Source organism: Apiospora phragmitis (genome assembly GCF_038363925.1).
Source record: "Apiospora phragmitis strain CBS 135458 chromosome Unknown utg000007l:1.0-2108841.0:1.0-2111359.0, whole genome shotgun sequence".
Classification (NCBI taxonomy): Eukaryota; Fungi; Ascomycota; class Sordariomycetes; order Amphisphaeriales; family Apiosporaceae; genus Apiospora; species Apiospora phragmitis.
In genome coordinates this window covers 1,468,459-1,739,246 of record NW_027117405.1, presented here as the reverse complement: position 1 = coordinate 1,739,246, position 270,788 = coordinate 1,468,459, and the positions used below count along the sequence as shown (strand labels likewise).

At 52.9% G+C, this 270,788-nt stretch overlaps 84 protein-coding genes across 84 annotated transcripts; 50 read left to right on the top strand and 34 right to left on the bottom strand.

Annotated features, from left to right (window-relative positions):
- Window positions 1-5,761: 5,761 nt before the first annotated feature.
- On the top strand, window positions 5,762-7,978 carry PG994_007485 (COM1 regulatory protein; the record flags this gene model as incomplete). The annotated part of the gene is made up of 4 exons (XM_066858894.1): window positions 5,762-5,935; window positions 6,166-6,955; window positions 7,030-7,724; window positions 7,772-7,978. The coding sequence occupies 4 exons, from the start codon at window positions 5,762-5,764 to the stop codon at window positions 7,976-7,978; spliced, it is 1,866 nt and encodes a 621-aa protein (XP_066715836.1).
- A 4,945-nt stretch (window positions 7,979-12,923) lies between these two features.
- PG994_007484 (uncharacterized protein) lies at window positions 12,924-13,760 on the top strand (the record flags this gene model as incomplete). Its single annotated transcript, XM_066858893.1, has 1 exon — window positions 12,924-13,760. The coding sequence occupies one exon, from the start codon at window positions 12,924-12,926 to the stop codon at window positions 13,758-13,760; it is 837 nt and encodes a 278-aa protein (XP_066715835.1).
- A 1,113-nt stretch (window positions 13,761-14,873) lies between these two features.
- Window positions 14,874-16,027, top strand: PG994_007483 (uncharacterized protein; the record flags this gene model as incomplete). Its single annotated transcript, XM_066858892.1, has 2 exons — window positions 14,874-15,605; window positions 15,671-16,027. The coding sequence occupies 2 exons, from the start codon at window positions 14,874-14,876 to the stop codon at window positions 16,025-16,027; spliced, it is 1,089 nt and encodes a 362-aa protein (XP_066715834.1).
- Window positions 16,028-17,308: 1,281 nt separating this feature from the next.
- PG994_007482 (uncharacterized protein) lies at window positions 17,309-18,044 on the top strand (the record flags this gene model as incomplete). Its single annotated transcript, XM_066858891.1, has 3 exons — window positions 17,309-17,614; window positions 17,662-17,850; window positions 18,012-18,044. The coding sequence occupies 3 exons, from the start codon at window positions 17,309-17,311 to the stop codon at window positions 18,042-18,044; spliced, it is 528 nt and encodes a 175-aa protein (XP_066715833.1).
- Window positions 18,045-22,267: 4,223 nt separating this feature from the next.
- On the top strand, window positions 22,268-22,758 carry PG994_007481 (uncharacterized protein; the record flags this gene model as incomplete). Its single annotated transcript, XM_066858890.1, has 2 exons — window positions 22,268-22,270; window positions 22,348-22,758. 2 exons carry the CDS (start codon window positions 22,268-22,270, stop codon window positions 22,756-22,758), a joined length of 414 nt encoding a protein of 137 aa, XP_066715832.1.
- Window positions 22,759-25,126: 2,368 nt separating this feature from the next.
- On the bottom strand, window positions 25,127-25,489 carry PG994_007480 (uncharacterized protein; the record flags this gene model as incomplete). The annotated part of the gene is made up of 1 exon (XM_066858889.1): window positions 25,127-25,489. One exon carries the CDS (start codon window positions 25,487-25,489, stop codon window positions 25,127-25,129), a length of 363 nt encoding a protein of 120 aa, XP_066715831.1.
- A 186-nt stretch (window positions 25,490-25,675) lies between these two features.
- On the top strand, window positions 25,676-26,012 carry PG994_007479 (uncharacterized protein; the record flags this gene model as incomplete). The annotated part of the gene is made up of 2 exons (XM_066858888.1): window positions 25,676-25,686; window positions 25,754-26,012. The coding sequence occupies 2 exons, from the start codon at window positions 25,676-25,678 to the stop codon at window positions 26,010-26,012; spliced, it is 270 nt and encodes an 89-aa protein (XP_066715830.1).
- A 676-nt stretch (window positions 26,013-26,688) lies between these two features.
- PG994_007478 (uncharacterized protein) lies at window positions 26,689-29,194 on the bottom strand (the record flags this gene model as incomplete). The annotated part of the gene is made up of 7 exons (XM_066858887.1): window positions 26,689-27,724; window positions 27,786-28,179; window positions 28,233-28,398; window positions 28,448-28,594; window positions 28,647-28,745; window positions 28,803-29,016; window positions 29,073-29,194. The coding sequence occupies 7 exons, from the start codon at window positions 29,192-29,194 to the stop codon at window positions 26,689-26,691; spliced, it is 2,178 nt and encodes a 725-aa protein (XP_066715829.1).
- A 4,180-nt stretch (window positions 29,195-33,374) lies between these two features.
- PG994_007477 (DNA-directed RNA polymerases I/II/III subunit 10) lies at window positions 33,375-33,761 on the bottom strand (the record flags this gene model as incomplete). The annotated part of the gene is made up of 3 exons (XM_066858886.1): window positions 33,375-33,426; window positions 33,526-33,612; window positions 33,667-33,761. The coding sequence occupies 3 exons, from the start codon at window positions 33,759-33,761 to the stop codon at window positions 33,375-33,377; spliced, it is 234 nt and encodes a 77-aa protein (XP_066715828.1).
- Window positions 33,762-34,394: 633 nt separating this feature from the next.
- Window positions 34,395-37,363, top strand: PG994_007476 (sporulation protein; the record flags this gene model as incomplete). The annotated part of the gene is made up of 6 exons (XM_066858885.1): window positions 34,395-34,415; window positions 34,489-34,775; window positions 34,828-35,342; window positions 35,390-35,623; window positions 35,675-36,665; window positions 36,808-37,363. Coding segments are annotated over 6 exons (2,604 nt in total), but the record flags the coding sequence as incomplete, so codon positions are not given.
- Window positions 37,364-38,226: 863 nt separating this feature from the next.
- Window positions 38,227-39,584, top strand: PG994_007475 (Clavaminate synthase-like protein; the record flags this gene model as incomplete). Its single annotated transcript, XM_066858884.1, has 3 exons — window positions 38,227-38,426; window positions 38,475-38,493; window positions 38,550-39,584. The coding sequence occupies 3 exons, from the start codon at window positions 38,227-38,229 to the stop codon at window positions 39,582-39,584; spliced, it is 1,254 nt and encodes a 417-aa protein (XP_066715826.1).
- A 407-nt stretch (window positions 39,585-39,991) lies between these two features.
- PG994_007474 (uncharacterized protein) lies at window positions 39,992-40,385 on the bottom strand (the record flags this gene model as incomplete). The annotated part of the gene is made up of 3 exons (XM_066858883.1): window positions 39,992-40,082; window positions 40,163-40,233; window positions 40,311-40,385. Coding segments are annotated over 3 exons (237 nt in total), but the record flags the coding sequence as incomplete, so codon positions are not given.
- Window positions 40,386-40,936: 551 nt separating this feature from the next.
- PG994_007473 (uncharacterized protein) lies at window positions 40,937-41,828 on the top strand (the record flags this gene model as incomplete). Its single annotated transcript, XM_066858882.1, has 3 exons — window positions 40,937-41,042; window positions 41,096-41,228; window positions 41,285-41,828. The coding sequence occupies 3 exons, from the start codon at window positions 40,937-40,939 to the stop codon at window positions 41,826-41,828; spliced, it is 783 nt and encodes a 260-aa protein (XP_066715824.1).
- A 1,351-nt stretch (window positions 41,829-43,179) lies between these two features.
- Window positions 43,180-44,579, top strand: PG994_007472 (aquaporin-like protein; the record flags this gene model as incomplete). The annotated part of the gene is made up of 2 exons (XM_066858881.1): window positions 43,180-43,874; window positions 43,976-44,579. 2 exons carry the CDS (start codon window positions 43,180-43,182, stop codon window positions 44,577-44,579), a joined length of 1,299 nt encoding a protein of 432 aa, XP_066715823.1.
- Window positions 44,580-46,725: 2,146 nt separating this feature from the next.
- PG994_007471 (uncharacterized protein) lies at window positions 46,726-47,400 on the top strand (the record flags this gene model as incomplete). The annotated part of the gene is made up of 2 exons (XM_066858880.1): window positions 46,726-46,979; window positions 47,034-47,400. 2 exons carry the CDS (start codon window positions 46,726-46,728, stop codon window positions 47,398-47,400), a joined length of 621 nt encoding a protein of 206 aa, XP_066715822.1.
- Window positions 47,401-48,149: 749 nt separating this feature from the next.
- PG994_007470 (uncharacterized protein) lies at window positions 48,150-49,179 on the top strand (the record flags this gene model as incomplete). The annotated part of the gene is made up of 2 exons (XM_066858879.1): window positions 48,150-48,199; window positions 48,471-49,179. The coding sequence occupies 2 exons, from the start codon at window positions 48,150-48,152 to the stop codon at window positions 49,177-49,179; spliced, it is 759 nt and encodes a 252-aa protein (XP_066715821.1).
- A 775-nt stretch (window positions 49,180-49,954) lies between these two features.
- Window positions 49,955-50,749, bottom strand: PG994_007469 (uncharacterized protein; the record flags this gene model as incomplete). The annotated part of the gene is made up of 3 exons (XM_066858878.1): window positions 49,955-50,330; window positions 50,417-50,569; window positions 50,643-50,749. The coding sequence occupies 3 exons, from the start codon at window positions 50,747-50,749 to the stop codon at window positions 49,955-49,957; spliced, it is 636 nt and encodes a 211-aa protein (XP_066715820.1).
- A 1,000-nt stretch (window positions 50,750-51,749) lies between these two features.
- PG994_007468 (uncharacterized protein) lies at window positions 51,750-52,450 on the bottom strand (the record flags this gene model as incomplete). The annotated part of the gene is made up of 3 exons (XM_066858877.1): window positions 51,750-51,874; window positions 51,921-51,980; window positions 52,072-52,450. 3 exons carry the CDS (start codon window positions 52,448-52,450, stop codon window positions 51,750-51,752), a joined length of 564 nt encoding a protein of 187 aa, XP_066715819.1.
- Window positions 52,451-53,859: 1,409 nt separating this feature from the next.
- Window positions 53,860-56,234, bottom strand: PG994_007467 (uncharacterized protein; the record flags this gene model as incomplete). The annotated part of the gene is made up of 3 exons (XM_066858876.1): window positions 53,860-54,418; window positions 54,641-55,916; window positions 55,979-56,234. 3 exons carry the CDS (start codon window positions 56,232-56,234, stop codon window positions 53,860-53,862), a joined length of 2,091 nt encoding a protein of 696 aa, XP_066715818.1.
- A 5,083-nt stretch (window positions 56,235-61,317) lies between these two features.
- Window positions 61,318-62,477, top strand: PG994_007466 (uncharacterized protein; the record flags this gene model as incomplete). The annotated part of the gene is made up of 3 exons (XM_066858875.1): window positions 61,318-61,425; window positions 61,685-61,873; window positions 61,911-62,477. The coding sequence occupies 3 exons, from the start codon at window positions 61,318-61,320 to the stop codon at window positions 62,475-62,477; spliced, it is 864 nt and encodes a 287-aa protein (XP_066715817.1).
- A 615-nt stretch (window positions 62,478-63,092) lies between these two features.
- PG994_007465 (uncharacterized protein) lies at window positions 63,093-64,293 on the bottom strand (the record flags this gene model as incomplete). Its single annotated transcript, XM_066858874.1, is given in 6 exon segments — window positions 63,093-63,199; window positions 63,332-63,476; window positions 63,512-63,733; window positions 63,751-63,873; window positions 63,981-64,181; window positions 64,246-64,293. The coding sequence occupies 6 exon segments, from the start codon at window positions 64,291-64,293 to the stop codon at window positions 63,093-63,095; spliced, it is 846 nt and encodes a 281-aa protein (XP_066715816.1).
- A 1,878-nt stretch (window positions 64,294-66,171) lies between these two features.
- PG994_007464 (uncharacterized protein) lies at window positions 66,172-67,332 on the bottom strand (the record flags this gene model as incomplete). Its single annotated transcript, XM_066858873.1, has 2 exons — window positions 66,172-67,049; window positions 67,113-67,332. The coding sequence occupies 2 exons, from the start codon at window positions 67,330-67,332 to the stop codon at window positions 66,172-66,174; spliced, it is 1,098 nt and encodes a 365-aa protein (XP_066715815.1).
- Window positions 67,333-68,862: 1,530 nt separating this feature from the next.
- On the bottom strand, window positions 68,863-69,571 carry PG994_007463 (uncharacterized protein; the record flags this gene model as incomplete). The annotated part of the gene is made up of 2 exons (XM_066858872.1): window positions 68,863-69,105; window positions 69,347-69,571. 2 exons carry the CDS (start codon window positions 69,569-69,571, stop codon window positions 68,863-68,865), a joined length of 468 nt encoding a protein of 155 aa, XP_066715814.1.
- A 2,094-nt stretch (window positions 69,572-71,665) lies between these two features.
- On the top strand, window positions 71,666-72,814 carry PG994_007462 (GroES-like protein; the record flags this gene model as incomplete). Its single annotated transcript, XM_066858871.1, has 3 exons — window positions 71,666-71,838; window positions 71,885-72,163; window positions 72,220-72,814. The coding sequence occupies 3 exons, from the start codon at window positions 71,666-71,668 to the stop codon at window positions 72,812-72,814; spliced, it is 1,047 nt and encodes a 348-aa protein (XP_066715813.1).
- Window positions 72,815-73,531: 717 nt separating this feature from the next.
- Window positions 73,532-74,349, top strand: PG994_007461 (uncharacterized protein; the record flags this gene model as incomplete). Its single annotated transcript, XM_066858870.1, has 3 exons — window positions 73,532-73,845; window positions 73,952-74,035; window positions 74,091-74,349. The coding sequence occupies 3 exons, from the start codon at window positions 73,532-73,534 to the stop codon at window positions 74,347-74,349; spliced, it is 657 nt and encodes a 218-aa protein (XP_066715812.1).
- Window positions 74,350-76,306: 1,957 nt separating this feature from the next.
- PG994_007460 (uncharacterized protein) lies at window positions 76,307-78,086 on the top strand (the record flags this gene model as incomplete). Its single annotated transcript, XM_066858869.1, has 3 exons — window positions 76,307-76,426; window positions 76,997-77,949; window positions 78,002-78,086. The coding sequence occupies 3 exons, from the start codon at window positions 76,307-76,309 to the stop codon at window positions 78,084-78,086; spliced, it is 1,158 nt and encodes a 385-aa protein (XP_066715811.1).
- Window positions 78,087-79,717: 1,631 nt separating this feature from the next.
- Window positions 79,718-80,080, top strand: PG994_007459 (uncharacterized protein; the record flags this gene model as incomplete). Its single annotated transcript, XM_066858868.1, has 1 exon — window positions 79,718-80,080. The coding sequence occupies one exon, from the start codon at window positions 79,718-79,720 to the stop codon at window positions 80,078-80,080; it is 363 nt and encodes a 120-aa protein (XP_066715810.1).
- An 8,484-nt stretch (window positions 80,081-88,564) lies between these two features.
- PG994_007458 (methyltransferase LaeA) lies at window positions 88,565-89,854 on the top strand (the record flags this gene model as incomplete). Its single annotated transcript, XM_066858867.1, has 7 exons — window positions 88,565-88,593; window positions 88,654-88,738; window positions 88,796-88,974; window positions 89,036-89,095; window positions 89,144-89,287; window positions 89,342-89,764; window positions 89,827-89,854. 7 exons carry the CDS (start codon window positions 88,565-88,567, stop codon window positions 89,852-89,854), a joined length of 948 nt encoding a protein of 315 aa, XP_066715809.1.
- A 4,212-nt stretch (window positions 89,855-94,066) lies between these two features.
- PG994_007457 (WD40-repeat-containing domain protein) lies at window positions 94,067-95,937 on the bottom strand (the record flags this gene model as incomplete). Its single annotated transcript, XM_066858866.1, has 3 exons — window positions 94,067-94,191; window positions 94,252-95,530; window positions 95,587-95,937. 3 exons carry the CDS (start codon window positions 95,935-95,937, stop codon window positions 94,067-94,069), a joined length of 1,755 nt encoding a protein of 584 aa, XP_066715808.1.
- Window positions 95,938-96,865: 928 nt separating this feature from the next.
- On the top strand, window positions 96,866-99,227 carry PG994_007456 (kelch repeat protein; the record flags this gene model as incomplete). Its single annotated transcript, XM_066858865.1, has 5 exons — window positions 96,866-97,331; window positions 97,387-97,587; window positions 97,644-97,674; window positions 97,716-98,729; window positions 98,771-99,227. 5 exons carry the CDS (start codon window positions 96,866-96,868, stop codon window positions 99,225-99,227), a joined length of 2,169 nt encoding a protein of 722 aa, XP_066715807.1.
- Window positions 99,228-102,323: 3,096 nt separating this feature from the next.
- PG994_007455 (uncharacterized protein) lies at window positions 102,324-104,654 on the bottom strand (the record flags this gene model as incomplete). The annotated part of the gene is made up of 4 exons (XM_066858864.1): window positions 102,324-102,509; window positions 102,573-102,753; window positions 102,830-103,879; window positions 103,996-104,654. The coding sequence occupies 4 exons, from the start codon at window positions 104,652-104,654 to the stop codon at window positions 102,324-102,326; spliced, it is 2,076 nt and encodes a 691-aa protein (XP_066715806.1).
- Window positions 104,655-112,243: 7,589 nt separating this feature from the next.
- Window positions 112,244-112,963, top strand: PG994_007454 (uncharacterized protein; the record flags this gene model as incomplete). Its single annotated transcript, XM_066858863.1, has 1 exon — window positions 112,244-112,963. The coding sequence occupies one exon, from the start codon at window positions 112,244-112,246 to the stop codon at window positions 112,961-112,963; it is 720 nt and encodes a 239-aa protein (XP_066715805.1).
- Window positions 112,964-115,035: 2,072 nt separating this feature from the next.
- PG994_007453 (kelch domain-containing protein) lies at window positions 115,036-116,552 on the bottom strand (the record flags this gene model as incomplete). Its single annotated transcript, XM_066858862.1, has 2 exons — window positions 115,036-116,380; window positions 116,440-116,552. 2 exons carry the CDS (start codon window positions 116,550-116,552, stop codon window positions 115,036-115,038), a joined length of 1,458 nt encoding a protein of 485 aa, XP_066715804.1.
- A 1,859-nt stretch (window positions 116,553-118,411) lies between these two features.
- Window positions 118,412-119,674, top strand: PG994_007452 (tRNA-dihydrouridine synthase 3; the record flags this gene model as incomplete). Its single annotated transcript, XM_066858861.1, has 2 exons — window positions 118,412-118,614; window positions 118,681-119,674. 2 exons carry the CDS (start codon window positions 118,412-118,414, stop codon window positions 119,672-119,674), a joined length of 1,197 nt encoding a protein of 398 aa, XP_066715803.1.
- Window positions 119,675-119,875: 201 nt separating this feature from the next.
- PG994_007451 (tRNA-dihydrouridine synthase 3) lies at window positions 119,876-120,778 on the top strand (the record flags this gene model as incomplete). Its single annotated transcript, XM_066858860.1, has 2 exons — window positions 119,876-120,627; window positions 120,685-120,778. The coding sequence occupies 2 exons, from the start codon at window positions 119,876-119,878 to the stop codon at window positions 120,776-120,778; spliced, it is 846 nt and encodes a 281-aa protein (XP_066715802.1).
- Window positions 120,779-120,898: 120 nt separating this feature from the next.
- Window positions 120,899-122,548, bottom strand: PG994_007450 (uncharacterized protein; the record flags this gene model as incomplete). The annotated part of the gene is made up of 1 exon (XM_066858859.1): window positions 120,899-122,548. The coding sequence occupies one exon, from the start codon at window positions 122,546-122,548 to the stop codon at window positions 120,899-120,901; it is 1,650 nt and encodes a 549-aa protein (XP_066715801.1).
- Window positions 122,549-123,644: 1,096 nt separating this feature from the next.
- PG994_007449 (uncharacterized protein) lies at window positions 123,645-125,049 on the top strand (the record flags this gene model as incomplete). Its single annotated transcript, XM_066858858.1, has 2 exons — window positions 123,645-123,840; window positions 123,896-125,049. The coding sequence occupies 2 exons, from the start codon at window positions 123,645-123,647 to the stop codon at window positions 125,047-125,049; spliced, it is 1,350 nt and encodes a 449-aa protein (XP_066715800.1).
- Window positions 125,050-125,957: 908 nt separating this feature from the next.
- On the top strand, window positions 125,958-127,217 carry PG994_007448 (uracil DNA glycosylase; the record flags this gene model as incomplete). The annotated part of the gene is made up of 2 exons (XM_066858857.1): window positions 125,958-126,328; window positions 126,431-127,217. 2 exons carry the CDS (start codon window positions 125,958-125,960, stop codon window positions 127,215-127,217), a joined length of 1,158 nt encoding a protein of 385 aa, XP_066715799.1.
- Window positions 127,218-133,170: 5,953 nt separating this feature from the next.
- Window positions 133,171-136,435, top strand: PG994_007447 (morphogenesis-related protein MSB1; the record flags this gene model as incomplete). Its single annotated transcript, XM_066858856.1, has 3 exons — window positions 133,171-133,369; window positions 133,455-136,271; window positions 136,326-136,435. The coding sequence occupies 3 exons, from the start codon at window positions 133,171-133,173 to the stop codon at window positions 136,433-136,435; spliced, it is 3,126 nt and encodes a 1,041-aa protein (XP_066715798.1).
- Window positions 136,436-137,889: 1,454 nt separating this feature from the next.
- On the bottom strand, window positions 137,890-139,838 carry PG994_007446 (MADS-box MEF2 type transcription factor; the record flags this gene model as incomplete). Its single annotated transcript, XM_066858855.1, has 3 exons — window positions 137,890-139,500; window positions 139,567-139,723; window positions 139,783-139,838. The coding sequence occupies 3 exons, from the start codon at window positions 139,836-139,838 to the stop codon at window positions 137,890-137,892; spliced, it is 1,824 nt and encodes a 607-aa protein (XP_066715797.1).
- A 6,366-nt stretch (window positions 139,839-146,204) lies between these two features.
- On the bottom strand, window positions 146,205-149,518 carry PG994_007445 (transcription initiation factor TFIID subunit 1; the record flags this gene model as incomplete). The annotated part of the gene is made up of 2 exons (XM_066858854.1): window positions 146,205-147,075; window positions 147,213-149,518. 2 exons carry the CDS (start codon window positions 149,516-149,518, stop codon window positions 146,205-146,207), a joined length of 3,177 nt encoding a protein of 1,058 aa, XP_066715796.1.
- Window positions 149,519-150,988: 1,470 nt separating this feature from the next.
- On the top strand, window positions 150,989-152,731 carry PG994_007444 (uncharacterized protein; the record flags this gene model as incomplete). Its single annotated transcript, XM_066858853.1, is given in 4 exon segments — window positions 150,989-151,159; window positions 151,410-151,544; window positions 151,617-152,040; window positions 152,055-152,731. The coding sequence occupies 4 exon segments, from the start codon at window positions 150,989-150,991 to the stop codon at window positions 152,729-152,731; spliced, it is 1,407 nt and encodes a 468-aa protein (XP_066715795.1).
- A 398-nt stretch (window positions 152,732-153,129) lies between these two features.
- PG994_007443 (actin 4) lies at window positions 153,130-154,697 on the bottom strand (the record flags this gene model as incomplete). The annotated part of the gene is made up of 3 exons (XM_066858852.1): window positions 153,130-153,810; window positions 153,867-154,576; window positions 154,646-154,697. The coding sequence occupies 3 exons, from the start codon at window positions 154,695-154,697 to the stop codon at window positions 153,130-153,132; spliced, it is 1,443 nt and encodes a 480-aa protein (XP_066715794.1).
- A 585-nt stretch (window positions 154,698-155,282) lies between these two features.
- PG994_007442 (PIG-P-domain-containing protein) lies at window positions 155,283-156,041 on the top strand (the record flags this gene model as incomplete). Its single annotated transcript, XM_066858851.1, has 1 exon — window positions 155,283-156,041. One exon carries the CDS (start codon window positions 155,283-155,285, stop codon window positions 156,039-156,041), a length of 759 nt encoding a protein of 252 aa, XP_066715793.1.
- Window positions 156,042-156,465: 424 nt separating this feature from the next.
- Window positions 156,466-158,444, bottom strand: PG994_007441 (mysoin heavy chain; the record flags this gene model as incomplete). Its single annotated transcript, XM_066858850.1, has 2 exons — window positions 156,466-158,262; window positions 158,331-158,444. 2 exons carry the CDS (start codon window positions 158,442-158,444, stop codon window positions 156,466-156,468), a joined length of 1,911 nt encoding a protein of 636 aa, XP_066715792.1.
- Window positions 158,445-159,183: 739 nt separating this feature from the next.
- On the bottom strand, window positions 159,184-160,035 carry PG994_007440 (uncharacterized protein; the record flags this gene model as incomplete). The annotated part of the gene is made up of 4 exons (XM_066858849.1): window positions 159,184-159,540; window positions 159,600-159,818; window positions 159,884-159,903; window positions 159,960-160,035. 4 exons carry the CDS (start codon window positions 160,033-160,035, stop codon window positions 159,184-159,186), a joined length of 672 nt encoding a protein of 223 aa, XP_066715791.1.
- A 1,146-nt stretch (window positions 160,036-161,181) lies between these two features.
- Window positions 161,182-163,357, top strand: PG994_007439 (uncharacterized protein; the record flags this gene model as incomplete). The annotated part of the gene is made up of 2 exons (XM_066858848.1): window positions 161,182-163,116; window positions 163,187-163,357. 2 exons carry the CDS (start codon window positions 161,182-161,184, stop codon window positions 163,355-163,357), a joined length of 2,106 nt encoding a protein of 701 aa, XP_066715790.1.
- A 1,334-nt stretch (window positions 163,358-164,691) lies between these two features.
- On the top strand, window positions 164,692-165,768 carry PG994_007438 (uncharacterized protein; the record flags this gene model as incomplete). Its single annotated transcript, XM_066858847.1, has 1 exon — window positions 164,692-165,768. The coding sequence occupies one exon, from the start codon at window positions 164,692-164,694 to the stop codon at window positions 165,766-165,768; it is 1,077 nt and encodes a 358-aa protein (XP_066715789.1).
- A 164-nt stretch (window positions 165,769-165,932) lies between these two features.
- Window positions 165,933-167,096, top strand: PG994_007437 (uncharacterized protein; the record flags this gene model as incomplete). The annotated part of the gene is made up of 1 exon (XM_066858846.1): window positions 165,933-167,096. One exon carries the CDS (start codon window positions 165,933-165,935, stop codon window positions 167,094-167,096), a length of 1,164 nt encoding a protein of 387 aa, XP_066715788.1.
- A 41-nt stretch (window positions 167,097-167,137) lies between these two features.
- PG994_007436 (uncharacterized protein) lies at window positions 167,138-168,439 on the top strand (the record flags this gene model as incomplete). Its single annotated transcript, XM_066858845.1, has 1 exon — window positions 167,138-168,439. One exon carries the CDS (start codon window positions 167,138-167,140, stop codon window positions 168,437-168,439), a length of 1,302 nt encoding a protein of 433 aa, XP_066715787.1.
- Window positions 168,440-170,106: 1,667 nt separating this feature from the next.
- Window positions 170,107-172,399, top strand: PG994_007435 (uncharacterized protein; the record flags this gene model as incomplete). Its single annotated transcript, XM_066858844.1, has 2 exons — window positions 170,107-170,474; window positions 170,623-172,399. 2 exons carry the CDS (start codon window positions 170,107-170,109, stop codon window positions 172,397-172,399), a joined length of 2,145 nt encoding a protein of 714 aa, XP_066715786.1.
- A 215-nt stretch (window positions 172,400-172,614) lies between these two features.
- PG994_007434 (uncharacterized protein) lies at window positions 172,615-176,707 on the bottom strand (the record flags this gene model as incomplete). The annotated part of the gene is made up of 4 exons (XM_066858843.1): window positions 172,615-175,538; window positions 175,615-176,289; window positions 176,351-176,434; window positions 176,497-176,707. The coding sequence occupies 4 exons, from the start codon at window positions 176,705-176,707 to the stop codon at window positions 172,615-172,617; spliced, it is 3,894 nt and encodes a 1,297-aa protein (XP_066715785.1).
- A 976-nt stretch (window positions 176,708-177,683) lies between these two features.
- Window positions 177,684-179,393, top strand: PG994_007433 (uncharacterized protein; the record flags this gene model as incomplete). Its single annotated transcript, XM_066858842.1, has 3 exons — window positions 177,684-178,550; window positions 178,624-179,196; window positions 179,229-179,393. The coding sequence occupies 3 exons, from the start codon at window positions 177,684-177,686 to the stop codon at window positions 179,391-179,393; spliced, it is 1,605 nt and encodes a 534-aa protein (XP_066715784.1).
- Window positions 179,394-180,976: 1,583 nt separating this feature from the next.
- PG994_007432 (uncharacterized protein) lies at window positions 180,977-181,784 on the top strand (the record flags this gene model as incomplete). The annotated part of the gene is made up of 2 exons (XM_066858841.1): window positions 180,977-181,090; window positions 181,575-181,784. The coding sequence occupies 2 exons, from the start codon at window positions 180,977-180,979 to the stop codon at window positions 181,782-181,784; spliced, it is 324 nt and encodes a 107-aa protein (XP_066715783.1).
- A 720-nt stretch (window positions 181,785-182,504) lies between these two features.
- PG994_007431 (Protein sel-1-like protein 2) lies at window positions 182,505-185,208 on the bottom strand (the record flags this gene model as incomplete). Its single annotated transcript, XM_066858840.1, has 4 exons — window positions 182,505-182,830; window positions 182,937-184,892; window positions 184,949-185,098; window positions 185,181-185,208. 4 exons carry the CDS (start codon window positions 185,206-185,208, stop codon window positions 182,505-182,507), a joined length of 2,460 nt encoding a protein of 819 aa, XP_066715782.1.
- Window positions 185,209-185,820: 612 nt separating this feature from the next.
- On the top strand, window positions 185,821-187,046 carry PG994_007430 (WD domain-containing protein; the record flags this gene model as incomplete). Its single annotated transcript, XM_066858839.1, has 5 exons — window positions 185,821-186,127; window positions 186,187-186,286; window positions 186,339-186,405; window positions 186,464-186,804; window positions 186,857-187,046. 5 exons carry the CDS (start codon window positions 185,821-185,823, stop codon window positions 187,044-187,046), a joined length of 1,005 nt encoding a protein of 334 aa, XP_066715781.1.
- Window positions 187,047-187,085: 39 nt separating this feature from the next.
- PG994_007429 (uncharacterized protein) lies at window positions 187,086-187,956 on the bottom strand (the record flags this gene model as incomplete). Its single annotated transcript, XM_066858838.1, has 2 exons — window positions 187,086-187,518; window positions 187,583-187,956. 2 exons carry the CDS (start codon window positions 187,954-187,956, stop codon window positions 187,086-187,088), a joined length of 807 nt encoding a protein of 268 aa, XP_066715780.1.
- Window positions 187,957-188,411: 455 nt separating this feature from the next.
- PG994_007428 (uncharacterized protein) lies at window positions 188,412-189,610 on the top strand (the record flags this gene model as incomplete). The annotated part of the gene is made up of 3 exons (XM_066858837.1): window positions 188,412-188,460; window positions 188,522-188,674; window positions 188,733-189,610. The coding sequence occupies 3 exons, from the start codon at window positions 188,412-188,414 to the stop codon at window positions 189,608-189,610; spliced, it is 1,080 nt and encodes a 359-aa protein (XP_066715779.1).
- A 618-nt stretch (window positions 189,611-190,228) lies between these two features.
- Window positions 190,229-190,888, top strand: PG994_007427 (thioredoxin-like protein; the record flags this gene model as incomplete). Its single annotated transcript, XM_066858836.1, has 1 exon — window positions 190,229-190,888. One exon carries the CDS (start codon window positions 190,229-190,231, stop codon window positions 190,886-190,888), a length of 660 nt encoding a protein of 219 aa, XP_066715778.1.
- Window positions 190,889-191,196: 308 nt separating this feature from the next.
- Window positions 191,197-192,140, top strand: PG994_007426 (uncharacterized protein; the record flags this gene model as incomplete). Its single annotated transcript, XM_066858835.1, has 3 exons — window positions 191,197-191,279; window positions 191,545-191,663; window positions 191,734-192,140. The coding sequence occupies 3 exons, from the start codon at window positions 191,197-191,199 to the stop codon at window positions 192,138-192,140; spliced, it is 609 nt and encodes a 202-aa protein (XP_066715777.1).
- Window positions 192,141-192,928: 788 nt separating this feature from the next.
- On the top strand, window positions 192,929-194,592 carry PG994_007425 (folylpolyglutamate synthase; the record flags this gene model as incomplete). Its single annotated transcript, XM_066858834.1, has 2 exons — window positions 192,929-193,392; window positions 193,434-194,592. 2 exons carry the CDS (start codon window positions 192,929-192,931, stop codon window positions 194,590-194,592), a joined length of 1,623 nt encoding a protein of 540 aa, XP_066715776.1.
- Window positions 194,593-195,027: 435 nt separating this feature from the next.
- PG994_007424 (uncharacterized protein) lies at window positions 195,028-196,669 on the bottom strand (the record flags this gene model as incomplete). Its single annotated transcript, XM_066858833.1, has 2 exons — window positions 195,028-196,559; window positions 196,612-196,669. The coding sequence occupies 2 exons, from the start codon at window positions 196,667-196,669 to the stop codon at window positions 195,028-195,030; spliced, it is 1,590 nt and encodes a 529-aa protein (XP_066715775.1).
- Window positions 196,670-197,467: 798 nt separating this feature from the next.
- On the top strand, window positions 197,468-201,518 carry PG994_007423 (kinesin-ii 85 kda subunit protein; the record flags this gene model as incomplete). Its single annotated transcript, XM_066858832.1, has 4 exons — window positions 197,468-197,491; window positions 197,786-198,289; window positions 198,345-200,495; window positions 200,547-201,518. 4 exons carry the CDS (start codon window positions 197,468-197,470, stop codon window positions 201,516-201,518), a joined length of 3,651 nt encoding a protein of 1,216 aa, XP_066715774.1.
- A 688-nt stretch (window positions 201,519-202,206) lies between these two features.
- On the top strand, window positions 202,207-202,849 carry PG994_007422 (uncharacterized protein; the record flags this gene model as incomplete). Its single annotated transcript, XM_066858831.1, has 3 exons — window positions 202,207-202,259; window positions 202,437-202,671; window positions 202,700-202,849. The coding sequence occupies 3 exons, from the start codon at window positions 202,207-202,209 to the stop codon at window positions 202,847-202,849; spliced, it is 438 nt and encodes a 145-aa protein (XP_066715773.1).
- Window positions 202,850-202,946: 97 nt separating this feature from the next.
- Window positions 202,947-205,052, bottom strand: PG994_007421 (uncharacterized protein; the record flags this gene model as incomplete). The annotated part of the gene is made up of 2 exons (XM_066858830.1): window positions 202,947-204,749; window positions 204,819-205,052. The coding sequence occupies 2 exons, from the start codon at window positions 205,050-205,052 to the stop codon at window positions 202,947-202,949; spliced, it is 2,037 nt and encodes a 678-aa protein (XP_066715772.1).
- Window positions 205,053-205,465: 413 nt separating this feature from the next.
- Window positions 205,466-206,265, bottom strand: PG994_007420 (uncharacterized protein; the record flags this gene model as incomplete). Its single annotated transcript, XM_066858829.1, has 4 exons — window positions 205,466-205,509; window positions 205,695-205,928; window positions 205,994-206,101; window positions 206,172-206,265. The coding sequence occupies 4 exons, from the start codon at window positions 206,263-206,265 to the stop codon at window positions 205,466-205,468; spliced, it is 480 nt and encodes a 159-aa protein (XP_066715771.1).
- A 1,553-nt stretch (window positions 206,266-207,818) lies between these two features.
- On the bottom strand, window positions 207,819-209,872 carry PG994_007419 (pescadillo; the record flags this gene model as incomplete). Its single annotated transcript, XM_066858828.1, has 2 exons — window positions 207,819-209,737; window positions 209,788-209,872. The coding sequence occupies 2 exons, from the start codon at window positions 209,870-209,872 to the stop codon at window positions 207,819-207,821; spliced, it is 2,004 nt and encodes a 667-aa protein (XP_066715770.1).
- A 620-nt stretch (window positions 209,873-210,492) lies between these two features.
- Window positions 210,493-211,844, top strand: PG994_007418 (GPI transamidase subunit PIG-U; the record flags this gene model as incomplete). Its single annotated transcript, XM_066858827.1, has 2 exons — window positions 210,493-210,655; window positions 210,721-211,844. 2 exons carry the CDS (start codon window positions 210,493-210,495, stop codon window positions 211,842-211,844), a joined length of 1,287 nt encoding a protein of 428 aa, XP_066715769.1.
- A 1,011-nt stretch (window positions 211,845-212,855) lies between these two features.
- On the bottom strand, window positions 212,856-214,314 carry PG994_007417 (Mitochondrial outer membrane translocase complex- Tom37/Metaxin; the record flags this gene model as incomplete). The annotated part of the gene is made up of 3 exons (XM_066858826.1): window positions 212,856-213,791; window positions 213,844-214,007; window positions 214,170-214,314. 3 exons carry the CDS (start codon window positions 214,312-214,314, stop codon window positions 212,856-212,858), a joined length of 1,245 nt encoding a protein of 414 aa, XP_066715768.1.
- A 12,428-nt stretch (window positions 214,315-226,742) lies between these two features.
- Window positions 226,743-227,969, bottom strand: PG994_007416 (uncharacterized protein; the record flags this gene model as incomplete). Its single annotated transcript, XM_066858825.1, has 3 exons — window positions 226,743-227,169; window positions 227,223-227,469; window positions 227,732-227,969. 3 exons carry the CDS (start codon window positions 227,967-227,969, stop codon window positions 226,743-226,745), a joined length of 912 nt encoding a protein of 303 aa, XP_066715767.1.
- A 400-nt stretch (window positions 227,970-228,369) lies between these two features.
- PG994_007415 (Isoleucine--tRNA ligase) lies at window positions 228,370-231,765 on the top strand (the record flags this gene model as incomplete). Its single annotated transcript, XM_066858824.1, has 6 exons — window positions 228,370-228,422; window positions 228,471-229,756; window positions 229,794-230,240; window positions 230,288-230,819; window positions 230,892-231,296; window positions 231,738-231,765. The coding sequence occupies 6 exons, from the start codon at window positions 228,370-228,372 to the stop codon at window positions 231,763-231,765; spliced, it is 2,751 nt and encodes a 916-aa protein (XP_066715766.1).
- A 2,799-nt stretch (window positions 231,766-234,564) lies between these two features.
- On the top strand, window positions 234,565-235,197 carry PG994_007414 (uncharacterized protein; the record flags this gene model as incomplete). The annotated part of the gene is made up of 2 exons (XM_066858823.1): window positions 234,565-234,865; window positions 234,923-235,197. 2 exons carry the CDS (start codon window positions 234,565-234,567, stop codon window positions 235,195-235,197), a joined length of 576 nt encoding a protein of 191 aa, XP_066715765.1.
- Window positions 235,198-237,083: 1,886 nt separating this feature from the next.
- PG994_007413 (Protein CSN12-like) lies at window positions 237,084-239,083 on the bottom strand (the record flags this gene model as incomplete). The annotated part of the gene is made up of 6 exons (XM_066858822.1): window positions 237,084-237,199; window positions 237,283-237,358; window positions 237,587-237,995; window positions 238,050-238,337; window positions 238,385-238,668; window positions 238,787-239,083. 6 exons carry the CDS (start codon window positions 239,081-239,083, stop codon window positions 237,084-237,086), a joined length of 1,470 nt encoding a protein of 489 aa, XP_066715764.1.
- A 624-nt stretch (window positions 239,084-239,707) lies between these two features.
- PG994_007412 (60S ribosomal protein eL20) lies at window positions 239,708-240,711 on the top strand (the record flags this gene model as incomplete). Its single annotated transcript, XM_066858821.1, has 3 exons — window positions 239,708-239,711; window positions 240,132-240,493; window positions 240,553-240,711. 3 exons carry the CDS (start codon window positions 239,708-239,710, stop codon window positions 240,709-240,711), a joined length of 525 nt encoding a protein of 174 aa, XP_066715763.1.
- Window positions 240,712-241,170: 459 nt separating this feature from the next.
- On the bottom strand, window positions 241,171-243,684 carry PG994_007411 (uncharacterized protein; the record flags this gene model as incomplete). The annotated part of the gene is made up of 1 exon (XM_066858820.1): window positions 241,171-243,684. One exon carries the CDS (start codon window positions 243,682-243,684, stop codon window positions 241,171-241,173), a length of 2,514 nt encoding a protein of 837 aa, XP_066715762.1.
- Window positions 243,685-244,348: 664 nt separating this feature from the next.
- PG994_007410 (acetyltransferase) lies at window positions 244,349-245,097 on the top strand (the record flags this gene model as incomplete). The annotated part of the gene is given in 2 exon segments (XM_066858819.1): window positions 244,349-244,889; window positions 244,901-245,097. The coding sequence occupies 2 exon segments, from the start codon at window positions 244,349-244,351 to the stop codon at window positions 245,095-245,097; spliced, it is 738 nt and encodes a 245-aa protein (XP_066715761.1).
- A 728-nt stretch (window positions 245,098-245,825) lies between these two features.
- PG994_007409 (uncharacterized protein) lies at window positions 245,826-246,373 on the top strand (the record flags this gene model as incomplete). The annotated part of the gene is made up of 2 exons (XM_066858818.1): window positions 245,826-245,895; window positions 245,949-246,373. The coding sequence occupies 2 exons, from the start codon at window positions 245,826-245,828 to the stop codon at window positions 246,371-246,373; spliced, it is 495 nt and encodes a 164-aa protein (XP_066715760.1).
- Window positions 246,374-247,315: 942 nt separating this feature from the next.
- Window positions 247,316-249,295, top strand: PG994_007408 (uncharacterized protein; the record flags this gene model as incomplete). Its single annotated transcript, XM_066858817.1, has 2 exons — window positions 247,316-247,558; window positions 247,712-249,295. The coding sequence occupies 2 exons, from the start codon at window positions 247,316-247,318 to the stop codon at window positions 249,293-249,295; spliced, it is 1,827 nt and encodes a 608-aa protein (XP_066715759.1).
- A 1,398-nt stretch (window positions 249,296-250,693) lies between these two features.
- On the bottom strand, window positions 250,694-252,446 carry PG994_007407 (uncharacterized protein; the record flags this gene model as incomplete). The annotated part of the gene is made up of 2 exons (XM_066858816.1): window positions 250,694-251,278; window positions 251,364-252,446. 2 exons carry the CDS (start codon window positions 252,444-252,446, stop codon window positions 250,694-250,696), a joined length of 1,668 nt encoding a protein of 555 aa, XP_066715758.1.
- An 865-nt stretch (window positions 252,447-253,311) lies between these two features.
- Window positions 253,312-254,754, top strand: PG994_007406 (ABC1 domain-containing protein; the record flags this gene model as incomplete). Its single annotated transcript, XM_066858815.1, is given in 3 exon segments — window positions 253,312-253,381; window positions 253,393-253,847; window positions 253,924-254,754. 3 exon segments carry the CDS (start codon window positions 253,312-253,314, stop codon window positions 254,752-254,754), a joined length of 1,356 nt encoding a protein of 451 aa, XP_066715757.1.
- Window positions 254,755-255,033: 279 nt separating this feature from the next.
- On the bottom strand, window positions 255,034-256,118 carry PG994_007405 (ribonuclease P complex subunit Pop2; the record flags this gene model as incomplete). The annotated part of the gene is made up of 2 exons (XM_066858814.1): window positions 255,034-255,213; window positions 255,261-256,118. 2 exons carry the CDS (start codon window positions 256,116-256,118, stop codon window positions 255,034-255,036), a joined length of 1,038 nt encoding a protein of 345 aa, XP_066715756.1.
- Window positions 256,119-256,898: 780 nt separating this feature from the next.
- PG994_007404 (uncharacterized protein) lies at window positions 256,899-257,375 on the top strand (the record flags this gene model as incomplete). Its single annotated transcript, XM_066858813.1, has 2 exons — window positions 256,899-257,042; window positions 257,157-257,375. The coding sequence occupies 2 exons, from the start codon at window positions 256,899-256,901 to the stop codon at window positions 257,373-257,375; spliced, it is 363 nt and encodes a 120-aa protein (XP_066715755.1).
- A 1,371-nt stretch (window positions 257,376-258,746) lies between these two features.
- Window positions 258,747-259,891, bottom strand: PG994_007403 (uncharacterized protein; the record flags this gene model as incomplete). The annotated part of the gene is made up of 2 exons (XM_066858812.1): window positions 258,747-259,777; window positions 259,828-259,891. 2 exons carry the CDS (start codon window positions 259,889-259,891, stop codon window positions 258,747-258,749), a joined length of 1,095 nt encoding a protein of 364 aa, XP_066715754.1.
- Window positions 259,892-263,443: 3,552 nt separating this feature from the next.
- On the bottom strand, window positions 263,444-266,580 carry PG994_007402 (uncharacterized protein; the record flags this gene model as incomplete). The annotated part of the gene is made up of 7 exons (XM_066858811.1): window positions 263,444-263,714; window positions 263,778-264,256; window positions 264,319-264,872; window positions 264,930-265,211; window positions 265,269-265,625; window positions 265,682-266,093; window positions 266,341-266,580. The coding sequence occupies 7 exons, from the start codon at window positions 266,578-266,580 to the stop codon at window positions 263,444-263,446; spliced, it is 2,595 nt and encodes an 864-aa protein (XP_066715753.1).
- Between the last annotated feature and the right edge of the window lie 4,208 nt (window positions 266,581-270,788).

Here is a 270,788-nt window from a genome sequence, read left to right as displayed (position 1 = left end):
GGCTAGCAATCATGTTTTAATATGGCTTTTGTCCCCGTAGTCGCGTTAGAAACCGACGGAGGCTTCATTACCCCAAGCAACAGCGGGCAGACTCGGATAGTGTAGGCGCTAGGTATTGTCGCTCTCCCGTCCGCACCGGAGTCTAGAGCCCATGCCTCCGGATCCAGAAAGGTGCATCTTACATACCGCATCATGGAGAGGTCTATGAGGTACATACACACGACTCGTTCGAGTCAGATGCAGTGTCGGGGTCCCCATTTCGCACGTACTTGGTGGAAGTCACCTACAGCAACTGTAGCCGCCGCCAATGCTAGCGTGGACCGCCGGTCCCAAATAGGCTGGCCGGAGCTCGTTCGCTTGTCTGTCTGTGCGCGTGTCTGCTGCTCGGCAAATCGATCAACTTTTTGGTGCCACAGCGTACATGAATGCTACAACTGCTATTACACTTCCAACTGCTCGTATGAGATTTCCAGATGCCCCTGTAGGAAAGAAACACGGCGTTGAGGTGTGTGTGTGGCGATTAGATTCTGCCCGGGCTCTAGGAGGGAATCCTATATCTCATGACTAACTTGCCTACACACCTGTGTATGTGTGGTTGGACATATGTATCTTATTAGTCTACATACACCATACATCATTCTGCAATACCCGACCAGGGGTTGGCTGCGTTCTATTCGGCCATCTTCTGCAAGCCAAGTCGTACAACGTGCGCCCTACCAACAAGTTCTGTGCTGTGGTTCGTATCGTGCGTCCATATCCGTCTAGTCAACAAGTCAGCAGAAGACTCGATTACGTTAGTTGTGGCGTGCGCAAGTATGTACAAGGTATGTAGGTGGGATGTAGGTTAGCACAGTATGTCAAATGGAAGACATCTTGCGAGCGCAGCCGGAGTCCTCACAAATACCATTAGGCACCCAGTAAGACGACTTCGAAAGCATGGAAAGAGCGGCTATCTGAATTATTCTCCATGCCAGTTTAGTAATGGGATTGGTATTAGGCAGGCCCTTCTGCTTTTATTCCAAGATAGCTGCTGCTGTCCATCCATCCCTAAACAGCATCCATCACGGCCAACCTGTGTGTTCTGTTATGTACCACTTACCAATGGCCATGTGTGTGGGACCTTTCTCGGTATGGGTCCGTTGTCGCCATGGCACCTGCAACCATCCACGTTGTCTGGCCGTCCGTCGAGGTTCATTCATGTGCTTATCCCTTTCAGGTGCACAGCACGCCGCAAGTTTCCATCTGGCTCGCCGTGAAGTAACCAAGGGGACCTTTGCCTGCCCCCACGGCACGGCGGCGGATCTACTCTGCAGTTCGCGAGCGAGAGAGCCAGCCCATAGGGAATCCATGTAAGAGGAATCGTACGGAGTACCATCCAACTAATAACTTACCAACTTACTTACTACATAAATGTACGCATTCTGTGAGATGTATGTATCAATCACCGTCGGGGCTTTTGGTTGCGAATGCCGAAAGTGCATGCTCTCTGCTTTCCATGCTTTACGAGCGATTCAATCGAATTGAATTCATTAATAGAATTCGGGGCAAGCGCGCGTTCTGCGGAGGCTTAGGTACGCACGGCTACGGCACCCCCTTCTGGCCCTGAGGTCTCTCTTTCCCAGTACGAGTGATACATGTCCGTGATGAAGGCGGGGCAAAGAGCCTTTATCATGGGTCGTTGAATGGACGGTAGGCAGTACGGTTTCCAACGTGGCGCATCCACTAACGATCCTAGGCAATAGGCTAGGTGCTGTATCGAACCCAGCCATCAGGTACGCTGTCGATACATCCGCCCATCCATCTACGTCCAAGTCGGGGATCGGTCGCGCCTTATTTTGATTTTATTTAGTAATACCATTCGAGAAACGCCTAGGGAGCGTCATCGCCGGCGAGCTGCTCACCTTGCGCAGTCGGGCCTTTGCGGCTTCGGGGCGCTTCATGTCAGCTCATACCTAGGTAAACATCGTGCAACCCATTCCGTTGGTGTGCGCCTGCGAGACGGTGACCAGCTGCTGAGCTCTTGAGGCTGGTTGCTTGCTCTCACCTGATCTCGCAGTAGGTTGAGACATTTGACTGTTTTGGGGCGGGCCGTTGCCCGTACAGTGCAACATGGTGATGAGCGCAGGGCCGTTTAGTATGTCCGATAGACTCGCTAGCTGATCGCCGAGCCGTTGCGTCTCTTGCCTATCAGGGATTCCCAGAAATGAGGAGTAAAACATTTCTATTGCCCTCATTTGAGACACTAATAATAAGACTACCTTACTATCAATCCGTTGACCGCAGGCTACTATCCCAAATTTGCAGAAATACAGTGCATTTCTGGGTGCAGATTATATGTAGTACATCAACAGCCTTTCAGGGGCTGACCGGAAGAAGCCAAGATTCCTGCTCTAACCAAACCTTGACGCGTTGGACATGAAGCAGCGTTGGACATGAAGCAGCGTTGGACATGAAGCAGCGTTGGACATGAAGCAGCGTTGGACATGAAGCAGCGTTGGACATGAAGCAGCGTTGAACCCGAAGGATCCCGTCAACTCATTCATCACTCCTCTTCTTTGCAGTGTTGACCTGGAACGACTGGGCTTATCCATCCATGCCTACCTGGGTAAGTGGAGGGGGAGAAAGGACCTTGCGTAGCCAATGAAAACCGGGAGATGAGATCCTTCGTGTGTTGTGCTGGGCAATGGGAAGTTCTTCATCAGATAATGTGACGACCTCGCTCAACCTCTAGGCCGTAGTCTTCTCGCTCCAGCCGCTTGCAACTTATTAATCTACCGACACTCGTTAGAAAATACCTATCAACAAATGATCTATCAGCAAGCGCCCAAGTTTCCGGGACAAGGATTCTCTCTCTCTGTTGTTATGTTGGTGAAGGTTTGACTCGTTTCGTTGTACGGCAAGCCTCTTGTCCCGTGGATTCTCTTACACTGTAATCAAGTACCAGGGTTCAAAGATGTTTCAGACACATCGTTGGTTGACATAATTATGATTTACTTATGCATTGGTCCTGGCTAAGCATTATATCAACCAATTACGATTCTTACTTCACGTACCTGACAAACAGCAACGAATAGATGACGGACAGTTACCACTGCTGTAGATGTTCGTTGGCGGTTTTGAAAACCGTGGACTGAGCGAAATAATATAGGATGTGCGAGGTATGTATGTACATCACTTATGTTCCTGTCAAACTGCGGCCCTTCGCTCGGGAACCATTGGAGGAAGAAACTTGCTTCTCGCCCCAGCCCGTTAAGCTTACGATCTTGACGGGTTTGGACATGATAGTCACGAGTTGCTGACCACAAGAAGTCTCTCTCGTACATACACTACGGGCACTAGTCGTAGTGCCTAATCCCAAGCATGGTCAACTGGTTGTGGTAACCGTACTCCTCAAGTACTCCGGTGGCTTGCCTCCTCGCTGGGCGTCTGCTGCTGGAGAAAGCTGAGAGAATACGCAGTGCATACAAGACCAATCAATATGGCCAAGTGGGCCGGCCGGCTTAATCCGTGAGTACCTGCTGGCTGCTGTCCGGATTGTGCAGCCGATGGAAGCGGCCGTGGTTTTCTTTTTGATATTCTCTCAAATACCTAGTAATTAGAGGTGAGTTGTTGTAGTCACCGGCCGGGATCCCTCTAAGAAGCGGTCAATTGATGCGTTCCAACGTCCCGTCGAAACCCTTTCGTATAATGGCAGGCGTTGGCTGACAGGGCAGTCCGGGGATGCCACCAACGACATCGCCTCATACATGGCCGGGGGAGGGAGGCGGTGGGCGGCTTTGCTGTTTGGTGCTGAGTGGGACACTCGCATTTGTGATGATTGAAGACGACCATGAGGTAATCAATGAAAGAAGGTGCCTTGGAAATTGTTCATTTTTATGCTTGTTCGCTTCTTGATAGCAGCAGTAGCAAGCACATGCTGCCTTCGGTATGCTTTTGCCCTGTGGTTTGCGATTAAACTGATTAGGGGGGATGTTTCACCAAGTATTAAATAACCGGGCATAGGCGGGGCATCATTGCGCTATGGCTTTCTTTTCCTCCTTCTAGAGAACGGTAAAACCGGGTTAAGGTTGTCAGGGCTTCCTATGGATATATGTACTTGCTTTTGCTGGTGATTTACTACATCCCAGGTAATGAATGCCACTCAACCCCCTCTCCGACAGCTGTGTTTCCGATGAGTGTGTTGTACCGTGGCGTCAGCACACACGATGTTCTGGAAAGACGGGATGCATTCTTGTCTACAGAACCTACATATGATGCATGTGTATGTATGTCATTAGGTAAGGGACTGGCTGCTGACTGACTGACTGGGAAAAGATGGGGCGGAAGAACACACAGCCCAGTCTGATAAGACGGGCAATTCCTCTTCGGGTTGGCAGATCCCATCTCTTCCCTGTCTCTTTGTCTTGTCTCGTGCAGCGCGCTAGCCACGACTGTGACAACGACTGCCCTCATTTGGGTCGGTGGTCGTTTAAAAGGCCTTGAAGTATGGACAAATCGAATCAACTGCGTTGCCCGCATAAATCATGTAAGTAGTAAGTGGCTAATACGGAAGGCAGAAAGTATGTACATATACGTAGCGATCATCGTCAACGATTATTGAAACGCAGGGGGGCCGGCCTTCTGGTCCGTCTACTTACATTTGGTGCCCATGCTTGCTGGGCTTTCTTTACTCGGTGTACCAAGCTTTCTGACCAGACAAAGGTAAGGCGAAGCAAAGAAGGAAGAGAGAGGGGGGGTGATATACGGGGACAACGGTTCATAATCTTCTGTTCTCAAAGGCAGACCGACACAAAGAGTCGGTATATGCAAGAACAGTCAAGTAGCACATACAGGCATCGATTGATGCTAGGCATCGGCGGCAGCAGCATCAGACTAATAAGGTTGGCTTGGACGCTGCTTGACTACCTTACATACTGTACAACCAACTACATACATAACGTAGACAATTCATTCTGCAAACAATAATATAATAACAATTCACTGCACACACTTCCTTGGTAATAGCTGGCCTGCATCTGCCCTGCTGCTCCCGTACATCCAAGACCCTTGTCCATGCTGCTTGGGTTGCGTGAGTCGGTTGGGGGGAGGGGGGAGGGGGGAAAGAGAGCACTGAGAGCACTGAACAATAAAGTCGCTCTGCAACAAACCATTACAAAGTGTACCTGAACAGTACTTTGTCTTAGGGGACCCACTTGTTCTATGCAACTCAACTCAACTCACGCTCTTGATCCACCATTGATCCATGGGCCGTCCATCCATCCACTCACCCCGGGCTGACTTCCTTTCTCCTCTTGAGTCTTGGACCCAAAGGGACAGGACCCGACCCGTACAACCTCTCTCTCGCTCGTACTTTCTAACCTGCCTACCATAATTCTGCCTTGCTCTCCTCTTCTACTACTACTACTACTACTACTACTACTACTACTACAACTGCAGCTTCAAGACCGAGCCCTTTGCCATTCTCTACTGGACTTGGCTTTTCGTAACGAGTGCATTCCCGCCTCTACCCATCCTTCGCTGTAATTTGCTAGCCAAGTTCGCTATCAGCCTGATCATGTAACCAGGCTGCATTCGAGATCGACCATTGTCAAGCAGGACTCCCCATAGTCTGGCTGGGTACCGAGTGTTGTGCAGGTGCAGGTCTTTCTCCTCGAACGAACCATAACCGACTCCTCCTATTCCCATACTCGACATTACTTGCTTCATACATTAGTTTACGCCATACATCCTTCCCTCTTGAGCTCGGAGCTCACCTCTCAAGATGCCGGCACTCGCGATCCCCGATACGGGCCTCCAGTTGGAGAGCCCAACCAACACCCCCAATTCTTTACCAATGCAAGCCTTTGGGCTTGTTCTAAATGACGACGTGATTGAGGACATGATTAGATGTGTACAAAATGGGCAGAACCTCGAATTGTGTTTAGGGAACAAACCGGTAAGTCGCTGTTCGGGTGTTTGCCCCAGCCTCTCTCCTGCTATTCTGCCAACAATAGCGAGAAGGGTGGGCAAGAGAGCTCATTCTTCTCGTTACGTTATTGGCTTCGCACAATCGCCCTTCTCGATGCCTCTTGTTGTCTGCACCGTGGCCCTGGGAATAAAATTGCTTTTATTGCCTCGTCCATCGGCTCTTGTCTCCAAACCTGTGCTAAACAACTGTACCTGCAGACCTTGCGATACGGCAACCAAGAACAAGACATCAAGCCGACACCCAACTCCTGTGACTACGATCTATTCCTCACAAATCCTTCCGAGTCGGCCAGCAAAGCGCAGAAGCTGCCGAATCCTGCGATGTCGATCTTCAAGCAATTCTCGCCGATCAAGCCGGTACAATCCACAATTCGGGTCGAGAAGGTGACCAAGGGAGGCAAGGGAAGCAAAGCATCCAAGATGCTGCCGTCCGGCAAGAATGCCATGTCGTCCGTATACTCATCCACCAGTACGACGAGATCGCTGCCTACGAGTCCCGCCCCCAATGGCGTAATGTCACCATCACTCAACCCAGCTTTCACAGCCTCTCAACAAAAGCTCGAGAAGAACAAGGAGCAGCGGAGTGTCATCGTACACGAACTGGCCGTGCGAGATCAAACCCCCGAGCACCTAAAGGGAAAATGGGGCGGATCCGAGTCTGAATTTAAAGATGTTCTTGGCAGGGTTGCCGACCTGATCAACGGCAAATGGAGCATAAAGAAGCAGTTCTGGAAGGAACTGGACGTCTGGAGCTACGACTACGACTCACAGGATGAGCGCCAGGCAGCGATCGACAATGCCATCAAGCAGTACGATAAGCAACGTTACAGCTCTACGGCACCCGAGTGGGAGCGCTTGCTGAAGAAGGCAGACCGGGGCAAAGGCATCGTACTGAGCAAACTTCAAGACCGACTCGCAAAGGGCAACATTACGCCTGTGCCCAAAGCGCCCAAGACAGAGGAGGCGGGCAAGAATAGTAGCGACGAAGGTTCCAGGGCAAAGGGCGGTGAAGCTATGGCCAGGTCCAACCGCAACCGGTTGCCTCGAAGCCAAAGGCCAAAGTGAGCGACCGCGAAACGCAAGCAAAGCGCCTACTCTCGAACAACCCCAAGAAGCCAGCGCCGCCGAAAAAGTCGGCGCCCACAACCAAAGCAAAGCCAACGGACAAGAGTGGGACCAAAAAGGTGCTATCGGCGGAATTTGTGCAAGATTCTTCAAGCAGCGAAGATGAGGTTCCGTTGTCCGCTTCCATAAAGTCGAAGCCCGCCGAGAAGACAGCAGTGGACCGGACAATCTCGAAGTTGGCTGAGAAGATTGTGGAAAAGCCCAAGGAATCGCCAGCCCCTGCACCGAAGCCCAAGGCTAAGCCGGTGGTACGAGCACCCAAGGCTGCTCCTGCCAAAACATCGGCAGGCACACCCAAGGCGGCCCCTAAGAGGTCTCGCGAAGAGGAGGACAGCAGTTCAAGCTCTGGCCAACCGCTCGCTAAGCGTATGAGCAAGACAAAGGAGGCACCGAAACCGTTATCCAACGCAGCGTCGCTCAAGCACCGCCCTTCAGATGCAAGTCAGAACTCGCGAGTTACCGCATCCTCAAATGTCTCGTATAAGAGCAAGAATACATCTCCGGCCAAATCCTCGCCCCTGGCGTCCTCGCCGCCTACCAATGCCTCGGATTTCGACGATGATAGCCACAGTCAGAACCAAAGTCAGCGGCCAGCAGCACGCACGAATGGCGTCTCGAATGGAACAGCCACCGTGCCTAAAAGCGCAAGGACTACTCGCGAGATATGGAGGTCGTGCAGCCGACCAAGAAACCTCGTGTGAGTCCGTCGGTCCTTAAGAAGGCCCAGGAATTCGAAATTTACTACAAGAGATACGAAACTCTGCACCACGAACTGATCTCGGTCCGAGATCCACCGCAAGAAGACCTCGACAAGCTGTTGAAGATGCGCAAGAGACTTGCAGACTTGAAGGACTCCATTTCGCGGGAGGTCTCCAGTGACGTATGAAGTGTTGGCGGTATCAAGCCCAGTCAGCTATGTATGCTACATTGGAGGGAGGGACAGTCTAATCCACAACCTCCATACGCGCATAAAAGAGGAGATGGTTGATCGTTTTAGCAACCGTTTGTTGTTGGAGGCAAATCATAGAGGACGGCATTCTCATTTTGGCTGCTGCCACCACCCATAATATGGGTTGGGGTTCCGGCGGCAGAGTAACATCATCATCCAGCGAGAGGGAGAGGAAGGCCATGCATATTTATCTGTTTTTTCGGACTGGAATGGACACTCGAACGACGTTTGCAATTCTCGAGCATAGGAGTCACGGCGTAGCACCTACATGGAACAGCGATTTCTTCATTTCCGTATACTCTCAAGGCGTATCTGTTTTATCTTTCTTTCTCCCATTTCATTTTTCATCAAGGTGTCTTTACTACCATCTGCATTATCAAATCAGGATACAGGATCTGGCGTGGAAAACATATGCAGGTACCAGCTTATTGCATCAAGGGGTTCCTGCACGACGTGACGCGATGATGGGTACATGCCCGGGTATAGAAGACAAAGGCCGCACGCATAGTGGAAAGTCAAGCGAAGCATGAGGGAAGATGGAGAAAGCCTCTGCCGCGTTGGTTGCAGAGAAAGCATTGCATATCTATCTTTTTCGTTTTTTTCCTATTGGTGACTACAAGTACCAACTTGGCAGAATGCACTTCCGGCTCAGTTGCCGAAATCTATGTAGCGAAATATCTGATGTAATTGCAATACGAGATGATCACTCGCAATCGAATCTGGGATACCATCCGATGGAATGTCGGGTTGTGTGATGAAAATGTCCTGCATGTTGCTGACGTATGCTGTGCTTCGCTCGGGGTCTCACGCTCTCTCGACCGACGGACGATCAGTCAAGTTGGTTCTACGTACACACAAAGGGGTTACACAATGAGTAGAATCGGAAGAAGATGGGTTTGGTGACGTCTTTGTTTCCCTGTGCTAGATTGCAAATTACGTACGAACAGAGAGGAGGCGGTCATGGGGAAGTTCAGGTGGGTGTCTATCTGTTGGAAAGGGCCTCAGATGGATGCTGCTGCATGGTCGTTCTTAAAGTCATCATGGTTAGATGTAGGCACTAGTGGCGGGCCATGAAAGGGGGGGAGGGGCATACGTCTCGAACCCGCCGAGACTATTGATGATTGCGGGTACGGCGGTAAACGAGCGCGCGACCCTGCATGCGTCATGCAGGCAGCCCGGCTGCTGCTTCTGCTGCTGAGCGAGAGGCCGTTCGCGCAGATCATTTCTGCTGCCGCATCCGGCATCTATAGATCCAACAACGAACGACCCAATCCACCATCTCCACAAGGAGAACCTGGGTAAGCACGTTGCAAATCCGCACACCGGCGCCCTGCTTCCACACACACACCTACACACATGCACACACTAAACCTCGCGTGCATAGTATTGGGGATGAAACGGATCAGAACGGATCGGAGCTTGGACAAGAACCATCCGCAAAACCGGATCGCCCCATCAGGTAGGGCCCAAACGCTAGATATGAAAGAATCGAACGCAGCAGCAGCAACACGAACGGCCAGCATTCTTGACAGCCCAAGTTTGGGTGACGCTGCGTCTCGAATATAATCAGGAAGCCAGGGAGAGTAGAACTGACTAGGTCTATCTCTTGCTTTCATATGGAAGCAAGCTAGAGAGAGAGAAAGCAAGCCGAGACCGGTATCGTATACGGGGACATCGGTAGGTACTGAAAATAGTCACGGCAGACGCACAATGACGCTGCTGCGGGATACCGCTACAGGGAAGAGGACGAAGAACGCTCGAGGGGGGGGCGGTCTTGGCACTTGGGCAACCAATCGCGCTTCATCAGGGATAGTAGTAGATGTAGATGGCAAGACGACTAATGCCCCTACCCGTACCCGTATTCGCCCCATCCCGCATGAGGCGTAGGATGACGGCCGGCCGGCGAACGGAGGCTAGAGTGCTCTGAACACCGACCATTCTGGGAAGGGTGTCTAGAGCCCCCGTTTCCCCTTCCTGAAGGACAATTTACTTGATACGCACACACATTCTCCTACTTCCCCGTCGAGCCGGTCGTGTGTGCCGTGCGTGCTATGGTTGGAATGGCACTGCTCTGCCCCCGTCTCCTCAAGGTTGGTAAGCCACGCCCCCAACTGCATAGTCCGCATACCTGGCGTATATTATGGCTACCTTCCTATTTGAGCCGTCGCTGTTGGGCCCGAGGGTTTGGTAACCACACACACCCACTCAACTACTTACGCACACCGGGAGGGACGCGAACGCCCACGACCTGTGTGCATGCAGCCTGAGGCCCGGGGCCTGGGGCTGGGCACTCTGGCGGAAACATCCTTCCTGTGCGAGTCTGAAGTTCGGTGCCAAGGCGATGGGGTTCGTCCAACTGGGCAAGGCAACCCCGATGTAGCATCAATCGGGTGCGGAATAGTAAGTGGCCCGGCGACGTCCAGAAGCCCGTCTCCGATTGTGTTGGGGCAGGATAGCAACTACCACAGCGATTGCCAACGATATCTCGGCATTATCACTTAGGTAATACAGAATAGAGGAGCTGCCGGTACAGCGACCAAGGTTTGTGGTAAAGGACTAGGTTAGGGGATAGATGGGAAGCAAGGATAGAACGGACGGAAAGAAGAAGATCGGCGTTTCAAGTTTCAACCCACACGGGGGCTACACAAGAATGCCTGGCTGGACAGGGGGGGCAAGGTGCGCATGGCTTTTCGTTGATGATCAGACGATGCAGGTCCGGTTTCCTCATCGCATGCAAGGCAGAAATAACGCCGCTCCGTCGTTGGTTGGGCGCTTAACTTTCGACATGGGGGGTTTTGAAAAGAGGAGACGTGCCCGCATCCAATGCTCCGCCCTCTTCTTGGAAGTTCGAAGCAAACTGGGAGGCCAGGTGTGAGCGGGGTTGTTGTTGGATTGGCCAGTCACAGCAGGCATGATGGAGGGGAAGAAGGTGTAAGTCATTGGAGCAGCGCAGTATGCAAGCAAGTATCAATGCAGGTCGGCTTGACCCAGCAATCTGGTAACACCAAGGCAAGATGGGATGGATTAACCTTAGTCATTGACATATCTCCAGTTATATCTCATGTTGTACCTCATTGGCTACACGAAACTTTAGAGCCGAATCGATTGAGGCGACCTCCTAGTAGGCATATTAGGCATGCGTGATGATATGCCAGAACCAGGACCGGACCCCGCCAGCAAACCTAAAAGGGGCATGGATGCGAATCCTATGCGACATACTTCATACCTACTCTATCTCAACTCATGGGCGGGGTCCGAATGAAGAGAAGAGGCGAGGTGATACAAACCTTAGCAGAATAAGAAATGCAGAATGCACGGTAGCAAGCAGCACTAGGTTACAAGATGCACGCATTTAGCAGATACGCATGCATGCAAAGTGCAATCAAGCAAGCAAGCAGAGGCAGCTAAGCGAGCAGAGAAACCAAAGTTAAATACATCCGCACTGATTTAGTGTTCATGATCGTCAAAGTTGATATGCAGGACGCGCTTAGCCAGGGTTGTATGCAAGCACGCATGGCGTTTGTTTGATAGCAATGAGTATCTGATCCTATAAATAACTCACCCATCCCCACACACATAATATCTGGAGACATTTTACTGTATCAGGCAATTGCAGACATCATCATACCCTGGTCCTTTTCCAGGCTGACTACTCCATCCTTCCGGGTATCGGCATGCAACTAGGCTGTGTAGGTATGCAGGATAGGTATGAGATATGGAGGCAATAATTACCCCCATCCATCTATTGAGCAAGCAGGCAAGCAGTAGAGGAAGGCCCTTAGACCCATCGGGAACCATGATGACGTCCCAACAGAAGCCTCCAGAATGGATAGGACCTAGGTGAATTGACTGGCTTGCTGTGGTATGCAGTATGGATTACAAACTCTCCCCATGTATGGCATGCATACTCTCTCTTCTTGAACCCGCTAGCCCATGTAACGGCATCTCGTGCGACTGATCCTCCATCCATCCACCCCCCCTCCCTCCCCCTTGCCGTACCCGCACGGCGGCATTTGCCGGGCCTTCCTGGTCTTCTCTAGGGGAGGGGGTCGACCACCATTTGCGGATACACAAGGTGCTGCCCATGTACGGTTCGTGTAAGCGTGCTGGTGGGTGTGTGCGATGGTGTTGGAACTATGGACGTCTTCTACTTCTTCCAACATGGCCACCCCACTCTCGCCTCCATCGAGCGGTACATTTGGGGGATACAAGTCCAAGTACCATGACTTACGGTACCAGAAAAGATACAAAGTGATGCTGGTAGGAGGTAGCCGCTTCGCACATGGACGAGTCCCATGCATGTGGGCTTAGATGGAGCTTTCGGCCCGTGATTGACTGGCTTGCCTGGTGAATATATGCCTCAGAAAATTATGTACGGGCAGAGGGGCCAAAACAAGCCGAATAGGCCAAGCATTAATGGCCTTCCAGCCCTTGAAGGCCATGGCTACTGTTACAGGTCGTTCCCGGGGCCTGAAGGCCGTGGCATTGAGATGGTGAGCTCACCGCATCAGTGCTTGATCGTCTGGTTTGCCGTGGGATCATGAAAGCCTCCAAGCACACACACACACACACACATATACACATATATCATGGCCGAACAAAGCCAAATAGAATGCAGCCCAAGTAGCTTGCTAAACATACGATAACAGCAGTGATAAGGAGGAGCTACCAAGATGAACAAACCGCGTTAGATGATGATGTCGTAGCATACAATGAAGATCATGGCATACAAAGTGTTGCGATGTCACTGATACCATTCGATAGAGGCCGTGACCAAGCACTACTAAAGAACAACCTTAGTGACGTTCGCAAGTAAACCCATCTCCATACGACCCTCTGCACCCAAGTCCAATCACCACCCTGAAGCTGAAGAGACGGCAAGATGGCACGAAAGCAGCAGCGACCCAAAGACATGGACCCAGCAGTCCAGTTCGGCTTCCCGCAGTTTGGCATGCCTTATGGCGCCAGCAACAGTCACCACATGCCCTTCCCCATCCATCCCTACTCGGCCTTCAACGGCTTGACGTATGTGAACCCCAACGGAGCCCCCTTCGTCGTTCATCCGTTTGCTTCCTCTGGCGACCACTCCAGACCAGGCTACAACGAGGTTGTTGCCAGGAAGGGTAACATCACAGGCGATGCCGTCAAGACGTCAGCCGACACGACCAATGCCTCTTCACCCGAGATGCAAGTTAGCCGCGCTGCTCACAAACTCCACAAGCAGAGCGACAATATCTTGAAGTCCTACGGCACATTACACGAAGACTACGAAACCGATACAAAACCAATCTCGGACTACGTCCAAGATCGTCATCTCCTACAACAAATTTGGAGGCTGAAGGTGGAAAAATTCCAGGAAGACAAGACCAAGAAAGAGCAACAAGAACAGCCTGCTGTCCAAAGAGCCAAGTTGGCCTCCTGCCTCAACAAGATGGACACGTCTGCAGAGCAACTCCTCCTTGAACTCGCGTCAGACGAAAGCCAACACGACAGCCGAACGACGCTACTCGAGAAACTTCGGCAGGCTGGAGATCGAGTCAGGGATCTTACAGACAAAGCTAGCACATGCGTAGACGCACACAAGGATTTGGTTGGAGAATTGAAATCAATTGGGATGCTAACAGATCCGAAGTCAAGTGCACTCTGCCACTCTGAAAAACCAAAAGCCGACTCTCAAGATCAAGAGAACCCTCAGGCTGACGACAGCGATTACGAGTGAGGATTTGGAGAAGAGCAGATGACGCGAGAGCGGTGTGGCCATCACACCTGTCGACTGCGGGGTGCAATTGGGCGTTCGCGGATAACTTGCGAGGAGTTTTGCATTTTCAGACATTAGCAGTATCCCAGATCATGGGGAGGGAAGGATGGTCTTTTGTACCACGTACCTAGAAGAAAAGAAGGGTGAAGCATCGTCCCCATCAGAGTAATCAGAATCGAATGGTAGGCGCATGGTCCCCCCGAAGGAAAGACTGCCACCTACGCTGCGTATCGCACTCAAGTGATTTTGTACACACAATCTTCAGAACAGCTCTCCCATAGGGTACACTGGTCGCCTCCCGTCTTCTCCTTGCGGATATGCACGAGGGTGCCGGAGCCCTGTTTTCTGATGCCCATTCTAGGCTTGGAGAGTCAAGCCAGGTCCTTACGGACAGACCACGTCAGATCCCACGCTGGGCGGGTGACGGGTAAGAAAGTGAAGATTACTCCAATTTTCTCATATGCAAATTGGTAAAGTCTGGAAATCCCCCAGAAGAAGGAAACCAGACCGAGAAACTGCTTGCGCAGCTTCTCTGTGTTTGTGGCATAGAAACGCAGCGTTGATGAGGACGATGCTTGAGGAAGGAAAAAGGAAGGAGGAAAAACGAGTCACCCAAAATTCGATATTTGAGGTCAAAATTGCATGGAGCACAATTGCGGTAGTCAAAAGTGGATACCTGCTAGCTGACCAACCAGAGAGACTCGACCAGTGGACCCTACACGACCCTTGGGCTACTATTTTTTCTAGGTACCTTCGTACCTGCCTATAGCGGCTTGTGGCTTCCTCCCGAGCAAGTCGTCGCCGCCATTTGCCCTTTCCACGGAATACGGTTAGATATGATTGACTCAATGTAGCACGCTAATCCAGGATCCATCTAGGATGGCAGATGTTCTAGGCCTCGTGCTGTCCCCATGTAGGTAAAACGCCTCTCCTGTCTGTTTGCACCGCTTTCTCCTTCTCTTCTCCTATTCTCATCCTTTCTTTCAATTCAAATTATCCTGTCTCCTTCCTTGAGTCTCTGCGTGCGTGCCGGTTAGAAGAAATAGAAGAAGAAGAAGAGAAAATACCTCAAAGATGCATACGTCTCCGGCAGACTATCCTCAAACCTGGCAAAGACCACCTTTCGAGGACTTATTGGCCTGCCTCCAAAAACTGCGAGTTGATCCTCCCGTCTGGAATCCCAGTTCGTCACGCAAGATTATCCTGAGAGACCATGAGAACTCCGCCGCTTTCCGCCGTGAAGTGGCGGCTTACCTTGGCACTATCATCTCGAGCAGTCTCAAGTGGATCGACGATGATGACCAAAAGGAGATCTTGTGGGAGGAAGCCAGTCGGCGCTTGTCGGAGCGGTGTGGCAGGGCAGGCATGGGCGAGATCACGCGGAGGTGGCCCTTCGAAGGTGCTGCCTACCCGCCTTTTGAGCTGACCATCCGTGAACCCCCCATCACTGGCGACGCGCTGGGTTTGAAGACATGGGGCTCATCGTACGTCCTTGCGCAACAGCTAAGCCGAATCGCCACCGGCCCGCTCTCCCATCTGCTGTCCAAGACAGCTACGGAGACCTCAGCCAATGTACTTGAGCTTGGGTCGGGAACGGGTCTCCTCGGCATGGCTGCTGCCGCGATCTGGCAGACGGGAGTGGCACTCAGTGATCTTCCGACCATCGTACCCAACCTTGCCTTCAACGTCGGCGCAAATCGTGACTTGATCGAGGCACGCGGGGGTAAAGTCGAGGTAGACGTATTGACTTGGGGCGGGTCAGGCGAGGATGATGGTCAACTATTCGCGAAGAAGAATCAGTTCAAGGTTAGAGCGTAGTCACCGCCTACTCTGAGGATATGTACTGACTGTTACTTACCAATCATATACAGATTGTGCTAGTAGCCGATCCACTGTATGATGATGACCATCCTGTGCTACTCTCGTCGGCTATTCAGGATCAGCTGGCTAGTGATAATGATGCCAGGGCAGTCGTCATGGTACCCCTAAGAGATGCAGTGACGAAAAAGCTCCTGTTGACCCTCCGGGCTCTCTTGTCGCAAGGAGACGACCCAGTGGTGTGCTTGGAAGAAGACCTTCTACCTTGCCAAGATGACTGGGATGACAATGAAGACCCAACTCAATTGGAATGCTGGTGGGAATACTCAGGAGAGAGCGCATATTGTATTGAGCTGAGAGGTGTCGAGCTGACAACAGACAACAATGAGACCATCATAGAAGGATGCTAATCGCAGCCAGTTATGTTGATGCTAATGAATATTAGATAGACTAGAGTAGAGCGTGGTGTTGAGATAGCCTGACAGTTCGACTGCATAGATGGCTAGACCTGGATAGAGCTGTGGCGGCATTGAATTAAAGCATGATGTTTCTATCCTCCCACTCCTTGTTATTCGCACCGGATCTGTGTAGTCCCTAACATTATCTGACAATTCAATGTATTGGGTTACGGGCGATGTTTCCCTGTCGATAGAGTGCTTTGGGGTCTCTTGAAGGAAGAGATGAGCTGCCACTTGCCCGTCATGAATCGAGACCTGGTGTCCATATAATGTTTCCCGTGTTATTACAATCCTTACTCTACCTATCGATGCATAGTAAAGACTGAACTTCCAAGGCATATGTCGCCAGCCTCATCAACGCCAAGAGAAACGCCAAGATACTGTGGCAGGTTTTAGATAGAAAGCCCAGTAGATATAGACGAGGTAAGTTTATATAACGAGACCGACTTACTCTTGGCTTCAGCAGGAGCAGATGCTATCTGATACGCCATTATTTAAGGGGACGCCAACCATTTTGCAAGCAAGGCCAGCATCAGTTCACATAGATGGGGTAGGCCGGCTAGAACCAAAGGCCGTCTTTATTGCCATCAGTCAACACAGCTACTTACCTTAGAGCATGACTGTACCTTTCTGCACCAACGGGATTCTAGTAGTCCGACGGTTCCTTGACGGCCGTTTCACGAGGCTCGTGCCCATCCATCACGTTAAGCAGCTGTTAAGCGGGGTTTGCCCGCAAAACCGATTGTGGCCGTCACTCGAAGGTGAGGAGGTCTCTCGAAAGTCGACTTGTTCGATTCTTCCGATTATCCGATTAGGGTTGTATATCGGGAAGCATTTCCTTAGATTAGAGTGACTGCACAGACAATCGGTCTAACTGGGCATAAAGAGGCTTCAGTGGCCTCAGTGAACCTGAAGTCTCTTCTCTCCCTCTTAACACGTACCCAACCAACTCTTTCTTCTTCATCTTTCATCATCACCAAGGCTTCATACACAGTTAGCCACTGCTTCAAGGCAAGTTGCACACAAGCATGAATCTTCCCTCACACTACGGCTATGGACTTCACCTTCACCCTGCTCTATCACAGCCCTTAGTCCATCTTTCCTTCCCTTCCTAACTACCATCACGTACTTCAACACACACTCTCCATCACACGACATCATACACATTACTACATACCCCTTCACCCACCCCCAGCACCGCTTCCATGGTGGCTCTGTATCTCCAATCCCTCCATGACCATTGCTTGGGGACTGGAACCGGCTTTCGTGGTGAACGATCTCATCAACGGCAGCAAACCTTGTGTGTTACCACTCTCGCACTGCACCGCGGCTACCTGCTGGAGGCCAACGACACCTAGGTACATCGCCTATGTTTACCGTGAGTTTCTGGAGTGCACCTTCCTGACCGCGCTCCACTGCCCTGCCATGCTTGCTTCGTCTGTCAGCAGCATCACCGGTGGCAACAATGGCATCTATAAGTATCACCGTCGCCAACAAACCCAGATGCCACTGGGATGTGGGCTCAATGCAGTCGCACAGGTACTACAGGTGATCATGTGGGAGATGTGCAGCATCACTTGCAACAGCCTTCCAAGAGGCAGGTTCTTTCTGATCTGCTGGTCAAGCTGTACTTGTTTTGCTGGAGTGGTATCACATGCCGAAACGATCTGGGACTACCAAACATCCAGAAGAAACCAACTGGTGTCACGGTTGACTGGCTACTCGAAGATCAGACGACATATACCCGAGACAACGGACGGAATGGCAGGCCCATGGTGTGTTATATTTCACAGCGAGTAATGCTTGTATGTGAATTCACTTACACCTTTACGTCGGCGGTTTTTTTCCTCCTTGACAGGCGGAGGTGAACTCGACCAGTGATTATTTTTATGTTCGCTCTCAAGATCTGCTGGGATTTGCTAACATGACCCTATAGGCACTTGGAGCTTTCGCCCCGGACGCTCAATAGCATATTGATGCAGACTCACTGGTGGTTCCCGGCTAATCTGCACCCAACGGAGTCCTAGTGGTGCTCGCCTGTTTTGGATGTTAACAGGGCTCAGTGGCTCTCGCCTATTCTGTAAGTAACAGAGTACCCTGTGGTTCTCGCCTATTCTGGCAGTAGCAAAGCCGCGGCGGCTCTCGCCTAATTCTACGAGTCACATAGCCATAGCGGCTCATACCCATCCTACAACAGCGGAGAACCAATGATGCTCACTTTTCTTGGATGTTAACATATCAACGGCGGTTCTTTCATACCTTGAAAGAAACGGAGTTAGCAGCTCTCGACCATCTATGAACAACAGAGTGTTAGTGGCGCTCGCCTGTTCTAATAGTACCAGAGTCCATGAAAGCTCTGGTTGTCCGGATCCAGCTGTGCGTCTCATGGCAGCTGATGCTGAATCCCTTTCGGTGATATCGTCGACGTCACCACGGCCTCTTCCGTGCTACCGACGTCACCACGGCCTCTTCCGTGCTGCCGTCAAAATAGAGATAACGTTCATCCGGAGCCTCGGGGGTCGAGCGCGAGCAATACCACACTCACCAAAATATCGTCGCACGAGCCCCTTCTCTTGAAAGTCCTGAGGCCCCTAGAAGGACCCCTGGAAGGACCCCTAGGCCCCCTAAAGGACCTCGGTCAGCCGTCGATCAGTTGAGCCAGCAGTCTTCAAAAACACAACACGATTCAGCTAGGATCTGTGATCTGATTGGTTAGAATAACGAGGTCTGACACCAGCCAGTCACGGATACATCCTACCATCCAAAGAAGCGAGACGAAACACCACGCCCGCTCCGAATTATGGCTACACCAATCTCGGTTTCCAGCCGATGAGCTCTGCAAGACCGATCAACAATTATACGAGTGCAGGCAGTAACAACTCCGCCACGTCGGGCTCGAACCTGTCGTTGATCGAGCAGCACATTCTAGCCAACTGAGCCAGGCCGCCCCAACCGGTCAAAAGGACTACAGTCCCAAGTCAGCATCTTGGATGTCTACTAGAGCTTATCACCGAACCTTTACACAGAGGATGTTATGTGTCAGCCACGGCACTGTCAGTTCCAGCTGTTAACTACTTCGTCCACCTTCAGCCGAGGGTAAGCCAACCCACTCTTCTCAATGATCATCCGTATTTGTATTGATAGCTAACCTATCCCATGGCTTTAGTTGGGCCGTGAAGTACCACCCTATCATGGTCGACGGGCGGTGTGTACAAAGGGCAGGGACGTAATCAATGTATGGGCACCCCTTTCCGACGCTACTTTGCGCTTGATACTAACTGTAATATAGCCACGGTCACCGACAAGGCTTCCGCCATCCCGTCGACTCTCAGAGACCCGCAGGTGATCGTGCATTTTAGGAGAGTGCTCGTACCGAGAGCGGCGCTGATGATGAGCCCCCGCTCCCATCCCTCCCAAGTCCAAGAAGCGGCTTCTGTGCCAGGGTATCAAGCTCCATTACAAGGGAGACGGCGTCGGAATAGATTTCCTGGACTACGAGACCGAGCCTTTCCCGGACTTTGATCCCGAGTATATGAGCTAGGGAGGTTATTGCATGAGAATTGCCTTTTTTGTACGAGGAGAGCAAGCTGATGACTTGCGCTTACTAGGGATTCCTTGTTGAAGAGCAATGATTGCAATGCTCTATTCCCAGCGCGACGGAGTTTAACAAGATTACCCAGGTATGCCTCACTGGCTATGACCGCGCGCTCTCGTTCCTGGACGGGAAAGTAGAGCCTGCCTTGGAGCAGGCCAGCGTGCGTGGCTCAGATAGCTCCGAGCGTGGTTTACGCCCCAAGGCCGGCCCTGTTGTCCGAATGGTTCTGAACCGTTACCACTGTTCATGTGGTCGGGACCCGAAACGGCCTTGGACGGCAAGCAATTCTACGCGATCAGATTCGCGTAGAGCGAAAAGGAGACCAGACAGCCTGGCTGTGAAAACCGTCGCGTTCGGGCTACAGAGTTCCTGCCGCGATCCGCTGCCCGTGCCGAGAGCCCTGTCCGTCTCGCTACCAGACAGCCCAGCCTTTACACTCCCCGTCGCGTCGAAACCATCGGCAACGAGGCTATCGCAAGCATGCCCTCTGCTACCCCGGCTGCAATGATGATGCCGATAAGACCGATGATATCGCTATACCCGTCCTGGTTCCCTTATGGTAGCCCCAATTATACCTCGGCCCCGTATATTGCACCTGGTATGGAGGCACCCTTCCCGCCGCATTCGTCGTTTTTGCCGCCGGCCATGTCATGGGCGACCCCATACATGAACGACCCGCACTTGGCTCCTCAGGCGTACAGGGCAGCTTACCACCATGCCTATGGCTCACCTGCTGTCACTGTCCCTGCTCCTGCTACGCGTGCTCGTGAGGCGGGAAGTGACGAGAATCGGAGATGTTCGAATCCCAAGTCGATGAGAACCTGGCTCGGGGCGTTGGGACTGCCGTCATGTACGTCTTCGGCCGACTCAACATCGGTGAAAAGATCTTCGAGGTTCCAATCTTCGGCGACGAGTGCCTGTCACTCTTCCGATTCCCTAAGTAGCGGGGGGTTGTTCGCCGACGCGGACGACTTGCAGGGTGACAATTGGGGGTAATGGGGGGCTAGAAAGGTTGCCCTCACACCGACGGCGGCGGGAGTTAGCAGTACCCACTGCTAACTACTTCTTCCATCTCCAGCCCGTTTTCACTCCGAGTGAGGGTGAATTATGGTTCAACCAGACCCCGGGCTCACGCCTTCGGCTTCGTCACTGACCCCCACGGCCGCCTACTCCTTAGGGCATCGTTTCTACCCTAAGGGCAAGGTATGAGTGAGACGCTTGAGCGCCATCCATTTTCAGGGCTAGTACATTCGGCAGGTGAGTCATTACACAGTCCTTGGCGGATTCCGACTTCCATGGCCACCGTCCTGCTGTCAAGATGTACTAACACCTCTTGTGGTGTCTGATGAGCGTCTACTCTGGCACCACCGTCTGCTTCTGGCATCGGCAGTACCTACTTCTTGACTACTCCTTCCGCCTGCAGCCGATTGTTACTCCCAAATGGAGAGAGGGGGATTTTCCAGTTCAACTGGACTGCCTTCTGCTTCGGGTATCGGTCCTATTCAGGAGATCACTATTACTAGGGGCAGTGCACCACACTCATTCACCGCTGCTATCATGGCCTTGCCGCTGAGACCGGCACCGCCTTCCGCAAGGGCAAGGGCAAGGGCAATGTCGCGGGCCGTGGCTTCGTTTATGAGATCCCGGTAAGTTGAGCGTATAGGAGATGAAGTAAGGAACAATATGCTAATATCTACCTACCAACGTAGACGGGTGGCAATCCGATCGGCTTGGTGAAGGGCAAGGTCCCTGACATGAACACCATTCTCGGCGAGGGATCCGACGATGACAGCGGTGGCACCGCAAGAACCACCACTACTCTGCCCATCGTCACACGATCGGTCACCGCCAACGCCCATGAGGATGCAGACGACAGCGGCATTGACGAGGGAGATGATCACAGCAGCACCGTCTCGGCGATTACCATCACGGTAAACGATGGCACCCGCAGTGTCCACTGCTAACTACTGCTTCCATCTGCGGCCCATTGTCACTTACCGGATTCTGCTTCGGTATGATAGGAAGAGCCGACATCGAAGGATCAAAAAGCGACGTCGCTATGAAAATGCAGACGAGTTCGAATTCAACTGGCAGCAGCTTGATTCGGCCCTAATAGTCACGCTTTCGTACCAGAAGCATACCACGATTCTGGCCGTCAGCTCCGATGAAATGATGTAGGATTCCAGATCGAGCATTCCGCGATAGCCTATGGGCCAGCCAATATCGGCCCAGTGCTTTCTTTACACCGTCGTGCTTGAAAGAATCAAGCTATATACAGAAACTAGAAGAGGCGCATAAGGCGAAACAAGCACAGCAGGAGGGCCAGAAGCACAGCGGTGGCACGCATGTTTCCCAATGGCGTGCTATGTACGGTACGCAGCTACGGGGGGCTCTCACCCTCTAAGACGTCCCGTTCCAGGGACCTCGGAAGGCACCGCACCAAAAGCATCCTCTGCAAATTACAACTCGGATCCAAGGGCCAGATTTCAAATTTGGGCTGTTCCCGCTTCACTCGCCGTTACTAGGGGAAGACCCAGCCCCAGGTTGACTGGGATGATGTTGCCAAGGACGCCGGTTACAATAACGGCAACACTGCCATGGTAGGTGATCTTGTTTAACTCAGCTAATCCCATTTACTCCCATTGACGAATATCACTAACTGCTCGAATCGCTCCAGGCCCGGTTCCGCACGATCAAGAAGCGTCTCGGCATCGATATGGCCAAGCCCGGAACAGCCCCGGTTAACACCCCTACGAAGGTCACCAAGCGAGGAGCTCAGAGCACGCCTGCCGGAAAGGCAGTGAAGAGAACGAAGACCTATCATGACGATGTGGACGACGGCTCGGAGGGCTATCAGGGCTCTCCTCTTGGAAAGAACCATGTCAAGCCGGAGCCAGAGATCAAGAAGGAGATCAAGTCCGAGGAGGAGAGCGAGGAGGCGAAAGTATTTTCCGAAAAAAGATTTAATACGTCAATCTATGCGACATCCACCAGAAGAACGCAAGCGGCCTGTCGTTCGAGCAGCTTTGCCGTTACGCTTACAAGATCGTTCTCAAGAAAGCTGGTGACCGGCTTTATGAAAACGTGAAGCAGTTTGAGGAGAGATGGTTCACCGACAAGGTCTGTCCTCGTATCTTCGAGCTGATCTCAAGAAACCTGGTTGCCACATGGCCCTCAGCGATGTCCCTAGCTCCAGTTTTGTTGGACTCGGTGTCAAGATATGTCGTATTGAAGACTCTTCAAGCCAGTATGTATCTCCGTGTTCAGTTATCAGGCCACTATGGCAGACTTGAGCTACAGGAGGCGAGATCGACTGGGATATCCAGGGACTCAACTTCGAGGCTGACAGGTCTACAGTCACTTGTACCATAACAAGTAGCTTTCGCCTATACATCTTCTTGGAACCACTTAACTGAACATTGAGAAGCAGATGTCCTGATGCCACCCAGTTCCGTGTGCAAGGCAGATATGGGTTGCTTCAGAACCTGCTAAAGCTGGTTGCCTAGTGATGCCCCTAAGGGGAGTGTTACTAAATGAACAGGTTTAGCCTTGAGGTATGTCCCATTTACTACTATATCCACACCCAAGTGACTGGGCAGGTACTCGTTGGGCGCAGTGTGTGTTGGAATGTTGCAGTAAGGCCTGGCGCACACCAAGCCTTCCAACGTCCTAGCTGGTCATAAGAGTCGATTGTCACTTGAGGCGATAATTACAGGTTGTCATCGAGTGATACACCTCTTTATTCATTGTGTCGACACAATATCTCTCGTGATATTAGGTGACCAATATAATCGGAGTACTAACCAAAATACAGAGAGCAAGGACAGGTTCGAGGAGCGCCGGTACTCGACTATGAAGAGGGCGGTCTCCGATGCCGCCCTCGAGATAACATGACATGTTCAGTTATCAGGGAGCACTGGCACCCAATCGACGAGCACCTGATGAACTCGGGCAATAGACCCCGTTGGATGGATTTGAGGTATGCATCCTGCCCCTTAAAATCGCCAAACAAAGCATTCAAGTCTACTTCTATGCTCGACGGCCCTACCTACTTATATATTTACTAATAAACGGCGATTTTCTAGTCAAAACAAACAAAAATGAATTACGGTATGTCCTGTTGCCCAAAGATCGGCGATTTTTTGGGCAAACCGATTTCGCCGACTTATATCCTCGGCGATCATCCATAGTTTTGTATTCACTATGGAGGCTCTTTCTGCATTTACCATGTAGACAGTCCTCAAGATGGCTCGCGGCTACCCCTTTCCCTCTCCCTCTCCCTTCCCCCGTTTCACAGTGTTCAATGGATGAGGCGAGTAGCTGCCGCCTTATTTAATGTGCACATCTCTATACGAGTCGAACGAAGCGGAAAATGCACGCCACAAGCAATAACGCTTGCAATTCAATGCAAGTTGGCTGATGTGTGCACGGCTCCCGCCTCATTTGGTCACGCACAACTCGGCCCAAGTCAATACAGCATTCACTGACACTGACTTGCGCAACAGGCCGCTGCGTTCACCCCTTCCGGGCCGAGTATAAATACCACGGCCCCGCTCCGGCCCCTAGAGCCTCTTCTTCCTCTAGATCATCATCTAGCTACAACAGTATACCATCATCACCTAGCTACAACAGTATACCATCGCCAACCCCACTACTGCCACTGCACCAAGCCCCAGGTACCGCCAGATACCAACAGCAACAGCGATATACAGCCTATATCGAAGAGAGCATAGAGAACGACAAGCCGTCGTAGTTAGCGAAAGAAGATGGGAGGCACACGATCGTACACGAACGAGCAGATCCAGTTCGTCCTGGACGCCTGGATCGACGGCAAGAAGGCACCGGAGATTGTGCAGGCGTACCGGCAGACCTTCGGGGACCAGAGATCGGCGTATCTCAGGTAAAGTACATAAAGTCGGCCTACGGTGAGGACGCAGAGTTCGGGTAAGTTTTGAGATCATTCCCCAACTGACTTCAGTGATGCGCAATCTTCAACCCTCAACCCCCCCTATATCGTATCCTTTTAAGAAGGCCCCCACCCAGGGCCTCACAGCCAGTCCACTTCCCACACTTTCATACTCCTATTCTTGACCATCGCCCTTGGTATGTAGCTAATCGGATTTCCTTAGAGTGCCTCTGGTCAACAGAGTAATGAGGCCCTCCTCCGCGACAGACGGCGGCGCCGCGTCAGCTCGCACATTGGCGGGCGTCAATCTGTCGCAGAGGGGGTACGGCCGCCCCTCGACGCATCCCTTCCCGAACGCTGGTTCGGGCCAGTTGCCAGCAGGCGCACCACAGCCTGCAGGCTTCCCTGCACGATTGGCTACGGAGCCGCCCCCTTATCGATGCAAGGATACAACTTCGGCGGCCCCTTCTCGAATGGCCCCGGTCCCGGTCCCATTGCTCCGGGCGCCCCTGCCACCTCGGCCACTGGCATGCCAGCACCCACAGGCATGTCAATGGTTGGCGGCCCGCGCAGCGTCGCATTCGGAGCTGCCCACCTTCCCCACGGCCCGGCCACGCAAGGAGGCAGTCTCGGGCGCGACACGGCCATGACCGGCAGCCCTATGTCGGCCCCCGGAGATGCCTTCTGGAGTGGGTTGGGCCTTGGACCTTCTTCCTTGGCCACGAAGAGCGCGGCTGGCATGCGCTCTGCGACAGCCCCAGTCGGTGGCGGCGCCAGCGGCACTCTTTGCTGGTGCGGCCATCCAGTTTCCGACGACGCCCGCCTTCGCTGGTTTCTCGAATTCTTCGGCGGGGCCCCTCGAGAAGACAGTCGCAACATCGGCGGGGCCCCCCGAGAAGACAGCTCGCAACATCGGCGTCTGCCTTAGCTACGCAAGCGGCAACGGCACCAGCAGGCGACCCGAGCCCCTTCCTGCTCCCCTCGATCCCGGAAAAGCCGCATTCGGCAAGCGGCTCGTCGGAAGACTGGGTGATCCTGGCTCCACGAGCAGTTCCCGAAGGAGAAGAGATGATGATCGGCTGGTACGGCACCACCCACCATGGCTGCGCGGTAAGTTTCCTCCACCGCATCGCCCGGCTATCATTTCTCATCACGCTGACCCATCTATTTCTCGCAGATACAGGCGAAGCACCGCCACGACCCCGATGGCGGCATCTACTTTCGCCGGCGCCCGCGACTTCCGCCACGCCATGGCGTCGCACGTCTGCGCCAAACTCGAGGAGGTCTCGCGGGCCGAGCGGGCCAAGCTCGCCCAGGCTCAGGCCCAGGCTCAAGAGCAGGAGCAGGAGCAGGAGCAAGCCGCTCGGTCTGGAGCACCCGGGCCTTCGGCCGTGGAAGAGAGCACCGCGATGGAGCAGTGCGACTGGGAGGGTTAAGAGATCCTGGATTTATGTTGGTTGGCCTCGTGCATATAATGAAGCATGCGCCTCGAGTTAGCTTGCTAGACGCAGCATGGACATGCACGTTGATATAGCGAAGATTGATTCTTGATAAACGGATATCGAACAGCCGAGAAAGGAATTGAGGTGCCCTGGAACGAACTTAAGCTTTCGATGAACGTGATTTATATTTGTTTTAAATAATGTAATCGTAGTCTTCAAGGGGAATTCTCGTAGCGATGCCTCCCACAGCCACGAAATTATCAAATCAAGGGGTGTACTAAATTATGGAAGTTGCTGTGCTGTGTGTATTGAGAAGATGATCATGCAGATGTAACGGTGTATATATAAGTATTCTCAGTATTGGATAAGTCTGGTTAGATGAACAATTTCTTGTTGACCTACCCGTCGTAACCGTGATAAAATCGACGAAACGCAATGTCTGCTTACAAAAGTCTATCACCAAATCACACATCCGTGTACGCCATAAATCCATCCATAAGGGTATCTTCAGCAGAGAGCGCTGGAACGAACAAACAAAATCAAGGGCTGACAGCATTTTCTGTTGGCTGTCATCCAACATAGCGGATACGCCGGGGTATCTCTCGCGATATATAGTCGTGGCCGCCGTCTCTTTTCTTCCCGATAGTCGAATTGTGTGTGTACCGGAATCCTAGACCGATATACTAACACTCTTTCTCGTTTCAGCCTCGTCCATCGGAAAACCGAAGACAAGTTTGAACAGCTCCCTCAGAAAACTGTATTGGCCAGAGCGATGGATCATCCAGGCTATACTCTTCGCCATATCGTTGGCGGTCACTCGTTTCCCTTTGGATGGCAATGTTGATGCTTGTCGGAATGAGGAGTCGGCGACCACCAGATTTTTGTAATTTTGCAACAGTGTGGTATGGGTTGGTAAAGACCCAAACGAGCCAGTCGGCAACGACTTTACGAAACCTTGTAGCGAAGCAGCTGGATTGTGGCCCTTGGCCCCGTCGTCCCGAGAGAAGCCCACGTTCATCGCTGCCTTCACAATCAGCATTTTAAGTCGTGAAATATTGACATCTTCTGCTGTTGTCGCCGTGGTCGCGGTACTAGAAGTCCTCTGACTACCCTGGGAGTAGCTTGACAGATTAGACGCACTGCTGGACCACCGCCCGCCACTACGGCTGTTCTCTGTACCGAACACCATAATGTTCGGAACTTGTGGTGACTGGTCAGGGGAGATGGGTGTATCTTCGAATTCCGTCACCGGCGTTTCAGGCACTGGAGGAGGTTTCCTGGGTTTGTCCTGGGGCGCACTCTTTAAGCTCTCTCGCTTGGACCGATTTGATGTCCGACTTGCCCTTCCATCTTGTTCGCGGTCGCTGGTCGGTTGGTAGTTGAAGAAGTTGGTTTGGCTTGGCCTTGGGGTACCCCTATCCGGCCGTATTTGTGTCCAGCCTTCTCTGAATATGTCACACAATTCCCAGCATGCTTGGACGGCCGAGCCCAGCAATTCCTCATCTGGCACCTTTCCATCTCTCTTATTCTGCCGTATGCTAAATAACATTTCTGCAAGCGACCAACAAGCGCGGAGCAGCGAGTCAGTTTCCTCAGCAAGCTCGTTGCGTTGTTTCATGAGTCGGTGACATAGCGTGATATAAAAGTCCAAAGTCCTTTCACGGAACGCCTCTGGTAAGTTGCGATAATCCTGAGCGCTGTAGAGACTAGTGATGTTGTTAGCCTGTTCCTTCGTGGTCGATTCGAGGGGGAAATTATTCAACATACTGGTTGTTGAGCTCGAAGCTCACGCGCAATACTGAATCTGCCGTTTCGTCCTTTCGTTGTCTCACATCGAAAAGGGCTTGACAAAAATCCCGACAAAGGTCAAGATTGACTCTAACGTTGAAAGAAGTATCGTCCTCGTCCCGGTTGTCATAAAGGCGTTGGCAAAGTTTCCAGCAGCATTTCCACGCTCTCTCATGATCGTCTGGGGTCCCAGAAGTGATAAAGACTCGTTCGCGATGGTGGGTGCTGAGAGTAGCCAAGGTGTTGCACAGTGTCCAACATTCTGCTAGAGCCGTCTTAAGCGACCTGATATCCATATCCTCATCCCCACTGGGTGTGACAAACTCGTCCTCATAGTCAGCCTCGGTCTCCGACTCTCTCGACTCCGGAATGACTGCTTCACGAGTAAGTATTTAACGTACCGGAGAAGCAATACTATTGACCTACGCTCGAGACTGCTGGTGCTATTTGAACGAATCCTAGACGCATCGCTTAGGGAACTCTGCACCTCTTGAAGGTTCTGGGCTCTAGGAGTGGCGCTCTCCAGACTGAACCTCGCAGGTCTGACATCTGTCGAGATGGGCGGTGGTGTGGGTAAGCCCGGGGATTTTGCCTATCTCAACATTAGTACATCATACGTATTAGGTGAGACAGGTCCGTACCTTCGAAGACTGGTAATTCAGTGGTGAAACATTGATATTCTCGGGTTTTGGTGAATTCTTAGGCGATGGGTTCTTCGGCGATGAATTATTAGGTGATGGTTTACCCTGAGCCGCATCGGTGTGTGGAACAGTTGTATCAGAGGATGCCTGGATCTTGTAGTTAGCGACCGACTCACTACCTCGCCTTGCAAGTACTGACCCAGCTCTGAAAGCTCTCAGGAGCATGTATAACCGAGACAGCCTCTTCACTTAGAGACTGCCGAACTTGGTCTGTTATATTAGTTCGCAACATCAAGAGCTGCTAAAGTTAGCCACTGACACGATGAAAAGTAAATAGTACCGGCAAGGACCTTACCTGAGGTTGTTGCGGCTCAGAGTGCTCCGATGCTGACTCAAGCTTAGCATCGTCAGATGCCTCATCTTCTATTTCGGTGACTTCAGTCCCCACTGATGTTACCGGGGAGGGACCCACGATATCGCTGGGACTCATCAAGTGGTTGTTAACGGAAGAAGCGCGGGCAATGGAGGAGGGGCGGAGGGAGTTTGACTCGACAGAACCGACAGACGACCTAATTAAAGTTGTATCAGCAACTGGCAGGCTGTAACCGCAGCTCTGATAACGTACATTGTGTGGTAGTGTGAGTGAAGAGCGGGCGACTCAGGCGAGGAAACAGAATACTCGGTATGAGGCGAGAACGCAGCTAACATATTTCCAGTCGTTGATTTCAACGGAGCCTCGAGAGCCATGGCTGTCCCCGAGCTTGGTGGGCTAGGCCGGCTGCTAGGCCGACCTTATTAAAGCCAACGTATAAGCCACCTGATTCCGAGCGGATCGCGTCTCTTTAAACCAAAGAGATGGCCGAGAGCCCCATATAGCGCGCTTATATCTAAGCCGTTGCTGGATGACGACCGTCGGGCAAGGTCATCGGCTATGCCTTGCGCTTGGTCTGGGCAGGCGGTCGTGCAAAGAGAAGGTCCTGGGAAGCTTGGTGGACGGAGACGGTGGGTAGACTGATGGCGGGGTGACGGGATGTGTATTAGTTAAAGCTATGGCATCTGACCACGGTCCGGATAGCTCTAGTTGGGCGGAAGAAGTCGAGTCAGCCTATGTCGCAGTCAGTGCCTAGGACTTATTTCGGGCCGGTTGGCTCAGCTAGTATGGAGGATGCGCAACTCTATAGTCAACTTGGTCGAGCTATGGTCCCGGGTTCCTCCCGGTAGGCGCGCTCAAGGAAAAGCAGGCAGCAAGGCAACTTACAACTAGCTGTTCAATCGTGACGGGGTTCAAGGAGGGGTCATAAGGTGTTGCTCCACCCAGTAGGATATCCACAGCAGCATGCGGAGTGGAAGTCTGACGGGAGTTGCGTGTGCGCTATTGGGATTGCTCCTTGTGGCCGATGACAGCGCCTGTATAGCTGACGTGATAGCAGGTCGTGAAGTGTATGGATGGTTGTTGGCCGCTTCCCTCCGGGGTGCTTGAGCTCCGAACTAACACACAGCAAGCAGAGAATCAATCGACCTGCGAGAGCTTTGCCTGGGCCAAAGAAAAGTCGAGACACCTGATGAGTGGTCGCTTCCCGTAGGATTGTAGTAGGGAATAGTTTACTTGGAACTTCCGAGATTTTCAGAAACCAGAGATGATCCGGTGCAGTCGCTCACGAGCTTGCAGATGCATACTGTCCTTGGGCGCAACATTCAATCAGCAGGTCGGGCCAGTCAGGAAGCAGCAGGTAGATTCGTAGATTCTGACGGAGGATGGGCGAGGGCCTTGAGTGGATGAGCTGCATGGAGTGGACAGGGCCTCGGCGCTTAGTAGCTGTGGCTCGCTTCAACCGGCGAGTCACACGCATGGATTCCCATACATGACCCTGGTCCCGGATTTGGGCTCTTGAAATCTGGACGCTGGCCATGCGAGTTAGCCCTTGGTGCCCTGCTAACCAGCCTGCCGGGGCAGAAATGTTTCAGGGTTGATTGCATGTACGTACAATCATCCGCGAAAGGGCCAATGGCTATATGCCATGATAGCACTGTTGTTGCTGGGGGATGCGCGTCCCGAGTACACCATCCCGTTCCCTAAAGCGGTGGCACGAACCGATTGCAACGGTTATGCCCGGCTCGTAAGGATCCATTTCGCCGGCCTTGAACACTCCCTCATGTTTGTATGTTCAACCTGAAAGATCACAATAGATGGGTTTGACGTCGTTCAACATAAGGTTTTGGGCCCCCCTGTCCGTAGGAGATTTATATCGGATTCAAGCTTATTATACATACCTGCGCCCTTGCCTTGGCCGTGCAATTTCCGCTAATATGACTCCTGCCGAAGCAGCAAAACAGCAAGGGAACGCTGGAAATCCAGAACAGAAGAAGCTGCAGGTGGCAGCCGTACAAATGTGTGTCTTCTGGTGGGATGCCTCTCGATAAGACCGGCTGCCGGGCGGAATTGGAGTGAGCGAGTTCCTCTCATCACCCCCAATTTCACAGCATCCGAAGATCTGGTAAGAGCTTCCGGCCTATTTTAGAAACTGGCCATAGTCTTAGCGCGCCGCCTGCGGGACAGTCAAAAAGGATCCTTGTTCAAGCCGCAACTGCGACAACTTGAGCAGCCACGAGCGCCACCCGAAGAAAGAAGAAATAATCTATTGAAATCTGTAATTACATATGGTGGTACTCCGTACACGTCCCGAGATAGGGGGGAAGAAGCAATCTTCAAACACTATGAGCAATCCATGGTGGGCCATGTACTTGTGTTGGTAGCAAGTGAAGAATATGGGGTCACGCTATGCGATTGCCGAATGCCTCAAAATACGTCCTATCAATGGAAGTACGGCACCCTCCCGGCTCGGCTATAGCCAATCCAGAAAAAGCTGAAGCACAAATGCAAGGTGAGGTGAGATAGCTAGCATTATCTCGTACGGTATAGCATCTTGATTGAGAAACGTTGTGACTGTTATTCTTCATGCTGATAGTATAACGTAGTAGCAAGGTCTGCCCCTCGCCCCTCGCCCCCAGCTTAGTGCCTATGGAAAAGACACCCAACGAACTATTCGTTGCCGATTAAGTTGTCCCACCCAACGCCAAGAGCAGGCCGCAGGACGTCCATTGGCTATCGAAGATGATGTTAGAGCTGACAAAGGACAAGCTGGAGGGGTAGGCATGAGCTGATTTGGACTCACCGACAAACGGTGGCCGGGAGCTCCATGTCTCTCAATCAACCACTCAGGCTCGAGAAGCCGCCCAAGCTTTGAATGCTTCAGTAAGGCTGAGGACGGCAATTGCAATCTTGCAACCTGATTGAGTTGGGGGCAATTGGAAAGCTAGCAACTAGCATGGAACTTCTTTTCTTTCTTTCTTTTCTTCTCAAGATGGTGGTTGCGCATATCCCTTCTAAGACTACTCTAATCCGGACAGAATCTGGACGGATTCATCAACCGCAATATGCCTTGACTGGCTTGGCAACCTGTTGGTTTAGAATAGATGTTTGCTTTTCTCTCATTAGCTTTGATGGGGTCATTTGGCAAAGTATTGATGAACATGGACACTGGGCCCTCCTGGGGCTTCTGACGCGGGCTGGGGTATTCTTCCAGAACGACTAGCTGCGAAAGGCGTGCCTCCGCTCCTCAGACGTGCATAGGCGCCGTGCTACGTCGCCAACAAGGCAAATGCGCCGCATCTCGGGGCGTGTGTCCTATTAGAGCCAGCGGGCTGTATGACTGAACCGCTCTTTTTTCACGACTAGCTCCGAGTTGGCCGCCAGGATAGCACGCTTGTATGTGTGTTGGAACTAACAACAACTCGCCCCCCTGGGACTCTGATAGTGTTGTCAGCCATGCATGTGGCATCTATCTGTTGGTAAGCGACGCTTCCGAGCCTATGAGAAAGATTCTTCATACCCTGACAGTGTCGCAACGGCATCCTCCAATGCAGATACGCATCGCGGCAAAACACATGATATGCCACAAAATTCTCCGAAGACAAAGGGAGGATCATCAGTAGTATCTTTTTTTGGCTTCTATGATGGTGGGGTCCCGCAACGAGTTGGATCAAGGTGGTGATTATGCGTTACAAACCAAAAGAGGCCGCCTCCGTTGAACTACGCCGATCACATACTACTGTGACGGTACATTTTCCAGTTGCGTACGGAGAACTACTATTCGAGTGCGAGAGTTCGGCCCAGCTCACCATTGACATATCCAACATTGCTACTTTTACAACGCCTGCAAGACTGTAAGACTGTTGCCAGGATTGTAATACATCCGCTTGTAAAAGCAGCAACGAGTTCCGCCCTTCAGTCTGGCCCTTCCATAGTACCTACTCTCATCGCATAAATCTGTCCGACCCAGACGTTTGGTACCGACCACAATTCTAGACAACACACCCGTGAACAAGAGGCGGTGAAAACACGGCACTCAGGGGATATACCGCGTGAAACTGTAACACAAAAGACGTGTGTGGCAAGGTTAACGCACTCCTCGCTCCAGATACCAGTCACATGACGGCAGCATCATCGACCATTCCTGCGACCTAGTGGTCATAGATCATTGTGTTTTCGATTCATCCCTGTTTCCACGCAATGGGCCGGCTATGAGAAACCACCTCTACCACAACCGCAATTAAGGTTAAGGGGCCAGGGATTGTGGCTACGACTGGCCCTTCCTTCGACCTCAGTCTTCCGAGCGGTTGAAGTGAAGCCCCCAAGGAGGTCTTTGATGCGGAGTAAACATCCAGTCTTCAAGATAGACCCTGACGTTGAAGGGTTTCGCAGGTACCGCATCTATTTCGTAACTCGAGAGGATGTGTCTGCCATTTTCTGTCTACCCAAAATCCTTAAGACCACAATGCAAATCGCTTGACCGAACGCCTATTAATGCAGAGTACCTGCAAGCAGGCAATATTTTCGTTTCGTTTAGGTTGAGCCCCCATGAGTCGCTTAAACTTGAGCAAGCTGGATCTTCTTCTCGTTTCGGCCATCGGGAGTGTATCTGTTTAGAGGAATGTCAGCACCTATTGTTTTACCAAGGACATCCTTCCCAGGAATCCAGTTGTATCGATTCATGTTAATGGACAGGACAAGCGCATACTTGAGCAGTTTCTCGATCAGGTCGACGTGGGTCATGATCATGCGGCGGCAGCAGTATCGCTTCAGGCCAAGCTGGTCCATGGCATCACTGTCGTGGCTTGTTAGCAAATGGCTGAGTAGATAGAGTGCCCGTTTGACCTACCCATCAGGGGTGCCCTCATCGATGAGCTTCAGATAGCGCTCCCACAGGTCGCCCGTGACCTTGCCACAAGAGAAACAACGAATGGGAATAATCATTTTGACGATTTGGAATTGATGGAATCTGGTTGCGATACGTTGGGTGGAAGGCGCGAGGTTGGGATGTGTCGCGTGATCTGCCGTACAAAGAAGCCCAAGTCTTTCTTCAAGGATGCGACGACTCACGGATAAAACTTTGGCTCATGCATTGGCACTGAACAACCGCGACCAGGCAAGGATAAGATAAGCAAAGCCAATCAACTTTTTGCTGGGTCCTCCCTTACCTAAGCATTTCTTCAGCTTCTTACTTCACCAGACACCAGATGCAGGCAGTCCATTTCAAAGGTCTACGATCGTGCAAGTTTGATACTTGGTGAATACTCGTATTAGGTATCACTATTAGTATTTTCAATATCGAAATTTGCAACATGAAAGACTGTATATAGTATTTTATTTGCACATCGCCCGCTGATTATTGAACCATTCAATGTCCTGTCCCCTACGGAGTAACCTACCTAGTTGCAGATGCACCTGCCCCACCTCTTCCGCCCTGTGCTACGCGATAAGCTTATCGCCGACCTGACTCCAGTTATTTTTCTGAAATGTTTTACGGCCTGCACTCTGAAGGAGACAAGATCGTGCATTTAAACGGCCTTGTAAATAGCAAGCCTCTCTCATCTCGCCGTTCCCACAATGGCGCCCATAATACTCGAGGTATGTTCGCATGCCTCTCAACTCGTGGACTCAAGACGTCTATTCCAAATAACTAACATCCTGTTCTACGCAGGACGAGTCCTTGGCGGCGATCAAGAGAAAGCGGGAAGCCAATGACTTCGGCAAATCAACACCCAAGAAATCGAAATTGAAGCATAAGGATGCCCTCCGCAATGGAACTTCTTCGGTACAAACGCCTACAAAGGCCGAGGCTGGACTTCCTGCCCGACACGGTTCGCACCGAAAGAACAAGGCCGAGAAGAAGCTAGGCGAGGGGCCATTGGCGGACGCATGGAAGGTTTCGCAACCCATTGGTGGGAGAATGCTCGATATCGATGCCATTTTGACAGAGGACGAACAGTGGGTTCTTCCCTCCCGTACCTCTATAGGCTCGACTGACCCTTCTATTCAGACATCTCGTCCTAGCCTACAGTGGCTCTATCCAAGTCTACAACACAGCCGATTCCCTGCTGCTCCGGAAAATCCCTATTAAAGTCACGACAAAATCGAATGAAGATGAGAGCATTGTCGCCATGTGCCTGTCGCGAACCTCCCCGAACATGCTATGGGTCGCTTCATCCGCAGGCCGTATCTGGAAAATAGACTGGACGACCGGCAGTGGCTCCAATGCCTGCCTCAAGCTGGAGTGCGATCTCCTTTCAGATCTTGAGGTAGATGTTACTCAAGTCGGGAGCAATGCCCAGGACGTCCTCCTAGTTTCTATGGCTATGGAAGACAAGTGGCATGTTCTGGCTTGTGACGTTGAGGGCCTCCAACTGAAGGCTACCAAGACAGTCGTGGACAGGACGGGACCGATACAAAATTTGAGGTTCCTGTGGGATGGCCAATTCTTGGCTGCTTCGTCAGGGAAGGATATCATTATCGGTACTCTGAACTCGCCCCCGGGGCACCTTTCTCGGAGCTTTGGTACGAGGTGTTCATTATGGACTGCAGCGATGACATCACCTGCTTAGATCTACGGGTTGCGCAGCGTGTTCATTTGACGAAACAATCACAAGTTGAGATGGGCGATCAGCTTGTCCTTGATGTGGTAGTTGGTTGTGCTCGTGGAGGAATCTTCTACTACAACGATATCCTACCCCAACTGCGGTTGCTTCACAAAGCCGCAAACATCACGAAGTCGCTTCAGCCGCGAAGACTCCACTGGCATCGAAAGGCAGTGCATGCCGTGAAGTGGTCGCGTGATGGTGAGTCCCTTACAACAGTGTGGCTTCTACAATTCTAACTGGGTATCCTAGGAAACTACATTATTTCTGGTGGTTCCGAATCGGTTCTTATTCAGTGGCAGCTCGATACGAACAAGAAGGACCCCCTGCCCCATTTGGCGGGATCTATCGAAAATATCGTGGTTTCGACCAAGGGATCATCGTACGTTGTTCATTTGGATGACAACTCTACCATGGTCCTTTCCACCGCGGAGATGAAGCCGATTACCTACGTGTCTGGGATCCAGACTCTTGTCACCCCACCGCCCCCCTCTAAAGACAATATTGTTACTCGCATCGGCAACCAGAGGCTTCGATCTGAATTCATGAGGATACCTGCGACGATCGATCCAGCTCACCCAAGCCACCTACTTCTAGGTGTAGCGAACGGCCAACAGATTGTCGACACTGGAGCCCCTACCTCGATACCCATGCTACAAACGGTGGAGATGAGCACAGTACAAGGAATTGCAAAGCAGCCGTTGACTAGAACTCATCCCACAGACGTAAACATAACACCCAAGGGCCAGCCCCTTACCGAGCCTCGGGTTACCCACCTCGAGTCCTCTTTCGACGGCAAGTGGCTTGCTACCGTTGACGAATGGCTCCCACCGTCTAGAGATGTCTCGGTGCTCGATGCAGCATCCGCAGAACGACGGGAGGTACATCTCAAGTTTTGGATGCCCGGGAAGGAAGATAGCGGGTTTGAACTCGTTTCTCGTATTAACGGGCCGCACTACACAGGACGAAGTGAGCACATCCTCGACCTGTCGGCCGATCCAAGCTCGCACCGATTCGCCACTCTGGGTGAAGATGGCGTCGTAAGGTTTTGGCAGCCCGTGGTCCGAGAGCGTGATGGTCTCGTCCTCAAGAACCAGGCCGGCCGGCAATTAGAGCAATGGACTTGCATTCATACAGTCCATCTGCATGAGACGAAGCCTGTTGGCATTACTACGAATTTCCCCCAGGACTCTTCAACGCGGAGTGGAGCTCTATCATTCTCATTAGATGGGTCTACTGTGGCGTGTGCTTTCCGGAACGGTGCAGACTCCGCAGTCTACCTGATCGATACAGGATCAGGGCGTGTGATGGATTCCATGGATGGATTCAGCCGAGGGGATATCCATGCCGTAGAGAATCTTGTCATCCCAGCTGATTGTGCTTAGCGATGATCTGGTCGTGTACAACGTTGTTCTGGATGAGTTGAGTTATGGCATACGACTTAGCCTGGATGATGGCTCTGCAAAATCCACTCTGTTGATCCCCCAACTTGCTGTTGACTACGCTTCAGAAAAGTTTGCTGTTGCGATGTCGAGGCCCGGCAAGCATGGGACGATCCGTTCGGAGTTGGCCACATTCGGTCTCGATCAGAGCGAGCCGGAAACACTGGCGAAATTCTCATACCCGATTGTGTCGTTAATGACGGCACCTGGTTCGACTGGTTTCGTCGTTCTCGACGCTGCCGCTCAAATATGGTCCGTCAGTCAGCGCAGTCAAACTGGGTCTGTAACGCTTGCCCAACCGCTTGCAGACATCGACTTGGACAAAGTGGAAGAGACGGCGCAGCCGACTGATTCGAAGCCACTTGCCCTGTTCAATGACGCCGAAGAGGCAAGCGATGATGAGATGGAACTGGATGGGCCCCAGGAAGACGCAGACATGAGTGATGCTTATCCCGTGGTTGTGCCGCCCAGAAGCTCGCGGAATTACTTGATTCTGCACCCGTATATGCTATGCCTCCTGTCGAGGATATGTTCTACGAGGTGGCCAAGTTGTTCTCAACGAAACGGAATGTCAATGCTTCTTAGTTATACACACGTTCCCAAGAACTGGCGCATAGTGGTCGCTATTGCCGTCCTGCGAGGCTGTGGGCTGCGTGCATTCTGTTCCTGGACATGAGTCGCCCGAGAGTCCTGTCAAGACCTAAGAGCAACAGTGCCAGGAGACGGTTCGATGGTACGGTGCACGTATTCTCCGCGGCCGGAAGCACCCCTAATTCACGGCATATACACTGCATGCCTCCGCTTTGCGCCAAGGATTCAAGCACCATCCTCTCACGCTCAGGTGCGGGTGCGAGGCGTAAGAAAGGTGGACTTTCGCACTAGCCAAAGTTACAGTAAAACCAAAGGTGTGTATCGAGCATCTTATCCAGGAGGGACGGGCCTTGGTCGCTCGAAGGGACACAAGCTGTAACAGTATGCTCGGCTATAAGCCCTTTCTCCAGCGAGTTTGGGTTATGTTGATTGGTCAAAATCGGCGTTGATAGTTGTTCTGTGGGGTAGTGGTTCGAGCCGGAGGCCCGATGTTAGCAATTACGCCATTTGAAAGTGGCATGAGGAGTGCAGCTCCGCGAAGCTTTGCTCTTCATAGCAGTGACAATTCAAAACTTAACAATCTTCTCATCTATCTTGTTTCTTTTTTTCATTACACTGCTCTAGAACTCATCTTACTGGAAACCATATAAGAGTTCGAGAGCCTTATTTCGGTTCTGGTCATGGTGTTATACCCAGCTTGAAGCAAAGCAACAGTACAAGACCATCTCATCACTTTGCTACACCTGTCTGAGCCTTTGAATCAATAAAACAATGTCGTTTACCGAAATCCCAATCTTAGACCTGGCCCTCGCGAGGGACCCTGCAACCAAGCCGGGCTTCTTGGCCGACTTGCGTCACGCTCTGATGGAGGTGGGCTTCTTGTATCTGAAGAATGTCGGCATCTCCGACGAGCTCTTTGCCAGGGTCATCAAGGAGGGCAGGGCGTTCTTCGACATCCCAGCAGAGGAGAAGTAAGTAGCCGTAAGACATATTTTGCCCCTTTTATTTTTTGCACCTAGCCTGGGCGACTTTCAATGTGTTCTCTCTCTATTCCATTCAACGCACAACGTTCACTTACCACCACGCACACACAGACTGAAGATCGAGATGAAGAACGCCCCCTCGTTCCTGGGCTACTCGCAGCTCTCGGCGAGATTACGGCGGGCCAGACCGACCACCGCGAGCAGATCGACCTGTCGACGGAGCACCCGGTACCGGGCCCGGACGCCCCACGCCACCATAACCTGCTGGCGCCGAACCAGTGGCCGTCGGCGTCCGTGCTGCCGGACTTCCGCCCCGTCTTCGCCGAGTACATGGCCCGCATGGGCTCCGTGAGCGTGCAGTTCACGTCGCTCATCGCCGAGGCCGTGGGGCTGCCGCCCGACGCCTTCGACAAGTACTTCGACGGGCCGGGCGCCGTCGACCAGCAGCACAAGCTGAAGATCGTCAAGTACCCGGACGTCGCGGAGCTGGGCCTGAAGGAAGGCCAGGGCGTCGGCCCCCACAAGGACTCCATGTTGACGTCGTACCTGCTGCAGGCGAGCGCGCACCGCGGCCTGCAGGTGCAGAACATGCGCGGCCAGTGGATCGACTGCCCGCCCCTCGACGGCACGCTCGTCGTCGCCATCGGGCAAGGGCTCGAGGCCCTAACGCAGGGCGTGTGCTGCTCGACAACGCACCGGGTGCTGTCTCCCGCCGCGGGCGAGGGGCGCTACAGCATCCCCTTCTTCCAGGGGGTGCGGAGCGACGCGACGTTCGCGGACCTCGAGGGCGTCGGCATGGGGACGGTGCCGCAGGACGTCCGGGACCAGCGGCGGAAAGTGTTCGAGGCGAACAGTGGCTGCGGCGGCATCAGGCTGGACGACGTCGAGTTCACGTTTCGAGGCGGTGGCGTCGCCAAGACCCTCGGGGAGGCGACGCTGCGGAACCGCGTCAAGAGCCACCCCGACGTGGGCGAGCGGTGGTACCCGGACATTTTGCGGGATATCCGGGAGCAGCAGGCTAGGGAGGCTCGGGAGAATAAGGACGAGGACGCGGGTGTTGTGGGGAAAGGGGCTGATGGGGCAGCATCTCGGGCTCAATCAAATGCGACTAATAATGCTACGACTACGGCGGTGGAGGCGCACTAAAAAGTGCTGGCTGTACAGTGGTGATATAGAATCAAGACAAGCCTTTTCTGACCGGGCTCCGTAGATCCCAAGTCCGACGAAAAACGCACAAGGTCAGGAGAGAGTCGTACGGTCTGGTCCTTGTTCTTGAATGTCCTTCTTCAACCGATTTTCACAAAATCTCTTCACACACATCACTTAGCAGGGTTCATCAACGTTGACACTCCGTCTCGGTGTGCCAGTTGAGAAAAATCATGTATTTCGTAGCCTCGTCAAGTGATTGATGACCTGCTCTAAAAGGCAGCCCCTGGTATACGCCATTCGCTATGTCAGTTCGTTTTCTTGCGTGTAAGGTGTGTGACTGCATAGTCTCTCCAACATTGCACCGTCTTCTAAACGCAGACCGCCCAGTCATGCAAGCGCGCACATCATTGCGGCCATTTCTCTATTTCACCTCGTAGGTAGGGAAGCAATCGGGGAGGGTTTTTGCTGTGCTTGTTGGCGGCGTGCTCGGTGAGCCTGTTGTGTGTGGCATCAAGGTCAGTTCGTCTTCTTTGCTTACTAAATAGGGGTAAAAGGTGAAGAGTGGTCAAACGTACTGAGGGGCACGAGTCGTCTTGAGGAAGGTTGACTTGCAGATCACACATTGGATATCCATGGCCTGCTGGTTCTGTAGACGGGGGCGAGAGGGATGCCCAATTAGCACGTGTTTCGTATCTGGTAAACAACTCTAGGAGGATTACTTACGACCTTGAGCTGAGACTTGGCCACGCCCTTGCCATCCTTCGCGTTGCGCTCACGCTTCTGCTGTGCCTTGGCTCCCTATACAGCGGGGTGTCAGCGAAAAGTTCTTATCTTCAGCTTTGTCGCAAAGCAAATGCCCGCCAAATGGAACGTACGTTACCCATCTTGTAGGTTAAAGTTGATTAATGTGTGGAAATATGGGGATGATGCAGATCACTTGTGGTGAATCGTGGCGAAATGGGAGCAAGATGGCCGAATATAGGGACTGAAGTCGGAGATGTTGGCGTTGGTCGACCGAAAAGAAGGGATGGTATTTTTCTCACCGGCTTGAAGAAGACCCTTTCAATAAAATCCATTTCAGCGCTTTCTTGCCCGGGAGATCGTCAGGTCTGGACCGTTCAGGTGGGGTCCAAAGCGCTGCCAGCGCACGGATCATATTCGCTGAGGCTACTGCGCCTGCTGAGGCTGGTGACCAGTCCAATCCGCAGTCAAGCCTCAATGGCTGAACGAGCCAAGGAACATCCCATTGCCATCCGTAGATTCCGTACATCTCGCTAAGCATTTCTGATTCCCATCTAAGAACTTGCAAGTTTGAGAGATTCTTATAAAATCTTCAGCTAGTCGGAATCATGGTGCAGAGTGCTCTGCTCTGTGAGAACATCTCAGCAGACCAGTTTGGTCTGTTGCTGAATAAGTATGAGGGTCTACTCGAGTCTACATCCAGTGCTAAACCCAGTGAGTTGGAGTTCCCATGTCCCTTTCACTGTATGCATGCTGATTGTATGCAGCCAAACCAGGACAAAAGACTCTTGCCGAGCTGGACGAGTTTCGTTATGAAACGGCTGTGAAGCTGTTCCGCTCGGAAAAGCCACAGCATGCCATGCAGCATGACGATGTCAAGTCGCTCGTGGAGTGGAAGTTGTCAGTCCAGGTCGCATCCAAGATAACAACCGAATGTGACTAATCGGCGTTGGCAGACGTCATGGAAAGTTCCGTCCAACCCTCATGAAGCTTGTCACCTCTAATGACGAGGACGTCGTTGCCGAGACAATTGCGGGAGCAATGAGCGCGTACTGGAAGGCCCCGGATGCCTCCAAGGCACTCGACGGTATCGCCAGGCTGAAGGGCATCGGACCGGCCACTGCGTCACTGCTCTTATCTGTCCATGATCCTGACAGGGTGATCTTCTTCTCGGATGAAGCATACTACTGGCTTTGCCATGATGCAAAGCCGTGCCCCCTCAAGTACAACGCAAAGGAGTATCGAGATCTCGATTCGTCCGCCCAGAAGCTGGTCGAGCGCCTAGGGGTCAACGCAACTGATATCGAGAGGGTAGCCTTTGTTGTAATGCGGAAGAATCACGATGATGCAATTTCCCCACGGCCAGAATCGCCCCCACCGGTATCCCAACGCCGCAGGACAACAGCGTCCGGGGAAAGGGGACAGAAGCGGAAATTTCAAGGTGGAAGCAAGGACATTACACCTCCGCGACTGAGACGGAGTCAGCGAGGAAAAACGTGACCCCGGCCAGGTTACAGGATATATACTTGATTTATGGCGGAGTTACCTGTCGGTGTAACCGCAGGATCAGCCCTCCTCGCATCTTGGGCCACCGCCCCCGGCACCCGGACAGGGCTTTTTCTTCTTTTCTTTTTGCCTCCCCTTTCGGCGGAACATCACGACAGCATATGCCCTGAGCCCTGGCCAGGCTGCGCTGAGCGACCTGAAATGCGATCGATTATGTTGGAAGAGCAGCGGCAGAATACTACGATGCAAAGAGCCGGTCAATTTCGATTGGTGTTTGGAAGACTGAGTTATGTGCGCATGCCGTGAGTCCGAGAAAGGGCCCGGTCCGATCGTCGCGCGCAGGGAACAAATCAAGCCACAGTGATAAATGGCAGTGGCTTTGCTGTTGTATGTCGGGCGTCCACCTCCACTTATCGGGCCAATTTCTCCTTTTTGGTGGGACTCGATATGTCGGACAGTCACTGCCCAAGATTCTCAAAGATTGTCAAAGAATATGTAGAGCAGAACAGGAGAAACTTATGGCTCCGGAGAAGACCTCCTAGAAGTGGAGGCCGCGGGACTGTCAGCCCAACCGGTTAACCCGATTCTGGTAAAATGACTGTTGTTGAGCCTCAATCACCAAGTGTCACCCCCCTTCTAGCGCTATGGGTCGGCCGTGGGGGTAGTCCAATCTCGAGGTGACATCATCTAGCAAAAGTTTGATCTGGGATGGCTTTTTTCTACCACTCAGGAACAGGAATCTATTCTCTTGTTTCAGATCGACGATCTAGATGCAAACAATGTTGGCTGCACTTTTTATGCAACTCGCAGGTTGACCCGTCTCACCGTCCAGCTACCGGCCACTTCTGTCCGCCGCTCTTCGGATCAGCATCATCTCGCATCGTTTTGGGCTTGGTATCAGGCCGTGACACCAAAGACAAAATCTTTTTTCTCCATTGAATATTGCGGTAACTTGGATCTAAGTGCATAGTGGTCTGCTTGGTTTGGTCCGGAAGCTGATTTGCGCATGTAAGATCCCGCGATGCAGAGCTGGATCTAGTATAACTGGGTATGGCCCATAGTATATGCGATGTAGTTGATGGCAGGGTGGGTTCGCTGGATATCTATGAGTGAACCACACGGGATGTTTGCTCCGTTGCCTTGGGCAGGCTCTGCTGTATTTCGTATATAATTGACATCTCAAGGTCTTCACTTCTTATTTCAGAGCTTGGTATCATCTTGCCATTCAGAAAGGAGCAATCCAACATAATCTAATATCCATCTATCCATTTCTTTTCTTCCGTCTTCTAATCCAACCTGTCGAAGTCATCCACACGAGCCTATATACACATACGAAATCACACCCATGGTCAACAATCAGCAGTGCTGGTTAGCTCGCCTATACCAGAAGCTAAGACCATCCAACATCAAGCCGGAGCTTCAGTGCACGCCCATCGGCAAGATCCAGAGCCGGAATGGCGGCCTCTACCTCCTCGACCAGTTCCGGGACCGGATGCCCATCGGCATCCAGCACAACGTCGTGGCCTCGCTGTCCGAGTTCGTCGGCACCTTCTTCTACATGCTGACCGCGCTCGGCTGCACCGCCGTCGTGAGCGGGCCCTCGGAGGCCGAGCAGAAGGCCGGCGGCAACCTCGCGGCCAACCCGGCCAAGCTGCAGTTCATCGCGCTGGCCTGGGGCATGTCCATCGCCGTCAACGCCTGGGTCTTCTTCCGCATCAGCGGCGGCCTCTTCAACCCGGCCGTCACCTTCGCCATGCTGCTCATCCGCGCCACGGGGCCCATCCGCGCCCTGCTCATCGTCGCCGGCCAGGTGCTCGGGTCCATCTGCGCGTCCGCCATCATCCGCGGCCTCCTGCCCAACGGCACCGCCTCGGGCACCGAGCTGGCGGCCGGGACCTCGGTCACCCAGGGCTTCTTCATCGAGATGTTCCTCACGGCCCAGGTCGTCTTCGCCATCTTCATGCTGGCGGCCGAGAAGCACCGGGCTACCTACGTTGCCCCCGTAGGCATCGGACTCGCGGTTTTCATCTGCGTCATGATGTAAGTTTCACCATATTAATTTACCCCCCGCCCTCCCCTTTGCTTGCATCAGCTTTAGCCCATAATCCGTTCTGATCTGGCTGACTGACATAATCATCCAGGGGCGCATACTATACAGGCGCTGGCCTCAATCCGGCGCGCTCCTTCGGGCCGTGCGTAGTGACGGGAAACTTCCCGTCGTACCATTGGATCTACTGGGGTGGGCCCTTCACAGGCAGCTGCCTCGCCACGGGCTTCTACTTGCTCGTACGCAAGCTCGAGTACTGGACCGTCAACCCGCACCAGGACGCCGAGTCGGGCCTGGTCGGCGCCTTCCTCGCGGGCGACGACCCCAAGAAGCACGACAAGAACAAGGGCGAGATCCACGCCGAGAAGAGCAAGGGCGAGCTCTGCGCCGAGCGCAGCAAGACCAAGAACAAGAACCACGTGGACGGCCGCGACGACCGGGACGAAGGAGAAGACGCGAGGCAGAAACAGGCGCGGCCGGTGCCCCAAGGTGCGAGGCAGAGACAGGCCGCGCGGCCGGTGCCCGAGTCGCGCGCCGAGAGCAGCACGTCGACGCTCCCGACGACGCCGGCGACGAGCACGCGCGGCGACGATACGACGTTCGAGCAGCAGTTCGCTGCGAATGATATAGATGCCGAAGAAGGTCGAGTCAGCCGGATACGGCCTCGGGTATTGCGCACTCGTACCACGCAAAACTAAACCATACTTGTCCCGGTAGGGCATTCGTGAGCAAAGAGGTGGAAAAGGGGGGTGGATCGGCAGCAAATGAATTTGCACTCTCTGTCTGGTACATGAAGTCTCTTCTTCTACGATCATACACAGAAGGTGGTGCAGCTGCACTGTTTCGGTTCTTGTGATACGAAGTTACGAGAACAGTCCTTTTTCTCTCTCTCTCTCTCTCTCTCTCTCTCTCTTTCTCTTTGGCATCTGCATAGCGACTTAGCGACATGATTTTTCCTTGGGGAGCAGCGGAACTCTTGAGGTACTTTGGCATTACATTGATAGATGTAGATATGATACCACGGGGTTATGACGGAGTTAACTGGTTATATATTTTGGGGGGTTTTCCAATACAGTACTCGACCTAGTTGTTGCTTACACACGATGTGGTATTCAGAAATCCAATACAGCAGCGGTGCGTACTCATGTTCATGCTCTTGGCTCACTCGCATTCAGCCTGCCTCTAGTTACACTGTGATGACTAAATTGGACATGGTTGCTTCCCTTCGAGTCTTTCTGTCCACATAATATCTCTACTCTCTGAAGACTCTTTGATTCCTTTCTCTGCTTTTTAATTAGAACCGTCTCACTAACAGGTCTCGCAATTGCTGATGGGAATTCAGTCGGCGGCGGAAACAAGCTCGTGGTCGTTTCGTCTCCCCTCAGCCGCTTCGCTTCTCGATGTTCGGGACCGGAGTCCAGCTCAACCCCCCAAACCCTCGTTTGTTCTGCATGCATAGATACTACCCTATAGTACATGGCCCCCAAACCATGCCCCCCTTTCCCCATGCAACCATTCCAGCCAGACGAGAGGAGACAGCAAAACGCAGATGTCAAAGGTTCCTGCCATACATACCTAGATAGCTCAGTGAAGTCGACATACTTGGCCGAATAGACTGTGGCGAATGATTTCTTTTTTTTTTCTTGCTCTTTTTCTTGTTCTTTTTCTTCTACTTTTTCTTCTGGGGTCTGTCTCCTCAGTGTCTGGGGTTGTTCTACTGTATGTAGTAGCAGTTCATCTCATATATCAGATGTGTATCTACTGTATACAACGTTGCTAGTGGAGAACCATTCAGTACGAGGTAGAACAGGGATGCTGCTACCCGCGACCAACTGCGTTTGCAGAGCCAGGGCCTCACCCGCCTCTCATCATCACTCAAATAAGAAGGTTGCAGCAAGTATATAATACATACGGCGGTCCCACACGACAAAGGGTTGAGCGTTCGGCATGTAGTATTGTGGGTGTGGCAGTGCAGCAGCAGCAGCACGCCCAGTAGAGACAAACTGATTGACTGACAGACGGGCAGCGACAGTAGCGAATCAAGCCCGATCATCTACTACCTAGTGTTTTTCTCTTTGCCTTTATTTCCTGCCTTCCCCCGCAAACCTCGATGTCACCCATTCCCATCCGTCTGAGTCAGCCAATGGCGATGGGGTTACACTGCCCTGGCACAGGAAGCCAAGTGACAGGATGGGTGTAACTCCGGTCCTTCTTCCCTCGAAATAGATCGGGCTTAGCTGCAAGTTGGCTATCCAAATCTGGACAGGGCACTGTGCCCCCTGGGGGGTTTGGGAAGGAATAGGCAAGGATGAGGGTAGAGTTGGGGCAAGTAGATATGGAATAACCTTGTTTGTAAAAAAGAAAAAGGCACGAGTTCCCACGTTTCTAGTCTAGCTACGCACTATGCGAAGAAGTCAGCTACTGGAGTAAACGAACGGGGTTGACAGCTGCTTCATATTATCTTCACTGACCGTTTCCTCCCTCCAATAGTTCGATTTACACAATTATGGCCTATCCCTAAACGACAGCACGAGTATAAACAGACTGACGACGCAGAGGAAGAGAAAGAAGAAGAAGAACAGGGGAGGGCCAGCCAGCCCAAGATGGGACTCTTGCGTAACGGGTTCAAGCCGAAAGCCACCGCCGCCGCCGGGCTTTCCCCTCGTTAATGGGGCCCGCCCGGCGGCCGTCCGCTCCCCGGGTCTTGCCGCAACTGCTGTGAGTTTCTTCCTCTTCTTCTTCCTCTTTTCTTGGGTCCCCCGGATATACTTTACTGCTACTATGTTGAGATTAATGGAACATGACTAACAACTATGCCCCTCCCTATATTCAGTGATCGCGAGAATGACCTCGGATAGTATGGGCAAGGTACCCGCACTCTGCGCACCCAGTGGCCCGTTCCTGACGAACTACACTGCATGCGTGGCGTGCGGCGAGGAACAGTCACACAACGGTAACGCTGACGGCGGCGGCGGCGGCTGGGGCGGCAGGGGTATTGGGGACCACCGCCGTCCACCGACAACGCGGCGGCGGCGGACAATACCACGTCACCGGCGTACCTCAACCCCGTCTTCGGCCAGTACCTCGGCTACTGCAACGTCAGCGACGTGCAGGTCGTGTACACGGTAACAGCGGCCACTTCCACGACGGAGGGGGGCGACGCAACAGAAAGCTCGATCGCGCCGTCCGGCGTTTACGACGGACATCATCTTGGCGCACGAATTCACAGAAGCAGCATCGCCGACGGGCCCCGCCGCTACCGTGACGGCGACGCCGGGGGCTGCGGATACCACGAACTCAGGAGGCAGCGGTGACAGGGTATGGATCGCGGGCCCCATCGTGGGCGCGATACTAGGCACCGCGCTTGTCATTCTCTCCGTCGTCTTCGTCATGTACTACCGGCGGAGGAGGAAGCGTCGGGCGATGGGCGATGCCGGAGGGCCAAGTAACAGCTCCCCAGATACCAGACCGGAGGTCTCACACACAGGAAAACCAGCAGTCGTCGCAGTGGAAACATGAATTGGCAGCCCAGCAATTGGAGGAAGCGCAACTGCACTCGGACAGTATACCGCCGAGGAGGACGCCGCACGAGCTGGAGGGAGAGGGAGGCGCATCCCCGGAGCCGAATGTTGAAAGGACTTACGCCGAGCTACCAGGACATGATCGTGACCACCATCATGCGGATATAACAGCGAACTCTCATGGCCGGTCGCCGCACGAGCTTGCGGGAGGAGATCGGGAGCGCATGGGTGTAATAGGGGATAGGGGCGAGTTGGCATAAAGACCGTGAAATCTGTGCCATGGCCAAAACAATATATAATAGCGTGCATATCATCTTCTACACAATGTATGTAAGAAGTCTCCTTAATATACCAAGGCATACATACATACCTCTGGCGTAACAAAATGGAGCAGTTTAAACCACGAAATAGGGGCAAGATGGCGATAGAACCCAACCCAGATACAGACTTGAACGATGTCTGCTGCCGCCACACCCCTGAACCCTGAACCGAGGTGTCATTGGAGGAGTGTGAGAAGAACCAGGGGGGAGGGGGCGGAGGCTCGCATGATACCACCGCAGCGGGCATCAGACACTGTAGGTGTATATTTACCCGTATTTTCACTTGGTCGCAACGCTCAGTTGGTAGTCGGACCGGCTTGCCACATACCCCCCGGGTATCTCTCCCCATCAGTGCGCAACAACCGTACCAAGAGGAGGGCGAAGTCGGGAATACTACATCTTGATCGAATCGACATACAGATAGCCAATGAGACGAGTCTTCACAATTGCCCCCCAATGGGTTATTCTGTTCGGCAAGTACGTGAAAGCGCAGATAGCAAGGCTGGCCCCCTCTGCGTTAGATATAGATATACAAGCACAATAAGGCCGCGACTCCTGGTCCATAGATGCATAGTGCCCACCTTGTTGAGGTTTGCAACTACTACATCACTTTCTAACCGCAAGCCGAGGGAACCTCACAGTTGTTGTTATTAGATTCCAACAAGCACGATGTCTTTACCCAAGGATGGGACAGTACCCCCAAAGTGTTACTCCACATGTAGTGAGGAATCCCCTTTTGCAATTATAGGCAGACTTTGGAGCATCCTGCTTATTTCTGGAGAACAGACGATGCCTACACCGAAGCCCATAGAGCAGGGAAGGTCCCGGCTCTCTGTGCGCCGAATAGCACTTTCCTCGGCGACTACCAGAGCTGCGTGTCGTGCTCCGAAGAGTCCAGCCACGCGAATACAACGGCGACGATGTACTTGAAGCCAGAATTTGCCGAATTTGTAGAATACTGCGACATCAAAGATGTCTTTGTTACACTCACCATGAGCGCAACAGTCGCCAACCGAGAGTTTCCTGTCACCATGACAACGAACATCAATATACCCGCCAACTTCACTGTCGGTGTAATAACTCAGACGGCAGGCCTCAGTGACGTACCCACGACCGCCACACCTGTACCCGAGGGAGGAGGAGGAAATCAAAGCCGGGCCTGGATCGCAGCACCCGTCATCGGTTCCTTAGTGATTCTTATGACGGTAATGCTCCTGCTCCGAAGAAGGAAGAAACTGCATGATTGGGGAAACGACGACATGGACAAGCCGCAGCTTCACTCAGATTGCATTACCAGGCCGCTGCCTTACGAACTCGAGAACACCGAGAAGAGGACGCACGTCGAGTTACCCGAAACACCATACTTTGTCAACACTGCGGGCGGACGTCATGAACTGCCCGACCCTGGGTACCCGATCGAGCTGGCATCATGGCACAACACGGGATTGACAAGATAGCTGGTGGGAAGTAGAAGCTACGTATGAAATACAATGACTGCGTACGAAAACAAAGGTGAATTACCGGAGCTCACAAGGAGTAAGTGAACACTCGGTAACGAAACACAATTTTATTGGGATGTTCGTTATGGGGGGCAAGGGCGACAGTGAGTAGTCGGGGTTGTATATTAATATCGAAAGCCGCGCCACTAGATATGATCAGGACTGAATTTATCCATGAAAGTCGGCCCCATGGAAAATGCAATCGAAAAGATTGAAGCAGAAAACCCCCTAAAAGGCGTGAACCACAGATCGAGAGGCCAGGAGCTGAAAGTTCGGTCTTACCTGGTACTCTAAGGCAAGCGTTTAAGACAAGGAGTACAGGTGTCATATCAGCCCAAAGCGTACAGATATATTTTGGTACCCACGAGAACCAAGCAAGCTGGGTTATTCTTCACGTTCAGATGGCTTGAATAAATTTTGTTTTGGCAAGCACAAGAGTATCAGGATGTACGCCGTCTGCATTCATGGACCAACTGCTCTCCTTGTCCTACAAATACAGATACATCCTTCTAGACCTTAAAGCCTCCGCCTCGCAAGAAAGGATACCCCATTCGGTATATCACACGACCACTTCCTATGACGTCGATCGCTTCTGCCCAGTCTCATACAAGCGTATAATCGTGAACGAGCACCTTGATTTTTTTTTTTTTTTTTTGAGGGTGGGGGGGGGGGGGTTGCTGCTAATTCGTGCTCAACCACGGATTAGAAGGGTTGTATATAGGGTCGGTCTAGTTTATTTATCCTTGCGGGTACCGGCGGGGGGCTGGGTGGCCCCGTACTTCTCGGTCAGGTCGTGGTACTCCTTCTGGAGACCTTCGGACTGCTTCTTGAGGGTGGCGATGTCACGGTCCTTGGCCTCGAGCTGGCGACGGAGGGTACCGATCTCGCCGGCCTCTCCCGCCTGGGCAAGCTTGGCGCTCTGCTTCGTGTTCTTGTCGGTGCCCTCGTATTGCTTGACCTTCTCCTCGAGGCGGAGGACCTCAAGGATCATCATGTAGGTGCGGTTGAGAATGAGCGACAAAAACAGGGTGAAGCCGCAGAGGTACATGTTGCGCTGCGAGTAGAACTTGCGTGCCTGGACTTCGAGGCGCTCGTGGCCCATGATGGCGCTATATCATCGTTTCCGGTCAGCTTCAGGCGATCTATGGTAGGCTGGTCGATACGACAAGCCGAGAGCAGGAGAACAAAGACTTACGCGCTACCCTTGTTAGAGTCGGTTGCTGCAGCCAGCTCGATTTGCACGCGATAAACGCGGTTGACACTGTCAATGAACAGAATCAATATGAAAATGAAGGTTATCTTCAATCCATATTGTAGCTTCGCTACGAGTTTACTCTCCGAAATGAAGCTGGGATGACGTTAGCAGGTGGTCAGGCGGCCAATTGCCACGGGTACCGCGGCATAGGTTCGCTGGAACATACGTAAAGATCTTTCGGCGGACCCCGAAAGGCATGGGGACGATGAGCCCCATGAACAGGGCCATCTCTGCCACCAGGAGCAGGAAGACCTGGTTATAGAACGTTAGCATCCCCGTCTGCAACTTAGCTTGCGCCGAAGCGGGGTTGAGAGCAAGGCAAACCCACAAGAGAGTAGTAGAGCGTCATCTTGGCTGCGGTGTTGGATGGTATGCGATATGACAATGGCTTCGGGTGGTGGAAGGGTCACGGAAATAGTGGGATGGATGGTATGGTTGAGTCCTGAAAGACCTTGGTGTAGTGTGGTAGGTTAGCAGGAGGATGTGAGAAAAGGAAGAAGATAATGGGTTTCTCTCTCGGGTCTCCTAGAAATGGATTTCTTCCTGAGTGTGTGACGGCAGGGAGATGGGGAAAAGGTAGTCAGACTGGGTGATTGGGCGGATGCAGGACTTATGTAGCCTGGGGCGGTTCGTGTGTACTTCAGGATAACAACAGGGCCCAAAGCTGTAACCTAGCTGTGTGTGTTCACTCGGGCTTGGTCCTGCTGGTCTGTCTTTTCTGTCTTTTCCAACGCATACGTAACGTCAGGTTGTGAAAGAAGCTCCAGCCCACTTCCTAGGTTAGCCTGGGCTGGCTGCTACCTACCTTGCTACCCCGGCACCGCGGGACAATCCAATCAACAACGTCATATGTGGCTTTGATCGTCTATCCCTGCTTAGCGCATCACCATAGGAACTACTACGTCGCCAGTCGCCTGTGGTCGATGTGGCTGATGCAGTCCTCCATGTCTTTATTCAGCTACGATATTATCTAACCTAAGTGGTTGCAAATGCCTGCTGTCTTCCTTTTGTTTCTGCACTAGTCTTGGCCATATCATTTAGCAATCAACGTCTCATACTGCCCCGTTTCTTCGTAGCTGGCATCCGCTTATCGCCGGTCAGAAGATTCATATATGCCTGTCTCTGTAGTACCCCTTTACGTTGTAGTCTTTTCGATCAGCAACGCAGCGTCTTGGACGTGGCAGGCTGCTTGCTAGGTAAGATCCAGATATGGCTTTAATACTGGACGTAGGCGACGCTGCATCATTGGCCGGGCCTCCAGACTCCGGGGTGGTCAATGGCCTTGATGTATTTGGTTTCGGCAGTCTGCAGGGGATTTCCTCGTGGATATCCCCCATGAAGCGTCGCTCTCCTCAGACTCAGATTGCTGCACAGTCGCCGGGCTTAGTCCTTCAAGAACTGTAGGTAAAGTAGTTTGGTCAAATACAAATGGCAACCCACTTACTCGCTTTCTTATTTGAACGTCCTCGAGATGCGGACTTTGGAGAATCGCTTCCAGTAGCCCCTACATCAGCAAACGATACAAGACTTCGTGATCATTCTAGAGAGTGTGAGCCGCCAAAGCACCAAACACTCCAGGATACATGTATACGTACTTGTGACGGCGCTGTCTTTCATCTCCGAGGACAGAATCGACGATTCACGACCTAAAGCAGGTGATTGTGCTTCAGGTTGTAAGTTGGGGTTTCTTGAATCAGATTCGCTTGTCCCAGTACCGCCGGCTTGGCCAGGGACCAACTGAAAAGAATCAAGAGGTCTATCGGCCTCGATGAGCCCGCCGAACTGATTGTCGATCTCCTGAAGTTCTGCCTGGAGCTCCTGACGTGCGTCCTGCTCAATTTTATCAATCGCAGACTGCAGTTCCAGGCATAGCAGACGCTTTTTTACTTGAACGTTAAGGTCAATTTTCTCGGTTGCCTGGCGCATTGCATCTTCACGCATCTTTTCAAAGCCGTAGTCGTGTCGAAAGGCCATCTTTGGGACCGGTGATGATGGGTACAAGTAGTGTACAACAGAAGGAACCAAATGACCTCAGTTGGGGGGTCTGGTACACCATCAAGTATTGTGGTGGTAGAAGTATTTGAGAAAATGAAGGTCAAGTGCAATATTTGCTGTTTCCAGGAAGAAGAGTACCAGGACAAACCTCTGAAAGTCGCAGCCCAAACAGGTAGGTAAAAGCAACCGACGATATGCACCTGCCCGTTGGCCACAGTGAAACTTGAGACGATGGAGAAGGCCAAACGCACTACCACAAAACTTCACAGTTGTTGATGCGACAGCTGGACGCGATGAATACCTAGGAAACCATGATGGAGGACCACAATCGTACCTGCAGACCCCAACTCAGAATGAACGAATCTTATTTGGGCCAGGGAAACCCAAACAAACGACGAAAGGATACCAACTTTGAACAGACAAGAAGCCTTCTTTCTGTATCTGTATATATCAAGCACAATACCTAGGTAGGTAGAATCTCTGTCCTTAGCACCTCGGTATATCACCCTGTCCTGACATAAAGCGCGTATCGCTTGTAGGAGTTATCATCGAGCGCGGCCACAGTCCTAGCGGTTCACCATTTCCCCGAGAATGATGGCGTATCATGTCGACAATTTTTGATTTTCTTATCAATGTGAGGTTTGCTCCGCGAAGGAGGTATCCCCAGCACGTGTAACGAGGGCGAAGCTAGCTAAGCAGGTGTAGACGGAAATCTCCAGATATGAAATCGCACTGACACGTAACCTTTGTCTTTCCAAATGCCTCCAACTCCTTGCTCGTACTTTTCAGAAAATAAGACAAAAAAAAACCAGATCCCAGAAGGCCTAAGATACACATTAGACGTTCCCATACATGGCGCCTCTTCGCCCCCCCCCCCCCAATCAATTGGCATCGCCCCCTTCTTGTGCCAGTAATAGTATTACCATATCTTCCATCCCCCTGACCTCACTCATCACTTCCTTGCCAAGATACTTTTCCTCACGGAATGGGTCCGATGACTCTAGCATTGCCGAGCCGTGGCGCAACCGACTGCAATGCAGCGCCATCGTAGTAATTATATATATATGCCGCGTATGGGTATCAAATTGGTTGTGATGCAATAAGCAAGTATGCATGTTACTAACGTGGTGACCGGGCGCGGTAGGGCCGGGGCTCCAAGACATGTCGCACACAGCATACGCCTGCCTTAAAGACTTTTTGCAAACGCCGGGTGATTTTGGGTTCGATAACTAAGCCGTGTCTCAGATTATTGTTGATTATGTTGTTCGCCATGATATTGGCAACGATTAAACGCGTTTCAGGTTTCCTGCCTGCCCGGGTTTCGTGGGTATTAATAACGCCTGTGGTCGTCCACGCGCCTTCCATCCAAGTACCTTGGACTGCGTTCATCATAATATGGCATTGGAACTTGTTGTTGCCTCCTGGCCTCGAATGCCAGACGCTCCTCTTCGTCCAGGGCAAATGCCTTCTTCAGCCACCCAAAAGCGCTCCTTTTTCTTCTTCAGGGTTTTACTATCCCCATTCTCCGGGTTCAGTGTCGAGACATTGCTCAGCCTACTCATGGTCATCGCAGAGGGCGTGTTGCGTTGGTGGGGGCCCTGGTTGTAATCGCGGGTTGTAGCCGAAGTGTGCGGTCGAGGAGCCATCTGACTGACGTTGCCCGAGGTCCAAGGCCGCTGCAATGGGGAATGGGGGCTAGCCTGGACTGGCCGGAAGTGATGCTGATCACTCAAGGGCGATTGGAGCATATTTCCGTTATTTGGGAAACTTGGCGGAGACAGTTGGTCAAAAGTTTCGGGCACTGAGTGAACCGTAGGCCGTCGTTCCTGCTCTGGGACGTAAACCGAAGTTGTGTTCTGATAAGTCGAAACCCGAGGCGGCGGAGGTGGTCTTGGTCGGTTCGTACTCCTTGGCGGCACTTGGATGGACACGGGAGGATTGCTTCCTCTGAAGAGACAGTCGTTGCCGCAACGACGTTCGCCTGGGGGTGTCTTCTTGTTCTGGTGATTCGATTCCCCGGGGGGACGACGGATCGTTACGTATCATTGGAGATGGCAGAGGCTCGGGGGGCTGAGGTGTGTAAGTGCGCGGTTGAAGGATGTATAAGCCTAGGTCTTCGGTGGGACTCGGGGCTCCATGATCGTCCTCGTCATCGTCCAGGAAAACGACCCATCATCATCGTCATCGTCATCTTCATCGAAGTCCACTATAACGGGTTCTGGTGCTATGAGAATCTCAAGAGTAGGGCCGCGTTTCAAAGTAGACTCTCGTTTTGCAGGTGGTTGATAAAACGTTTGCGGCAGCGTGTCTTTTGCGGCAGGAGACGACGGCGGTGACTTCTGCGAGGGACTCTTGGGAGAGGTTGGCGCTGAGTGTGCCTGGGACTGAGCATCGGAGCATGGCCTACTTCGACTGGATTCTGTCCGTGGGCTCGATCTGCCTGAACCTTCCGAGGCACGAGAAGAGCCTGCCGAATACCGACCGCTTCCGAGGGTGGGTTCAGAGTCCACGGTGTGCGGCTCGCTTGCATTGGCGGGCTCGGGCATGGTGGTGTGCGCATCACTTGCATGGGGGGGTTCAGGAAACGAATCAAGACCAAACTGCAATGGCATCAACGCACTGGCTCGCAGGTCAAGCTGAAACGCATCCCCAAGGCTCTCTTTTTGGCCAGTACTCTCCTCGACCACGGATTTCTCTTCCACGAAATCCTCTTCCCCGAGATAATCATCAAGAAAATCGTCGTCGATGGAATCTTCTTCGTCGGGATTCTCGTGAATGAGTTCACTCACGCTGCCTGGAATGGTCCGGCGGCTAACTTCACCAGCAAGCTGGTCCATCTCAGCCACCATCTGGCTGAGTTGTGCCAGCATGGCCTCCAGGTTGGTAGAGAGGTCCTGAAGGTCTACAAATGCTTTGTACCAACCCTCGGCATTGCCCTTCATGGCATCGAAAATCTCCACGACACTCGGCCTTTGCTGGCGCCACGGCCGTGACTGCTGATCGTTCAGATACATGGAAAACTCCTTGGTGGCTTTCAAACCTTCCTCCACATCATCGAGATAGGCTTCAAGAGCGAGAGACGACCGAAGGCATATATGCTCGATTTTCTCGTTGCCGGTGACTATCTGCAGTCGGAAATCGCGATCTTCCAACATTGTCTCAAATGTATCCCGGTTCTCCATGGGTATTTCCAAGTGCTTGATACGATCTTGCACATCGGCAATGGCTACATTCACATCGTCCATGGCAGTCTCAAGAAACTCGTCTACCTCGTCGATGTGGCCCTGGAGGATATTGACGACCTGAATATTGCTGTTGGCCATGCCACCGAGAAGAAGATAAACACCAAACGAGATCTGGGCCATGAGCTTCCATAGCTCGTGGTGTACGTGTCCGGGTCGATGTCGCCATAGGTCTGCTGGGAGTCCGGCATCGGCAGCAGCGTCTAGCAAGCAGGCTCTGCGTTCATCCGCATCCGCGAACTTAGCCTCGGTTTCTGTTCGGCACTGTTGGTCGTAGCCTCGACTAGCGACTCAGCGAAGGGTGCTTGCATGGCCGGTATGGGATGGGCCGGAACATTAGCTGCTGCATCTTCCGTTATTTGTTTCAAGGAGGCTTCGTCGTTGGAATCGGCATCGGGAGCGGGACGGTTTGGGGATTTGCTGGGAGGATGGACTGGCATGCTGTCGTCCTCTTCATCTTCAGAGTCGGAGAGGAGCATGACTGGAAGGTCGTCGTCCTCTAGCGAGAAAGGAAGCGCCATTATGCTGAATAACTGTCGTTAATGTAATCAACAACCAACCAACCGAGCAAACCCTTTTACTGCATAAGATGGGCCCAACGTCATGGGCCACTGGCACGTACAACTGCAGCGATCCGGGGTTGATCTTGTGCGTAGGGTGCCTCAACGAGGGTGGGATAGGTAGGGCCGGCCAACGACCACCTGCTTCTTCCGGTGGTAGGTATCAACTGTAAGCTGAGTGGCGGGTGGGACTTGGCGGCACCTTTGTGACACCCTGTAGAACCCCGACACAAATGTATTGAATTGCTGACAAGTGACGGAGTAGTAGAGCTTCGGACGTAGAGATGACTAGTAGCAGCGGCGCGAGTCGGGGTGGTTTCGTAGAATCGGATAATATGGCGTTATGGCGATTGATCGACCTCCAGCTATAGTGCGTGCGTGCGTGCGTATATGAGCCCCGAGGAACCAATGTAGATCACCGCAGGGGGGGCTCCTAGTATATTTCGTGCCTTGGAATGCCGAGATCAGGGCTGCTCCAGCCAACTAAGCACCGCCATTCGAATATGCTCTTGAATTAAGGAATATGGTGGGCGAGAAAGAGTAGCGGTCGTGACGCTCCTGGTCGAGGTCGGGAGTAACGAAGCCACGCGCAACGACTCGGGCAAATGTCCAATAAGTGGTGTGTATTGGGTGAACGGGGGTAATAGAGCAAGGAAACACAATATAGAGCGAGTGACTAGAACGAAATTCTCAATGGCGTAATTGGAAGGATGAAGCCTCGCTACCGTTCACTAGAAGTAAGTGTGAGCAGGATACAGAGTCTCGAAGGAGAGGATGGACCTTGACAAGATAGGCACGAAAGAGAAGAGAGGAAGAGGCAAGGAGAGGAATCGAGCATCAACAACACCGCCCCGGAGAGACAAGATGATGGGGTTTGCAGCTTGGCGTGCAAGTAAGGTAGAGGCAGGTTAGGTTACATACCTAGAGGGCTAGCCGCAACTCAGCTACAGTACAAATGGGCACTTATTAAAAACGTAGGAGCCGAAGTAGATGCAATCCCGGGTGAGACGGCGGGCAGGCGGGCTTGGGTGACAAACAGTTAATAGAAGAAATGACAGGCCATATCATCTCAGACTCAGACTAGGTATTCCACTTACCACGTATTCCACCAACCCCCATGATCCATGGTGGTCCCCATCCATCCATGTCTATGGATACAGACTGGCGCGAATCGGCACGCACCTACATTTATTTTTTTATTTTTACCTACCTACACTAGCTGGGCATACTTGCCTACCTGAAGGAGTAGGATAGGATAGGCGGTGCACTCTTTGGATTGGCGACCTTCCTGGACAGGGACGCAATCTTTTTGGGCCTTCTTTTACGGACATCGTCTAGGGCCACCTGCGAAGAGACCATTCCTCTTTTCGATAGTCCCTTGACCTGTTTCAGGACACTCGGCGGCCCGGGTGGCTTGGAGTTGTGTGTGGTCTAGTCTCTCTAGCGGGTCTAGTCTCCCTGAGCCCCTGGTCGCCCGTAGCCTCTCCACCCTAATAGCGCCAAAGGACGAGCCAGCTGCCAGCGACTCCTCCGAGCCCAATACCCAATATCCACCAAGCTGATCAATTTTAGAACATTGAAAGGACTTTCCCACGATCTCGGCATCGTCTTCACCCCCTGAGCAGAAGATCCCTGGGGTGCGTAGAGCTGTCGACACAGACACAGCCTGGCCATCAAACTGTATCACTCACTCGTCGATCGAGGTCTATGTTCGATGATGTGCAGAGTTCAGCGAATTGGAATCAAACTTCCTGCATCCTACGGAGTACATCCACGTGCATGGAGGAATTTCCAACAACCAACGGTTACCAGCCCCCCGTCACCCCCTCCCTCCTCCTGTCTTAGCGTCGAGGCCCCTGTGAAGCCCGCTAAACGGGCCTGTGCCTGTGGAATGGAAGGCTGCACTCACTTCGAGGCCCCAGAGCGTACTCCCCCCAAGCACACAGTCTGTAAGTCAAGCCCTATAACCGCCGAGCAGTAATATAACTACCTGCATATCCAGTTCCTTCTCGGATGCATTCTGACAGGAGTCTATCCGGTTGCTGTCTATCCGAAGGAACTGTAAATTGCGGGCGGTGACAGAGGGATGGACATCAATGGAACTTGAAGGTTTCTCACTCACATGCACCTAAGCACATGCATGTACAACGCATCCGATCTAGAGGCAAAGTATGTACATCAATTGGATTTGATACATGACACATAGCCAACAGTACAATGCATTGATTGATGCGCCCATCCGCTTGGGTTATCAGGACACGAGGCTGGATTACCGAAAATGTAAGATGCAGCAGCAGCATACATAACAATTTCCCGTGCCAGTCCCATACTCTGCTTTTCCATGGATGAACGCCTCCGAAGGGCTACCACACCTGTCACCGAGTCGATGAACGATTGCCGACTGGATTGACGATGGACGGGCGAATCGCTACATGCAGAAACCTACCGACTCCCTCACTCAAGAGTCAAGAGTCAATACACATGTTTATCCACAACGCGAACACGAACTTGTACTAACTGATAGGGTTTCAGGTCAGCTCATATCAGCTCTCACAAGACGGCCGCTCACTTTGGCAGGTGAGGATCACATATGGTTGAAGAGCAGGGCAGACTTATCCAACACACACACGCATACAGTCGTCAAGTTACATGTTACAGGTTACAGGTCTACCTCTCCCTGATACCTTCGCACCTTTTGCTTTTTGCTTTATGGATCCACACACGGACAACGACGGCAGACGGAGAGTAGAACGGGTCTCCCTCCGTGTCGTGTGCTGTCGATGCCCGAGAATCTTAGCGAACCGTTATTAACAACCTTTCTTTTGACATTGAATGCATTGATACAATTACCTAACAGATGGAGACGAACCATCAACATTTTGCATATCAAGCGTATTATCCATTGTATTGGCCGGCACAAATAGTGGCCAATATTTGCCAGTCCCGTCACTTGCAAGCTCATTTACTTATCTCAATAGTGGCACTGGCCCCGGAAGACGCCCCATGACATGATCCCCGAAGCCGTTGCTACGTTAGGTCACCATCAACCATGCCTTTTTAGTAGGTACTCATCAATCTGCCGATTTCCTTCACCCCTTTTCTTCTTGCGCACTCCCCAAAATACTAAACATTCAATAGGAACGTCTTTGCAATTATCTTACTATTGACTATATGAGCATTGTTACTCATCAATATCCCCTGGAAGATCCTGCGGCTTAGGGACCAGGTTGATCTGATGCAGTTTGCCTTTGCCTGTTTGAGCTCATACTTACTTCTGCGGCATGTCCATGCCTCGATGTCCTGAACATGACATGACGCCTTCTCCAGGCAGTCGGCAGCGCATGCACTCCGCAAGGGCGTTCTAAGTTTCCCGCATTGGCCATTCTTCATACATACCACAATGCCAACCCTTCAACGTTCTGGGACAAGTGGCGCTCCTTCGGTATGAAAGGCTGTGCCTCATAGCCTCGTGGAAGTTCGACCACGCCGGTATGCTTCAACCCACGATTCATCTGGGGGGTAGGTAACCCATGAGTTTTGATCTTTAGTGGCAGTGGCACTTGAACCTATAGCGCTGGCGGGTGCTACAACCATGAACGTGAGCTTGTGTGTATCTAGTGGGTTTAGGATTCTTCACAAGGAGGTTGGCATCTGCCACGGCTGGCTAAGTTGACGGGACTCTTTTATAGACCTGAATCAGTATTCGCATAGGTAGGTAAGTAAGAAAGAAGAGGACTTCCTCGGAGGGGGGTCTCACGACTTTTTGAAGCGCAACTGGCGCCTGAGAGACGCGCTTACAGTACTGGGTATTAACCTAGCAACCTAGGCATCCTGTCAACCAGGATAGCTCAACGGGCATCTCAAGCAACCTGGCGCACGTCCTCGCCGTGCCAAATCTTCGGAGCGCTTCTGGTGGTAGTCACGACATATAGTTTCGGGCTTGAGGCTTGGCCGCGGGGCTTTAACGCAGAACCCACAACCTGTCTCACGGTTTCGCCGACTCTGTTTAGGATATGCCATCTATCAGACACACGTCACGGGAGGATCTGTAGGCTGTAGCAGGGCAAACCTTGGTTGACATGGGCAGATTTCAGCAAACCACGATACATACTTTCTGCTGGGGTCGAGAGAGTCAGGGACTCAGGGCTGTGCATCAAAGCATTACAAATCGGGTTGCTCGTTTGGGTATATTCTACGATACACTCTAAGTGAATTTGGGACTTGAGGGTTGCCCAGGGAAACATGTTGGCTGGTATATAGGGTGTCACATATCATAGGCATCGCAGCACGTGTGTTCGCCTCCTATTCATGGCAACTCTGTTGATTTGCCCCAAGCACTCAAGCACTTTAGGGCGCAAGAGCTGCAACGTAGATCCGCCCGTATCTCCGTGACATGGGGGAGGCCTAAAAGACCTAGCAAGGAAGGGCCAGGTCCCTGGAGTGAGTTGCTGCCCTGACTGAGTGGGCCGAGCAAATGAGACTTGGCTACTCTCGGTCACCTCTGCGCCAAAAGGCATGGGCGTTGCCCCATTAGTGGCTGGGCCAAATCCTAGACCATGGTGACCCTAGCATTGTATTGTCGCCAGCTGAACGGAAAGAGACGAAGAAGAAAAAAAGGGAAGGACATTCGAAACAACCTACCCCTCTGTGTATCACCAAAATCCGAAAGTGAATAGATGAGCGAGAGGAGAGTAGTTTCTGCCTTTAAACTGGTGCACGACCGTTTCTTGTCAATCTCGACAGGTATCCATCGCACTGTTTCCGATCTGTCGGGACTGCTCTGCTCCTTCGTCTTATGCGCGCGTGTGCCCCCGTACGATCTAAAGTTGCTCGCTGCCTTCCCTTTTTTTTATTTTTTTCTTTCCCGCTTCATACGACGCAGCGCAATCGTAGTGAAAACGGCAGCCTTCTTCCAGAACCCGAACGACAACACGTCTATTAAACAAGAGTCGACTTCGCCAGGTGTAATTCCGATTTCCAACTTACGGACAAGAAAAAAATTACTTTGGAGCTACCCGAAGTAGGGCAGATCGGTGCGAAACCAATGGCGAAGGCTTTTAAGTTCGGAGACGATCTCTGGGATCCGTCGCATCGGTTCGAGACGTCATGGCTGGTGTCGCCTTACGTTCTGTTCGCCTGTAGAGCAATCATTGTACGTGGAAAATCAAGAAAGAAGAAAGAATCTCCCCCATATTACATGTGTTCCCAGTTTGCGAAACGACCGCTAAGGCTAAGTTGAGGCGCGCAACCCCACGATTTTGGGTGTTTGCGATCGATCTGACTGGCGATCCATGACTTGGCGTTTCGCAAACTGGTGACTGTGCATGTGTGTTCGTGTGTTCGTGCCGACATAATTCTTGTGAACCATTATACTGACAATTTGACTCCTTGTGTTCTTTTTGGTGCCACAGTCGCTCTACACCTTCACGACCATCTTCGTCGTGCTGGGCTGGCAGTGCACGCATCCGACGGTGGACGCGACCTACGCCTGCCAGGCCTCGGCGGACTCGTTCTCATTCTTCACGCACCTGACGTACTGGGGCCTGGCCTTCTACTTCCTGGTGTCGGCCGTCCACACTTTCACCTACGCGCGCTGGAACGTGGCCCTGCTGGACAAGTGGCCGCGCCCCCCTGCAGGCGCTGCACGCCTTCTACTACAGCACCATCACCTGCTACCCCTTCCTGGTCACCATCGTGTACTGGGGCCTGATCTACGGCGCCCTGCCCGGCTGGTTCCCGACCGTCTTCGGCGCTTGGAGCAACATCGCCATGCACGCCATGAACAGCCTCTTCGCCCTCTTCGAGATCATCGTCCCGCGCACCAACCCGAGCCCGCTCGTCCACATGTTCTGGCTCATCGTCGTCCTGGCCCTCTACCTCGCGCTCGCCTACGTGACCAAGGCCACCAAGGGCTTCTACACCTACGACTTCCTCGACCCCGCCAAGCAGAAGAACGGCCTCGTCGCCGCCTACGTCTTCGGCATCGCCGTTGCCATCCTCATCGTCTTCGGAATCGTCTGGGGCCTTATCTGGACCCGCCGTTGGCTCACCGAGCAAAAGCTGGGCATGGACGGCAAATTCGCAAAGGGCGGTCGTCCCATGGCTACAACCCACGTCTCGACCTGGCAGGACAGCCGGGAGGACCAGCACGAGATGATCAGCACAACGAACTTCGCCAAGAGAAATTCGGGGCGCTTTTCGTGACGAGGCCGCGAGCCGGAGAGGAAGGCAGGGGTGCTGTGAAAATGAAGGGAGTCGAGAGAGTGAGTGTGTATGATATCATTAGATATGAAATCATTGAATATGAAGCATCTTGGAACGGCGTTCTATGGCCCTATCTGGGGCTATTAGGCTTCGAGGCTTTTCCATCTCGAGGCTAGGTGGTTGGTTTGCATTAAAAACGGCTTTTCATGTATATTTTCTTCCCCCCCCCGGAACTCTTTTGGAACTGGATGGGCTACTTCCTTTAATGTACGGGTTTCGAACAGATCCCTTAAACGCAGGGTGCGACTTGCTTGCTTATTTCGTCGCAAATGCATATATATACCCAGTTGAAACAAAGTGCTGTCTGCTATTTGGTAATAATTCGTTAGTAATAAGGGGCCAGCCACATGACGTAAGCCTAGAATTACTAGCGAAAGCTCGACTTTTTGACTCGGGAAGCAGACCAGTCAGGAATGTGAATAACATCAACGGTAGGGAGTGTCCCCCTGTTGGATTCATGGTACACTCATACTCTTCACTCATTATGTATACATTCGCATCTTTAACACGAAGCACCAGCCAGCGCTACCCTTCCTTCCCTTCCCTTATTTTTCATTAACCCTTCGTCATGATTCCCCGTCGAAGTTCAGATTCGCGAACCTCAATCATAAGATGGCAGCCACAGAAAAGGGAACCGCAGGCAGCCAAGAAGAATGTGAAGCCTTTGCAAGGTGTTAGCAATAGGACATGGTACATCAAATGGAATGGCATGCGCATAATAGTTAAAATACAATAGGGGCATGAAAGTCAAGTGTAATGAAGTGGGGAGAGAGTAAGGGGGTGAGAAGACTTACCGAATAGATCCTTAAACATACCCGCCACAACCTCCCGGAACCCATCCACCCCAAACGCAAATCCGACCAAGTTTGCCGCCATCATCATGAGAATATTGAAAACAGAGCCAGCGGACTTGGCCATGCGATAGAATGTTGGCCAATTCTCGAATTTGCGAGCGGGAAAAACGCTCGCCCTACCATCTCGGGCAGCATGAAAAGGACAATGAGCCAGCCCCAGACGAGAAGATTCAACTGGATATCGTGCCAGAGCGCTACGAAGGTGAACGTCAAGATGTAGTTGGCGATGGAGCGAATCGATGATGTGGTGTCCTTGAACGACGAGCCACCAAGGGGATATACAGGTACCGCGTCAGCCAGCGGTTGTAAGACCGATGCCAGGATCTCCAGAACGCAAATGTGCTGTAGTTGTTGCTCACGCACCGCAGCATGTTCTCCGGAGGGTCGATTCCGTCAATCAGCGCCCACAGACGAAACAGCCGCCACGGGAGCAGCAACTTGAGCCAGATCATGTGCAAGTTGAAATACGACAGCACGCTGAGCTGGGCCGTGAATACTCGTCCCATTTTGGTTTAGACTTGCCAATGGCCTGGACATAATCGAAGTGTAGCATTAGTTCCATGGCCAAGAGAGTCACTACAAAACGGACACCGTAGCGGATGGTGCGCGATGTTTCAATCGTAGCCGGTCGATAGCGCAGCTGCGAGATGAAATCATTGAACGTCAAGATAGGACCAGTGAGGTACAGGGGCGCGTAAATGGCGTAGGCGACATAGTTGCCGAAGCTGAAGTCTTTGGCCTGTGCTGGGATCCCGATACGCTCACGCTCGCTCAAGGACGAGGGATCGAGCTGCTTCTTCTTGGGTCCATCAGTATTTGGTCACGTCACGGGAGGGATTATAGTGGTGACTTACCTCCACAGGGCTATAGCTTCTCCGATCCAGGCTCCAATAGTAATCCATGTCAAAACTGATGAGTCGGACACAGTAATGTTGAAGAGAATCTCCCATCGACTCATGAGGCCTCCATAGCTGTCAAGCCAATGCCCCCAAACAATGAATGATGACGGTTCGCTGACCAGCGACTCTTAGGCCCGGCCGAATAGGTGGGTAGCTATGACGCCAAACTTGAAACCCTTGGTTAGTTCGTTGGCGAACAAGATACCAATGTTGAACACCCATGCCGCGAGTGGGATGTACTTTCGTGGAAGTGTGGTCGCAAGTTGATAATTGATATACAAGATGGTCAGGACCTTGAATGCAGAAATTCCGTGCAGAACAAGAAGAAAGATTATGGCAAAGACATAATCGAAGGAGGCTCGCTGGTCCAGCCTCAAGTCTGCTTCTTCTAGAGTCGGCCGGGCCGCGGGGCTACCGAAGCAACCGGGTGTATTATCGAATTGTATAGCTTTCCAAGAGGGGGTGGAAGACGAGGAGAGAGGCCAAGTAGGGCCCATTGGATCAAAAAGTGTGATATTGCGCATCGGAAGTGTCCTATGCGATGTCAGCGGCGGAACGCTACAGCATTTGTGGGAGAGAGGCCTACGATTTTGCGCCCCGGTATCCATCCCGGGGACAGGAAGCGTTCGATACTCTTATAGTGCGGGTTTGTCGCTACATAATTGATAGTATGTCAGTCCTGGGACAGAGACGGAAAGGTTCAGCGCATGTGTTGCCTACGTGAGGATACATCATATGCCACCCAGAGCATATAGGGGATAACATAGCTAAGGATCACATAGTAGAGGATGAACTCGGGCGACCACCATCTTGATGGTTTCGTCTTGCCGCTGTACCTGGCTACTCTTTCCTGGTTTGCTCTTGTATCGTGTCGCGATTCTATAATAGTCTTGTAGGGTGTCGTGGAGTCAGTCGTGAAACGAGTATCGAGGGTGTCGAGCTCGTAGAGCTGCTGAGGAAGGACCGGACACCCATTGCGACGACACAGGTGTGGTAGAAAGAGAGTGTAGACAAGTCAAGGCCAAGCAATTGAAGTTATACGCGGGCCATCGACCAAGAAGAAAGAGAAGTCAAAAGATGGACCGTAAGCCTCCCTATTCCATGCTGTTTGTGAAGAAGAGAAAGTTGACGTCGTGCTGGCATCCCGCAAGCCAAGACCGTGGATGCGATTTCCGTTATTCCTGGACACGCAAACATGAGATTGTTACTAGGGTGGGCAGTAAGTGTCTGCAGCTTGCGTTCGCTGTGCCTCCAACTCTCCAATTCCAATGCCTGTTTCCAACTTTCCAGTGGATCCAGCGGACCCCCCACCACCTAAAGGAAGTTGCCTCGGAGCGAAAGGTGCTATGAGCAAGTACGGGCTATGCGCTAACGCTAACATATAAGTCCCTGCCCCTGCCCCTGCCCACCTTAATTTTGTTTCTACAGCGGCCCCCTGGCCCCTGATTTATCGAACGTCAATCGAGATGCCGGGCACATCGGGATGTCGAAATAACCAAAGGGGATGTATTTTTGTTTCGATTGCTTGAAAGCGCTGTGACCAATTAGGTACTTATCAAGTTGCCAGCAGTTGTTGATATATTTGGTAGGCTACGTAAAGCCTGTTGCTTCAACGGGCGGGTTCAACGGCTAGCATTTGATCGCACGAAATCAATTTTCTAGCCTGGATTCTGGTCCATTTGCGAACACCGCGATACCGCGGCACATACGATTAACTGAGTTAACATGTGCTCAGGCGCAAACCATGGCAATGACAGGATCATGTAGGTAGCCTCTGATGCAGTACTGCTGTCTGATGTTGCAGAAAGATTAACAGATGGTAGTATGTCGTATATATCCTAGCCCCTGGATGATTAACGTAGGAGTCACGGCCCCGATAACTCAATCCAGCCGTTGGCGCCACGCATAGCAATCCGGCTTGAAGCCGCCCTGAAAACTGATATAACTGAGCCCAAATAACCAGATCTCGTGGTACTCGGCGTCCGGCCGGCCTCGCCACCTGCGGAAACCGAACCACGTGTCATCACATGTGTCACAGAACCCGATGGAGTCCTTCATGTCGCAGCAGCCCTCTTCTGACCGTCGCCCGCGGGGCGATCTAGTCCCGCCCCCCTCATGGCGGCTCAGGGCCGCCGCCGCCGAGACCTGGGCCCCGCCGTCCGCCTCGTGCAGGTGCGGGCAGTCGATGGAGTCGGCGAGGTCGACGATGCACTCGCTGTTGAGGTGGACGTGGCCGCAGATGCAGTTGGTGGACGCGGCCTGGAGCAGGTCGAGCTTCTGGCGCAGGTGGCGCGCGTGGAGGGGCTCGCCCGCCGGCACGATGCAGACGAGCTCCTCGAAGTAGGTCGACAGCACGACGGCGCCGTCGTCCTCGACCCCGACCGTCACCTGCGGCATCATGGCCTCGTGGTCGAGCCGCGCGCTGCGCTCCAGGTGGTGCCGCGTGCCCTTGAGGTGGCTCTCGTCCTCGCACCGCAGGATCGCCGCCCCCGCCGGCCGGCGAGAAGAGCTGGGCGGCCGGCGGTAGTGCCTGCTCGATGGCGCCAAAGTCGATGTGCTGGTGCCGGCACAAGCTGAACGAGCCCTCGCGCCCCAGGCACAGCCGCTCGTGGTCCGCGCGGCCCGTTGCCACGGCGAGAACTCGTTCCGCGCGTGGGTGGTCTCGCAGCCGCTGCAGTAGTCGGACGGCTTGGGGATGAACGAGTGCCGGGAGGAAATGCGACTCGCCGCTTCCACGGCGGGCGGTGGTGAGTAGATCCCTGGCGATGGTGGAGCAACCTCGTCCTCTGGGATCGCGAACGCCCCTTAAGTGCTTGCTTGACTGGTGAACGTGAGCGGGTAAATGTGCCTGTAGATGATGATGATGCAGAAGCGGTGCTCTGACGACGCCCCTTGTTCTTCAGCGAAGCGCCATTCCCTCTTCTGTTGAAGTCCGAACTTGAGATCTCGGCCAGGACGTATCCCATAATCGAGAATCTTTTGCGGCTGCAGACTCCGCATCCGCGCCTTTGTGCGATGGTGCAGCGCCGCCGTCGCTGCCATCTCGCCGGATGAAGAGGACACTACCTACGATGGTAGGGATTTGCGAAACTTTGCTACCGAGTAGACTGATGAGGGATTCCATATTCGTAGGCTAGCTATCCCATACTGAAGTTTAGGAATGTTTCCAGAGCCGAAGGAAGAGAAAATGGAAAACAGTAAACATCAGAAGCAGCACGCGAACGCGGTAGTCTTAGGGCCTGTGATAATGCATCTGTCGCGGGGTTCAGGGAGGGGGAACGTGTGAGACTATGTGAACTCTATATGACCTCGACATCTCTAGTGCAGCGCCACACTCAGACAATGTAATAGAAGCAGTTCACCATCATCTCCTCCCATTGGTGGTATGGGGAGCCGGGGCACTGCAATATTAATGCAGCTTGGGATGCTTGATTGCCACGACTGCATCACCAACGTATCTTCCAAGAGCAGGCAACCTGGGATATAGTCAACCGCGTCATATCGCTGTTGGTGTGTTGTCTTATTTATTATTTCATTGATGATTGGAGACTTGCTTACTATCGATAATAGGTTAGACCTCAATGACTTAAACAGAAGATCGTCATCAAACGACTGTATTAATATGCCAAAATCAAAGGCGCCAAGTTTGCAGCATTCGCATTCGAAGATCTTCTTCTGCATGCGGGTTCTTTCCTGCGATCTATCCCTGACTTCGTATTCAAGCGAAACAACAGGCAGCTTTAGGCGTGTGAGCTGCGTGATCTACGTAATCTACATCGCCGCAATTCATCAATCCCGCGGTTGTAAGATCTTGATCATTATGAATACAAGAATTCCCGATGTAGCCAGGCCCGGACCAAGGAAGTGCTCTTCCTGGCAGAGCTCACTCTCTAGGCCTTTTATTGCACATGATAATTGGTCAACGCAACTATCTGCTGCTGACAATATCCATCTCCTTTAGTCTTTCGTTTACAGGGGTGCAATGCTTGTATATAAAGCTCAGCTTATGCAGGAAGCCAGTTAACCTTGAGGATTCCAATGAGGTGCAACTGGCATGGGAATGACCAGGTCTCAGAAACGCAACAAATGCTCTACGTGCCGCCAACGCAAGGTACAGGTATTCTCAATAGGTTTGTTTGGTCTCTAAGTGACGAGTATGAGAGTGCATATACTCAATTTTACTGATCTATCAATAGTGCGACGAGAAACGTCCCGTTTGCAGTCAATATGCCAAGTCAGGGCGGCCCTGTACCATATCTATCTCGAAGTCAGGCCACCAGTTTATAGAACAGCAGAAGGTATCGTTACCGGCTGGCCATCACCGATGAACGACCTCTTCTGAAGGCTGTGGCCTCTATGCCCCTGGTTCGATCTCAAGAGAGAGGAGACGGGGCAAGCTACCACAAGTTCCGCTTCGGCCGCCGCATGAGAGGACGTGGTAGTAAACCGCCCATACCTGAAATACAGCCATGCTTGACGGCAACAGAAACCCTCCAATATCAGTTGTTAGCTGCTCAGGGCCATCCGCAATAAGGTATGCGGCTGAGCCTCTGGCCCTACTTCCTAGACGCGCTACTGCCATATCTGGGCTCCCCAGAGGCACTCGATTCCGCCGTGCGTTGCCCTGCGCCGTCTCCAGCAGGCCCTCGGGGTGCGGAGCAATGCTACGCGAGCACGAGTCTCGCGGCTATTGCGGCCTTGACCGTTGCCGAGGTCATGCGACCCGTCCACCTGGGCACCAAGCTCGTGATCCATTGCGGTGGGCTCACAACCCTGCTGCGGCTGCTGGGGCCGGCGCGATGCCACGACGACGAGCTATCGAGAGCTGTCATTCCGGGATTAATGGGGCTTGGTGAGACAGCAATTCATTGAACACGTTTGACGTTTCTTTCAGAGAAGAGGCACCCCTTTTTCGAATACCGGGTGATCACCAGCAGCGGAACTAACCAGATACGATTTCTCTTATATTAGACACACAGTGCCATGCGTGGCGACAACCTGCTCGGGGGGCCCCGACTGGCCCGTACCGTTCTTCGATCCGCCGGGCCTCACGTACTGCCAACGTGTTTACTTCAAACTGGAGGCACTCACCTATCGGTACAGCGCCCTCCTCCCCCGAAGTGCGCAGCGTGCAGCGACGCCTAGACGGCGGTGTCGGCGGGCTCAAAGTGGACGACCTAGTGGTCGCGCTCTTGCCATGCGTTTGGAGTTTTATGACGTTGACCGGGAGCTCGCTGAGCGACGGCTCTACAGCGAGAGACTGTCCGAGCTGGGGGACCATGAAGTTCACACTTCTTACAGCTTCGAAGACCACATGGCGGCGGAGGCGTACGCAGCCTGTTGGGCGGGCACCGTGGCTATCAACGCAACGGCGAACCAGCTACACGCGAATATCTCGTCGTTATTGTCGAGAAGTACCAGAGGGGCGAGAGAGACGGAGAAAACCCGAGCGACGCTAAGCGCCCTCGGGTCTCTCGTCGCCCAGAACGTAACAGACTGCTGGACCATGAGTGAGCACATATGCAGATCGTTCGAGTAGGCTGCTCAATGGGCAACCCTTGAGTACCTATACTTCCTTTTCCCTTGTGCACCGCTCATGGGTTTGCCAGTCATCAACGTCAGGCTTGGATTATCGGGGCGATGAATAAGCTGTACGACGGCGCCTATCCCGGAAAGACCCTATGATTCTCATAAGATGCCGCAACAGCGGAAATATTATATGGGCATCGATGCTTCATTGGCCTGGCAGGAGGATGCCCCTATTTGCGTTTGGGGCTGAAGTGGAATAAGGTATCGACCAAGGGTCAAAGAAGTATACCTATTTGAGAAGATGCAGCTCCATCGTTGTGAAAACCTAGCAGCGCATCCAGATGACTGTTTGCGATGTACCTCAATTGGCTGTGTCGTATGAAGTGTCACTTCTATTGTAGTTAATAGCCTCCCGTACGGATACTTCAAACCACCAGTAGAGAGCCGACTTTCGACGTTGTTTGAATGGAGGATCACATGAAGTTGTGCTTTGGTAGTACGTCCTGCAGACTAGGGACATAGAAAGTTCTGTGTAACCCCATGAGCCTCGTACCAGACCTCACCAGCGTATACACCCATTCACTTGAGTAGGTAAGTAATGTACATGATCCATGGGGATTCAAGAGAATGGCAGGCGTATGGGCCATACATACCAGACTGATCGAGAGGTGGTCAAATGCGTACCAATCGCATAAGTACTCAGTCCCTGGACGATAACGACGCTGAGACTATCACGATATTCTGGGCTACCGAGTGGTGATCACGCCGCGTCACTTACTGCCCTATATCTTGAACGTCGGTACTCGAGCCGGCAGCAAATGGGCGGCACACTGCATGTCTATTTTTATGTCGCGTACCCGGATCCCGAGCCCAAGCAACACTCATATATGCCCACTTGCCAGGAGTTTGGAATAATATACCCTTTAATCACCATACCATTGGTGGACTTTGTCCAGCTTGGTTTGGAGTAAATGAATAAGTCGAATGTGATCTCCGACCACGTACGCGGACAAATAGGACGGCTGTTGAGTGTAGGTAGTAATTGAGCCCTAGGGCTAGAACAAAGCAAAAGCTTCGACAAGCTCAATGCTTGGGCAGCAAGCGATGCAGCAGCAGCAGCAGCAGACTGCGTGAGGTGGTATCACTGGCAACTGGTATGTTCCTTCCTGCTTTGCTCAATACATGTAGCGTACGCGGCGGTGTGGTGGGGGTTCCACGACATACACCCAGTATCCAGTTCTCTAAGGTTAGTCTCCAGAATCCGGTATCGTGACCATTGGTGGGGACTCCAGTCTGCGGGCAATAACTGCGGGGACAGCCGAACTCGCCCTGGGGTGATTGGTGCGCTAAACGCAGTGGACCCCGGGGCGAAGCTCCCCGAACGTCATCCTTCCCTCCCACCTCATACTACCCCACATCGACCAGCAATATCGAAAGCCGCTTCCAATGGCTCGAGTCGTTGAACCGATGCAGCCACCGGGTACAACGAGCCATATCGCACTGCGGGCTATTGCTTGTTGCACGGAACGGAAGTCTGTTTATAGTCTAGACTTGCCTAGAAATGTCCGAGGGCTGGCCGAAGTCGCGACGCTGAATCCCTGGTGGAAAGATAATGTGGGAAAACTCACAAACAGCAGCAGCTAGGGTCCAAGAAAAAAAGGGCTCCTACCTAGATGTAACAAGAGATCCCCCTCCCCTCATTTCGAGCTGGCGGAATGGTGGGGGACACGTAACTGACCATCTCGCGTCTTCTTTCACTTCTACTCCATTGTCAACAACAACTTTTTTGACTTAAGAACCAATCCTGCCAGTACCGCTGCCTGCTGCTGCTGTTACCTCAGTCGATATGAGCCCTCCCGAGATCAAGCCGTCCAAGGCTAACATCGGTGTCTTCACCAACCCTGCTCATGACCTATGGATTAACGAAGCCGAGCCCTCGCTGGAGAGTCTGGACAAAGGAGACACGTTGCAGCATGGCGAAGTGACCGTTGCTATCAAGACACTGGTATCTGCGGGTATGTACCCTAACCCCCAGCGCAGCCCAGGCCGATTCTTACCGTGGCAGGTCTGATGTGCACTTCTGGCACCACGGGTGTATTGGTCCCATGATTGTTGAGGGCGACCATATCCTCGGCCATGAGTCTGCTGGTCAAGTCATTGCGGTGCATCCCTCGGTTACTCACCTGCAGCCTGGAGACCGGGTAGCCATCGAGCCCAACGTTATCTGCAACGAGTGCGAGCCGTGTCTGACGGGCCGATACAATGGTTGCGAGAAGGTGCAGTTCCTCTCCACGCCGCCGGTCCCTGGTCTTTTGCGGCGATACGTGAACCACCCGGCCATCTGGTGCCACAAGATTGGAGTATGTCCTATGAGAATGGCTCAATGCTGGAGCCTCTCAGCGTTGCCCTGGCGGGTCTGCAAAGGGCCAAGGTTGGCCTGGGTGACCCGGTGGTCATCTGCGGCGCTGGACCCATCGGTCTAATTACACTGCTCTGCTGCAAGGCGGCTGGCGCCTGTCCTCTTGTCATCACGGATATCGACGAGGGCCGATTGAAATTCGCCAAGGAACTATGCCCATCAGTGATAGCACACAAAGTCGAGCGCGGAAGCCCAGAGGAGGCCGGTCAAGCCATTGTGGCATCCATGGGAGGCATCGAGCCGTCCATAGCTATTGAGTGTACTGGAGTGGAGAGCAGTGTTGCTGCTGCCATCTGGGCCGTCAAGTTTGGCGGCAAAGTGTTTGTAGTAGGCGTTGGCAAAAACGAGGTCAACTTCCCATTCATGAGATGCAGCACAAGGGAGGTTGATCTCCAGTTCCAATACCGATACAGCAACACATGGCCTCGTGCCATTCGGCTGGTGGAGAACGGGGTGATCGACCTCTCCAAGCTTGTAACTCACCGATTCAAGCTGGAGGATGCCCTGGATGCTTTCAAGACAGCAGCGGACCCCAAGACTGGAGCGATCAAAGTACAGATTCAAAGTTTGGACTGAAGAAACAGGTAGGGTAGGATTCGGGGATTGGGGGGTGGGTTGCGACTAGGTTAGGTGCATTCCCATCCTTTACGCTGCGGATGTTGGGGAAAGGGATGGATCGAGCTGAGACTTGTATGCATTTGGCCAAGTCTTGACAGAAGACCTATAGACTTTATTAGTGTCTGCTGTATAAACTAGCTTACGGATGCAATTAGAACCAAGGATAAACAGTGCTTTTGAATGTATTGCCTACCCTTACTGGCAATTACCATCATTGATGCTCAGGGTAAAGTGACGAACACCTACTGTAGCATTCCAGTTTACAGCTGAGAGCAGGTAAGCGATCCACTGTAAATAGATGACGATAGCGAATCAGACGACGCCCGGAATCTGATTGGCCAATGCCATAGCTATTAGTGGGCTTTCCCTCCGACGCCTTGGCCGCTGCCCAATCTTAGTCAGTCTTAGCTCCGTTACCCGGGATGGTTCTTTTTTTGCCCATAGCCCCAAGCGTGAAATTCCGAACTGAACGAACGACCTGGCTGCAGAGCTGTTTTTTTTACCAGAGCTTCCTTCTTCGTCTGTGTCGTCGTTGTTGTCGCTGTGTCTTGTTTCTTCCGCCCTCCTACGTTTCACCCGCCCGCCGTTAATCGACCGCTTTTCAGGCACCCTAACCGGAACTGTCTGCGAGCACCCTCCCTCCCTTATTTTAATCCCGCACAATCAATTGACACCATGTCGTCAATGGCTCTTGCGCGACCCGCCATCCGGCAATCCGGAAACCTGAGCCGCATGGCCGCCCGGAGATTCGAGTCCAACACCACGGCGAAGGCAAACGACGCTGCGAAAGCTGCCAAGGAGTCGGCCGCGAAGGCTTCTGCTAAGGCCCAAGCGAGCGCTGCTGAGTACGCCGCCAAGGCGCAACAGGGTCTTTCCCGAGTCTCCTCGGCTGCTGGTCCGGCTATCTCGGGCGCTGCGAAGGGGCTTGCCAACTCTTTGAGCAAGGTCGGCGGACGAACGGGCAAAGTGGTTGGCTTCGCTGAGCGTACGTTACAAGAACTCCGAATCTGATATCGAACCGGAATGTCACATGCGTCCGATGCACAAATAAGGATACCGATTACCTGGAGCGATGGGAACTGACTAAGCATATAGACAAATTCCTCAGGTTCTTTACTGGGGGCGAGTCGGCTCTGAGCTCGCCAAGATTGTCTTCCGCAACCAGAAGATGTCTCCGCCGTAAGTTGGGAGTCGCGGGTACTAGCTCGTGCAGCGAGGCTAACTCTTGCCACAGTTCCATGCAGACTTTCCAGAGCTATTACCAGAACATCTTGAACACCGTTCGAAACCCCAGTTCTCTCGCGCAGACCGCCTCCAAGGCTACCCAACAACCCGCAACCATGCTGCAACAGCTCCGAAACGTCAGCTCTGCCCAACTGATTGCGGGTGGTGTCGTGGCTGCCGAGTGCCTGGGCTTCTTCACCGTTGGCGAGATGATCGGCCGATTCAAGATCATTGGCTACCACGGCGAGCATGTTGCCGAGCACCACTAAATCTGGCGACCACGAGAGAATGGAGGATGTATACCCAGTATTTCCCAAGTAATTTGGGACTCTTTCAACCGCATTCTTCGGGGGAAACTAGACACTGCAAGTAGTAATGCTTGTTAAGGGGTGGTGATACTACAATTGGTAAAATCACGGGCAAAGTTCACTTTCCCGAGCGCATAGACTGGCATACGTGGTCATCCTCGGACCAATGCCTTTAGGGGGCTCTGATCAGGAGGAGCGAACGATCATGTTGATCGCCAAGGTCCCATGAGTTCGACCTTGTATAGTTTCTCGTTCTAGACCTTGGCCCCCCTCGTACTAGTTTCCTTTGTCATCCTGTACAATAACGAGGGCCGTAGAAGGTGCATTCGGCGAGGAATTAGATAATCGGCATAAACGAGATACATTCAATATTTGCCTCGGCATGCATATTGTGGCGGATAGGTCTTCCCGGCTCGACCTGGATCCTCAGGCCAATGAGATGCAGCGGGTGTATGATAACAATTCCGAACGACTTGAACAAAAGGTGCGTTGTGAGGTCGATCAAGCAGAGTCGATATGGACTGCTCATGCGTGCCCTTGAAGGGAATACATCAATAGCGGACATATAGGCCAGGTTGAGATATACTGTAGGTATTTGGCCAGCATCTCTCAACTCGTTTCGTATGGTTCGGAACCAGTTCCCACTTGCAAGCTCACTCCCAGATGTGGCTAGAATCGCTTCTGCCTTGGCAGGTATATCCCAGAAGGCCATGCCTATAGACCTACCCCAGAATAACGGGAAGCCTTGGACACCCGACCCTGATGAACTATGTATGCAAGCCATGCAGGTGGCGCAATTACTTCACGTATGGCCCAAGGCTCATGAATCAATCCATGTGTAAGAAGATACACGGCTCTATGACAGGGGATCAAGCTGTCTTATGGCATGTACTAACCTATTACGTCCCGTAGGTAGCTAAATACCTACTGTTGAGCCTGGAGTCGAATCCCATACGTTTCGAACGGACCATCAATGGACATCATTTGCAGTTTTAATTGCAAAGCATATTTAATGACACAATGTTGTCAACCGCACCCTTCGTCTTGTACTTTGCATTTCATAGAATGTAGCCTGCTGATATCAATTTGGGAGTAGACTTAAGCAAGTATAACTTGAATGGTGAGGTCGCCAAAGCAGAACTGGAAGTCATTGCGTTTGGCTGAAGTGTAGGCATGTGGTATCCTATCCTTCAGATGACGGGAGCTTGATGCCATCGAACACCACAGGCACCTGCTAAGCAAATCGCATTCTTCTCAACGGATTCAATTGCAAGTCCATTCCTGACAAAATACCATTGCGATTTCACCTAAGGGATGCACATGTCATTCGATTGTTGGGCGGCGTTGGCCTGTGCTTGATTGACTTCTCCGATACCTAAGGTACCTACCAACCGGGGTCACGTGTGCTGCGAGGAATGCATAGTTAGTTCAGCGACAAGCTGACCCAACTTAACCATCTACATCTCACCGCGCAGAGTGAACCGGATATCAACGACTTGTAAACCCCGGCGCTTCAACACACCTAGCAACGGCGATTTCACTATTCGTTACGTGAAGAACCTACAGAAGGCAGGAAAATAGGGTTTTGAGAAGCGCACGGCTTGCGAACGAGGTGTGCCTAGAAGGAAGGGAATCTCGAGTGGTTTTGGCCAACTTCAACTTGGTCCTCGAACTTCTTCGCTCTACTCTACCTCCACAACCAACCTACCGTTCGCGCGCGGCTGGTCTTCGCGTCTTTCACGACGATACTTCGCCTGCCGTATCCTCGACGTAAATCATTTAGACGAGCACCGTAAACCCTATGCGCATGGAAAAGGAAAGAGTGCACTTGTGGTGAACAAAAACAGGCCCTCTCGTCGACAGCGCAACTTGGAACACCACATACCTCGACTTCCACCTCAGGTGCTGCTACTTGAAGATGTCGAATTCGGCTGTGGGCAATGTCTACCAGCAGATCATTGCAGATGTCATCGAGGCGTCGCGCGTCGATTTGGAAGAGAACGGCGTAGATGAGAGCATTCTGGACGAGTTGAAGCAGGTAAGCCATCCATCCAACTTTCTGAGTCATTCCATCTTTGATTTTTCCCGTCTCGCAACCGAGTATTTCCAACCGTACCAAAACTCGTCAATGGAGAAGAGAGCCATTGATGCAACTCTTTTCCCTTTTCCCAATTTCGACAAAGTAAATGGCGGTTGCGGATGTTTGGTGTCGCCGGTGCTTTTTCCTTTTGCTCCGATGAGATTCCTTTGCCAGCCGGGTTTCGGTGTTCTGAAGGGGAGCGACCAGTTTCAGCGAGATGAAGGGGGGCCAGGCTCTATTTTGGGGCTTTTTATGTGCCCGGGCTGTCCGCTAAAAAAGAATGCCCGTCCCCATTGGAGCCTGGAGCTTGGAGTGAATGACCCTGACCCTGGTCTTAATTGGCCTGAGCATCAGTCACAGTCACCCGTCATCCTTTCCATCCATGCAACAGCAACATCATGTGTTACCGTTTGGTGTATCTCACAAGCATCTGGGCCCCTCCCGTATAGCATAAGCACAACTCCTGTGCTCTCAAGTTCCAGCTTTTCGACCCTTTTTAATGTCAAAAACTAACCCTGTTACGCATAGGGATGGCAGCGCAAGCTCACGGCACAGCAGCTTGCTATCTTCCCCTGGGACCCTAAGCCAGACCCCCCTGCTCCTACTCAAGCACCTCCTGCCCCTGCTGCCAACAATGGAACGAACCCAAGTAACCAAGGTTACATGCAGCAACAGCAACAGCAGCAGCCCTCTGCTAATAATATGCCGTACTCTCCTGCTGCCAACAACTCTGTTGCCGGGGATGGTCATATCAAGGCCGAGCCTGGCGTCAAGATTGAACCAGGCACTGAGCAAACTGGAGCTAACCACCAGGCTCAGGTGGCGCCTAATGAACTTGTTCAACAGCGACTCGCCGCAAATCTTAGGAATCAGTTTGGTGAAAGAGCCTCCGATACTATTAAGAACCTGCAGGCTGGCGAACTGAGGCATGGTGGTGCTCCTCAGCATCCAGGCCAGCAGAGACCTATGGGCCAGCCAGGTACCCAAGCCCAGCAGGCCAATGCCCAGGGCCATGTCCAATACCGTCAGCAGGTCGCTGCTAGTACTGCTCAACATGTGCAGGCGGCACAGAAAGGCCAGGGACAATACCCACCGCAAATGGATGGTACCACAGAGGAACAACCCTACTCTGGTGTCCTTATGCAGAAAGGCGCTGATGGCGAAACTACCGAGCTGGGGCGTGTCGAGATTGACCGCATGCTACACGCCGCGATCGAGGCCAAAGCCAAGAGCATGGAAGGCGGTGGGCTGATGCTGCCGTTGAAGCGGGCCAATAAGAAACACGGGTCTATTCAACAAATATCTTCAGCAGGCTCTGGACCTAGCCGATTCGATGGTGGAGATGACGAAGAAGATGATGAGGCCATCAACTCGGACCTTGATGATTCTGACGACAATGGTGATGAAGAGGACGACGATGAAGACGGCGGACAAATCATGCTTTGCATGTATGACAAGGTCCAGCGCGTGAAGAACAAGTGGTATGTTCCTACGCGATCATGGACGAGGATGGCTGTGCTAACTGCTTTACAGGAAGTGCGTTCTGAAAGACGGCGTTCTCAGCGTCAATGGCAAAGACTACGTCTTCCACAAGGCTACTGGCGAATATGAGTGGTGATTGCTGGGTGGCGGCGTTTCACTGCAGATTATGCAGGAGAGCGATGTTTGATTATTTGTATCATTGGATTACAGCGTTACTCGCCCTAGCCGGGGCTTCTGCACAGTGCAGTATACGCCGCGGAGGCAAACTACACGAAGGCTTTTCGTGTTTCCGGCCCTGGAAAGAAAATTGAGGGTTTGGGTGAACACTTCTCAAAAGGATTTGATTGATGCCCCCAGTCTCCAAACTGCGATGGGACATTCATAACCGGAAGAGTCGTACGAGACTCGTCTGCAAACATTTTCTTTACATCTGCACTAAATGGTACGCCTCTTCGTTTGCTCGTACTTGTTTTACATTGGGGCCAGTGATGGATCCAGCGCAGAAGAAAAACGAATAGATCAAAGATCCGTCTCTATAAACCCATCGCGCTGTCATGAATTGTCGACTCTCGTTGGTATGTTGCTGCACCCAAGACCTTCTCTGGGCAACGGGTCGTCTGTACATCTTAGACCTGAAGTGCCTGTGATATCTAACCGGTATAGCACATGAATCGTTTCTTCGCAGATTTGTGACTACACACAGCATAATCCGTGAAAGGCATTAGCTGCGTAACCTGTTTCTCCGCCTTGTGCTGGTCCCATATCCTACTCTCACTCCCACCTAGGTACGACAGGAGATCCATCATTTGAACACATCAGAGAATTCTTCCCGTATTTGTCGCATTACATACTGTTGAGATAGGCACGAAGCACCACTAGGCCTAACGTTACGCTGTAGCATCCCCGACCTTGGGCGAGACTGTCCCCGTCATCAAACGCTTCCGTCACCCCTTTCCTTACACCCATCCAGACACCCCCACAACATGTAGGCCAGGCTTTAACGAACACCACGAGCGTCTGTTCGTCGTCGTGGTAGATTCTGTTCGAGATGTGGGCGAAACGAACAGAGTCCCCATCGGAATGTGTTGCGCCTTTCTTGGAGTTCCGAATCTTTCTGGTCCGAGGAATACGTACATGAGAAAACCATACTAAAACTCGTCCTTGAACCAAACGATTATACTCGGCAAACATGAGCATACGTATATGCGTCTGTCTGTTCCCCCCGATGGCGATGAGCGGGGTTATTTGCCTGATTCGGCCATTTCTTCCAAAAGCGGTGGCAAAGGTGCGACTACTCCTCCCCCAATGACTAGTATCCAGTTCTCCCGAGAGGACGCCATCTTGTGACGTGCACTGCGGAACCTCCTTCTCCCAATGAATCTGGGGGTTGAACTCATCATTACGAAGAAAATCGTTCCAATCACCGGCCATCACCCTACCATTTGCTATGTTAGGAACTCTATTTCTACACGACGACAACAAGTTCTGATGAACTATCCACCACCACTGGCCAGTCAGCAGGAGTCAGAGGGGGCGGGGAAGGCGGATCATGGTCTCACGTCGCGCCCCATTACGCCGGCCGTCTAGCCACTGGCACCGTCAAGGCGGCCAAGAAGATGGTAGCCATGGCCCTCGAACTAGAACCCCTGATGTCGTCGTGGTCGTCCCAGATCCTCGACGCGGGCGCCGGCTCGGGCAGTCATAACGGAGACGTTACGTGCTCTGGACGGAGGGGTGTCCATCGTGACCGTGGACCAGCCGCCCGGCATGGTCGAGTTCCTGGCGAGCAAGGACACCCCCGAAACGTCACCGCGGGCATGCGCCGATGCCGTGGCGATGATGGGGCCAGGACCGGGACCGAGACCTGGTGCCCGAGGCCGCGGCTCACGTAGCCCGACGCCGAGCACTACGTCAGGTCCTGGTTCGAGGGAGGGCCACCCGGGCCTCCGGAAGGAGACGCAGGGCTGGGAGCGGCTGGGCCGGGATCCCGACGAGGTGCGGTCGGAGGTCGAGGCGGTCGCCCGGGAGCAGTACGGCAGGACCTCCGACACTGGACTGCCGTGTGGGCATCGTCGTCGGACGGAGAACAGGTTAGATTCTCTCTATATAAAGAATTATGGCTATGTTTGAAGCAGCAATCATATCTGATTTGGGAAGCTATTTTTATTGTTCCATCGACCCGTCTTTCCCTGTTCATGGCCATCACCCAGTTAGGGGTCTTGGAATGTGAAGTTCCTGACGATCCAGCTTAGCTGGCAATGCTCCCTCAGGCCTGTGGCCGTAGAGGCCCTCGCCGAAGCCAAGCTGGGCGGAAATATCTAATCTTCTTGCCCCTACAGAGGGTTACTACCATTGGAGAGAACATTGACAAGATACCAAGTCACTACGTGATCTCGATCTACCAAACTCCAAACAAGGCGACGGATCCATTGGTATTGTGAGGGGCCACGTTCATGCCAACAGCACCATCCGTTTTTCTATGCCTTTGCCTTGCCCCCTGCCAGTCCCTTATGGTAAGTCAGTGGCCTAAGTACTTAGTCTAGTCACCTTGGCCACTATGTACCTGACCTGATGGATTTCTTCTGGCGCACACACAACGGTGGCAGCCCCCTATTCAACTTCCCTGTAGGCACAGCGAAACTTCATGGCCAACGAACCCACTCTACAAGCCTCCAAACAAGCTTATTTCTCGCTCATCTCGTGATTAGCCCGCATAATTAGGTTTTGAACGAATTACGTTCTGAGGCGGGAGATGTATTCAGGTGCTTACTCGCTCGACTCAACGATCCCCCCCTTGACCCCATCATGACTCGTGTAGTCTACTCGAGCATGCAGGGGAGGGAAGATGCTACTTTCCCCGCCCTTGGAAACAGTCGAGAGTCGCGACCAGGTGGTGGTTCGATGTCCCAGTCACCTTGTCCTCCAACCGGATCCAAGTTGCATTCCCGCCCACATTGAGGCCTGACGACCCCATCCAAACACGTACCAGTGTCAGAAGCAGAAGCAGAAGCAGAGGGCCTCATCACAACTCAACTAAGACCCAAGCGGGTAACCCTCGGCCGACACCAATGCCTTCTTCTTCCCCTCTCTTCTTGCATTGCGCCGAGAGTAAATCAACAGGCGTGCCTGCTCGCAAGAGGCCCGGCGGAACTTGAGTCAAGCTGCAGTTGTGGGTCGGCCGGCATCTGCGGTCGCCGGTGATTCGCTGGGTATTTTCGGCGACTTTACCAAACTGTCGGGACAGGACTCCATTAGCACCAGTGGGGAGGGACCGGATAGGGTATATCACGTATCCAATAATTGTTAACTTGACCGCTCCCTTCGTGTGTGAGAGGGAGAGGCGACTCGTGAGTGACATGTCATATTTTCCTCCTCATTTCCCTTGTGATTGTGTACTCGTACCATGTCAGTGAGCCCGATTCTGGGCTAGTCTCCGGCACTTGTTTGTATGTGACCCAAGAGCCGTGGATGACAAGAAACGTAGGTGTTTCGTCATGCTATAGGACGGAGGAGAGGGAAAATGTGGAGTTAATTCACTTTCCCCTTTAGGCGTTTCCGATCATGTGGTTCGGAGATACTACTTGCTTGCTAGCAGCCTATCTCTCTCCCTTACATTACAAGACAAAGCTTGGCATCAAGGTCGTCTTTACGTCCAATAGTAAACCATCATATAGCCCGCCTTGCGAGGCGACTACCCACTTGTGGCTTCTGGAACCAGTGTGTCGGGTCTACAAGCTGATTCGCTTCTTGTTCTCTCCTCGGAGCAATTCCCTTGGGAAAAAAAGAGGAATCGGTTGTTTGCTGGACTCTGGCGCAACTGATTAGGAAAAGCCAGTGGCGAGTTCCGGTATTACGGGAACGCTTGACACAAGCTACCGGGCGGCTTCTTTGGGGTAAAGTAGCGCGACCCGCATCGCCGGTATCGAATCATAGGGGTCTCACCCATGGGCCCTCCAACCCCTTCCACCACCCCCCTTTTTTAGTCTGCCGGGCACGCTTGTCGAGAAGGCTTGGTGCAGGCCCTCCCGATCAGATCACAGCATCGGGACTGTTTGCTGTTGTTCTCGGAACCCATTCCGCGTCCAGAGATCCTGAGATCCTGGGTGTGCTGACTGACGTACAGGGCCGCGTTTGCGACATCTAGCGAAAGATTCCTCAAGTAGACTTGCTTACTGGGGAATGATAACAGCGCCTCATCGACCATGCAGGGCTTAATCAGTTGAAGGTCGCCAGCACACCCCAAGGAGGTTACCTGATGTGAGCTTCATTGTCTACTTATGACACCCCCCTCGAGAGGCCGGTCTGCCAATACACCTTTCCTGCCGCGTTACATACCTACAAGTACCGACCCACCTGGACTTACTTTGAATTTAGGTGATCATGATAGGGTTCTGGATTTAAACAGCAACCGACTCACCGGTCCTGATGAAATAATATAGTGAGCACGAATATCTGGGCCATCAGAAGCTAGGGACTCACTATAAAGTGACAGTTTCCTCATCGCACACAAGTGATGTGTGTCTTTCACCAACAACTGGGTAATTGGTATCATAAGCGAGTCGACTATGACAAGGTGTACCGCAAGTCTGCCTCTATTGCAGACGAGGAAGGGGGCGTGCCGAGGCTAGTGGCTTGGTTCCAACTACTTGGGCCTTGAAGCAAGTACATTCTGTCCCTCATTGGTTTGCTTGGCTCCCGAAGTACTCTGCAGCCTTCGGGTCCCGAGCTATCGGTTCGAAAAAGTGACTGTGCTCGTGCCGTGGGTAAGATATAGCACGGGAATGGAAGAGCAGGGCCGAGGCCGTCTTGTACGAGCCGTGTTTGCATCAGAGCTGACAGACCGAGGCAGTGGTATCACAAACAATCAATCGTCAGCAATCTCGAAATGTTGACCATCTTCCCACCATGCCTCACTTCCTCATTGAGACGCTGGCATCACCCTCAGCCTAACCACAGACTGCGGTCGGCACAGAATACACTAGCGTAAACAGCGAAGGGTTCTCGGTAGGAGAAACGACGAACGGCTTTCGAGAGCTGGCGAAGTCCTGCTAGACCCTTTCGATTGCATTAGTCCGTCGCGGTGCTTCCAAAGGCGAGCAGGAGGGAGGAAATGGGAAACAGCGGGCAAGAGATTGCACTGCCGTGTACCCATACACAAGTCATTTCCATGTTCCTTGTAACTCGCTTGATATCTCTTCCCGCTAAGTCTTGTATGCACAGTCTCGGGTCCAGGCTGTCGGGTCGAAGGATATTGGCTTAAGTAGGGAATGGTGGTTACAAATAGTGACTTGGATGTAGCGCTGACCTGATGCCTGTCGCGATCCTGACTTGCCAAATGGAGTAATATCATCAAGCACCCAGCCAAGTACACCCGCCGATGTACCTCTTGATGGTACACAACATCCCAGGAGCTTGAGAACCAAGGAATTGGGAGCCCTATTTCGACGTAGGCTGGCTCTTGGCGTGTGAATATGCCGTTGACGGTCGCCCATGGCTTCTGCCTGCGGCCTTCCACGTCAGTCGCTTGTAATGATGGGGCTGCTGTCGGACTTGTAGCCGCCTTATGTGTCCAGCGGCCGAAATGAGTTTATCATGGTGTGTTGGCTCAGCCTCGGGGTCACCAATTGCCCATAGAACCCTGTCCATGCCTTCCCGCTATGTACCGGGAAGCCCATTTGACATTCCAGCAGCACCGAACAAGATGGAAGATACGCGCAGAGTCGCTTTTGAGATCTTTTGGCATATGCAGCCTCCCTTGATCATGCTCATGGCTCATGTGGGAGCTCGAGGCTGCATACAGTGTGAGCAGACGGTGTTCGAGTCTGTTCGAGTTGCCTGTTCCTGAAGGTTTCAAGTTGTAGGAACGTGGTCGCAGTTTCATGATCGTCCACATATTCCCGCCGCTGCCAGGGCCCCAACTCCACCTATGCAGGGGTGTGTATGCATGGAGTAAAAAGCTGGCGAAATTCAGCATCCAGAGAAAACAGTTCCTGGACGGAACAACAAAGACATATTGTCGGGCGAAACTTCCAATGTGCCTTGGCTGGCCTTCTTTCTGGATCGCACTGTGAGTGCCCACTTGTAACCGACTACCCGCTGAACTGCCACTCGGCTATTGGGATGAACAGTAGACAGGGGAGCCAGTGACGTGACTGGATGGGTGTTGCGGCTATGTATGTAGTACATAGTCACTTTTGTCAGCTTCAGCTTTGAGTGCTGGTAATCCTGTACGGATATTCGATGCTTCTTCAAGGCCTTCGGCGCGTTTACATGGAAAGGCCTACAGCAAGAGCAGTTCCTCTCAACTCTGCGGCAACCCGTTATCCATCAATCGTCGGTGAGTCCCCTGAAGAAGTCTTGGCCGCAACTAGCACGGCTTTACGGAGTATCTGCTGCTCATCTACTGCAAGTCAGGGAGAAGAGTGAATGTAGCATCTGTCGGTGGGCGGCGCACGAATAGGCTGTAGCAAGTGACGTTCAGCTGAGACCAGGTGGAGGCCAAGGGTTGTGGCCCTTTGACGTCGCCAGTTCGACAGTACGAGGCTTTTTCTTTGCGAGGCAGCAAGCATACGTACGTCGCATGCATTATAGTGGTCTACCCCTGGCTGCATGAGATACTCATGTAACAATGATGGTCGAAATGCCGATGTTTCGTTACTTGCCCAGAATTGGCAGGTGAGCCGAAATACCCCGAGACACCCCGAAATAATTGAACCATCATGTCGGGTCAAAGGATGGACGGCGAATCCTGCCATTTGTCGGTGTCGTACTTGGGAGGGTTTGGAGATAACAACCCGCTCTTCCTGCTGGACGTCCCAGCTTGGCGATGCTGCATAGGCAGTGGTGCGTGGTAGGATGTCAAGCGGGCCGCCGTTCTGGTTACACAAGTGACCCTTTTTCGTACTCTCGACCAGAAATTGGTGGAACAACACCGATCAACCGCAGCATTTCGCCTAGGTATAGACATCTGGATGGGGTGCTTACCTCTCCTTATGCTTTGGTTATCCTTGGCCGTTTCCCAAGGGGCAGGCGGGAAATGCGGCTGCCATTTACGTACTTGTAGTACTTACATTAGGGATTGCCAAGCTCAACAACCACGAGACTAAAGCAATGCTCGTCATAGCGCCGGCGGAGTCGAGCCAAAAAGCGGTCTAGATTAGGTATGCCATTGACAATTATTAGTATCAGTCCATACGGAGTAGGTAGAGAGAAAAGGCGTATCGGACTGTTTCTCCCCTGCGTCATTGCAGCACTAGGCCGATTCGACCCTGACTCGTGACACTGCATGCCTTCTCCAGTTCTCCTCAACTTGCGGGACACCATGGCAGATGGAGAGAGATGTTCTCCATCGGCAATGTTCCGATTATGGAGACGGCACGGACTGCAGTGTTACAACCAACTGGATGCTTTCTACAAGAAGGCTTGATCGGACAAGGTGCAAGGCTACTCGTCTGGGGCCGACCTGAAATACAGTAGGACGGTCCTTGACCCGAACAAATCGTACGAGTTTGAGAACACGAGGCGGCAGGAGGAAGGACAGTAGAAGAACAAGCCAACAGGCCAGGAGAAGTCGATGCCTGAGCGCCTCCGTAGACTGCCTGTCGTCGCGCTGGCGAGAAGTCTTCGGGAACTTTTCCACGTACCTGATCAGTCCATTTCTGCTTCGAGATGTATGCAAGGTACCCTGGGTAATATCCTTCAAGAATGGAATATTGGAAGGTGGTGAGGTAATACCTAAGGCGGTTCAGTTCTGGTACCTCTGAATCCACTAGAGTTTCGAGCGCGCTCATTGGTTACCGACAGGCTGGAACCAATCACGGACGAATCTACCCGTTTAAACCCGCTTATACCCGTAATTCATACCCTCAGTATCTGCACTGTGGTTGATTGGATTTCCTCTAGAAAGTCCTGTCGACAGTCTGAAGGTGGGTAAGAAGAAATCTGCATCCAAGGCTGACTCTGCTTGAATGGCCAATAGCTGCCGGCATGATGAAACTCAATGGTAGTCTGTTGGAACGCGAGAAAATAAGGACAAAAGCATGGTCAGCCACATCAGTCATATCAGGTTACAGTATTTGGCCGGGACGAACTCGGCGTGCATCAACTACGTGTCTGTCGCGTTGTCTCAGTAGTATTGTCCAACCCTGGATATTTTCTTAATCAACCTGCGACTACTGACACCCAGAATGGTATGTTTTAGCGCTGACCGTCTCTGTATGAAACAACGAGTAGTGAGACATGTCCATTATTAGATCCATCGAGGGGTCTCTGTCGACTCGACTCAGTCGGTGTGGATTTGCAAGGCGTAAGCGCGAGGCAGCGAAGGTTGCTCGGTTAAGAAATCGTGCTAGGCGCATTGCCGCGGCCGTTGTTTGCTCCTTGGTTACTGCCACGTCTGTTTGATGTCCCCTGTTTAGGCTCAGCGGGGGGTCCCGAAGAACTCCCTCGAAGCTCAAAAAGAGCAGATTGGTGTCCTGTCGCATGGAACGGAGCCAAGGAGTCGGAAGCTCTGTACCCAACCCTGCAACGCAAAACCTCCTTGTCCGGACATCTCCAAACTTGCGATAGAGATAGAATAGAAATACCATTTTCCAGCCTGCTAGCTTGCTCGATCGAGCTGAGCAGACCACACCAGAAACCAGTGTGAATCTCGCGATTCCTCCCCGCGCTCCTTCCAAGATGCAACCAAGTGCACAGAAGCAGTCTGGAATGCGCCTGGATCCTTCTGGTGTTATGCGGGACCAGCTAGAAGCGGTGTAGTACATAGCACGATGTGTACGGAGTACTGTATCTATGTTCGATTGGATGATCCACCCATCGCTAACAGCCAATTGCCAGTGCCGAGGTCAAATTAGTATGACGAAATGTGAAGTTCAGTCTGGAAGCCCAATCCCAAAGCTGATTCGGTACCTATCTACTTACCTGCTCTTCGCTATTTGTTTGACTAAGGTGTACCCGCCGTCCAGGGCCATTCTTGGCATTGGCCGTCATGGAACCAAACGCTACCTGCAGCAGCATGGGGTATTACTAGTACAGGTCACTCAAACGATGTCAAAAAGGACAACGATGGCTGATTCGGTTGCTTGTGTATCGATATTATCATGACCAATTTCCAGAATACGCAATGCCGCGGTACGTAGTATCTCCTGTCGATATGAGAATGAAACGTAAGTCTTTTGTGGAAATCGCGAGAGAATTGTCCCTACTCAGCCACCTAGTAGCGACTCTATCTAGGAGTGCATTCGAGGGACTTTTCGTGGCCAAGTAGGCTGCCCCGAAATGGCAGCTATCCCGATCGATTCATGTCCCTAGACCATGACGTGCTCAAGTTGGGGACATGGAAAAGGGACAGAGGGGCAAGCGCTTGCTTGGGCTGACGTATCGCGCATCATCGAACAACGCATTTCTTGCGGTTGGTTTCTTCATCCCAACCTGGCCTGGGCCTTGGAATGACACGCAAGCTGTCTGTTGTCTACACACGTTGGGGTTGCTGTGGTGGCCTGGCCGCTGCCCATACTCATATCACAACCACGGAGCTACACACGCGGGTGGTCGCGTCGTTCAATATTAGGTCCACGATAGGTCCCTTGCTGGGATGGAAAGCACTGGGGCTGAGGTACGTAGGTTTGGAATCCGTCGCGGGTGACCGAAATAAATATTCCGGAAGCAGCTTGAGACATAGGTAAAGTATGGAAACCCCTATATACGCAACCGACATACTCAACTCGTTACGTAGGTAGGAGGTAGGTAGGTAGGTATTCATTGACCGGAGAGGAAGCTGGAATCAGCGAAGAAAAGAACGTCTGTGCCCTGTATACTAAGCAGTGGAGGGTAGTACCTACCAGCCTGGGCAGCCAAAAGCTGCCTACTTTATTACCTACATGGGGCAGGTAGACGCTGTGACCCCTGCGCCGGAACTGGCCTAAAGACTAATTGAATTGATGGATTTAATACCTAGGTAGGTTACCTCTTTGTACCGGAGGTTACTTAGCTCTAACACCGCAAGAGCAGGGGGAAAACCCCACATTTCAAGAAAAGTAAACTCAAGGTATACCGACCTATATTATGGCACCTTTTATTAAAATGGATATTTACATGCTGCGTAAGTGGGTAGGGTACTAGTTCCTGTCTAGCAAATACGTCCAGTCTTAATAACATTAATGTGTACTGGTTGGCCCCCGACGGCCCACAGCTATTTCCAAGCATACATATATAGAGGGACTTGATCAAATGGTTTTCAAAAACGCAGGCAGGCGTAGTCTGATCTGCGATAGAACTTCCTAAACTTTAGTCAATCTTTAAACCTCAGCCATCACGATTTGCCTTTGCGACACCTTCTCATTAACCCGCCACCCAAAACGCCGTTGTTTCGCGAATCAAATCCCGCCATCCCGCTGCCAGAACCTCATCGCTCCTCACTTCTACACATGACACTGCTTTCTTCGCCTTCAGGCTTGTCATCGTGGCCTTCTTCACTCCTTCGAGGCCACTTGTCGCGGAACTTGCTCCGAGCCCCCATTGGCGTGTCCCAGGCAATAACCTAAGGGCAGCTCAGCCAACCCGACTTGGGGAGCTTCACAGAACTGGTGTCGTCGACACCAGCTTCCTGCAACTATGGCGAATAGCGCCCATACTCCTCCTGAGTATGTTGCTTCTACACCCCCCACACAACCAAACTAGTATCCCAACTTACTCTATGGCAGCAAATTGGCCTTGTCTAGATTATATCGCGAGGAGAACAAGCGATGTTATGGTTGTTACGGTGACAATCCTTTCCCATGCGACGATGTGAGTCATCTTCCGCCCTCTAGGATCGAGGCGCATTCGTAAACTGACTGGCCATAGACCGAGCAAGATAGACAAGACATGCAGCACAAATTTTTCACCGTTACTCGTGAAGATAATGGTACAGGCCGTAAACGCTCGGTAGCTGGTCTTCACGCACGGCCTCTGCTGTGCAATGGACCACCGAGGATCCTCGATCTCGGTTGTGGTACGGGTATCTGGTGTATTGACATGGCCGAGTATGGGCATAGCCTCCCCCTCATTAACCAACCATTGCTTCATTAACTAAATGCTATCCAGCCTATACCCTAGTGCGAGTGTCATTGGATGGGACCTGAGTATGAGGATGCAGCCTGAAAAGTATGATTCCTGCCCAAATCTTACAATCCTTTGCTAATACTACTCTAGGATGGCACATGGTATGCAGTTCCTACCAAGGGATATAACAGACCCTACGTGGGACCTTGATCCGAACTCGATGGATCTTATTCACATGCGGCTGCTCGGCGGCTGCGTGGCTGACTGGCGCACCGTATACCAGAACGTTTTCAAGTTAGTCATGATCCTTTTTACCGATTAGAAAAGAGCACTGATTGTAGATTCAAGACACTTGAAACCCGGTACCGGGCTTTTCGAGCATATTGAAATCGATTACCGTCCTTTTAGCCCGGACAATTCGTTGCCCGAAAACTCGAGCATTGAGTATTGGACAAAAGAAGTGTACGGGGCTTACGAACGGCACAGGAAGCCTTTGTTTCCCAACGACGACCTTGCTTCTATGCTCCAACAGCTTGGTTTCGTGGATATTACACACGAGACGCAGGAGATACCGTATCACCCGTGGCCCCAGGAAGAGCACCTGAAGAATATTGCACGGTGGTTCAACCTTGGCATGCAAGCTGCCATCCCCGCGATGTCATTAGCGCCGTTGACTCGCTATGCTGGGTGGAGTCTCGAACAAGTCGAGAAGCTCAACGCCGAGGCCAAGATGGATATCTGTATGCGGCCGCAGAAGATTTCGTGCCGAATGTGAGTATTTTTATCTGTCTTCCTGAATGAGTAATACTATGTGTATGCTAATAACATTAAAGGCATGTCTGGTCTGCAAGAAAGCCATAATTGCAAACCTACGGAGTAGCACAATTCCCCGCCTTCATCATGGCCAAATATGCCGCCCAGGCTGGTTTTTTTCTCTTCTTTTTGTTCAGCTACTCGGGAAAGCCTAGCTGGCAACGCCAAAGAAAGGGCCTTTTTACGATGCTGCATCTGACAGTAGACACACCTGTCCTTCGAGCTTCGGCAAGGTCAGCAGAGACAAGCTATTGCAGGGAGCCAAAAGATTAGTGTGGTTAACACCACAAGTCCTATGCCGTTCTACTAGGACCACCACGCACTCCTTAACCCTGCCGTGTCTCCAGGTGTATTATTGATCCCGCCGAGTCAAAGTTCACTACCTGAGTTTGGTAGCTACCGGGCATCTTCAGCTCGTGGACCTCTATGACGCACGTCTACCAGGGGCTGAGATTCCAATAAGCGAGATGGGCGCATGCGCGGTGTCTTCTGCAAACCAGGCAACAGCGCCAAGGGTAGCTTCTCCAGAGATTGATGCAACAATTGCCCCTTCACGAATGGGCGAACCAAGGTGTCGCTTCTCTCTCAGGGCAGGCCTGGCTCGGCCCCCTCATTCCGATTGATCACAATGGGCTTTTCGAGGCACCCTGCACACACTGGTAGTTGCGCAAATACGGGTTCCATATCAGGAACGAGGGGCGAGGCTAGGGAATGCTGCGGGATGGTTTTGTTCGAGAGGTGGAGAGCATAGGTAGATTCGGCTGGTGTCATATCTAATGTTGTTTCGGCTGAGACGGGCCATTGACTGGCCAAATGAACTGTATTGTTTGTTTACCAGAGTTGTTATTTGGAAGCCGGCCTGCAGTTGCGGTCATGCTGGGGGCAAGACCCTCAGTTGGCCTTCAAGGTCGTCTATCCGGGCCTGATAGCAAATTCATGATCAACAACGACTAGAAAGTTGGAAACGCTAAGCCAAGACGCTTTTCTTTTTTGAACCTCACCTTCATATAACCACATATCCTTGCTACCGGCCAGGTACTATTTACCACGTCACCACGCGTCACCATGCACTATCGTGACACATCATCCACAATGACTTAAGAAGTGGTCGGTCTTCAAAGACCTTCCAAATTTGCTTTGACCTTGCGGGTCATCACGTACACGCAGCGCCAGATCCAGAGAGGCGGCCAACACCCCCTGAAGAATCATCCTAGCCGCTGTTGCTTGGCTGGCTGACGCAATACCCACTCGACAGCCTTGTTGATACGCAATGCCCTCCCTGGCGCCGAGGGCCTAATTAAGCGCGGCATTACTCGAATTCGATCTGTACAGCATGGGCATATGCGAAGGCCTGCTTCGAGAGCTGTCCGAGACAACCTCTCCCAGCCTATCCCCGCAATCATCGTGGAATTGGCTGAAGACGAACCATGAACGATTCCCCACACACACCCACCCAGACAGTCGGGACTCGGCGGCCACTTATTCCTTGCGTGATATCTCTGCTTGCAGTAGAAAATCTGCGAGGACAGTTGTCAATCACGGTGTCGCCCGTCGGACCAGGCCTCCCTGTTCTTCGCTTTATCCCCCTTCTAGATATTTCAGCTACTCTTGGATCCCTAGGGTGGCTATGTATCCTTGCTACACACTCCTTCATTCTTCGTGTAGCCATGTTCTAGTGACGGGATGGGGATAAGTAATGCACACGATCACGGGTGGGAGACGAACGTCTACCCCCCAATATCCCGTTGTCTCACTCGGCCCGGGGGGGGGTCTATGTCTCACCTCATGTCCGTACAAGTCGCTCATACCCGGTCTCTTCCCTCCTCCCCCAACAGGAGCGGATTGAGTGTAGATGAGGGTAGAGAGAGCTTACTTGCGATGTCGTACTCGGAAAGAAGCCCCATGATCCTGCTGGCTCTTCGTTCGGGCCTATCAGCCAGGATCGTGGCTCCTGATTACAATTCCACCCCTTCAATGCATACACAGTGACGGCGAGTAAGCAAACAAGATGCGTCCACGTAGCAACAACAGCATGGGGCTCGCTGACCTGAGTTACCACTTTCTCTCCGTTCTCCCTTCCTTCCTTCTGACCTCAGCCAGCCCTGGACAACGGATCAGGGCGTGTACATGCGCCCATGATCATGAAAGAAACCCCAGCTATCACTTTGGGTGAACGTGTATCTTTCGGTACCACCCATCCAACAAAGTTCAATCACCCGAAATGATGTTGATTCCTATAAACCTTTGGCGAAACATGGGATCCGCGGATGCAGTGGCAATTGGCTGCGAGATGGCTCGACCGGTAAGGAAATCCATCTTGGTGATTGGTCTGCCCTGGACGTTGTCTGTGCCTCTTGGGCACAGACCGAAGCAATATATATGTATGTAATCACCTATTCGTTTCCGGTAACAGGCAGGAGATCGTGACAAAAGTATCATGTGAGGAATGTGACGGTACAAGATCAAACCGGGGAGAGGTCAATAAGAGATTTGTTTGCTACAATACGTAGTATCTGATTCTGAACATAGATTCAAAAGGTAGATAGGGGAAGGGGCAAGACAGAATGACCGCATTGCATAAAGACCCTCCGGGAAGTATCGGCTTCAGCCTGCCCTTCTTCCCCCTTGATGTTGATACCTACATTTATTACGGTTACCTGCATGGCGCTGACTCTGATATGTGTGTATGTCATGACACCGGTGCTGATCTTCGGCTTTCCCTTTCGGCCATGAAAAGAAATATAAACGAGAAAAGCCAGAGGGCAGAGCCCAAGGTTCCCTTCCGAATGGACCAGTTGCCAGTGCATATCGGCTGCAGCTCGGCAAGCCAAGGATTGGGCCGGAAGAAGGAAGACAGAAACTTGCGCCTGCTGCGTCTCTTGGTTCGGGTTTATAGTGGTGACACACACACACAGACACACACCTCTCTCTGATTTGGCACCCATTCCACGCCCCGTAAGTAATAGCACCGAGGACATATAGACCTCCTATCCAGATGGACCGCCACTGCCGACTGTCTGATTGGCGCGATGGAGTAAACGACAATGCTCATATCATATCGTCTCTTTCAACCCGCATGCGCATACACTACCCGCATACACACAGCATAGCCCCTATACGACGCGTGTGTCGCCAAAAAGGAAATTCCACTACCTAACTCCATGCATGCACCCGACAAGATGACCTCTAGTTACATTTATATGGCAGCAACGGTCAGCATATATACATGGTATACATATATATAATATGATGAACATGTAAGCAAAGCACAAGCGAGCACACACACATGAAATCTTATGTCATCCTGCATCACGTCGTAATACCAGCCCATCAAACCAAACCGCCAAGGAAGAAATAAACCAGTCGCGGACAACGACACGGGGAAAGAAATCCTTGGTTACATCAGTCCTCATTGGCTGTTCGCCAACTGCCTGGAGATCTTCATTGGCTGATGCAACTTTGAACATGGCAAGGAAAAGAAGAAGAAAATATTAAAGGGGCAGAAAAGTAAAAAGGAAAGAAACCAAAAAGGTGGGATAAGAGCCAGATGGTCAGCCACACCCACCAGAGGCCGTCGACCCTCTATCTATCCCCTGATGTAACTTACTTCTTCCAGTAAGCAGTGCCGACTGCTGTCTTTAAGGGGGCAGGGGAAGGCAATAGACAACAGAATGTGGTGATAATAAGACTGTTGCAAACAGGTGGCGCCTCAAGACATTGGACAGTCTTCGACAAACGTAGACCAGACACAACGACACCACAGTATGCTTGTATAGCACGGAACTAAAGAGTAAGTGTGTTCTGTGTACACCGGCCGGGCATATTATACGAAATTATGTGCACGAAAGACACTAGCAGTTCACTATTATTACTTAGTCTTCATTGCTATCTACGGGGTGTCGGGGAACTTTTTCAGCAGGGAAAGGCATTGAGCCCTGTGTATGTATGTATACATAGCATTGTCCTAAAATTTCCCAAAACGCCCCATGGTTCTATATACATGCAAGGAATCAAACAATCTTAAACTCCATTCATGGTGGTATCTTTGTGCCCCTCGGGGCGTGCGTGCTGTGCTGCGCAATAATCGTTTCTCATGACCAAGCCAAAATCGGGGCTGATGCTGTGACCCAACTCCTCGCTGAAATGACTTAAGACCTCAAAACCGCAGTACCGGAAATGCCAGAATGAAACCGTAAATACCTACTGTTGTTCTTTCTGTTGACGTGGGATCTGACATTCACGTGTTTTACCGACCATGGTCTATCGGATAGTCATTTGCTTGGTCATCTCGGCCTTGCCTGAGGAACCGCTGGCACCGCCAACGCCGGCAGAGGCGCCAGCCTTCTTCTCAAAGACCTTCCAGAACTTCAAGCTCTCGTCGGCAGCTAGTAAAACGTATTAGTAACGTGATCATGTTATATAGGCGTGGGAGGAAGCAAACTTACCGGCAGTGGCAAGCATCTGGCCATCGGGGCTGAGGCAGCTGTGAAGAACACGGCTCTCGTGAGCGGGGATCTCGACATTGCGGACCAGAGTCGGGTAACTCCAGATGCTCAGCGAGTTGTCGGGGAAGCCGCTGGAGCTGACAATCTCCTTGTAGCTGGTGCTCCAGCGCAAGCTGGTCACCTGGGAACCCGTGTCGATGCTGTTGACGCGAGCACCCGAGGTGGTATTCCAGAAGTGGATGTGGCGATCGTACGAACCACCTCCAGTGGCCAGGAGGTTGGCGTTCCAGGGGCACCATGCGAGAGCCTTGACAGCAGCCTTGTGGTTGGTCTTGGTGAACTTGGGCACGACCAGGGATCGGGCATCCCAGATCGATACCAAGTTGTCGTTGCCTCCAGTAGCAAGCTGGGCACCATCGGCACGCCACTCGAGGCCACAGACCTCGGAAGTGTGGGACACGAGCTCGGCAACCTTGTGCTCGGCGATACGAACATCGTGGTTGAAGACGAGGCCACTGCGAGCGCCAGTAGAGAGGAGGTGCTTGTTCCAGCCCATGACACCAACGCGGGTATCGTGACCGAACATGCTTCGAATCTTCTGGCCCTCGGCAACATCCCAGATCTGAACCTCACCAGTACCAAGGCCAACGCTGACGTAGGCACCGTCACCAGACCACTTAACGCTGCTGACGTAGGTATCAGGGTTGGTCTCGAGCAGGCAGCTGACGCTACCCTCATCGGCGGACCAGACGTAGACGTTGCGCTCCAGACCAATGGCTACCTGGTTGCCGCTGCTCCAGTCAAGGAGGTTCAGATAGTAGTCATCGATAAGACCGGGGGCGTCGAGGACGCGCTCAGGAGCGGTTGCCACACGGCGACGGAACTGAGCCGGGGCATTGGCAGCCTTGAGAGGCCGGTTGTACTGCTGTCTGAGGTCGATGGGCTTAGACGACTCTGGGGGAGCAGGCTTGAACTGCAGAATGCGAGTGTTCAGGTTGACGCCACAGGCGTTGGCGAGGGAGTCTTGGTAAGCGACGCTGTTGGGCGAGGGGCGCGAGTATGTGGGGGTATCGTCATCGTTGATGTTGAGGCCCTCGAGGGCGGCGATGGCTTCATCTGCGGCTGTCGAGAGAACGGCCGAAGACTCGCTGGTCACAGACTTGGGTCGCTGCTTGTCTTGGACGTCGAGCTTACCCGAGCCAGCGTTGGAGATGGCAGAGCTGTTGCTGCGGTTGGGGATAAACCGGTCGGCAGCGTATGTGATAGTAGTCTTGCCCGACTGTTGTTTTCTGTGGGATGTCTTCTTGGACTTCTTGCCACTGGACTTGCCCGTACCGACGAGGGTGAAGTCTGAGACGCCGAGCTCGAGGGCTTTGCGGGGGTGGAAGCTTCGCGGGCAATGTTGGACTTGTTGGACTTGCTCGATTGCTTGGGAGAGTCACGGTGTGACCTTGATGAAGCCTTGGCGAAGTGTGAAGACAGGTTACCTCCGTACACGGACTTGTTCGAGGGACGAGTGACGTCACTGGACTTTCTCTCCGGGGTGAAGGGAGAGGAGCCGACGTTAGAGGCAGTGACTTGTCGCTGGCGTGGCGAAGGAGTCAGGGGCATGCGACCGCCAGCGGTACGGGAGTTGAAAAGTCCCGTGTGGGACTTGAGAGGGGTGGACACTACGACGGATGCCATGTTGTCTGTATGGTATCGGAGTGTGCGTGTGTAGAGAGTGAGTATGGACAAGTGGAAGCTCCGAGAGAAATCGAGCGAGCTCCAAGAGACTCAAGCTAATGGTTCCTGGAAAATGGTGTTGCAGTGTTAGTAATCTGTCGTGGTTGTGCTCGATGGATCGAAGGTTGCCTTCACGAAGAATGGCTCTGGTCGGCAGGGCAATCAAATGGCTGGCAAAGACAGCGATGAGATCTAGTGGACCGAGATCGGGTTGACTTGTGAAAGGCTTTGGATGATTGACTCTCTAGGGATTAGAGAGTTGCAGGTTGTGGAGAGCTTCAGGAGGGTTTGAGAGAGATGTTGTATATAGCATGAGGGAGAGAGAGTAATGGTTATTCAAGGAGTCGGGATGGTGAACTTATACGGCAATCAAAACAAGTTTCCCCTTCGGCGCATCTTGGCCGGGCAACCACAGGGCGGCAACGGACCAGCAACCCAACTAAAGTGGGGTAATACAGCCACCCCGCAACCCGCTGATCATCCCTTATTGTGGCTCGTAAGGATGGCCCGTGCACTGTGGCTCATGGACCCTTCGTTCCTTCCATTCTTCCTTTAGCGCTGACTGGCGACTGCCAAGTCCGGCGCGCTAAAGGCGTCTGAAGACGGTGACAATCAAATGCAATCAATCAATGGCCTGATCTGATCCCAAGGCAAGGCTAGGCTAACACTCTTGTGATAACGTATCTGAAAAAGTTTCACTGGAAATCCCCAGCCTCGACCGACACTGACACCGACCGGACCGATATACTTACATTTTGTTACTCCAGTCGGCGCACTCTACATCGTCTGTTGCTTCCGTCGACCCAACGCGATGCTAGCATAGGTGTCTGGACAGCCGCGCTTGCCTGCCTTTGTCTGCCTACCTTCGAGTACCCGACACCGACCCGACATGGACCAGCAATCAGGAAGTTGCCAAACGTCCCTCTTTGGCGGTCCTCCGGCTCCGACCCCGGCCTCAGCCTCAGCCTCGACGTCGACTTCCCTCGCCCTTCCGCCTCCCCAAGTCCCCGTCCCTCCATCTGCTGTGCCATCTTTCTCCCCGATGGCGTCCAACGCGGGCACCCCGGCTTCTGTCGCATCCTCCAACAACACCTTCGTCATGCCCAACTCCCCGATCAAGAACCGGGCCATGATTGACGGAAGCTATCGGCCAAAAGTCACAAGGACCCTTGGTTCGCGCCCGGCATGCCTTGTCAACGCCTCCGTAACCTACTGTGGCAACAATCATATATATGCCTTTGGCGGCTTCGACCAGTATACCGATGAAGTTTACAACCACGTCCTGAAGTTAGATCTTATCAGCCACCAATGGAGTCTCGTGGATAACTTTGGTGACATCCCGGGCGTTAGAATGGGTAGGTCTTGTCCGACTCGCAGGCTCTGTACTCACCCGCTAAGACATGATTTCAGGCCACACCGCGACGCTATATCAAGGCGACAAGCTGCTCGTGTTCGGCGGCGAAAACGAGCACCGCACCTACCTCTCGGATCTGATAGTGTTCGATCTCAAAACAGCGCACTGGATGCAGCCACATGTCAATGGCCCCGTACCGAAAGGTAGAGCCCGTCACGCCGCCGTTCTGCACGAAGACAAGTTGTTCATTATCGGTGGTATCACGGGCCATGACAACTATGTTCTCGATGATATCTGTTATCTCGATCTCAAGACTTAGCACATGGTCTAAATCTTGGCGCTTTGTAAGCCGATTCGATCACTCCGCGTACATCTGGGGTGATAGGCTGTGGGTCTTCGGCGGTCTCAGCGAGGATATGGACAAGACTGGTGATTTGTGGTGGCTCGATCTTAAGGGTAGCCCTGCGTTTGAAACAAGTCCTCATATGGGCGTGTCAGACAGGCACTCGTCTATTGGCCGAACAACGGGATCGCCGCGACAACCATACTCTATCAGCAGCCCCACGGTTATAGGGGCTTCAGGCTACGCTGCTAATTCTAGGACGGCACAAGTCAACACCCCTTCTTTCCAGCTCAAGACATATGCTCCGATGGCACCTGGGTCAATATCGGCAATGAAGTTCGTTTCTGGCGCCAATGTCCCGTCGCAAGGCGCTGGGAGGCATTTCCATATCTATTCAGCAGGAACACTTCTCGACTTTGTAACTCCGGCAGCTACTATAGCCCCGAAAGACTGTTCCTTATCCTCGCTTGACCTAGGAGCTTTGCGGTGGCAGAAGCTAGCCGAAGGACGGGAAATATTCAAGGCTGGTTACGATTGGCATTATTGTACTATGAACGAGGATGGTACAAAGGCCTGGTTGCTTGGCTGCCCCAAAGATAACTCGGGCCATGACATGGTTCCTGCAGTCTCTGAAGAATACCTGAGCGACATAGTAGAGATTGATCTTCGGCGATATGGTTTCCTGGGGAACAATGCCCCGGAGCCCCGAGCTGAGTCATCCCGGCCATCTTTTCAGAGGTCCCATGAACAACCCTCCAAAGGCTTAGGAGCCGACCTAGCGAAACTGTTCAACCAGCCGCCTGAATCAGGTAGCGGGACTGATTTCGTCATCACAGCTCTTGCCGGAGACTATGAGGATGATGACATGATGAGTGCTGGCCAATTCCGGGCCAGCGACGTCCCAGCTGACCAGAACTGGCTCTCCCCGGATGCGGCGACATCACCGCCCATCTATGTGCACAAACTCATCCTTCAAGCTAGATGGCCGCACTTCGCGCGGATGTACAATGCTCAAATGGCCGAATTCCATACGAAGAAGATGCACATTCCCGAGCCGTACAGCGTTGTGAAGGCCTTCCTCACTTATATACAGACAGCATTCATGCAGATGACGGCGTAACCGATCTGGCCGACGTGGCAGGATTGCTCGTCATGTCGAATATTTACAACATCCCCCATCTCCGTCTCCTATGTGTCAACAGGTTGGCCAAGGAGTTGGATGTTCTTCACGCCTGTATCATCTGGTATTGTGCAGGCTTAGCCAACGAAGAGTGGCTGAGAAAGAGGGCCGCCTCGTTCTGCCTTACGAATTGGGGACGGATCGTGCGTACGCAAGGCTTCCTGCGACTTCCACGCTCCGCCCTGGTCGAGTTGTCTCAGGAGATCGACACAGAAGGTCGTGTCATCGGCGGGGAAGAGCTGGAGTATGTCGATGGAAGCTATGGGAATCGGTTCGACAACTCCAGCATGTCTCGCAAAGGTAGCATCAGCAGCGAGCGTACGCAGGCTCTACCGTCCGACATGGACGACTCTGAAGGCATGGATCTTGCTTAGTAAGCCCGTCGTCCTTGACTCCAGTAATAGGGAGGAGATCTGACAGATGTAGGTGCCACCTCAGCAAGGGAGGGGCCGTTGATTTGACTCACAGCTCCGTCGAGAGGGACTGACGGGGAGGGGTAAGAAGGGCATGATTTGCATGAGCGGTATGAGCTATGAGGGTTTATGCACGCCAGACATGCGCCACTGTCTGAAGGCAGCCCATATCTTTTGCTTACGACGGTGATATTTAGCTCGGAGTTGGGAACGGAATTTGGCATATGCGGGGTGGTTCATAAGTTCATGTTCATGTTCGAGAATAGGGGTCCTTATCCACATGATCATGTATTACTACTAGCGTAGGACTGCCCAGATGGATACATAGAAGTGTCGCTTCCTGCTGGTTTCTGGACGCACTGTACAGTAGAATTATGTAGTTAGACGCTCGACCCGTAGCTTCGGCCGAAGAATAAGACTCCTCCAAGACTCCATTCGTCACGCGACACTAGGGCTATGTGATTCCAGATTTGATCAACATGGGAGGGGTGATCTTGGTTTCGGACACAAGCTGCTACACCACATTACATAGATGGATTCTGGCTGGACTAGCGGGCCTTACTGACAGAAACTCCTCTCAGGGCCCAGAGTTTCACGCTCGTTTTCGTCCGTATCCACGTCTGGGGGGCAATGAAGAAGGACCCTGAGACGGAGAAGTAGGAGGAGAGCAGTAGTGGAGGATGGAGGAGGGGAGGAGGAGGTGCAGATAGATCAATGGATGAGTTACTCCGTAGTGGGCGACACGCGAGAGCGAGCGAGCGCGAAATAATAATAATATTATGAATTGCCGCGCGAACCTGGCGCCGGCACTTGAACGAAGTTTGGTTCTCGGGGCTTTTCTTACCGTGTCGCGCAAAGGCATTAATCATCTTTTCTTGGTTCGGCCCCACGGAAAAGGAAGGAAGGAAAAAACGAGCGTGCGTTCTAGCGATGAGCCGAAGATGGAGGCAAGCAGGTGGCAACAAGTAACATAGGCTGGCTCATGGAGTGGATGAGTAGCCGCAAGGTATACTCCGTTGTAGTGAGATTTAGATGACAAAGAATACAAATTTTTGTCGATGGAGCCCCCGTATGATTGCTGTGCGGAACTGTGTCGCGCAGCTGCGCGGGGAGGGGCCATGCTTCATGGTACTCCTCCTTGGTCTAGAGAGCCCCCATCTCTCTCCATTTGGGACACTCCAGATATATGTGAGCGTGGATGGGTAACCAGGTAGCATCAAGTTAAGTTAGGCACATCGGGTGCAACTGTACAAGGTAGTCGGGTAATGGCGTGCTTCTGGGCGTGCGTCCAAAAAGCCATGCTCAAGCCTCAGAGCCAGAGACTGAAACGGATCCCACTCACTTACATATGTAGAAAGACGCACTAATAGGAATATATGGAATCAGAACCAAAGCGAATTGAAGCTCGCAGCTCGCGCGTTCACGAGGGTGTATCCAAGAGGAGCATGAAAAAACACAACACAATCCACTGCCATGCCTTCCTTGCCCTTCCCTCCCCCGCCCCAGCGGCGCTTGCCATGGTGATATCTCGGGGGGACTTGGCTATTGAAGACGTAATAGCTTCGGCTCTTCTAAGGGTTGGTATGAAGTAGTTTTACTAGTCAGAGGAGGCGGCGAGGGGTCCGGTTTGATGAGGAAGACCGGTTCGTACTTGTCAACCTGGAGATGAAAGAGGGATCGAGTAATTACTCCGTAGACAGGGGGGGCCAAGGGCAGGGAGGAGCTGGAGGAGGAGGCTGATGAAGCTAAGTTACGTAGCGATCTATAGGCCCTCGGTCTGACGAGGGGATCGTGTTGCGCGTTGCAGCTGAAGAAAAAAGGGAACGGGCGGGCCAATGAAGGCCCAAGGCGGTGTCGCCGCATCGGCGCCCGGTTTGGTCGTAGCGGTGGGAGTGGGTGGATGGGTTGTCTGTTGGTTCCCAGGTTGCACGCCCCCTGTTGCAAGGTACCATGCAGCGTGGCAGCCATGCTTGTTTTTTTTCTTTCCCATCTTGCCTCCATCGCGATGACGAATGGAGTGAAACGAACGAACGGGCGTTGAACATCTATCTACCTTGGCATCTTCTCTGTCCCCTGCGATGCGAGGGACGGGTCCATCCATGCACTTGGCTGCTTGGAGTAGTAGGCAACCAACAGGCATCATTCAATACTACGTACGGCGCATAAAAAGTGATGATGGATTGATGGAATGCACGATCGCTATGCACAGACATTCCTGCCTTGTTAGTAGTTACTGGGTAACGTCGTGCATGGATGGACTCTCAAGGACTCTCTGCTGCAAGCCCCGCGTTAGCGTCGGCCAGAGGGTGCGCAGGCTTGTAACGCGAGTCATTGCTTGTACGGTGGGCTACCGGGTTCTCGGTCCACCTTCATGAACTCCCATTGCCGAACTTCCAGCCTTGGAACTTCACATGGGGGATACACCACAGCCATCCGCGCTGACGTAGAGGAAGCATGTTTCCGGCCACCAAATCAGGATTCCGGACTATACAGGCCGCAGACTACAGGCCAATCAATCTACAATTCTGGCCGGAGCTATCAGGGGCAGTAGGTAATCGCTGTAGATTCATGAGAAAGAACGCCTATGTACTTTTGGATACTCCGTACAGCAAAAGCAGAACAGAGGGGAAAGGGAAACGAGTTGAGAGGATTGCGCTGCGGTGCCGTGGCAAATAACGCTGCTGTGACATCGAACAAAAGACCAAATAACTTTTAATAAACCTCCATTCCTTCCTCACCTCACTCATGTAAGGTGTTTTCGTATACCGAGTGATGCAAGCGTCAAGTCTATCGGGGTATATACGGTAATCAACCGTGCAAAAGCAACCTCGAACGCCAGCCCCAATGCATAATGGAAAACATGACTTTTCCCCAGCTGTAACGTGAAAGCCTCTGAGGCCGTGGCGGAAAAGGCCAGCTGTATCCAGTCTATGTGTGAAATGTCTAATTTGAAGGAGAAGCCCAGCGCCACGTCTTTGGTGTAGGAACACGACCAAGAGCCGCTGCCGAGGGTGACAAACAGTCTCGTGCCATGGTCTCGTCCAGAGACGCACCCATTCACATCTGCATCTCTTCGCCGATGCCAGGTAGTCCCTGGGACATATTTATGTTGATGGTGTTGAGGTTCAGCGTGTCCGGTAAGTTGAGGTTCATTGGGTTGCCAGTGGCATTACCACCAGCTAGCGAAGCCTTCAGCTCGGCCATCTGAGCCATGGCTTCGCAAGGTGGTGAATGTAGTTTGTGCTGCCGCAAATGTTAGCCACTAGATGATCCGATAGCGGCCCAAGGGATAAACTCAAAACTCACGTATTTCAGGCCATTCAGGTTCTTATATCGCTTATTGCACCACTCGCACTTGTGTGGCTTCTCCTTCTCCATGCCCATTTCGCCGGGGTAGGGGGCCAATGTTTCTGGGTTGACAATGGAGAATGTGCCATCTCCATTTTCGTGCAACTGTTGTGTTTGGTGACCATGTTGTTTGTGGTACCTTGCATAATCGATTAGCAACCGCATTCCGGAGAGCTAATGCGACAAAAAAAACATGCCCAACAAGGGAAACTTACTTGAGACCGTTCTGGTTCTTGTATGCTTTCTCGCATCCAATGACTGGGCACTTGAACGGCTTGTCCTCTTCGCGGGGTATCATAAGACCACCTGGGTTACCACCAATGGCACGCTGCAGCATGGCTAGTTGCTGAGGGTCAGTAATGTCGCCAAACTGAGATTGATCCAGGCCGAATTGGGCCATCTGCTGCTGCAGAGCACGTTGTTGCGCAGAAGCTCCGTTCGGGCTGTACAGACGCTTGGCTGGGTCGTCGATGAAGAAACCAAGGTCCTGAGAAAAGTCGCCAAAATCCGTCAGGTTGCCCATCCCACCAAGGCCATCGTCAACGCCATTCGGTTGTTGTGTGGTGAGAGTCGGCGTGTTCACCGACGAGACAGTAGGGTTGTTTTGGAAGCCGAAGTTGGACGTGCCCGGGGTGGAAGGTTGCGAGGTCCGAAGCGCCTGCTGTTGCATGTTGGTGCCGTTCAGGTTAAGTTGCAATTGTGGCCGTTGCTGCTGACCAAACATTTGCCGGGTTTGTTGGATAGTACGCTGAGTGCTATCATCGAGTTCCATGTGTCCAACGGCGTCTTCCATCTCCATGTCGCCCATCGCATCAAGGTCGTCGTGGGCTTGAACGTTAAGCAGCTGGGACTGCTTGTGAGAAGAGCCATCCAGCCCAGAGTGTTGCCGGCCCATCTGAATACCACCGAAGCCCAAGCCATTTCCGTTGCTTGCAATATTGCGACCTTGTTGGCCGAGGCCGAAACCGCCGCTGGTGGGTGCGAAGGACTGCCCGTTATGCGTTGCACCCGGCAGCGCGGAGCCAGACCCCGATGGTCTGCTCATCGACAGCCTTTGGCCCATAACATTTGTCCTGTTTGGTTGCACGTTGTTGTTCGTATGGACTGTTTCATAATGGCGTAATAGATCGTGCATGGTATCCAACTTCTGGTCGCAGCATACAAAATTGCGCAGGTATTCGGCCTCCATCTTGGGGATATAAGACGAAGAATGGAACGAGGACGACGGCTGTGCGCCCGTAAAGGGTGAGCCGGTCACCATGAGGCTGTCGCAGAAGTGTCAGTGGACGATGCGACTTACACGTCAAGAACTCTGTGCCAGTGTCTTAAAACGCCAGCAAATCGACGCGGGGTGGTGGCACGCAAGATGGCAATAACTTACTCGTCGCGGATAAAACTTCCGATTGACAGGCCTCCCCAGCTCATGCCGTTCATAAGACTGCCTCCGAGACTTTCGCGGCGGCCACGTGCTTGGTCGCGGTTGGAGTTCATGGAGATGGGTTTCGGCCCAGCGCTCACAAAGGAATCATGACGACCACGGCCAAAGGCCGGCTCAAGACCCGGTGCAGTCATGTCGAGGTCGCCGTCTATATCACTGGGGACGTAGTCGGTAGAAATTCCGTCAATAAAGTCTGGATTGGTGTGCACCTGGTTTTGGAGGGGCTTGGTCTGGAAATTTTGGTTGTGGGAACTGCTGCTGTTGTTGTGGTCAAGGTCGTTCAGGGTGGTGGGTGATTGCGACCGCGAAGAACGGATGTTCAGGGTAGCGATATTAATGGGTTGCGACTTAGTGGATGAATGGGTGCAAAAGTGACTACTAGTCGTGTCGACGGGCGTTGCAGGCTGTGGTGAGGGTGAAGGCGAGTCGAGAGAATGTGAAGAGGATGGTGTAGGAGCAGCGGCGGCGGCGACAGCGGAATCGCCTGCAAACGTATCGTTGCTGGTGCGGCTGGCAGACGGGTGTTCGGGGGTGTTATTGCTTGGACTATTTGTCGTGGATGTACCCGTCTTGCCTGTCAACCAAGAACCTATGCCTCTCATGGCAGCGATGTGGGGTTCCTCTGAATAATATCCGGGAAAAGAGGCAACGCACGAGGGGAGTGGGAGACAACAGAGAGAGGAGCGAGTACAAGCAAGTCGGAGCGCTAGGGCACTTCTGGAAAGTAGTACGGCTGCGGATGGATAGGCAGGCAGGCAGTCAATCGCCAGCGGTAGGTAAATGCAGTCCAAAACGACGAGGGGAGAGAGGTATACTATCCAAATTCCACAGACCACTCTGGTTATCACAACAGATTGTTTGCGTATGTGCACCAGAAGTGAATAAGAGAAATCGGAAATAGAACGATGGGATGCGAGGGATGCCGACTTAATGAGGTATCATAAGATGTTATGTATGGATGGATTGGATGGTGGTAGGTGTATGTATAAGTTTGTGAGGTAAGTACCACCTGCATGCACATGCACCCCCCCTGCACTCTGTCTGAATTGCCGCTTATGGGGGTGTTAGGCTTCGGTGCAAGACTGGTCACAAGTACGGGATCTTTACTTGCTCGTCACTCTACCGAGCATGTACCAGACCCAGACCAGACTGAAGGGGAAAGTACTTCCCAGGCCTGGCAGTGTCAGGATGGGTTCCCAAACTGTGGCCGCCGTAGGCTTTACGAAGGAGGCGGTCGGGGTTATGGATGAATTGGATGAATGGACGGATGGATATGAGCAGTTATGGGGTATGTGTAATGGATAATTGGGCTGGAGGGAAAACGGAGTCGTTTAAGCAGCACAGCGGCTTGACGCGACTAAATTTCCAAAGGGTCCAGGTCCAGGTTCAAGGTCCAGGGAAGTGGCTAGTCGACCACGCCAGCAACAAACAGCCCAGGATCAAGGCTGCTCGTCGTTGAGTCGTAGTGGAAAGCAGAAACGTCGAGGGGCGGACGGGGTGGCAGATACTCGGCTCAGGCGACTTGGACTGGGCTGTGGCTACCGTCAATACCGTGCAACGTCAACGGAGAGGGAATCCTGAGAAAAAGCAACTTTGTCCGGTTCGTTTCTGACCTGGTCTCGGCAGGCGGGCAGGCGGGCAGGCGGCTGGGAGTGTTGATGGGTTTATGAGCGCGCGAAGGCTCCAATCTACATACCACCCCCTCTTATAAGTACGGCAGCATGTAGCAGCAGTACTGGTCCCAGAAGAAGGCGAACCAAGAATTGGAGTGAGGACTAATCTACTCCGAGGGTCCGTGGCTGCAGATGCCACATGGGAATTGTAACCTTATTCCAATGGTGAGTCAAGTTGGTTTGCCTCTAACTTGGGCCTTGGTCAATCGTGGGTATTCCAGTACATAGTGTGATAAGCTACCTAGGAAATCATGAAGCAAGTCGGTTGCTTCCCGCTCGAGTCTACGTTCGCGCAGTGAACAAGCTGGCTCATGCACTGATTAATAAGACGATCCCGACCCTCGGAGTCGGCGAGGAGAGCGCTACTGCGACGCAAGAGCCTCGACAGCCTGTCCCTGGTTTGGGACGAGATGAGGAGACAAGATGAAATGGGGAACTGGAGATGGAGTATATACCGCACACGTCCCATTTTGATGATAGATGTGGCGCTCAAGTTGATGCTTTGCACCTCAACTTGTGGAGATATCTGTGTTGCGCGTCTCGTGGGTTGGACATACCGGAGGAGGCATATAGAATTTGGGTGTGTCCGGCCCCGATAGGCCACTCTACTCCGACTTGGATTGACGAGTAAGCTACGAATCGAGCGGTTTTACGGGGGTACGAACCTCTTCCGCCTTGGAACTGACAGCTTCTGCCTGCCAAATAGAGGCCACCAGCCACCTGACGTTCGATGTCGTAGCTTCAACATATGCAGAAAGGATTCGATGGAGGCAGGGGGAGACTGAAGCCAGCCAGCCGGATTCGGTCACGGTAGCCAATGATCTGCCGTCGAGAGCCACTTTTCGTTGCGAACAAAAGAAGCAATTTCTGGGTACCTACGCTATGAACGCAGGTAGGTACTACAAATGTATCGATCAAATGCTCGTAGGTAATCATCACTTTCCCGACATCCAAGAGAGCGGATTGACGCCTTGGCCCAGGAAAGTAGGTATCGGTTCATCCCTGACGTTTGAGATGAGGGCAACTTATGTACCACTTCCCGATCATCGCCATCTTGTTTGTCTTCAATCTTGACTCATGTATGCATGTCAGACGCAGAAGAGGGTGTGCAGTCACTGTGTAGTGCCAGTGTGTCAGGGTTACACTTTGATATTATGGGCGAGTCACTAATGATCAATTTGATGGTGAGACCCATTCATGCAAGTAAGCCGGGATCCCGGAGTCGATGATTCTCAATCGTCTTGGACTGGCCTTGGCAGCTAAGGAAGGAAATATGATATCGGGGCTGGCTTTCGTGATAGACTTTGGAAGACGATCTACAGACTTGGTTGATCAGCACTCGATTACATCAGTCTGCCACCTCCGTTACGAGGGACAAACGACACCACTGTGGGCGAAAAAGGACTCACTCTGCTGTACATACGTGTATGTGCGGAGGCAATGGGCATCAAATGGCAATGCTTTCCATTTGAAGTGACGATGTGATTACCTGGATATTTCCTTGGGGCGGCTAGCATGCATGGGCAACTAACCCAACAAGGCTAGATGTTGAGGTGCTGCGGCAACCGTATTGTTTCTCGAACAAACCACTTCGGACGAAATTCCCCCCCCCCCCAGGCGGCGGCGACTCGACTGAGTTTGCAACTATTACTGAATGATTATGACTACATACCTCAGCCACGACCTCTGACTGGTGTTGCGCACATACGGGGAGTTACATGTACTCTAAAACGCCGCCTTTCTTAACCTTCCGCCTGTCTTGATCATGCCTCCTTTGGGCGTTTCTCTCTCGGAAAACGATCTTGCTCGCGGCTGGAACTGGACCTCAGATCCTCCCAGAAGATCCTCTTTGCGCAATGTACACTTACGTCAAGAGGCAGGAATTGGACCGACCGTCCGGCGTCATCTCGATCCCTTTTTCGCACAATCCACTCAAGTGCTCTTCTCCAGTGCTTCTCTGCCAGTGTACTAACGGCCGCTTGACTCATGAGGCTGCATCGACTACCAAGTTGGGTTCTGCCCTAGTGGCCTTGACAGCATGGGTGTCTTACACCCCATTGAACGAAGAGGCCCAGCCATTTAATTCAACTAGGCTGAACTAGTCGCGAGCGGCCCCAGTACTCACTCATCGGCTATTAACCCAGTTGAGGTACTTTGCAAACACCACGGATGTTACAGGCTGTGCCACCAGAAAACCCCCTGTTGAAAGCACGTACCCACGCCACGATAGATCACACGTCGTGCGCAAGATGTACCTACATAATTATCTCAGGCCACAAGCCCAAACTGCATACCGATGAGAGTTATTCAAACGTGGGATACCTTCTCAGGTTTGCGGCTGTTCTGCGCGGGTAAAGCCTAATCCAGCAGCAAGGAAACATCTCGTGCACTCCCAACAGCGAGCTAAGGAGTTTCTATTTCCGGTGGTGGCGTCGTTGAGTCTCTTACTGTAACCTATCCCGCGGGAAATATGCTCTGGGACTGCCTCCGGGGCAAACAATCCCGCTGGTGACGAGAACGGCGGCAATCAAACGGGAGAGCCACCAAAGGAAAGTGGGCGTGAAGCGGCATTGGTTCAAGCCCCAGTCCAGTCCGGCCCGGCCTAGAGACAAGGTAGCACCAACAGACTCATTAGTACCGCCCCTCGCGTCTTGGTTCAGCAGCGTCAGCGCACTCATCATGCATCGGAGCCGATAAACGCCCCAAGCGTACACACAAGTGTGGCAGCCGGGGCGGACTGTAGCCGACCACGGATTTTGGGCACCATGATCGTCAGGAGATGACCGATACTCTAGGTTGCAGGCAGGTGAACCAAGCAGACACGGTTTCCTGTCCATCTGTTGGCGTTGCTACCTACTTACGTCGAAAGCGTTGTGACACGATGCAAAGTGCCATTCTCGGCGTTTGGTGGGGTTTCTCGTCCGTCATTCTGTGCCTCTCTTGAACTTGGACCCTGTGAGGACCCAAACTTCCGCAAGGATCAACCCTCAACCTTGGCCGTAAAAGGAAATGTCATTCATACCATTACAACAGGTTTCCCCAGGACACATTTCTGGTCGCTAATGCATCAACGCGATTCAACTCTTAACCACCCCCAGTGCCGTAGTCGCTCGAGCAATAAAGAATAAGCTGCATCTGCATGCAACCGCAACGAGAGGCGAGCCAGTCAGCGGTCGAATTGTTGCTGGCCAAGCGCTCTGCATGATCCTAGTCAAGAAGAGAGACGGGAACATCCATCCTTTCCATCAGGTCCTGTTCCTCTGATCGCTTCCATCCATTGTTCTATCTCGATACCGGACACGGCCGGGCGGCATTGACGCCTTGCCCGCTTGATAGGTAGGTAGCCTGCTGTGGCGGGAACCGTCTCAAGAACTTATATCCGACCGAATCTCCTCAATCCCGAAGAGTTTCGCGCCATTCTCAAGGTTGGTCTATCTGAGATCCACACAATATATTTCTACGGGATATTAGTAATTTCTAAGGGTTTCGTATGCCGAGCGGCAGGCAGACAAGCTCGGAGCAGGTCCGGTTCGACAGGCAAGAACAGAAAAAGAAATACCCTACACCAGAACCTGCCATTCAAAAAGAAGAAAACACTGTAAAAACAAATTTAATAACTGCTTGTTTCTTTGTGGCAACTTCACCGACAGGTTGACATCACCAGCTGCCTTATTCCCCATCTACCACGGGATCCTAGACTCAAACATCGCACGCGATTGATCACAGAGAGATTTCGCTTGAGTAGTTGCATACTCACCGCCTCTGGCGATTTCCCGCTTCGGCAGCGCGGCAGCCACTGATGATGGTGGGTAAGTCATTTCCCGACGTGTGTGGTGGCCATTGTTGTTGTCGAAGGGGGACCCTAAGACACGCTCACTCCCAAATGTGGGGTGGGGTCTGCTTTGTTAGTGTACTACCCAGGCCAAGCCGTGTCAGCTTTACTTCCTGGTCCCCTCCGCTCGAATGAGCAACATGAGCGTTGTGGTCGTCGCGACTCGGCTGTTGGACAGATCAGAAATGAGGAGTAGGTCGAAAGAGGAGGAGCCTGAGGAGAGTGAGGAGTCGGTGGGTTTGTCAATGCTGGCCCTCTCCATGTGAACATGGAGTCTTTGAAACGTAATGGCCGATTCGCTCCGGCCGATTTGATGGAACGCCCCTCACCGAGCGCAACCTCGTGGAAACCATCGTGCCGGGACACACCAGGTCGTCACATTCACATTGGCTCCATATATAAGTTGCCCAGCGCGAAATGGACAATGCGCCACGACAGCCGCGTCTCTACTGATCTCGTTTACAGGATAATATGGATGTTTACTAACGGTCCGTCCTGTCCCTGCATAATCTTCGGCCCTTGTACGTAAATGCGAGCGATGCGATCATATCTCCGGTCAGCACCCCTATATACAGAGCCATATTCACAGGGAAGGGGTTACGCCTTCTTCCCAAAAAGCACCGCCCAACGGCTTTGCGGGTCGTTTGATTGCTCTTATGACCAGCCAGTCTAAGCTGTGTCACGGTTGATGCGGGACTCGACGTGACACGGCTTAACGACATAAAAGCCCAGGAGACAGCAAGCTCCAACTAACTTGTTTATCGTCAACCTTCGAGGTGTCATATTACCACCCCTAGTCGCCGATATTAGCAAGCATAGTAACACCCCGATCCAGTGGTTTATCCCACGTTTCAGGTTTTCCTCACCGATATGAACAGTAATTATAATAACTATATCATATTACGCTGACAAGTGACTGCGTAAATGCCCGCCTTATCTGACTCGCGGTGTATTGCAGCTGCTTCGATCATGCTGAGTGCCGACTAAATTCAACCCCAGCCAAACACTTCAGCACATCCACTCGCTTGAAGAGACATCGTGGCGGTCAAACGGTTGTTGGGGAGCCCGGGGTCACACACCGCTTGCTTTTCTCAAACATAATAACACTTGGGGGTCCCTGTCTGGAGAGTCTCAAGTCCAGACTGACCAGTCAGCGACTGCCGAGGCATGTGGGATCTGGTTTTGGCCTGGGATCCCATCGCTCGGGTTTTGAGGCGAGAGCAAGGTACGGCGTAGGGAATCAGCCTTGCCGATGGGCTGTGCCCGCAGTCTCGCCGAGTTTCCGGGATGTTGGCGGCGGATGGACTTCTAGAAAAATTCTAGGGTACCAGGCTACTGTACTGTACTTGGGAATTCACAGCAACTAGCCCCATGTTCCCTCGAACCCAGCACGCACGCACTTTCCTTCCATTGCTGTGCATTTATTAGGTTCACTTGATCCTGTCCAAATTTCACCATGCGGTGTTATGCTTAAAGATGGTTAAGATCCCCTAAAACGTTATTGTATCCTCGACTGCTACAGTACATTGAATCTTCTTCCCATAAATTTAGATGTCGTGATGAATTACTGTCCTTTCCCCCCAATGCTCAAGTCAAGCAGTCAAACAAGTACCTACTATACAGTTTCGCTCAGGCATTACCAAACACCTTCGGAAAGGGACGAACCAAATCCCGCGGCGTAGGGTCCGGGCTTGAGTACCAGACAGAGGCCGGGAAAGTCCACAGCTGTATCAAACGTCGAACCTGTGAGATTCAAGGTTGCACCGTAGCAGTCAAATGAGATCCTGTCATTCGGCATCTCACGCGAGCTGGATGAATGAATGCGGGAGAAGCGCCCGGAAGAACGGCCTCCCCGTATTCTGACCCGGGACTTCGCGAACAATAGGCGCTTGTTCCCGCCTATTTGTCGCAATGCGCCACCCGGTGACAGGTTGACTACCTTGGTTTTTGTTTTCTTGAGGTAAGCAAGCAAAACGCCGAATAGCGAACCAAACGGCGAAGCGCAAAAATCTGCTCCAGTTGCAGCTGCGGACAGCTGACAGAGACCAAGTGGCCGAGAGCGGCCCAGTGCCGTGCCAGCTGCCACCTCTCGGTGTACGCTCGGGGTTTGAAAAAAAGAGAATCGAATGCGTAGCTTTCAAATCTGGCATGATATCATCAATAATCGCATGATGCAAGTTTAAATGGCTCCAAGCTCCTGGGGAAACCATCGCCCAACTTATTCAGCTTCTGCCAACCAACGAAAACCTACCCTGGAACTCCCGTAGACCTAAAGGCCTTTTTTCCCTGAAGCTGTTTATCCTTGTAACTTCTCAATATACTCTTTTTGTATATACAGATTTGACTGCGACACAAGAGGTCCAGCCCTTTATCCCGCTCCCGCATTTTCTATATCGTATCAAATACCTCTCATATCATACCACTCCTCCGCAAACCACAGACGGCTCGATACAAACGTGTGAACCGGACCTACAGCTCCATCTACAAACCTACACTCATCTGTGGACAGACCTGCCTCATCTGACGACAATCGTTCGTACACTAAAAATACTCAATTCAAAGGGGGCCGAAAGAGGATAACAAGACCGGGCGTTGCTTTACCTGCTTTTCTTCTCGTCGAACGTTCAACTAGACTCGATACTACTCGCATTCCCCCAGAATCGCTTAACGAAGAAACCCCGCCAAAATGAAGGTCGTCTCACAGGAAGAGGAAACAGCCCACTACAACTCCGTGCTTAAGGGCGGATTTATCGGAGGTACATTGGGCGTCGGTCTCGGTCTGCTGGGCGTGATAGGCGCGTCGAAGCGCTACCCGGCGTTCCGCGGCCTGACGCTGCCGTTCCGCTCCTTCTTGGTGACGTCCACCGGGACGTTCGGCGCCATTGTCAACGCCGAGCGCTACAGCATCGACTTCCACAAGAAGAATAACCCCATGAACTTCTACGTCGATGAGGCCACCAAATTGGACCAGATCGCCGATCAACAAAAGACAACATCAGAGCGCCTCAACGACTGGGGCCGCCAGAACCGCTACTCGATCGTCTTCGCCTCGTGGATCGCATCCATGGGCCTCGCCGGAATCATGGTCGGCCGTAACAAGTTCCTGTCCACGTCACAGAAGCTGGTCCAGGCTCGTGTCTACGCTCAGGGTCTGACGCTCGCCGTCCTCATCGCCACCGCCGCCTTCGAGACCGCCGATGCTCGCTCCGGCCAGGGCCGCTGGGAGACGGTCAAGGTGCTCGACCCCGAGGACCCCGAGCACAAGAAGGTCATCGAGAAGCGCGTGCACAAGGAGGAATACGAGGGCCAGGACCTCTGGATGGATATGGTCGCAGCCGAGGAGCGCCGTATTGCCGACCGCGAGAAGGCGAAGACGCATGAAGGCAAGGAGGGCGCCCGGAAATGAGACTAACCCCATTTCATCGTTCTTGCTTTGGATGTCAATCGCGACTGATTAAGGGTTGTGTATGCTTCCTGTGAGCAGCAACTCGTCAAGCGAATGACATGTTTTGTAGTTGGGAAAGACTGAATAAACAAAACAATGCGGCATTGCTTTACACGGCTTGGAGTTAAGAGGGTTTTTGCTTCTCGCATGGCTAGGGTGGTTCATTCGCTTCATACCCTTTCCATTTGTTTCTTTGTACGTTAGTTATCTTGGTGGCCGGCCCCATATGGCAACAGAATTGCCCTAAAGGGGGCGGCGGGCTTTGGAATAAAACGTAATCAAGATAGACAGCCCTGTATGTTGTATTGGATACTAGACATAGAAGTGCTAAGAATGAAATGTCACGCAGACATTGCACCCACCACAAACACTGCCTCGTAGGCCCGTAGTTGTCCGGGAAGAATATTACCCCAAAGTGGATGGCGTGTGTGGCATCGGTCCACGGATGATCGGAGTCTCGATGTCACAGTGTCCACGGGACATTTGAGGAGGACGACGTCGTTTACGAAGATTACACAACGACCAACGGATACGGTTTAGGGTGGCGGCTGATATTTATGTCTAAATACGCTGTTCACGAGTGCGGGCGGCGGAGCATAACAAGATCACAAGATTAGCAGGCGGCCATTACCATTCGTGAGCCAGTCAGATGTTGTCGTGTCATACCATGTATATACGTAGTGGGTATTAGACCAAAATCATTCCATATAGTTTCCACCAGCGATTTAAAACGAGTCTACAGGCCAGTATCTACACGTACGTATGTGTGTATGCGATGCGTAAAGGAGGGCCTATCTGTCCATGCAAGACAAGTATGTTGGGGGTGAGCCGGCTCCACCAGCAACAACCTGTGATAGGAAAGGAGAAGGGAAGGACCCACACGCCGTTTACAAGCCCGCTAACGGTGACCTACGACGGTTTCATTTATGTATGTAAGACCGATGCCTGGTCGGGACTATAATTGGGTATGAATGCTGGGAGGAAGCTTACTTCGAGGCGAGAGAGGGTGCGGTTTTGTGAGTAACGCAGAAAGGGGTGGTGATTGATGTTGCGTACGACGGCTTCTTCATCTTAAAGGACTCTAACGTTGAATGTGATGAAGCCAGACATCGACGTGAACGCCGTTACACTGACAGGTATTCCTCTAGCGAGGCTGTACCAAGAGCGCTTGTTGTCTGCCCCTTGGGCAAGCAAGCTGGGAGACTGGTTGACCACAAGCTGCTGAAGCAAGATACAAAGATCTTGTGAGTTTATGACCTGTTCAGACCGACCACCACTAGAAACGTTCGACAAACTCCTCTGATTTCTCTTATTCATGTTCATCTTCTGTCACGGTACAAAGAGAGCGTCAATCGTTATGAATAATGTCATAATTATACAATTCTTTCGCTTCAGATATCGAAGAAAGGGGTATTTCATAAAAGATCTCCCGCTATTCCATCAATCGTCAAACGCTTTCCTTCACCCAAAATACACAGAAATACCGCCCAACAAACATGGTGTATCCAAAGTAAATGAGAACTCGTCGTCCCTCCTTATGGGTAGTTGGTTGCTAATCTTTCTTCGAACTTTTGCAAGTTATGCAGGAGCCGCTTAGATGTCGCTCATAGATGTAGCAGCAGGTGGCAGGGCCTTTCTGTGGTGCTCAGTTGCTCCCATCGAGCACTTCCTTTCCCCGAGTCCAACACTCCAGGCGTAGATATCCTACATAAGGTAATCCAATAGAGTCCGCAAAGCCCGACGTTGAAGGGAGCAGCGGCTGAAGCTCCTCGTATTCGCAACGTAAGCATTGTACTCCAATGGTCAAATGTTGACGAGCTGACGCCCCCCATTCGATGCACGCAATATATGACCAAAAAGGGGGGCGTCAGCCCCAGTCGAGCTGGGGTTGGCCACCATGTGTCAATGGTCATAACTTCGACCAAGTCCGCGGACGAACCCCATTACGCTCCTTCGTTATCCATCATGACTTGACTCATCATACTTCAATGGTAAAATGGCTGATCTGGGAGTAATAAGCATGTACAGCCAGCTCAAGCATCCACACATCGCTGAACACTTCGCTGCCATCGAAGCCGCCGATCACGACCAGGCGACTGTCGTATAGTATGGTGCCGTGGTACCCTCTCCCGCTGGGCGGTAGACCGTATATCCTCCCGTTTGTCCCAAGTCATGGTGACCAGGTTCAGCAGCAGGACGTCGTTGGAATACTCGTTGCCGTCGTGGCCTCCTATCACGAAGAGGTACGACCCCACGATGGTGGCCGTGTGCGACAGCCGCCGGAAGGTGATCGGTATGCTCACGGCTTTCCACGTATGGGTGTCCACGTCGTAAACCCATACGTCGTTGAAGCATTCCCCCCCATCCGACCCGCCGTAGATGATCAGTTTGCTGCCCACCATGTTCGCGGTGTGGTAGCCTCTGGCCTTCGGTCGGTTGTCCCGCGCCGCCGTGCTGTTGGGACTGCTGGTCGTAGGGCTCGAGACGAGTTTCCAGCTCATCTTGGCCACATCGGAAACGTCGAGTCTCCAGATGTCGTTGAGCGCGCGGACACCATCGCCGCCTCCGAAGACGTATATACCGTTCTTGTACAAGCATGCCGTGTGCGCCCTCCTCGAACTAGGCGACTTCTCCCCAATCATCTTTGGCCGATGCCACCGGAAGTTAACCGTGTCTAGTACATAAACGTCGTTGTAGTATGCCGGACCGTCGCCACCGCCGAATATGACCAGCTTCTTGCCCACCGCCGTACACGTCATGGCCCGCAGCGGGACAGGGATATCACCCACCACATGAGGGTTGCTCCAGTGGAAGGAGTCGGCATCCAGCACGTACAGCTCGTTGAAGCAGGCCCGGAAATCGCAGCCACCAAAAACGTAAACATTGCTCCCGACCAGTGTCGTCGTATGAGCACGGAGAGGCGTGTGGGCAGCCCCTGAGACCGGGGCTCGCGACCAGTACATGCCAGACGAGGGAGCAGCGGGGACATCGGGCGCCGTCGCGGGATTCTGAAGGGGAGGGAAGGCCGTGTAGGGGCCACGTGTGCGGGCGGCCTGGCCCGTTGTTTTCCGTAGAGGGATCTCTTTGGCTGTGGCGGATTTGCTGGCAATGGCAGATGTGGAGCGCAAGGCTAACGGCCGTCGCGAATCGCTGTCTCTGTCTCGGCCTCCATCCTCGGTTGACGAGCCAGCATATATATCACCCGAGGAGCGCGCGCTGGCGCTGGTGTCGCCATTGTTAGACGCCGTCTTGAAGGCGGGCGTCGGCTGCGCCGGTTGTGGCGGCGGGGGTGCCGGTGCAAACGAAGCTTTGGCTGCTGAGGACTGGGAGCGCTGCCGTATCGAACTCTCCGAGGCCTTGCGCCGGCCGTGGCTCTGGCTCTTGGAGGACAAATGGCCGGGCGTATGGCTTCGGATGGGGAGGCGCGGTCGACCGACTCGTTTTGGTCTGGGGCTTGGCCTGGGGCTGTAGTGGGAGAGGGAAGCTGGATCTTTTGGGAGCGCACTGTCCGAGTCTTTGAGGATGAGGAAGGACGGGGCGTGTCGGCCATGGTTATTGATCAGCGAACTGGGACAGGCGATAATGACATGTCGTTACCCCCTGAGTGTAGAAACTCGAAAAGAATGTGTTTATGGTCGCAATGGCGAGGAGTTGCTAGTGTATTGGTGACAGCAGGCTGGGGCAGGCTTGGGGCGTTACGAAACACTGTAACCGGCACGCGACGTCAATGTCAACAGGGGGGGGTAGACTGCGACAATGCAGCATCAGGCGCAGATCTCACCAAGGACCTAATTTGAAAAAAGCAAACCAGGAAAATCAAAAAAGAATTATTTGGCACCTAAGCTGGTGGTCTGGAAGGAGATAACTACGACTGGACTCGGGACAGAAGCTGGAAAGAAGGAAAGAAGGAAAAAGGAGCATAAAGTTTGTCAATGCGTGGCAGACAGACAGCAACGATGGTCTTCGCGTTGGTCTGGTCGTTGTCTGATCTGACGACGACGACTGGAGTACGAAGGAGTACACTGGAGCACTGGAGCACTGGACTGACTACTGGAATGCAATACAGCCAGCTATGTGGTTTTTGTTTTGCCTGTTCCTGTTGGGCCCCTCGTCCAAGTCCAAGAGATTGCGGAGACGCTAGGTGCAGCAGCTTGGTTGCTGGACAGCAGCAGACTGCCGAACAGGAAGAATAACGGATACAAGGATGGATTCACTGTGGATTGCGGACCGTTGGTTGAGACATTTGAGAGGACGGCCAGCAGCCCCCCAGACACACAGCCAGGGGCTTTGCTGTCAATCAATGTGCTGTGCTGGTGCTCAAGTGTCCTGTCCTGTCAGTACCAGAGCTAGTAGGTAGCCCGCCCGCAGACAGCTCAGCCCGGTTATGGAAGGGTAACGTACCTACCCGGACCGCAGAGTTAGAACTGAATCCAGCCCAGTCTAGCCAAGCCAGCCCCTGCATGAAGCTGATGATTCTTGCTTTCGTCCCGTCTGATTGGGTGATATTACACTTCTGGAATTACAGGAGCTGAACAACGCCCTCGGACTCTGCTCTCGCGTCGTCCACCCCTCCCATGTTGCATCGAGTGTGACTGGAAGCCCAGTATTGATGGCCGTGCCCACGATTCGGCCAGGAATCTGATAACTTGAGGTAGAATGAGATTGACTGATTTATTAATATGCAGTTGGTCTCTCGCTTTCTACTTCAATGCAACTCAACCTGTACTTGCAGGTGTACACATCGTAGGTAATGTTCATCTGAAGTTGGTCAAGTCTTCCAGCTGGAAGTTGCGTGATCAAGTAAGCTTGGACCTGCCTGGAGGACGGACTGGTGTGTTTTGTGAGGTGACGGCCTCGGAGCTTAAACGGGATCTTCCGAGCACACCGTCACTGACATTCGACGATGCTAATTTTGCTACTTGCTGTCTTGCACCGCTCGAGTATGAGTGTGGTACCACGAAGCAGGAGGAGTTGGAGGTCAGAGTTTGGGCGCATGAAATTAGAATTCGTCGGATCAGGGTCTTGGAGTAAATATCACTTTCACCTGCATATGGCTTCCCCGATTGATCCCTCAAGCTGGCAACATGTATTCATTCGGGAAGGTGGGGTAAGATTGCAGGACACTGATCGTGCTAGTCTTCTAGTCCAAGCTACGGGAGGGTACAATAGAGTGCCTGTGGTCGTACCTGACAAATTTTGATGGGGCACATCAACAATCGATTAACGAGACTGGAGGTACCGACCATACAAGGTTTACAATTACCAGCTTAGTGCAAGTACGCTACAGACTGACCTACCAGGTGGCAGACCTGAAAATTTATGACAAAGTTACAGTGCCATAACCAGAAGCGTTATGAGATCTCGGTGCATTGAGGCTCTCTCACACCCCCCCTGACTTAGTAGATCACCATGGCTAGCGAGGGTCCCTCCGACGTAAAGATGGATGATTCGTCCTCGTCTTTGAACGGTTCGCTTCATCCAGCCAGCAAGCGAGAAAACGACAACGACGTCACTCAACCTGAAGATGGAACCGAGCCGGCATCTAAGAAACTCAAGACCCTGGACGGTCCCGTCGACAACAGGAGAAGGGGCATCGCAGCTATCAAGGCCGAGTGAGTATCATCATGCTCCCCATTCTTTACCTATATATCACCTGCACAGTATGCTTACATGGCCAGGTACCTTATCTCTAATGATGTTGCCCAGACTAATGTAGTCGATGACGACGCAGCTGAGGGATCCATTAGCACCAGTGACCCCATCAATGGCAAACCAGACCCTCGTGGTGATGCTCGCGGTGATGCCCGCGATGATAGGGGCAATGGAAAGAAGGAGAAGCCCCGCAAGAAGCAGAAGGGGCAGAACAAGGACCGCCAGTATGGTCACTTCTCTGACGCCATCAAGCTTTGCAACAGCATTGCCTATTCAAATGAGTTCTCGCCTCGAGAGTGCAGATTCGGGGAGAGGTGCAACATGAGCCACAACCTGCGCGACTACATGGCACAGGGAAGGCGCGAGGACCTCGACACCCTTGGCGGCAAATGCCCTGTATTTGAGTCCTTCGGGAAGTGCCCGTCAGGCTGGAAATGCCGTTTTGTCAAGAGCCACTCCCAGGAGATTGAACGTGAAGATGGGCGGAAGGAACTCGTTCTCAGCGGTGCCGGCGAATCTTCCCAGCCTTTCTCTGGAGATGACGATGCTACAGACATGCGCCCAGGAACTGTCAATGCCGTCACCAGTGATAAAAAATGGAGCCTCGCAAAGAAGAAGGCAAACCTGGACAAGTCTGAGAAATACATCCAATGGCTCAATGCCGATGCTTCGCGGTCAAGAGACTTCCACAACAAAAAGGGAGGTCCCAGCACTGAAAACCAAGAGGATCTGAAGACAGCTCGCGAGGAATTCAGAGCGCAGTTCGTGGACCCGCCGCTCAAGCCCAGCGAAAAGCGCAAGATCTACTTCGGCCGCGAGACCCCAGTGCTTGCTCCGCTGACGACACAGGGTAATCTTCCCTTCCGGAGACTTTGTGTCGAGCTTGGTGCGCAGGTCACGTATTCTGAGATGGCAATGGGAATGCCTCTGCTCCAGGGACAGAAGGGGGATTGGGCTCTTATGAAGGCGTCCTCGCCCGAAGTCTCCCTCCGCGATACACACCCTCGGAGGGGTCGATAGTGAAGGGATACGACAACTCGAAGGATCTCAAATTCGGTGCCCAGATCTCGCGCAACCAGCCCTGGATTGCTATTAAGGCGACCGAGGCACTTACCAGCTTCTTGCCCCATTTGCGAGTGGTTGACCTTAACTGCGGGTGCCCTATTGATATGGTGTATTCGACAGGCGCTGGTTCTGGGCTCCTTGACGCACCTAACAAAAATGGAACGAATGATTCGGGGGATGAACACTGTTTCTGGCGAAGTACCCATTACAGCCAAGCTGCGTATGGGCGTTCGCGATGCTAAGCCGAACGCGGCCAAAACCATTGAGAGATTGGCCTTCGGCGGCGAGGAGCAACGCGATCTCCTGGGGGCCCCTGGATGCGCCGCGGTCACGCTACATGGCCGAAGCCGTCAACAGCGCTACACAAGGAGTGCCAATTGGTCATACATCGCAGAGTGCGCGGCTATGGTCAAGTCATATAACCAGAAGAAGGACGACCTGACGGACACGGCGAAGGAGCCCGACGCCAGCACACAGGCCAACTCGGCCGATGGGAGGATGTACTTCCTCGGCAACGGCGACTGTTACTCGCATGTCGACTACTTCGATCACGTCGACAATGCAAAGGTCGACAGTGTCATGATTGCCCGAGGTGCCATGATCAAGCCTTGGATCTTCGAGGAAATCGAAAAGGGTCAGTATTTCGATAAATCTGCCACCGAGCGGCTGGGCTACGTGGAGAAGTTCTGCAAGTTCGGGATGGAGGCCTGGGGCTCGGACGAGCTGGGCATCGGATTCACGCGACGGTTCTTGCTCGAGTGGCTGAGCTTCACGCACCGCTACATCCCCATCGGCGTTCTGGAGCACCTTCCTCCCAGCCTGCAGGAACGACCTCCCGCGTACTGGGGCCGTAACAAACTCGAGACGCTCTTGGCGAGTGATAACTACAAGGACTGGATCAAGATCAGGTAAGCACGTACCTCACTTTCAGGATCTCTTAAGTGCTACATAATGCTAACCCCCAGTCGTAGTGAGATGTATCTTGGCCCGGCCCATCCTGGTTTCAATTTCCAGCCTAAGCACAGGTCCAACAGCTACGAGATGGAAGCAGAGGGTTAAAAGTCGGTTGCGTGTCCTGTAATGAACGGCACAGGCCTCTGTATTATGTCATTTGCTCATGAGATAGATAAAATTCAGGCTAGTCAGTCCTTCAAGCTTTCACAAGAAATGGTCTTGTTTCTATACACCACCAAAGCCGTAGCTCTTCACGCGACTAAAATAGTAAGCCTTGTCGTTCTTCAATTCGAAGGCACCCCAATCGTCCGTCAGCCGGTTGTAGCTCCAGAAGCCCTTCCAGGCCAGCTTGTTGTTGCGCGCGCCCTTGCCGGCGCTCTTGAGGGCCAGGTCCATGCGGTACTCGTACTTGGGCCCGACGGCGCTCTCCGTCTCGACGAACAGGTCGCCCTCGACCTCGGCGAGGTCGGTGTCGGCGTCGGGGTCCTGGTCGAGGCCGGGACACGACAGGCGCCAGCGGCCCTTGCGGGCCTCGGCCATGACTGCGGTCGGCAGGTGGGTCATGGCCTTGTTCTCGTGCTGGCGCACGAGCTCCTTGGTGAGGTTGTGGACCACGTCGGCCGGGTCGGCGGTCGTGAGCAGGCTGATGACGGTGCCGTTGCGGAAGAAGCGCAGGTACCGGTAGTAGGTCACGATGTGCACGGGGCTGTTCCAGGTGATCTGGTTGCCGGTCGAGTGGCCCTGCCGGATGTAGTTGACGGTGCTGATGTAGCACCCGTTGAAGCGGATGCGCGGGCGGCGCCGCCACATGTTCTGCCAAGAGGACGCGTACTGGCTGCTCCGCACCAGCTCCAGCGTCGTGGCCTCGGCCTCGGCCTTCTGGTGCCGCCGCAGCTCCTCTAGGGTCAGGCGGTTCTCGGCGTCCTCGGGGGTCGTGGGGGCGTCGCGGCTCAGGTCTTCCCAGGAGATGCCGCGCTGGAAGTGGTAGACCATGGCGCCGAAGCCGAATTCATCGCCGAGACTGACGCGGCGCCAGATGCGGTCCTCGGTGGCGACCAGGAAAGCGAAGCGCTTGCAGACCTGGGACAGGCGCACAAAGTCGGCCACGTCCAGGATCGCCACGTCCCGCAGGATGTGGACCAGGATCTCCTCGGGCAGCGCTGACAGCGGTGATGGCGGGGGCGGCATCCCCTCCGCCTCGGGCGGCGCTGGCTGGATGCTCAGCCCGGCGAAACTGGCGATGAGGTCGGGTAGCGACAGTGGGGGTCCATCTAGGGAATGGTGGGCAGTGTTCGGCACCGTGGCGGGTGCATTGGACGGATTGATGGCCGCCGCCTTGTCTGTGGGTGGTGCCTGTTGTTGCTGCTGCTGCTGCTGCTGCGGCTGCTTGTTCCATCGGCCTGGGAAATGTTTGTCGCGATAGGCCCTCTCCACATGATTGTCCAGCCTGAAGGCGCGGCGGTAAAGATGAAGACTGTCCCCGAGCTTGCCGGCGGACTCTTTTTCCACAGCCTTCTCGTAGAACTCGAGAGCCGTCTCCGGCTCTTTCTCGGTTTCTCCAGCGCCCTGTTGAAATGCCGCCAGCGTATTAGGGGCTGTTACCGGGCCAGCCGGTTCATCAAACGCCTGGCCCCTGGTGAGATCGTCGTCATCTTCTTGATGCTGGTGAGATGCAATCTTGGAGGCAATTCTTGGGTTTTTGGGCGGTTCAGATTTCCTAGAAGGAGGCGCTCTAGATGACGATGATGACGAAGCCGCCTGGGCCTTCTGGGGACGTTGCTGCTCTTGCTGCTGGGTGCTGCTGGTGGCCGTATTCCTAGAACGCGCCACCTCGGCTCGCCACTGTTCTCTAAAGTTCTCTAATTCGGACTCCATCTTGTGCAAATTTGCAATCGCAAGAATCAGTTCCGACGTCTGTAGATTCTACGGTTTCTATGGGCAGGCCTTCCAACCACGTTATTAATCTGAGCCCGCAGATCAGATGGGAGTCATCCGGTGAGGTGATGAATGATAGGAGCTATGCTTTATCTTATCGGGCCTAGAACGATTATGTAATCCGAGCTTAGACTGGCGCTAGATTGATAACTCGCTAGTCCGGCAACTTTCCACTGGGGAGATTGATAAGTCGAATGCGGAGTCCATGTAGATGACAGTAGATTGCCTTCAAGCTGAATGATCGTGATGCATCAATTGACTATTGGTCCTACAGTTACTGCTTACACGTATTGATCTTGTCACTCTCCTGTAGGTACTGTTGGTTCTAACACCAGCCCAGGCTGGCCTATTTTCGAATACATGTATCCTAAAGGGCTGGTCGTTGTAGTAGTACAGGCACTCCAACGGGTGCTCCAACTGATTGATTGATGGATGTCATCATGACAGTGTTTGGATTGCACCTTTGATCCATTGACAAATGAGGAGGGACCTCCAAAGAACTATTGTGTGGCAATATGTTCCCATGACGCTGAGGCGACAGGTAATCTTATATATAATGGCCATTCCCTTTAATAGAGTGGTTGTGGAATCTATTCGCTAAATGTAGAAGAACAATAACAACAACCAGTCTGCTGTGCCTGAGTCCCTGACAGAATTCGGTTAGTCAGCGTGGCATTTCCATTTCCATGTGCGCCCTTCTATCCCCCGCTGATACCCGCGAATTCCATCCCGCCGGGTCCTCTCCATCTCGGGGTTCCTACAAGCTGCACTGCGCTGTGCAGAAAAAAAAGTCTTGGCCCGACTTACTAGTACATGACGGCCTGGGGACTCCAGTCCGCAATCGCTCTGGACCATCGCCGTCCTCAACCCTCTTTGCCATTGACTTCGTCGCTCGCCCCTTCATCTGAGCAACTTTGTCACTTACTCTTTCTTCCTCGACATAAAGCCAGATTGTAAAGCGAAAACCCCTTCCCATCCAGTGTCCTGCGAATAGACAAAGCGACCTTGCCCGGACAACCCGGGGGTCGCACACACGATGAGTAACGTAACTCCGAGCCACAGTGGCCTGAATCACGATAGGTTCGAAGGCCGTTCACGGCACCCCGAAGATGCTTTCGTTGGTCAGACGATGGTCACATCCCAAGATGACGAGCCCGGCGCACCTGTCGAAATCACCCCCGGCCAAAAGATGCTGTCGGCCATTTCGGGCAGCTTGCTCACTTCTATGCTAAGTGCGTTTCTGCTGTACACCCCGGTGCGCAAACTTTGTATGCTAATCTGGAATAGTGACGCCTCTTGACGTCGTGCGCGTTCGACTGCAATCCCAAGCCTCGCCTCAACCTCAACCACAAGCTTACACGGCCGATCTGCAAAAGCTCGCCGTCTCGACACCGAATGTCTTCCGCCCTTCGAACCTAGGCGTCACGGCTTGCTGCCGCGAGGTCTTCTTCATGAACAACAATGCCGAGGCGTGCATTGCAACAAATACAGGAGGAACACAAGTGTCCGGCGATTGCGCAGTGGAACATGCGCAACGAAGAACGTTCAACTCTACCTTCGACGGCATCAAGAAGATCGCCCGCAACGAGGGCATCACAACTCTCTGGCGGGGTCTTTCGCCGACCCTGGTTATGGCCGTGCCGGCCAACATTATCTACTTCACAGGCTACGAATGGCTCCGATATAATAAGTCTAGCCCCATAAATAAGGTCAGCTCAGACACCACTGCGCCCCTCTTCGCGGGGGCTACGGCCAGAGTGGTGGCGGCTTCGGCTATCAACCCGATCGAGCTTTTCCGCACGCGTCTTCAGGCGTCTCGCGGAGCCAATGCGACGAGTGCCATGGCCGAGACAGTAACCGGCGTGAAGGACATGGTCTCGCAACACGGCTATCGCTCCCTCTGGCGTGGTATTACCTTGACCTTGTGGCGCGATGTGCCCTTCTCTGGGATGTACTGGTTCGGGTACGAGACCATTCGAGGAAAACTCACAGACATGCGGGAAGAGCGCCGCGGTCGGTCGATTCTACCAGAAGAGGGCTCCAAAACACGAGCCCGTAGCAGGTCACAGAGCAGGGAGAACCACTCGGCAACCTTTATGGATAGTTTTGCCGCAGGTGCTGTGTCGGGCGCGTTTGCGACTATTGTCACAATGCCCTTCGACGTTGGCAAGACGAGAACACAAGTCTTCCGGGACAGTTCTAAAAAGGCCGGGGCCGGGGCAGAAAACGCGGCACCGGAGGAGCAATCCATGTTACGGTTACTCCGACACATCATCGCTACTGAGGGCGTATCAGGACTATGGAGAGGCTGGTTCCCGCGCGTTCTCAAGGTCGCGCCCTCGTGTGCTATCATGATCAGCAGCTACGAAGTGGGCAAGCGAGTCTTCCGTGGCATCAACGAAAAGAAAGCCAAAGAGCAAACCGGGCGCGAGACCCCCTGAGCCACCAAAAGCATCTTCACTCATAACTTGATTTTGTTGCATTAGCAGGCGTTTTCTGCACTCTTTCTCATTTTCACACGATACCTACATCAGAAGCATTGGTGGGCTTGCGGATTGGAACAAAGGATTCCAAATAGATGTTGGAACGCGAGTATTCCGATTAGATGATGACTTCATAGACGAGGCATTTGGCGTCCGTGTAACGATACGATAACCTAGTATAGATATGTTTGTACACTAAGTAATCGAGAAAGCCCTAAGCAATTGAGCCGCTCCGTTGCCTATTCTCCCTAATGAACTCTACAATTCAGCTCGCAGTAGCTCGCGAGAGTAATGAACCCAACAGCACAGAGGCACAAATGAAAGCTCGTCTGCTTGCTTGATCGATCAGGGTTCTGGGTAACCTAAGTGTACCTTGAGCTGTCGCGATCTGGCGTATATACCCATGCAAGCATTTTAACTTACCGCGACCGTTTCGCGTTTCGCACACGAAACGAACTCCACGTCGCGTCTAAAACGCGCTTCTGACGTCGATAATCCCAGCACCACTTTAATCTGGCCTACCGACAGCTACGTGTACGGATACAGCCTCCCATTTTCTCCTCTGCTACGCTACTACATACGAACCCGCACACCGCTGGTCAGACTAAATTGCTGTTTCTCTAATTCCCCATATCCAATTCTCAGTTTCAGTATCCACGATCCTCGGTGTTTGCCCAAAAATAAGCCAATTCAAGATTGCCGTTTCACGTGTATATCGACATCTTCCCTTCTCATCCTCCTCCTCGCCCTACCCTCACCAATACCCACAAGGGTGTATCACTTCTCCACGGGCCCTTACGCTACGGCCCCGGTTTGCTCCAGCGCATATTCTCCGTCCTTCAATCTCCTTCTCACACATCACCACAATGTCGACATTAAAACGAAAGGCTGCGGCCGCTACCGAGGCCAACAAGAAGTCGAAGCCCAATGCCAGCATCACATCCTTCTTTGGGGCCCCCAAGCCCGCTGTCGCCAATGGTGCTTCCTCCTCGGCGACAGCTGCTGCTGCCTCAGAGCCGCCGGCAGTCAAGTTCGACAAGGCCAAGTGGGTGGCCAGCCTCAAGCCAGACCAGAAGAAGCTTTTACAGCTCGAGATTGACACCTTGGACATCAGCTGGCTGGCTCACCTCAAGGACGAGATCTTAAGCAAGGAGTTTCTGGATCTCAAGCAGTTCCTCGAACGCGAGAAGACTCAGGGCAAGAAGGTGTTCCCGCCGCCAGAGGATATCTACTCATGGTGCGTTATTGCTCTCCCTCCCCTTCCTCTCCTCTCTCTACTGCTACCATACTATATCATCACACGCAACAAATAGCTCACGCGATCTTCTTCGCTCTCTAGGTCCCGCCACACCCCCTTCCACACCGTCAAGGTCGTCATCCTGGGCCAGGACCCCTACCACAACATCAACCAGGCGCACGGCCTGGCCTTCTCGGTGCGGCCGCCGACGCCAACGCCGCCCTCGCTGCGCAACATGTTCATCGCGCTGAAGAAGGACTACCCGTCGTTCGTGGTGCCGGCCAAGAACGCGGGCCTGCTGACCCCCTGGGCGGACCGCGGCGTCCTCATGCTGAACACGTGCCTGACGGTGCGGGCCCACGAGGCCAACTCGCACGCCAACCGCGGCTGGGAGCGCTTCACGCAGAAGGTCATCGACCTGGTCGCGGCCCGCCGCACCCGCGGCGTCGTGTTCGTGGCCTGGGGCACGCCCGCGGGCAAGCGCGTCCTGAAGGTCGACCAGAAGCGCCACCTCGTCCTCAAGTCCGTCCACCCCAGCCCCCTGAGCGCGCCGCGCGGGTTCTTCGACTGCGGTCATTTCCGCAAGGCCAACGACTGGCTCGCCACGCGCTACGGGGCTGGCTCGGAGATTGACTGGGACTTAACTCCCAAAAAGGAGACGACGGCTGCGGCACCGGCACCGGACGCCAAGCCGGAGGGCAAAGCTGAGAATAAGGCCAAGGGCAAGGCCGAGGAAAAGTATGAGAAAAAGGAGAAGGAGAACGTCGTGCCTCCTCCCGCCGTCGTCGTCGTGGGTATGGACGAGGAAGGAGAGGATGGCAGTGTGCACGAGAAGAGCGAGGCGTTGGATAAGACGGGCGAGAACCCGACTGTCGATGAGGAGAAATGAGGTTTTTCACCTAGAGGGTGTACACATCAAAGTACTTGATGCATGAGGGCGCGGTCAACACGAGCGATGGGGTTGACACACGCACACACCCACTCCCAGGCCAGGTGTTGGGGGATTGGTCATGATGAACTACAAGTAACACGCACGAAAATGATTGGCTTACGGTGTTTCCGCCTGTTCTGAAGTAATAGAGCGTTTCTTCGTGTGGATGATGGAACTAGCGGAAACCAGGGGGGAATGTGTTTCTACACAAACTTTGTATCATATATGTATGGTTGGATGGTTGGGTCTGGGGATATTTCGAGCGGTCGATCGAGGGGGTATAACGAAAATAGTGAGCTCTACAATGCTGCCCGATCCGGGCGGGCAGCTTTGCACATATACATGTCACGTCAATGCAGTAAATGCTGTATATATAAGCCGTGATTCAACTCTGAGATCAAGACACACAGGAGGCCAGCTACAATGATCACTACGTCGCCAATCTTTCCTCGTGGTTTGGTCTGGTGGCCAGACCTTGCTTACACGACCGATGAAGCCTTGCCTGCTTAGTATAATGATCGGGAGACGCCGGGGTTGACCATCGAGAGGGCTATCTTCTTTGATATCTGTCAGGCGGTATAACTTGTATGTGTGGTTGGTGAGTGCTTGGTTCTTGTCATAGTAGTGGCCATTGGGCCACGAAGCCGTCGTTGCCTTCTCTTCGCTTCTACTACTTCGTGCACATCATCCTAGATAACATAGCAGATGGACTCTACGTATGGCATCTAGAAGACCTGTGCGGATTATCTGAATCTCTACCCAGCGCAAGCGCCCAAAGAGATAGTTCACAAATACAATTACTCTTTATATATACCGGTATTTTCCCTTCAAACCTATCACCGACCCTCTCCCCCCCTCTCTCCATGTATTCATACTACTACAATGTACCTTTACCCCCCTTAACCATATCCGGTTTGAGGGGCTGGGGCGACCTGATATTGCATTCAAAAAGAGACGATGGAACAGAGATCACGATACTGTAGAACACTGCAACCACGATCCGGCAATGCCAGCAGGCAACCAGGGATTCATCGACTACGCAACCTCGTGGCGGAGGATGACGAACACCTAGTCTTGATAAGCGTCATTGATAGCCCACATGCAAACTTCCACCAGACCATTTCCCTCTCCGGCAGGCAGCTCCCGTCCGGTTAGTCGTCCATACCCCCTTTAAATCAAAAGCCCTTGAAACAGTATGACAGAGTTACATCAACGTAGTGTAGACTGCGCACCGGATCCGGTCCAGGTACAGATATCACCTGCGAGAATGATGGGAAAAGGATCGAAATTTCCATTACCGATAGTTAAAGTCACATAGTGTGACACGCGATTTAAGTGGACGAATAGACCAGAGCTACCGAATAGTGTATGACATAACACCTTCTCCTGGATAAAGAGATCCTATACGCAGCTTGCCCTACCGTACCACCCCCCGCCCCCCTTTTTCGTTGAGCATTTCAGTACTGACCTTGACAGCGGCACCAACTCCTTATGTGCATCGTCAAGAGGGGACAGTTTATCACATGAGCAGAATCCGACCTTGTACGGAGTTTGGTTTCTCTTCACACGATGTGTCCAACGGGGAGACACGACGTCCCCTGACCCTTCCACTGAATCAACCACCCCCACGACTGGAAACCCCCGGGGGAAGGGAGACTAACTAGGCCAAGAGGCGGTGAGGCGGGCTCACAAACAACAGCTACCAAATCACCTGCACCACCTCAGCTCTGAGGCGTAATCTTCGTCGTGACGGGACGGTACGAGGTTCGGAGGACCCTTCTTGAAGACACAACGCACCGAGTGAGACCGGGGTGTACAACTCGAGGTTAGTCCTGGTGGTAACCTGGGCCCTGGTATACAACGGGGATTTCTTATCATTGTCTTGGAATTAGGTCACTCGGTTCTCCCCTTGCCCGTGTCTCTACGTGCCCAGGAGAGGTTCTAGATGGGCAATCCACGAGGAATGGATAAATAAAATTGATATGATAACGAAGAGGAAAAGGGGAGGGAGCCATCCTTTAACAGCTGGAGATCACCCAAGACATACCACATGCAGATTAAGGTGCTTATAGAGCCTGAGAGCGTGCATGGATCATGTGCAACACCAGTTGGCATATCAAATTGATTGGGTCAATTTTGAAAAAGAAGAGATGAAAGATATGATGCATGTAAGTGTGAGACATTGAATAATGAAGGCGGGCGAAAGGCGCCATCTGAAACCAAAAATCCCGGGAAGCTGGAAAGACTAAACACTTTCATTCTGGGTGGTGATCCCGTCTTAGAATCACCGTATAATACGAGCATATCCCCCCATATGGATTACTGGGCCGGTTTGAGGTTGGATACGAAGCGAAAAAGAAAAGAAAAAAGAAGAGAAGCATAAGCATAGAATGTAAACGAAAAATAAATGCTCACGAAGATTGCAACGTGCTTCTTGGGCGCTGTCCAATGAGGTCGGGATGATGAAACGAGGGCGACATGTCAGATATTGGGATAGCATCATCTGATGATTGGATTGCCGGTGCCCCACAGCCGGAGGGATCGTGCTCTGCTGCGTCTCGAAAAAAGGTTATGCATCAACGTGGGATTTTCGGAAATACAGTCTGTCTGTACCTACCAACCTTGGAAGAATAATACCGCAAAACTCGGGCGAGGATGCTACTGTGATATACATAATTTACATATGTACATACTCCGTACCACCAGCACGACTCGTCGATGTTGCATTTTGCAGGTACCCGTTGGCGGTGGAGTACATGTAGGTGACGACGGCGGTAGATCCGGAGAGCGGACGGGCTACGAAATGATCAATGTCACCTGCACTTAAAACCATTCGGAGGGTAGAGGCAGAATCTTGGGCCTCATCGTTGCACGGTTATGCCCTGCAAGTACTCCGTACTGAGATGCACAACCGTGTGTGACGTGTGGCCATTTACAATACAGTGTAGGCCTGCAAGCACTCCGTACAGTAAAGTCAAAGCACTGGCCGAATAATGGATATTTTCTTCTTCTTTTCTCCCCCACAGTAAGTACGCAGTGGAACCTCAAAAGCCCTGGCGGCGTGGAAGAACCCGGCGAAAGTTTTCGGGACCCTACACCGAGGCCATCAGTTGGCGTCGATCGCTCTGAATCTCGAAGCCTAAAATGGTGCGGTAGATCGGTCTCTGGATTCGGGCGAAGTAGTGTTGAGCATTAACACGGATGACGCACCAAGGAGCCTCGCCTCACTGGACCAACAACCTCTCTAGTAATAGGGCTAAGGTAATAGGCAATACCCGTAGGGCTCGCTGACTGTTCGTCCGACACGTTGGCCCCATACAATCATGGTGTTTCTGCCGGCGCCAGCATCGCGCGCAGGTGCGGGATAGATGTGTAAGTATATAGATAATTTGCGTGTTCCCCGCCCGGAACTTCGTCTACAGTATGGCCTAGACATGGCGATGCCATGCTATGACATGCTTTGCCATGTGTGCGGGTGTGTTGTGCAGTCTGAGCGAATGCCAACTCATACATCTTGCTTGTCTTCATCATGGAGCCAATAGTCATCGTCAGACGGCCGATCATCAGTTTGATGAGCTGTGTGCTTCATGCATGGCTGCGCTCTCGATTGGGCTGGGAAAAGGGGCTGGAGTGGAGACGTGGTGGGGGAGCTGGCTTGCATACTTAGTGTTGGCACCTACAGCGACACCAGCCGATGAATAATTCCGTGTCTACCTTAGGGAGTATGTACGTCAACTCTTGATTTGTTCATAATGTTCTTTCATGCCATCGCCGATGGGAAAGGGCAGCAGCCTGGCTGATGACGAGACACCCTTTGAACTCATGCACGGAGTAGATTAGCTGAGAGGCAACATGTGTTTGGCGAATGAATGCGCCCTTGCCAGAGCCCAGCAGCAACAGAGCTTCGTTCGTCATGGACAGTCGTGCCAGATGCAGCAAATTGACTGACTTCTTCTGGCGTGCAGGAGTCGTACGAAGCACTCTGCAGTGCCTGCATGCTGCGCGGCAAATATGTTGTTCAAGGCGTCATCGGAAATTGAGCGTGATACGGCCAGGAGGTTGAAGAAATTGGAGCTTCTAAGGTGGGTGATACCGGGGCCGCATACTTAGATTGCGCCTGACGACTGCAGTATCATGGCCAAGCTGCAGTCGACCTCTGGTAAAGATTTGACTCTACTTACAGTGATCTTTTGGTGTCGTGAGTTTTTGCATCGGCAATCGACAATATATATAGACGAAAAGTGTCGATAGAATCCAAGACAATTTGGTCAGAAAGATAGTGGAATGGTTTGGTTATAGCGAGATACATAGCGTGTGTATAGAACGTGGTAATTTTAGATCCTTGTGACAAGTTTTGGGGTGACCGGGGGGTGAGGAAGAAAATGAGAATTGGAATAAAATAAAATAAAAGACACCCCGGAACGCTCTCTGGGCCACAGAGACGAACTATGACCCAAAGTGGTTTAGATCGAAGATTAGACAGGCCATCCCTAAGCCATCCTCCAATTTCCTGAGCAGCCAGGCAGTCGCGTAGGTTGCTGCTTATTATTCGTGCCGAGGCCAAAGAAACTAGAAGCAAACAACGCCATATTAAACCCCGAGCAAAGCAAAGGAAAGCAAGGATACTGGGGGACGCTTGATGGGATAATAAAACCTAGCCTTGCATTAGTAGAGTATGCAGGCCGTTGCTTGCTGTATCCAGCTTGCTCTAATAATAAAGGTCCTTTGCCTCCGCCACACATGCACATCTCTCGTCAGTATCTTCAACGCTTGACGTCGGGCACATCCCACCTCCTGCCAACTAGATTAGTACCTGGGCCATCTAGATTAGATGGACGTACCTACAGTAGCCAATTGCTAGCATGGGTCGGAGCAGTAACCAGCGCCTCCACTGCAGCAGGCCGAGCCAAGATGCTTGTGTTTGTCGAAGGCCGCTTGCCCCGATTAGGTAGCACTTTCAATATCCGATTCAGGGGACCACGGGCTTACTAGGATCCCAGCCAATCAATGCGGCCCCAAACCAGCGTCCATTTCCAGACACAGACAGCATCAACCACAGTCGAGCAGAAACACTTTGCAGGCCCGTCATTCGTTCCGCATCCCCCCCCCGGCCTGAGCACGACAGGACTGGGTGGACAGGCCAAATCAAAACAAATTCTAATCTCTCTCGATTGCTTTGCGCGGTGCGTGTGATAGGAAGAGAGCGAAGGGGGAAAAGAAAGGGGAAGAAAAAAGTTACTCTAATAACCAGGGAGGAGAGTTATTGCTCCCATCCATGTTCGGATACCTCTCTCCCGTCACACTACATACATTGCATACTACAGACAGGCTGGTGTACTTTTCCATCCGTCAATATCCACCCCTCACAAGTCTATCTCGTCGGCTTCTGGTTTTGACTTTGACCCAATCCTTTCTTTATTGAAACCTACGAGTGTTGGCACCGAGTTCCTCACATTCAGGGTTTTGAGTGATTGATTGATACTTTTGCCTTACCTGTCGTTCTCGTCCCGAGCCGCCGTTGATTCGTTCCTTCAAGTCAGTGTACTCGCTCGTTCGTTCGTGCTGTCGTTCAGCCATTTCCCCATCATACTATCTCGACTTTTATTTACGGACGCCAGACGCATTTATCCGGTCCAATACTAGACCAACTATTCTACCACCCTGTTCCCCAAGGAAATCCTTCTTTCCCACTCGACTCAGCTCCAAGGGAAGCAACATCCATCGTCTTTTTCTACTTCCCCATTGATGTCATTTCCTCTCCGCCAGCCGCCAACAAGCACTTTTTTGTCTTTGACAAGACGACGACAGGATCGCCCCAAAGTGCAAAGTACTTGCTTCATAGGAAATCTCCTTTGGTACTGTGCATCGTAGGATAAAAGCCCCAGCCGCCGTATCATTCCAATCAGTCGAAATGCCGGGCCTCTTCTCCCGAATTAGGGGCAAAGACGGCCAGGGAAAAACAAAGTCCAAAAAAGGCGCCAACGCCGACGACCTAACCCACCAATTGCCCCAGAAACCGCAATGGGAAGACGCCTACACGAGAACCTCGGTTGATCCAGAGGAAGTTGGAGAATTGATTCATGCCTGTACCGAGGAGCTCAAGGCTAGGGGTATGTCGAAATCCGTTTACCCACCTTGCACAAAATAACCAGACACAAAGTTCACTTGGACTGACTTGTATGTCGCAAACTCTAGCTCTCGACCTGCCATTCCTTCTCTTGCCTTTCCGACCGACGTCGGACCCGAGCGCGGTGCGCAACTTCATCCGACACTTCTTCGATGGCGCCCAACCCGCGCGGGGCGACTACCTTGTCCAGGAGCTGCGTATGACGGAGCCTATGGTCATCTCCGGTGTACTTAAATGGTGCTGGAGTCGTCTGCAGGGCGGCGTGGTGGGATGGGACGCCTACGAGCTCTTCAAGGTTGGAGAGCAGGACTCGAACATGGCCCGCGACTCGTTCAGAACATTTATACCTTTGAGTGTCGACAACGAGGTACGCACCAGCATCATCTTCGACTATTTTGACCTCCTTTCCGCCGTGGCGGCGCATGGCAAGATGAACGGCTTTGGGGGCCGCAAGCTTTCCCGTATGGCCTCTTGGTGGGCTTTTGAGCACAAGGATACTGGGAATGGCTTCGAGGGAGGCTACAGATCATGGCTGACCGCCGCCGATGCCACAAGTCACATGTTCTTTGCTTATCTGCGGTCACTGGCACCTCAACCGACTCTCGGTGGCATTTCGATGCTTCCCATGTCATTGCAGAAGCTACTGCAGGAAACCGAGTATCCCCCACAAAAACCGTCTCTCATGCAATCCACCACGAATAGGGTCGTTATGATTGTTGACTCTGTGTCGCCTACTCCGTTTGCGCTGCTGCGCCGTGCTAACCACTTCCAATACCGCGAAAATGACCGAGCCTTGCATCAATTCTCCGAATACGATGACCCTGTAAAGGCGCTTACTGAGGAATGCCGCCGAGTCCTGAAAGCCATCTCCCTTGCAAACCAGAAATCGCAGGTTTCTAGTGCGAAACATTCGACTGGATTGCGGGACGCTTCATGGTCGCGGTTTGAGGACATTGGGTTTGGCGGAGCCGTCGAGGAGGAGGAAGACGATGAAGCCGCGCGGACACAGAGCCAGCCACGGAACGTTCGAGGGCTACGAACCACGCCAGCTTCAGGCACAGCCGACCTGGGCCGGCCGACCACTCCCTCGTGGGCCGATTTCTTGTCATCCGGCTTCGTTGATGATTCACCAAACAGTCCTTCGATGTTGCTACCTCCGGATAAGGTACTGCCGCCAATCGACACCACTGTCCGTCAGAAGAGCTCGCAGTCTCATAACCCGCGGCTTGAAAGCAACCAGTTTCTGGAACCTGGCGAGTTGGCCAATATCACTCGATTCGATCTAGACGACGCTTTCTGGTGGGTGTGGATGAGCAGTCTGGCGCCCGAAGAAACACCCGAACGAAAATCTGCTTTTGGTCGATGCGCTGTGATAGAAACGATAATTCGCTCTGGCCGCTGGCTTGTCATGGAGGAGATGGTCAAAGGGGCCGCTCCAGAACCCGAAGCCGGGGCCTATGTGGCAGAAAAGAAGGGACTTTTCAGTTGGACCAGGCGCAATAAGGACAAGGGTATCTCTCGCAGCAAGTCAGTAGCGGGAAAGCGTGCGCTTGAACAGCAAGGCCAATTAAACCCAAACGGGGGTCTGAGTAAGACGAGTATTGGGCCGGACCAGCAAGCTAAGATACAGGCTGCTGCGCAACAGCTACAGGCCAAGCAGTACCACGAGATGCAGAACCAGTCTCTTCCGATGCGACGCGGACGGACAGACACCGAGCTGATGAGGGAGAAGACAACGAGCATTCTTACTCTACAGCCCGCCGTCATGAAGGAAGCTTCGCCCGCAATGAAATGGGCCAACAAGTACGACAAGGATGCTATCAGAGAGGCATATCTTTCCAGTACCAACCTCGGCCGCGGTCTAGAAGAAGCTACCATGCAGACCAATGGACACTCGGAGAACAACTCGATGACCAACGGCTCGGCTCGTCCTAATGTTCCAGCTAAATCGCCCACCATGTCGCCCCAGCCTTCACCGGGATTGGTACCACCTCAGGCATCAGGTCAACATGAACAGGCCAATGGATCTCGCAATAGAACGCCTGAGCCTCCTCGAGATTTCGAAACCGAGGCTCATCAGAACGTACACCCTCTTCAGAGGGCAGAGGCCACGGGACGTGATTCTCCGCTCCCGCCCCCTCCGCGGGACTTTGCGTCAATGGAGGCAGCTCGATCAAACATGGTTTCCCCTGAAGCTGTTAAAGAGGGTAAGGAGAGTAAGGAAAGTAAGAAGCAACAAAAGAAGCTTCACAAGGAGAAGGACGAGAAGAAGTCTGGTGGATTCCGAAAACTCTTTGGTCGCAGTAAGAACCGGGGTTCCAAAGTTCCGGATAATGCTGCTAGTGATGTCAACAAGATGATTGCAGAGACGCCAGCAGCCGCTCCTGAGAAGCAACCCGAGCCTGTTCCATCTGAACCTGCCGAGGTGTCAGCTCACGATTTCCCATTGGAACCTATCGAGGAAGCCACACCAACTCCCACCCAGGCGGAACACCATGGTCACGAGCCAGCCTACGAGCCTTCGGTAGATGAGAACATTTCCCGGGTTGACACTGCGGACGCGGCGGAAGCCAACCAAGCGTTTCAACGTTTCGACCAAGGACCTCTTTCTGACCAGCCGGCGTTCGTTCCGGAAGTGGATGGCAGTGATGACGAGGCAGCGCCTCCACCCATCGGACGTCATGCAGGCAACCAGAGGCGTCGAGAAGAAGTTGAGGAAGAACAGGAGGAAGCTGCGCCTGCGCCTGGTGTGCCAGTTCAGGATCGATGGGCCCAGATCAGGAAGAACGCCGCTGATCGAGCGCGACACAGTGAGGAGCAAAGCAGCAGGGGCGGGTATAGCAAGGCGACGACCGAGGGTGATGATGAGACAAGCGGCGAAGAGAGTAAGTGACCTGCTCCCCTCCTATATGCCTGACTTTGCTAACAATAAGATACAGCCATCGAATCTCGAGTTGCTCGCATCAAGGCTCGTGTTGCTGAGCTCACGGGCAACATGGAGAACACCACTACTGCTCCAGGAACTCGAACTCCTCCCTCTCGACGTTAGGGACGGATATGGGATGATGATTTTGTGATGCACCTCGACGAATAATACTCTTTTGGAATTTTCTGCCCTGTTGGGGGGCCCAATTCCTCTCTACGGCAGGCTCTTTCACCCACCCCCTTTCTCTTTCGATCTGCTGGGTTGACGCAGCGCACAGTCTTGACATTCTACCTACGTGTCAAGTTGGCGGCGCGGACCGCTGGGTGCCCCCCCACCTTTTTTTTGTTCTTGCTTCTAATTTTCCCCGACACATCAAGATTTGTCACCAACCACACGATGATACCACTAGAAAGCTTTTTTTGTCTGTTTGTTTTCTCGATATACCAGCGCGCCTTGCCTTGCCTTGCCTTCCTATTCTTCTTCTTTCTCCCCTATTCCCATCTACACACCAAAAGGGGGCCCGAGAGTGAGACAACTATGTAATCGTCCACGGAGAGCGGATCTGTAGCAATAATATATATTTCTGATCGTTCCATCTTGGTCCTGTTGATTTGACCGTCCTGCACCTGACCTTGTACCAATGTAACTTCGATAGGTGAAAAAAAAATAGAAGCCGGATGTGATGTCTTGTGTATTCAACACTTAGAAACATTTGCTTCTTCCCAAACCTTCTGGAAGGGGTAGGGAGGAGTTCATCTTGTGTGTTCATGCTTGCGCCGTACTTACTACTTGTTCCTTACCAAGCAAAATGCGAAGATACGGCGGCATCTACCTACTAAGAGGGTCGAACCCAAAGCAGACGACAGTGACGACAGGCATCACGATCCTGAAAAGGCAGCAAGGGAATCTCAGTATATGCGAAGAGTAAATTTGCTCAATATAAGTCCCAGCAGATACGTATAGAAACCACAGCGGACGAACATTCCACTGACCTAACGTACAAATATATCCTACTAAAGCCAGACAAACAAAACGCCATGATAACGCCCACCCAATGCGCCCACTCGTAAATTCATCTTTTTTTTTCGCCCGTGCCTTTACAAAGGCAAGCATCCAAACCTCGTGAGAAAAGTTAGAGAACCCCATTACTGTGACGCACCAGGCCCTCCTCCCCTCTATCAGATACACGAGCCCTGATTACAATCCACACACAAAGATAGTCGCTGTCGGACTAAACCAGATATAATAACAATACCAGGACGCCTTACAATGCTTCGGTATCCAAACGAAAGTTCAGAAAAGAGACAAGCGAACATCGCTCGTACAGTATAAAATGATGAACCCCGAAAAAGACCTTAGGATAATCGATAAACACGCCCGCCAAGTGGATCGAGGCCGAATGGCCATGCTTGCGTACCGCTTTTCGAAGGTATAGAAGTATGATGTGGTTATGTTGTACAGTCCGCGAGAACGGTGCGGAGAAAATTGTTCGTTAAGTAGCTGGGGCGACAATCGAACGGCCAAAAAGGAAATGTATGTGAAACAGTCTAAGGAGTCAACCCTCACCCTCTTGGCTTCTACACCTTCAGGTCCATCAGACGAGGGTCCAGCGGTATTGATCTCGGGACTCTTGCGTTGTGGGGGTTCTCGTCCCTTAGGAAAGACGGACCAGAACCATGTACAGGAGTAGCGAAATTCAAGGGGCTGGGTAGAGTGTTGCTGTCGTTGCCCCGAAAGTTCCATTCGGGATAGAAGCTACTAGGGCTTGGCAGAAACTCATTGTTGAGGAAACGGGAAGGCAGCGCTGAGACAGGAGTGTCGATATTCATGTTGTTGTTGGTCTGAGCTTGAGGCAGAGGCCTTGCGAAAGGATTTGGCGGCCCTGTTGCTCCCGCAGAAAGCAGTGCGGAAGCCGATGGGGACGGCGGCGGAAGAACGGGACCAGTGCCGTGAGATTCAGTATTACTGCGGCGGTTGGCTTGGGTCGCCGCTTCTGAGGGATTTGCCGGCGACGTGCTTGATTCTTGGGTATTACTACCAGCTTCTGAGGCTTCATCGGGGATCTGCACTTTGAGTTTGGGCCTTGGAGCGCCTCCGCCCACTCTCAGACTATTAGATCGTGAGGGAGGAGTGAAAGTGGTCTCGGGAATGGATCCAGATATAGATTTTCGGGGTCCAGGACCCAAGTTGCTCGGTACGTTAGATGTATTGGATCTTTGAGGCGGCGGAGGTGGAGAGCCATGGTCGTTATTCCGTTGAACAGCGCCTACATCCACAGACTGAGACCGGTTACCTCCCCCAGCAGATTCATCTTTCCCGTTACGAGGCTCTGCGCCAAAAGACTCGAGGTGTTGAGACAGAATGGAGCGGTTCTCGTCTATGGGAGTGAAGATGCTGTGCTGTTTGCGCTGCGGTAACTTCTTGATTGCAGAAGTGGTATCGAGGAAGCGGTTCGATCTCTCAGACGCGGCGTCAGGTCTAGGTTCCATAGGCGGCAGAGGCTGCTGAGGCTCTTGTTGCGGCGGCGGTTGCGGGGGCGGATGGTGTTGAATCTGCGGCGGCTCGAGGTGCTGATGCTGTGGTTGCGGAGGGGACATGTGCGGCACGGGCTGGGGCTGCTGAGGAAGCTGCTGCGGTTGAGGCTGCGGTGAAGCTTGCGGGCGCTGCATGGGTTGGTTTTGCGTAGAACCTTGTGGGTAGCTGGGAGGAGGAACCGAGGAGCGCCTATCATCCATATACTGGGGCATCGGAGGTTGCGGCTGGTGGTGGTGCTGAGGAGGCGGATACGGGAACTGGGTTGGCTGATGGGTCATATGTGGTATGCTGGACATGCTAGGTTGGCCTTGCGGATTGTAGATTGCCGGCTGGGGCATGTAAGCATAGCCATTGGCATGTTGTATCGGTCGTCTGAAGTCGGTCCTCGAGGAGGGTCTGGATCCCATCTGCGGCTGGGGCGTATGACCTCGCGGCACGAAAGGGACACCATTGATGGGCGGCGACGCTGACGGCGTGTGTCCTCGTAAATGCGGGAAAGGCGGTTGCCCTTGTGTCTGGTAGTGGGGAGGGATCATCTGCGGTTCGACGGAGCCCTCATGGCCGTGAGGTGGTGTAGCGTCACCATCTTCGTCGTCGTCGTCTTCGCCGCCATTGAAGTCCGTCGGACCTTTGTGCTCATTTGGCCCGCCGTGCTGCAGTAATAATTTTCGTCAGTCTGCCTTGTCCGGCCTTTGCGATACAGATGACTAGATACGCACATATGTGTAACGCGTGATCAGCTCGCGCATGTCACCCGAGGAGTATTCATAGAGCTTCTTGTTGCTGCCGAAAATGAAGACGGCCACATCGACGGAGCAGAGGACGGAGAGCTCATGCGCCTTCTTGAACAGGCCACCCTTGCGCTTCAAAAAGGTACTGTCGGCAGGAGAAATCAGTCTCGGCTTGCAATGCGCGCGAGTTGGGGGCAAACCTACACTGAGCGGTTCCTGTCATCCTTGATCGCTTTGATCTCAATCTTTCTCCGCCCCATCTTGGATTAAGAGGGCTGATTTACCGGGGAGACGGACGATAGAGCGCGGCGTTCCGTGGGGCTATATGACAATTGCGACGGGAGTTCGGCCAGGATTAGATTCCTTCGGGTCGTGGTCGCGGTCGCCCAATGCTACTCTGCTGACGGGGAAGACTTGGTCCGGTGCAGGCAGAGCTCGAATGCGACGGCGAAGAGCAAAAGATGGGTATAGCGAAGTACCGGGGGAGTTGGCGCGCCAAAGGGTGGCAGACTATGTCGGGTAGGCGCTGTCAAACCAAGCTCTAGCGAATGCAATAAGAAATAACACAGTTTGGAACTAGTGGAAGCCGGCCTTTTTGACTTTTGGGGAGGACGATGGACATGCAGATGGATAGATTATACAGGAACAACAAGCAAAGTGAAGTAGAGTGTGTGTATGGAGAGAAATCTATGTATAGTCTGTGTGTAAAAGTATAGAAGATAAAGATAGAAAAAAAAAGGTGACGACCTTGCTTGCTAGCCTTGGGGCCAAGGATGAATAGGAAAGAGCCCGTTGCGTACGTAGTCTTGTGGAGAGAAGGGAGCGAGAGAGTGTGTGAGAGAGAATAGAGGGAACGGGTGCGGGTCAAAATATGAAACGGGGCTTGATGGATGGGAGAGGGACAGAGAGGGAGAATGTCGAGCGCGCACACGCCTGCTTATCAACGATTTTCGCCCATTCACCACAACTCGGGTGCGCGATGTTTCTTTTCTATCGGCAGAAAGGAGTTGGTGTCGTCGATGCTCGAGAGAGGTCGCGATATAGAGAGATACAACGATACATGCAAATAGCAAAGAACGCTATGTACTTACAGACGTCGGTGCTTGTGCAGGGCGATGGGGCTGAATTGGCTGGTTGATTCTAATAATAGATGGATCGTGTTCACCACGTCTTGTCACTTGTTCGGGATGGGAGCAGAGAACAAAAAAAAGAAGACTGGAGGGAATGGGAAGGGGGGAAACGGGGGGGGAGTGAGGGCGGGGTTCAATGGATGGACACACACACACTCTCTCTGGCTCTCTCTCTCTCTCTGTCTCGGCGCTGCTCATCTCATCAAGCAGGCAGCTCGAGAAAGTGGGCGGACCTGAGGTTGGCCGTAACAGTTGAATCAACCAGACCTGGATGTCAAGTCCTACCAGGTACGGGAGCGCATGTACCTATTTGATGCTAGCCATGCATTGAAGCACCTGCAGGCTCTGGTTGTCTGGTTTTGGACTCCGGGCCTGTAGCAATCGGGATTCGCATACACTGGTGACTGGCTGGCTGTCCTGCCTTCTACCTACCTGTCTCACACCGTTTCTGTGCTGCCAAGCAAATGCGGGCTTGAAGGAGAGAGGATGGAAAGTGCCGTTCAAGTACATTACATATTTCCAACTGGGCCAATGGGGAATGAATGGCCTCCTGTCCACCTTTTGCTCATCCCGAGAAACCGTTGCTCCGAAGCTGCTTCCATCTTCCGTTCTCCACCCTCTCGAGCTGGTTAATGCATTGAGGCTAAATCAATTCGAGTACTATATCCACCCAACACTACCCTGGATGAGGACAATAGCTCGAACAAACCCAATTGTATGCTCTCAAATGTGATGGGGATGGATCATGCATCCGTATGTAACAAGGTTTTGTCCTTCTCGCAGGTTTCGGTAACGGGCTGCTGGGTGTGGCTGTCAGCACTGCTCACCACCGAGTCCGTGAAGTGACAGATGCGGCACTACGGCAGGATCCCCCCAGGGCCCCAGCAAGCCTCGATCCATTCTGGTCCAGCTTGCGATTTATATGCAGCACAACGAGACAACAGACAATGGCTATGGCCTACTCTACTCCTATACAGTCCAAATCACATCGACCTCGATCACGTTGTCTCGCAAGAGAAGCAGTCCTGGTGGTTTATTAGATGATGCTTATTGTGAGACTCTCATCAGCGTTCGACTGGGCAAAGCCAAGATAGTCTTTGCTTTGCCCACTCCCTGCAACCATCGTCACATGCCTGGAAAGGTGGGATACCTCCCCCTAGCATTCCAACACCTTTTGGACACAGTCAGGATGTGACCTGCCTGCACGTAACAGGACCGGCCGGGCTGCCTCATCCTCCTCACTATTGACCGATGACTAACCTAGCCCGGGGGCAGGTGTAACTGAAGCTTCAGCCTTACTAATCAAGGGCCGCCGGGTCTGCAGCTTAGTAGATCCATCATCGCCTGTTACTTGCATCTTGGTTGCGAAACATGTCCCCAATCACAGCCGAGACCCCTCTAGAGCCTCAATGGTGGCTGTGTTTATTTTGGGAATCCAACATGCTTTCTCAACGTTTCTCATGATTACTCTCCAATAACCCTGGTGACAATCTTCACACGATTCTCCAATCTCCCCCCTTACTCCCAGAGCCGCGCTTCTGCTCTTCTAGGGGATGTGAGGCATACCTTTCCGGCCAATGACAACAGGATGGGCATCTATGATCAACCAGGCTTAAGCGAGACCTTGCTTGAAAATACTCGATATAGAACATTTTCGTCATCTGGTCCCCAAGTTTAGATTTCCGAAGCACGGTTAAGGGACATCTCATTTCTCTTTTCTGCTGACGTGCGGCATTCCCAACCGAGAATGGCCCAAACAGATGACCGGTTGCGTAAGGCAAGCAGAGAATGCAACCATCGCGTTCTTGTCACTCGTGCATGGGTGTCGATTGCAGGTTGACGTTGGCAGGTAGGTACCACGACCTGCGCTCTGGCTCCGGGTCCGGTCCCGAGTAAGCAACAGACATCGGTGCCTGCATAGGCCCTGCAGCAGAGCCGATACAACACTGATTGACAAGCCTTCCGACTGTACACTCGTGGTGTTATATTTCGATATGGCTGCAGGGGTACTACGAACACCGAATCCACCGGGTCACCATTCAACACATACGATTTGAGCATCCCCGTGGCATAGAGTTAAGCGCCGGGCGTTGTGGGACGCTAGAGGGAGAGTTGGCCAGATGCCTTGCAGTCTCGGGGACGTCTTGGAGATGCTGATTGGAGTTGTGCGAAAGTAAGGCTAAGATAGTGGGAGATTCCACCCCCGCCATTCTGGAAAAGGGTGCTTGCCAAGCCCACTCACATACATGCACACTTACATAGCACAGGCACAACACAACCACGCGATGATGCTGCTGCTAAAAATAGCTATTTATAGAAGCAGAGCAGCAGCGATACCCCGCTCGCCTGCATCGACATGTCGCACAACTTTCTCACCTTCATCCCCTTCCGGCCAATTAGCCCTCGAGCGCGCCTGGCTCAGGTGGGTAAATTAGCCCTCCAAGCCCGGAGCCAAGCCTTCACCAGCAAAGAAACGGCCGAGATGATCCCTTGCATGCTGCCAGGCCATCAACAAGAAACAACCCCTTCCCTGCTCACACACATCCAGTCGACGCTAGCCCGGCGAACCTAAACATGCATGGATTCGTTTCCCATGGTTCAGCTTATGGGAACAGCGAAGCCTGTGATAATGCGACGCTGATTACCAGAATCGTGAGTGAGCCACCCTTGAGAGTTGTCTGGAAATCTCTGGGCGGTCCCGATTCATGGAGCCGAGTCGTTGCGTTGCGTCGGTTCCCATCAAGCTCTATCTCCAGATCGACAGTCGTACAAACACCCAAGTAATATCTTACGTTGTATCTGCTTTGACCCGCATATGATGTTCATCGATTAGCACGGAATTTGTAAGGACTACCGAGCGAACAAGCGAGCAACGCCGGCACGCCGACAAGTTATTGGCATCATGTTTGATCATCGTAAGGTTAGCCGCCGAACTGGGCAATATACATGGACCAACTTCCTGCAAGGATGATCACACAAACCAATTGTATTCACTCCATGTAGGTTCCATTCACATCCATATCCAACGGGCCGGTATGGCTCAGCTGCAGTCCGGGGAAACAAGGGGAATTGTTCACCGGTCATATCCAACCAGAGTGGACAGCTGTTGTACTTTCGGTATTCGACTGTATTATTATTTTTTACCCTCCTTTGTTTGCTTGCGAGGGATCTTACGTACGCGGCAATCCCACGGCCGGCCTCTTCTGAACCCGGATGGGACCGGATGGGAAAGAATCCGACTGCCGTACTGCACACCGCAAGAAAAAGACGAATAGGAGGGTAGAAGAAAAAAAAAGAAACCTGGTTATGTTATGGCACCAGGCTGACGGTATATAGGCCGGTGGTCGGCCCATATTCATCTCCAATACCGAGAACCGGATGTGATGGGATCCCCCCAATTAGGTATCCGTACTCTGCACATTGTTGGGCGCGGGGTATTATCCCAAATAACATCGAGATCGTAAGCTGGCCTAATTAACCCCCTTCCCACCCTGAATGAGATGTGTGACCATCATCTTGTACACCCGCATCAAGAACAAGAGTTGGTGGTGCAACTATCAAGACTTGATCAAGTTACCATATCATGGAGTAATACACTCCCGAGCTGCAGGAACCGCATCCCTTGGGTACTATGTTTAGCAATGGCGAACCTGCATGCGTTTCTCCCTCTCTCCTACATACCTACGTGTATACGCCGGGCCACGCTGCTACTGCACTTGCAATCAATGGTCGCCTATTTTTTGGTATGCACGCATGCACGCATGCCTGCTATCTATTCCCGGTACCATGGCTACATGTAGGTCTGGTTAGATAAGTAGCCACCTTATCAGGACACCACCACCAACACCAGCAACAAACAGGGTTTCGTTCCTCCTATCCAACCGCATCTGGGTCGATACTGGACTAGACCTTGGTGATCTCGTTAGAGTAGACCTACCTATATTCATTCACACAGGGGAATCATAACATACGCGTTATAGGATGTAGGTGTTTTAGGCGCTCATATCCTTGCAAGGACCCTGATGACCACATCCGGCCATATTTATCACCCAGTCATCAAACAGCTCGCATTCTTCTGGGTATCATGCTTCAACGATACGATGAGCTATATCTGCACTATCGTAATGCCTTGTATGTATTAATGGTGCTGTAGCAGAATGATCCTGCTCTCATTGGGCAGCGACCTATAATGATGCTTTTCTTCAACCCTCTTTGTCGCAAGTGATCGCGGGAGTGTTACATCGTGGGCCTCACGATGCAGTGAGAAAAGCCAAAGTGGAAAAATATAAACCTGAACGCCAATTCTGATGCTTGCCCCTTCCCATGCAGGTACCCTCGCTTCCATATTTGGATCCTCATCCCTCCTAACAACCACCCAGTCATATGCCTTGTGGGCATGGAAAGAAATCTCGACGCCTGGCCTTGCAACATAGTCTGCATATGGAATGCTCCAGACGTAGAGGAAAAGAGAAAAAAGACACCGAGTTGCATATGCAAATCCAAATACAAACTCCTTCCACCTTCCTCCTTTCGCTGGCTCTGGTATGACTGCGACTAACAACTGGATGTCCAGGTCGGATGGCCTTCCGGAGCCTAAATATAGGTCATTGTGAACTCTTGAGTTCGCTGATGACGAGTCTGAGGTGGATCTCGGCGGCAAACTAATTATGCAAACCTGCCCTTGCGATATATACGTTTCGTAGCGCATTCGTAGCCAACTTCCTTCCCCTTCGAATCGGATAGCCACGCCTGGCCACCTTCTCGGCGGAACTGCGCGGCAATTCATTAGGGGGAGGCTGCTGAGCTTCCAGCCGCGGGGGCACTGAAAGAACCAAATCCTCCGCTGTCATTGGCGCTATCGGGATTCGTAATAGTGCCGTTGAGTAAGAGGACATTTGCTATTAGTCGGCATGAGTTAGCGATGTTGCTGACCGCAAATCTCTAGGGTCTTGAGATATAGTCAAGGAAATGAGGGGAAATTAATTCCCCCACATGAGTACGCTTCGACTAGAAGCTGCCACTTGGCAACCGAGCAAACGAGAGCAGCCAAAGAACAGCCTCATTTGACGTAGACATAAGCTCCCATGTGGGACAACCCCCAGGTATCGGAGGTACAGGGAGAGGAGCATGGGAGGTCTGAGGACCACATCGATGGACGAACCTTTTATTGGTCTTGATGTGTCCAACCTGCCCGCAGTTTGCGCATTTCCGGGTCGTGCCTCCTGCCGTCTTATCGGTAGAACCAGACGGATCCGGGGATGCTGCATCGGGGTCGGCCACGGCATTCTTCTTCTTCTTGCCCTTGCCCTGTTTCTCGCGCACCTGTCGTCGATCTTGGTTTTTGAGCAGACGCGACAGCTCCTTCTCGACCCTACATTAAGTTAGTTGGCAAAGGCACAATCATTGGACATGGGAGGGTAACTTACAATTTCATGCGTTCCCTATCGGCATCTGCATCGCCAGTAGCTTTGAGACTGTACACACTGTTCATAATTGTTAGCAGTGGTCCATGGCAAGAAGGGCAGCGAGTGCATACTCTCGAGAGGTTTCTTCCGTCTCTTTTCTCAGTTTAATGTAGTTCCTGATGACAGCTGGGTTGTCTAGAATGACCGTCTCCATCACTTCATTGCCATCCTCGTCTCGCACCTTACGGTTGATCTTCAACTTGCGTTTACTTTGTAGTCGACTGCCAGTGCTGGTGCGTGAGAACTGACTGCGTCCGTCATCGACATGAGCAGCTGGTGTGTAGTCAGATTTCCTAGTGTTAAATCGATCGTCCTCGTTTGTAGTGTCCAACACATCCGCGTCCTCGTGTGTTGTAGGATCCGACAGTGTCGTCTTCTGTCGTTCCCAGATGTCTCCGATGGCAGCGGTGTACATGTCGTGCTGCTTCTTCACGTTGTAAGAATGACCGCCATTTGCTTTGCGCTCTTTCTCAATGGCATCAGCGCTAGTAGCAAGCGGTCCTTGCACAGCATTGATATAGCCTCCCTTCATGGACGTTTTGATGAAACTGAAACCGAGACCATGACCCGTAGGGTCACCCTCACCATGGAGTGCCACCATGGCCTTCTGTGCACTGGCTTCGAGGAAGTTTGACGTGAGCTTCCAAGGAGCCATTTTGATTGCCAGAGGCTCTTCGGCCCCGCCTTCCTCTTCATCATCCGCGGTGGTAGCATTTTTTCTGTTCACGTCGTACCCGGCTGCTTGCAATTGCATCTGTCCGATTTGCATTGCCTCGATCAAGCAAACGTCTTCAGGTTTGATCATAGCGCGGATGTCTTTCTCATCCATCAAGGACTCGCCTTCCTTCAGCTTCCAGGTCTTGGAGTCGCGATCATAGGCTAGGAACTCCTTCATTTTTTGTCTACGTTGTGTTAGTTCGTACTTGTTTGCTTTCTGTTCTGTAAAACTGTAGAAATGGTCGATTCTTTGAGAGATATCTGACCCTCGTTTGTTTGGGGGACGGGGTAATTGTAGATATGATCGTTAACGTTAACGCACCTATTCTGCGGATCGAACTTGTCAAACACATGAGGTGTGATTTCATGAATGTCGACGTCCTGGGTTGGCCGTTTCCTCATCATGCGATAGGATATCATCTTCAGTCGGTTCTTGGCAGTGCTAGTGACCTTGCGGGCATGGGGACCAGGAACCTCGACTGAAGGGAATGTCTGGCCCACGACATAGATGTGATCAATGGCCTTCAAGTAAAATCGTGGACCGTCATGAACGTTTGTGCTGAAGCCGAGAAGGAAGTCATTTCGTCTCGGCTCATGCTTGAAGATGGGAGCTCGATACATTTCATTGTGAAGCGTTGGGACGGTCTCGCCAGGCTCGACTTTGCCAAAGATCGAGAACGGTGACTTATCTTCAGGCATTAGTATGTGCGGTTCGCCAATGTCAGCCTTGACTGTCTTGCTGTCTTCCTCCTTGTCATCTTTGCGGCGATGATAGTTGATTACTCGACTTCCCATGCCAAAGTTGGACAGCATGACTGGTGCTTGCTCTGAGTATTCGAATAGCACGGCTGACGAATTATCATTGAGACTCAGATCTTTGCTAGTCTTGAAGATGTCCTGTACGCTCCTGTTCTTGAGCTCTTTCCGCTTTGTTCTGGAGTGTTTCTTGAATGTGATAGCACTCCGCACAAGCTTTTCCAGATCGAATTTCTTCCGGTGGTGCTCCCAGAAGTTGCCCTCAAGCTTCGTTCGATAGAATGGGAACGTCAATTTGAGAGCTGGCAAACTGTGCTCTACCGCAAGATTTCCAAGTGTAGCTCTGACCTTGCTCTTGTTATTAGCCTTAAGTGCATTGTAGGCATCATCATTGGAGATGTTGAAGCGAGCCTTGACATCCCTGCCAAGTTGCCCGTTCGCCATACGCGTCGTTTTCTCCTCAATCCTTGGGCGCTTCTTGGGGCGGTCAGACTGTAGATCCTCTATGAGCAAGTAAGGATCGTTGAGATCAAGTCGAACTCGCTGGCCGAAACGTTTGGTAGCCTCGGCAAAGTTTTCGATACCCGACGTATCGAATGATGAGATGTCTGGCAGACCGATCTCGATCTTGCGCTTTTTCTTGGTCTGCTGACGGTCCGGCTGCAGGAACTCACGATCCCAATCATCCATCTCTTCATCCTCGTTGTGCGGTGGCGTGACGAGGCCATTTGCCCTATCTAGCACTGCCGTCGGATCGTGAACATTATCCCAGTCGGCGCAAACTGTTTCAAACTCGGCCAATGTGAAACCTCCAACAGGCTCGTTTTCATCTTCCGAATCCGATTCTGGCTCTTCCATGTCCATAGCGACGGAGCCCATGAAACGACTCCATTCGCTTTCCTCACCGTACTGCTGCTGTGGCCGTTTCTGCGTTGCCGCAATAGTACTGTCAGAGAGACGGAACAACTTAGCAGAGTCGCCCTCAAGTTCGAGTTCCAGCTTAGTAGGAACCAGAGCAGGCGGGCTCTTAACAGGCTCTTTATAACTAAACTCGGCGGGCCATTCCTGGAAGAGCTCCCTAAAGTATAGGATTTTGTGGGGTGCGAAGCTGGGAAACTTCTGTTCGAGCAGTTCCTCGACATTTTGAGGTGGGATTGGAATGGCAGAATGGTCCTGGCGGTTCGACTGCTCATTGACCCAAGCGCTAACACTGCTTTCGCCTTGTTGGGGGAAGTTGAGGCGCATCCGCTCCTCGAAAGACATATTATTCCAGTCATCGTCGGTGACATTGGCATCGACCGGAGCTGCACTCGGCGCCGCAGGTACAGAAGACCGATTGGCTTCGCCATCAGGTTCACCCTTGATGTCGCGTTCGTCTTCCTGGGTAGGCTGAGTTGGAGGTTCGGTGGTTGGCGGCGAGGAAGGAATCAAATTATCGTCGCCATCACCAAACAGGTCATCGAATCCGTCCTGGTCATGGCTAGTACCACTATCCTCGGTCAAGTTAGGAATCTGAGACATGCTGGTGTCAAGGTCTTTGCGAGCGCCATCCTCCGAAGCAATGTCATCATCGCTGATGTCCTCGTAATCGATGGCATCGTCAGCCTTGTCGGTTTGGTCGAGTTTCTTCTCGCCAAAGCCCTCGAGATTAAGTTTTGCGCCTTGTCCACCGCTGACTCCGGCCAACATCGTCTCGATTGCCTTGTCATCTTCGACGGCCTGGTTTGACCAGTCGATGGTGTCGAATTCGGGGGAATCTCGTGCTTCGGCCTTGACAGGTTGGCTGTTGAGTTCGCTGAAGTCGTTCGCCATTTCCACGTCTTCAGCGCCGGCAAAGCCGTCAGCAGCCAGCATGTCGAGTTCGTCGGACATGGTGTCGGTTTTCTCTCTCTCTCTTCACAGTCGTAGCCCTCCTAGAAAGTCTGGAACCACGCGCGCGTGACCTCGGACAGGTCGAATAATTATTTCATTCCGGGAAAAATGTAGACGTTCGTGCCGCTGTCTGGGAAGCTGATGTTTTCGGGATGATGCGACGGTTCGGTAGTAGCGCACGCAACAAGAATCGAAAGATGGTTGCTAGGCACAGCGTGAAAGCGTAAACCGATGAATGCTGATAGAATGTTGGAGAGGTGACAGAAGTGTTGCCAAGACTGTAGTGGAGTTGACAGCGCTAGGCAGCGCGTTTCGGCACTAGCCACCGACCCACTGATCTGGGGAACACAGCACCGGGAACTGACGGCATGTGGCTGTGGAAGATGTGGCTAGGTAGCGACTGTGGATGAGCACACCGTGAAGCATCAGTACGTTCAATGGTAGGCGAATGCCTTGCACTAAGCGCCTGTATCTGCAACGAAGGAAGCAAGATTGAGACCTTGGCATCATTTGGTAGCAAAAGAAACAGCACGAAGTGTGGTTGCTGAGGTGGCCTATGAAATGTGAATTGAAAGTGTAGCGAAGCGAGGTGCGGAAAGGTAAGGTAGATTGATTATCTGATTGTCTGGGTGTCCGCAATTGTTTGCTAGAAACATTGAATGCATCAATCTGACTGACTCGCTAATTGTTGATTGTCTTGGTTAGGTAACCCATGTAGGAAGGAGGTACTTAGGTAGGTTGATAAAGCTGTTCAGTTTCTCCCACTTACCTCGGCCCATCTAACTTGCCTCGAGTCCTACCAAGAGTAAAAGACGATGGACGGTAATAACCTGAAATACCTGCTCCCAAAAACAAGATCTGACTATCAGTGGTAGAAGACAATCAAGGGAATATTATCTCAAGTCTACCACTAGTCTATCTATCAAGTTGGTTGATATTAAAAGCAACCACTTGACAAAAATGGTTTCCTATCTGTGACCCATGAGTGCTTCCACATAGCGAGGGGGTTAGTTAATACATGCATGGCTATAGGCTTGAGGTGGAACCTGTCACGACATGGGACCTGTATGCTTGCATTGATGTATGTATGTACACGTACAGGCATACCTGCCCGTGGCATACATGACCTCAGGTATCAACAGAATATCGCACACTTGAGTGAATCCAACTCTAGATCACCATGGAGGAGAGTGGAGTCAGACCCAGCCGTGCCAGACCTCACAGCCAGCAGACAAGTGTATTTAGAACAATACCTAGGCCCGCCCGCGAGACTAGGTAATAAAAGTAGGCAAAGTACCAACATGTAACCAGCAACCGCCGCTATCGCAGTCTAACTCACTCCCCTTGTTTCTTTTCTGGCAGATACCTATCCTCTTGCGACCTTTACCAAGCAATTCTTTGATCGTTCCTGTTCCCATTGACCTTGACGTTGCGCCAGAGCGTGCGTGCACACACACTCTCACACTCACAATGGCTGGAATGGACTTGTTAAAGGCGCAATATGTGGGCAAGAGCCTGTATAACGTCCCCACCCCGGCCCTGGTCCTTGACCTGGCCAAAGTCGAGGCCAATTGCAACTTGATGCTAGGTGCAGCGCAGAGGCTGAACCTCAACTGGCGTGCTCATATCAAGACTCATAAAGTAAGTACTCAATATTTTGTACATACGTTTTACAAACCTTTTAGGAAGCGGCTTTATGAGAAAGAGAGAGCAGCATATACGATGGGAGATCGTGATGCACTACAGGCGTATAGCTTCAAGGCATCCTGTAGCTAACCCCAAGCTGGCTTGGAGTTCAGCTGCCTGTGTCGTTTTGGGTAAAGAATGGATTGGCTTTTCTTCTTCTCGACCCTTTTGAGTTCTAGGCCAATGAGCTAATGCAGAGGTACAGACAACTGAACTTACACGGCTTCAAGTCGGAGACAAGAGCAGTACCCCTGTCAACTTGGCCGTATCGACATTAACTGAGGCCGAGAATATCGTACCGCTCTTGAAAGAATACCAGGAAAGCAGCCGCAAAGTCAATGTGAGAAAGATGGCAACGACGCCTTCAATACTGCTCAAGTAGTACCCCCAGGTTTCTAACATGTGTGTATAGCTACTATTCGCATTCCCGATATACTCGACATGTGTCGACCGCCTGGCCCCTATATCAGCCCAGCTCGGGCCCGGCGGCCTTTCGGTAATGGTTGACCATCCTGACCAGATCAAGCACCTGACCGCCCTGGCCAGCAAATCCGGGAACCCGCCCTTGGTGTTCTTGAAAGTCAACTGCGGGAGCGACCGGGCCGGTGTGGTCCCGGACACCCCCGAATGCAACAGCCTGATCGACAAGCTTCTCGTCTCTGAAGCGGTGGGATCTTGCGAGTTTCTGGGCGTGTATGCGCATACTAGCCAGTCCTACGAGACTCGTTCGGACTGGAAGGCGCTCGAATACCTGAGGGACCGAGTTCGGCGCCGTCTACCGCGCAGCCCAGGTGGTTCGCAAAGAACGGCCCGACCACCCCTGATCATCGCCGTCGGTGCCTCGCCGCAGGTGACGTCACTCCAACCCCGGGATTCAGCGAGCCCGCCCCGGCGCGCGGCAACCCGTCGACACCTTCGGAAGCGCTGGTCAACAAGATGTCGGACCTGATCGCCACGCTCAAGACCGAGAACCTGACGCTCGAGGCGCACGCCGGCGTCTACACGACCCTGGACATGCAGCAGCTCGCCTCGCACGCGCGCTCCTCGGACTACCTCAACTCGGCTGCCCTGGCGCTCACCGTCCTCGTCGAGGTCGTCTCGCTGTACCCGCAGCGCAACAGCGCCAACGGCGGCACGGCCGAGGCCCTCATCAACGGCGGCACCCTGGCCCTGGCGCGCGAGCCCTGCAAGGACAAGGGGTCGCCGCCCGGGCAGCACTACAGCGCCTGGGGCCTCGTGAGCCCCTGGAACTGCGGCGGGCAGCCCGTGCCCGGGCCGGGCTTCCCCGCGGAGCACGAGGGCTGGGAGGTCGGCCGCGTCACGCAGGAACATGGCATATTGACGTGGGCCGGCTCGCCTGAAGAGCAGAAGCGCGCACCCCTGTATGTCGGCCAACGGTTGCGGGTGTGGCCAAACCATGCCTGTATCACGGGTGCTCAGCATGGCTGGTACCTCATCGTGGACAGTCGCAATAGGGGCCGCGAGGACGAGATTGTTGACGTTTGGCCGCGTTGGAGTGGATGGTGATGTGCTGTGCTTTAGCCTCTGGCTGAGATGCGATCGAGCATCCGGTTCGCTCCTAAATCCCTATTAGCCCTGCTATCGCCATTCTGCGTTGTTAGAGACAATGTCGAGTGGCGAAAGAATGCTGATTTGGCACTGAAGGTTTCCCCAACATATAGACAGACCATTCAGATGCGAACCAAGAAAGAGAGTGGTTGCGATTTCATAGACTACCCCTGATGTTTTTTCTATTTCTAGAACAGTTTGGGGATCTGATACAGTAGAAACCTATATAGCCTTCTACTTTAGACTAAGAAGACTGCTCCTAATCTAGGAATACTCCTACACCTCAAGCCCGTTACTCCAAACGCCGGTACCTCCAGAAAACGAATCTCACTGTATCAAATGGAGATTAAAGAAGCTCAACGACTTTTCTTTTTCGGGGTCCATGCTCCATCTATTCTCAGCCGCCAGCTCTTCAAGAAACCCTTACTTGCAGCGTTTCTCGACAATGCCGGCACCATTCTCGTCGTACTCCTCTTCGAGATCCACATTTGGTGGAATGTACCCAAGCTCGCCAGGATAGAACCGCCAATCCACGATCCGAACCGTCGTTCCGTAGTCAGACCAGCCGCGTGCAGCTTGACGCGCATACCCGGGTACATGCCCATCAGCTCGTTGTTCAGGCGGTCGTTGAATCCGTTCAGCAGACTTGTGCCGCCTGTAACGACGATGTTGCCGAGCAGGTTGGGCCGCAAGTCCACGTCCACAGCGTTAAGGCAGGCACGGATGAGCTCGGGGACCGTCTGAGCCTTTGTGATGCGCTCTTCCTCTGAGGCAGTAGGCAGTTGGGCGGTCTCATCCCACATACCCTCAGAGACGCGGAAGCGCTGCTCACGCCACATTTGGTTGGAGCCATCGGGCATCTCGAAAATACGACCGGGTTGCGTCTTGACAAGATCTTCGTTTCCGGGATTCGAGTAGCGGCCAGGGCCACGCCACACCTCCACCACAGATTCCTTGTATTCGGTAAGAAGACGCTCATCCTCGTAGGCACGGTACGAGGATGGAGGTCGTAGTTGAGTTTGCGGAGGATGGCTTGGCTAGGAGCGCCGGCATCGACTGGGACCTTGCTTTCAATTATGTAGCTGGGTCTGACCTCGATCTTGGGATCGCTGCTGTCGAACATGGAACGAATCTGACTAGAGAGCCAGAGACCGCCGACATGCGACTTCTGAATAGATCGCTTCAGGATCATGCCGTCATGCACAGCAGTTACGCTCGTGTTTGCGCCTCCTACATCCACCACTAACGCGCTAGCCTTGCCAGCAGCGAATGCTGCGCAGACTGGCGTTCGCGACAGCCAGAAGGCAGGGCAGCCCCAGTTCTCCATGGCGATTTCGATAGCCTTCTCCCGGGCCTTGCCCTGGTTCCAAGGCGCTTCGGTCATGAGTAACGGACTCTCGGCGAGAGGCTTCTCGGCGTTCTCAGCGTTCTCGGCAGATGTAGCGGCATCCTCCATGGACACATCGCCTTCGCCGTCTGCGCCATCGTTCAGGCCGTTCTTAGAGGGCTGCGTCTGGCGGCGTTCGGGTTGCAAGCGTTCCAAGAGCATGGACTCCCACACCTGCACAGCTGTGTCCCAGTCTTCCACGACCGACTCGGTCCTTGACATGTAGTTCTTGACCTCGAAATCGGGGCGAGCGTATATAAAATCCTCGCCGAAGACATTGCGCGAGCCCGAAGCGGCACTGGTATCCTTGATGGCGCCGTAGAAGGAAGGGAGCACGGACTTGGGCACATCTTCGCCCGCGAAGCCGGCGCGCGTTTGGCAATATCCTGCATCGAGAACAAGGGCCGATACTTCGTCTGTTCTTGGTGATCAGCACCGACCTCTACACCAAGTTAAGAATCGAGGCTGTTCCTCTGACAACATACCTCCGCCGTAGATATCAGTCGGCACTGATGCCGTAGTGAGGGGTTGAGCCATGGTGGCGATATGTTGAAACTTATTCTAATGATCCCGCTGCCTCGATATGTGTTTGGTAATTACTGCATGAGCAAAAATGCGGTACGGAGTTGAGAATCGCAATAGCTTCGAGTTGGATCGCGTCGCGTGGCTGGTGCGTCGAATTGGAAGTGGCAGGCAGCTTAACCAGGTCTTAGCAATTGCGACCTGCTTAACAGCAAATCGAAGGGCCCGTGCACCCGACAGCTCCAAGTTCTATGTAGTTCAGGTACGGATACCGCCCAGCGTTCTAAAGTTGTAGTGGGTAGTGGGTGGTGGGGGAGCATTCGAGGGACTGGAGGGAGCTTCTATGCGACCATGAATTATGTACGAGATCTGAATCTAAATAAAGCCAGCTCAGCTCCCGGCACTTTTGAAGAACATAAAGGAGCCAGATCCTGATTATGATGGTTCAGCCAAGCTGAGGCCTAGTTCCCTGAATTGCACCTCCAACCGAGAAGACTCGCCTCATATCGAACAACCACCTGAGGCAGTTCGTGGTCTACATCTACTTCTCTGCATCGAACGGCAAGCCATATAAAAACTTACCACTGCAACTCGCCCGCCATGTCCGACTTCTCCGACGAAGACCCCGCGCTCGACTTCCCGGAGACGTCCTCGGAAGAAGCTTCATCGGACGAAGAAGACGCGCAGCCGCTGCCGCCCATCTCGTCCAACTACTTCGCACCGCCGTTCTACGGGCGGCCGCCGACGCCGCTGCCGCCCTCGCCCTCGCTGACGTCCCTGCTGCGCCCCTCGCGGCCGACGACGCCCGACGCGTCCGACGACGAGCTGGAGCCGGTGCCGCGGGCGGCGCCGCAGGTGCCGACGTACGAGTACTACGGCTTCGTGCTGTACCTGTTCAGCACGCTGACGTTCCTCGTGTACCTGCTGTGGGCGTACCTGCCGTCCGCGTTCCTGCACGCCATGGGCATCTACTATTACCCGAACCGCTGGTGGGCGCTGGCCATCCCCGCCTTCCTCGTCATGCTCATCGTCTACATCTACGTCGCCCTGGCCGCCTACAATGTCGAGTACCTGACGCTACCCCTGACGGACCTCGAGACCATTGTCGACGACGCGGCCAACGTCGCCACCATCGACTCCAAGGGCCGCATTAGGGGCCAAGGGAGAGGAGCCGGCCCTGCTGATGAGAAGGGTGCTAGCAAACGTCATCAAATGCCGGCCAGGGACCTCGACTGGCACCGCATATGGAATAGGGGAACTGATGCGGTCATGGACGTGCCACTGGCAGGCGCGAATGAGGTTCTCTATGGAGGCTGTGTGAGTTATAAAGACGAGGCAGCTAGAGAAGCTAGTAGCTGAATATCTGAGATACTACTCTGTACTATTCCACTGTTGCAGCATTGCGTACGGCGTTTATGTTTTGGTTGGAGACATCATCAAAATACCCGTAAGAAAGATTCCTCATCGTTTGACAAACCGCAGTAAGAGGTGCATAGGTGCCTTATATATTGACTCAGCAACGCACGTTTATGAATAAGGCGAGGTCTTCCGTTCATCTTAGGCATCATGGTCTATTCATATTTTCTATAGTAGACTCCAGGGCCCCCATTCTTCATCTCTAGAGACGTATCCGCCCCATGACACGCTTGAATGACAAGTATACAGTCGACGTAGGGAGCCTTTACAATTCATAATTACTGCTCCACCTTAAGACTCTGAAGTCTAGCCTCGGTAGAAATAACCTGCAAGGCAGAAGTTAGAATATTGACGACGAAATGTCAGATTAGATAGATAGGGTGCAACTTACGTCGAGCGCCTGCTGGACTTCGAGAACCTTCCTCACCTCGCCAAGCCAGTCCTTGCTTAGAGTCTTGGCCCAGCCCTGGAGCCCGTTCATCTCTCGCGCCGCACTGTCCAAGTCGCCCTCTTCAAGATAGGTTTGCGTCCTCGTGAGAATGCTTTCGACATCATCACCGGCCGCAAGCCCCTGCTTCTTGAACATGACCTTGCTCAAGACCCAACTGCTGGCATGGCTAGCCACGCCGGCATCCTCGGGAAGGAGGCTAGCCTTGCGTACCTCGGAAGCCACACGTCGGAAGCGGTCAATGAGCTGAGAGGGGTTGCTAATGCCGCGCTGGTAGGCAGTAGGGTTGATAGATGCGATAGCAGCGTTAACAACGTCATCATCTGAAGCAATCGATCTGAGAGCAACTAGCTCGCGAACGAAAGGTCGAGGGTGCTCGGTGTCCTCAAGACTAGCACGAACAGCCTCGACAGCGACGTGAAGTTGCTGCGTCTTGAGGTTCATGTCCACCACATCGTTCCAGCCAGTGGTCAGCTGCTCAAGCTCCTTGATAGCTCCGCTCAACTGGTCCAACCTGCCCAAACGGCCCTGGCGCTCAGCTTCGACACTATTCTTGATCTCCGACTGGAATTGGCGCTTAAGTTGAACGGCCTGTTCAAGCAGCTTGTTGGTAAGCTTCTGCTCATGGACAAGTTTCTCACGTTCCATCTCGGTCTGGATGCGAGAGTTGTATGTTTCGTGCAGGCGCTTGATCTCAGCCTCGAACTCCTCGCGCCAGGCGCTCTCCTGAGCAATCAAAGCTTTCTCGACACGCGATACAAGCTCGTTTGCAGCTGAGTCGAATTCGTTGACTCTGGAAGCAACCTGGGAGGCAGCTTCCTCCTCAGCCTGGGTCTTCAGAGCGCGGATCTTGGAACCGATCTTGTTAAGCTCATTCTTGGCCTTTCCGATGGTGGAAGAGAAGCGATCGTCGGCGTTATCGGCGTTGACCACGGTGATGATATCGTTGAGCATCTTAACCAAATCCTGAACCACGGGATCCTCGGCATCTTTGACTGTGAGGGGGTCGATAGGCGAAGCAGGTGGGAACCGAGAAGGCTCATCAACTTCGGGAGCTTTGTAAGAACCCACGGATGTTGTCTGTTTCGTGGGTGCACTCTCAATAATCTTTTCAGCGGGCTTCGCCGGAGCTTCGGATACAGGCTTCGACTCGCCCTTGCTCTTAGTCTCTTTCTTGGATGAGGACTTGCCGACAGCGCTAGATGTCCTCTCGCCGCTGTCTGCGACCCTCCAAGACGCTCCGCTCTGAGGAGCGATCTTGACTTCGGCACCAGTATCCTTGGGTCGCGACGAGCTGCCAGACAAGCTACGGGGGTATCGCTTCTTAAGGTCCAACTCCTCGAAGTATAGAACAGCCTGTTCGCCGAAAGGCACATACTCGGTGAAGAAGTCGTGGAAGTTGTCACTGATGCGCGAATAGGCAACACCACCGCCGAACGTCACGGTGCCGAGGATCATCAGAGTAAGAACCAAGTTGCGAAGACGGCGGAAGAATCCCTTCTTCTTCTTGACGGGAGTAGGCGGGGGCGTAGGAAGCTTTGCTCCAGTCGCTGCTGAAGACGCAATGGCCTCGGGCTCGGGAGGGGTGAGAGGAACATCCTTGGATGCGACTTGGCTTTCTGTCTTCAGCGAAGGGAGTTCACTGGCGACAGAAGTCGTAGTCTCCGACTTGGGAAGTTTGGAGTCGTCTATCCGCTTCTCGTCGGCATAGAATCTCTGCATAAAAATATGGTCAGTGATATGTCCGTGGAAGCATTATGGGGGGAATTGCATCATTGTCGTACCCTTCCAGCCACGCGAACAAATGAGGTGATTGCAGGCTGCCATTGGCGGGAAACAGCAGAGGCAATGGGCGCATTGCCCACCGCCCTTACGGATCGCAACGAAGACCGCAACATGGGGACATCGAGGAACTGTCCAAAGAGCAGTTGTGGTGGGATGGAGTGGTGATGTTATTACACGGATTATTGAGGTAAAATGTGCTGCTGGGGAGCTCGGGTTCGGTCAACGGGCTATGGAGCTTTTTTGCGTTCCTTGTGGATCCTGGGCGGCAAGTAGGATGTACTTACAAGTATCAGCCAGGTCATACGTAATACAGCAGCCAGTCGCCAAGCTTCCCGCAGCACTGACAAGGTCAAACAATTTGGTATATATATTTTATAATTACCTGGTCTGCTTTCACGAGTCCACGGGCAAACGAGGCAATTGTCGATAAACGATACCCTTATACGCCTGTTGATGCCGGTAGGAAACAGGAAATGGACCGGCAACTGGTCCGCCATTGATAGGCCAAGTAGTTCCTGCCGCTCCGTACCTCCTCCTCCAGACATTCGACTGTCTATAATCTTGGCTATACTCCTCAGATTATAGGCGGTCATACAGCCGTATTCACTCAGGGATACCCACGTTCGTCAGGTTCCCCAGTATATGTTTTCAAGAAAAGTTTGTTTAACTGCGATTTGCCTACCGCCCTGCGTACCGTACTGCCTACCTAATCAGACACTAAATGGATATCAAACTCGAATCAACGCAGTGTATTAAAAGGCTTATGCCGTCCAACCTCATGATACTCCGATAACAAAGAGAATATCGGACCCGGGTCTGCGGCTCTCTCGTAGAAACCCCAGGCGAAGCCTCTTAACAGCTGCAAGCCCCCCCGGCTTGTGTGTTTGCACCCTCACCGCTCGCCCCCAAACTCACGCCTCCTGCTCGCTGCCCTGGTCGAGTATGTCTAGGACCGACTTGATCCAGCGGGAGTTTCTTGGCGATGGCTGTGAATAGCTCACGCACATTCTGTGCAGTCTTGGCCGATGTCTCGAAGAACAGGAGACCAGCTTCGTTGGCGTACGCTTCGGCGTCCGCGGCAGGTACGGCCCGCTTGTCGGGCTGCTCGGTTACCAAATCCAACTTATTTCCCGCAAGAGCGATGATAATATTCTCGTTCGCCTGTCGCTGCAGCTCCTTAACCCATGACTTGGCCTTATCAAGGGAAGCCTATCGCGCGCAGAAAGGTTAGTCTCATGCAGTCAATATCCCTCTAGATTTTTACGCACAGCTTGTGTGATATCGTATACAACGACGGCGCAGTTCGCGTTGCGGTAGTACATGGGCGCCAGGGACTTGTAGCGTTCCTGGCCTGCCGTATCCCAGATCTCGAACTTCACCGTAGTGTTCTCATCCAGAGAGATGGTCTGTGTGAGGAAGGCAGCGCCAATGGTGGATTCTCGGTAGGAATCGAACTGATCCTTGACAAAACGAAGAACAATCGAACTCTGTCCAAGTAGAGTCAGTAAGAATGGCTCGAGGCTTCGCATCAACCAGGAAGAGCGTCCATTACCTTGCCGACTGCGGATTCTCCTGTAGAATATGTCATTAGTACTGAAGCGCAACGCAGAGGCCGAAATGGACCGTACCTAGTAAAACCAACTTGAACTGCGCAAAGCGTGCGTTCATTCCACGCGCAGCTGCCGGGCCACCTCTGGTAGACATTGTGACGATGGAAGAAGGTCGGCGGTTATTCTAGATAAGATTGCGACAGGTCGCCTTGCTGTGAATGCTGTAGGATTGTGTTATGACGGCGGCGACGACGTAGGGTTTCGTGTTCGACGTGAGAAGAAAATCGTTCTTTGTTGGGGAGGGTTTGGTGATGGAAATGCCGAGTAAGTGTAGATGGTTTCGTTTGGGCTCTACTTAGGTTAGGATGGCCGACATTCAAATGTGACTGCCTTGTTGAAGCTCCCGCTGTTCCAGTCTTCTGGCTGGCCCACGTCAGTTGGTTGAATGCAGGTGGTAGGTGGCGCCCGGAAGTTCCAAGGGTTGCCGGTGCTGGGTGCTTGCGTTCTGGGTGCTCGGTGCGCTGCTTTGCGCTGAAGATTACCACTGTTGGGGGTAGTAGCCCCACGCTTATGCACCTGTACATACACTAAAGGCCTCTAACTGGAGCGCAGGTGACAGTGAACTCCAGACCCAGTGTCTAAGATAATCAATGTATTTTCAGCATATCAAATTATTCAAACAGCCACCTCAGTATTGCAGTAGTAAGGAATGGTTGTACCCAGTCTGCACTACCTCTTGTAATGGATGCACATGCTATCTAATAACCTACAGTGTACGGTGAATGTGAAGAATACCAGTTTCGGTGAGGATTGGAAGCCCATCACCTAATCGATCGAATGATCCACGTGCAGCTACGTCAATGACCATATGTGCAAAGATGTGGCTCAGCAGCGTACGCGCACACACACACACACACACACACACACACCTGACACCACGTAGATGAGGTCACGGCCCGTGCTGCTTTATCCAGGCAAAAGCATCCACTGAACGCTAGACTTGGCATCACAAGCTTGCCAGGTTTCCCCATTGCAACCTCAAGAGCCCCCCTGGAAGTCAATTCGTGTTAATAAGGTCAGGGGACCGTGGCAGCATTGCTAAAGATGTAAGTAATCACTACTCCACTGCCTGGTTACATTACTTCCAACAGACACTTCTGCCCGAGATTCTCTCTGTACAGCAGTTCGACCAGAATATGCGTTAAGAAAGACCAACGTACAAGAAACACAGTCCGCTATCGATTCTGGAATCCCTAACCGGGCAGGTTCAGGCCATCAACGCCCACCCATCACCGTCATCATGAGCCTCCCCTTTCGCGATATCAACGTCCAGGTGGCGCCGGACTCCTATACTTTCACCTCGCCATCTTCTCCCAATGCGCCAGCTTTAGTCGTCGACCGTCCCACCGGGGACTTGCTCTTGAGCGAGGGAAGTTCCTATCCCAACAAGCGCATCACCCGTCAGACCAGCATTGCTGGCATCCTGGGTATGATCAGGCTGAGACTGGATAAGTATGTCATCATAATCACCAAGGCTCAGCCCATGGGCCGCCTTAAGGGCCATATGGTATACAAAGTCATCTCAACCGACTTCCTGCCCATGCGCGAGCGTCAGATCCGAGACCCAGACGAGGATCAGTTTCTATCCTTGCTCAAGACCTTCGTCATGACCGGACCCATGTACTTCTCCTATTCGCTCGACCTCACCAACAGCTTCCAACGACAAGCCTCTATGGACAACTCGAAACCCTTGTGGATGCGAGCCGACGACCGTTTCTTCTGGAACAAATTCGTTCAGACGGACCTCATGGACTTCCGTACAAGGGGCAGCCGATCACAGCATGGTTCTCAACCCGCTGCCGACCCCTTCATCCTCCCTATCATGTGGGGCACTCTTGAGATTCGACCGACCACCCTCAAAGGCCAGCCTCTGACCATCAGTCTTGTCACGCGCAAGTCTCGCTATCGTGCCGGAACGAGATACTTCACTCGAGGCCTCGATGCAGAGGGACACGCGGCCAACTACAACGAAACGGAACAGATAGTTATCTTGAACGACACAGGAAGCGGCATGGGTGGATTTGCTGGGAGTACCGACATGCAAAGCGGCAAGCTTGGGGGCTCTGATGGCAAAGAGATGCAGATCCTCTCCTACGTCCAGACTCGAGGAAGCATCCCCACTTACTGGGCCGAAATTAACGCACTCAAGTATACGCCAAAGCTGCAGGTCAAATCCTGTGAGATGGCGCTTCCGGCGGCGAAGAAACACTTCGATGAACAAATCCGAATCTATGGTGACAACTACTTGGTCAACTTGGTCAACCAAAAGGGGCGGGAGAAGCGCATGAAGGATGCCTACGAGGAGATGGTGTCGACGCTCGTAACTTCGCCCAAAGAAGGTACCAAGGCTGACGCCAGGACGGATGAGAAATTCCACGTGGTTGAGCCTAGTTCTTCGAAACAGGAGTTTGACCGCTTGCACTATGTCTATTTCGACTATCACCACGAAACCAGGGGCATGCAGATGCAACGCGCAATGCTACTGGTCGATCAGCTCAAGGATGCGTTAATGGTGCAACAGTACTTCCGCGGTGTCGATATGCCGGCCAATGAGGGCCTGGAGACGCGCAACTTCCAGACCAGCATCGTGCGCACCAACTGTATGGACTCCTTGGACCGTACGAACGTCGTGCAAAGCATGCTCGCTCGCTGGACGCTGGATCGTATGTTCATAGACCTGGGGCTTCTGCAGCGAGGTGAGGACTTTGCCACTGCCGACACGGACTTTTACTTTCTCTTCCGTAACATCTGGGCTGATAATGCCGACACGGTCTCGCGCGCCTATGCCGGCACAGGTGCCATGAAGACGGATATCACCCGTATGGGTACACGCACTACCGCTGGTAAATTGGCAGATGGCAATATTGCCATCACTCGCTTTTACCTTAACAACTTCCGGGACGGGCCGCGCCAAGACGCATTTGACCTGTTCTTGGGTGCCTACGAGCCCTCAGAGGGTAATATTGGCTCATCCCTCATCTTTGCAGACCGTAGACCGGTTCTCATCCAAAGCATTCCCTATGTATTTTCTTTCAGCGTTCTCTTCATTTTCCTGGCGCTATTTACGCGCCGACCTGCCGATGCTTCCGTCATCACCATGCGGTTGTTCCTCCTGTTCTGGACAGTTGTTGCAGCCTGGTGCGGCCGTTTCATTCTGAGCAACGGCATCCTCTATGTAAGTCCACCTGAGAAATTTGCTCTTCTGCAACATTCTGGCTGGCATGGTGTACTAACCTACTCTACAGGTCAACTGGCCCAAGCTGAACCCCCGCCCATGGGCTGTCGAAGGCTACCAAGATACGATCAGCAAGATTAGGAAGGACAAGCTGATCGGGCCGCTGGTGGCGAGGCACGAACGGGGTTTGAGCACTGCGAAGTACCTCAGTGCCGAAGAGGGCAAGAAGAGAATCGAGTAGGGGAGAGGTGGGCTGTTTGTTTTGTGGAAAAGGAAAAATTGCTAGGGTCATCTTTTCTTCACCTTCGATGCTCTGAGGCTGTGTAGGGGTTTGCCGGATTGTAATACATTGTAAACTAACTAATAGACCTTTACAGCAAGTTACTTGTCTTCCTCTCATTTGCTTGCCGAGAATATGCGGCGCGATCATCTTTCATTGGCGGTATAAATTTCCACGAGCTGGTATAAGTAGGGTAAAATGTTATTTCCAAAACCTGGAGCTCGGCCTACATGTGTAGTAGGCAGAGAGTATTGAGATAGGATAATCGCTTGAATATAGCGATTTTGGGTGCGCTCCCATGAACATTGCGATCCTTGTCTTGTGTAACCATTTGGTCTTGGGTCTTCCAGTGGAATCCCGGCTGGTCCAGTCGCCATCATGAACTTGCTGGTTGTCAACAGTGAGAAATGAAACAGCACAATCCAGAACCTCGTCACTTCTCGCTATAGTCGAGACAGAGCGAGGCTTCGCTTCTAGATGCATCGTCTCATTGCGTTGGGCATCATGCATCGTGCATTGCGCATCGCGCCTAAGCCCCCCCCGATATTGTCGGAATGCATCATCTCCTAGGCCGAATCGTAAGGCATTGCCTTCCCTCGAGAAATTCAGGTTGGACGTTAGATGTATTCCATTCGGCAGCCAGATGAGCTTCGTCCAGCATGAATATGAGTGTCACATATCATACCGGTCGCTAGCTAATCGATCAATATGACTACAATTTTAAGGTTGTGATAATACCATGCAAGTATAAAGATTTTCGGGACTTTTGTGCCTGAAGTATCATTGATAATTTGATATGCACTGTATTATAACCCAAGAGCCGAGGACCCCAGTCGGAATTGGCAGAAAGGGGAAATGAGCGACTGGAGGTGACGCACGCCACCATTCCATCGGCAGCAAATGAGTGCCGTGCGCCAACGTTCTGAGGCAGCGCCAAAAGCTTCCACTAACACATGCCAGAACCCATAAACGTCCACAACCATTTGTCTCGCCCGTTTGGTTATCACGCCAACGCATTTGCGCTGGTTTACCGTACCATACTTGGGGGCCTTGCATATTTCATTAACCCTCCCTTCACATGGCAATCTCGTAATTTGCCAGGCTGTGCTGTACCGTACCACCGCAACCTCCCTATTAGCATATCGCCCATGTCTTCAATCAATTGAATTGCGTTGGGACACCCAGAGAACATGCGCCCCTGCTCCTATCATCCGCACGGCCAACCTTCTTAAGATACCACCCGGAGCCTGGCATGCGACTGATTGGACCTGTTCTTTCGTCGGCCGAGTAGCGCCATGGCAGACGATAACGAGAGCCAAAACCTCCGTGTCAAGACCGCAACGCGCCACTCGAAATCCTCGACCTCCCGTTCCAGACACAGCCATGGCAGCTACGAAACGGGCGAATCAAGCGCCGACGCCGGCGCTCTATACGACTCATCACTACCGTTGAGAGACCCCGACAGCAACGACAATGCCTGGAACAGACGTCGATCGTACCGGCCACGGCCTTCAGGGGGCTTTCTTCTCCCGAATCCAGTCGCAAACGATCGCCCGGCTCGGCCCCATGAAAAGACCTTGCCACGTCAAGATGGAGCGCGCAGGAGATCCAAAATACCGGTGGACAGTCGGCGGAAAGGGAAGAGCCCTATGGGGACTACGTCAGATAGGAGTGACTCCGGCTCTTCCTCAAATTTTGACTTGGGCACCGACACAAGGGATATGGAGGGGGATCGTGCGGTTTCCCGTCATCGTCAAGAGCGTCGTTCAAGTCCGAATGCGCGCCCAATCTCATCTTCCCGAATCCCATCCCCAAGGCCAAACGCTGCTCCCCTCGACATGGACTCAACTCAGATCGTTAATATGGCTCTGAACCTCAGCGAGTCGAGGCGCTTGGCTCAGCGAAGACATGCCTCCAACCCTGCGCCTCCACGACTTGCGCCGCTCCCTGATAGCCCCGGCGGCAGCGGTCTGAAGCAACACCTCCAACAGCAAAGGCGAACTTCTCGGAACCTGTCTCCACAGCCTGAAAAGAATGCTCCTTTGAGGAATATCTCGGCCTCCGGTCCCCGTGTCAACAGCCCTCTTCATCAGGGTACATTTGACCCAGAAGGAAACTACACATATCACTTTTCCTCATCGACACTCAACAGGGCTCAAAGAGCAAAAGAGCATTTTGAGCTTATGGCTCAACATAGGCGTCTGCTACAGCTAGTTCCCCCCCTTGGCTCACGGCGTACCACAAGACAGCCGCCCATCGACTTCCAGTATACCCAATTCTCCTACAAGCAGCGCTTCTTCCCAGAATCCGTTCAACTCCAACTCATATGTGCCCCTGGGTCGACCTTACAATCCACTACAGTACATACGTAACCGAAAGGTTCGTGCAAGGGAGAGAAGAGCAATCGATGGCGAAGCTCAAGGCTTCTCCGATGTGTCCAGGGTTACAGACTGGGTAGACCAAGCAGCCGCCTCTGCGGCTGCCCTCCCCTTTTATGCCAGGACCCATTTCTATACCCCCTTTTGCCGGTGCGCAAATGCCAGCTAGCTCTCAGCAGCAGCCGTCAAACATACCTGTGCCTGTTTCAGCTACTGCGAAACCCAAGCGGCCAAGGATAGACTGGATAATCGATCCTGCAGATATGCTCGCCGATGTCAATTGGGTAGAACAAGACGACAATAAATTGCTTCTTGAAGATCGCCACTACGCTCGTATTTTCCCCACACCAGCGGCTGCTTCATCAAGGCCATTGTCACATCAGGAGGAAGAGTCTTCCGCGCACTCTCTACGAGCCCGCCAAAGCAGTGAACATGGCCATGATGATACCTTCGCAGAGCCAAAGCCTTTGGACTCTAACGCGGTATCGAAGGCGGACACTGATCAATCACATACAAGTGCGCGAGAGAGAGCTAGACATAAACTCCATGAGCTCAGGGGCATGCATCACCGGCACAATAGTTCTGTGCATAGCCATCATGATTTCCTTAATTTTCGGAGGAGCTCATTTTCAGATACGTCTGAGAGTGAGACTGATCGCAAGAGGCGAGGGCGCAGTGGGACTGTCACTGCTGATGGCAAGGCTGTTCTAGAAAAGCAGATGAATGAGATGATGGCACAGGAGGCTCTGGAGGACCGGAAACGCTCTCTTGACGAGGAGTCTGTCAATCGCAAACAAATCCATCCAACTCATATGACACCCGACAAGTCTTCTGACCCTTCAGCACCGGGACACACTCGTATGGGTTCGCGGATAGACGACAAAGGAGACCCGGAAAAGACTATGCGCGCACAGGCGAGGCCCAGTTCTCCGGTTCGATCCTTCCGTGAAAGCTTGGAAGTCCCTGGTTTCAACTCCCGATTCTCGATGGACTTGGATAGTTCTGCACCACCTTCGCCAGATCTCAAGCCTGTCAGACGACGTAACAACTTCATGCCAGGTATCGGAACGGACTTGTCGCCGCCAAGCAGTCGCCCTTCATCGCCCGTGCGCAATCCCTTCTCGAAAGTGAAGAGCATGTTCCGCGATCGAAGTCGGGATCGGGAACGAGAAAAGGACCGAGTTGACCAGGTTAACGTTATCAAAGAAGAAAGTATTGGTAGCCCCATTGAGCCAGTCGAATCGTCCACTCTGTCTCCCTTTTCTACCGAGAGCCTTGGGAACATGGGAGGGGAAGGTCCCGTAGCCCAGTGCCAAAGATAGCTTCACGCAACACTGGCGAGAGCCACAAGTCCCATAAATCCATGGGCAGTCTCAGACTGGGGCGTGATGACCAAAGTGGACTACGGACCATCTTCAAAGGAGGTGCCAAGATTGATGGGATCATCCGCGGTGGTGTGTCGAAAGTATCGGATCTTCTGTGGAAGAAAGACCAAGAAGACGATGGTTCAACGTCCGATACATCTAGCGATGAATCAGAGCAGGGGATCTCTGGAGGAAGGTCTGGAGGTTCGGAGCCCATTTCGCAGACGGAATCAACTCTGCCCCAGGAGAACCGACAAGCCAAGCACTATTTGGATGTGATGCCTACCTTCAAACCCGCATCGGACGTCGACAAGTCAGCTTCCCCTGAAGCAGGCGGACTTAAAGTCCCCGCAGACGTATCTCGCCCCTCAAGTCGACGTTCAAACCGTTTTGATAAACTCAAACCTCCACGCATTGATGTGATGAGCGCCTCACCGGGCTCGTCGCCAATAGCGCAGCTCAATAACGGTGATCCTTTTGTTTCCGACGTGCCCGAGTCGGAAGGTGACGAACGAAGACGGTCTCAGGTAGTTGACGGAGTGCAAAAATCTTCTGGCCAACTCAAGGCCGTTCTGACCGTACCGTCACTCTCGAAAAGGCACCGCGACTCCTTGCATGACTCACGTCATTGGTCAATATCAGATCAGTCGTCGGCACCGCAGCGGAAAGCGCAAATCTCGAAGCGCGAAGCCGCCCGCCTTCGTGCCCTTGTCCTCTCGTCGGGCATCAAGGCCATGGAAATCGCTCGCCGCTTCGAGGAACCGCGGGCGTTATCTGCGCTGCAGGGGACGCCTACCGGCCTATCGTGGGATGATTTGTCACAGTTCACCCCTGCAGAGCAGGCCAGCCTTGCCGTCTCCCAGCGAGATCTGTACGCAACCAGCGCGCGCATCCTCAGTTCCGGTGTTGAGGCGTCTAGCTTCGCCCTCGAGAAGCAGATGCACGCCTTCGCGCAGAACGAGGTGCGACATCTGCATGGGCGCGCCGACGCGCTACACCAGCGCGTCGCGACGGAGCTGATCGACATGACGCGGCGCGCTGCCGACGATGCCGACGAGTGCTCGCGGGACATCAACGACGGGCAGCGGCTCAAGGTCAAGCACGTCCTGGACGTGATCGACAAGCTGATGCGGCGCAAGCGGCGGCGCTTCAGATGGGCGAGGCGCGGCGGCTGGCTCCTGGTCGAGTGGGCTCTCGTTGGGCTCATGTGGTACGTGTGGTTCATCGTTATGATTGCAAGGATCTTCATGGGCATTGGGAGCGGTATAGTCAGCTCGGTGAAGTGGCTGTTATGGCTGTGATGGCCGCTATGAGAGGTCCGACACGAATGGTTGGCGGAAGGAGTCTCGAAGATATACCCCGGCATCGTCGCCGCTACGTTCACGAGCAATCACATGGCTGTACACCTTTCTACGGTTGCAGTTCGTCTCTATATTTCATTTTTACTCGTACCTTTGTCTTACTTTCTTTCGTTCTTGTCTTTACTTGTACAGCATCAGCTCCGGCGTCGGTTGGGTGGGTCACATGGGTTCGAGAGTAGCCAGCAGCATTAGTCGTATTTTGACGACAGGACGCTACGGGGATATATCCGTGCCTGGTTTAATCTATTAGAGCTTGGATGAGCAGTACAGCTTGTAATTATAACAAATACCCCCTTCCTTCATAACGAGTCCCGCGATCTGGCCATGCCGGTTCTTCCCCGCCCATCGTTTGTGAGATGCGCTCCGCTTCCTTTTATCAATTAGCACGGCATCGAGGCTCGTATATCAAGTAGCTGCCTAGCACTGCACTGGGCTCCAATACTAGAGCCCGAAGGCGATTAGAGTTCAAACACCGTCTCTGCGGCTCTTCTCGAGTACGAGGAGTAGTAATCACCTTGTCAGGCATGCACGTTTCATTGCCACTGTTTCGTACGTCAGACGACAAAGCCTAATTGCCAACAAATGGAAGTTCCTACTTGGGAAACTTGCTGTCGAATAAAGGGCGTACGATACTGGTGGAGTATTGAGAAACGCGAGCCTGAGCATAGCCCAGAACGGCAATTAAGTCTCTGGGATGAATGATCTGGCAAGTATATCCATGTGTACGGCAACCCCTGACCTCGCGATGTTTTTGGAGCAGGTATTTAGTACATATGTGTGTATCTACCAAAGGCAGTTACGAACGACAGCGATAAGCGAGAACCATGTAGCCAAAGGTCCGGCCCAGGTTTATGCTGAGCCACTTCCATTGCGATTTGACGTATTTGCCGAGAATGTGTCACAAGCTGACAATCACGTATCAAGGGTCCAGGGCCAACTACAATCTGAGTGGCATTGGAACGGACGAATTATATTATTGCGGGCAACTTCAGCGAAGTTTGTTTCGTGGATGAACCGTGTCCAAGTTGGCCGTTCAAGGCTTTTCGTTTCTGGCGCAAGAAAATGGTATTGCCGATCAGCAAGCTCGGCAGTGGATTGGTACTTTGCATCATGGGCCTTCTTGGTATACCCCAGCCTGTAAAGCAGAGCCAGGGTAAGGACAGTTTCATGGATCAGACTTCGGCTCCCAAAGGCTGCCTGGGCAAGCAGATCACGCCTAGCAGATCTACATGAACAAAGATCTACAATCCATTCGCATAAGATACTGGTCTATGGGAGCTGATGCAATAGCCCGAGAGTCTCACATGATGTATGGCCTGCTGATTGATTGCCCAAGTTGGCCGATATCTGTGCACCAAGCAACCACTTAGGAGTTTGATGGCGCTCCGATTCAGATCTTGTCTGATATATGCACGCCTACCTATTCGGGTAGCTCCTGTTTGGCGTAGCCATGCATTGAGGTTCGTCTGGACTCGGTCATCTAGAGCCAAGCTTCCTTCCAGAATGGCGGGCGCCTTTGCATATCAAACCCAGACAGCCGCCCTGGCCGTTCCGTGGAGACTTCCCTTAGAAGTTCATGTAATGTTGCATCCTCTGGGTTATCCATCATGGACAGCGGATCGGGTGAATTTAGTGCTGTAGCCAAGACGGTCACGAGTATTCGATGGCTCTCTTATGGCTCTTTGACAGCCATTGTTGTCTTAAGGGATCACCTAAACCGCATCAGATATCAGCCACGGACAGCACCAGATTTGCTCAAAGATTTGCGGTCCTTGGAACAGACAATAGAAGACGCTGTCAACTTGCTCAACAAGCACGACGATATATCGTCTGAGGATCCCAGGCTCGAGATGTTTCTTGGCAGGTTGGAGACCGACCTACAAGACTGCCTGCTCCAAGTCAATGACTGGGTCGCCGATGAGGCATTGCAACCATCCTGTGGCAATCACTGGAATGACTTGTTCAAGCGAGTACGGTACGCCTGCTATCGAGAAGTCTTCGACGAACTATCCACCAAGCTGGCTGCGCATAGGACCGTTATATGGCTTCATCTTAAGTTTCTTGGAAGGCATGTCCTTACCAAGCCTCCGGACTCTGTGGACTTACGTTCTGACTCGCTCCAGATTTTACGACGAAGCTGCGGCCGAGAAGTGTGCCCGGTTCGAACAGAGACTACAACAGCTCGAGAAGGAGGCCGTTTTCGTACCAAACGAGGTGTCAGACATTCAGTCAAGTACGGAGAGCATGGCATCAAGCTCTTCTCATTATGCGGGAAAAGAGATCGAGAAGAGCGGTTCATCCTATAGCAGCAAGCCCAGTATCCGGCGCTATCGGCCAGTTCAGAATAGTAGGCAACAGAAACCACTGCGAGATCCAGCGCATAACCCTACCCCACCCCAGATATGTCACTGGAGCTGCGGCGCACTAAATGGCATCGACGATGTCTTCGAATACCAGGGGGTTGCCGGATACTCGGTCTGCAAACTCTGCAGCTTCAAATTCTACTGGACTGATGACGAGTGCTTTATCCGACAAGGCCAACATCTGGTCAAGCGTCATGCGTTCGGAAGCTGTGAGGGTGTTGCTTCTTTCGAGGGTAAAGCCGACTTTATGACTCATTTGGCAGTTTGCCACAAGATGATGCTTTACGACTTCAACCAAGGGTCACCAAAAGAGTGGCCCGACAAGCCCTGGATTGATGAGCTCTTCCGCCGATGGGGTTCCGCCCCTGAGCCTTCAAATATCCCCATTGCCAGACTCGATGGCACCTCGCAACTTTCCTATCCTGTTTCCTCGCTCAATCTCCTCTATGAAATATCCGAGATTTTGCAATCGTCGGGTCTGATGCGGCGCTTGGACTATCGCATGCCGAAAGGAGAGCTCACCGGCCATCCTTGGAACCAATCCGCCTGCGTGACCGAAATATGCAATGCCTTGGCCAAACTAGACAGGGACGAAACGGTCCAGATCCTGGGTCGACGAGAATATTCCCGTGTTTGCTATATCATTGGTTGTCTTCAAGAAGAGCTGGCGATATCGGGCTACGAGGAGTTGCTGACACTCGAAACGTACAAGTCCTCAGCACATGATATACTCTGTCATTCAATAAGCACGGGCAGCTCGTATGCGGTGACGCACCGGGTGAACTCCTGCTGGCAGCTGCCTCTACAGGACAAGAAGCCGCCGGTGCATTGTGCCACGCTCCTGGACGTACTGCGCCTGCAGAACCGCGCCTACAACCGAGACGATGCCCTTAAACGGGCAGGTCCTCACGCAATCGCGCGGATGCTCGAGTGCCTCCAGACCGATATCAGCCGGTCTCCCGCGGCGCGTCCCATGGGGCGTCTCCATGCCAGAGCCATCGACACACCCTTCCGATTGGAGCGCGACCCCACGCTGGGCGAAAAGGAAGCCCGGCGTGCGCAGACGCTGGTACGAAAAGTCGACGAGTGGATGATGGGCACCTTTGTGCATTCGATTTCGCTTCGGCGCGTGCTCTTGAGTGGGAAGGTCATCCCGGAACTCACCTCTACGACGCCGACGTCATGGTCCTTGAATATAATGGAACACTGGGCGCCCGAGTCACCGAGAGTGCAATCGGATTATAAGCAGGAGGAGGAGGAGGAAGATTATGGAGGCCCCGGCGCCGATACCTATTCCGAATCGGCATACTCTGCGGACGCTAGGTCATCGACGAGCGGGACCATTCATGTGAAGAGGCCCACGCTGTTTCAAGGTTCACCGGGCATGCTACATAAGAGCGCGGCACATGTGGTCCGCGAAGTGCATCCTGAGGCGAGGCCGCTGAGTTCGCATTGTTCTACTCATATCTCTCATGACACTACTGCCTTTGGGGAGGACATCCCCCAAACGGGGGTGGCTACTCTGCCCCCGGACTGAGAATGCTCGCTCGAGTGCTTTCTGAAAAGCAGACATGTATATACTGTATCCATTGGGTCAAATGGTCGGATTGCTAGGTAGGCATCTGTGTCTATGATTGCATGGCATAAAATTTTAATGCAAGCCCGTCTCGTTACTGGGGGCATAATGAGCAGAAAGGGTGGTACTTTGGATTTTCGAGTGTGGAAAAAGGTGGCAGATATATAGTCTATCCCTTAACCCAGCTGTTCCTGTTCTTCGCCATGACAATCAACTTTTACATCATCATCATCATCAGAGGTGCCCCAACCGCCACCTCCTGGGGTATTGATCTGCATGATCTCTCCGGCATTCAAAGTCACCACCGCCTTGCCGCCGATGTTGATCCTCTCCAGCACGCCCTCGTCGTTGAACTTGTACACGTAGTTTCGACCGGCCGCCCCGGGCCCGCCGCCGGCCATGCCGTAGGGCCGGTACACGCGGCGGTCGCTCAGGATGCTGAACTTGAGCGGCACGCGGGCCTCGATCTCGCGCACGCAGCCGTCGCCGCCGCGGTACCTCCCGGCCCCGCCGCTGCCGCGGCGGACGCCGTAGCGCCGCACCAGGACGGCCGTGCGCTTCTCGATGACCTCGGGATCCGTGTTGCGCGTGTTGGTCGAGTGCACGTTGGTGGCGGCCTCGCCGTGCCAGCCGGGGCCCGCGCCCACGCCGCCGCCCAGTGACTCGCCGTAGTTCCAGCCGGGTAGGATCTTGGTCGGGTCCGCCGTGTCCCGCCCGCCCATGCCCCAGCCGAAGCTGTTGGCGCAGCCCTGGGACGCGGCGCAGCGGCCGAAGGCCCGCAGGATGGCGTCGACGACGCGCTGGCTCGCGAGCGTCGAGCCGCACACGGCGACGGCGGGGGTCGGGTTCAGGATCGAGCCTGGCGGGATCCGGATCGAGACGGGCGCCAGGCAGCCCTCGTTGAGCGGGATGTCGGCGTCCACCAGGCACCGGATCGTGTAGATGATGGCCGAGTGCGTGATGCTGACGGGGCAGTTGTAGTTGCCCCAGGTCTGCGGGCCCGTGCCGGCGAAGTCGTAGACGGCGGAGCCCGTGTCGGCGTCGAGGGTGATGCGCACGCGGATCGGCGTCCCGTCGTCGAAGTAGTCGGTCGCCTCCAGGGATTTGTTGTGTGCCGTGGTTTGCTGTTGTTCCTTGGCCACGCGCTTGAAGAAGTCGCGCACGGCGACCTCGGCGTTGGCCTGGATCCCGTGCATGTACGTGTGGACGACGGACAGGCCGAACTCGTCGCACAGTTTTCCCAACAGCGTGATGCCGCGCTGATTCGACGAGATCTGCGCCTTGAGGTCCGACAGGTTGTCGGCGATGCGCCGCGTCGCGCTGCAGCCGGGGAACTCGCCCGCCCGGGCGAAGGCGGCGCGCACGTCGTCCTCGAGGAAGCGGCCGCCGCTGACGATCTTCATCGACTTGATGTTGATGCCCTCCTCCCACAGCTCCTTGCTCTCGGGCATCATGGACGTGATGCCCTTGCCACCGATGTCAGTGTGGTGGCCGCGCGAGGCCACGTAGAAGACGACCCGGCCGTCGAAGAAGACGGGGCTGACGACCGTCAGGTCGGGCAGGTGCGTCCCGCCGCACTGCGGGTGGTTGGTCAGGAGCACGTCGCCGGCGGCCAGCTGGCCCGCCCAGAGCCGGTGCTGGTACTGGATCGCGAACTGCATCGAGCCCAGGTGGATCGGGATGTGCGGCGCGTTGGCGACTAGCTTGCCGTTCGGGGAGAAGATGGCGCAGGAGAAGTCGAGCCGCTCCTTGATGCTGGTGGATATCGACGTGCGCTGCAGGGTGTTGCCCATTTGTTCGGCGATGGACATGAACCGGTGGGCGAAGACGGATAATTGGATAGGGTTGATGGAGTCGGCTGATATTGTGGTAGTAGTGCCGGATGTAGACGATGGCTCTTCCTGTACCTTCTCCAGAACGACGTGATTGGATAAGATGTACCCCCTGAACCTGGGTTCCACGAAGATGGTCTGAGTCTTGTCGATGACCAGAGCTGGTCCCTCCAACACCGACCCCTTTGGGACCTTCTCGAGCCGGAACACGCCCACATCCCGCCAGCCTCCGCTAACGTACACACTTTGTGTTTCTTCGGCTTGCTTGGTATTATTACTGTCCGCGGCCAGAGAGGCCAGCTCCTTGAATGGTGGCTCGTCACGCGCAACAGCACTGGCCGATCCAGTTCCCCTGACTTTGATCGAGTCAATGACGATGTCACGGTTCAGGGTGAATGCAAATTCGCGTAGATGATGTGCTTTGAAGGCAGACCCATAGCCCTCGTCTTCGGGTTTGGATATCGTGATGGTCGTATCCGTACCGAAGTAGCGTAGAACCAGGGACTCGTCGTAGGTAATCGATTCCACTTCCGCCCCCTGGGACAACAGTTCTGCGGAGACTTGGTGCTTAAGCCCCTTTAACCGCTCCCGGATATGGCCCAGTCCTTCCATGGTGAACTTGCCGGCGTAAGGCTCGTACGACTCGTGTTGCAACTCCGCCTGAGAGATGCCATAGGCGGAGAGCAGCGAAGACCATTTGTGGATCAGTATCCTCTTCACTCCCAACTTGTCGGCTATCGAGCAAGCATGCTGGCCACCTGCTCCGCCAAAGCTGACAAGGTTATGCCGCTCCGGCGCAAAGCCCCTGGCTTCGGTGATGTTCCGTATCGGCCGGCTCATGGCCTCGTTGGCGACGTTGAGGAAACCCAGCGCGACTTCTTCCGCCGTTAGGTTCTGTGAGGTCTGCTGGTTGAACTCGGCCGTGATGTCTTGGAATTTCTTCACCACGACATCGCGGTCGAGCGGCTGGTCGGCATGCTCCCCGAAGATGGACGGGAACGAAGAAACCACCAGTCGGCCGAGGAACAGGTTGGCGTCGGTCACGGTCAGGGGTCCGCCTTTCCTGTAGCAGGCAGGACCTGGGTGTGCGCCTGCGCTCTCGGGCCCAACGACCAGAAGACCACTTCGCGCAAAGAGGATCGAGCCTCCTCCGGCAGCCACAGTGGAAATATTCAGCATTGGTACAGCTATCGTTCGGCCAGCAATTGTGGTCTCGGTGAGATGGTCATATTTCCCATCGAATCGGGATACGTCAGTACTCGTACCGCCTAACATCATATATATACTGTGAGCAAGTGAGGACGGAATAGGGGTAGGAAGGGAAAAGGGGTTAGTGTCACTGACCCATATCAAACCCAATGATCGGTGTTCCCTCCACTTCGTCAAAACACGAGCGGGCGATACCTACCACGCCACCCGCCGGTCCGCTGAGCAGCGCCTCGTTGCCCTTGAACTTCTGCGCCTGCTTCAAGCCGCCGTCCGAGCACATGAACTCGACCCGTTGCGGCAGCCGAGCAAATCCGGACTCGAAGTTCTCGACGTACTTGCGGATGATCGGGTACAGGTACGCCTCCGAGCACGTCGAGTTGCCGCGGTTGAGCAGCTTGACGACGGGGCTGGTCTGGGCCGACGTCGTCACGAACCGGAAGCCCACGTCGCGGGCCAGGGCCGCCACGGCGTCCTCGTGGTCCGGGAAGATGTAGGCGTGCATGAAGCAGATCGCCAGCGACTCGAACCCCTGGTCCCGGAGACTCTGGAGCTGCTCCCGGACCTGGGCTGGGTCGATGCGCTTCAGGATGCGGACGATTTCGCCGCTGGGCGTGGTGACGAGATCGGGATCGGCATCTTGCGATGCCGCCGCGCTCCGGTCCGAGGGGAAAGGGTTGAGGTCGTAGTCCTCGACGGTGACGCGCTCGTCGACCTCGATGACCGCCGCGTGGAGCGCCTTGGGCTTCCGGACGTTGAGGTCGAAGAGTTTGGGGCGTGACTGATCCCCGATGACGCAGACATCTGCAAAGCCTATCGCGAAGTCGAATTAGCTCCCCTGTCTATGCAATAGGCTATTTTCGGCCTGCCTTACCCTTGGTCGTCACGAATGCGAATTTCTCGCCTTTATGCTCGAGCAGTGCATTTGTGGCCACGGTTGTGCCTATCCTGCAAGCCGCTATCATATCGTATGCATTAGCCATGCTGCAAACTAAAAGGTCACCACACTGGATGTCTCACCAATCCGCGATCCATCCAACTTATCTCCTATTGGTATTGTCCTATCCTCAACCACCTCAAGCACCCTCCGAATGGCTTCCGTCGGGGCATCTCTATAATTCGAGGGATCTTCAGACAGCAGCTTGAAGATGATGGGCTCGCGGCCCTCAGCTTGTGCCACCACATCACAGAAGGTGCCACCCCGATCTATAGCGACTCTGATATCTGCCATGTTGTGTATAAGGCCAATTGGATAATTACACCACTAGGCACGAGTCAAGCCAACCGCGGTGTCTCTTACAGGAACGACAGCCGCCTCGAGTGTATACTTATTTATTAGTTATCAATACTGTCAGACCCATCGCCAACGATCGCGTCTTCGACAAGCAGCAAATGTTGTCCTATCAGAATAGCATGGCCGGCGGCAGTTGTCCGCTGGGTGAGGTATTAGAGTGTTTCTCAACTGATTGATTCGACTTGTTCCCCAAGCGGAGTATAGTCCGACCCGCCTCCGCTAGCCCAGTGTTGCTCACATCCAATTTTCGCACGCCATTCTTCGTATCAACCACCCACTCTTTCTTCTGCCTGTTGCAGCTCAATTGATGCCATCGATCGGGCAATCAACATCTGCTTCTCAGATAATGGCGAGCAGCATAGAGTGAAAATGCCATGTCGATCATGGCTTTTATTATCCCACCGGGGTCCAGGTCCATCTTAGGGCATCCCCGACTAGCGATATCTACCCCAGTTTACTGTCGGAAGATAGCCCGACAATATCTTCCAAGTCCAGTTAATACCCACCACCTGAACTCGCCTTACGACAGCGCTCCCTCTCTCTCGGCCGGGAAGACCAGGCCTTCGCCCCCAGCCTAGCCCCGGTACCTGGCTGCGAAGTTTGACACGGCAAATAAATGGCTTTGTTGTGATTTAGCCCCTGTATGGTACAATTGCGCTTGACCTTTTGCAACGGTTCAATACGGAAGAATAGGCCCGATGGATATCAGCTAGCATGGGCTGCTGGGCATTCTCTTGAGTCTTCATAAACCGACCTTTTCTTCGTCCACCCTTCTAGCCCCCCTCGTACGGCCGTCATTACGGGCAGCGGGTCTTTGCATTTTGATTACGAGACGAAAATCCGAGTGTGTGGTCAACCCCGTCCTTGGACTCCTCGTCAATCTGTCTGGTGCCCACTCACGACCACCAACACCATGTCCGCCCCCATCGAGGAGATTCAGGCGGCCAAATTGGTCGGCGCCGACGCTCAAACGGGTCCTCCAGCTACTTCTGCCTCGGCCGGCGACAAGCGTGGCGAACGACGCGATGCGCCGGCGCCGACAAATGAAAAGTCGTCCAGCACCTACAATTCGGCCGATCCCGGGGACGGGAAATTCGCTGGTACGACGGCGTCGGGTCCGCCAGGTGCTGCTGCGCCGCAAGCGTCCGGCTCAACTAAACTGTCGGGATGGTTTCACTGGCACGAACCCGGGACGAGCCCCGAGGAGAAACGGCTCATCTTCAAATTGGATTGGTTCCTCCTGTCCTACTCCTGCCTCTGCTTCTTCGTCAAGTGGCTCGATAGCAACAATGTCACCAATGCATACGCCTCGGGCATGCAGGAGGAGCTTGGCTTCGGCCCGGGAAATGAGCTCTCCTGGATGAACACATTCTTCAACATCGGCCAGCTCATCGGCGCCCCGTTCGCCAACCTCATCATCACCGTCATACGGCCCCGGTACTGGCTGCCCTTCTGTCTGACCTGCTGGTCCCTCTTTGTGCTGTTCTTGTACAAGTGCAATACCGCTTCCGAGTTTTATGCGCTGAGGTTCTGCATCGGCTTGTTTGAATCGGCTGCATGGCCGGGCATCGAGTACACGCTGGGTTCCTGGTACAGGAAAAGCGAGCTGGCGCGACGTTCGGCCCTCTTCGTGATTTCGGGCGTCCTGGGTCAGATGTTCTCGGGCTACCTGCAGGCCGCACTCTATAGCGGCATGGAGGGACATGGCGGCATGTCAGCGTGGCGGTGGCTGTTCATCTTTGACTTCATTCTCGCCATTCCTATCGCTGTTTATGGTATTGTATGTATCTGATGCTTTCCCTTTACCTTTACATATGCGATCGCCTCGGGGAACTAACTTTTCATTCTTATAGTTCTGCCATCCTGACACTCCTCACAACACCAAGGCTTGGTACTTGAATGAGTGGGAGCGACAGCGCGCGCGCGAGCGCATCGAGGAGGAAGGCCGTAAGCCCATCGGCAAGCTCGACCTCTCCGTCTTCAAGCGCATCTTTACCAGCTGGCAGGTCTACGTCTTCCCGCTGGGGTACGCGCTCTGGAGCTTGACGGTGGGGTCGTACGTGATGCAATATTTCACCTTGTACCTGAAGTCGACGCACTGGTACACGATCCCGCAGATCAACAACATCCCCACCTCGCTCGGGGCCGTCAACTTCGTTACCATGCTGACCACGGGTTTCGTCGCTGACAAGATCGGGAGCCGCGGCCCTGTATGCCTGGTGGTCGGGCTCATCCTGATTTTCTGTTATTCGGTCTTGGCGGCGTGGGAGGTGCCCCACGGCTTGCGCATGTTCGTGTTCATCGCCATGGGCACCTACGGCTGTTTCACGCCGTTGCTGGCGGGTTGGTGCAACGAGTGCTGCGGCGGCGACCAGCAGAAGCGCGCCTTCATCTTGGGTCTGATGACGTCGGTGGGCGGCGCCGTGGTCATCCCGTTCCAGCAGCTGCAGTTCCCGAGCTCGCAGGCGCCTCACTTCAAGGCCACGCATGGCTGGGGAGTGCGCTGGCCTTCGTGATTGCCCTGACGCTGTGGACCGGCTTTGGCATCCCGCTGATCCAGAAGACCCAGTCTAGGAAGGTGCAGTCGGACGAGCACCAGTCGGAGGCCGAGGTAGAGGTGTGATATCACTGGGTTATCATGTTTTTCGACTATATACAAGCAAAACTTAAAATATAATCAAGATATTTGCATTCATCGCCCTTCGGTCAACTACCGACTGTTCATCGCCTTTCGTTCATCTACCGACTGACCGGATCGATGGCCCAGAGAAATCCCCAGATATTTACTGAAGCGCAAAGCTTGGCTGGATCTCGCCTGATGAATAGGCCGATGTCTCATCCGCCGTAGACTATCGGTATTACAAGTAGGACCATGACACTTCATTATGACGGACATGAGCCCTTGCAATGGTACCAGACCTAGACTAGCCTCGAGTCAAAGGCTGAGAGGGGCTATGCAAGCAAGAACTTGACTGCTGGAACTTGGGGGCGTTGGGAACACTCATGGCTTAGAAATATGGAATGTCATCATGTCCACGCGACGCGTGTTGATCCAAGACAGCTCAGGCATCCAAGCCTTCGTCAGCGGCATTAGAACGGCCTTACTCACAAAATCCGAGGGGGAGGAGCCTTGCTTCTCAAGCCCGGTATTCGCGGCACTGAAGCAGAGATAAGCTTCATCGAGCTGGGCCAGATCTTCTTGTGTGGATTTGTCAGCTTAAGGGATAGATGCTGGACGGTCCCAACCCAAAATCAAATCTCTCGCGGGGGGCGGCTGAGGGGACACCTTGCGACATTCTCGGTAACTTCGTTCTGGATTCGGCCCTTAAATTATTCTTCTTAGACTTATGGCCCACTCCTAATACCCTACTTGCAGCAAAGGCGGCAAGGAGGCACACCTGGTCGAGTTCATCGCGGGGATGGTGGGTAGTTAGCCCGGGTTTCGTCATGATCCCTTACCCACCGTGTCATTACCATAGTATGACCCCAGTACCACAGCCACGGGTCCCAGACACCGCAAAAGCCTAGCAAACTCTGTTCCGGCGGAGATCGACAATCAGTCGCCGGGTCAGGGGGGTCCGCACTGTTCCGCGGCTACACTAACGTCGTCCTCCGCAGTCGTTCGCGGTTCCGCCGCATCGTCCGAACTTTATCGATGGTCGTTTCGCGACTGCTGGGCCCGGGTTCTGCGGAAGAGAGAGAGAGAGAGTCACAGCCCTCCACCGTTCGTACGCGCCTTACTGCTTTGTTCCTGAGACGACTGTTATCTGTTCTCGACACACGATCGTGGGCGCAGCTCTAGACCTCGGTTCGATGCCTTGTCTACACGAGAGTTGGGGCTACGCCCTCCGGTCGCCCGGCTCTGGTTCCCCCAAGTGAACAATGGCCTGTGGTCTAGGTGCGTCGGATGCCGTTCGAAATGCCGTGGTTGTAGCAGTCGAAATGGCCATGTATGACCGGCTTTTGTGTGGATGGATGGATGGGTGAAAGAGACGAGGACTACCATAGCGCACATCACTAAGCCCGAACGTCAACAGAACGAGGAAGAGGGACAGTCACAAGGGCGCAGTCTCTCGGGCTACACCAACGAGTATTTAAGTCTGGAACAATCGCATCTCGAATTCATTTTCTTCTTCCTCATCAAACCATTAGTACTCGTATATCCTGCATCAAACATAATTTAGATAACCCAAGACCTTCTTCGCCATGGTGAAGAAGCTGACACTGGCTGCCGTCCTCCTCCTGGGAACCAACGTCCTTGCCAACCCCACCCCCGGCAATGAAGTTGAGCCCATGGATAAGCGGGCCGCCGCCCCTGACGTAAGTCATCATGTTGTCGCCGACGAAAACCAGAGATGGCATCACACACATACACTCACCAACCTACCCGCTCACACATACACTCATCCGAGATAAAGTGAACCCAAGAAACTAACGAATAATGTTCCAGACCCCTGAGCCCCTGACCTTGGTTGCCAAGAGGGGGGGACGACGGCGATGATAAGGACGATGGCAAGGACCAGGATGAGGGTGGCACAGAGATCATGACTATCACAACAAGTAAGTTTTTGTTTACGCGCTCCTTTTGTCCGATCAGTGAAGTGTTGGCTGACCCATATTCTGCATCTATTGAAAAGTGGTTGGGGCTACGATAACCACCACCACAACAAATGGGGTAATAATCACTGGGATAATAACGGTTGGAGCAGCCGTAAGCGAGACACGGTAAGCTCGCGCCTTCCTCACCCTGATGCCCCTCCCTTTTGAGTACCAATCAGCGACTGACATATATACGTCGGGCCAGGAAACTGAGGACTATGGTGGAGGACATGGCGGAGGACATGGCGGAGGCCACCACGGCGGCGGAGGGTACGGCGGTGGAGGTCACCACGGCGGTGGCTACCATGATAAACGCAGCGACGACGGCTACGGCGGCCATCATGGTTACGGCGGCGGCCATGGATACGGCCGTCATGGTTACGGCGGCGGCTATGGAGGCGGCTGGGACGATTGAGTATGGCAGTGGCATCATCGTGCCAAGCATACACTTCCACTCGCTCACATTTCCTACTTCCTGTTCTTCGACGTCGGAATGCCCGAGAAAAGGAGAGAAAAGGTTTAATATTTAATCACCGCTCGTTTATATACTTTATGTAATAATAATATGATATGCAAGATTTGATCAAAAGACTTGGGAAGGGTTTCATTAAGGGACAACTACAATTGGGACGGCAAACTTCACCAAAAAACGTATTCGTCCATACAACAACCTCATCCGACCTCAAGTATTCTCCTAACCTTTCACTGAGAGAGGATATTAGCATTAGGGGCACTTCCATGATCAAGAAGTCATAAAGTCCACCTGGTTCTGCATAGTATTTTGATAGCTACGAACGAGCTCAGGTCGGATATCGCAAAGTAGTCTGGGACCTGTCTTCAATGGACATCAGAGCTTGGGCTCTGGCACAGGTTATGGCACGGGTATGACGCGGATCTAGCACATTATTCATAATCAACAGAATCGTCGAGGTCGGCACATACGGACGCCTATTACCCTGTCGTCAGGCCGTGGCCGTCCACCCCGAGAGTCCCGAGAAGGACCATACATATGTGCCGAGCTGTGCTCTTCTAGCTTGAATATCAGGATCGCGACTAAGACTGCACTTGTTTCGGGAATGTGCCGCTAGTCGGTGTGTGGTATCTCAATTCATGATAGTTCTAAGTTGGGGTTTTCTCAGTGTCCCACCCCTCCAACTCCAACACCCCATGGCTGGAACTGGGGGTCTCCAAGCCCTCGAGGCACCGGCCCCGGATGCGGTGGAGGCGCCATCCCGGCTGCTCTAGCTGCATTTTCTTCGGCTTCTCTTTGGGCGCGTCGACGCTGTAACCATTGCCGGTAGAACAGTAGAGTGACAACCATGCCACACAAGGCCAAGATGATGAGACTATCAATGATCCCCTCTAACTCGTCAAACTCTTCGCCAAAGGGCTCCCCATCGCTTCCCACCATGTTTTCGTCATACATGTCATCGTACCCGTCCTCATAGTAACGATGCTCGTCTCTTAAAAGTTGTCGATCCATTCACTCGGAGACCAGGTCTTCTTCGGCGCTAGAAGAACTATGTTAGAATGAATTTAGTTTCAACGGTAATAAGAAACTGCTTACCTGGGTCATCCCGGATAGAATTGATCTTGCCATGCGTGAACGTATTCCAAGCGCTGCGTATTCGGAGCTTAAGAAGACTCAGCGTAACCGGCAAATATGCCTCGTCATTCGTCTCCAGGGCTTGATCGTAGTAACGCTTGGCTAAGTGAAAGTCTTGAACCAGCCCGACGCCATTTTCGTGCATCCAACCCAGATTGTAGAGAGCCTGTGCACTTTGGAGATATTCCGAGGCCCCAGAATAGCACTGGGCAGCTTTGTCGGCAGCTGCTTCGGTGCCGACTCCATTGAGGTAGTAGTCGCCCATCTTGACTAATGAGTCGATATTAGCCTGTACGGCCGATCGGGTCCAGTAGATCAAGGCAAGCGCTGAGTTGTGCAAGAGGTTGGATCGTGGTGTTGGGCGCTTAAGCCACGACGGGACCGTGAAACTTGACTTCATAGTGTCCAGCATGTAGGCCACGTTATTCTGCGCCTTTTCATATCCTTGCTCGGCCGCAAGAACATAGTCCAACAGAGCCAGTTCGTAGTCACCGTCCTCGTAGGCTTGATTGGCTTCGGTCCAGGATGACACGAACGGTTCTGCTTTCTCGGCAACGACTTTATAATACTGCATGGCCAGGTTGCATGTCTTATCACGGCCGACTCCATGGTGGATCATCTCGGCAAGATAATACTGCGCCTCGATGTTACCGTAGCGCGCAGCGGTCTCGAAGTAAGAGCCGGCAATACGTAAATCATCCGGGGTACCTTGGTCAAGATGGAGAGCACCCAGCACAACTTGAGCAGGACCGAAATCCGTTGCTGCGGCTTTGAGCAGATCCGTGGCTCTCTTTAGGTTCTTTTCAACGCCATAACCTTTCAACAACATGAGGCCTAATCCCCACTGCGACTGAGCATCGCCATACTTGATGCCGCGCTCGAACCATTTCCTCGCATGTTCGAAGTTCTGCTTGTACTGACCACCCTCGCCTCTCAGCCACATCCGGCCGATATAGCCAGCAGCCTTTCCCGCGTACTTATCCAGGCCAGGCTTGGCATTCTCGGTAGTTCGACCGTCCTTGGCGCGCCAGAACTTGGTGGCAACGGCCAGGAAATAGCGCCTGGCCACGTCGACATCCCTTGGGAGCCCGCGCTGGCCATCATAGTAAATGCGTCCCAGGTTGAAAGAAGCCTTGAAATCGCCCTTCTGCGACATCAAATCGAGGTACTCAATAACGTCGTCAATGGAGGCGTAAGCGTCGGAGCTCACGCTGTGCTTCAGGGCATTGATTCCTGAGCTGACAAAACTGGCCCCTTCTCCGTAGACGCCACCATCCTCATCAGCGATCCTGTAACCTTCCTGTACGATCGACATCCCTCCGGGTGGCCCGGATCTAATCCAAGCCATTGCCTTGTCGGCAACCCTCTTGTAATACTTGCAGGCCATGTCGCAGTTTTTCGTCACACCAATGCCGCTGTGATGACGGGCCGCTATAGTCATCTCCGCTCTCGTATGGCCTTGGTTCGCAGCAAAGGTGTGGTACAGCAGTGCCTTGGCCTGGTCCCTCTCTACGGCATCGCCGAGGCCCGTTGCGTACATCAACCCAACCATATGCTGAGCCGAACTGTTTCCGTTGACTTCGGCCAGTCTCTTGTTGTGGTCAAAGGCGGCTTTGAAATTCCGGGGGTGGGAGAAGTTGCCGAAGAAGTTCAGCTGGCCAAGGAGATATATGGCGTCGGTGTTGTTCTGGTCGGCGGATCGTTGGAGCAGCTTGACGCCTTCGAGCAAGGGTCCGCTGATGGTGGTCGCCGCCGCCGCCGGTTCCTGGGGTGGTGCGCTGGTGCGCAGACTCGGTAGGGCCTTGAGCGCAAGGTTGAAGATGGACCCAAACATGCCCGTTTGTCGTTTCGTTTTGCGGTAGAAGGGGGTCTTGACCTTTCGGAACTCGACCATGGCGGCATCAACTAGCTCCCATCCTGATAGTATGTTAGCACTGTCCCTGCTGGCACGCTCTCTCCTGGCCAGACCCTACCATTTTGATACGGAGTCCAGCCTCCTTGCGATTCGTAGCCGACGTTCGTTTGCGACTCGACTTGGTCGGTGGGGAGCTTGTCGGAGGAACCATCTTTACCGAGAACTTTCTGCTCGGTGGCATATGCGATGGCGAGAACCTGCAAAAGCACTGTGGAGAGAAGAGCGAAAGGTCAGCCGTGTTTGCCATGTGGAATCCAAATTAGGCCTATGGACTGGAGCATGGTACTTACGGAAGACCGAAAGAAGCCAACGCCTCATGATGGCTAACTATGCTATATGCGAAAGGTAAGGAGCTGTGATTGTGTCATGGTACCTGGTAAAATGGCCTGGAGAAAAACAAAAGCGAGAGGGGGACGGTGTTGGTTGCGTTGCCGGAATAAAACAGATCCAACGTGGTCACTTTGCGATTATCCGGAAGTTGAGGCACCTGCCTGCTTATTTGACTGCTTCTGCTGGGCAAGCTGTCCTCAATGACGGGCGCGACGTCAGCTGAATTGAACGGCCAAGCCGCCAAGCTCACTAATCGAACAGCTAAGAGCCCTACGATTGGCTGATGGCACCTAAAGTGTACCGTCCTCGATAATATGGGGCAACAAGAGAAGCAGCTTCTAGGCGGGGCAGGCCGACCCTCTATTTTTGGTACTGGAGGCTCAAATTGATGAATGAATTTTATAGGTTAGAAGTGAAAGGCGACTGGCTATCACAAGAACTTATACCTGTTTTCAGGTTCAGGAAACACAATAGCCAAAAATCGACTGTCTTGCCGTGGTCTTACATTCCGCACCATCCACTCGTTTGATCACGTTCAGGGCCACTTCCACACCACATTGAAGTGGCAGAAACTCACAGTGGAAGCATCTGAGAGAAGCCATGTTCAACCTCTCGTGCGTAGATGGGTTCCGATACCCCGGCTTAGACGAGGTCTATGTCCTAGACCTGATACCCTTGGCACAAGGAGCCGCCACCATCTCGTCGGACCAGAAGCTCTGCGTCTTCAACCCTCTCAGTCTTAGACCAGGCCCCTTGACCACGCTGCAGACCAAGCATGGCAACCTCACCTGCGCAAAGGCTTTTGACTTAGTTGGCTCTGTCGTATGTACGGCTGGAGAGGATGGCAGTGTCTCGTTATGGGATCTGAGAAAAGACCCACGAGAAACTGAAGTCGCTCGTTTGACAGGTACAACCGAGAACTACTTCTCTGTATGAAGGCGGGTGATTACTGACGCTGTCATATAGACAACCAAGCACCTGTACTTTCGCTTGCTTGCTCAAGTACAGGCTTCTCTGTTGTAGCAGGCACTGAGCTTAAGTCCAGCCAAGCATCCATACTCATCTGGTGCGCGCAATTGCCTTTTAGTGTGATTGTAATTATACTTACAAGATATCAGGGATGTACGCTCCACGCCCACGCCGCGGCACCAATATAAGGAAGTTCATAGTGACGATATTACCGAGGTGAGCTTGGCTAGAGGATCTTATTGCTCGAATGGATATTCTAACTGACAGAATAAAGCTGAACTTTCACCCTACAAACCATAATATTCTGCTATCTGGTTCAACAGACGGTCTGGTCAACATTTATGACACCCAGATCACTGATGAAGACGAAGTTGTGATACAGACACTGAACCATGATGCGTCTATACACCATGCAGGCTTCCTGAACGATACCGAGGTATACGCTGTCTCGCACGATGAGAGGTTTGCGCTATACAATATCGCCGAAGACCAGGAGAAGGGTTCAGCAACCAATGACTTTGGAGACATGAGACAAGCGTTGAATTGCCAATATATCGCCAATGTTACTGCCAAGGCTAACGGTGCAGGAGCTGTCATTGGCGCCGGGACTCACGAGTAAGTCAAGTACGCTGGCAGGATAATGTTGTAGCGCTGACAAGTGTGACAGGAATCAAATGTTCGAGATGGTTCACCTGACCAAGGGTACTGAGTGGGCGTTTGACAAGGAGAACAGCGTAGGACTGCCTGGTGCGCACTCTTCCGAGATTGTACGGAGTTTCTGCTTCTACGATGAAGCACAGATGGTCTTCAGCGTTGGAGAGGACGGTTACATCAAGTCATGGAAAGCCGCAGTGTAGCCTCAACCTACCTCCCTTAAATCAAGTAATGCAGAAGCCTCAGCCAAATTTGTCATGCTTGCTCTTGACCTTGAGCATGAGCAGTTGTTCGTGATAGTCGCCTTCCCGTCGCGCCCGTTTGAGGGTTCTGACTTCCTCTTCCTCGAGTCGTCTGCCCACAGCCTCTTCGAGCTCTTTGCGGCTGATCTTCTCCCGCGCCTTTTCCTCTTTCGTAGCCTTCAATTTAGGCTTGAAGCGCGCCTGCATGCGGACCCGCAGTGTTGTGTCAAAAGTGATGTCGGTAGCATCGCCACGGACTTCTGGTGCAGCATTGGCCTTAGTTGACTCTTTGACCGTGAGGAAGGTTTCGCGGAGTGTTTGCAGCTGGAAAGTGCCTGGCGTATCGCTCGTGGGAATTGCGTTCCAGGTTTCAAGCGGCGAGACAGCCTCCGAGGTCGCGCTGAGAATACCGTACTTGTCGCAGCTGAGATATCTGGTTGTTTCTTCTAGTTAGTGATTTGATGGCTGCATCTAGTTCAAATTAAGACACTGCTTACTTTTTGTATCGACCCTTGAATCGGAATTGTTCGGTGCCGGCAATCTTATTGGCGATCCAGACCTGGCGCACGTCATGAGGCTCTGATGTAGCCGGGTTTCCGTCGACGATGTTCACAATGGGATCCGTGAACACAGTGCCGTTCGCATCGCATGCCAAACAAGTCGAAGGATCCGTCGGGAGCACGAACATGACCGGCCCAACCAGATCGCCTACGGCTTCGGCAGAGACCCAACTGTCATCGTCGCCCGCATCTTCCTCCGGTTTCACAACGGCGCGTTCGCTTGGTCCAGCTTCGGCATTCGACGATTCGGCTTCTGTTCTCTTCCGCTTCTTGGGCTTCTTGTCGCCCTTGAAGGATAATGGCTTGACCATGGCGAGAGGTGTCAACTTGCGGCAATTACAACAGGGGGGGTTGAAAGGTGCAGATGCAAGTATGCTAACCCATCCGGTGCTGGAAGCTAAGCGACTTCAGCTGTCTGTGGTGGGGCCTGAACGTTGATTTAGCAGTCTTCCGATTACCTAATACAGTCAGATAGGCGCTAGAACTTGATTCAGGGTAGCAGCAAGTCCCCTGTTAGTTAGCACTTTCCCCAGGTCCCGAAAGATGCCGCTCCTTTTTCGGGTATCATCATACTCGGAAGCGCTTACATATCAGCGCTCGAAAACCGACGGTCTCCTGTGGACGCTCACGAGACCCTTGAAGGGCCTCCGGTACAGATTTATCTGACTCTGAGCTTCCGCATTTCAGTTCTAGTTCCTGGAAGATTCATCAGATTGCGTTCCTGTTTTCCAAGTTTAGTAAGTTCATCAAAATAGAACGCCACACGATGGCAACAGCACAGCCCGTCGTCGTCTCCTTAAAGGACCTTAAGAATGGTAAAAGGCCCGAGCTATTCGGGAGTCGCACCTTTAGTGGATGATACTCACACTATAACAGGAGATATCACATTCGAGACTCTACAAGAAGCGTTCGGTCCGGAGTCACTGGGGATCTTGGTAGTGAAAGATGTGCCCCAGGAGTTCGCTGGCTTAAGACACCAACTCCTGTCCTACGCTTCGTACATGGGCAACTTGAGCGAATCCGACTTTGGTATGAAAAAACACTTATTAAATGTGCCACAACAACTACTCATCGAATTTTTTTATAGAGAAGTTCACGAATGAGGCTGCCAAGTATCTTGTTGGGTGGTCGCTCGGGCGTGAGCAGTTGAAGGATGGTGGAGCAGATGACCTTAAGGGGTCGTTCTATGCAAACTGCGCCTTCTATGTCGACCCCAACCGGGAGGCCGCCACGCCCACGGATCGCTTCACTCTGAAGGACTTCCCCGAGTATCTGGCGCCCAACTCCTGGCCGCCGAACGAGATGCTCCCGGGCTTCAGGCCGACGATGGAGCAGATGTGCCGACTGATCATCGACACGGCCGTGCTGGTGGCTAGGGCTTGCGACAAGTTTGCCGAGAAGGAGATCCCGGAGTACCCCAAGGCCTACCTGGAGAAGGTCGTGCAGTCTTCCTCCACGACCAAGGCGCGTCTTCTGCATTACTACCCGATGACGGCAGAGATCATGAAGCGAGGCGATGAGGAAGATAACTGGTGCTCGGTCCACAAGGACCATGGCTGCTTGACCGGCTTGACTTCCGCCATGTTCATTGACGAGCTGAAAGTCAACGCTAAAGTCCCAGATCTCGGCGGAAACGTCCCCGACAAGCTACCAACTTTGAAAGAACTCACACAGTCGCCAGATCCTCAGGCTGGGTTGTGGGTAAAAAACCGAAAGGGCGAGCCCGTGCAAGTCAAGATCCCCCGAGGCTGCATCGCCTTCCAGACCGGAGAGGCGCTCGAGAGGATAACGCGCGGCAAGTTCAAGGCCGTAGAACACTCAGTACGTGGAGCATATAGCAAGGGCGTTGCTCGAAACACCCTGGCCGTCTTCACCCAGCCGAACCTGGAAGACGAAGTCGATCTCGACCAACACATAAGCTTTGGCGATTTTGCGAGGGGCATCATTTCGAAAAACACAGTTTAGGTGTCTACGATACAATGGAAATCGATACCTCCCTGAGTGTAGTATACAGGTTGTCCATGTGGGCCGTGCTTTCCTATAACCATTGTAGCAATGAACCTTCTCGCATCTTGTTCTGGAAAGCTCATCGCTTTTAACAGTATGGTGGCATCATTCGGAAATAGTTACTCTGTTTTCATATAACTCAATGTCCAATCACTGAGAATTGTGAGTCGAGATCTAATGACTCGTTCTGTCCCTTTTCGAGAAGTGTGTTTAATGGGACATGAGTAGATGAGTTTGTCGAATATCATTGCGGCCACTTGGATCATGGAACATCTTATGGAAGTATTATTATTATGAAGATTCCAAACATATTGAAATCACGGAGCAATAGCATGTAAAAATGGCGAATACTTGAGGTAAGTATGGTGCATGTAATGGAATATTCCTACCCCGCCACCTGAGCGGGAGGTTAACCTTCAATCGCGTCATAGCCTGCAGATCAGGTGGGACGAGAACGAGGAAGACGGGCAATTCTCCCTTCTACATATAAACAGTTCACCATTCTAGTTATTTACCAGTAGTAGAAACCACATCTCACCACAGACACTAAGGGGAAAACACCAACACAACATTATCATGGCTGTTCCTCCCAAATACGCCGCCCACAAGCTCCGCTTCCGAGCCCCGGCTTCGGGCGAGGCCACCCCGGACCTTAGCTCCAGCCAACACACGCTCGAGGTCTACCTGGACTACGTGTGCCCCTTCAGCGCCAAGCAGTTCAACACGCTGTACCATACGGTCGTACCGCTGGTGAAGGAGAGCGCAGAGTGGTCGGCGGGGCTCGAGATCATCTTCCGGCACCAGGTGCAGCCGTGGCACCCGTCGTCGACGCTGACGCACGAGGCGGCCGTCGCGGTCCTCAAGGTGGCGCCCGAGAAGTTCTGGGCCTTCAGCGACGCTCTCTTCCAGCAGCAAAAGGACTTCTTCGACGTCAGCGTCGTGAACGAGTCCCGCAACCAGACCTACAAGCGCCTCGCCAAGGTCGCGGCCGGCGTGGGCGTCGACGAGGCCAAGGTCTACGAGCTGCTCGAGATCAGTGATAAACCCGGACAGAATGGTTCGCTGAACTCCGGGAACCAGGTCACGAATGACCTCAAGGTCCTGATCAAGATGGCGCGGTTGGTGAGCATCCACGTTTCGCCTACCGTTGTCTACGATGGTGTTGTCGCGAATGACATCAGTTCAAGCTGGACGAAGGAGCAGTGGACCGAGTTCTTGACCAAGAACGTTATTTAAGTGGTGGTTGTACCGGACGAATCTTGGGTGCAGGAAGTTAATGACTGCCACCACTGATGCAATGCAAAATAGTACTCGTATTCTATCACAATATCCGCGGTTCCCTATGTGAATTGGCCATAATATGATTGCCCAATGTTGTGTATCTCAACTGGATGTTGCATTTGGACGGCGGATACGGACGTTGTGAGCAGTTGCGCGCTAAGGCCAGCACCCAACAACCCCGTAAAACTCAGAACATCAAACGTGCCTCATCTCATCACTCGATAGAAATTGACGATGACGGCGGATTCCACGAATTTGCCAATATGCTTTTTCGTAACAGCGCTGAGAAATGCCCAATCAAGGCCTATGGGTCTCCGGCTGTGTCGTACCTCAATTGCGACCCGTTGTGCGTCGCTCCGTAGTCCTAGCCAAGTATTATGTCGAAGGCTTGCGTCCACCACTACGACAAAACCGGCAGCGAATGGATTGAAGGCAGCACCTGACCGGAAATACAGTGAGGCCCATACTTCTAAAATAGAATGAATCCATCAGTTCATCGACTAAGCGATATATAGTGTACCCGGAACGGCTGTGCATATATCATGCTGGAACTGGCCGAGTCACGTTTCTCGCCTGTTGGTTTTCTGCGAAACCTATATAATAGTAGGCAGATCAAGTAACATCTTAGCAGGTCTGAAGCTGTCGACGATCTTCGTCTTCGCCTTCTTCGGCTTCGTGGTAACGCCCACTTATGTAGAGAAAACCGGATGGAGCGACACAACTTTGCGAAGTAAGATGAAATCTACCTTTCCGTCATTAGGCTCTACCTCCGCGGATTGCTAACACAACCAACTCTGCAGCCCTGGCCGCGGCCGTCGGGCCCTTATTTATCGTGGGCTACCTGACGTCGCCCGTCGTCTCCTTCATGCACCTCCGGCTGCCGCCCTTCGCCCGGATGTCTGAGGAGGCCCTCCGCAGCTTCGTCCGGCGGCTCCCGGCGCAGGCGCAGACGACGGAGCTGGACATCACGACCATGAGCGCCATCGCGAAGCCACGGATCAGCAAGGTCAAGCTTTCCGAGCTGCGCCCGGCCAACCAGCGGCTCGGCATCGTCAACTACGTGCGCGACACGGCGGCCGAGAACGCCACGCGCAAGTGGTACAACTTTAGGGCCGTGGGGAAGTTCAATGTGCAGCACAACAAGTCGCCCAGGGTCTGGGGGGTCTGGAAGGAGATCGCTGCCATGATAGCTGAGCAAGCGGTCTAACTCATTCACGAAGGCAACACCTCTAGATTTGATTGCCCTTCGATTCCAGGTCACTACGGCAGCAGTTCTGGTTTGCCTGGGAAGACAAGAGGCGTAGTGCCGTGTCCAGTGCGTCCAGGGGAACATCCACCCACGCAACTTGATTAAAGGCAAGTACAGCTATGTATAGCATATGTAATACTGGAAACTTGCTCCTATGGCCTCAGAGGTCCATAACTTCATACGTCTTGGAACACCGCAGCTATCACTATGCAATTTACCGCCAGTTATCCCATCGACTGACTGCTACGGATCACGTAGAAGGCTATTTTCAGGCTCATTACTTAAACCAGAGTTATAGAATACCGTCTCCAGCCCAATGAAGCAAACATCATGCACTACCATCAAGAAGGGGGTGAAGAAGTTAAAAGTAGTTAACCATAAAGTTGCACCTGGAGATATTTGCCAGCTGGCTAGCACCTGTCCGTCTACTAAATAGCAATCTGACTCGCGAAAGGATCCAACCACCAGAACAGAGACTCCTCGTCAATATCATGTACTCCGCAACTCGCCGAATACGGAAGACGCTTCATAGGATGGCCAATTGAGAAGACAAATAATTGCAACAGCTCCAGAAAATAATGCCTGGGAGGATCTGAGACTTTAGTTCAAGAATGGTCAAGGTACCATCCACTAGTCTCTTTGCTGCATTTACTATACAAAAGACCACCAGACCTCGCATAATAGCTAGTAGCCTGTCACTTACACGGGGTTCACTCCTGACGAGGCGATACTCGTCTTCGCCAACCATGGCGCGCACCTACGAGTCTGCGCTCTCACTCCTCTCCTCGCTACAGTCTAACAAGGCAGTGACGTCTCTCTTCTCTGTTCCAATCCTACCTGCACCAGCGTCCCAGAGCAGCGGCAAGCCCCAAGACCTCAATGCCCTTGCCATCCCGGAAATGCTCGCCTGGCTCGGCCGCGCCGGTCTCTCGCAGCGCGACCTCTCCCAGCTCAAGTGCATTCATGTGGCGGGGACCAAAGGTAAGGGCTCCGTCTGCGCCTTCCTGACGTCGATCCTCGTGAACAGCAGCGCCGGCACCGCAGGCAAGGTGGGCACGTACACGAGCCCGCACCTGGTCTCGGTGCGCGAGCGCATCATGATCGACGGCCGGCCGCTGGCGCCGGACCTGTTCGCGCGCTACTTCTTCGAGGTCTGGGACGCGTTCACGGAGGCGGCGCGGGCGGAGCTCGGCCGCAAGACGGGGCTTTGGCATCATCATCACTCCTCCTCCCCAATCACCCAAACCACAGCGGCGACGGCCAAGAAGGAGGAGAACGACAGACTCCGGAGGCGGAGCTGCAGGGGCCCGCGACCAAGCCCTTCTACTTCCGCTTCCTGACCATCCTGGCCTTCCACGCGTTCCTGCGCGAGGGCGTGCGCAGCGCCGTCGTCGAGTGCGGCATCGGCGGCGAGCACGACTCGACCAACGTGCTGCCCGCCGAGGCGGTCACGGCGAGCGTCGTGGCGCCGCTCGGCATCGACCACGTCGGCATGCTGGGCCGCACCCTGCCCGAGATAGCGTGGCACAAGATCGGCGTGGCCAAGGCGGGCCGGCGGTGCTTCACGCGGAGGCTCGCGGGTGACGGCCACGACGACAAGGCGGCGGCTACGATGGAGGTCTTGCGCCGGAGGGCGGCGGAGCGCGGCGCCGAGCTGGTCGAGGTGCCGGACGAGGCTGTCGAGGCGTGGGGCGGCGTCCGGGCTGACGAGGTCGGAGGCCTGGAGGGTGATTTCCAGAAGTATAACCAGGCGCTCGCTGTGTGCGCGGCGCGCGAGCATCTTCGGGTCCTGGCCAGTCCGGAACAGGAAGACAGCGACAAGTCAACAGCGGTAGTCGACTTCAGCTCCATCCCCGAGGAGTTTGCGGAAGGTCTACGAAAAGCGCGACTCAGGGGTCGATGCGAAACGAGACAAGAAGACAGCATTACCTGGCTGATAGACGGGGCGCACACGGCCGAGAGCCTGCGAGAAGTAGCTCGCTGGTTTGCCTCCAAGCGCAGTACCGCGACGAACACCCGGCACGTGCTGCTGTTCAACCAGCAGGAGCGAGATGCCGCCAAGCTGCTGGAGGGCCTGTACTCTGGCATCCAACAGCAGAGCGCTTCGACACTGAGCCCGGCGGCCATATTTGACAAGGCAGCCTTTACGCGGAACGAGCTACAGCCGCGATCGGGCGACGAGGCCGAGAGGGATCTGTCTGTGCAGAACGCTGGGGCACAGGTCTTCGCCCGGCTGTCGCCAGAGAGCCAGGTGGTAGTCTGCGACAATGTTGCGGATGTGGTTTCGGAGGCAAGGAAAAGCGTTCCGACCCAAGGATATGCGACGGAGAAGACAATAGTGCTTGTTACAGGTAGCTTGCATTTGGTGGGCGCGCTGCTGCGAACCCTGGAGCCAGATTCCCCCTTATAAAAGCCTAGGATTTATGAAATACCCTAAGTGTAAATAGCCACCGTGGTCTCTGGGATAGCTAGCGACAGAACGACTAGTGGTGACTGGCAGTAACTACGTTAGTTCGAGGACGTCGTAACAGATTCCGGGTTGGCGAAGCTACGGATTATGAACTGTCTTGTTGATAGGTAGGTAATTATTCATGCTCAAGCGCAGGCCCATTTGGGCCTAACATTTCACGCATCACACTAAGAAAATACATCTTCATAATTGGGTGAAACAGGCACGGCTTAACCAACGAATCTAATCTTGGCTGTTTGTCTAGGCGCGACGTACGCATCAACAATATCTAGCGTCCACTTTGTAACCCCTATTGCCGTGTAGGCCAATATACGCCCACAACAGCAGCCCATGCAAGTCCACAAACTCCCCAACACCATGAAAGTCAACCCGGCTTCAGAACACAGTCACCGCACTAACGTAACCGTTCTTGAGCACTTCAAACACAAGGCCTGGGAATCCATATAAGGTCGTTGTTGAATCCTCGTTGCCATCAAACTTCTTAGCAGCCATACCGCCGCTACTGTCTTCCCAACCACCCAGGAACTCGCAACTACTCCCCGGACTATCTCCCCAACCGCGGTTGAGAACCATACCGCGCTGCCGCTGGTTGGCTTCGGACTCTGAGGTAAAAGTGGTCTTCCATTCCTCCCGCAGCCGCTCTTCAAGGTCGTTGAACACGGTCTCTGAATTGGCAACCGGATCCGAGTCTGAGGACAGGTAAGGTATCTCCCATCGGCATCGGCGATGTCTGTTGAAAGGATAAGACCCGGGTACGTTAGAGTGCAGCACAAGCTTTGTAGCAACAAGGCGATCTGGCATGTCTGTTTTGATTGGTCTTTCTCCAGGTAATACGTCCCCATTCGCCGCTGATGCACGAGATGGCGGCGGCCGTGAAGGTAATACCGGGGGTGAGACCAGTATGTCAAACCCCAAGTAGAAGTAATTGAAGAAGCATTCCCCAGAAACGTTTCCGACGAACTCTTCTTCGATAGCTTCATCTTCCGAGTCATCAGAACCCGTCATCTGAGCCGAAGACTGGTCGGTGTCTGTAAGGTCATCGGGTCGCTTGTAGTTGCTACCATTTGACCTTGACCTACTGTGGCTGGCTGTGCGTGCCTTGTGGATGTACATGCGCTGGTCGTTCTTGCGGTATATGGCATCAGGGGGGCCTAGCTCTGCTACTAGCTCCTGCGGCGTTGTATCTCCAAGTATCACCCAAACCGACGAGTTGGTCCATTTCTTGTAGAACTGTAATCGGCCTCCTCCATGAATCTTCACTAGAGAGATCTCATCGGGAACCACATCCCTACTCTTGCTGAACACAAAAGCAGACTTGATGGTGGGGAGTACGTCAGTCCACAACGTTTCGCGAGCTTCGGCCCAGGATTTTCCGTTGAAGATGGCCATGGAACAGGCTGTCTGGCTGGCAGAAGATGACAGCAGCGCTACGACATCCTTGTCCGGAGAGTACATATCCTCGGGCAGCGGGAAACTAAACGCAACACCGGGGTACGACAAGACGTACGTCCCAACTCCGTTCATGTCCCCCTCGGCAGGTGGAATGTATTCTCCGGCATATGTAGGTCCCATCAGGCGGTGATAGATGGTCCGGAAGCCTGGGCCTGATGATGACTCGGCACCCAGTTTGGGGGATGATATACCCTGACCAGGCAGAGGTGGCGGTTTAACAAGCTCCTTCTCTGACTGTCCATATGTGATCCGGTTCTTGGTGAAGTCGATGACTTCGATAAGCCTCAGGCGCTGTTCGGGTCCGTCGAAGCGTAGTCGGATACCGTTCGCAGGCAACGTCAGGATTACGGGCTCGGTCACAGGTTGCGTCGGCGAATAGACGAGGTCAAGCTTCGGAAAGCGCTGCGGCTCGGCTTTCAGGCGAGTCAGAATGTCATGAAGGGAAGCACCCAGCACTTGAATAATGTTAGCAGTGGTCGTCCTAATACCGACACGGACAGAGCTCACCCAGGAAACCCAGCGCGACGCCCGGGTGGAGCGTCGCAGTGAAGGTGGCCGCCGACATAGCAGCAGCAACTCAAGACCAGTACTAAGTTGAGCTGGGCCCTAGGTCGATGGAACGAGATCGTGACTACAGTCGCAGTACTAATCGCTTGGTACAATGGACAAGCTAGGCAGGTGGAATCGAGGCTTATACAACAGTGTAGAGGTGAAGACCGGGATGGAGATTACGTGACGGAATACTGTCGGTGCATCCTAGAGTCTAGCCCCAGAGACCTAGCAGCTTGAGGAATCAATGGAAATCAGATTGATAAAGCCTAAGGTTATGCAGAGTCATAGCTTGTTTGCAGAAGGAAACCAGCAACCAGCCAGCTTGAATAAGTACATGCAAACCAGACTGGAGTTGGGGATGACTGATTTACCAAGGGGGTGAGCGGCGTGCCAGGCGCCGGCTCAACATCGTCATTTGACGTATCGCACTGCCGCGGCCGGAAGAGCTATGGGGTCACGGGCCAGTCGCAGCTGTCCGTTGACCGCTGGAATTAGGTGCCTCCTGCAAGGGGGATTGGGGAAATGGGGGGTGGCAGAAGAGGGGTCACAAGGCGCGCATAGCATTGAGCTGAGCATTGCTTAAGCTGTAAGCCGTTAGGCGTCAGGCATGCTCTTTGGTTAAACTTAAGGAGGACGTATGGCACGTATGCAGAGAGACAACCCCACCTTCTGCGATAAGCCACCCAAATGGAAATGCCAAGCCTCATACCCCTGCACTGATAATTGCTACGGCAATCGCGAGTTTATGTTATGAACTTGGAGTTGTGGAGAGCCCGGATCGCGACTCCCCAAGTGGAGAGGATAGGGATATATGCAGTGGGACGATTTGAATTCGGTCAGCAAAGCCGGGCCCTGACCATTGCTTGCAGGTTAATTGATTGATTTGCTGCTCAACCTTACCTACCTACGTTTACATTTTCAGCCAAAACATCCGTGCAGACGTCACCCTTCCCTAATTCTGCTTTGTCAAATCTTGTTCGCGATTCCCAATAGTCCTGTCGTAATTGGCGACAGTAGCTGCGCATGAGCGTGTTCTTGGAATTTGCTTTATATCTCTCAAACTCTTCGACCATCCACAATCTCTACTCATCCAACAACATCACCTTACCTCTGTTGTCGCCATGAATAGCCGCTCCACGCGGAGCGAGAGACCTCGGCCGCTCCCACGCGGCTTGGTGCTGCCGGGCGCGCCGGCGCGAGGCCAGCTAATAATGGGACGCGCGACAGCACGAGACCAGTTAATAACCGAACGTCCGCATTACGACACCCGGTGCAGCACAATGCCGCCGCTGCCTCGCGCATAGATCGCACTGCTGCACCCTCACCTGCTCTGTCGGTATCTGCTACCGCCACCCCGAGTGCCAAGCGCAAGGAACGCGAGTTCGAGATTGAGGGTATCGGCGAAGAGACAAACATTAATGTTGTCGTGCGCTGTCGAGGTCGCAACGAGCGCGAAGTTCAGGAGAACAGCGCCGTCGTGGTCGAGACCCAAGGCCGTAAGGGAAATATCGTTGAGCTCTCCATGGGGCCGAGTGCCCTAAGCAACAAGTCGTATAATTTCGATCGCGTCTTCTCGCAAGCAGCCGATCAGGCTTTAGTTTACGACGATGTTGTCAAGCCCATTCTGGAGGAAGTAAGTAAACAAGGCACCTTCCCAAGGATCAATCACGACTAACCTACCTGCTTAGATGCTCGGAGGCTACAACTGCACCATCTTCGCCTACGGCCAAACTGGAACCGGCAAAACATATACCATGTCTGGTGACATGACCACTACCTTCGGCATGCTAGCCGATCAAGCGGGTATCATACCCCGAGTACTACATTCACTGTTCAAGCAGCTGGAGGAGACCGACAGCATTGTCAAGTGCTCCTTTATCGAACTCTACAACGAGGAGCTGCGCGATCTCATCACCAAAGAGGACAACATAAAGCTAAAGATCTTCGACGATACATCGCGGAAAGGCCACGCCACGACGGTTGTACAGGGAATGGAAGAGTCGCACATCAAATCGGCAGCTGATGGTATCAAACTCCTCCAGGAAGGGAGCTTGAAAAGACAAGTTGCTGCAACAAAGTGCAACGATCTGAGCAGTCGCAGTCATACCGTGTTCACTATCACCGCTTGCATCAAGAGAACTGGAGAAGACGGAGAAGACTATGTCAGTGCTGGCAAGCTTAACTTGGTAGATCTTGCTGGCAGTGAAAACATCCAAAGATCAGGCGCCGAGAACAAGCGAGCAGCTGAAGCTGGCTTGATCAACAAGAGTCTACTCACTCTCGGTAGGGTCATCAACGCCCTAACCGACCGCAACGCGCACATTCCCTATCGAGAATCAAAACTCACACGCCTATTGCAAGATTCGCTTGGAGGGCGCACGAAGACCTGCATCATTGCTACGGTATCTCCTGCCAAGAGCAACTTGGAGGAGACCATATCAACACTTGACTACGCTTTCAGGGCCAAAAATATCCGTAACAAGCCCCAGGCTAACCAAATGATCAACAAGAAGACTCTCCTAAAGGAGTTTGCTTACGAAATCGAGCGCTTGAAGGGCGAGTTGATCACCACGAGGCAGAGAAATGGTGTATATCTGTCGAATGAGGCATACGAGGAGATGACTGTTGAAAGCGAGTCAAGGAGGATTCAAACCGAGGAGCAAGGCGCCAAGATCGAAACCCTAGAATCGAACCTACGCAACAAGATCCAGGAGCTTTTCTCCTTGACGTCTAATTTCATGGGGTTGAAGGAGGACCACGACGCGACAAGGTCTCAACTCGGCGACACGCGGGGCGTGCTTGACCAAACTGAATTGGTCTTGGAAGCGACACGTAAGTCGCTCGCGGAAGAGAACTACATTCGCAAGGCGCACGAAAGGACAGAAGAAGAAATGCGGGCGGTTGGCGGTAAACTGATTTCGACACTTCAGAGGACTGTCAATCATGTTAGCGGCTTGCATGCCAAGAACAAACGAAAGTCGGACCTTCAGGCCTTGAATCGAAACAACTGGGGTACAGCTCAGGAGCAAGTGTCTGACGTCACGTCGCTGGTCGAGAGTCGGGTGGAAGAGTTCCGCGGCGAGCAAGAACAGCATATCTCTAATATCTCGGAGAGGATGCAATCATTTGTGCAGTCCGAACTCCAGAAGCTGTCCTCCACACAGAGCTTCCTCGAGTCCCATCTGGAGCTCTTCGCCGAGTCGAAGAAGGAGCTTACAGAGCGGAAGGAGAGGTCGAAAGAGGAGATGGACCAAGTCCTCGAAGAGATCCAGGAAGTCCGTGACCACATCAAGGAGAGAGTTGGTGAGAGTCTTCAGACCATTGCTGGAGCTGCTGAGAAGATCGCTCAGGATGTCCTCAGCGAGCTGGGTGCCTTCCATAACCAGCTGCATACATCGTATGCGTCTCTAGGAAAGGACTTCAAGTCGATATTCGAGGATTTGCTGAAACACATCACGTCGCAACAGAAGGAGTCGGATAGTCTCCGAACGCAGCTTGAGGAAGCCAGTGAAACAATTGTTCTATCAAATCAGTCTGTTTCCAGCAGGATTCAGGAAGTCATCAGCGAGGAGAGGCGTCAAGCCGCTGAAGAAAGGCAAAATCTGCTAATGCAGATTACAAACCTCATCAACTCTCAAGCCGAACTTCAGGAGTCCAGGTTAGCCAACAGAGCAGCCTCTATTCGGCAGAGCGTGCGTGAAACCAACAGCGCCTTTGAAGGCAGTGTCTCGCAGTACTCGAAGGGTATGGATGGCTGGAGCGAAAAGGAAGGACAGCTTCTGAGCGACGTAGCCAAGTCGCGAGATACGATGAAGACGAAACTGCAAGATGACTGGAACGTAAGCAACTTTGCCCCTTTTCGTGAATGGTATGTACTGACAAATTATCAGGCTGCAAACAAATACAGCACCGCCATCCAGGCCACGACCAAGTCGGTCCATGCCCAGACTGTGCGTGTTGTGGATGAGCAGATGACGGACCTGGACGAGCAGATGACATCACTTGACGACTTCGTGACACGCGCAAAGCTACAAAACTCGGAGCATCACAATCAACACGGCAAATCGCTACAAAGCCTGTCCGAGACCGTCGAGGAGTCGTATAGCAACATCGGCGCACACTTCAAGGGCACCTTTTCCTGTGTGCAGGAACTTGAATCCGAGATGGACTCTGCCACGGACGCAGCCAAGGATGCTCTTGAGCCCCTTGGGGAAAACATCTGCCAACCGCTGTCCGAGTTGCGTGAAGACATCAGTGGTACTACACTGCAGGAATACAACCCTACAGGCGATACACCCAAGAAGATGGCTTATGAGTACCCGAAAGAGCTCCCGCAGACCAAGGACCATGCCAAGCTGATTGCCGAATTGCATGGGGCGCCATCGCCTAATCAACCGGCCAACCCCCCGAGCGGTGTCTTCGCTGATGCAGATCTGACCCTTAGCGAGAACATGTCCCCATCGCGTCGAGAATCCTCGGATGACCAGGTCTTCCCTTTACCAGACCGCAACCCGTTGTCCATGAGCCTACGTGAGATCCACCCAAACGTCAACCCTACCACGGCTTCGGCTTACAATCCCCGAGCCAGCACAGCTAGCAGCACCAACGGATACAGTGTGATTATTGGGCCTGGTTCAATGGCAAACGAAATACCTGACGCGGACAATGAGATGCCGCTTTTTAAGAAAAGCAGGACTACCCGCTCCATGGGTGGTAAGGGCAACAAAAGAAGTATAGCCGCCATCGAAGGCCGCGAGAATGTCCCGCCTCCTATGACAGTCGTGGGCACGGGCTCCGCAGGCAGAGCTGGGGAGATCTTCGCTCAAAGCGTTTCTAGGAGAAAGAGCCCCAGGCTGAATTAGCTGGCTCGCGGAGAAGAAGTTGTTGCTGGCATGGTCATCGTGCAAACGATGGTATACCAGCCACTGTCTCGAAAAAAGGAGGGTCTGCGCAAAACCAGTCAGCGTTTTGATAGGTGTTATTGGGGGGTCCGCATAGCTTTTCTCATACTGTAGGGTGTTTGGCGTGTTGGAGTGTCTGCAGTTAGACACGGGAAGTACGTGTTGATGGTTTGGTGACAGGATGCTTTTTGTGTCGATAGGGATAGCCAGTATGCTTGATACCCTCTGACGTTTGTGGGTCTACACTACAGTATATACATGGTTTACAAATAATTTTGATGTTTTATTCATCCATCTACTCTGTTCCATTAATTGGAGGCCAACGGCGGCAAGTGTCGGTACATGAATGAGGGGAACTGGGATCGACAACATGCCACGCGGTGATGTCAATCTTTCGCTATAAAGGCTTCCACTTACGTAGGAGGAAAACTTGCGTGGCTACATATATCATCAGACGTCATCTCGTCTACTTCTTGCTATACAATTGGAAGTTCGGGATTGCCCAGTATTGTTTTAACTGCTAAAAGAGCATCTTTAATATAATAATCCAAAATTCAAGGCCATACTAGCAATTGGTACTCCAAGGTTACTTGAGCTTCCAACCTCACGACTTCTTTAACCTCCATCTGATCCCGGTGTGACTTTTAATATGGCCAGTGAGCCTCGCAAGGTCCCAGATCTAACGGGATGCAAAGCCCTCAGGTGAGTATACCAGCCTGCCATCCAGTCAACCACTTCAACCTCACTCTTCCTTCCCTCCCCCTTTTTTCACTTCACTCACACCCTTTTCCCAAATAAATCAGATGACCGGCGACCCCCCGCAACATTGATCATACATGCAAGTTCCCCCTAGTTGACTTCGGCTTACCTACCACCTAGCTTTGACTGCTATGGCACCCTGATAGACTGGAAACGCGGCTTCTCCGCCCCGCTGCACGCCATCACCTCGCAGCTGCCGCCGGGGCACCCGTACCGCAGCCAACAAGGGGAAGAGGAGCGGCCAGTGCTGGCGCTGCGGGAGGACTTGGGCGTCGAGAGGAAGGACGAGGTGCTGCACGTGGCGCACAGCATCTCGGTCGACCACGTGCCGGCGAGGCAGATGGGGCTCCGGAGCGTGTGGATTTCCAGGGGGGGCGGCGCAGGGCGGCGGTGGTGGGTGGAGGGATGGGACTCACGGGGATGAGGCGGCGGAGTACAAGGACCGGGCGGCTTACGAGTGGCAATTTGATACCATTGAGCAGCTGGCGGATGAGGCGGAGAGGCAGTTTGCCTCAAAGGAGAATGTGAAGTAGCAATAAGTCACGGTCGTATAGGTGTCAGGGTAAAATGTTTCATTTCAGGAGACGCCCTCGTGCAGTCATAATGCGGAATAAACATTTGCTATTACTACTATAGTCCATCCATACTACTATCAGACCGTGCCACTTCGCTACTCTTAGGTCCGCCTCGTTTAGCCGGCCGCCCTCTCTTCTTCTTCCCGGGCGGAGGTATAGTAGTAGTAGTAGTAGTAGTAGTAGTAGTAGTAGTAGTAGTAGTAGTAGTAGTAGTAGCATTAGTACTAGTAGTAGTACCTCGCCACCCCCTCCGCGCCCTGATGGGTCTCAGGAAGCCATCGACATGCACTGCCCCCATCATCTCATCTTCGCTATCAACATCCACCGACCTCACGCTATCGTTACTGAGGCCGTGGAGTTGCCTCAGGTGCCGGAGCAGGTTGTCGCTCCGCGCAAAGCCTCGTATGCTCCTGGGACAGCGCTCCACCGTGCAGAAGAGAGTGTTGCCGGCCCCGCTGGAAGACACAGATCCGCTGCGCTCCCGATTTCGCGATACGCTCCGTGAAGGAGCCCGCGAGCGTTCGGACACGACACTCGAGGATCGTGCGCGGCGGCCGCGCCTATCCTCTAGTATCTCCTCATCCTCGGATTCATGGTGAAGGAGCCGAGTCATGTTAGGCAGTTCCATACCTGGCGTGTATTGAAGCACCTTGTCAGACACTGCCGGGTCCTCGTCCATGGTTCGCAACTCCAAAGCTTGGCCGAATAGATCGGCGCATCGCCTCGCGGCGCGGTCAAGGGCGGGCTGGGAGAAGCCCGCAACAACCGCAGCACCCAGGACGTCTCTCCAGTCGCGCAGATTATGCCGCCTTCTCTTCTTGCCAACTGTGCTAGAGCGGTCGGAGGATGGGTCGCGCGATGCTGAGGCTTTGCGCCTGGCGGTCGGCCTTCGTTTGGGCTTGAGTTCAGACGCATCACTCTGCGGCTCAACACCAGTCTCCGAGTCGTCGCTAAATACTGGTCTAGGCTCTTTCCGTATTCTTGCAACGCGGATTGCGTATTGCTTATCTGTTTCTCCATCCATTCGAGGGTATTGTTTTTTCGGCCTGCCTCTTGTCTTTTTAGGAGGAGTTTCCTCTTCTCCCCGGGATACGGTTCCAGGATCCTCGGTCTGGCTGGAGGCAGGATCGGCCTCCTTTGACTGGGCCCTCTTCAATCTCATGGCCAGGGCTGACCTAGGAGGTCTCCCACGTGCTCTTTTGCCCTGTTGCGAGCTCTTGGCTGTTGCGTCCGATGCGATTGAGCTGTCCGACTCCGACTCCGATGCATAACTGACTGCAGCGTTCCTGGACTTGTGCAGAACCATCAAAGTGGCGTCGAGCTTGGATAAGATGTGCCGGGTTGAAGGGCGGAGTAGGTCGTAGGACAACGCATCATCTGCAGACACCACAGGCTTAAAGTAATGCGGCCCAGGAGGTACCGAGCCCGAGCCTCCGTCCGAAGAGCTATCGAGGTCAGAGTCCAGCTGCTCCTCCTTCTTTAGTGGCGAAGCCTTCGATCCCGGCCGCGATCTCGAAGCTCCGTCGGAGTCCGACTCATCTAGTGCCACTTCCTCCTTCCCGTCCGTGTCATCGGGGACGGTCAGGATCATGTCATCCTCCTGCCAAGGCCTTGCCTGGAACTTCTCCTTAGCGAACCTTAGCGCCGTGGCGGACACCGCTTCCTCGAGGGCAAAGCTTGCGGCCCCTTCGGCGCCGGTAATGGGGCGCCTGACCGTGAAGCCATCACCACGCTCTTCAGCTCGCTTCATGAAGTCGTCGGGGGGCACAATGGCTGCGGGCATAGGCCATGCGGACCAGTTAGCGTGGGGTTCCCATTGATCAGGTCGAATAGCCTGGCCCGTCTGAGCATTGATATCCTGTACGTCCCAATGTCAGCCAAAATTGCAATGTAACAACGTCTCCAGCCCAAGTGCCAGGAAACTTACCAGCTCAGGTACCGGCGCACGACCAGCACCGTCTTGACGCTTGAGAGCGAATGCATTGTACAAGTGCACGGTGAGGTCACGGTTCCGGATCTCGTCCAGCGCAGCAGAGGTGGCGATCTCTTGGCTGGCCATGTCCTGCCAAGTTGAAGACGGCCCATCCCAGCGATTTGGGCGGTTGTGGCCATCCTCATCGGATGAGGGCGGCTCATACTGGTCAGGAGAAGCCTGCGCCATCGTTCCGTACCGTTATGAGTTGAAAATGCAATTGCAGTCGCAAGTCGGAGCCCAGGCGCATCCTCTTTGCCTACAGCATCATTCTCTGGTGGTTGGGCATTTTTTCTGTGGAATTCCGTCTGTTACGGTTGGGAGCCGTTTTAACTTTAACTTGAAGCAATTGAAAAAGCCCATGCTGGGAGAATTAATTTGGACCCACTAAAGTTCATACGTCGACTGATAGATCTACGATAGAGACGTTAAAGAACTAATAGGGTGAGCATTTAGTCAACTTCTGTCACCAAACATGATGTGAAGCAGGGGGCGTGTTGCCCGCGCGTGCCAGGTAGCGTCAGGCGATCTATATAATCCTTACTGGTGTGAACATTTACTTCAATGGCACCCTAGAAGCACAGTTCCGAGTGCTGCTTTTCTTAACATATTGGACTCTGCTGCATCGTCCAAGTGATTGGGTCCCCTTTTCATTTGTGTGTTAGATTGATAGCCGTCGTAATGGTGACCTAAACAACGCATCATGTTTTCGTTTCCGTCCGGTGCGGTTTCCGTCCATACACGACATATCTAAGATGTGTGCTGTTAGTGACAAGATCTCACCTAGTGCAATCCAGATGGTAAGAACTCCGTGGGCTTTTCTCCACTTACCCGGGAAGTAAGCCTCGTAATCGTTGATGTTGGTTTTGATCTCGTGCTTGGCATCCTCGATAATCTCCTCAACCTTGTCCGGAGGCAGCCCCAGGCCTGCTATCATCTTCAGGCCGATGCCTCGAGCCCCTTCGTAGGCGTTGGTCCGCGTGTATTCGCCGATGAGTTTTTGGCGAGGCTCTTTTGGCCACGTTCCGAGTGGCATCTCGAACTTCCACTCGATAACATCGACAACTGGGACAAGCATCTTAACTTTAGTGGCAGGCCTTCGGCAGAAAGCGAAGGAAGGGGGTACTTACACCCAGCCTCTATGAGCCAGTCCTTGTAATGCCGTGCTACCTTGATGTCCCGGCCCTGTGCGGCAGCGCCGCTTACTGCATGGCTTGCCCAGTTCCCTACCGCCGAGCCTAATTAAAACATTGTATTAGATCAGGGACACCGTTGCATTGTTCGCAGTTCTGTCTTGTCAATACTCACCCTCCACCGATCTCGTGTTGGAGGTGAGCTCGATCTCAAAGTCCATATACTCGATCCAACCACCCTCGTTCAGGTTATCGAACGCGTGTTTCATGACTTTGCGAGGGTCGTTGAAGCATGTGTATACCTAAACACACGAGTGAGCCCTGTTGGTTGATAGTTATGTTGTAGGTAGTAGTCAGGCATGCATACCACTCTCAGATGTACGTAATCGAACTTGTACTGCGGAAAAACCCATTCATCTTCCGAGTCCTCCTTTATGAACTCGCAGTTAGGTGGCGAGTTGGCTGGCTGGATCAGGCTCAGATCTGTCCCGACGACATGAGAATCCGGATGTTGTCGAGCTTTTAAACAACACATACACATATGAGTGTCAGTCTCTTTCTGCCTTCTCAAGAAGGGCGTGAAGTTATTCTTGAGATGGGATGAGGGGGGTTACCAAAATCACTAGCCCATATACCTGTCCCCGTCGCTACGTCTATCACAAATTTGGGTTCGTGTACCGGCGCTAGACCAAGCCTGCCGTCCAACACGAGTTCGAAAGAGGCATGCTGAAGATCTAACCGGTCTTGCTCTGCCTATAGCAGTGTGGTGAGCGGTGGTCCATCCATACTCTTTCCGATCATGAGGGTGGGTGCAGCGCTCACGGGATCGTTGGGGAGGAAATATCGGCCTTCTCGGAAAGACTGGTAAGTCCTCCCAGTTGCCTCCAAAATGGAGTCATGGGTCTGAACGGACGCTCCGGAGGGGATCCGTATTAATTCTTCTGGCATCCTGAAGCTGGACTGCACTGGTCGCGAGGTATCGCGATTGCCGGAGGAATACGTAGTACTTTCAGGGAAGAGATATATATCATGTGAGGTAGAGGGAGACTCCCCCTCGAGTTGCAGTGGGGGATCTGGTATCAATGCATAGTCCAGGTTCGTTGCGGGTATCGGAGCCTGGACGGGGTTCCCCGGGATTTGGCGAGACGAGAGGGGCGTTCTTGCGAAAGAAGTTGTCATTAGACCTGTCGTGGGCTGATGGAAAGAACCACTATCGTCGCCTTCAACTAATTCATTGTTGACAGAACGGTCTTCGCTTCCTTCATTAAAATTGGTCTGCATCTTGGTAAGCCGCGTCGTTTAAACCTACAGCTTCTGGCATCCATTCGCTTGATGTTCAATAGCGAATATGTTCCTGTCAACTGTTGGCTATATTCAGAAAACTTTCACGATTATTTTTTTCAGATGCTGAAGGGTTGCATTCAACTGGGGCGTTTTCTAGATAGAAGACCAACCACAACGAGTAAGGGGGACAATAGTGGCTACTATGTACCACTCGGCCGAGTCAGAGCGTTAACAGCGAGTCACAAATCGCTGCGGTTGAGTGTCTGTGCTACGCCTCTGGATACTCGAATTCTCCATGTAATGATTTGTCGATTTATATTGACGCCATCTTGATTCTATATGGCTATACAGAATTATATATAGCTCAAGAGAACCCGACTGACGGCGACGACTTAACGATATTGAAACTGGAAGAACATCCGGCATGCTGATCAGGAAAGTTGCTCTCAAATCGTTCATTGAGACGCTGGATTATACCGTGCAAGTATGAATGAAATGACATGAAACTCCTCTTACAGTCCCTTGTATAACTCCGCAACTATGCTGGTGCCTTTCTAGCCTTCTGCTTCTCCAGTTTCCTTCTCTTCTCCCTCAGCTTCTGGTCTTCGGCGCTCTTCTTGTTATTGGTGTACATCATCTGGTCATGCAGCTTGCGCTTCTTCTTGCTGAGCATGCCCTTGGCTCGTTCAATGTCCTCTGCTTCCTCCTTGGCCTGGGCCAAAAGTTTCTTTCGGGCATCTGCCTTGGCCTTGGCTTTCGGGTTCAGTGCAGGCTTCTGAGCGACGGGTTGTCCAGTCATCTCAGCAATAAGCTCCCGCTGATATTGAAGCTCGGGGTCTTCCTCATCAGCATCGGCATCATCAGCGTCTGCATCTTCACCTTCTGAAAAGCCACCAAATGTGTCGTCGCCTTCGCCGCCCTCTTCATCCTCATCGTCTTCGTATGATCCAGCAACATCCATGCCGTCGGCCGCTGTTTCCTTGATTGCCTTGACAGCCAGATCGCCATCGGCCTTCTCATCTTCCTCCTCTTCCTCTTCGTCCTCGTCCGACTCGAGCTCCTCGTCGCTATCCTGTAAGGCTTCTTCTTCTGGCTCCTGATCCTCCAGGGGTATCGTGGGATCATAACCACCATGTGTGCTCTGTACAAACGGACTCAAATGCGGAGGTAATTGCGCACCAGGTGCGTAGAGATCCGGCCGCTTCAACTCTTCGTCGTTCACACTGTCCCATACCCACTGAGGTTGCACGTAGATACGACCTGGCATTCGCTGGTTCGGGCCTAGCTTCTGCGCAGTTTGGTTGTCACCAGATTCCTGGGCGGCTTGGATGATTGGTCGATCCACAATCTGGTGGGTAATAGCAGGGTCTTCGGGGTGTGTAGTGTATGCTCCATCTCCCAGCACAGCATCCCAACCCACACGTTTGCACCCAAATGCCTTCAAGATGAATTCCAAAGGTTGTCTCGGGGTCTCACGAGACAAGAAGAAAGTGCAGTTTGCGAAAAGCGATCCAGGATCTCCGCTGGAATGTACTGGTTGCGGCAGTATGTCACCACCCGGGGCAGCAGGTTCGAATTTGTCAATGGCAGCATCCTCGGCGTCGGTGCTCGTTGTAGCCACCTCCTGCTGGCTCTCGACGCCAGTGTCCTTCATTTGTTTGATGAGCTTATTTACGGCAGCCTGGGTCTTGGGGTCTGTGGGCTTCTCAGATTCACCATCGGTGATCTGAGGTTGAGCGGAGGCGTCCGCGAGAGCCTTGGCTGCGTTGCCTTCGAGTGTGAAGGCACCCAACTCGGCGGCAGACTCGTCTCTGTTCTGGTCGAACTTGGGCGGGTAAACCAAACCAACTGAGCTGTAGAGCTTGAAGTTGATGAACTTGAGCAGCGTCATGTAGAATTGCACGAAAGTGCCCATGATACGGAAGTCGATGTCGCCGACAACCCTTTGGTTGAATTTGTAAGGCACCAGCCACAGGATGTCAACACCTTGAATGGTGGCCTGGTAGTAGATACCCTTAATGGACAAAAATGACTTGCGCAGACTTTGCGAGACGATCAAGTAGTGCTGGAACTCGAGGCAGAGGCGCTCGCAGCGAGCGATCATCTTGGCGGGAACAGCAGGAGTGGAGGGCAAGCTGGCAAACAGGAACAGCATGGAAAGAGCGTCATCCAGGTCTCTCAATGCGTCAACGAAGGTCGGGTATCGTTCGCGAACAAGATGGTCGAGGGTGTAAGGCGGTCTGCCTGTCTTTTCTGGGCGAGCGGCATTGCGCTCAAGTCTGGCAGCGTCGGTGACATCGCCTCTTCCCAGAGCTTTGGAAATCTTCTTCTCCAAAGCCTTCTGATCTCGGAACTTCTGTAGGAGTGGCTCGTGCAGGAGATACTGGATGTCCTTGGCATAGTAGAAAGTCGTGGAGGCGGTAGCACTCTTGTTGGCCTTCTTCCGGTTGTTGGGTTCTCGGGGGAGATTCCTCGCCAGATACACAGCTTTCGGAAGTCAGGCAGACTGATCTGGAGTTTCCTGACTGCCTGGTTTCTTGTGATGTAGTTCTTGGCCGCACCGGACTGGCCCTTCTTCTTGATCCGACCCATGGCGCAAAGCGAAGGAGGATGGTGTTTCGGACTAGATAGTTAAAACCTCTGGGGTGCAGAAAGCGCAGAAATGGTGGCAGCGCAACCGACGTATGAAGAGATGGGAGATTGAAATTCCCCGGTTGGATTGTGTTACTTCTTACTGTCTGCAACCACCAAATCTCTCTGCAGAGAATCTGAGCAAAGCTGCGACCCCACCAAAAAGTTCAAACTTCAAACGGATGGCATCTCTCTGAACTTTTTTTTCTGCCATCGGTATCGATCTTTTTTGTCTTGACCGCCTTCTGGGGTATGCACTGCAGAAGTCGAGCCTAAGACCGTAGTGGCTTAGGGTGGTGCTATTACGGTGCACCTTCCAATGGCCAATGGGGTTGAACCGTGGAAACGGAGTAGGGGTCCACTCCGTTTCAATCACTCACAGCTTTCCCGTAGTGGCCGTCTAAAGCTAGGCTTAGGGCGCTGGGCCAAGACGGGACAGGCCAGGTCGTTGGTTGCTTGCGGCTCACGATCATTGACTGACTTTCTACACGAGAACAGACCTGCGCTGCGTCACCAGCAGGAACCTCTCGTGCAAGTTGGCATACCTTCTTTCTCTCCGCCCACAGCGATGGACTTGCGTCATGACCAAAGATAAGATGAGCTTTCAGGCGACGGCGGGGACAGCTGGTCTCTTTGCCGTCGCTGCGGCTCTCCGTCTGCTGCTATTCACTGCCTTCCCAGGCCTTCCCAGCCTACTGACTGGTCGCGTGGAGATCTCGACCCCCGTGACGAGCTTCAAAAGATGTACAGTGCTTCCGCTTCCTACAATGAATCCATAGACACGAGTAGTCGCTAACCTTGGCCTACAGTGCAGGAGGGTCTCTTCCTCTACAATCACAATGTCTCTCCGTACGATGGCGGCGTCTACCACCAGGCCCCTCTTCTACTACCACTATTCTCGCTCCTCCCCGACCCGTCGACATACCCGATCTTTACGTACATACTGTATACCCTCGTGGATCTCTTGAGCGCCAATGCGTTATACAAGATCGCCGAGTCCGGGGAAGGGGGCGCCTCCCGTCTGTACTCTTCCCCGCGCAAGGAGAAGCGATGGAGCGGATACGTCGTGGCGACCCTGTTCCTGTTCAACCCGTTCACCATTGCGACATGTATAGGGCGCCCAACCAGCGTCTTCACGACTTGCGCGATCCTGCATGCCGTGGCGAAGGCACTCTCGGGCAATATTTTCACATCGATGTTGTGTCTCTCTTTCGCCACCTATCTCTCCATGTACCCCTTACTGCTATTGCCGCCTATGGTGACACTAGCCTATGACCGGACGTATAACTCCAAGGCCCCGAAGTCCCTCGCCCAGCTTGCGGTCATGTGTACTCTTGCTGTGAGCGCCAGCCTGGCCCTTCTCTTCATCTCGTCCTATGCCCTAACTGGATCGTGGGAGTTCATGTCCTCCACCTACGGCATCCAGCTGACCTTGACGGACCTGACCCCCAACGCGGGTCTCTGGTGGTACTTCTTCACCGAAATGTTCGACAGCTTCCGGTCCTTCTTCCTCGGCGTCTTCTGGTTGCACCTGTCGTCCTACACCCCGGCGCTCACGATACGGCTGCGGCAGCAGCCGCTCGCCGTGATCACGCTCCTCCTCGGCATCTTCGCCATCTTCAAACCCTACCCGTCCATCGCCGACACGTCGTTGTTCCTGAGTCTGGTGCCCTGTTTCCGCCACGTCTTCCCGCTGCTGCGCTACAGCTTCGTCACGGCCTCGGTCGTCCTGTACGGCACCTTTCTGGGACCGGCCTTCTACCACCTCTGGATCTACGCCGGCAGCGGCAACGCGAACTTCTTCTACGCCATCACTCTGGTCTGGAGCCTGGGCCTCAGCCTGCTCGTCAGCGACCTCGCCTTTGCCGTCCTGCGCGACGAGTGGGAGGTCGAGCGGCCCGAGATGCGCGGCAAGGAAATCCGGCAGATATAGGAGTCTCTGGAGCAAACCCGGCAGAAGCTACTTCGTAACATATGGTTATTGTTGGTGCTCGATCTGGTGGCATGGGCTATAGATGCACATTACTTCCAGTCCTCGCTGACCTGAAGGAAGAGAGAATTATTTGCAAGTTCGACATAGGATGACGGGCTTGGTCATTGGCAGTATCATGAGAGAAAACGCCAGGCAATGGATGGATGGAGGCCCCATTCTGAATGGGTGGCGCCCAGTAGCAGCATGTATCAGATGGCCCTCGAGCAAAGCGCTACGAGGAACGCTTTATGAAGGAGCTGCGGTAGTACGTGCCATAGAAAGGCGGACTGGCTATAAAGTATGGGATAAAACAATGCCATTGTAAAGGATTATAGCATCTACACAATAATAAAAGAGTCATAACGGTTAGTTTTGGCTAATCCAATTATAGATGCAAATGTTAACGGGTTGTTATATCAACTGGCCCAAGTAGGAAAAGGGGGTATTTTTTTTTACTCCTCGAGTAGTCACACATTGGTATCGCACTTCTCGTAGTCTCCTGATATTTACTATATACTTGTAGTTGCGTACATTTTGCATATCCAGATTTACTGGAAATAATTTGCTTCCACTCACCCACCAACTGGACTGTTCAGGCACAGTATTGCACAAACTGTCTAGGGCTAAACTTGGCTTCCTCCTTATCCAGGGCCCTGCCACCGAGACAACAGTATGTCCAACTCCAAGTGGTTGATGCGAGTTATTAATACATTACTCCCTTGACCGGATTGGTGTGTCCTAGTGGTAAGGTTATCTTGAAGTACTTATAAAGGCAATAGTCGTCGATGTCGATTCACTCTATGGGTCATTTCTCTTTGCTTCATTTCTCATTTTCGGCTTGTATAATGCACAGTTCTCCTATAAGGCATTCGAAGAACACATCTCTTAGTGCTATAAGCTTCCCGGTTCAGAGAAGCTACTACAAAACCATTCATCTAAATGTTATGCATATTGCGTCTCTGCTTTTTGTGTTCAAGGTTCGACATCTACAGCGACCTCCACCTTTTCCCCTTGGTACACTGTATCTCGCTCCATAGGTGACAGGATTGGAGCTGGTGCGGCAGGAGCATTGAAACCAGGCAAGCTGTTAAAAATTGCTCCAATGTCGCCAAATTGGTACAGGCCGCTTTTCGGGGCCTCCCATCGATGTGTAGCCGCGCCAAATGGCGACAGAGCCTTGAAAACCACGGCACTGCCCACTGCAGCGAGTCCAACAACCGCTGCACCAACAGCGAATAGGACCTGCGTCGGATCACGCATGCCGTCAGGGTCCTTGATGCCATCGCCTCGCCAGCTCTTCCATGAGTCCCCAAAACCTGGAATATGCTCCGTGGCATCGTCGGCGAAGCGACTCGTCACCGTGACAAGGCTCTGTGCTGCTGGCTTGGTCCAAGGTAAGGTGTCTTGAATCTGGCCATCCTTCCATTGAATGATCTCAGTCTGCATAGTGTCGAGTAATTTGATCAACCTCGAGCCGGCAGGATTCCTGGCCATACATCTTTCCACAAACGGGTGTGGTGTCCGCACTCGCAGAAGCCTTAAGTATCCAAAGGCGAGGAAGTCCAACGAAGTTGGTTTTCCATCACCAAATAAATATATGCTGTTCCCGCGCAACTCACCCAACGTCTCAAAGAAGTCTTCGAGGAGACTCTGTAATCTGATAGCAGCTGCTTGCTCAGGCCGCATGCTGTCGCTAACGCTGGGCCGCGTCGGCAGCCGCAGGAAGCCCGTCGCAGTTATCGGAGCCGTGACCTTGGACTCCGAAGACCCATCTTCCGGGTCGATGTCGGCTGCCAGGTGATCCAAGCCGAGGTGCTCCGTCTTTGCAATAGCGGCGGAGCGGAGCTTGAGCGGGACCGTCCATGTCAGCGGGAAGCGGAGCAAGGCCGAGTAGGCAGGCCGAGTGAGCTCTGTCCAAGCGCTAGGCGAAACATAGAGGAAGAACGCCAGCAGGGCTGACCCGCGTGATGAGAGAATAGGACGCATATGCCAGGGCGTCAGCTCGCTGCGCCTCGGTGAGGTCACCATCTGCTAATGGGAAGGACGTATGTGCCGCAAGGTACTGGACAATGTTTAGGTACCCAGAAGTCCAAGTACCGTCATGGTGCAGTGCGGGGAGTACATCTGGGTGCTGGGATTAGCTACAGGAAGACTCCAGTCGTAAGGCATATGGGGTTGAATCAGGTCGTTCGAAACGAGCCTGGTGATGGTGGGGACGACCTCAAAATAAGTTCGCCTAGTAGAGGGGCGATGTTTGTACGGCGAGACGAGAATAGATTGACCTACAGTCAGGCGAGATACTGACGTCGTTGCTGGCGACCAAAGACCAATTATTTTGAGGAACAACATGGCCCAGATACGATATAGCAGCTAGGCATTCCGGGTCAATAGATGGAAGCCCGAAAGCTTCGCCCCAGACGTGGAGTTCCATGATTGCTGAGGACTTCTTACGCCGGTGGCTTGGTCCAATTCGAGACAGAGATCTCGATGAAGCCCAGAAGCTATTGTATCTGACCCAGCTTATTGAAGTGTGATAGCCGACCAAACATGCAACTATCGGACGATGGCTTGAAGCAGCAAAAGCAGGTTTGTCTGGTGCCGTATTGGGCAGCTTGCAGACAGCAGTGGCTACTTTGGAGACGAATGCTCCCAGCTTCAGGGGTGTCGGTCGTCAAGTGACAAGTGGTGATTCTTGGCGCAGTAGCTGCTGTACGTACGTCCCAGGGACCTGGCAACGTCGATCTCAGATCTTCTCCATCCAAGGACAAGGTCGACCTGCGGTTCGTTGTAGGTTTGCGGGAGAGATTACCGGATTACGGAGTACCATGCTCTAAAACAATGCAGTACCGCGCTGCTCGGTTGTGATTGGATCTCTGAGCTTTATCGTCGTTTCATGAAGTGTCAGTAGCGCTTCTTATCAGCACGTGGATGTCTTGTCCTACTTGTTACCCATTTTTGTTATCCGCGATTCAGTTGACGTCACTGATTCGGAGATGGAACATTGACCTACAGTTACCGTTCAGAAATATTATCCCCCCCTCCACTGTTTCCCGAAAAGTCAAAAATACAGGACGGGAATCTAGCTTCTTATAGTATATTTCAAGCCGAAAATTGCTTTAATAGGTTTAGATTCACCGTCTTACTATTTGACTTTTCGGAAGCATGGAAGGGGGTTAATCTTTCTGAACGGGTACTGTATTTGCAGATTAGTCAGATATGCCCCATTCATCCGTCTTGCATCTGGCAGTTCTGGCATCTCGAATCTCCAACTGATCTACGACCACTAATTTAAGGCTCTCGGCTCTGTTTTAGGGGAAGACAATGCAATTTGCCACTTGCTGAGCAGCCGTCCCTGACGATCAGGGGTTAGCAAGTAGCATTCTCAGCAGCTCGGGGGGCTGAGGTCCATTTTGAGCGAGATGTCGTACCTGAGAAACTCTAAGGCGTGCATTCCATTGAACCGCGACCGAAGGCTGCAGCTTGCACGGGCCGTTATCACAGAGCCACCCGCACAGCATCTGCCTACGTCGTAGGTAGGCAAGGTAGGCTGGCTGACACATATTCTATCCGGAACGCACCGCGAACCTTCCTCAAGCACGCGCAAGGTAACGTACTACGTGCTGACGTGGTCACTAACCTACCAAGTGCCATACACTTGACGTGATATTACGCCTGCTTTACGCATACCGCCATAGGGCAGGCAGGGCGGGCTTACTATTCCCTGAGCGGGTCCTGTCGCCTATTCTTGACAAGTTTCGAACCTGGAGAAAATAGGCACATCCATATTTTATACTTTACGAGGTAATGTAGGTACTGGCGTGCACTATTGTACCAACACCTACTAGGTACATAGGTTAGCAAGTGGCAGGAGAAGATGTTCCAAGACTCCAAGCAACTCATGACTATGCGACGACGTTGAGAGGCAAGGTGCCATTTGGGGATTGGGTGCCAAATTGCTGACTGCCACGCTGCTCGGTGTATTGTGGGAACAGCCGGCCAGTGCAAAAGCTGCTTACACACATTGCATGTTTCGCAATCCACATTAGCCCGTCTGACATACAGGCGAACAGTCATCAATGTGTTTGAGCCTCAAGCACGGTATCGTACATACATATGTAAGTATGAACTGCATTTGGAAGTGCGTACGTACGATGGACAGAGATTGACTTTTATGCTGCGTCAGCTCATTCGCGGGGAGGCGCCAACGCTAGAACAACCCAACATGACTCTTCAACCCGAAAGGGATTTTTTGCGTCTTCCGTCAGAGGCGCCCGGCCTTGGCCTTTGGCGACACACGCTATGAACGACCAGCCTTCCAAGATCAGACGGTCTCTTCCCAGGCACGAACCTTAGTTTTTAACCGTGCCTCTTTTCCTGCCTTACCATCCAACCCGGGGCTTCTTGAACCTGAAGGATGTGACCGATATGCTATGGCGTCGTTCCGTATGCGAAGAGCGAAGAGCGGGCGACTGACTGACCAAGAACTTTGGATGCCATGCCATGCCCGCTGAGAGTTGGATAATTGGCCGAGACATCCGCGGTTGTTCGGCATGACAACCAACGAAGACTTAAGTGGCCTCTTTTGCTACCTGGTTACTTTCGACTTATTGGATCCATCCTTGCAGATTCCCTTGTTGCTTCATACTTTCTTTCGGCCGAGCGCAAAAAAGATACGAGGGAAGGTTTGAGGCCCCCAACCTTGCGATTGTTAAAACACTTGAAATTCAGGTACTGGAACCTAGTCTCAATTACTGGATTAAGCACACCTTCCGAGGCCTCGCTCACTCAGCAGCAGCGGCCAAGGAATGCCAGGGCCAGGGGAGGCGAACGGACTTCTGAATGAACGGACGGCCGGACGGTTGTCGGCAGCTACCTGCAAGCCGATAATAGCATGACAATCGGGCCATCTTGTACACACATTTGCATTTGCATATGGAGGGTGATACAGAGAGGAGGACATGGCCTTTCGATGAATGGCACTACTTCGTGCTGTGAATTCCATGACTCGATGCGCAATATCCCGCCGCCCTCTACCTCTTACTACACCTCTAGTTGCTACATACTACAGCGACTACTACTCCAGCGAAAGAAAAAGATGCGATCCTGTTCTCTATCGACGATCGAGCTAGGAAATGCTTCAGAGAAACGTAGTACTGTACGTAGTGCGAGACCGCCTCGTGTCCATGGTCTTCCTGGGAAGAACCGATACACTTGCCAGACAAGACCCGAGCCAACTTTACAGTCAGGAACCAAACGGTTCTTGGCGTCGCGAAGGTGTTAGTGCCCAGGCGGCAAGGCCAAAAGGAGCCTCCGGCTCGACGGTACATGATACATAGTTCATTCGCCATCTGCACGGCGGCGGCCGGCGATTGAATATGGGAATATTTCGGCGATTGGAAACATGAACGAAAGAATTGGTCGTCTGGCAGAGTGGCTCGACTGGGTAGCTGATGCCCACCACACCTTCACACAAAAGATAGTCGGGTTATCGAGGGAAAAATTACAATGACCAATTTTGATATTCAGGTTGATCCTACCTAACTAATGCGCTGTTGAGCGCTCCTCCCGCACATCCCACTCTTTCTGTCCGTCTTGCCGTCCCCCTCCCTTCTGCTCGCTCTCACATGTGCCTGTCCGAGTCTCAAGTTTGCTTCTGTTGCTCCTCTCTCCCCCACAGTAGCTGCTGCTTAATATTAGCTCCGCACATGTGCATGTATCAAATCTGTGATGATGATGTAACTCTGGATAATTTACGTCAAGTGATAAGCCGCTAATGCCTTAACGAACCCCTCCTTTGCCATTTCCGAAAGGGCGGTATGGTATGTATGGCTAGTGAATATGATCTGCTTCCCGCGCTTGCAGACGGTTTTTTAGCTTTGGCGACCCTCGATTGGCAGCAGCTCCAGCAATATGGTACGAGAGACGCAGGAGGGGTTGATCCTGATTTCCACCTCGCTCCAATCCATTGGCAGAACTGTCGCTCGCCTGCTGCCCAATAGTACGAGCATGGGGCCGAGGAAAAGGAAATGGAACAAAAAGCAGAGGCCGGATCGGCGCGGGTATGTATCATCGTCATTCATTGGCCCTGCCAGCTGCAGGCTGGAATGAGATGAGGGACATCAAGGACCATGTTCACGGAGGGCTCGTTTCGAGATGATTGACTTGAGTAATAAGTTGCAATTGTAATTATGTAGTTTTCTTGTAATCGTAGCAATTGTATCTTGCTCCATACTTCATTTCAATCGTCGGTAATCCGATTCACCAGTTGCTGCCCCAAATAGAGATTCCCGACCCCCAAATGGTCCCAGCTGTAATCCAGTAGTGTCCAATCTTCACTCAGCCTCCCCAGGGGTATCTGCGCACGCAGGCCAATTCTTTGCAGAAAACGCCATGACGATGCTTTCTATGTGTACATGAACCCAACCCCCCGAACACCCCTTTGCAAATAAAGATCCCGTTTCAAATCATGAACCAATTGTTCCCGTGGCCCGTTGATGGGCGATCGTATGCGAGGGTCCAGTGACCCCAGGTTGGACCCGACCTGTGTATTATCGTACAACACCTCATATGTCAAATGAAATGACAAGGATAGTATAAGAATCCATTGAGCCAGCTCTTAGCAAGATTGAGAGAACGGCAGGAGACTTGAGAGTGCCGTATCGAGAGCGATTGGAAATGCGGGACGCCAGGCTGCTTGCAACTATGATGGAAATGCAAGTGGCCAATGGTCGTCAGGTGCGCGCATGTAATCACCAACCAGATGTGGTGGTTGTCGATGGTGAGAGTGGAGGTTGTGTTATAACTCCTCCTCCGCCCAGACGGCGAGAGCCCCGTGAGCCTCTATAAGATGTGTATCCTAGAAGGCGGCGGCTCGAAGCAGAAAGACCAGGAGACCGGTTGGTTCCAGTCAACCGATCAACAAATGAGTGATGACAGTAAGAATGCCGGTGCCCTCGTGGTGTTTCGTTCTGATAGTGTGTGTATAGTTCATCGAAGATCCCCGACTTCTATCTAGCCTCTCTTGGGCAGAGGAGGCAGAGGTCGGTTTGGCGGCGGGCCGGGGGAGGGAGGCAGCTGCGAGGGGCGCTGAGCAGGCATTTCGAAGGTTGAGGAAGCCAGCTTGACGGTTGTAGGTGGTTATACTAAGTGTCTTTGATATAGTATAGCGAGATGCTGTTATTCCGGGCTATACTAGCAACGGAAGAGCTGTTGGTAGTAGGTAGATATAGGATTGGTAGAAGTGGGTGTAAGTTGAGTTGGAAGCTAGACAACTATGGGAAGATGTCGAGGCGATGTTGTTGTGTTATATAGAGAGTAGTAGAGAGTAGAGTAGACTCTTGCTTGCAACTGCTGATGGTCTGATGATCCGGTGAATTGGAAACGAAACTGTCATGGCTGGAGGGGAGAGGAAGCCTTATGTATGTAGGTAGCCGGCGGTTGATAGTCATCTGTTTGTCCAGATTTAATGAAATATACTTTTTGGGCGATACTTCCAAGGTAGTCGCTAGCTCGCATCAAGGCTCCAACGGGTACTTCGGTACACCGCCAGATTTGGCATTAGGTACAAGCCGGTTTGCAAAGCAAAGTACGGAGGTATCTCCACCGTGATGGTACGAACACGCAGGCCGTCTCTTGTGCGAAGGGTACCCCTGTAATAGCTCAGCTCCAGTGGTTTGACTGACAAAAATAATCTCCCTGGCCTGACAGGGGTTAGGAGTGACGCAGTTGGGAGTGTGTGCCACACTACTGCAGCTCGTACCTGTGTACTGTACCTGCGAAAGTCAGAAGAAAATGAAACAAGCATAAGCCCCTGGAACCATGTGCTGGGCCCCTGTCAGACACCGCGACCATGTACAGTACCTACGCCCGCATAGAGAGGCACTCTTCTGGGCACTCTTCTGGGCACTCGAGCAATGTTACATGCTGTTACCTCGCTCCTCTCTCTAACCTACGGTACTCTCTACTCGGAGGGAGGTTCGTCGTCGTCGTCGTGACCAACGGCCCCCCGAAATCCGATGTTGGTTCCTGAAAGTCAATTTGCTCTAAGCGCTGAGACTAGACCAGCTCTTGACCGATGAAGTTCTTTTACGGGATTTGCGAAATGGCGGTCGCAGCGCGGAGGAGCAAGAGGGGACGGAAAATCCAGAATTTGCTACCAGGAAGCCCATGTTGGTGCTATTCTGTAGCCTGGCTCCAGGCAAAGCAAAGCTGGCAAGAGCGGCAGTGATGAGGTGAGAAGAGTCTTGAAATGAGCATCCCCACTTCGTAGAAGACTCATAGAACAATGAGATCTCCACTCACTTTCCACTCTCTGCCCCAGATAATGCGCCTGAAAGTGGTCTGGTTTTGGTTGGTTTTTTTTGTTGCTTTCTTCTCGTCACGTCAGACGTATGTAGGGCAGCATTACAGCATGCCCTGGGGAACGGGCGGGCCAGCGTCCAAGAAGGCCACTGATTCGTCCGCTCGACTGCATAGACCAGATCCATGGTACGACTATCATCATGAAGTGAGCGGCTCTCGATGGAAAGACGTTCAGGCCAACAACGGGTGGTCCGGAGTTGGGTGAAACACGGGCAAAGGACTGCTGGGCTTCGCAAAGTGCCTCTCGTATGACAACCTTGAGTTGATATGCCCCGATAAGACAACCATTCTGGTGGCCTGCGAGCTGCTTGTCGTACAGGGCGCGACACGAAATCTCATTAAAGTTGCATGGACTTGTCAGCTGGCCTCTGTGCCCTGAAAACGACCTCTGTTACAGGGTTGTGACCCCTGCCTGTACGTGCAATAGCATTCTTACTTTGGAGATCACGTTCAACAAACTGGGCGCCGTGTCTTGCTTTTTCCCTGCTTGTTTCCGCTTTTGGCCATATCGGCAGATCGAAGGGGAAGAAGCAACCTGCTCTACGTCGACGATCTGGTTGCTGGGCTGGCGGGGGGCTGGAAGTCATCAGGATGTCTATGGGTGCTTTTTTCTCCTTCGCGTACCAAGTGCGCGCTGTGTGTCCCGCACCGATACCCCGGGTCTGCCGAATCTAGAAGCCCTTACGAGTTCTTACGTCGCCGTGGTGGCTAAGCCTGTACCGAACCGGCTGATGGAGGAGCAGGCAATTACATTTCGACAACTAGCAGCTCTGCGATGGAATGTTTTCAGCTTCCTTGTCCTAGGCAGCATGCATCAGGTGGGCAGTAGTTTAGCTCGGTAACGTGGCCCACTTCCAGCTGATACATGTCTGTCGCGCACCGATTCACCGACCCCAACGTCAAAAATGCACTTCTGGCGCAAAACTGTGTATGTAATGCGATAGAACAGATATATTCGGACGTACCACTTCGCATCTCCAGACTCGCGCATCAGCGCCAGAAACGCCCCCAGTAGACAGCACATCCATAAGTGACGTACGTGTGAGTCACAATGTGCTGTTCAACGTATATCCCTCTTCAGTTGAAGAAGGCAGGCCAATTGCGTTTACTCATTGGCCAAGCCGAGACGGCCTGCCCACGGTCCAGTATTCACATGGCCGTGAACCCGGCCGCCTCTTGGGAAGCCGGGCAACGGAAGAAGAAATGAGAATCGCACGCATCGGCTGATCTAGCCCTTCCACATTCTGTTGTACTTTACTTGGGTCATATCCATTTAAGTTATACGACTGTATCTCACAGGGCTGACACGATATCCCATACCCTTGACCGTCGTAGGAGTGAATTGGAAATTTGCTGTCTGTGGGCAGGACCTAACCTACCTGCTTCGGTTTCATGCTCCTTCACACCGATATTGTGTGTATCCCATGTCGCATGTAAGCGCGTAGGTTTGGTCGTAAGTATGTACGGTTTAATGAAACGCTATGCTGATATGTAAAGGGAATACGGGCTGTCTAAGCCTCAGTAAGACGCAACTTTCTCCCCCTTTGTGCTTATGAGCTCCTAATTGCGACTTTATCAAGGCTTTGACACGGACCCCCTCGGGATAAATTGATTGATTCGGATGCTGGTAACACCTTTGATTGCGGCTGACTGCATGATTTCTGTGCTGTCTCGCTGCTCTACAAATAGCCATAGTGGCTACATGATTTCGATAGTCGCAGCCCGCCTTCCAGAGCCCGCCCCCGCTGTCAAGAGGCCATAGCTGATGCTGAGTTTATCAAGCCGTTACGTGCGCTAGCGGAGATATGACACGGCCGATATAGAGACATGCAGCCCGTTGCCCGCCTCTTGGCAATCTTCAAAATAGAACGAATGCCGTGGCTACAACATCCTGTCTAATAATACCTAATACATCTGAAGGCGTTGGTGAAGCACATGAGAACAACAATAATGCTGCAGCCCGATATATCGAGCTGGACGCAAGACACGGGCACAATGCCACTGTCACATCCAAGCCTGATCACTTTCGACCAAATAGCCATGGCTGACGGACGGCTCGTAGCAGCCCGCAATGTCACGAATGCCAGCCTCAAATTCAACACCGTGTAAGTAAACACAACGTCGGCAGTGTCCGTGGACGATCAGTGACGCTCGGGCACCATAGTCAGGAGTTCTAGAAAGGAGTAGTATGTAGGCCAAGCTGTCACTTCACGTATGAGCTGGATCCTGAATTCTCATATCCCGAGTTTAGGGAACTGACATTGTACCAAGTGGGACTGCAGTTGCTGTTAGTACTTCTTCGAGGTGTAGCCAATTGCGCCGGTCACGCCGCATGAGACCGCACGGTACTCTAAGAAGAAAAAAAACAGCAGACAGGCAGAGGGCAGAAAACCCCATTGTCGCGATCCAGGCAAGCCATGTCCAAGCGCCAGATGTCAATCCTGCTCAAGCGTGTAAAATCCTAATAAATGTGGTAAATTGCGGTGGAGCCCACAAGCTCAAACAGCAATGCTGCGAGAGGCTACTGGCAGAGGCTAGCGCTGGATCAACCCATTTGCTACCAAAGGACACTTAGGACAGACAGTACATGCGCCACTTTTCTGAGATGAAGCACGGCCGCTGTGGAGAAGATCTTGGGAAAAAGAAGGTCGGACAAGCAGGATGGAAATCTTCTCGAAGCTTTCTTTACACGGACCCATCTCGCTAATATTCCTGCAACGGCTTTGAGGTTTGAACGGTTCCTGAGTCTCGACTAGGGAACGATGTCCAGCCATCGGCACAAGCGAATGTGCCCACTGTTTCATCCCATTGCCTCCTGTGCCTGTGCCTGCTCGGCCTGTGCCTGTGCCTGTCCATCAGTCGTTGGATCCCCTGAAAATCCCAAAATATCAATATTGCTCTTACGCAGGCCATAATCATTATGGAATGAAAATGCTCAACGCGATACAGGAGGGATTCTACGAGTGGTTTACGTCAGGAATGCACTGCCCCTGGATCACCGAAACGAGGTGAACCTTCTGGTGAATGAACCGTTCTCTCCGTTGGCCTGTTCGAGCCCTGCTGCGTGGCCCTGAAATTGAAAAATCCTGCGCGCCGCGTCGCCGAAAGCGAGCAGTCATCTGATGTCCAATCCAGCCCTACTGTGTGAGTGTATGTACAGTACAAATCAGACGATACCTACCTCTCACCCAGCAACAACCCCAACCAGTATCTCCAACCACCGCCAGCTCCTTTCGGTAGTTGAGCCCTGACACTTACACTCCTTGCTAGTGGGTTGTCTCCCCAATGTGGAACTGGAAACCAGGCCGATTTCAAACTTGGTCATCTTCTCATCTGTTATGGAGCAGCGTAACCTAACCGTCCCTGCGTCCCTGGCTTTCGGCGCCTCAATCTTCATCTGATGTTGTTACCCACTTCAAACCTTAGTTGACCTGGAGTTTTCCGAGGAGTTAGGAGTCAATATCGTCACCGCTCGTTGGGACAGCCACCTACACATGATTATCTCATAAGCCCGGGAATCTCGGCTGCTCAGCGGGGTCATCGACTTCTCTTGAGATAGTGACCACGGCATGCCGTTTTACGTGAGTTACGAACCTGGTCTTGGCTGGCGTCACAAGCCGACAAGTCTCCATAAGCCCGCAAAAAGGTTTTAGGCAATCGTTTTCGGCCAAGATTATTGTGCCTTTATATCCGGCCTGTCGGTTGGTGGTCAGCTGCTAGCAAAATGCGCGTACTTTCTCTGTATTAACCGGGCAGATTGTGTCTGATTTGTTCGTGCTACCTCGTTCTGAGACTGAGTCATCTCTGTATGTTGTACTCGTATTAAGGTAGCCCGCCTTTACCCGGCCTCCTGTCAGCTGACGGCAGACAATCCTTGGTGTTTTTTGTTTTTTTGTTACGGAGGTACTACCAGGCAGTTTGTAATCAGCCTCGCACCGTCATACCTACCTGGTTTGAAGGTGGTTCGACTATGGTGCATGGAAGCAAGCTCGTCATGAGAAAAGAACGACAATTCTGCTCTCCCGCGCATGCCGTACGCCCGACATATACAAGTATCAGAAGCTAACAAACCGGGCGTGCCATGCCCATGCCTTGAATTCAGCAAAGACGAGCGTTCCGAGACGTCGTATTCTGACGGATATCTCGGTGCTCGGCCACAGGTCCAGCTTGCTGAGCAACTTTACAGGTTGCTCGTGGGAAACTCCTGGTGGACAGCTCATCCAATCGCAATCTTCCAATGGCCACCATTGCTGACGGAGATCGGCAAAAGCAAGGCACGCATCTATACGACCAGATCACTATCTGCTCGTGCCGTGCTACTCTATGTACGTACCAGTTGCTCCCACGTGGAGCAGGGGCTGGCTGCACATTTCGGGACAAACCCTTGCAACGCCGCCGCCTGGGTTAGACTATTCTGGCAATCCGTTCAGAGACATGACCCAGTCAGCTGGGTGTACATTACCTAAGGCAACTTCCCACCACACAAATCAGCGGTCAGCATCGTTTCGGGTGCTACCAGCATGCAATTGGCGTGGAGTGGCCCCTTGAGCTAATCCCCAGGAAAACGAAGCAAGTTGCTGCCTTGGGCGTAGCAGCCAATGGGATACCACTCTCATATCTATTAGCTGATTGTCATGATGCTCACTACCAAGGTACTCGGACACCCTCCCGGCTCTTCGCACGCATAGTCAAGATACAATCACCACCACCTCGACTGACCTCTGCGACCAGAACGGTCTATCAACAGCCAATCACGATGATTTTAGCACCACTGGCTGGAGATACCTCCGTGATTGCAGGGCGTCGTTCCCGAAGAACATATGTCGCATTTTGCGCTTTCCTGACCATGCTGAACATTACAGGACATATATGGCTCTCAGTTCCGCGGTCCACGGCATCGACTTGTAGGTAGGACACAGCGGCCAAAGGCGGCCACTTAGTACCTTGTGGTTACAACATGTTCTACAGTACAGAAGAGATAGGAATCTCTCTTCCACTAGCTCGGCTTCTAGCTCTATCGATGTGCGAGTTTCCATTAGAAGGAAGTACAGGCGTGTGCCGTGTCTTAATGTCAGCTTCGTGCAACCCTTTGCTTACCTACTGGCAAAGCTCTCCAAGCCCTTATTATCTGAGAAGGCATGCTTACCGGGATTATAGGCTGCTGATTGGGGAAGAAGCCAGGGTTCCAAGACTTCCCGTCTCGCCAGCATTTCGGCAAGTAGTTCACGAGCCATGCAGTCCCAAGCAGCTGGTTAGTCTGCGAGACATCCGATGGCGCAGGTTTTTGGCGATCATTGAGACGCATCGGGAAGAGGCCACAAACCATAACAAGATGGATGGTGGCCCGAAAAAGCAACAAAACTTACACGTAGCCGATACCACCCCAACCTCATTTACTTTCGGTCAAAGCATGGATGGGCATCTCGCGTTGGAAAGGGCCAACTGCATGGCCTTCTGCAATTAGCGTGATGATTCATGATACAAGTAATAAAAGAATGCCGGTCGTTTTGGTGCCGCGTGATCAGGCCAGCAGGGGGCAAAGGGAGGGGTCTCAACCGGCCGAGGACCTCTTTCTCCGTGATAGATGCAAAGCCGGAAGGGTCGGTGGCCAGGCAGCATGTAATTCTTGCCGTACTGGGCGCAAATGGCGGGGAGTTCTTGTTTCATTTTGCGCTGATCGACGCCGGGGTATCATATGATTAAAGCTATTGGCAGATTGGACACGTATGTACAGCTCACACACCAAGCAAACATTGCGGGATAATTATCATACCAAATCCCTGTTGAATGGGCAGGCTATCGAATGATGTACAGTACTGCATGTGTGCACTTATCTATTTCGCGTCAGCATTGGCAATTGATGGGGGATGAGGCAAAAGAGGGGGGGCTATGTATAAGTGAGTGAGGTCGTACCTATATCAATAGTATGCATCATAAGCCTGCTCAGCTCATGCAGCTTGGCCAACAGCTATCAATCAAATGTATGATAATCTAATATTGGGAGGGGGCCGGGGCCGGTGGGCAGCGCATCGGCTCAATGCTGATGAAACAGATCGACGACAACTTGCAAACCAACTGCAGCATGGGCTTGCAGGAGATGTGCACAACAGCATGTTGGGTGTGACGATGACGGGAAGGCTTTGAAGTGCTTCCCCACGCTCTCTCCATCTATCAAGCCATCCATCAACTTTGTTGCTTGGCATCTTGAGATTGTATTTTGGGGTGTGACGGGCTGTGTGACGCCCCGTGTGACCTACGATCTCCAACTGCACTTGACCCATATTATGTCGTCCCTTGATTGGTGAAGCCGATGGCTTGGACCTTTTCCCATATCATTCCAAGCCACTGACAAATTAGCTGAAGAAGTATTGGACAGGGAATCATGGGCCTCGTTGGGGCCGGCCTTCTTGATTAAGAGCAATAACGGCATAGTACGACACTTGCAGCTACAGTAGTAAGTAGTAAGTGCATGCAAACATCATGAGCCCGCGCCAGAGATCACGATGTAGCTTCTGCTTCGGCTCCGGCGGGGACCTGGGTCGAAATGATAAAGTTCTCCATCATGGCTGTACCGCCGCCCTGTTTACCCTTGTTGATCGCTCCGCCCCCACCGCTTCCCGTTGCATTGCCCTGGTTGCGGCGCTTAACGACCAGGCAGAGCACTCGTCCGTAAATGGAGAAGCCTTCATACGAGATGTACATGGCCAGTTTCTTTTTGTCATCCCCGTCAGTAGCAGTAGTATCCTCCTCTGCCGCGGCAGCCTCCTTGCGTCGCTTGGCAGGGGGCTGGCCACTGGTAACTGATCGCGCCAGGCCCCCCTCGTTGTATGCATCATCCCCGTCCTCATCCGACGAGGAGATCACCTCAAAGTCGCTGTCGTCCCCCTGCTGCTGCTCATCCTCGGCGTCCGCATCTGCCGTGTTTCTCCGCGCCCGCTTGGGTCGGCTACTAACCGCCGCCGTCGCGCCACCCGCAACAGACGCGGGGGCCAGGGGGCCACATCCAGCTGCAGATCCTCGTCGTCGCTCTCTTCGCGCCGGATGGTGATGGCCCCGGCCGCTGCATGTATGTCCACGTCGAGGGGCGCCTCATGGGTAGCCCCCACGAGGCGGCCCGAGTTGGACGTCAACTTGGTCTGCGTCGTATCATGGAAGTGTTTGTGCTTCGTCACCAGCGAGTGGCGCGTAGTCGTTTCGGTGAGGAAGATGGATACCTCGAAGTCATCTGCAGTAATACCCCGCACCCCGGGATATGGTCAGTTCGATTCGGAATAACATGCATATAAATCTCAACTTTAAGACATTCATTGCCCGTGTTGGATTATGTTCACACTTGCAGATTCTATGGGGGCGTGTAACAGCTGCCGCTGGGGGCGGAAACCCCAATGTACTGTACATCGCGAGCTGCAAAGCTCTGATAGACAGTGACTTGACATTGGAGAGCGGGAACGGGCGTGCATAGCTTGTAAGTTGTATCACTCACTTACCTTCGACCACGAGATCCTTGATCGCCTTCTTTTTGGTGCTGCGCTTGGTCCGGCTGCGCTCTCTCTCCTCGCGGAGCTTGGGTAGAACGAGCGGGCGCACGCTCTCAATCACCCTTGGCAGGACTGGTTTCCGCGGGTTGAGCAGCCAGGTCTGGGCAAGGGCTGGGTTGTCCAGGTATATGCGGCATTCGATGACGGAGTATTTGGTAATGCGAAGATACCGGCGGATTGGTGCCATTATGAGAACTATGAGCAGCTCTCATGCCGGGCTTGCAAGATGAGATCCGGTGCTTCGCGGTCGGGTGTATTACAGCAACGACAACGACAACGATCAATATCTCAGCACTGTCGATGACGATATCTAGGAGAGGTGAGTTGTAACCTTGCATGCCCACCTGTGGCTGGGCTGTCAGTTCCAGCTCTCTGATTGGTACGAATTAGCTCCCCACCACGGGTTTATTCCGCCCCTGGTGGCTAAAGCTGTAAGACTTCCGATTTGCGGGCGCAAAGCCAATTGAATTTGAAGTTTGCTGGAAGCTCTAAAAAAACGAACAAGCTTCGCGCCAGACACGACTGATAGAGTCGAATTGTATATCGAGTGCTCTCGGTCATGAGCCCGAGGTAGTCATGTCAAAAAAATGGACGGCAACCCTGAGGCTGCCAAAGTCCACCTTTCCGTACGCGGCCCTTTGTGAATAACTTTCCGTGTCCGTTCTTACTGAACTTTTTGCCTGCCTAGAGCGAGACCTCTGCCCCAGCTCCAGGGGCAGTATCTTAAGAGATCTGCCGACGATTATTACGAATGGCAGAAGTCGAATCGACCCGACGATAATCAATTCATACTCCACGATGGGCCCCCGTACGCCAATGGCAGCCTCCACGTCGGCCATGCCCTGAACAAGATCTTGAAGGACATGATCCTTCGCGTCCAAATCCAACAGGGCCGCCAGGTCGACTATGTTCCCGGCTGGGATTGCCATGGGCTTCCCATCGAGCTGAAGGCGATCGAGCAGTCGGACGGCAAGCAGCTGTCGGCGATCGAGACCCGCAAGGTGGCCCGGAACTTGGCGACGAACACGGTCCTCAAACAGATGAAGAGCTTCCGCTCGTACGGCGTCATGGGCGACTGGGACCGGCGGTGGACCACCATGGACGGGACCTACGAGATCAGGCAGTTGCAGCTGTTTCAGAAGATGGTCAAGAAGGGCCTGATCTACCGGAGGTACAAGCCCGTCTACTGGTCCCCGTCCTCCAAGAGCGCACTCGCCGAGGCCGAGCTGGAATACAGGGACGATCATATCTCGAACGCTGCTTGGGTACGTTTCCCCATTGACGAGTCCTGGAGAACACATTCGCCTCTCGCGCCACTTGCGGAGTCTGTCTCGCCGGCGACACGCTTGTATGCAGTCACTTGGACCACCACTCCCTGGACGCTGCCAGCCAACCAGGCCATCGCCGTGCATGACGACCTCGAGTATGTCATTGTCGAGAACGATGGTGTGGCTTACCTCGTAGCTGCCAGCCGAGTCGAGGCCTTCTTGGCCAAGATACCGGGCAAGGTCAGCTCAGTGACGATCCAGGGTCACCAGCTGAACGGTCTGAAATACACAAATCCAGCGCAAGGGAAGTCGGGGAAGCCTCAGCCCATAATACACGCCGATTTTGTCTCGGCGGATTCAGGAACCGGTCTCGTCCATCTGGCGCCTGGTCACGGTTTCGATGATTATGAAGTTTGTCGGGGACTCGGCTTGCCAATCACAGCTCCGATCAACAATGAAGGAGTCTTCACACAGGAGGCGTACCCCGACGACCCCTCGAGATTGACAACTGCCCCTTCGGTCATCGAGGGCGCTAGTCAAGCGGTCATCGACCTGTTGGGCCAAGATGTTCTGGCTTCGGAAAAACATCAGCACAAGTATCCGTACGACTGGCGGACGAAGCGACCGGTCGTTATCAGGGCAACAGAACAGTGGTTCGCTGATGTTGCGTTCATCAAGGATGAGGCCCTAGCTGCTTTGGAGAGAGGTGCGATTCGTTCCGGAATCGGGCAAAAACCGCCTAGCCAGCTTCGTCAAGGGGAGGAGTGAATGGTGTATCTCGCGACAGCGCGCTTGGGGCGTGCCGATTCCAGCCCTCTACGATAGCAACGGCGCTGCGATTGTCACCGAAGATATTGTCGGTCATATCATAGGTGTCATTCAAAAACGCGGTATCAATGCATGGTATTTGGACGAATTAGATGACCCTGCTTGGATCCCGACGAACCTACATGGCCGAGGTTACAGCCGCGGTACTGATACGATGGATGTGTGGTTCGATAGCGGCAGTAGCTGGAGCATGATGCCTGGCCAAGCTGACGTCTACCTGGAGGGCTCTGACCAGCATCGGGGCTGGTTCCAGTCAAGTCTTCTCACACGTATCGCTGCTGGTGTAGTTGAAGGCTCAGACTTCGTAAAAGGTGCCCCTTTCAAACAGTTGATCACGCATGGATTCACCTTGGACCAAGAAGGTAAGAAGATGTCGAAGTCACTGGGCAATGTCATGGAGCCGCATCAGGTGATGGACGGCACCCTGTTACCCCCTATGAAGCTCAAGGGCAAAGCTGCCCAGGACCGCCCAAGTTCGACGCACTAGGCGCAGACGCTCTCCGACTCTGGGCAGCCAGTAGTGACTATACTCGAGATGTCGTAATTAGCGTCCCGGTGCTCTCGGCTGTCCATACGGCTTTGGTCAAATACCGAACCATTATCAAGATGATCTTGGGTTCTATGCATGCATCGGCGCGATCGGCGCCATTGAGCGCTACGGACCACATCGCTATCGTCCAGCTAAAGGACACCATGCAAGAAGTTAAGGTTGCGTTCAGCAATCACGAGTTCTACAAGGGCTTCAACGCCATCAACCGATGGGTCAACAACGACTTCTCGGCGTTCTACCTTGAGGCTCTCAAGGACCGACTTTACTGCGGAGACGGCGGCGGCGTGCTTGAGCCCATCCTGAACGGGTTTCTACGCATGCTCGCGCCAATGACGCCTTCTTTGGTAGTGGAGGCTTGGGACCACCGCCCGGAATGGCTCAAACAGGACACGTAAGTACAGTATCTCCTATTTCCGATCCGGAAGACTTGTGACGACACATGACTGACCAACAATGCCGACAGTGCGGCTCTTCATCCTTTGCAGCAACTCTACAAAGCGCCCCTTGTCAACCCCAGCCGTCTTACTCTGAACCTCAAGACTGTGCGAAATGACATCCCTGTCCTCATGACGGTCCATGCCGCCATCAAGGCCGGTCTCGAACGGGCTCGCTCTGACAAGGTCCTAGGCCAGTCATTACAGAGTTCCGTCGTCTTGACCGTGCCTGACGAGGCTGCGGTGAAGACGGTACTCGACAAGTATGCCCCAGAACTTGGCGCAATGTTCGTAGTTTCGTCGGTCGAAATCAACGCGGCTGTTGACGGTCAGGCTGCATGGAAGTACAAGAACGAGTTCGAGCTCGATAATGGTGACAAGGGTACAGCCACCGTGCTCCCGCCTAGGGATGTCAAGTGCCCTAGGTGCTGGAGGTATGTCGCACCGGTCGAGGACCAGCTCTGTGGAAGATGCGAGGAGGTTGTTGGGAATGAGTGTATGAATACCTTAGATAAATAACAAATCCCCACCCAAGAAACTTATGCTGATATTAGGAGCTTAGAGCACTGTATGGCAGAGTATAGATAAACACGTATATTTCAAATACCTACCGACTTTCGGCGTGAGTGTTACTCTTTCTGGAATAAACGGGATGTCTCAGGAGGGAATGAAGGCAACTCCTCGAATAAACGGTTAATCCATTCCACCTGAGACACTGAGATAACGAGGAATAACGGCTGGAATAGGACGGAATAATCCATGAGAGTCGTTTACCCAAATACTACTCGAAATCCATGTAATGGAGTCTGCTGCGTGTTTGTGATATGGGTCAAGTATATGTCTTGCTTTTCACTTTTCTATACACATCACATCAGGCCCGACGCTGCTGGTAACAGTTGCTAGCCACAGTAAACATAGGACAATGATTATACCTTGCTTCTGAGACCCACGTGAGGTAACTAGAGGTATGCAAGGATATACTAAGTGGCCGGGTGTTCACAGTTTAGAGACAAGTCAGCGGATCTACATAATATGTAGGGTCTCCCTTGTAGCACACCTCTCTTACGAGTGTAGGTCACGTTCGTACCTCAATGTCGTGATATAAACTTAGAGATTCACATACACCTGATATTGATACCGCTTTGGGTTCCACGGCCCAGAGTAAACCCGGACTCTCGCTGCCCTGAACTGGTAACCCGCCAACGAACCATGGCATCACCAAACCTTGGATACGTACTCACTCGCCAATCCTAGAAGTAAAGGAGTCCCTCTCAACCAGGCTATATGAATCGAGTTGATGTGTAGTTTCCTTGACCGGGCCGGTGTAGCCTAGCGGTTAGTATTCTTATGCATATCATACTTAAATGCAAGAGGGTTCAACTCCCTCTGCGGTCACTTTTTCGACCCCTTCTCGGGTCGCTCTCTTTTTCACGACTTTTTACATCTACTCCTTTGTATTCCAGCCCGAATAATCGCTCTTCCATATTAGACTCTCCAATAACTATGTTTACATTACTATATAGGTAGGTAGGTAGTATGTATAACGAGGTACCTAAGACTTGCCTTCGCCCATTCAATCCCTCTCCACGATTCTTGAAGTATACACCCACCCAAGCACGGCCAATATCATATATTGATGGAACCGACATATATCTAGGTACTCAATGTCTATCTAACATGCAGTATAATAAGATATTTCGACGACCATCACACTGGTGATTCTTCACTTTCTCTCCCCCAATGCGGCGAGTAAGCACACAGCCTTCACTGAGGTGCTCGACAGGCCCGCAGACGTAGCCGATCTCATCGGCGACTCTATCCATACTCTTCAGCACGCCTCCCGAGTGGCGACCAGTATTGATAGATAGATCTGAATTCAAAGCGATAGGAGGATCATATCCTATATGCACATGCATGACCAGAAGTCCCCCAAATGGAGAGTACTAATAGTTACTCTAGCAGAGTAGAATCTGATAGTGCTATAGGTAGCAGCACATAATGCAAAAGGAACTGGCGGTTGACACACGTTTAGTAACAGGAGTGGATGCGCTAGAGGGTCTAAGGACTTGATATAGATGCATTTCATCTCTATTGAAATGCGGATCATGCATGTCATGATGCGATTTTGCAATTTGCCGGCTTCGAGAAGCCTTGGGCTCGGGAAAGTGTGAGTCACAAAAGGCTAAATGGTAGCATTAAAAAGCAAACGAAGCATGGTTCAACGATCCCCGGTTCAAACAAATGCGATGAGACTGTGGCAATGGAACCGCAAGCATTTGGTGAACGAGGTGTTCGAAGGGCTGTTAGCAGAAAGGAGTGCTAAAGCAGTAAAAAGCACTCCAGCTGTGGCAGTGTCGCTAACACTCGCCCAAGGGCTGTGTGAATCTGCCTAGAGGGCGAATATGGAGTCGAGGTGAGCAGGGGTCTTGGTTTCTCAGATGAAGAAGCTAGTCTGGAGTAAGATCAATTCAATTGATCACACCTAGGAGCCCTTATCTTCGTTTGCCGTGCACGGAGCTCATCTATGTACAGGCAGACGGGCAAGCACCGTACGGGGGTGTCCATTGAACGGTCTAAGGTTACGAGGTGTTATTCCGTACGTAAACTGTAGTAGAATTCTGAACTGTACGGAGTAGTTCACTGGCTTATCTAAATCAGCCTAGCCTGCGACGGCAACCTCTTGCTGCCTTTAGCAGAAGCCCTTAAAACGACGCCATCAGCAAGATCCCGGGCCGCGCCCCTGAACGAAGGCTCCATGACTTGGGAGTGTGGCAATCGAGGATACCCCAATGGCACTATTCACGCCTCGTCCCTCGCTAATCCCTGCGGCGAACCCATGTTCAAACTCGCTAAATGGATTCACGTGATTTGGCGTTAGTATCGGGTTGCCTCGTAGATTGGGTGTGGGGCAGGACGCGTTCCCTCCAAGTATCCAGCGCGTGCTGCCTTGAGGCCTCATAATTCCCTGCACCGGCAGCAGTCAGTCGCTGCACTGTAAGCAGCATGGGCCTGGGAGTACTTAAGAAGCATCCAGCCCATTAGATTCTTCCCTTTCAATTATACGCGCCCTCGGCATCTTAGGTAGGCAGACAAGAACTCGTCGTCACACATCTCTTTTCCCCCTCTTTCTCAGTAATTCCATCATTTCTTCGGTGTAAGTCGCTCGCATGATCCAAATCGCAACTCTTTAAAACAACAACTCCCCCGACAACCCGGCTTCTCTGCGGTCGCTCGTCCGTGATTGAAGTGTCTCTCATTCAAAAATTTAATCGCAACTTGTAACTTAAATCGACCAATCCGAGACACCTCCCACAAATCAACAGGATGTTCAGCACTAGCAGACGTTACGAGGCTCCGCCCAGCAGGTCTTCTTCGAAAAATCACAAAGTCAGCAAATCGAGCTCCTCCTTCAACAAGAGCCATGCTGGTGTCTCCAAAAGCCGCCACGAACCACGACGCCGCCCTACGACGGCAACCATGTCATCTGCTAATGATGCATCCATGTCTCCCGCGAGGTAAGTCCACCAATCTCGAGGTGATCGATGCCTCCGTTTTTATTCGCAGCCGTCTAACTTATACATCCACACAGCACACTGACACCTTCCATTGTTACTCTCGTTATCGGAAGAAATCAACGTTTCTTCGCCGCCCACGAAGACGTCCTTTGTGCGTCACCTTGGTTTCCAGCGCCGCCTGTCGGACATGTACATGGACACAGAGTCGGCGAACAATAAGCGTATCTTCTTGGCGGACGAGGAGCCTGAAATCTTTTCCTCCATCCTGGAGTATATGTACAAAGGGGACTACTATCCTCGCTTGGTCCACAACAAGAAGCGAAACTCATGGGAGATTGAACAGCTTGAGAATGATGGCCGCGGCGAGTCGACCGTCTATCATCATGCTACCGACGGCGACCTCCTCAAGGATACTGTCATCTATTGCACTGCCGATAGATACGGGCTCGAGGAACTCAAGCGAGTCGCTTTGCGGAAGCAAGGTCTCCGTAAGTCTTCTCCCTCCATCGTCCAATTATTCTCTTGAGGCTAACATATATTCATAGAGTCTGGAATCCAGTGCAGCACCATCCTGGCTTCAGCTCGCTATGCCTACGCCAACACGCCCGACACTGATTCCAAGTTGAGGGCACATTACCTTGCACTCATCATTCGGAGCCGCAGCACGTTCAAGCGCAGTGGAACGATGCAGCTTGAAATGTATAACGGTGGAACTCAGCTCTTCTTCGATCTGTTCGTCGCCCTATGCAACCATGTCGATGACATCTCCACTACTTCGTATGTCTCCATACCATTTTACCATATCCTATCCTGTTACTAATATAATTCAAAGGAACACCCCACGCAGCCACAAACACTTCTTCTAGGCCACAACACTACGGCCACTTTCCTGCGACCATGTCTTTCTATCTTGCCCCTGCACGCTTCTCATTTCACAGCGTCAAATCATCTCCTCGAAACTTAATGATTCATGTTCAGTTCCTTGTTCTTCCTTCAAAGACATGGGATTCGAACGTGGCAAGATGATGATACAATTCCCACTTCCTGGCGTTTGGCGGAGCCCGTGAGAGGGCTTGTTTGCTTTCATTTCCCTATTGACACTCCTGTACTACTACTATTACGCACATCCGCGCTCTGTTTATTTGGCATTGTTTCTGCTCTCGCATCCCGGCGCGGAATCTGAGAGAGCAACTTCATGGAGGAGAAACCCCTGAAAAAAGCACTGGAGGCGTTTTGCATTTCTGTACGAGACAAGCACACCTATTGTGGACGGTATCTTCTGTGAAGATACCAGCAACGGTATTGACTGGCAAATCTGCCTGGAGGATTTTATGGCATAAGTATTGAAATTTCTAGACTGACGAGACAAGATACCTTGGGAGGATTTTACGGGGGATGTCCTTTTGTACAATTATCATTCAGGACTATCGTTGATCGTGTATCACGCCCTGATCTTTATGGGGGTGTAGTCTCTAGCTAGATCAGGGCCAGAACGAAGAGAAAGAGCAGACAGATGTGGTTCTACCTTCTGTGTACATATTCACCAAACCTACGAAGTTGAAGGCCAGATGATGTGACAAAAGTATTGTTCCCTTCCTTCGCAGGATGCCCCAGATCTGGCTAAGACAGAGCCCCTTACATTCACCTAGCGGGTTAGCCCGAGCGACCTGTCACTTCTGAACAACTCGGCAAGATATGAACTCGGGGCGTGATTCGCCAATGGGCAAGCCATGATCCCGGCGGACCGTGGAAAAGTAAATGAGACAGAGTTAAAGTGGTTGCATTAGTGCAAGATGGTGCTTGCTGAGGCTACATACGATATGGGGCGACAGCACTAAAAGCTGCGTGGAACTCAGACCCCCACCTCCGGTCTCCCCCAGGATGCCTGTCATCCAGGCAGTCAGATTTCGGTACGACCGTGTGGGTTGCCGTCGGGGCGTGAGTCACTGTGTGAGTAAGACATATCTCCCCAGGTGTACTTGCCTGCCCGCTGTTAGTACCCGGCCTATGGAAACTGGAATGTACCTGTACTAAGAAGGAAGGAAGTGAGTGAATGAGTCCTTCGGTATTAATCAATAATGAGTCCTCGCACTCCGGTGTATACTGCAGGAATTGGTCGGTAAGTGTCTCAGAGAATGGAACAGGTGTGAATGTTGGTTGGGGTTACACGGCGGGCGAAGGAGACTTCAAGTTACACCTCTTCCCGCGACGGTACGGGAAAAGAACACTATTGCGATGATCAAGCAAGCAAAGGCGGGTTGCCTTGCGCTCGAAAAGAAAGAAAGGATTGGGGGATGCGGTGGCCTACGCACCCGTTTGTCTGTCTCATCCAGCCACGACTGAATCCACTATACCACATTGGTGTATGGAAGCAATGCATCAGTGTCGAAGTAGAATAGGTGACAATATAAACACAGCAGCTGTGCTCTTGATTGGTACGCGGATATGAAAATTGCAGACACATCAGATGGGAATCCAAGTATATTTATTGTATGTTGGTAGCTGCTCACAAGATACCTCCCAGGTATCGCGCAATGCGATGAGTCTCGATGGGATGCTGGACACCCCTTTGCTCCGCCAGACGAACCGGAAGAGTCACAGCGACGTAAGCGTAATTCAATGAGACCTGGATACTGCAAAGCTGATGAGCAACAAGCTACATCTAAGCTTAAAGATATGCCCTTATAGTTCTTGGAACTATGTCCATTAACCTCTTCCAGCACTGATAAAGCCATCTTCCCATAGCACTGAAGTGGGCCATCCGGCGAATGATAGGCGCAGAGTGCTCTCTGCATAACGCATGCCTCTGATTGGCAGCACACCTTCGGGCATACATAGGTAAGCATGCCAAATTCCTGTCGTTTCTGGGGCTGCCGTACTGTATATACCCCCATGGCTCACACACCCGTTCCAGGAAATGCACCATTCTTACTCAAGACCACGAAGCCGCGTTCGTGTGCAATATATCCTTTCATGAGGTTCTGTAGGAGGTGCATAGAATTAGTGAGTCAATCTCGGACCAAGGTATGTCAATCAATGAGATCAAGAGTACAGCTGCCTCAGGCTGGAACCCACACAGTTCGAGGGCGAGAGCGACATGATGAAGTATGATACTGTACGGGCAGTTTTGAGGGGGAAGGGGTGGGTGGAGGTGAAGATGCAGGCAGCTTATGTGATTGAGGCTTCGCGTGATGATTGAATAGGCTTACCTTGTAAATCATGTTAGCTAGGAGACATTCCACCTCATCAGTGTCTATGTCTTGCCCGCCACTCATGCGTATTGCCGCTGCGAATTCAGCGACCGGGATTCTTGTCCGGCGGACTTGCGCGCCCCCTTCAGCGCCTTCTATAAAGCCTCCCGCTATGAACACCTTGCGCAGCAGATTGCGCAATGCAATATCGCGCCCGCGTTCCAAGGTGAGGTAGATACGGCGTTTGACAAACTCGTCCTCACCTTCCTGCAGAGCTTGGTGAAACCCACGTAGGTCACCCTTTTTGATGGCTGTCGCAAGCTTCAGGAACAAGGTCTGCAGCTTTGGGAAGGGAGCGAGGAGTTTGACGCTGGGTAGCGTATGTGTTGTCAAGAGGTGACATGGGATTAAGTAAGTGAGTATGAGTCTACCGGTTGTTAGCTTTACCCGGCCGGTGCTCAGCCGGCTAGACCAGACTTACTCCATATTCCGTGTTGCACCCTTATGACATAAGAGCCAGGCGAGGGTGAGATGCTTCTCGGCTTCCTCGTAGTTCTCCTCGAGGAAGGCCAAAACACCCTCATAGTACTTGAAGGTTACTTGTTGTGACTTTGGGAAGCTCTCAAAGTCTGGCATGTCTCCTCGTCCAGCCGACAGCACCCGGAGCACGTTCTTGGACAAGGCAGCCGAGTTAAGCTTGAAGTAGGTCTTGAAGAGAAGATTGATAGCGTAGTAGATGCCCCATTTCCGAGACTCACTCAAGGGTGCTCTGAGAGATGTTAGAGAATTGCATCTCGAGAGATCAGTGCTACGTACCGGTCACTCAGACAAAGGTTGAAGATGCGGTTCAGCTGTCTGGCGCAGTCCTCGAGCGACTTGTGTTTCTCGGTTTCCGGGTCGAAGTCATCCTGGAAATTGGTAACCATCTCATCGCCATTATTTCCTCTCTCCGCATCTGCTCGCATAGCGTAAAGTCGCATGTACTTGCCAGCAACGTACAAGCAAGGGATGGTCCAGTTCTCGAACTCATGGTTAGTGTAGCCGCGTATTATCTGAGAGGTAAGTTCCTTCCAAGCTTCGTACACCGAGGTCCATGAGGTCTGTATCAAGTTTATGTATGTCAGTTTGTTAATTGACCAAAGAGACTTCATGGTGCTCCGTGGCTCAGATGGGCTGATGAAGCTAGCAAATGAACCCCTGGTTGGGATGGTCACGTACCTTGACTCGACTCTTCCTCAAACCCTCGGCGGCTAAGATCTCACCGAGAGCTTTCCAGTACGAATAGTAAATCGCTTGCCACCCCCCTGCCTCATCTGACGACATGTCGAGTCGCGCCGACTTATCGCGCACGAACAGGAACTTCAAGTCGTCTTTGATGGATTGGGAATTGCCGCTTTCCCAAACGGACATCAGCTGGGCGGCATTGTTTGGGACGTCTGGCGTGAGGGTCTTGGCCAGATCATTGCCCAGTTGGCCCGCGTAGGCAGCTTTGAACTCCTTGATGAGGCTATCCATAATGAAAGAAGACCTCCAAGGGTCGTGTCGGCCCAGATACAGGAGCAGTTATGCTTAACTAGACACCGACTATCCCCGTACTGTGGCAATGAATGGAAATAGGTTCGTAGAAATTGCGTTTATTGTAGTTGCATCTTTGTGTTTCTCAGAAGTATGTGACCTCAAAGACATAGATGCCTCAAGTGAGAGAGAGAGCTTCTTTGAGGTGCTGGACATGCCGATTGTTGATTGGCTGGTGACAACACTGGGAAGGTCAACATCCACCCCAGTCAGACGGTCTGGTCTAGCGGTCTTGGCATTTGGGCTGCACCTGCCCGAAGTACCAGCCACACTAAAGCCCCACCTTTGGTAACCCAGAAACTCAGCCACATGCCACACATGGAGAATGGAATTTGCCGGGCTGCCACTTGCTTAATTTTCCTCTGGCAAAAACCCTAGTTGAACACAAGCTCAATTTCTGAAGAAATCCAATCTTCGTTCCCCAGGCCGAAAAAGTCACACTCCCCCAAAGCCGGAATTTCCTCCACAACCAGCCAGCAACGACGACGACTAACCAAAACACCGTCACAGTAAGTTGACCCTTGATTCCGTTTCATCGAGACTCGGTCGCTAACATTCGAAAAGATGGGTAAGCGATTTTCTATTCCTCGATGCTTGATATGACCGGGAAAAGAGGTGGGATATGAATACGTGCTCGACGATCCGACTTCGACAACAATTCTCCAGCAACCATCACGGCCGACATACGAACCACTGCGACGTGCAGCGGTCTCCTTGACCGGCTCAGCTCACTCGGCATGCTTCTGTTGCGAGAATGAAGCATTGGCATTGAAGACCCAAGCAACTGCGGGCTACGACATACTTGTTGCAGAGGAAACACCGCCTTCAATGGAAGATTGCAACACGAGCAGAAACGCCCATCTGTATCTCAACAATTCGACATCGACGACACGCACGCTTTGGTGGCAGGAAGGAATTGCGTCTGCTCATGCGATGTTTTGGTCGAATATTGAAACGTTCAAATAACTAACGCCAGTTTCTCGCTCAGGTCGTCTTCAGGAGTACCAGGTCATTGGCCGCCATCTGCCCACCGAGAGCAACCCCACCCCCAAGCTCTACCGCATGCGCATCTTTGCCCCCAATGAGGTCGTTGCCAAGTCTCGTTTCTGGTACTTCTTGATGAAGCTCAAGAAGGTCAAGAAGGCCAACGGTGAGATCGTCGCCATGAACAAGATCGCCGAGAAGCATCCTCTCAAGGTCAAGAACTTCGGTATCTGGATCCGTTACGACTCGCGCTCCGGTACCCACAACATGTACAAGGAGTACCGTGAGATGTCCCGCTGCGCTGCCGTCGAGTCCATGTACTCCGACATGGCCGCCCGCCACCGATCTCGTTTCCGATCCATCCACGTATGTTCCACCTCCTCGATGGGGAAAATTGCCCAGATCTCTGTACTGACCATGACTAGATCCTCCGCGTCGTCGAGCTTGAGAAGACCGAGGACATCAAGCGCCCCTACATCCGCCAGCTCACCACCAAGGGCCTGAGCTTCCCTCTCCCCCACCGTATTCCCCGGATCAGCACCAAGAAGATCTTCAGTGCTACCCGACCTTCCACATTCGCATAAAATGGGAGTTGGTGTCTTGCTGGGTTCTGGGAATGAAATGCAGGTGGTCATGGATCTGCTGGTGTTATTACGGTCTTGCGGAAATGTCATTACGTCAGCATATGCTCTCAATAGTTAGAGCAGCAAATCAATGCCACCCAAATGAGAGATGGTTCGTTACGAAGTCAATGTGCTCTATTTCACACCATGTCGAACGTCTACTGGATTTCGAGACATGCTACACATCCGAGAATGAATGGGTTAAGGGCGAATGGCTCGACTCGTATAGACAGGGCTTCTGTGCAACCAGAGGAGCACGTAGGAAGATGCCTTCCGAGAGTAGCTCAAACCAAAATTTATTATGATTTCCACGGATGCCTTAACGCACAGAGACTTGTTGTTCATGATTCTAGATTTATTGGGAGATACGTTCTCTTAACACATCATATCTTCGTTCAGAGACGCTCATGGAGTGGTAACTCAGCTGTCCTCACTAGACCCTGTCCTTGACTTGTTCTCCGCAAAGGTATCGCTCATGAACTCGTTCCATACGCCCCAGTTCATAAAATCGAAACCGCTGTCCCTCGGCATATCAAAGTTGATGTTATTGAGGCCGGGCCAGCCGATACCGGGGTCGGTAAACCTACTGGCCGGGCCAAGGTCAATGGACGGTGCTGACATTTCCACGGCGGCAGGCATACCGAGGCCATTGCTACTATCACCCCCACCACTGGTATCCATAGGGACTGTCGGCGGCTCGGAGCACACCGCGTTGGAGGCAGCAGCTGTTGCTGATGATGTGCCAATTCCTACTATGGCGGACATACTCGGCGTTCCTGCTCCTGTTGCTGCTGTGGGGGTATTCACTTTTGTACTACTATTCCCATCGAGACCTGCGTCGTACCCTGGATTCGTCATCCACGGCCCAGCCATCCAGGGCACGTCGTCATTGAACCCGGTCTGCTGCCGCCACTTGGACTCCTGCTCGTCCTGCAGCACTGCCGCCGCCCGCGCCGCCCTGGCCTTCTTGTACAGCTTGCGGATGGGCCGCCACAGCTGCCCGCGCCGCGTATCGGCGACCACGTGGGCCCAGAGCGGGTAGACGACGTCGACGCTCTCCCACGCGCGCTGCACGAGCGGGCCCCGCGTCTGCGAGCACAGCTCGGCCAAGCAGACGGCCAGGGGGTGCCACTGCACGTACGTGTTGCTCCACCAGCCGAAGCGCTCGGCGAAGGGCGACTGACCGTTGCGCTGCGTGAGCTCCAGGACCGACACGGCCGTTTGCAGCATGGCTTCGCGCGAGACCTTGGGCCAGCGCCGCTCGCGTTGCTGCTGCTGCTGCCGCAGCTGGGTCGCAATGCTGGATTCGCCGTCGCCGCCGCCGTCGGTGCTTGGCAGTGCGACATCGCCTGGTATGGGAGCAACGGGCAGAGGATAGGAGGGGGAGGAGGATGCTGGCTGAGCGGGTGGGTTGATGGGGTACTGTAGAGCCAGCCAGAATTTAAGATTGATGAGTCGAATGAGCCCTGCCGCCATGGTCGACTGATAGTGGGACAGATCCGCACTGGTGATATACTTAGTCTCGAGACGTTGGGCGTGCGTAATCATCTCGTCTTCCGTCTGCTGTGGCGGAGTGCTACCCAGGGGCTGTGATTGAGATTGTCCCAGCCACAAGAAGATGCTAGAGGATTGCGCCGTAGCTAACGCGAAAGTGATATCAGACCCGCCGGTCCGCTCAACTAGGGGTCCCGGACTATCCGGACCAAAGTCATCATCGTTCAAGTTCAGAGGCAAACGCATATTGAGCATGTTCGTCGCTATCATAGCCTCGGTCCCTCGGTCTTCGGCTGCTCGCACATCAAGCACCACGATTTGCCAGAAAATACGCCGCCGCATCTCCACTTCAAAGGGTGAGTAGCCCCTTCCTTCGCCATCGCGCAAGAGACCGGCACCCTGTCCCAGACGGAGGAGAAGCGCAGTCAGAGCCCAGGAGGCCCGTGATTGGTTGTGCACACGCAGACAGGCGACATATAGGAGCAAGGTTTGAAGACACTCCAGATCCGTATTGGTGAGGTAGTCCGCCGCGCCAAGTGCTCGTTCCACCGCCAGCTGATAAGTCTTCAGCAGAGTGGCACGGTCTTGGCCTAGATTCGTCTGACACGCCTCTGGCGAGAGACTAGTGATGGATGCGAAGTATATAGAAAATGCCAGTGCTTCCTGGGCCAGGGTCAGCCTCGGCAGTCCAGCTGGAAGCATCACCAGGATACTTGGTCTATGTAAAATTTTGAGTATTGGGTCGACCCTGTCGAAAAAGACCGAGAGCAGATACAGTATTTGGGCGGTAGCTGGGTGAATGAGCCCGCTCGAATCTGGCGATTTGCAACCGACAAGAAGGCCTTGCGTAGCAAAAGGCTGAGGGTTCTGCTGTCCCATAGAAGACTCCGGGCTCTCGGTTTCTGATTCCTCGCCCGAGTCGGTATCCGACGGCTGCTCCAGCGCCTGCTTCAGACCTTCAACCTCATGAGATAGGTTCATCCAGAAGTCACCGCCAACGTAGCGTCTGGCTGTGTGCGGCTCATTCTGATGGGGTTGATTAGACGCCTGGTGAGCCCCGGCAGTTTGCGTCGAGTGCCCGGGTCGAGTCACAGATGGCGACGCTTCAGCCGTGGGCGTAGACGCATCTGGGGTGTTTGATAGATTGATATCGGATATATCGATATCCAGGTCCTTCAGGCTCTGCACGTCCACCTTTCCCACTATGGTCTCGAGACGGCTGATACGGTTAAGCAGCTCTTGGTTCCTCGTCTTCCTTGGCCTTTCCATGCGCTTGCGGGCGGGGAAGACGCACTCTATGCCCGACTTGGTGCAATGCGAACACGGGTGCACGCGATTGCATTTTATCTTCTTTGACCGGCACGTCGTACAGCTCAGCTTAAACGACGGTCTCGTTACCGATGATGTGGTCGGCGCGACCGTAGGTGACGTAGAGTCCATTATGAATATGTTTGCGGCCGCATGTGCGCGCAATAGGCTGACAACGGCGGGGACCCGCCAAATTGGAGACACACCGAGTTATTTAATGTAAGCAGGCCGTTAGAAGAAGTGACGATCAGATGTAGAGAGGCAATCTGCACCAAACAAATTACATAATATGGTGAGATACCTGCCAACGGTCGCTGCACAAGCTGATGACTGATGGCTGATGACTTTGGATGTGGATGTGGATGTATCGCTTCCAATGGCTTGGTTGACTGCTTGGAACTATTGAGTGAGAATCATTGACTGTGGCAATTGTGGACCCCCTGTACCTAAGTGCATCAAATACAGTAACCTAACCTATCTGCCTATACCTGATGCGCAGTAGAGCCAAGTGTGCACTCAGCACATTTCACAAGCAGCCGTTTGTGGTATCCATTAGTGGTAGCTCAACTTACCGATCCGGGCAAACTTATGAGTCAGCTGTAAGAGCTGAACATAGATACCACCTGCTGTACCACAACTAGAGTCATACGTGCTAGGTACTCGGTATAATAACCTAGGCATCATGAGCCCGAGTAGACAGTCAGAGGAGCAAAAGTCTGGGGTGTCCTCGCAGGTTTCCAGCACAGAAAGATAAACCAGCTGTAGTCGCTCACTCTTATATCCAAGATAGACAAACATGGACTACTCCGCGAACATGATCAAGGTGAAAACCACCATGCCTAAGCAACCCTTTCCGCCGAACGCGGACCGACAGCCCATCCACACGGAGCGCCTGCTCCTCCGTGCGCTGACCCAGGTCGACCTGCCGGCCGTGCACGCGCTGCGCACGCAGCCCGAGGTCATGGTCTTCACGGCGCGGGGCCGCATCGACGCCGACCTGGCCGAGACGCAGGAGCGGCTCGACGGCTTCCTGCCGCCCCGGGGCGACCGCGAGACGTACAACGCGGCCATCTGCCTCGCGGCCACCGGCGAGCTGCTCGGCCTCGGCGGCGTGCACAAGGGCGCCTCGCCCGAGCTCGGCTGGCCCGAGGTCGGGTACATCTTCAAGCGCGAACACTGGGGTTGTGGGTACGCGACCGAGTTCCTGCGCGCCTTCCTTGAGCGCTGGTGGGCGCTGCCCCGCGTCGAGGCCGAGGTCGAGGTGGATGCGTGCTCCGTCGCTGCTGCTGCTGCTGCTGCCGCTGATTGCGGCGGCGGCTTGGAGGAGGCCAGAGAAGGTGGGGGGGAGTGGTGGTGGTGCCCGAGATGCTGTCGGCGCTGGTCGAGGCGAACAATCCGGGCAGTCTGCGGGTCATGCAGAAGGCGGGCTTCGAACGGTTCAGGCAGTGGGAGGAGCCGGACACTCGGGTCTGGTTTGAGGGGAAGGACGTTACTCTGGTGGGATTTGCCTGCTCTTCTCTGGGCAGGAAACTAGATGTGCAATGACCAATGAAGAAAAACTACGACGAGTTCTGGCTCACATGAAATATACAAGCAGCCTGCCCTGGGCAAGCTTCCACCAGTATTGTCAACACCATTGGACTCATAGTTCTGGCCTTTTGGGGTTTGCCGTATCAAGTTATGTGGCGTATATACATTACAGGTTTTTGGGGTTGTACACGTCGCTTGGTAGATATGCGACCCTTCTATAGCCCTTCTATAGCGGTGACTATTCACACCGACAGTCCCAACGTGCACGCAATGGCTGTGGCAGTATCCGCCTGCCGACTTTACTTACTACGTTCCCGAAGACGAATGCAAAGGTCATTGCGTGACTTGCATTGATGCCACTCGAGTGCCCCCGGTCATCATTGAGCCGTGCATTTAACCTTCTATTATGGAAAGAGATTACATGAGGCCCGCTATGTTCCAACATTCATTAAAATGACGATGGGAGCGGTCGACAGATGTTGCATATCGCTAATAGGGGGGTTGTACAGTAAGACATTTCGTCATGGCCATAGACTTTGTTCGGTGGTGAGCTGCTTCTACAAGCGCCGTTTAGGGGATTACAACTACAGAGACAACAAATAAAAAACCCCCCCAATTTGGCCCGGGATATATACCATACGATCTTTGATCATATCACTTATAACTAGGCGTGCTGGGTGTTGTGCCTTCTATAATTGAAAACAAGAAAACGAAAACCCTAAACAAAAACCCTCTCCTCCAAGATGCAAACGTCGTCGACGTCAGAGACGCTAATTGCGTCTACGAATATACTCAGCTCAGCTATGATCGCCGGTAGGCTTTCGACATGCATATGTTTTGGAGGCACAGCTCTGACACTTTGACAGGTGCGACAGCCAGTTTATCGGCATTTGCGGTGCCGGCAGTGCTCAACACGGGCGCATCCACCGATGTCATGCTGCGCCAATGGTTCAGCATCTTCCACCGCGGCAAAGTCATACCTGTCGCGGCCGTCGCCACGGGGCTCAGCCATGTCGCGGTGTCGTACGGCCGCTGGGCGGCTGGGCGACAATGGCGAGGGTTCGCGCTCGGGGGCGCGCTCACGGCGGCTCTGATCCCCTTCACCCTCGCCCTCGTGATGCCCACGAACCGCGTCCTGGCGGCGGCCGAGGCGCATGGCAGCAGCAAGGAATCGAGGATGAGCGACGATAAGGTTCGCCAGCTGATCAGGCGCTGGCGGGACCGGAACGCTATCCGGTGCTTCCTACCTCTGGCCGGCGCAGCGTTTGCGCTGTGGAATCTGGTCGTCTGAGTTATGGGATGATGATCATACTGATTGAGGAACCTTTTGCTGTACATTCTGCGGCCCAGGTCTACCAATGGAGAGGTGACGGGTTGCGACCAGCCACAACTACTATGTGGTCGTATCCTCATCCGGGAATGGAACATCACGAGTGTTGGGTGTTGGCGCACGCACTGTTATTACGAATTGGGCCTACCCACTATTCTAAATTCATTGAATCAGCCTTGCCAAATCATCGGGAAGCGTCCAGAATTTGCAGATCTCTGCGCTGTGTGATATTTTTGTAACATGGAACGCACCGGAGGCCAGGCAGACAGAATCTTGGAAGGCTAGTTCAGTGACGATCTCTTCCAGGATTTAGAGTGTGCGGGTGCACGTGTCAGCCCGGATTGGGCACCTACTGGACCAGGACTGGACCTTGGACTTGTGGCCTCCAACCTCTGTGTGAGTGACACACAGCCCGTCATCCACCCATCCACACTGCATCCCGCCCGCCAGCCCGCCATCCATGATGCCTGCTGCATGCGACTGCGACTGCGACTGCAAATGACTGGAAAGTCTGTCAACAGGCTCACTCCTCACTTCCAGGCATTTTCCTTCCAACTCTCGTGTTGCTTGCCCTTCGACTCATTGGACCCTCATGACCGCCAGAGCCATCATCAATCCTCGGTTTTTATGACTCTTTCGCTCATATATCAAATATACGATCGTGTTACCCGACCTTGAGCTTCTGTTGCCGCCGTCTCGATCGTGCTTCGTTACCCTGATGTGATTTGTCCCACCCGGCCTCGGTTGTTGGAGAGAGCATCTGCGACCTTGCTGTACTGGGCCGCCGTTCGTTTTATCATGTTGCTTTTTCGTCATTGTCGATTACCACTCTATTCAATTGCGAGTCACAAAAAAAACGGTTTGTCACTTCACGCGCCAGGAGTTTAATCCTGTCCCACCGAGATGGCGGCCGATCCAAAATCAGCTGCAACTGCTCCAACCACCAGGCCCGCGCCCGCGCCCGCGACCACTGCTGCCGCCGCCGCCGCCGCACCTCCACTCAAGTCTGACCGTATACCTCCACCCCAGACTGCGGCGCAGACTCCGCCCATAGACGGAAAGTCATTCTACGGATATCTCATCAAGAAGGATAGAACGCCCACGGAGCTGCTTGATGCGCTTCTACGCGCCATCGCTAAACACATTGTAGGAACCTCCACTTCTCTCCTCAGGTGTATATGTTGTGGTTTCCGGCGCTGCTCACGGTGCCCGTTGCCTTGCACATCTACAAACTAGCCGCTTGAACTCCCTTGCCGTTTGGAGACATATGTCAGAGGCTAACATTGCTATTCTGCCCAGATTGTCGCGATTGGCGACAAGAGGAAACAACTTCTAGACAAGACGAAACTTGCTGCCTTTTACAAAGTAGTAGGCGGCGACTACGATTCTCTTTTCGTCGACGCACCCGACAAATCTATCTCGTATATATGGACTGCGCTTGGAGTACAGCACATGCTGTACCCGGGGGACAATGACTTTGTCGCGCCGTCCGTTCCAGTGCTTACCCCGAAGGGTTTTGCGCGATGGGAGTCCCTCCAAATCCTGTTGGAGCCCGAGGAACATGTGCCGTACATGCAGTTTGCTGTGCGCAACTGGGGGCTGAAGCACCCCGACACCGGGGTGCCGTTCCCAACCGACCTACCGAAAGAGGCTTTCCCTTCCCAGTGCGATCCATACATAGATGCATGGCATAGAGGATGTGCCGAAAAGTTGCGCCACGAGGCTGCTCCCGCAGCAACCCAACCAAGCCCAGATCCTCGAGTCCACTTCACTCATGTCCGCGGGTCTCATGCTGCATCTGCTAAGCCACCAACTGAGAATGAATATTTCGAGAGAGAGCGGCCGTCGGTACCATTCACCCATTTGCCAGGGAGACGAGCAAATATCGGGGCCCGCCAAGCTCACCCACCGGCTCATCGTCGTCATGACAGCACGAGCAGTAGCTCACCAGACGAACCCGCAATCCGCCGCAGGAGCTTCTCTGACTATCCTCCCTCATCCCCAGAGGCGGTTCGTCCATCTGCGCATCTCGATCCACGACGTCCCGTTCCTCTCCGACGGCATAGCCAACCGAGAAACCCGTCACCGCTCCCATCAGATTCGGACTCGGATGTGCAGCCAAGCCCCAGGGTGAGGCCAGTACCACCAGGACGACCAAAGCACACAGTGCGCGTCTTTCCCCCTGAGACACCCCCACCTCCATCGGTTGGACCCGGGATGCGGTCACACCGTGCCGAGTTGCGACCTCCTGGCTCCCGCCGCCGCAGCTTGCCCTCGGGCAGCACAAGCCCGCTCGGCAGCATTCGGCAAAAACTTAGTTCTTTCTTGCCTGGATCATCCGATCGACCCCACAGCAGCTCCCGCGATAAACCGCGTCCCGAGCGCCACAGCTCGCGTCTCAGTCGAAGCTATTCAGACGAGTCCTACGCATCTGACTCCGGTTCGGATGCGTCGCCTAAACAGCCCACCCGGCGGGACCGCGACAGAGACAGGCTCCGCGAGCGGGATCGTGAGCGTGAGCGCGACCTAGAGCGTACCATTGAGCGACAGCTAGAGCGGGAGCACCGCGAGCGCGAGCTGGAGGAAGAGCGCGAGAGGAGGAGTAGGAAAGACAAAGCCTACATGCGACGTCCCGTGCTGGATAGACGTACGAGCAGCGCGGCCGACATAGACCGCCGCTCGAAAGAGTACGGATGGGAGCCGAGAGAGCGGGACAGCAGGGTCCGGGATCGAGAACGAGGCCGTGATCGAGGGCGCGAGGAAGAGTTGCGACGTAGTTCACACAGCGACGATCGCGACAGGAAGAGGTACCGCGACCAGGACAGAGGTTCGAGTCCTATCGTGGTCGGGGTAGGGGGTCGAAAGTATCCCCCTGGTCTATGAAATTGCACCACTGAAGCGTAGGCAAGGCAATCACGAGAGACGACCCCTAAAGAATGAGCGCGGCGTAAAATGGTGTATGGCGATTCTTTTCGTTTTCACGGATAGGGTTAGGGAGGCAGTTTCCTTTATAGTGTGCTCGGTTCAAGGGAGGCTACGAGCACAACGGCCGATGAACATAATATACTGTCCGGTTTCATACTTTGTTTCTCCATGGTCATTCCGATGGAACCCCTAGATATATAGAGGGCGAGAACCCTACTCAGTAACTTTATCGTTGACCTTGCATCCATTCCTCCTGAAGTATACCAGACTAGGATTACCATTATATCTCCAAGGGTACATATGATGCACACTGCTAGGTTGGGAAGTCATGCCACTTACTGGCTCTAACCGCAGCACAGCAGCTCGTGCCGAAGCCCGGAATTTCCTCCTAACCCTCGTCATCGGGCACACCTCCAGCCAAGCTTCTGCACTTGGGCTGTAGCCACAACACAACGTCTCTACAGGTCAATTCTCAACCTTCAATGTTCGTGCACTTGTCGTAATTTCTGTCAAGTTTCGATGATTGAGTCTCGGGCATCAGGAGTTGAGGGTTCATGTCCTACGAATTGGTCCAGTATACTACGGTCGAACCCTACCTAGGCTGTACGTCCGTCCACTTTAGCTCACCAACCCACTACGGTTAAGCCCCTCACTTATTCAGCCCACATTCCCCCACCGTTACGGAGTACTGAGTACATAATAGTTGTTGCCCACCTTAGAATTTGACGAGCTTGCCATGTATGAATATCCAACCTGAGCATTTTCTCAGCGTGCTCACAGTCCTGGAACTCCTAGACTTGATATAATGTTGCATAAGCTCAATACAATCACAACACAACAAGGCAAGATGGCCGAGCGGTCTAAGGCGCTACGTTCAGGAACTGAGATCTTTCAGATCTTCTCCACATCGTAGTCAGGAAACTGGCGTGGGTTCGAATCCCACTCTTGTCATAACTTTAGCATGTCTGGACGATCAGTGTTTACTATTTACTGATTATTACTTTTATTCTTTTTGCTGCATCTGCATTATTCCCTCCGACCTTCACCCTCCATACTCTTTCTCGCAGAAGCTGCAGAAATGCGTTTGGGAATGGTGCGTCCTGCAATGATCAACCCATCTTCATCCTGCTTAGCCCATCACGCACCAGGGGAATGCGATGCGACTGCCGACTCATGATGTGCAGCAGACGACATACAATCCGCGCAGATGAAAGAAGTTCACGGACAAAAGTGTAAAGTTTGGAATCTGGAGTGAAAACATCACGTTTTATCTCTACAAAGTCTATATCTAAATCTCTCGAAATGGTAACAACTACAATGCATAAAATCACGCCGACGGCGGCCGCGAGTCCTTGACTACCGGTAACACGATCCTTTCATCTGAAGTCGACTCGGGGTCTTCTTCACATCCTCCATGCCGAACTCGTTGTTCAACTCTTCCCGGAGGCTCATCTCCTTTTCCACAAATGTGATCATGAACCCCAGTCCCGCGAAAGCGATGCCAACCAGCCAGCATGTGCGCAACGCCCCGGTGAAGACGCCAACCACTTCGCTCCGAAGGGACGGATCTTCAATGGTGCCGAGGAAAGCACCTGTAGCATGTTGATAGGTACGATCGCCCGTCAGGAAACTCGCGATCTTGGGGTCGCTAATCGTGGTCGCCAGACGTCGGCATTCGTTGTTGAAGATGGCAGAGGGAATCGCCACGACCCAGATGCACCCGAAATAACTAGCAAAGCTCCAGGTTTCAGTGGCGGTGGCGACGTGCTTCTCGTCCAGAGGGGCTTGGACTGCCGGCAAGAGGCACTCTGCTAACCCGCCTCCGCCGATGGCGAAAAGGAGCTGGTAGCAGACCCAAGCCACGACGCTCGAATCGACATCCAAGAGGCTGAAAAGGCCAAATGCGATGATGCTCGCTCCGAAGCCGACCAGATGAATGGGCTTGTAGCGTCCAATGGCCGAAAGCAGAATGCCACCAGCAAGCGCAAAAAAACAGACTGCCGGCGAAGCTTGGTAGAGTCGCAACCCCGGACTGCATCGGCGACTTGCCCAGTACCGCCTGGAAGTAGATCGGCAGGAAGTAGTAACAGAAATAGGTAATGACCGCGTGGATGAACGTAAGCAGGAGGGCCGAGGCCGACGTACGGTCGGAGACGATATCGCGGGGGAAGGACGGCTCGGGGCAGAATCGAGGCGTCCACTCGAAAGCTGTGAACAGAAGGACGCCGAACAGACCGAGGGCCAGGGGCACAGCTACGTGGTAAGTGCTCCAGCTATACAGTGTTCCTCCCCATGTTGTAGCGATCAGAACAGAGACGATAGCGGCAATGAAGATGGCATTGCCCGAGAAGTCGATGCGCCGCAAGCGATGTGCCACGCTCAGGCTTCGCTCGTACTTGACATTGAGGAAGAAGAAGAGAGCCACAAACGAAGCCCCGCCGATGGGTACGTTGATATAGAAGCACCACCTCCAGGACGAGTGCTCCGTAATGAGACCGCCCAGGAAGGAGCCCGCAGTCGCGCCCACGGTGGCGCCCAGCCCCACGAAAGCCATGTACTTGCCGCGCTCGCGCAGGGCGACGAGGTCGGTGAGGACGGTCTCGATCAGCAAGTTGATGCCGCCGCCGCCGAGCCCCTGCAGAGCGCGGGCGGCGACGAGCATGCGCATCGAGCTGGCGCCGCCGCAGAGGCCGCTGCCGAGGGTGAAGAGGAGGACGGCGCCGAGCAGCAGGCTGCGGCGGCCGAAGACGTTGCTGGCCTGGGCGAAGAGCGGCAGGACGGCGACCTGGGCGAGCAGGAAGGCGTTGGGGATCCAGACGTAGGCGTCGGTGATGGTCGGCAGCGCGCTTGTGATGATGGTGCTTTTGATGGCGGACATGAGGCTCGTGAAGGAGAGCGTGGCGATGATGGCCCAGAAGCGCCAGGTTTTCTTGGTCTTGACGGCCGGTGGAGGGGTCTGGTCTGCGGGGGTTGTCGGTGCCATGGCAGTCGTCTGCTGGCCGCTTTCTGGCCGGCCCAGTGCGTGGTCGGGGTGTGGTTGTTGGATGTGCTCCATAGAGCTGGTGGTAGTCGTCGTAGTGATAGTCGTGCCGTCTGTGTTTTCTGGCATATGGTTGGCTGTGAAGATGTCAAGTCAAGACTCCGGTTTGAGGTAGAATGGGATGAATCTGATGATCTTATACTATCCCCCAAAACAGGATGGTACCTTCCATTATAAATATTGAGAAAACATTTTCTCCTTTCCCGAGGAGTACGGGCAAGAGTATCGATTATACGGTATTTCCATTTTGGGCCTAGCGTAGATGAACCATAATGAGAAGTTGTGAGCTCAGGGTGTCGAGGAACTTGCAATTTCTCCTGTGGGATGGAAATTTTTATGCTTCAAGTGCTTTGCTCTAATCGGATACTCTCTCTCTCTCTCTTGGCTACGTATAATAGTATTTTCGATACAGGTAAACCAGTTCAATACCGGGGTCGAGTCACGGCCGCGATGGATATATCGAATGGGGCTGGCCGATACGTCCATCATCTAAACTCACTTTTCCATGTGTTAATATAATTCCCATCAATGGCTCTGACATGAGAGCTGTGTAGGTAGGTACATGTATGATTACCTACTGAACATGGCCTTGTAGCCCTACCGGAGCTTCAAAGTTCGACCGTTTGCAGCTGCTGTTTACTATCGCATACTTTTTAGCGGAAGATAAATCATGGTGGGGTTGCTAGCTATGCCATCTCTTTGTTTATACCTGCCATATTTGACGAATGAGATCCGGCAGACTACTCTTGACAGTGCAAAGCGTAAATCTTCAAGATTCTGTTTGAATACCAATCCCTTTGGGGTCTGACTTCCTCTTCAGCGATTCCCCTTTGCCCACCCCTAATTTGATGGACTCGACTGAGTCTTTCTGGCATGCGTGGGCCATAAGAACCTCCAAGAAGCAACTTTGGAGTTCATACCGATCCTCCAAAGAATGAAGACAGATAAGCAGCGAGGCCCGCCAAATCCAAACCCAGAGGCCTCGTGCGCAGCCGCCAAACAGCGTGATCTCGAGTGGTCTATCGAACTCACCGGCTCCCCCGGGATGCGGCCACCAACAGTTCGGACGATGAGTGGGACTGGGGCATTCCCCAACCGGCCTTCCCGCAGAGCCAGCAACAGCCCCAATCTGCTGCCGTAGAGGCAGGTGACGCCAAAATCCAAGATCACGTAGGCTACTTCAGCGATGTTCTAGGCAAGGCGACGCTGTCTCCGTTTCCGGACCGTATGCCGCATCTGTCGGTGGCCGGGTACCGCAAACTGTACGAGGAGAACTTCGGCAATCCGCAGAGTGCCCACTTCATCGTTCACCAGCACGATCATCCGGTGGCCGGGGTGCACTACGACCTTCGTCTCCAAATCAACGAGACTTCCAGTGCGTCGTGGGCCATCATGTATGGGCTGCCAGGTGACCCGAATAGCCAACGCCTGATGCGGAATGCTACGGAGACGCGGGTTCACTGTCTATGGGTGAGATGACATAACCTACCTTCTTCTCTACTCTCTCTCTCTCTCTCTATAAGCCCCCACTAACTCCGCAATACAGAATCATCTCATAGAGAAAGCCTCTTTCCACACAGGCTCGCTACTAATTTGGGACACGGGGACCTACACAGTGCTAGATCGGAAGAGCAAACACGCACCTGCAGAGGACCCCGACTCGCAGCAGACTGATTCATCAGAAGAATCTGACGCTATCAGGCCGACAGAGCAGGAAAAGCTTCATCGTGCTTTCCAGGATCGCAAGATCCGCATCCAAATCCACGGGACGAGACTGCCGCAGAACTACGTCCTGAACCTACGACTCACGACCCAGGAAGACGCAGCAGGGAAGGCCAAGGCCGAGCGGAAACCAACAACAAGACGTCGGCGACGGCGGCCAGCCGTCCGGGAAACGAAAGATCTCGTACCACCACCCATGACGAGCTCATCAGACAACGACAGCGACTCGTCGTCGCTGTCGCCAGATAACAACGGGGAGACTGGGCCCAGCAAGAGGAAACGGGGGCCACCGAAGACAGACGGGGACGAAGAAACTGTGCGGGAACCCGTCGAAGAGGCCAAGGCAGACATATCCGCCATGGAGAAAGAGCTGCGCGAGCTCGCGGATGAGACGGTGCGGCGGACGAACGCGTACATGGGGGCGACCAACACGATCAACAGCGTACACCAAAGGAAGTGGTTTCTGTCGCTTGACCGAGAGGCGTGCGGGTTCATCAAGAAGCGATGGCAGGGCCGGGTCGTATGGGAGTCGGATGAAACGGTGGGAGATGTTGACCAGAGGCAAATACATGAAGACGACGACATGATGAGGACGCACAGGATGCGGTTTCCCCCTTCCACGTCAGAGGGTCTGAAGTGGAGAGGAGCGTGGTGACAGGACGGCAAGGGGCTGATGTCCTGAGAGATGAAGGGGTTGTTGGGTTTATTCCGAGGAAAGGCTGGAAGGCCGTTTTGAGGTGAATATACCCTTCTAGGAATGGACCCAGGACCGGATTGGACAATTGATCGATCAATACGCCCCGTTCATACGAGACAAATCAGGCATTCACGATGAATTCCACAAGATCGCAAGCGAAAACTCAAATGCAATTCAAGGGTATCTGCCAAACGCCAACCTCATAGGCCCATGAAAACAGCCGGTCTATGTGTATGTCTATGATTTATTCTCTTCAGGGGTTGTTGTGCCGCCATCCTCCATGGCGAGCTTCTTGAGCTTTTTGGCTTGCCTTTTGCTGATGGTACCGTCGGCAGGCGGTGCATTGCTATTCCCGCCGCCGCGACCTTCGTTCGCGCCGCCCTTCCTCTTCTTCCCGTTCCCACCAGCCGCCGCGGCCTTACCCTTCTGAGACTCGGCCGTCGTCGTCTCGATGCCCTCCATACTGTCGCCCCCTCCCCATTGTCCCGCGCCGCGACTTGCACAATGTCCACGACGCCCCGGTAGCCCCTCCGGTTGATGCCTTCGTTCACGACGACGCCCCGCGGGTTAACGCCCAGTCCCTCCATGCCCTTTTCGGCGGCCAGACCCCAGACAGCCAGCAGATTGACGACGTCGGCGGGGCCGCGCAGCTCGGTGACGCGCCGGGCCTCGGAGCTGACGACGATGCCCCGCCCGCGCGTCGCGCGCACCAGCTCCATCAGGTTGCCGATCCAGATGGCGCGCGTGCGGGGATCGCCCGCGCCCGCCCGCAGGGTCTGGCCGTAGCACACCTCGAAGCGCAGGCCGCGCGACACGGCGGCCATGCAGGGCTTGGGCCGGAAGTGGAAGGGGAACTTCTGCGTCAGGTCCAGCGAGATGAGCGAGGCCACCTCGATCTTGACCTCCTGGCACGCGTGCGAGAACTCCTTTTCGGTCGTCGGGCGCACCGCGACGATGTCGTAGAGCGTCGCGAGCTGCGGGATGCGGTGGACGCTGGCGGGGTCGCTCATGCAGACAGTGGCGCGGTGCAGGACGGTGGGGAGCGAGCGGTCGTCCCCGGTCTGGTTTTGATTTTGCTGTGCATTCTTGTCCTCCTTGTTGCCGCTGTCGTTGGTCGAAGCTGCTGATTTGGTGGTAGGCCGCGACTGCGATGTCTGCGAGGGGAACCGGGGGAGAGGGTTCTTGGGCTGCGGCGGGAAGATCTCGACGAGGTGGTTGAGAGCTACGGCATTGTAGCCGAGCGACGCACTGAACTTCAGGGTCTGTGTCAGTTCGGACTGGGTAGTCGATGGCGACCAGGCTATGTTGAGGTCGTAGAGCATTTTAGTATGGCTTGCTCAGGCCGAGTTGCCGACCTCTTCCTCTGGTAGGTTTGTTTTGTTTTTGTTTGTCGATCTTTCCAAATGTTCGATGTCGGACGGAAATATTTCAGAAAGTCGATTGGAGATTGTAATCGATAAGAGAGGCGTTAAGGCTAAGGGTGGGCCTGACTGACTCGGGAAAAGCTGGGGGAGAGAGGCACAGTGACTTCCCGCTCCTACTACTTACAGGTACATCAGCCTTATTGGTGCCTTTTAGGGCCAATTACAGCGGTATTGGCGATGTTTGCATGCTCTTGTCAGATTGCCATTTCTTTTCCAAATCGATGTCGATGTCATTAACTTGGAGGTCTGGAGTCGCCTCCGAGAAAGTATATGCTTGGCTTTCCAGCACAGCCCCGGTGGACGCGCATTGACTGACTGCAATTCATTCCTTTCCGCGCCGAGTAAACCGTGGAATCGCTTGGCGGTTAGTCCGGGTTGGTTTTGGACATTAATTGATAGATTGAATCTTCATCGTTCCATCGTTCCATCGGTCAACCACAATCCTCCATTTAATCTCCGGGCCCCCAGCATCATCACCCACTGAAGAAGCTGTACTACTAATTACATAGAAGAGTCCACCCGGCACCCCAAATTAGCTACCAAGCTGGTCTCACTGTCGCGTGCGACTAAGACCATCCTGCGCTTGTTTGTTCCTCAAGCTCGTCGACGGTATCGTCTCAATCAACTACCGAACACATTCAAAGCAGGGAACTGCTTCGCCGATACTACTACTCCATCATGTGTCTCATCTTCACGTGCGGCGAGCACACCTTCCGCAAGGAAATCGAAGGCTATGAGAGCGTCACCTGCCAGTGCCACAACTGCGGCAACTGGTCCGGGCATGTCATCAAGACGCACCCGTGGTTCACCTTCTGCTTCATCGTAAGTAGCATCTCCCCCATTGATGCGCGCGACTGGTAGCGGCGACAACAACAAAAACACAAGTCACGAGAGGCTTGACAATGACTAACCTATTCTGCTTGCGCAACTACATAGCCCGTCCTTCCGCTCTCCATCCACGGCTACCAAGATGTCACCTGCAACATCTGCAACTTTGCGCAACCGCTCGAGAACAGGCCCGACGTGCTGCAGATGAAGGGCGGCGGCCAGCCCGGCATACCGATGCAGAACGGCGGAGGAGGTCCGCCGCCGGGATGGGGCCAAGGGCCTCCTCCGCCGCCGGGGCAACAGCAGGAGCCCATGCGATACGGTTAACCTCCACGCTCTCTCCCGCTACGAAGCTAGGACCGACGACAGAGACGCCCCATATGGCTCATGTGAGGACAAGTGACGAAGATCTGGGTTATCGACTGTATACAAGTAAGGAAGCCACACAGGGTGAAAGAGTGCCGGCGACTGGATAGGTCGTCACATATCACCAAACGAGACCTCATGTTGAAAACGAGGGGCCGCATCTCACTCTAGGCCTCGGGGAGGTTTGTGGTATATAAGGCGTTGGGGGAAGCACATGGGCGTTGATTTTGGGGAGAGACCATTACCTCTATCAGTATTGATTTTCTGTATTATTCCCCCTTACATGGCTAAAGGCTATTATCATTTGTCTTGTCGAAACACTTCTTGTTCATATTTGATGAGCTCTCTCCATACGTCATTTCATGACTCTTCTTGCTGCGAGATGCTTGGATAAGCTCGCTCGCCGATTCGGAGTCCTAGGCGGTGATCCTTGAGAGGTCGTGAAACGTGTGAATGCGAGGAGGCAGCCAGTTCACAAACTGCTGGTCTTCTTCTTTCCGAGATCCGAGCAAAAAGAAAAGAAGAAAAGAAGGCGAATCTTCCAGCTGGTGTTTCTACCCTGAAACAAACTGAAACATCGAGCAGAAACTTATCCGTCCATCTCGTCGCCGCCGCCATGACCACCACGTCTATCTGAACAAGAGACCGGCACGAATTGCACTCCTTATGTCCGTGATTATCATCTCTCCCAATAATAAGATTTAGATGTACAGAGGGTTGGTCACTGCTCCCAAAACGAATAAGACGAATGATGATGTATTATCGATGCAACTTTGAGTTCAAGAAACGTGCCTTATATCCGGCACGAAATCTGGATCGCTGATGTATGGACACGGGGTCGCAGGCTGAGACGGGATGAAGAGCGTACAAGTCAAAAAGGTCTGTCGGTAGGACGATGATGATGATGCGACCGGACACAAACCACGTACACACGCAAAGAGAGAGAGAGCTAGGTCGACTAGAGTCTGGTATTATTGTCGGGACTATTTGAGCGTGATAGGCAAGCGAGAAGCGAAATTATGTACATTAAGCCAGCAAGCAGCTTGGCGGGGGAAGATTCGGTGCTGCGGAAGAGTAACTCGCTGGCTTGGTCGCGCGCGCGTTTGTAAAACCGCAGGGGAAGTGCAGTAGCAGTTAGTAGTAGTAGCAATTTGCCATCTTCGCAAGACCAATGGACATGTATAAGCCTGTCTACCCTGCACTAAAGTGCCGCTTCGCAGAAACAAACGAGAGAGAGGATGGATGAAAGAGTTTTTTTGAGCAGTCTTGTTTAGCATTCGGATTTTGGCTTTGCTCCGAACAGTGAAGATGATGCCCTTTTTTTCGTGCTGTCTAGTTTGATAGAACGAGCTTGAACGGCTCTGCGGAACTAGTGGTAGCAGCAGGAGCAGCAGCAGCCGCAGCGCCCAGAGCAGCCGGAGTCTTTTGCGCAGCGATAGCACCCAGGTTGAGGTTGCTGTTGAGGGTAAGTCCGCTAAGATTGATCGGCATGTTGTTAACCCCCTGGAGACCGGCCGGGTCCATTGTCGATACGACAGGTGCGGCGACCTGAGCTCCACCGCCAGCGACGGGCAAGACGAGCGACGAGGCCGCCTTGGCGGGTTGGGCTGTCGTTGGTGGTGGGCTCGGTGCGGCGGCCGTAGTGGTTGGTGGAGGCGGAGGCGGAGGCTGAGCGGCAGCGGGCGTAGTTTGCGCGGCCTTGGTCGAGGAAGTTTGAGCGGCCGAAGTTGACGTTGCTGCGGATGACGCCAAGGACGCAGCTGAGGACGAAGCCGACGTAGCAGCCGACGTAGCAGCCGAGGAGGCAGACGAAGATGCAGTAGTCGAGGCGGCAGGCGGCTGCTTGTTAGCGTTCGACGATGCGGCATCGGCGGCAGACGACGCGATAGCAGAAGCCTGAGACGCCGGAACGGGGTTTCCTTGAGTCGTTCCGCACGCAATCATCTGGACCATGGTAATCGTCTGGACCTGGGTCATGGTCATCATTTGCGTAACCGTTTTCGCGTCGGCGGCGGCGGTGATGGTGACGGTGACTGTCGCGGCCGCAGCAGGTTTCGTATCCTGTGCGGACCCGGAGGTGATGGTCTGAATCACCGTCTTGACTCCTCCGGCTGCTGCGTCTGTTCCGTTCTTCCCTGCCGCCTCGGTTGGTGCAGCGCCGACCGTGATCGTTTGCTTCATTGTCTTCGTGATCGTCTCCTGTTGGGCTCCCTTCTGCCCATTCAACTTCCCCAAGATGGCATCCAAAAGGCCTCCTCCCCTCCTCCTCCCTGTCCTCCCTGTGCTCCTGGTGATCCGAATGGCACCGGTACTCCTGGTATTCCTCCAAAATTCCGTGCACTGAAGTCGTTCTCCGTCTCGGCCTGTAGGTCTAGTCAGCGTCGATATCCCCGACGGGCAGATACGCAAATACAAACCTGTGCAAATGACAACAGACCCAGCGTGAAGATTACGGGGTAATAAGAATGGCCCTTCATGGTGAAAGTTCAATGTCGATCGGGTCGCCCCTTTGCGGCCCGATTCTCAACCACTTGGGCAGACAAGATCGATACTCGTCCCTATGCAAATGAGTGTCGGGTGAGATAGTACGGTAAACAGTCCAGCCGTCTAAAATTAAGGGATCAACCCGTTACAAGAAGTGAAGGTATATGGCGAATCCGTTGAAGTTGAAGGATGACCTCAAGATTACGGTGGGAGAGAGAGAAGGTCTCGAGTCGCAAACCGGTGGGAAGATGAGATGGCCAAGCCAGCTAGCTATAATGCAAAGGAGTGACGGATTCTGTACCAGATCTCCACGTCAACTGTCGGTACTATTACAGTAGCATCGAGGATATAAGGCCGAAGCACCGATCAAAGAACGTGCATCTCTTCGAGAAGAAACATGGGACCGCAAAAAAAATAAGTCGTGAAGAAAGTGTGTATGAGCAGAAAAGGGAAGCAATGGGACTAGTAGACGGGAAGGAGAGACAACGGACTGTATGCAGGCCCAGCAGGAGAATTAGGAAACGTGTAGGAAGCGCCATGCATGGTCGCATTTGCACCAGGAGAACACGGCAAACGGGCGTCGTTTCGACTAGGATTGCAGCATCGCGATAGGTTGCAGTGTTGCACCGCGGTGGGCTTCACGCACTTTGACAGCCGAGCTCTGCAAAGTGGGCGGCCTTGACCGTCAGGGGTGGCAGGGATTGACAGGGACGGAGAGCCCACACCCTTTCCCATGCGGCTCTGACAGCAGCCCAACCAGAGTCTGCTAGATCGCCGGGAATCGCAAGCTAGGGCATTGGCAGGGGTCAGAGGCCGGTGATGAGACAGGCCCCTGACGGAGCGTGTTTGAGGTTCAGGCCCTCCTCTTGCGAGACGTCGAACCACTAATCAATCGACAAGCGCTTCGGGAGCAAAAGCGGCTGAAGTTCAACAAGAGACTGCTGGTGCCTTCTTGGCTCGTCGAGGATGAAGCAGCATTCTAGGAGATAGGCGACGGCCTAGCTAGCTACAGCTTACCTGGAGTCGAGCTGAACTGTCTTGAGCTTATTAATTGGAGGCAGTTCGGCATGGTTCGTCCTTGACTCGCCTTCATCCAGCTGATTAATTGAGTGACGGATTGATTTGGAAGTTGCAGCGGGTGCGTATCAATCGGGATAAAACCAAGCCATGGACGAAGGAGTCTGGTACCTAAGTAGTATTGGCTTGTGTTGAGCAAGGCCCCAATTCCGTCTTTTCCTCCTCGCATCGTACCATGGTGGAGTGTGTGGTTAATGAAGCCCAGAGATGCCGCTCCATCAAAGACCGTTTCAAGGACCCATGGAAAGAGAGACCTCTTCAGTGTCTTCACATCGTACGAAAACGCACGTATCGCGAAGCGCTTGTCGGCGAAGCGAAAACGGAATCGCCCAGCAGCCCAGTGCTCCCGATTGCATCACTTGTTGCATTAGACGAGACAAGGTAGCATGCCGCTGTGGAGTGGCTACCGGGCTGGGCGGTCTCTCAATCCCCGATCCCGTATCATGCAGACCTCAAAACCGTGGTAAAATACACGTGTCCTTCTTCCATTCTTATTGATTCTTACTAACGTTTTGCTGTGTATAATGTAAATCGAGGAGCGCGGGACTGGGGGTCTGAAGTGAAATGGCCTGTCCAATTAGCCCAAGTGCGCTGATCTACTATCTGTCATATATTAAAACAAAGGCCTGGTTCATCAATACTCCAGTCTTTGGTAGTATAGTGGTCAGTATGCGAGCTTGTCATTTGATGCGATAGACACGAAACGCTCGAGACCGGGGTTCAATTCCCCGCCAGAGAGTCTACTGACAGTGTGGTACACCATGTTTTTTTTCGAGTAATCTTTTTCTCGCTTTTATACCTGGTATCTTGCGTCCCTCAGTATTTTTTATTCATATTTCTTGTAGTTTTAGCCGACGTCTCCTATTTGGATTTCTATGTCGCATGCTTTTTTCTATGTCAGTTCTGCTCCCTTGTTTCCCTTCTTCTTTTTCCCTCTTCGGATCTTAATATGCTTTCCGAATCTGTACCTGATATACAGTTGTTCTGTTCCTGTGAATAAACACTTACAAATCGGGTACATTAAATAGTCATTTCAGCGCAATGCGATACAACCCTGCCAGATCTCCACACATCGATGTAAATCATGCAATGACACACGGCCAAGTCCGGCAACTTTTTGGAGGATGAGGGAGATCGAGCATCTAGATGAGAAAGGGATACTGGACTGTAGGGCTGAGACTGCATACCTGAGGAGCGGACGTCGGTAGGTATCTACATAAACGTAGAAACAAAGCTCTCCAATAATCGTGAGTAGGTCGGGTGTGTTTTTGTGAATCAAAGCCGAAGAGGACGATCTTGAGAAACGATACGGTCCTCTGCTATGTTTTACTCGTCTATATCAAGGCCGTACTTCTCTGTAATCTGCGCCAGGTGAAGTAATCACAAGAAAAGGCAAACGCTTACTCCGTACTCAGAAGCGGTTTAGGGATTTCCTTGGCACACCCAAGCCCTTCTACCAAGCCCTACCAAGTCCTAAGAATGTCAGAGACCGGACGCATCAAACCAGAGTCTCCAGGTAGATCATTCGCCAAGTATACGATCCGCAATATCTTCACAAGCATGGAGCCAAACAGAAGACATGTAGAGGGGTATAAATGGTTTGGCTGTATGTAGATACAACATAGCCTAGTTCCCCGAAATAATCTTCTCCCAGAAGCATGCCCAATTCTCTTCTCCCATCTAGCATCTAGAACCGCCTTTTTGCAAACAGCACATGCCGAATCAGCGTCATGTGGCAGACCCATACACTGCGTATACCCAGTATACACAGTGAACCCCCCCCCCCTTTTTTTTTTTTTCGTCAGTTCGTACGAGTCGTGTGTATGTATGTATGAACATATATGCGTGAGAGTGAAGTATATGTATGTATATAGAGTTGAAGCCACATCTCCCTTCGTGTGGCTATAGCTTCTTTGTGCCCGCAAAACCAGATATAATGCATGTTTCTTCAAAACCTCCAACGCCAGACTAGAACGACGAAAAAAGAACAAGAATTGGAGCAGCCTCTTCCCGAACCCACTCCCGCCCCGCGCTCCCCCGGCCTCTTGTTAAACCCAAGAAAATCCCCATCTTTGCCAGAAATGCCAACCAAGCAAGACCTTGGCTTTTCCCACCAAACTACCTTCACCGTTCCCTGCAATTTTATGTAACCGCTCATTATTTGGATACATATGGTGTCGTGGTCTTCATGCGATAAGGTTCATTCGTTGCCCCTCCCAAACTGGTGCTTCCAAATCGCTTGTTGTACATCTGAGAAAAAGCAAAACATGTCGAGGCTATATACGACGGCCTTAGGTGCGGGTTGAGTTGTAAGACTGTGCCTCCATGGGCGTTATTCGAAAAGACAAACCGGTGCAAGTGTCGTAACTGTCGTGTCGTAGTCAGGATCATATCGAGGGGTTGGACGAGTCGACTTTCCGCTCGTGAGTCCAGGGTAGTGAAAATCCACTGTGTGGCCAAGGGGCGGTTTAAGCGTCGTAGTGTCTCTTCATGCCACCTTCGTAGACGCTAGCAACAGACTGCTGCCACATGGCCGGGGTGACAAAAGTCTGGACGGGGGCGGCCGAGTATTGCTGGGGTGGCATACTGTGTGGCCCGGCCGACATGGGCGTCGCAGGATTGGCCTGGATATTCGGGATTTCGGGAGCACCTGATGGGGGAATACTTAGAGAATTGCTTTGCGGGGACACTGAGGTCTGATTTTGAGCTGGCTGCGTACCAAATGTGGAGTTCCATTGACTGTAGGGATAATTGTTAGTCTCTGGGAGCATTGACAACTCTCCTAAAGGGGGTATAACTTACTCGAAGATTCGTGAAGGGTTCCATGTCGGAGCCTCGGTCATCGGGATCCCGTGCGAGGGCGCCTGCGATGTTTGGCCGTTGGCCATCATAACGAGTGACTGTGCAGGAGAGTCGCTTTTAGGGCCCGCGGATACAGGAGGTGTTATAGGATGGTTGATGTAACTGACTTGCGCTTGTGATGCTGGAAGGCTGCTCATTCCTTGGTCTAACGGGCTTGTCCTGATCATTGGCGGCTTGAAAGAACTGGCCCGGGGCGGAGTCGATTGGTGGCTCATCGATGGACTGCCGTAAGGGAAGCTTGGTTTTAGTACGAATGGCTTACGTGTGTCGGCAGAGAAGGCCTCTCGGACCGCCTCGATCTGCTTGACCATCTCGGGGATCGGCCAAGACCCCATGGTCTTCTCCATGATGCGCATATGGCGAGTAAAGTAATCCCTTGCGTCGGTGCTGAATTCTGGATCCGGCGAGGTCAAAGCCACCTATATGAAGATTGGTTAGCTGGGTCTTACACTGCAGAGAACAAGAACAGATGAGTACGCACGAGGTAGATAGGAATGCAGGTAAGGATGGCGTAGATGGTAAAACTGATGCCCCTCTGCATGCACTGTAGCCCACTCAGGCCGTAAGACTGCAGCATAGCTTCCTCTATCCGACAAAGCAGTTTTGCGGAATTATACGAGAGCAGCATGTGGTTCTTCCATTGCCCGTCCGAGCCCATGGGGTCCAGGAATGTCAGCTGGGGCCGGTGAAGCATGAGCACGCTAAGATAGTAATATGAGTGCAGGTTGCCGATAAAATGCGAGGGTATCCACGGAGGCGAGCCATCCGGAGGAAACGTGATTGCAAGATCAGCTGGGAGGTCCGCTAGCCATGCATTTGTTACCGGGTTCAGCTGAATAAACTCGGGATCAAGACCCCAATCCTTTCTTCTCTTTATCTTCCTGTAGACGGTGTTCATTTGTCGGACGTTGCGGACGCAGCGTGCAAAGTAGGTGAAATTTCGCGTGACATGGTACTCGGCACCATCACCTCCAGGAATATGTCGCGGGATACTGAAGTCCACCGTGTCGGGGTACACCGTAAGATCGTCACGGCCTGCGCAAATTATCAGAACCTATTGAACACACGCCGGCGAGAGCTAGGCTATCTTACCTTGAGAGCTGCCTATCATCAATTCGCAGATGAAGACAGTCTGCCAAATACGAGTTTTCGTGACGCATTCTGCCGGTGTTTCATCACAGTGTCTTCCTGCTTGATGGTCCTCATAATGCTCGTCGAGACCCAAATCTTTGGCCATAGTAATGCAGTTGACTATGGACACCCAGGATCGGTAATAATACCCCCGCTTCGGTTGGGCTTCACGGGCTTTGAGGATAATCAGGAGAGCCTGTAGGGTGCTGAGTCGCGGTACGTCCATGAACGAATCGGCGTGTTCTATACTTGATTAGTCTCAAGAGGTCAACCGAGAGCTTCCCCTTTGGCGCAACTTACTTGAAGCTAGCGCAATCCACTGTTGACCTTGGGCTGGCTCATCAGCCAAGCGGCCCGCCACAGCAAAGATCGCCTCCAGTACAAGAGGGGAGATGGACTGCCTGTCCGTATGCCATTGCTGCATAAGTTGCGATTTGTTGAGCACAGGCACATAAGGATGGACGTTGGCGAAATACAAGTCGAAGTAGTGCAGAATCGTCTCCTCGTCCGGCATCAACTCTGGCGGGATCCGGATCTTGGAGCCTGGTACAGAGGTCATCGATGGCAGCGCCTCGCTGAAGTCGTCTGGTTCGTCCTCTACAACCGGCTCTTCTTCCCTCAGGTTCTTGATGGACTTTTTTATGTTGAGGTACGGAGCTTCCCAGAAATCAGTATCCATGCTAACTCAATCTGCCGATTTGGCGTATACTTACCGGTGCCCCTGGCATCCATCTTAAGCGAACCGAGAAGATCCGCTAGGTCAGACTGCGCATACTGATCTTGGGTGGTATACGATTCTGGCGACGGTTCAGAGTGAGGACCTGCATGGTGCTGCATCGGAGGTGTCGGGAAGACGCTGGATGGTGCATACGACTGGTCCATGACGCCAGTGCCAGGCGTCATTGTAGTATAATGCATGCCAGGCTGGGCAGCCGAATGGGTGCCGTATGGTACCGACTGATACACATCCTGCGCCTCGGCGTAAGGTGCTTGGCCGCTATACATGGCGACCTTGGGTTGACCTCCCATCATGGGTTGCTGTTGCATGGGCATTTGCTGTCTGAAGCCTTGGTCGTAGTCGGTAGGCGATTGCTCGTAGGCCTGTGAGTCCGGCCCTCCCTCATACTGTCCATTGGCCGCACGCAGTGTAGCTTGAGGCGGATGCAAGCAGAGCAAGGCCATGTATTTGTGGTTGCTGCATCGCATTTGATCTTCCTTCTGCGGCACCCCTCACATGCCCTTCATGCAACGTATTAGTAAAAACACCAAGCATTGCTGCATATTCATGATCCGCTATGTATCATACCTCATTACTACGTAAACCGTGTCAGTAAACAATGGTCACATTCAATGGGACGACATGAGCTCTCACCTTTAAGCCGTTTGTGGCGGTTGTGCTCATCGACGAAAACATAATCTGCGACACCCATGTTAGATATGATGACGTCCACAGGCTGGGAGCCTGAAGGGGAGGGACGGAGTGAAGCGCACTCTTTTGTGTTTCGCGTGGCTGTTGGTAGTTCTGCGGCGCAAAAGAGAATTGACCCAGATGCGAGTTCTGAGGCAGAAGCCGCCGAACCGAGGGGTCATTTGACATGGCTCCTTCGTTCATCTTGGATAGACTGGTTGCTCCTCGTTGCTAAGACTGAAAGGTGAACAGGTGCATGCAAAGCCGTGCGTGCAATGTGTCGTTATAGCAGTAGCGAGAGTCGTAGCGACAGTAGTGGTGATAAGAATGGCGTTGTCGCAAAGTCGTGGGCCAGTTGATGCTGAGCCGTTGTCATTGACGAATAGAGTTGTGTAACGATCGTGGTGGTGGTGGTGGCGGCGGCGGCGGCATATGCCACGGCAGTTCGAAAGTCAATTCCAGGGAGCAGGGTCGCTTCGCAAGCCACAATATCCAACGTTTTCCTCTCCTTATAAGCAAGCTGCCAGCCAAAAAGTGCAGGTAAAGGTTAAGAGAGACGTTGAAAGACCAGAAACAGCTGGATCTTTACCTTATCGGTAGTGGGAAAAGCCGACGCCCAGTGGCAGTGAGGGGATAGCGGTCCCTTATTATGAACTGGTCCGAAGAATGGGGATGGCGCCAACCGACGAAGGGGGAGACTGGCAGGGTTGGCCCAGCTTGTAAACCCCCCAGTATAGCAGGTATGGATTCGGTTTGGATGGCGGCGAGGCTCCAGTCGTGTGGAGCGATCGACCAGGTTCTTTCTCTGATTCTGAGCAGAAAATAGGCTAGCCTAAAGCTGAGGAGCATGAAGGGACGGATCGGATGGCTAGGCAGGTATTTGGCACCGACTGGGCTGCTAGGTCTGTCCGTCCGTCAGTCTTGTCGTCTGCGGTCTTGTTGTTGTTTCTGTCTCGGTCTCTCGCTATTACCTTCCTCTCGTTCGTGTCTCTTCAAGCCCAAAAAGGTCGCTCGTACAGAGGGTTCAAGTGGAAGTGATATCAGTCGTAAATATATATGCAGGTATGCATGTAGCCGACGGATATGGCAGGGTGCGTTTGGTGTCTTATGGGATGGGATGGAAAACCAACACCTAATATGCAAAGGCAAGGTTAAAAAAAAGCCTGAAGTTGCGTGGTATTGCCAATCACACTGACCAAGGCTTGCATAGAAGAAGTAAAGAATGTTCGCTAGAGTCTTGCCTTCACGCCAGGCACCGCGTGATGACCCCGTCTACCGGTAAACGGCGGCACTGGCTAGGGGCAACCTAGTACTCCAGCAAGCGACAAAATGACTTAAGAGAGGCGCATCTATGCAAGAAACCACACGCGAGTATGCTGTGCTGTACTCTCGTAGCTCGCAAGGTGAGGATGATAATAACAGCAATAATACTACGACTACCATGTAAATATCAACGGTGCTGAGCCGTCCCTTTTAATATATGCTGTGTTATTGCTTCTCCTGCTCCTTGTTCCGGGAATTCGACATGGCACCGCGAAATCCTGTGAGATGCATGGCAATGTCATGTCTGCGACCCAGGGGGCTATGAGCGTGTGTGAGCCCGAGAGATGAGAGTCGAAGATTATCTTGTTGCAACCCTTGCAGCACTTGACACTGCAGAGCGCGTGCTGGGCATGAAAGCTGGTTATCTTCATAATAACTCTGATATAGAATGAAACGGTCTAGTTGGAGATCAGGGTTTGCGCAGCCAGTGGAATGTCCAGTCTCTCTTCATCTTTCTTTTGCTTCTTATGGGCGGCAGTGCAGCAGGTCCACGACAAGTGCAGTGTGGGGTGGGAGACCGTCATCTCAGCCCAGTCCAGCCCTGGCGATGATGACAGGAGACGTCGGAATGGGATGAATCAAAACAGGTACCTCGGAAGTACAAGCATCCTTTCCTCTTGCCCTCTCCTTCCTCTTCTTCAGGGGTTTACTGAGGTAGGGGTGGTAAGGGTAGGGGTTTAAGGGGCCTGGCACCTGGCCATGGACGTAAGAGGGTTGAGCCGCTGCTGATTGACAAGGGATAGATCAGAAAAAGGTATGTGTGCGGAGGCGGACCGACTCAAATCTGCTGCTGTGTGGCACTCGCAGGAGTCCGTCTGGACAAGAAAAGCCCCCTGATCAGTGTGGGTTCTGTGGGCTTCCAGCTGATTGAGCGATGCCTCTTGGCACACTGCATTAATTCAGGGATAATTACACTTCCGCAGTAATATATAGGCCTAATGAGCTGTGAATCCTGCTCGACGGGTACTGTAGACGTCGGTATATGCAAGGTGCGTGCCTCGGCATAGGAAGTATGTTATTATTAGCTTTGGGTTTCGTCAACTCGATCCAACAAGCATCCATCCATCAATGGCTTGTTTCCCTTGGGTAAGCCTTATGCACCACTTTACCTGTCGAGCATGGTCCGTCGACGTTGATGATCGTGCAGCGCATCAATCCGTGGGACATATAAAGAGACGTGGATTTGATAGATGTATGCCTGCAGGTAGGAAGTTGCAGTCGAGTCGAAGCCCCGCGCGTAAATCCAGGCCAAGCCGAGTCTGATTTGAGAGACATGCATTGATTGATACATGGCATGGCATGTACATGCATCAAATCGAACTGCCATCCCCAATCTTGGACGAACTTAGCCCCTGTCAGTCTCTGTCGTCTAGTCTGGTCCAACGACACTTGGATGGTGGACGGGTAAAAGCAAGTGTCAAACGATGGCGCTTGACTTGGGACGACCCCACAATGGCGTGTTGGGACCGTCCAATGTGTTGTTTGAAGATTTTCTAGTACTGCCTGCAAGCAGTGTAGCCTGTACTGTAGGTATGTGCTTTCAGCTACTGAGGGCCATTAACCTCCCTTGGGGCAAGTATCTGGTCTGCTTTTTTCTTTCTTTTTTTTACTTTTTTTTTACCGACGATTCCCCAAGCCAACCGGGCTCTTGGGTAATAGTGCACAGTGCTGTCATGGCTTCCGAGTAAATACAGTAATCCTCTAATCAAACACAGTGCCATGCACTTTCCCCGACCGCTGAAACGTTCGGATCCGTACCGCGGGCTAATAAACGAGGCGTCCTTCGGCTGGGTGTAGTCTAATGAGGTGTTCAATGCTGTACGCAGAGGCCGCGAGAATCGGATTTAGGTGTAGGTGGTTGAAGAAGAAACTACCTAGCAATTACGTGACGATCTGTCACTTTTGATGTTACTTTTGATCAGTCGGCTGGTGGTTTGTTATCTGACTCGAATGCAGATTTTACATACATGTACGTCAACGTCAACGGTAGGACTCTCATATGTATCAGGAGTTGACTTCAAAAACCACCCACGACTTGGTGTTCGGTAATCTACTGCATCGTGGGAGGCATGCTGATTATGACACTATAATCTCCCCTAGCCCGACACAGGCAGGTCCCTTTCCGTTGGTAATCCGAGTCGTGCTGCTGTCTCGCTTGGCACCGTTGACCTATGTATCCATCAACATCGAATTGTTGGTTCTGGACGAGACACTATCTAGGGGTAGATGGATTGTGCGGTGGGGCACTTACTTGTAGCATCTCGACCCCGTTCCCATACCAGACAGTCTATCTCATCCATCCGGCTTTTAAGCAGGAGGCTGGTTGGCATAGGGATTACAAATGAATGTGCAGCGGTACTTTTGCCCTTAAGAGGATCTAACAGAGAAGCTGGGCAGTTCACTGTACCTGCCACCCAGGCAAAAACATCCTCCCTTGAAGCTGATACTCGCCTGCTCTTGTTCTTTCTGTATTTTTAGAAGTAGAATAATTTACGAACCATAATCGCCGCGGAGCTACATCCGACAGCCATTAATGGTCACAGCAATACGACATCGCCCATCATGAGCAATCCTTTGTGAATAAGCAAGATAAGGTACTGCAGCACACACCAGCCAGGAGCCTCCAACCTGCTGCCGGGGTGTGCCGTCATACTCCGTTAAATAAGGAGAACCGCTGCTTCGAGGTACACATACCTTAGATATGTGTGTATACGCTTAGTGCTTTGCAAATTGCCACATTGGCACCTGCATATGCAGTCGCTGGCTCTTCTTCGGTGTACTTGGACCTTTTCGGCATCATCTCTTGAGCAAGTCAATCACTGATCTCGCATCAGGCACAGCATCCTGGCCGCCTGGAGTTCCAGGAAGTCCGGAGCCCTGTTGTTCCTGCCAAGCTGCTTGGGCATCCCTGCTCGTCTCCTGCAGGGGTGGTAGGATGGTAGGATGGCGCGTGTGGCCAGGGCAAATCTTCCAGCAATGAAAGTCGCTCAGCTGTGACGAATGCTGGCTACACAATGGAATCTAGCCAGCCAGAGCGTTGGAAGAAAGAAGAAAAAGAAAAGAAAAAAGAAAAGAAAAAAGAAAAGGCA